A 288,358-nucleotide genomic window follows, 5' to 3' on the forward strand; every position below is an offset into this window, starting at 1 on the left:
GGCAGAACCAGGCAGCTGCTGGGAGTTACCGGCGTGAAGACCTGTCAGAAACACTCTAGCCCTAGGACCATGTCTTAATAAACGATTTGCTGAAGGGATTTGCATCTCCTGCCTAAATAGGTTGGTGGATACAGTAGCTAGGGGTGAGGTGGGATGGCAGCATTCAGATGGCTCGCTTGAGAGTGGTGTATCCCGGGTCCTGAGAAAGGAGTCAAATATCCCTTTCTCCTCTTATTTTTCCTTCTTTTACCTTCCCAGCTCTCCTAACCTGGTCTCCTTCTCTTCCCAGTGCAGCCAGTTCCAGCAACACCCGGGATATGGATAATGCCATAGCCAACAGACATCACAAAGACCTTGGTCCTTGTCCCACTAAAGATCATAACCGTGTAATTCTCCTTTAGCAGTAGTCCCTTACAACACTGCAATAACACTCTGCACACACAAAGACTTCATAGAAAGCTCCAGTGATTCAACCCATTTCCTTCGCAATGACAACCTATGGCTCTTATGGGCTCAAAATAGCCCCCAGCCCTCCAATTGTCATTTCCCTCTGCCGCTCTCAGACTTCCTTCCTTTTGCACAGTGTCTGGATAAAAAGCCAGGCAGTGTCTGCACAGGGTGTGAGCTGGTCTCCTGGTGCTCACAAGCTCTGGAGGGAACAATTCCTTGGGTCCCTTCTGCTTGTTGCTGTGCAGATCCGGTGCTGTTGATTTCATGGCAGGGCAGATCCCTCTCGCCCTGCCACAAAACTCTCATCTCAGCCTCACCTCTCTACTGGGCATTCTCTGGATCTGTAGCCACTCAGTATAAAACCTACAGGAGCTTCTGCACTCACTGTGGTGGTCCAAACACAGTGGCACATGGTGGTGAGTTGTGTCAGCCTTTGAGATGTGTCTTGTGCTTCTCAGGGACATCCCACAGAGGTTTCCAGTTAAGACCTTCTGCCTTTCCATTGCACATGGTGCAGTGTGGGGTAGCAAAGAGATGCTGGGTGGCCTGTTTGGAGATACGTTGGGCATTAGAAGTGCTCTTGATGGTGGGGAGTGGAACTCATCTCCGTCAAATTTACCCCATGTCTGACTTAGAGACACTTTGGATGAGGGAATTCCTCATCCCACTGCAGCTCACAAAGAGTGGGCACATCCTTGGTCTCAGCAGTGAGCTTTGCTTTCCAGGTTGTACATAGCACTTGCACTGGCAGCTGATTTTCTGTATATTAATCTTTTCAGCCTCTCCAGGCAAAGTCTTACCCACAGTGATGGTTAGTTGAGGTGATCAGCTGGAAAGTTATCTCCTAGCATGACTTGAACACTCCTAAATCTTTAGTTTATCCTTTTTCCTTGACAGTGTTTCCCAGAGGAAGAGTTGTTCACAGCATCCCTCAAATATGGGAGGGTAGAGAGGGAACTTTAGCTCCACGTTGCCACTTTTTGTAAGAAACCTGCCATCTCCTTTCTCACTCAGACCACTAGTGCCTTTTTGCCATCTCCTTTCTCACTCAGACCACTAGTGCCTTTTTGTCCTCTATTTGCTTTCAGTGGAAAGATGCAGGCAGTGCTCCAGTTCAGGCAATACCCCACTGTCACAAGCCCGTGGCTTGTATGGCCTTGGGCATGTCTGCTAACAAGGACAAAAGCACCTCCTCCCTCGTACCACGGGCTGCTCACACCAGCCTGGGATCAGCGAGTGCCTCTGCTCAGCGCACACACACACAGTGCCTGGCACTCGTGTTCACCTTCAGCTGCAAGAAAATAACAAGGAGCACCAAGACAGGGTGGGCATGGGGTGGAGAGGAGGGAGGAAAATGAGGAGAGCAGAGCTTGTGATGAACTTATCAGATAAAGTTGTAACTTGGCTTGTATGTCCAGAAAGAGCAGACAAAAGCACAAGGGAAGTCCTGGGCATATTCGTATGTCAGGACCATCCAGCCCTTCTGACTATTTAGATCTCGACAAGCAAGAAATGACATCTCCCTCGGAGCCAAGTCTTTCTTTGGAGCTCTGGCAGCAGCCCATCAGTGTACATCTATTAAGCAGTTTGTTATTGTGACAGCTGACACGGTGACTGCTCGGTATGAATTGCAATTACTGTCCAAGTATAATGCATTTAAATATTTAATTTTTATTTTTTTTTTTAATAGGCATCTTTAACTGACAATTCTTCTCAAAGGGCCAGGCCTCCTCCTGGGAGAAAGAGGCTCCTGAGAAGCAAATATCTCTTCTTCCAACAGGGACGTGTGCCCAGACAACAGCAGGGCTGGGCTTTTGTGGGGAAGGATGCTCAGGTGCTAAACAGAGAGGATATTCTTACTTGTTCCTTTGCCAAGCACTAAGAGAAACAGGAGTACTCCTGGAGCAGAGCCATCCCACTCAAAAACCCCACAGGCTAACAGGGAATGTCTCCCCCATATTTTTCCCCCACACTGAAGAAATCAGACTGTAAAATGTAATAGGTGCTGGAAGGAATTTTGGTAGGGAAATATATATATATATATATATATATATATATGTGCATGAAGCCTCTGATTTTGGTGGTTCACATTGTGGTCTCTAGTCCTGAATATACATAAAGGTTCAATTCCCAGCCCCCTTCCTATGAATTCTCACTGTGGGACAAGGAAAGGAAAGGAATCACAGTCCTCAGAATACAAGAGTCCAAGGATGTCCCCAAGAGACACCCCAGAAGGCTCCCATATGGTCCAGTAAATGGCTAGAGCTGATTTCCTGGCAGCAGCCATGGTTTGCAGTTGGAACAAACCCGGCTCAAAATGTCTCACCGCCCTCCCTCATGCTGAGCACAGCTGAGCTGCGATCCTGCCCAGAAGGAGCAGCCGCCCGCCTCTAAGCTGGGACCACAAAGAAGCTTGTCCAGAGCCCCGAAGGTGAGCCACGAGCTGGTTTGTCTGCAAACAGTTCTCCATGAGATGGGAAGGCTTCTCACAAGGAGAAGATTCAGGAGTACAAAGGCAGTATGGATGTTTCAAGACCTTCTGATGGCTCTCCTTCCTCCAGCAAAGCAGTAAAAAGGAGGCATGGCCCAGCTGCTAAATGCACCCTTGTGCATTTTCAGAAATAAACAGCACAATCAGCACTTTCTGGTGTCCCAGACCTGAGTTTGCATCCCCAGAATAAGTGATGAGTCCAGGTTGTTAAGCAGGACCAAAATGAAAGGTCATTGTCCCTCCTTTCTGGTGTCCTAGTATGGCCCCACATTGTGGCACATGGGCTGGTATTGAAGGACAGCAGGAGCACTGAACATGGAGAAAGAAGCTGGGTTTGTAAATTCTGAGCAGTTTCATCCTGCTCCCTTTATAGCTGCAGTTCAGTCTCTCCCCTTGCCCATCTTTGACAGTCGTGGTGGAGATGGAAAATGGTTGTCCTCTTTAGAGCCCTATGCAGCCTCCATCATGTCTTACTCTGTTTCACCCTCTTCCTCAGTTTTCCTTCCTTCTGCACTGAAAATACAATTCCTGGGACAATTGTCAGACAACATGTACACAAAAAGATTTTGTTCTTTGACCTGATACCACAGCTCCATAAATTCCTGTCCCTCTCCAACCCTTTTAGTGGCTGGCCAGCCAATTTTAACCTCCTTCTTGTAGCGTGCGAAGTCCAGTGCTGTGATTTGTCTCACGGGATGGGATTCATCTCACCTAATGCTAGATGTCTACTGTGTTGATTGTCTGCAGCTCAGCTAGTCACCTTCGGCTCCCTTTATAGTCTGCAGAGAGAAATAAGCACTGCCAGGACATGAGTCATCTGACCTATCTGAGATGTCTACTTTAGGATGAGATTAATCATGCTCTGGAAGCACCTGTTTTTCTCTGGCTAAAGTAGGAGTCTAGACAACCAGCTCAGATGAATTCAACCTCGGTGTCTTTTTCACTGCTCGTCTCCCCAGGATCATTGGCTGTAATGAACCCTCCCGCAATTTTCTCAGCCCTGCCTTAACTGATCTGTACTTTGGCCCATGCTGTGCTTCAGACAGCTAATGATGATAACTATGACCTAATGAGAGCAAGGACTGCTGTTGTCTCTGCAAGAACAGTTCTTGTTTCTGCCCTTGAAAGGAGCTGGGAGAAGGAGCATTAAGGTACTTGGGAAGGCAGCGACTCCTGGAAACTGGACAGGGATATCTTTGGGGGTACTTGTGTGCTTCCCAAATGAGGTGGATCCTGCTCTATCAGTGCAGAGGAGATGTGAGAGAGCGTGGATAACTTAAGGGTATGTTTGAAGTGCAAAACATTGAGGAGTCTGCTGGTGCTCTGTCTACTTCTGCTGACCCTGCTGACTTTCAGCCTTTCCAAAGTCAGGGCTCAAACCGAGAATCAGGAGGAAATCCATGGTCCCAGAGCTGAGTGTGTGCCTGGGAACATCTCCATAGACCATGCAGTGTCCTGGCCATGCACCATTGCTCTTGGTTCTGTTGTACTCCCACTTCCCAGGTGTCCTCATCACAAAGATGAGTCCCTCATCCCATCAGCAGAGAACAGGATTGGCTAATTCTGGTCCACAAAGTCTATCTTTTTCCCCTTTTCCAGAAGAAACACGGAGGCAAAGCACTACTCAAACCCTTTCTACCTCTACTCAGAGCTACCCTTGTCAGATGAGCATGCTCTATGCTAAATATACACCACTCATTGCTCTTGCAGCCAGCCATGAATAATACGATGCATGAACAAGATACAGTTGAAATGCATGCACACACACACACAGAGGAATGCCCTGTTTCTCTCCTGGCATTTGTGATTGCTGCTTCCTGGAGAGGAAAGGAATTTCCCCGAAGTGCCTGGCAGAGGCTTGTTCTCAACTTGCAAAAGCAAAGCAGCATTTAACATCAGATGAAATCAGTGAATAGGAGCACAGGAGTGGGGCCAAGGGTGAGATGTTTTGTGATATAGTTAAGGCATTCAGTAATTGCACTGTGTGAGAACAGATAGCATGAGGAAGGAGGTTTCATATGCACCCAGATTTTAAGTGTTGCCTTTCTTATCAGAACCACTCATCCATTTGGACCAAAAAAAAGCAGTGCAAGACAGCCTGTGCTCACACAGCATGAGCAGAAACAGGGCTCAAGCCCCTTTGCCCCAGAACCAGGGTTTCAAGGCAGCCCTCAGCAATGGCAAACCAATGCCAGTGACTGTGAGTCTTTCCCAGGTGCAATAAAACCCAAGCTAAACCAGCCAGCTCTTGCAGCTACACTAGACATCTATTTTATTTCACACCTCTTGTTTCAGGTAGAAGGAGTGACATAAATGTGAAGTCGCAGAGAAAATTTGGAAGAAGGAGAGTTTGTGGTAGAGGAGAGCCTGGAAACAGCACAGCCAAGAGCACAGTCTGGACCAGGAATCTCTGTGCTGGGCAAGAGGGATCAGACCATCTGGCTGCAGTGGTTTCACACACTCCTGAAAGAAACCACCGACCTGAAAACCTACCAAGAGCACAGGAAGGAGGGAAGGATGTTTCTGTTCTCTGTCACAAGAACACAAGCCAGGACAGACTGCCAGCATTTTGGGGAGACCTTCCCTTTCTTTAGCCCAGAAAGGCCCTCAGTACATCCACTCTGAGCTCTGTAGATCTTAGACGTAGAGCTTAGTGATATGGTTTAGTGGAGGACTTGTTAGTGTTAGGTCAGAGGTTGGACTAGGTGATCTTGGAGGTCTCTTCCAACCTAGATGATTCTGTGATTCTCTTTTCCCCACTTTTATCAGAGGGCTCCAAACAAAGGTCCCAGGGAACTGTGACAGAGCAGAGGTACACAGAGGAGGAGGCACCTGAAGCCTTTTTCTACCGGGAGTATTGCTTCATGATAAAAATATACATTGGCCACCACTCCATCCTTTTGGGACTGCCTCACGCTCACCTATGTTTGCACCTTCAGGTGCAAATACCCTCTGTTCATGCTATCACAGGAGATGCCATCTAGCACCAGCTTGTGTAGTCTGTTGCCCTCAGAGCCCATTAAACTGACTGGTCTGAAACCCCATGAAATTGGGCAATTCCCCTCTGTCTGTCTCCCTTGGCTCTATCCTTATGTTTCTGTACTTAATATTTTAATTGAGGTGTCGTCCCCATGCCTGGGACTCCTGGGAAGTTTCTTTGACCTCCCCCCAGGTCAGATTAAAGATGCTGTTCTCCACCTTTGAGTTCCTGCAGGACAAAAGCTGCAGAGTGGTGGCTGTGGCCAGCAGCATCCAGGTGCATGAAACTGTGCCTCCCAGCACCAGCCTCCTCCTGAATAACCACCCTCGGCAATAACTTCAACTGCATTAATTAGTCACTGTTTACTCGCTCCAGGTCTGGCGTTATCGCTGGAATATGTCTCATCTAAATCTGGTGGCCAAACAAATTAAAACTAATGAGGCCATTAGGGTCATATTAACATACAAGGAAAATGGGAGAGCTTCCGGAGGAGGCTTTATTGCCAGACTGGGCACGTGCCGTGCTGCACGCTGCTGGGAAAGCCTGGTTTCCAAACAATATTGGAGAGAAAAGAAACAGATGAGCTAGATGCGGGATTGAAATAGCACCAAATCTAGGATGTGGCAGGACAAGGCTCCCTGCTGCCTCCTGGGGTGTTTCATAAAGGCAAATGTGGGGGGAGCAGCGGGCCTGGATGAAGAACCAGTGGCAGAGATTTGAGCTAGTGGTCAGAGCTTGGCACACAGTACCAGGGGAGGATTCATGTCTCAGCTCCCTGCACAAGTCACTTGACCTCTGCTAGTAAACAGGTTTAGTGCTTCAACAGAGGCTTCAGGTAGAAGATCATCCAATTCCTACGCCTAGTCATCAGGCCAGGGAATGAGATGCAAAGCCAGCCACATCCTCTCTCTCATACACTTTTGGCTCCAGACATGCTTGCAGAGCATTTCTGCAGGCACAGGAGCCCACCTGGGTGGAGGAGCGATCTTACGTGCAAAGGGGAAGGAGTCTTGGGCTTCACAAATTCTCCCAGATGTTAGAAGGGCTGCTGAGATCACATGGCCATGAAACCACATGCCAGGTGATGGGTACAGAATATCCAGACAGTTATCTAGATATCAGTCGGACAGACATCATAAAGGGTTTTTCTTTTTGCCAGCTTTTGTGAAAAGGAACACGAGAGAGAGAAATTTTGTCTAAGGGTCAAGATCTGTAGGGATAAAGCCAGGAAAGGCGTCTTTAGAAACTTAAAGACAGCCCTTCCACCTTGGACAGGGGAAATGATATTTACAGTTGGCAGACACACAAAGTAGGTTTTATTAATTACTTGTTGCTGCCTCTGGAGGATGGAATGAGGACAGCTGTCTCAAGGCTCTGTAGGCTCCATGCACCAGCACCAATCCATCCCCAAATCAGACATACATAGTGGTGGCAGCACCTGGAATAGAAACTGAAGAAGATGAAGAATAAAATCACTGCAGACAGCATCTCTGGTCTTTGAGTAAGTGCTGATAAAATGGACTTGCTGAGGGCTGGTCCCTCAGCCTAATCCAGGGTGGGGACAGGCTGCAAACATCAATCACTTATCCATATAGCAGATCAGTAACATGACTTGGTAGAGGAAATGTCAGGTGTAGTAAACACTTTTAGCTTCCCTGAAGGACGTCCACAGAGGCTTAGATGGAGAGGACGTGGAGGCAGCAGCTGTAGGAGTAGGGATTTCTGCTTAAGTAGGGTGGTGTGGTCTCTCAGAGAAAGGGACACAAGGGTTATGGGGCTTCAGAGGACCATAACCAAAACCCAAAGCTAACTGACTACAAGGGGCATCTCAGGACCTGCTCAAGTGTTTCAGTCTCGATAAGGACTTCCAGATATCTCATTATGGAGGTACTCTGCCTGTCTCTGCTCCTCCTTCTCCATGTGCCAAAGCAACAATTGCTTGGGAGAGGCAGGAGAAAGGCTTTTAGGAAAAGTTAGGGTCTTCAGGCAGGCTCAGAAGACAAGAGAAATGTCTCGTCTAATACAAGTGAATTTGGTACCCATGGCAGACTTGCCAAATGTGTCTTGGGCTCTGATCTGGGTGTTCAGTCCAGTAGCTTGTGACTTGCTTACCAGCATCAACTGGAGCTGGGTGACTCCAAACAGCTTATTTATTGGACATAGCCGTATTTACCTCTTGTGAAATATCAGGCAGGAGGATGTTGTTTTCTGAGATGTATTTATTTTATCACTTTATTTAGCAATGAATTTCTTTCCCATTGCGGAGGTAGCACAAAGAAGTGATTATTTGCACTTCAAGCCAATGATATACCAAACATATAACTTCCCTGGTGTCACTTCTGTTTTCTTGGATAGATGAGGGTCACTTTTAGGACCTCTTTCTTCAAGAATGAACTATTAAATAAGGAGTTTTAAAATCTACTTTGTACAAATGTTTATGCTAAAGAAGACAGAGCTTTTACAGAAATCTCTGAAAAAGAGCACTGGATCATCCCTACTTGTCTTGTTTTCTGGAGATCATCCAAGACTGAGCTAATGCTTACATTTCTTTGCAGTGTTAGAAGGTTTTAAAAGCATCTTCAGAGTTTTTTCTGCTTTCACAATTGCACTTGAAATCTAGGCATTAACTAGTAATATTATTTATTTATTTATTTATTCTTTATTTTATAATAAAATCACACATAACCCAGGTGCCTGAGGAGCTCAGGTGATGGTGTCTAGGTCGCTAAGCTTTTCACCTACATGCTACCAGCCCAAACTTGGCTTCAGGTGACATCGACAGGAAGCTGTTGCCATCTTATGATACAAGAGTAACATTTTATGGGACACTAAGCAGCTCTTAGGGTTAATGCTTGTTAGGTCTAAGATGTTAGTGATGTAATAGACATCCTGGAGTGAAATCCTATCTCACTAACAGACATAGACTGTGGCTTTAAATCAGCATCAAGGCTTGAAGATGACCCAGTATTAAGGGAAGTACTTACAGTGGTGGTGTTCTTTCCAGAGATAGACCTAGGAATATGGGACCTGCATATGAAGAAGATGGGTCCTTGAGAAAAAAAATGCCAGCTTCCCCCAGCCTTCAGGATAAGACATTTTTCCAAGACCTTAACTGGCATAAAAGCAACACTGAGTTTAGAGAAACTGTGAACCTCCTCAAACCCTCCATCTACCCATCCACTGTGCAGCTGCAGAACAATCTCCAGATGCCCTCAGCTTGTTGCATGGTAGAGCTGTGAGGAGAGTTTCCTACCTGCCTAATCACCCTGTCCTGGATCCCTAGCAACTTTAAATGGAAAGGAGGGAAAGAAAAGAAATGCCATGATGGGAGAGATATTAACTTTTAGTGCTGTATAAGGAATAACTGATCCAGATGTCATTGTGCTGCAGAAGTGACCTACTTTAGCTTTATCTGGCTTATCTCTGTTTGCATGGGTTTATTGATGGCAGGAGATACTGCTAAGTGAGTGGTGTTTCTGGAATATAAATGAAGGCGGAATGCAGCACTCCTGCCTGGGCAAACCCTGGCAGAGACCAGGAGCAGCGCCTCCACTCAGCTCCTGGCAATTAGTGGGTAGAGCTGGAGCAAGGAGGTGACAGGCAGTGACCACAGCAGTGTTACTGCCACGCTTTCTAATAAGCAGGAAAAAATTAGGCAATGAGCCCTGCAGGCAGGTTCTGAGAGGGTGAAATGGTGGGTTAGTCCCTCAGAAAGTCTGGCCCAGTTGGGGTGGAGTTTTCCTCCATCATTCCTTGAATTTCATTAGGATGGGAGAGCAGGGGGAGAAAAGACTCACCGGAAAACAGCAGCTCCAAGTGAAATACTGCATTCTCCTCTCTGGCTTTAAGACAGGCAGCCAGTGGGAGACCACTGGCATGTTTCTGTCTCCCAGTGCCTGCCACAGATATGTTAGCCCCCTGTAGGCATGGTTCTCCATGTGAGCAGGAGGCTGTGCTTCTGGTGTGTTCCTCATCCCCTACAAAAGCATCCTCATCCCCTACTAAACCCCTGAGGTTTAGCACTTAAAAGCACATGAACTCAGCAACCTCTTGCCTTTCCACAGGGGCTGAATCCCCAAAACCAGGTAGGCAGCCCCACACTCCTGCCCCCTTTACACCCTTCCCTAATTACTATCGAGCACCGAAGGAGCACCAGGCTGGCCCTACACTTGTCTTTAGGCTCCTGCTTCTCTCCTGCACAGGGCTGGTGCCACATTTGTCAGTAAGCTCCTCAGCCCCTCTTCTTCTCCTTTTTCCCTTGCAGGAGACAGCGCCTGCCACACCTGTATTTGCTAATCAGCTCACAGCGTGCTCGGTAATTGCCCACCAGAAAACATGGGTGCAGATGTGGTGGGGAGCCGGGGCGCGCACACAAAATGAGATTCTTGTTTTCCAAACACAACCAAGATTTAATTACAGCCTCAATGAACGGTTATTAAAACCCTCTTTGCTTTGTTGTTTTTCTTCCCCCATTGTCTCCCAGCCCTGTGCATTACTGAATCATCAGCTCCTGCTGTCTTGTTTGGATGAATTCATAAAAGGAGACGATGCAGAAAACTGCAAACACGGCTTGGACCCAAATGGCATCTCCCCCCTCTCTCCTCCTTTTCTTTCACCACACATTTTCCCTCTTCTTCTGACAAAAAGAGGTTTCAGAGAGTCATCACCCATCTCTTCTGTCTGGTTTTGATTCTCAGTCAACAAGGAATTCCCAATCCACTGTACAGGGAGCAGAGACAAGGGGGAAAAGGGGAAATTGCTGCTGCCTGTAGGGTGAGGTGGGTCCATGAGGTTTGTAGGAGACCACCAAGGAGCATTACCTCTGTAGCTCTCTATGATGGGCTAATCTCAGACAGGTCACTAAATTCAGCCCCTGCCATGACCACAGTTTCCCAGCCACGTTCGTCCCAAGGGATGTTCCAAGAGCAATGCAAGTTCTCTGAGACAAGAGACCATCTTCCTGCTCTGTTTGATCAGTACCTGATCCATGCGATCCTGTTCTTTCTGGTGAATAATAACCACAATAACCTCAGCAACCATGGCAGATACTCTGTGGGAAGGCTTGGATGTCCTTTGTCCAACCAGCCCTGCTAACTGCAGCATCTCAAAGAGACCTGGCTATGTGCAGGAGCAGCTTAGAGCTGCCCTCAGGATTTGTCCTCACTTAATTTGCAGGGTGTGAGAAAGGACTGACACCCCCATTACACTCCTCGAGGGGATGAGGGAAATAATGTTTGTCCCCAGGCTGGAAGCTGGTGGCTGGCAGGGCTCCTGGCATTGCCAGACAGCAGAGCAGCCACCTAGATATCCCCCATAGCCAAATATCAGCTCAGGAGGCCAGGTGCTCTGCTTATCTTATCACCTCAATGCATGGGAGAAAAGACACGAGGATGGGAGCTTTCCTTTCCCCCCTTTTCCTGCACCATCCCTGCCCTCCAAAGGGTCCATCCCAGCTGTATGTAAGAGGCAGGAGTTAAATCTTGTCTATATCTAGACTTACTTTGAGGTCGTCCAGTGCAGAGCGCACTAAGAAAGGTTTGTTACTACACTAGCATTCATTAGCCCTCCGTGTTAGCCCTGGCCATGCATAAAAAAGGTTAATTGTACGTCTTCCCCTTTCTCTTCTCCTCCCCCTCGGTTTTAATTCCTCTATCAGGATTCCTGTAAATTTAACATATGAACTCTAGGGCTGCTCACATATCTTGGTGTTATCTCTGCCTCCATCGGTGAGGAACCTGCCAGTGCCTAAGCCCTCCTGCTATCTGCTGGGTTTTCATAGCTGATTCCATCTACTTTCTGCATAATCCCTGCTTGTAATTACAAATATCAAGCATGGGGGGCCATCTGTGACCAAACCACTCTGTTTGCTGACCAGAGCAAGCAGAGATGGCTCCAGCTGTTTGCCAACTCCATTTCACAAATCCAGGGGGCCTAAAATTGTGTATTTACATGGCACCTTAATTCTTGCTGAAGGCAGTCTCACAGGGGTATTTCTTGGCACCAGCCCTGGAGTCTGGTTTATAACTGTCTCTGCCAGTTATAAAACCACCAGACGGATGGTTCCTTATCCCAGTTACACCATGGGCCACGATGGGCTCAGTTCTGTACTAGGCTGCATGCAGGCACACCAGAACCCATCCCTCCATCCCTCAGTTCCCATCCTTCCAGACTTTTCCAGTGCTCCCCACAACATAAACTGCATGCTGGTATCTTTTTCTCCCCATCCTGATACCAAACACTCCCTAAAATTACTCAGCAATGGACCATCTCGCATCACCAGCCCCATTTTCCCAGCCGTGCCTTGGCTTAGCTCTGCTTTGACACCCCAATGGGATGCACAACTCCTAGCAATGCTATGGTTTTGCTACCAGAAGAGCTCATTACCACCCATCAGCTGATTGGTAATAACCATGGGCCATCAGGAGCTGCTGTGGGGCTACTGGCCATCTAAACCATGCAGCTTTAACAGGTAGGGATGCTGTTCTGAAACAGGATGGCAAAATGGTCCCCTTGTGCAACAGATCATTCTCCAGCAGGAGGGATAAGATTCATCTGAGTACCTTCAATGTAGACACTGGTGACAGTGTAGACACAGTTTAATTGTTAAGCTTCCTGGCACAGATGGAGGGACTTGCTAGCACTCTAGCAAAAAATACCAAGCATGAATCAGACTGGCCCATTTGCCCTCAAGGCTGAAGAGCAATCTCTGGCTCCATTTTGTTTATACAAAAACATAACCTTTGATCCCCTGTAGTCCACAGAGACCTTCCCTGTGCAACATGAGGAATTTACAGTGCAAGTTGCCTCATCCTAGAACAAACACCTACTCGTGGCCCAGTGACTCACTCCTTAAATCCTACTGATGATATTAATTAGATCCCCATTGTGACAACATAGATGCCAGCTTAAAAAAACACCCACGTGGCAGACATTTGAAGAGGTGAATTCCACCTTAGCTCTCGGTCCAAAGTGGCAGCACAAAAGTAGGGTCTTGATATTGCACATCACAGGGGGGCCCTGGCACTTGCCCCCAAGGGAGGGGCATGGCTTACACCTAAGGAAAATTCCCCTTTGTTTTGGATCTGTTGCTCTAAATCAGCAATAAAGAGATGAGAGTAGCACTCTGAGTAGTCACCAAAGATGCTTCCCAGGCATCCCCATAATCTTTCCCCCTCCCTTGCTCCAGAAGTTCTAGTCCTTTATCACACTCATTTCCACCCAACTATTTATTGTGCAATAACTCATTACTATTCCTCCTAGGACACCTTTAATAAAAGCTTATGCTTGCATATTAAATATTAAGTTTATAAGATGTATAATCCTTCTAATTAAGTTGAATTTAATCTAGAGCTCTAAATTAGAAGGAAAGGAGCAGGAAAAAAAAATAAGAGGAAGAAAAAAAATTAGAAAAGCCAAGTGTGGCACAGCATTTGTGTGTGCCAACCACCCTGCTGCTTCATTGTCTGTGAGCAAAGAGCAAGTGGCTGGCCACCACTGGGATGAGAGAGGGCAGGGGATCCACATAGCCCTTTGAAGATTCGTTTCATGCCACTCACAGGCAGCACAGACAGGGCGAGGTGTCCAGCAATCACAGCCCCAGCCTGTGGTTTGACAGATGTGGTTTGCCTCCTGCTCTGCTACAGATTCCCTGCTTGAACCTGGGGATGGCAGCAGGGTCCAGATGCACAAAGGGACTTGGGAGCTGTCTTATTTGAGGCAGTTCAGCTGCCAACAAAGTGATTGAGAAAGCTCCTGGCTTGTGACTTTCCAGCCTTTGTTTTTGATATAAAGGTTGGCTTCCTCATAAAAATCAGAGAAAACCCAATACCGAGGAGTCTATGCTTTGCCTTGGTCCTGTGCTGCAGTGCCTGGCCACAGGGAAATTTCTCCTGCATCTCTTTCTCCTTGACGCCATGAAAGCATCCAAACCCCAGGGTGTTAAGTGATGTCCAAACAAATGACTGAGAGCCACACCGCTCTATTACTGATCACAGATAATAAGAAAGATCACCTTTTCAAATCTGCAGAAGTTATGTGTAGCTTCTAAGGGTCTACAGCTTGAAAAGCAAAAGGATTGTGCCTGGATTCTTCGGGAATAGGAGCTCCAACTTTTGCTCGTTGGTGTCAGCATGCTCTTCTGATGTCCAGAGAAAAATGCAGGTCTGCAGGGAATGCCTTTAGTGAATGACCTTCTTATTTGCAGAGTACCTTATTTAGTTATTAAAACAGATGGGTTTCCCACCTTACCTACCCCGCAGATATCCCACAACCTTTGCTAGAACACATTCCTTGCGGATTTAGAATATTTCTTGAACACATTTCTGAGACATTTCTGTTAAAAAATCCAGTACTACTTAAAAGCAAAACCATAAGGTCTCCATCATTCCTGACCAGAAATTAGAGAGGTACTAGTTATAAGAAGACTGTGTAAGTGCCAGTGCAACTCTGCCCAAGTAAGTACAGCTTTAAAAATGTGGTGACAGGCTGAGAACAAGAGGTGGAGGACAACTGGCAGATTACGCACTGAAATTCACTGGCTGGATTATAAGTGTCCACCAGCACACCTGATGGAATGTTCTTCTGACCTATTGGCACAACATCTGGAAGAAAAGTCCCGAGGGATGTTCCCAGCACAGCTGGAGAAGTCCTGTGGCATATCTGCAGCACATCTGGAAGACAGATTCCAAGGGACGTGCCCAGCACATCTGGAGGAGGTCACCAGAATGCTTTCAACACATTAGAAAGAAAAGACGATCGTGATGCTCCCAGCATCATCTGGCAGCGTTTAAGGAAAATCCCACCAGGGCACAATGGCACAACTGGAGACACATTGTACCAAGATGCTCTGAGCCCATCTGGCAGCACTGGAGGAGTTAAAGAGCACAATAACTGGAGTGCTGAGAAAGGAGGAAATGAATTAGCTCTCCCAACAGCTTTATGCTCCTCCCTCCCCACTGGGTGAACAAAACCCATAACTAGAAAGGAGTCAGTGAAACCTCCCTTCATGTTGACTGCATTCCACTCAACTTTTGCTTATGCCTTTCTTCTGCTGGTAGTAGCCCCTTACAGGGCCAAAAAAGAAACTAACACATTCACTGGCATTTTCTTCAAAGTCCATATCGTATGCATTGCCTTTCACAGGGAATTGGATTTTCAAATTCACAGGCTCTAAAGGTCAAGGATAACAGGCTATCAGCATTTAATATGCATTCCAGGGAAAAGAAAAAACTGTAAAACTGGAAATAAAGGCTGCATGAAAATTCATTTCGAGAAACCCAGATCAAAATATCTCTCTTTCCTCCCTATGAATTGGCATCTGCTCTTTGTTGCTGTGTCTGAAACATATTAAAAGTCTCCTGCCAGCATCGTGGCTAAGTCAACATCTGTAGCACTGATCCCTGACACACAATTCTGAAGGTGATGCAGCAAGGAGGGGAGCAGAAGCCAGGCCTTTTGTTCAGAATCAAAACAACAGCAACAGCGACAAAGATCTCTGTGGCCTTTCATGGCATATATGTGTGCGTGTTATGTGCTTGCTGGAGTTGCTGAGGTGGGTTAGGATGGAGGGAGAGCAAGGAGCTATTCAGCATAGATTTCAAACCACTCTGCTCTGACAGGGACTGTGGGGAAGAGAGGAAAGAAGAATATGAAGCCCTAAAGCTGAGAGTGTTCTGGTTTCAGTCACTTCAGCCATTCTCAGGTAGGGCAATCGCCTTGAGTTCTTCTGTATACCAGGATAGGAATCAGAGAGGAAAGGAAAAGGGAAGGAATTTTACTCAGAATCTCATATTCTGACTGAATGTCTGCCTTCTTCCTCAGTAGGTTCCAGAGTTAACACCTTATGTAGTTTGTCATTATCTTACATTCTGCAAAATGTAAGATCTTACAAAAAAAAATCTGAAAAATCTTGCTTTTACCAGAAAAATCAGTCACTGCTTTTCCATCAAAACCCACCCTGTGACAGACTCCTTAACAACAGTTCCCACCCAGATGGCCTCATTTCCCTCAGCGTGGAAGCAGTGACACGGGGACTCACACATCCAAACACAGAATTTGACACCAGGAATGAAGCAGAGCCAGAGCCCAAGCCCTCCTCCCAACTACTGTCATAACTACAGGGGTACCACAGGTATTAAACCATCTTGAACAAAGGGAGAAACAGAGACAGAAGAAAAAAGAACCTAAAGTCTCCTAATTCCCCACTCACATCCTCATCTACTGTGCCACGTGTCCCATAAAGCACTCATCGTGAGGAAAACCCATTCAAAATGTGCTGAGTGACTTAAATACCACTGCTCCTCATACTAATGAATGACTCCCCATGGCTCAGTACTTGGTGGAGAGCCGGAGAGGAGGAAAACTTGATTGAAAAGACCTTGCAGTCACCCTTCACAGTTAGTGGCAGGGGTGGGATCGATCTGCCCAGGCTCTCTCCTTCTGAGCAAAGACATGCATGGGTATCATCAGCTCTGCTCCAGCACAGGAGCTGGGTCACAGCAGTCATTGGGTCCTAGAAACACATTCCTTAGGGGATTTGGGGTTTATTTTTACATCCCTTGGGATCTCCTCTCTATTACATTTCATCAAGGCCCCCAGTGGCATGACAGCAAGTGTCCTGATAGCTGCCCATCTGATGTGCTGGAGCCCTGAAGTAGGGCTATACAAGGAATGAGGACAAGCTCTCCTGCCATCCACAACGCTTGTCCATGGGAGTTTGCTTGGGGTCACTTCTGAAGACATCCGTCTGCCATGGAGGTGAAATTTGGATTTAGCTTTCAAGGGAACTTTGAATCTGTGGAGCCTCACTTTGTCCCCTCCACCTACTGCTTCACCTTCCCTCCTGTCCATGCGGTTCCTCAGAGGGAAGCCAAAGCACTCCTCAGTGTTATTATCCACAGCTGCAATCCAGGCTGGTTTGATGACAGCAGCCTCACTAATCCATCATCTCCAGCAGCCTGTACCTCCTTCCCATGGAGAACAGCTCTTCTCCTTTCTAACGCCTCCACAAGTATACATTGCAGGGTGCTTTGAGGTCTCCTCATGACTGCAGGGAAGGGGTTAATATGTTCCTCTCCAAGACGAGAACCAGACACCCAAAATCCATCTCTCTGCAGCTGATATGAATTAAGTTTATTTCTGCAGTGAACTATGGGAGACGCTGGTTGCTGTTAAGGGAGCATTTATGAAGGTGTTTGGAGGAGTTATTAGACTGGAAAGGCTTCTCAGCCTTTCCTCAGATCAAGGACCTGGGTGTTCAGAAAGGCTACAGCCCAAAGTACTACCTGGCTTTGAGGGATGGCGGCAGAGACCAAACTGCTGCTATCACGTTAGAAATCAGCAACAGCTCCAGAAAGGGAAGGTCTGAAGAGTCAGTTGAGTCAGGTTGTGTAGCACAGGGCTCTTCAATGTAGGAAAGAAACACCTGAAGGTTCCTAAAGACTGATCTGCTGGGCGAGCTGAAATAAAATTTGACCCCACCATGCAACAACTAGAAGGTTCCCAGTGAATGGTCCTAACTCAAGCCAAGGGACTCCTTTTTTCATAAAGTCCCAGATTCACTGGAGGAACCTCTCGTTTCAAGATATTAGGTATTAATAAGTCTGCAAAAGTGCTGGTTATTTTCATCAGCCCTCTGTAATTCGGAAACACACACAGCCTGCTGCTCCATCTCCAGTTAGGCACTCCCTTGAAAGCGTGCCAAATCTGGCTGCATTCAGAGTCAACGTTTCCAGACACTTAGGGATGTTTGGTTCAGGAAAATACAGTTTATTCAGGAAAAGGCATTTCCCTCCCTCGCTCCCTCCACTTGCTTTGAATTCTGCCTGGAGAGATAATTACTGATTGCTTCAGTGGCTGAAGTCAAGAGGTACAAAAAAAAAAAAAACAGCAGCGAGGGAATGAGATCAGATCAAATTACCCTGGAAGAAGAGTTTTACTCAGCAGCATCATTGCAAGGCTGAGAGACCCATACTGTGCTAGCCAAGCACAGACCATGGCTCTGAATTCCAAAAGTAGGGCAGAAGCTAGGGCAGAAAATGGTACCGAGCAGCAATAAATGCCCAAAAGCAGCGCCCGACAGTTTGCTCGTACCCACCACACGTGGGATCCAGGCTCTCATGGACTGAGATTACTGCACCACCAACCCAGAGACATCAGCTTTCTATTTTATGTCTCAGCCGCTGCCTCCTGGCAATGTGATCATGCCATACAAAGTCACGGAGAGCCTCTCTTGAATGCTGAGGGAAGCGTTTCGATTCACTGCCTGACAATTTGTCTCCCTGATAAAGCCCCTGCCCTTTCTGCCTACGCAAATTTCATAGGAACGTTTCTCCAAAGCCAAGGTCTGGTTGTCGCAGACTACCACCGCCTTCATCGCCTTAATGCACTTTCAGCATCCTTACCTGGAATGGAAAATTCTAGGAAATATATTAACAGCCCTATTTCTTCATCTCCAAGCTTTCTCTAGCCTGGGTCTGCCCAGGCTCCTTCTGTACATTTTCTCTGTTTAGATCCACACCCTTTTCTATGCTCCCTCTATGTACACACTCCTCCAAACAGTCATGACACAATAGGCAGAAAATTTGAAGAGAGAATTTGGGGCATGAATGTAGGACACTCAGAGGTTGAAATTCAGTAACATAAAAGCAAAAAGTTTTTTGGACGTACGAATGAGAACATCTCAGTATTTCCCAGCAAGCGTGCTTGGTGCAGCTAGAAGGAGGACAATTCATTTGTCCTGAGGCTGTCCAAGAAAGTGAAGTTGCTTAGTTGGTTTAATTTGCAGCAAGGGTTGCTGACATGAGGGAAATTGTCCTCACAGCCAGGCTGTGAAATACTGGAGGAGGCTTTTGGGGAAAATACCAGAATCTTTTGTGCTGGGGAAGGCTGGCATATCTGCTAATATCTGCTCAGCCATCATTATTACCTCAGTGGACCCTATCTCACATGCACAGGGAATTATTGTGATATTTTTTCTGGGATTTCTGGATATTGGCCATGTTCTGCTCTGCCTGGGCTGGTGGATGGCCAGAAAAAAAATGAGGAACTCCCATGGGTGCTTCATACCACGCAATGGCATAAGGTCTTTTCCTTGCCTGTGTACTCATGAGGCTACTCAGGGAGGCTGAGATCCCCCAGGATCTGCAGGGACGATGAGAACAGCGCTAAACATCTCAGTGGCTTCCCATGATTGCAACCAGGCTTGCTTCACACTGGATATGTTGAGCTAGACACAAACAGTACCCCTGCAGCAGAGCCCTTCAGGTTACAGCCCCATGGCTAAGGTGCTTACCCGGCCCTGGTGTGAAATAGGAAGGTGGATGTCCCTTTGGTCATCTCCTTCTCTTGCCCCCATGGCCCATTTTCAGGTGAGGAATGCTTCCTGCCACCTTCGTGTGCCAGCTGCTGTGCTCCAGTCTTGCCTGAAACTCCAAATTAATCTCTACCATTACCGTTATTGCCTTTTTGTATGTGCTTTAGGTGAATGAAAAGGTTTAACCCTTCCACTCCCTCCTGAAAAGCAGACATCTTTAGTGGAAAGTTGCACATTTTACGTTTGAGTGTCCTCTGGGAACTGGGAAGGTCCATGAGCATCACAAGCTGAAGGTGGGTGGGTAGGGATGCAGGCAGGTGGCAGTTTCTCCATGCCAGCCAGAGGTCAGGTCTCTGCTCCCTGCCCAAGCAAGGGCATCCACACAGCTCCCAGCCTTGTGCACCCCATCTGCTTGGAAATGGTCTCTGGAGAGAAGCCTCCTTGCCCTCTCCTTCACTTCTCCACCCTCTCATCGTGACACATGGAGCAGAGTGAACCAGAGGTGATTTCTCTTGATATTTCCTGAAGAAGAACGAGGCTACAGGGAACATACATTCCCTTATGCACCTCAGGTACTGTGTCTGGATGCTGCTTCAAGCCTCCTTCTTCCCATGCTGGGGATGTGAGAGCTAGTTCCTATCACATGTAGGATGGAGGACACCAAGGAAGCATCATATCCACATTGCACAACTGGCCCTAAACATGCAAACCTAGAGCTTCTCACCTCCACCAGGCTTCAGCACAGTCCTTACTTTTGAAGGGAGCAAGGATCCTGCCACCTCCTGCTCCACCACGGTTCTGTAGTCTCCCCCATTGCAGAAGGCAAGGGGTAGAGGCATCCTCTGTGCAGCCAGCAGGAGATGGCATTGCCATATCGTGGGGCCAGACAATGCTTGGTAATCCCTCCATAGATGTCTCTCCCCACGGCAGCCAGGAGAAGGGCCTCTTTACAGAGTTTTCATTTATGTGGGAAGCAGAGAATCAAGCAGTAAGAAGTGGTGCTTTCTTGTTTGGGCAATTGGTTTTTTTTCAGTTGCATTTTTATTTTTTTTTTCTCCTGAGCAATAGCACAGCCACTGCCTGCATACTAAGCACCCTGCAGCACTCTAATTATCCTAGCAGCACACGCAGCCCCTGCTTTTGCTGATGTCTGGAGGGAACCACTGGGAAGGCAGGCAGAGATTAGAGAGAGACCATGGGCACTGCGAACAAGATGCAGAAACCAACCGACCAGGTCAAGCCTGAAAACCCTCAGCAATGTTGGGGGGCGGCTGAGGTTGAATAGCCATACTGGAAACAGGAGGGTCTTGCCCTGGGTCTGCTCTAATCTGCCTGCACGATGGAGCCAGAGGCTGAATGAATGCTGCAAACTGGGACATGAGGAGCCAGGAGGACTGACATGAGAGCTGGACCACCACTTTTTGATAGTGTCCTCTGTGAGCTGTCTTATGGCACTGTGGTGTCTGGGTTTTCAGCACAGACCTCCAAAATGCCCATGGGCACATGTATTATGGAGCTCTGGGAGAAACAGCCAGGAACAGGGAATTTTTTGCCAGATTGATAGACCAAAAAATGAAAATAAAATGTAAAATGGGGCCATTCTCTTCTCTCTTATCAGTTACTCAGCAAAGGCAAACTGGATCTCTGCAGTGGATGTTTCTCATTTAATCTGCTCTGCTTCCTAAAGCTTTAATTAAGGCCCTGCTGGGGTCTCAGAGGATCCTCACAGAAAGTCACCTCAGAAGAGGTCTAATGAATTTCCAGCCTTAGACAAAAAAATAATGCTGAAATGAGGGAACTCAGAGCTGAAATCCCATCAGGTTTCAGCCAAAAGAGTAGACAATGGAATCCTTCTTCATAAGAGGATGCATTATGGATGTCTGCCAGAGAAAGCCAAGCCCTGAGAGCAAAGGGAGCATGGCCAGAGTCCAGTTCTGTGTGATGGAGGTCTTCAAAATGAAGACAGCCCCTGGCAGAGGCAGACCCAGCCACAGGAGATGAAGGACTCAGTGGAATGGGAGAGTAATTCAAAGCTGGAAAGGACCTTTCAGATCTATGCAATCTGAGCTCCTACATCACCCACAGCAGGAAATCATAGTCACTGCTCCGTGCATAAACTATGTTGATTTCTCCAGAACTTCCTTCTACATCCATTTTTTGATTAGGGGACAACCCACTGTCCCTTTGGGGTGAAGAATCCAGCACCTCCTATTGCAGGTTATTCCAATAGTTAGTTTCAGTCATTAAATTGGCTGCCCTTATTTCTACTTTTTGTTTGTCTACTTCCACTTTCCAGGAAGAAGCAAATTTGTTTCAATGACAGGGTGGAGGAGGGATACAAGCAGGCCACAGCAGTGTTGTGTTATATTTATTTATCTATTTAAAGCCTATTATGCCCCAAATTTTCTGCCATCTGTGGCTTTGATGACAATAATTAGGGACTGGATGAACCTTGAGATGTGTTATCATTAGTGCCTGTCCACAGCCCCACCTGGGCACTTCCAAATTGATTTGCACCTAATCTCCTTTGAGATTGCTCCAGACCTCCCCAGATCATCTATTCCACTGTCACATTAGGAAATGTCTTCCAGTTCTTAATTTGAAACTCCCTTGATCTTAATGTACAGCTTCATGCTCCACCCCACAGAGAAAAGTATATTCCTTTCCCCTGTGTGCCAGCCTTGCATGGGCTGAAGAGTGGTGCCATGCCTCCTTCAGTTACCTCCTCAATGAGCAAAACACTCCTACCACCTTTCCTTGCAGAGAGGGAGCCCTCTGATCACTCTTCTCTTCATTCTTTCTTAATGGATCCATCTGTATGTCATAATTAAGCTGAATGGCTTCCCATTGCTCCACTGAGTAGAAGTAGCATTGAGATAAGTAGCCACAAACAAGGCATTTGTAGTCAAGCTCCCCTCCGTGGAGGCATCAGAAGTCTCTGCTGTCATCTAAGATGCCTCTAACTATTTTAAAACACAAAGAGATGTGCATTTCCGTCTTCATAACCAGCCTTGCATGATGCATCCAAGCTACCGTTTATTACACTGGCAAGAGCAATCTACTGCAGTCCCAACAAATGTGAAACAGACCATCTTTTCTTTTCTTTCTTCTCTTTTTCTTTTTTTGTTTTCATTTTTTTCCTTTCCTTTTTTTTTTTTTTCATAAAAGCAATAAGCTCTGAATAATCTCAACATCACCATTGACTTTATTGGTTAATCAAAAGCCTTTTTTTCCTTCTGAACCTAAGCCAAGCTCTTAACTTCATATTTAATAGGCAGATATTTTCTCCAAATGCTCTTTTTTCATTCTCATAAGCTAACTGCACTATGGATAATGGCTTCTTTTTCCTGTTGAAGTGGGCTCTTTATCTACCTATAGGTTCCAGCTGATTTAAATCTCTCTTTTTCAAGATGTAAAGACAGACAATTCCTAGCAGGAGCCAGCCTACATCTGTCCTGAAGCTCTCTGTCCTGGCTCTCACTGAGGGGTTTTAACCCATTGTGTATGAAAATATGGACATTGTTTTCTGTATATGATCATATATATATATATATATATGTCTACATATTCTGCTTAACTCCCAGTGAACATCCATCAAACCTTGAATATGCAGAGCCCTCACATTATCTCAGTAAAGAGTAAAAACCTCAAAATGACCCATCTGACACATCAGCGTGTGTGCCAATAGCAGGGTAATGGATTCACAGTGCAGCTTTTTAGAAGAGGGTAGGACAAAATGGAACAGCTAAGCAACAGCTCTTCTGGATAGACCTTCCCAGCAGGTGAACTCCTACCCTACTCTGTGCTGGCCATGAATTATCAGGAAGAAGGGACTGCCTAAGGGCCCTTCATGCAATTCCACTGGATTGGTCCTTGTGCAACTTCTTGCATCTGTTCCTTTTGCTCTCTTCTCCCTCTGTCTGGCCAAAGCCACCTACTTGTCTGACAACACACATAAGAAAATTTGCTGGGACCTTCTTAGCAAGAGAATTCCAATGATAGATCCACCAGTCAAAGACCAGTGTCACTGCCCTGTCATCTGGATAGAGAGTATCAGTCCCCAAATCTTCTTCCAGCTTGATCTCTCCAAACCACACGTTGGGAAGTCTCGGCTCCAAATTGTCTGTCTGACTCAGGCTTTCCGAGGTGAGCAGCAAGAATGCCAGCTCTTCAGGTGGCTTCAGAAGTACCCATCTTCTGGAAAAAAAAAATAGCACTTTATAAATGAATGTTTTTCACTCCAAGCTTGGATTATTTTCATCTCCCATGCTCTTTTTTTCCTGAGCTCATTACTGGCTTGGCTGTTAATCCCTTCCATGGTTCTTTCCTCATCTTCAGGGGAAGTTTAGCAGTCCCTTTGCCTGTGAAAGGGCCTTCAGATCTGGGATCACAAAGCATTAATTATGGATCTGCAGTATCAACTCTGTGCCACTTGTCACATTTGCAAGCTGCAAGAAATCAATGGGCAGTTTATGACAACTGCTGGCTGTGATTTAAGGCTTCTTCACAAGGAGGAGTCAGAAAACCTCTACATGTATTTTGGGAGAGCAGTCTGAAGTGTGGGAGGTCACAGATGGTTTGTGACACCGTTATTTGGAAGGGAAGGGCTGGCTTCCCACTAACCAGCTCAGCCCATGTGTGATGCAGTGGTGGGGTTGTCTTGGCACTTGAGCATCCAAGGCCAAGCAGATCTTTGGAGCTGGCAGCAGGATTAGTCCTGCAGTCAGTGTGGCTTGGAAGAGCAACCTGCTGGCCCTGTGGAAGTGAGGTTTCACAAAGCCAGCAGAATTGATCTCAGAACCTTTTGACCTTGCCCTCATACCACGTACTTGTCAATCTGTCTCTTTTACAACACATCCATGTGCCAGTTCATACATCACAGAGAGGAAGAAAATAAACTCAACCAAAAAGAAAGCTCCTTTTCTACCAAACTAATGTCTTGAACTGGTTCAGCACAGAGCAAGGCAAACATCCACATCAGATCAGAGGAAAGTAAATCAGTACACATATTTTCTTGAGGGTTTTTTGGTTTAATGTAGTTCTGTTCCAGAGCTGCTAAGAGTGAGCAGACCCTCCTGCCTTGTGCTAACTGGTCCCCAAACCCTTCCCCAACTCCAGAATCTGCCTTCTGCCCTCAGGTCTCCAAGGGAGCTCACAGATAATACTGAGGAAGGTTTTACAACACGTGTATGTCCAGGTAGGAAGCTACTGGCAATGGCAGGGCCAGAAACCAAGTCTCCTGAGTCCCCATCCTCCTCCTCCCCAGGCAGGTTGTCACAAGGCCCCATGGGGACAGATAAACACAGCAGATCCTCAAAGAAAGGACTGTGTGGGGCTTTCTGCTCCTCAGAGTGAGGTGGGCAATGGGCAGGCCTACCCAGAGGGCCTGGTGGTGGGCATCCTGTGTAAACCCATCTTAGGCAGCAGTGCTAGCCAACAGGCCTGTACAGTAGGACAGTAAGAAGATACTTTATGGGGTCTGGCCCTAAGCTGATTCCAGAAGGAGAGCTTCTATACACCGACACTACAGGAGGTGTAAACCTTCAGGGATCTCGGCTCAGCTGAGAGCACATACTGAAGTTAGGCCACAGATAAGGTGTTGCTGCCCTCTCCTGCTTCAAACGAGAACACACTTTTCTCCTTTCTTAAAGCAAAGGCACAGGTGGAGGGGAGACAAGTCGCTGGTGTCCTCCCCCCTTAGCTGTGGGGCTCCCAAAATTAACATATATCTGTGGCCTGCTTCACACAAAGCCACCCACTGCCTTACACTTAGCAGCAGCCTGCAAAAAGCAAGAGCCAAGAGGCAGGAACCTCGTGGGCACACCCACACACACACACACAAAAAAAAAAAAAAAAAAAGGGAGATAAATCCCCCATGAAAAGCTATGTTTGGTGGAGCCTTTGCTTGAGGCAAGGAAGGAAGGTCCCATCTTCTGACCAGTGCCTGCCTTCACCTCACCTGAGCTTCGTAGTGCAGTCCCTGGGATGAGGCTGAGTTGTCGCCCGAGCATTGCCTGTCGATGTGCACCGGGGAAGGGTCAGGATCGCTCAGGAAGAAGCTGAATTTCTTGAGAATGGGGAAGCCACCACCCTGTGTCTTCCTGTGCTCTGCTGCAGCACGTTGCTGCCATCGTGAGTTCAGAAGGAGAGACTGTGCAGGGAGGAGAAACACGAAATACCTGGGCTAAGGTGCTAAATGACTCCCTGAAGCTGGAGGGGGTCATCACTTCTGTTCATTCACGGGGCCTTGCAGAAGCAGGGGGCTGAAAAGAACAAATTCCTTGTCCTAAGGAATTGCCCTAAGTCCGAAGGAGTGCAGAGGAAGATCTGCAAATCAGCTTTGCCAGTGTCCTCCCTAATGCAGGTTCTGAGACATTCTGATTTGGTTAAAACATCTCAAAAAGCGACAGAGGCTGTCCCACAGTCCAGATGAAACCTCTCGGTAGACACTCCTCAGGTATCCCACTGTCTCTCCAAGCAGCATTGTCCTGTCCTTAGGGAGGGGAAAATCCCTATGAGGAAGAAACCTTCACAAACCTCACTCTGTCCTTTCTCTGCCCTTCTTGTCTCTCTCAGATCTCCACACATAAACCATCTCCTCCAGGCCACATTTCGTACTCTTATCCTACATTCATCATTACTCCCTGCTCCAAGGGCAGGGCCTGTAGTGGAGAATGATGGTCCAGCTCCTGGTCACAGAGGGCAGAATCCAGAGTCTGTAAAAGAGTAATGCATCACAAAGTCCCCTGGTTTAAAAAGACTTTTGGATCAGACCAAAAGAGCAGCAGTGCTGTGTCTGTAAGGGTGAGCTGGAAAGAAAATCAAAATAGCCTGGAGTATTTGTTTCTCCTTTTTATAGCATTGCTTTCATATCATTGTGTGTTGTTGTTTTTCTTGCCTTTTTAAACTTGAGGAAGAACAGGATTGTATCAAGCTCTGTTTTGTTTGGGGGAACGTTGCCCTGAAAGGCCAAAGGCAGAAGCTCTCGATGCCTACACAGTCCTTAACTCTAGGAGCCAGTGTGCTGGGTTTCTAGCAAAAGTGCTTTTCCTTCCAATCATTCAAGAGGCATTTCAGTTACATGCAGGTAAATGAAGAGTGCAAATTAAACCAGGGCTAAGAAAAATTCTCCATCCCTCAATATTAGTCTTTTCACACTTCTCAGTGTTCAATATCGCAGCCCCATCAGTTTGCCAGTCACCCGTGGTATCTCCCAGGAGTATGAGGCACATACAAGCAGGACAGGAGAGATCAAAATTATTTCTAATGCAAAAGGCAAATGGGGAGAAAATCATAACCTTTCACATCAGTCTCAGACATCATAAGAAAGATGCAGAAGGGATTTAATTCAGTTCTGCTTTTCCTTCAGAAACAACCCTTAAACACAAGAACTACCTGTGCTGATTTACCTGGGAACATCAATTAAGCATACTGATTTGCTGTTTAACCATTAATCCAATTACTTCATTAGACAGAAGGGTTTTAGTGATGCAGCCTTGGGAGGTTCAATGCAGATAAGTTTGAGAAAGCTCAAATACATTAATGACATGCACATGACACGCATGTTCAGGCGGTAGATGTTGAACAAAAGCCTCTAACCAAAGAGCAGATCCTGACACCAGAACAAAATTGGGTCCGGTACCATCTCACAGCTCTGCAACTTCTATCTGAGCTGAATAAAGTTTCATAGGGTCTTCTCTTCATCCTACCCCCTGAATATTCACTATTTCCCCATGGAGAAGGGAAAAGTGAAAGCCCACTCTGGTTCCTACCAAAGCATCATCCCTTACGTGACATTTCCTGGGAAACTTGAACTTAAAGGCAGTGCTCCTGATGGCTCCTTTGGGTTTTTCTGAGAACCCTGTTTCTGGAGTCTTGTGGATGTTATCGGACTTTCAGCTCTTATTTATTTAATTTCAAGTTTATAGCTTTGTGGTTATGGTGAAAGCCTGGAAATGCAGGTATTAATGGTTAGTTATTATCCATTGATAGTTTGTTGGTTTTCTTTGGAGAGGAGGATGCTAAGAATTTCCTTTTTAGCCAAACATCCTGCTGAGTGGCTGTTCTCACTAAAATCCCAACACCTCACTCAGTTTCTTCCCAACCACACATGAGACCACAGGTACACTCTCACGAAAGGGTCCCTGGAGGGACTGCTCATGCAATTCAGGACCAGCTCCATCAGGCCTTGTGACAAGGAAAGGGCTTGCCTAGAAGTACTAGGGCTTCTTTGACCACAGGGCAGCCCAGCAGCCTTTTCCTACACTAGACAAAACAGCAGGCAAATATTGTTGCTGTTACAGCAAGGATCTGGTCTCTCAGCTGTGTCCAACATATAGTCCCAGAGCCCCTGGGGCAGAGGAAATAGCCTCTAAATGCAGGTGGGAAGGAGAAGATAGGGTATACGTCTCTGTGTGCACCCCCTTTTAGGGTATGAGACTCAAATGTCTTTGAAAGTCAACCTGAGCAGTTGTTTTGCTCAAGAAGCCAATTTTTCACTCTTGCTTGCACTTTCATAGAGTGTTTGGTTCGTCTCGGCAGAGAGGTTTTATTGCTGAGATGGTTACTCCAGCCTTGTCTCAATTTGCTTTTAGACTAACAAGCAATGTAGCTGCAAATTAAAAAAGATGGAAAACAACAATAACCAAAGGTCTGCCTTTCTCCCCATCCCTCCTCCCTTCAAAGAGGATGCTGAAAGGTTGAAAAGTGAGTCATTTAAAGATCATTCTAGCTCACAAAGACCTTTTCCTAATGCACTGCAAACAGAGGAAGGAAGGCTTTGTGATTACAGCACTGGGCTGGGACCTGGGTTCAGATCCCCACTCAGCTACAGGCTCACAGAATATTTTGCATCTATTAATTACAGAACTCCAGGGGATTAATTTCTATACAAATAGGTAAATGACTCCCCTCTTTCCTGATTGTCTGTTCTATTTAGATGATCATTCCTTTGGGAAAGAGATTGTCTTTCCAGGGAGAGGAGATCACCAGGTACCCATGCTATACCCATCAGCAGGCTGTAAATCACAGCTGCAATCAATAGCAACAATTGAACTACAAGAGCATGACACACCACTCCCTGGCCCACAACCACAATCCCTTGTAATTTTGGCCAAAAGAGATCTCACTTTCGTGCATTAGCCATTTGTGACTGTGATCACGTTGATTGTACCTGGGATGGCTGAAGAATCTGCAGGAAGGTTCATTTCTGTAGAAGCACAACCACTGTACCTAAGGGAGGAACATGCTTTGAGCACAGAATCTGTTCTTCAGGCTGGAAACAGAGCTCAAGCAAAGACTCATTTGGGATCGATTTAGTAGAAGGAGAGACTTTGATGCTGCAGATGCTGAGTTCAACCAGCTTTCCATCCCTGCAGAACCAAGGGAAGGTTGACAAGCCAAACGCACACGTGCTCTGGCCAAATGGTGATGAGCACAGGATCACCACGATGGCAGCCGAGCGTGAGATGGGTGTGGGCTGGAAGGGGGAAGTGGAACTACTTGGGAAAACATGAAAGGGGTTAACAGGTTAATGGACAACAGAGTGGAGGAAAAATATTTGGTGGCTGGGAAAAGCTCCCTAAACAGTCTCTTGGATGCATGACTGTTTTCAAAGGGAAATGGTGGAAGCAGCTGTTCCTGGAGATATTTTCAACTTCAGGGAGGCCAAATGCTATGGGACATGCTGAAGGGAACATTAGCATCAGCGGCGAGAGCCGGGTCTTTCCCATGTGTTATTTATCTACTTTGCCCCTCTCCCACTAACATTTTCTCCCCTTTTTGATTCCGAATGCCGAAATACAGCTGACACCCAGCCGTGTGGAGAAAGGTCCACAAGGAGATGTGTTTGACAAACCCTCTAGCCCCTCAGAAATGGTGTTCCCAGAGCTGAGGCAGTATGCAGAGCCTCAGGACGATGTAACTCATGGGCTGAGCCATGTAGGTTGCTGTTGGATCTACAACCTCAGAAGTTCTCCATATCCAATGGGTGTCATTAGGGGAAAATATAAATAAATAAATAAATAGATAGATAAATAGATAAATAGATAAATAAATAAGGAGTTTCCCAGTCCCTCTCACCTTAGGTTATAATTTCATTGCTTGTCACCTGCTGGATCTCACTGCTGTAGAACACCTGGATGTTGTGGGCTCCCACTGAGGCTGGTGGGAGGCACAGCTACCTCCCCATCCAGATGATGAAAAAGAAGCACTTAAATTCCTCAGTGAATGCTTGTGATTAAAAAAGGAAAAAAGAAAAAAAAAAAAGTGTCCACCACTCAAAATACAATCATGCAGTGAAGTCAGAGCAAGCAGTCAGTGATGTGGCTCAAAAGGTTTCCATGGGAGCTGCCTGCGAACACATGGCTGAGGATGCCTCTCAGGCAGAGAAATAAATGAAAGGGCAGGGAAACTGGAGAAATACATCTTCCTCTGAATGTGATCCTGATAAGAGCGTAAGAATGCCCATAGGCCCCCATAGAAAGGGAAAGCTGAGAGCAGGGAAAGTACCTCCTGCAAACCTTTGCCCCTTCTTGTGTCTGGGAGGGTGTACACTCAGTGTACAGCAAACACTGCTGTGCACCTAACACACCTTTTTCAGAGTATCATCTTGGAAAGGGGTGATGGGATTTTGAAGCCTGACTAACTCATTGGGTCAAGAAGAAGGAGCATTACCAGTGGGTAAACTGAGGCACGGAGCTCTTAGCTCAGGGTCTGGGACAGCGGCAGAGCTAGGACTGGGGATCCAGAAGTCTTGGCAACCTGCCCTCATTTCAACCACCAGCCTCACGCTCCGCCCAAGTCTCAGCAGCAAATACAGTCTGCAAATAACAGAGCTTTATGAGACTTTGCAAGATCATCTAAACCATTCTCTCTGCTCAAAGCCAAACCCTCTATATGCCTGTTCTCAGCTACTATCAGTAATAGTTGTTTATTTTCAAGAAGCTCCAGTGCTAAAAGCCCTCAATCTGTCTGAATTTTCTTCCCTTGTTCCTGGATTTTAATTAAGTTAGATGAGCAGCAAGCACATTTCCTCTCATCTTTGGCTTCCTCCATTCTGCCTCAGAATAGAAGAAGCAGCAGAGATGCAGGCCTTTTTAATTGTCCAAAGATGCTGGAGACAAATTGGTTAGTTGTTACTGACTCTCAGTTTCACTGCTGTTGGTTTTTCCTATAGAAGAAAAGGCCATGCCGGAGGAATACTTATGAGTCTGAACAATGAGGAAATGGCTTGTAAAAGTATCTACAGCAAAGCGCACCACAGACATGTCTATTTGCTAAGGAGCACGACCAAGCTTCTGAATCTCGGGAACCACTGATATATGCAGTAATAGCGTGAAATCAAGCTCCAGAATAAAACGTGCAGTCAGGCAGAGACCCGAGTGAAATGTCATTGCAGGATACAAATGAAAAATTATCAAAGGATAAAATGAAACCCATCAAAACACAATGTCCTTCAGTTTGTTGTTTTTTATTCTAATTCAGAAACATTTGGGTTTCATCTCCAGCCAGGCCCTAAACAGAGGCAGACTTGTATGTTGCATTTCAGGCATTCTTTCCTCGCTCTTTTGTTCTTCAATTTTTTCTTTTTAAGTCAATTTTTTAAAGTGAATTAAAAAAAAAAAAAAAAAGTCCTCTTTTGTTTCTAATCTGAGCAATTTGCCCATTGCCTGCAGGCTCAGCTCCCAAACGCCTGCCCATATTCAGACCCTGCTCTCTGACCTCCCGCATAACACGTCCTGATCGCTTCACCTCCAGCATCTTTTTGTTAAGCCCAAAGCCTGAGCCGGGACAAGAGGATCTGTGCAAGAAAGATACAATGGCTTTCTTTGCCAAGAGGAAAATCCACCTGGTTCCTATCCTTTCCTTTCTCTTCTGCCCTCCATTTGTAAATTGTTTGAAAGAGTAATTGCCCCATATTTAAACATTTATGTGTTTCTTCTTTTGCTGTGGATGCCAGGCACAAGGCTCTGATTACACTTCTGCTTGCTGAATTTCTTAGGAATTTCTTAGGGCTCCCTGTTCTAAGCAATCACTTCCCTGCATCCGTAAAGGGACTTGCAGAGAGGAGTGCAGTTGAGTTTTAACCCATTGTGCAGTGATTAGACTGAACTCTGTTGAAAGGCAAAATTTCCAGGACTGGGGACCTGTCTCGTATCGCTAACAGACACTGCTGGCTGAATCCCTTGGGCAAGGAGAGGAGAGCTGGTTGTGTTTGACTGACAGACAAGGCAAATTATTTGCTAGAGGTGATTTAGCTAATCGAGGACATTTGGATTATGCAGATGTCCTTCTCCCTGCCTGTGCTAGTCGACCACCTGGGACTTAGGCTCGGCCTGCCAGCAGCCTAGCAGGACATACCTTGAAACATTGGCTTTTGGTGCAGGAAGATAGAGAGATTTGAGGAAAAATGTCCATTGCAGAACGTGGGGAGATTTCCAAGCCTACAGAGAATGAAAGCTCAGAATTACTCTAGTGTTCAGCAGTGTGGTTGTTGGGTGGGACATTGTTTATCGGACTCAGTGAAGCACACTGTTGAGCACACCTTGTTCTTGCTGTGTCTTGGACCAGTCATACTCATTAAAAAAAAAAAAAAAAAAAAAAAAAAAAAGCATGGGATTGCCTATGTTGAAGTCAAGGATTAGGATATATAGATTTTTTTTGCATTGAGGTTTTATCCTCTGGGCATCCCAGAAAGCCCCTAACAGCCGCCTCATTTTAAACATTCTTCTTTGTATCTCATTTTATCACAGTCATTTCTTAGCTCTGCTGGCTAAGATGTTCATATTTTCTGCTCTTTTTGACCACACAGATCATTTCCAGCACTTAGTATTGTGTTGCTATGGTTATTTTACTGTTGCAGTTTGCCTTTGTATTTGGTTCAAAACCAAATCCAATTCTTCACATACAACCAAATGTTAACATAAAGATATCACAATTGTGTTGTGGTTTTTTTTTTTTTTTTTTTTTCTAGCCAATATCAAGAACCACATTATCCCTTCTAGGTTACAGGAGAGCTGATGTGTACCAATCTACCCTAAATTCAATTCACTCCTATGCAGCAAACTTTGTATTCAGTGAAAACTTAGCTGATTAGTTTTTAGGTGGGAAAAAATTAGGAAAGATGAATGCTGGCTAAAGCCCACAAAATATATTTCCAAGAGAACATGCTATCACAGGAGAACATAAGATGAATGGTGAACAGTTGTTGCAAAAAGGGTTTGGGGATCAAACTATTTAAACCTCTTTCATTTGGTTGGTTTCTTAATTAACACAAGTCCCAGCATAGGATATGGAAGAAAGCATTTTGGTCAGGGATTCAAAATGCTGTTTCCTTCTGTTGAGGTGAAAATACTCACATAAAATGAATATGATGCTACCGAAAACATGATCTAACAAAATTCAGGGGGAAAATGAGGCTTAAGAAACCAACACTGAAGGCCAAAAATTAGTCTAAGAAAGACTCAAAAAAATTGAATTCTTGAACTGTCTGGCTTAAAATTAAGGACTCAAGTAAATTTAAGCACCTTTAATGTACATCATGAAGGGGAGGGAAGGGAAGGGAAGGGAAGGGAAGGGAAGGGAAGGGAAGGGAAGGGAAGGGAAGGGAAGGGAAGGGAAGGGAAGGGAAGGGAAGGGAAGGGAAGGGAAGGGAAGGGAAGGGAAGGGAAGGGAAGGGAAGGGAAGGGAAAGGAATTTGGAAACACCATCACTTCTCTGATTTGTTTCTGTCTTGTTAATTAACTGTGTCTATCAATCCAACCTGAAGAGGCAACAAAATGCTTGCAAAAGTTATATGAATCATGTGAATGGCCTGGAGAAAGAAAAGACATTCTGGCTGTCCCAAGGTACTTTGGTTTTCATACACAAGTAGTAATGCTTATTTTACAACAAGAAAACCAACAGGAACTAAGCAATATTAAGTAGTCCTGAGGGAAAGCATGGTAGCTGTATCTCTGAGAACACCATGTCTGTGCTTAGGGGCACGTTAAACAGAAAATGAGAGCCATGAAGCCCCCTGCCTAACTTCCATACAAGGCACAATAATAATAAAATAAATGTGGAGAAGTGAGCAAAAGGAAGATTACAGTGGAAATAGGATAGTAGGACTGACTGGGTGGTGAGATACAACAGGTATTGAAGGAAGGGATTCGTATGGACACACTGACAACAGATGCATCAGAGGCTAATTTGGAAGTGTGAAAAGCTGGGATGATCTGGGTAGGACCAGTTATCAGTCATGTGTGAGCTGCTTGACTGAGAGCCTTCGGTTTGTTCAGCCCAGAGCAGAGCAGGCCGAGGGGAGGCCTCATGGCGGCCTGCAGCTCCCTCACGAGGGGAGTGGAGGGGCAGGCGCTGAGCTCTGCTCTCTGGGGACAGCGACAGGACCCGAGGGAATGGCATGGAGCTGGGACAGGGGAGGGTCAGGCTGGGTGTTAGGGACAGGTTCAGCACCCAGAGGTGGTCGGGCACTGGGGCAGGCTCCCCAGGGCAGTGGTCACAGCACCAAGCCTGCCGGATTTCAAGAAGCATTTGGACAACGCTCTCAGACATAGGGTTTGGTTTTGGGTGATCCTGTGTGGAGCCAGGAGTTGGACTCGATGATCCTTGTGGATCCCTTCCAACTCAGCGTATTCTGTTATTCTATGGTTCTATGATTCTATGAGAGGCACTCAGGTTGACCCACTCACTGCAGTATTACCTCTTTCCTCTAACAGTTGGGTGGTGGGTTTTGTTTGTTTGTTTGTTTGGTGTTTTTTGTTTGTTTGTTTGTTTGTTTTTTTTTTTCCTGTCCAGCACTAAACACTTTCCAGAGTTCGAAGGCCTGAAGACATTGTTGGGGAAAACGTCTCAATATCACACTGTCCTTTGTTATCCTACAGAGACCATGCCCTGGCCTGGACTAAGGAGCAACTGAGAGCTCACAGTCACAGAACCACAGACTGGCTGATGTTGGAAGGCCCCTCTATGTCCATCTGCTCCAACCTCTGCTCCAGCAGGGCCACCAAGAGCAGGGTGCCCAAACCCATGTCCAACTTTTGCAGATCTCCAAAGAGGATCCCCCAGCACCTCTCTGGGCAGCCTGTGTCAGCCCTCCATCACCTGCACAGTATGGAAGTGCTCCCTGATGTTTGGACATAATCTTGTGTGTTTCAGCCCTGGGATGTTCAACACCACCATCTCCCATCCCAGCCACCCCCCAAACCCTTCTTTGGGATCTGTCTTTGAGATGGAGCTTTAAAAGAGGGGGAATTGTGCAGGAGGCACACTCAAGGCAGTGCTGCTTTCTTCTTTCCCCCATCTCCCCCTCCTATTTCACAGCCATAAATACATGCACACACATTCACCTAATGCATGGGCTTGTCCTGCCCTCAGCTGGCTGCACATTGAAATGCAAAGTGCTCAGTGCTCAAACATTGCTTGTTTTTAATGTCATTATGATATATATGGGACTGAGAGGATGTGGTCCTTGAGATTGGTTGTAGGTCTAAATAGTTATAATTATAGTCTATAATTCTAATTATATAATTATATAACTATAATTATAATTATAGTTAACAGATAGCTTTTTGTTTTCCACAATATAATAATAACTTAGGTTTTCCTAATAAAAAGAATGAATTCATGTTTTTCTTTCTTTTTTTTTCAGTGCAAAAACTACTCTCTGCTATAGCTTTACACATAATGTTGTGTGAAAGAAACCCAGCAAATTGAACAATGTAAAAAGTCACTATCAATCATTACAATATTTTTAAACCCAGTTCATTCATTTTCCTCCCAGTTCTTAGGGCAAGGTTTTCCCCTGTGCCTTGGTTTCCCTTTTCTGTGAAAGGAAGATATATTACACTTACTTACTTTTTTCAGTGTATTTTTCAGTGTATTTAGGTAACCAGTGGAGACAAGACCTCTTCATGTTGCTGATCTTTAGGTGGTGAAGCACAGCACTCATCTTCCTGGGAGAGTTTTCAAGAAAACCCTTTGGGATAAGGAGATGAAAGTGCAAACTGTTGCTTAAAGTTACAGGCTCTTGCTGATGCTCCTGGTGGTCTAGGTCATGACCAATTCCCATCAGACCTTCAGGTGTATCAGTGTGGGCATTCCTCTGGCTGCTTTGGGTCACATTAGCTGATAAAACAGCCACACAACACTGCAGTTGTACTGAACACCCTGCTTGGTAAGTGCACCTAGAATCTGGTACATGCATAAAATCATGTATTCATAGAATAAAATAGACTGGGAGGAATCTGTTGGAGGTCTCCAGCTCAACACAGAGCCAGCTTTAAAGGTACACTGGGTTGCTCATGGCCCCATGCAGTCCAGCTTTAAACAACTTCAGGAATGGAGTTTCCATAAGCAGTCTGACCCCCTGGTTTGAGCACCCTCGTGGTAATTTTCTTCCTAATATCTCATCAGAGTTTCCTGTTTTCCAACTTGTGTTCATTCCCTCTTGTCCTATTGCTGTGCACCCTGAAAGAAAATCCTCCTTTATCTTCCCTACAGGGTCCCATTAGGCATTTGCAGATGGCAATAGCTCTCTTGTGAGCCTTCTCTTCTGCAGAATAGGCAAATCCAGCTCTCAGCCTCTCTATGTACATCATGTGCTCCAGGTCCCTGAACATCCTGGTGGCCCCTGCTGGACTTATTTCAGTTTGTTATTACTTTTCTTGTACTGACAAGCCCAAACTGGACACAGTCTACAGATACAGTCTCACAAATGTTAAAGAGAGAGAAAGAATCACTTTCCTCAGCCTGTTGGCTGCCCTCTTGTTAGCACAGCCCAGGAAACACAGGTGACATCAGTGCAGGAAATAGGAGATGGATCTCCTCACTATTTCTTCTACCTCCAGAGCCCAAACCATGTGGTTGCATCTCTCAAACGCAAAGCATGGAAACCCCACCACACTCATCTCTGCAGGAAACTCAGTTGCGTGCTCCCACAGAAAGGATGGCAGAGCGGATGTGCTGCTTGTTATCAGAGACACCAAGTCTCCTTGTTGTCCCATCCGCTTTTCCCATGGTGGGAAAAGCAGTCTGCAGACCTGCAGGAAGGTCCTGGCAATAACTGTTGTCTACAGAGGAGACTATGACCTCACAGACACAGCATCTGTCTGTACAGGTGTGTCTGTCCCAGGTATAACCTGAAGCTATTTCAGGTTCTGCCATAGGTTCAGGCTCTTCAAATATGCTGGCAAATCCCTTGAACCCACCCTGTATTTGGTTTGGTTTTGGTAGCAAGGGGCTGCAGGGGTGGCCTCTGTGAGAAGAATCCAGCTGCTGCCCCATGTTAGATAAGGGCCAGTTTCAGACGGCTCCAAAGGGACCCGCTGCTGGCCAGAGCCGAGCCAATAAGCAACGTTGTTTGCACCTCTGTGAGAGCAGATTTAAGAAAGAGAAAATAAATGCTGTGTTACAGCAGCTGGGAGAGTGAGGAGTGAGACACAGCCCTGCAGCCCCCAAGGTGAGTGCAGCAGGAGGGCAGGAGGTGCTCCAGGCACGCAGCAGCAGTTCCCCTGCGGCCTGTGGAGAGGCCCCTGGTGGAGCAGGCTGTCCCCCTGCAGCCCATGGGTCCCACACGGAGCAGATCTCCACGCTGCAGCCCGTGGAGGAGCCCCCGGTGGAGCAGGTGGATGTGGCCTGGAGGAGGCTGCGGCCCATGGAGAGCCCCCGCAGGAGCAGGGGGGCTGGGGGGAGCTGCCGCCCATGGGGGACCCGTGCTGGAGCAGTTTGCTCCTGGGGGGTGGACCCCGTGGTACGGAGCCGTGTGGGAGCGGTTCTTAAAGCCCCTGCAGTCTCAGTTTGGGAAGGACGGCATCCCGTGGGAGGGACCCCACGTGGAGCAGAGGCAGAGAGGAACTGTGAAGGAGCGGTGGATCAAATGTAGGTGTTAATGGTGAGCTAAGTCCTCTCCGTTCCTATGGACTACATTGACTGGACATCTGCTGGCACTGATGGGAGATCAAACTCAGATTACATGGAGACACCCTGAAGATAAATGTCTTCTTTTGTGCGTTGAATTTCAACCACAGCCTCTAAACATCATTTAGACAACTAAATCTACTCTCTGGTAACTCTTTGAGATGCCGTAGCGTATCCAAAACTTTTCTTTGGATTGGATGCCTGTAACACAGGACCTTGTAAGATTCTAAAATGAAAACTTGAGTCAAAAAGAAAAAAAAAAAAAAAAAAAGGAAAAAGACATTTTATGTTATCTATGAATCTACAAAGCAGCAATGTAAGGGAAACTGCGTCATACCACATAGATTCTCTTAGTAGGCCAAGAGAGGTGGCTGTAGGACACAGCCCTAGAATCATAGAATCATAGAATATCCCGAGTTGGAAGGGACCCATAAGGATCATTGAGTCCAACTCCTGGCACCACGCAGGTCTACCCAGAATTTTAGACCATGTGACTAAGAGCACAGTCCAAATGCTTCTTAAATTCTGACAGGCTTGGTGCAGTGACTACCTCCCTGGGGAGCCTGTTCCAGTGTGCAACCACCCTTTCAGTGAAGAACCTCTTCCTGATGTCCAGCCTGAACCTCCCCTGTCACAGCTTGACAGCATTCCCGTAGGTCCTATCACTGGTGATTAAGGAGAATAGGTCAGCGCCTGCCCCTCCACTCCTCCTCACGAGGAAGCTGTGGACTGCAATGAGGTGTCCTCTCAGCCTCCTCTTTTCCAGTCTGAACAGGCCAAGTGACCTCAGCCGCTCCTCATACATCTTCCCCTCTAGGCCCTTCACCATCTTCATCACCCTCCTCTGGACACTCTCCAACAGTTTAACATCCTTTTTGTACCGTGGTGCCCAGAACTGCACACAGTACTCGAGGTGAGGCCGCACCTGCTCAGAGTAGAGTGGGACAATCACTTCCCTTGACCGACTAGCGATGCCGTGCTTGATGCACCCCAGGATACGGTTGGCTTCTTGTCCCAAAGGAGAGATCTCAGGAAGAGCAGGTGGATCTGTTCCTGAAAGTCTGTCTTTTCTAAGGACCCTCAAACCTTTGCCTTCTCCAGATGTTCACTGGATCCAGGATTATGCCCATGCTAGTCCCCCACTTCTACGGAGAAGAACTGATTCTTTTTTTGCTTGCACAGGCCTCAGCTAGTTCAACCACAGAGTCCCTCTGATGAACTAGTAGCAGCAAACTAGACATTGCAACCATGTCTCTGGGGGTCCTTTAGGCCCTTTAGCTGAGGTGTTATTTGTTCATCATCTTTGCATCTCTGTGAAGGAAAATAGGTATGCTCCCATGCACGAAGTAGTTGCAACCACTCCTTACAGCTTCTTCATCTGTGCCTGTCGCTGTGGAGAAGCTGCTGTGTTAGCATGCAAGGAGCTACAGGTTATAGGCAGGGATGGCTGTCATCAGTTTGCCCACGGTCAGGTGCCGACAGCCCCTCTGACAACACGGCCTGTGGCAATTAACTGCAGTTCTGGAGGTCTCACAGCATAAAGGGAAAAAAATCAGAGTAGATGTCCCTGGAGGAAGTGTGATAGGAAAGGGCTGCAAAGGAGAGGAACAAAAGCTGCTCCACCTTGATAAGCATGCTGTCAAGGAACTGCTTGGGGATGCCACGAGCATCTTCATGGTGTGGAGAGAAAGCTTCTCAGCCATACAGCCAGCAGTACCTGCAGTACCTGTATATGTCTGTCACTGGAGGTGGATGGGGAGAAGGTCAGTGTGAAGGTGGGGAGGAGATGTGGACTGATAACAGGGATGGCATCTGCTCCTTCGTGGAACAGCACAGATTCTCAGCCAGCTTCCTATGAACAGGTTTGAGCCCAGCATGAGGCCTGGCTTCTCTGCCACCCAAATTGCACCCAGAAAGTAATAACAGGCATATAGACAGCTAAACATGCATGAGATCCATTACTGGATGGTCAATCTGGGACCAGTCCAAGCCTCAGCTTGCTCTCTGACCTAGCCTTCTGTACAGGAGACACCACAGCTGAACTTTCACTAAGTATTTCTGGAGGTTTTTCCCACGTCTCTTTTCAAGACAGCAGTCTGACCTCAGCAATGCAACTGGGGAGAAGCAAAGTCCTACAGCACCATGGGGAGTCCTTCCTCACCACCCAACCATGTGGGGTCAAATGCAGAGGGCACAGGCACCAACAGCCAGAATTAGAGGGCAGAAGAAGACAGTGCCTTCATGCTGCCCACCTCCATGTTGCACCTGTTATTCAAATAGGAGGGAATGCATTTTAACATTTCTTAGAGGATGCAGGGAAGAAGAGCAACTCCTGAAAACAAGACCTACAGCTGGAGAGTCTGTCGAGGGCCAGAGAACAATATGGTAGGAGAGTCCTGACAGTTCCCGTGACATCCTGCTGACAAACCTGAGCCAGGCTGCACACCTGGACAGTGCTACAAGAGGCATAACAAGGTAGCAGTGAAGGCAGTGGTTGCACATAGGGTTCAATAGCTTTAGGAACCCAAGGTGGTACCTGTGACACTTGCTGAGACCTGATCTGCTTTGCTTTGTGAAACTCCTCCAAAGTTTTGTTTTATTATTTTGTGGGGGTTTCTTTTTTTTCCTTTTTTTTTTTTTTTTTTTTTTTTTTGACAGATATTACCTTGGAAATGTGTTTCCTTCCTAGACAGGGATTGTGTTATGTTTGGGAAAAGGATATCCTTTCACTCATCTCTTCAGTCCCTGGTGCTTCTGGTCTGAATGCAAATGTGACCCAGGGAACCCCCCTCCAGAGTTTCTCTGTCCCTGGGAATCCCCTAAGCCTGGGAAAGCCAGACGTTAGAAAGGGACGTTTTGTTAAAACACCACGCGAGGGCAGCCTCTTCCACCTTCCCTTGTTAGAAATCCCCCTTCAGCCTCCCAGATCCAGGATAAAAGCTCTTCAGTTTGTTTACGGTCCCTTGCTGATAGTATTGTTCCAGCAACACTGGCTGCTGGATGTTTTTCAACGGGAGATGCACGAATATGGTTCCAATATTTAAAAAGACAATCAGTGTCATCATAGGTCTTCCAAAAGGGATGGCTGGAGCTATAGGAATATTGATTAAGGAGGAAGTTCATGATATCCCCATCACCTCAGGCTGTGAACACTGAAAATGTCTGGTTAATGCAAACATAGTTAATGTTCTGGCTGCTGGGGTGTGTGCAGTGCTGTGTTCCTGAGCATGCCACCTCCAACAGGAGCAAAACAGAGTCTTCTGGCTCTCACAGCAAGAGCCAATACCTACAGCAAATAATAAAAGCTGATTTTGTAACCCAGAGGCTGCAGCAGATTTATCAGCTGCTGTTCCCTGCAGTCACCGCTGGATGGGGGGAGAACTTCTTGCTAGAGGGGATGAATTACACTCATGGGTTAAATATTTGCCCTTGTTGGTGTCCTTTTCTGCTGCACCCTGACCCCTGATTGGTGCACTCTCACCCCAGCTGAGGTAAAAGATCTCCCTGATGGAGCAGCAAAAAGACCCAGAGCAGTTCCTTTCAGTGCTCATAACACTGCCGTAACCCTGATGTGTCCAAGCTGGCAGCCCTGAGCAAGGATGCTTGCCTTACTGACGAAATCTCCAGAGAGAGGAGGACTAGCAGCGAACATCATTAAGCAAACTTATTTCTATGAATGCTCCTTAAAGACTGGTCCCAGATTTCTCCCTGGGGTGCCTTTAAAGAATGTGGTGAAATGCAGTGCTTAAGCTGTGTGTGATTAGCTTCTGGAAGAAATATTCCTTCACCTCTCCAGAGAGAGAGGGTGTCTTTTTTTTCCCATGAACTGAGCCTCCATCTACCGAAGCATGCGGCATCCTCCCATGCTTGCCATGACCCATGCACAGCAGATTTGCCAAAAAAAAAACGACCAGACCCTAACCTGCTGAATTATCACGGTCCCAGCTGTATCATTTGGCACTGTGTAAGAGCTGAATTTGTGCAGAAAATCAAGCCTTGAGCTTGATTCCCCAGTGTCCCAAATCTACAGACTGTCCCTGCAAGTTAATCAGGAAGATTACCAATTTACACCCACTTTGCTTGAGCATGAGCAATTGGCTGAGTATCAGAGCAGTAGTGAAGCTGGCACCAGCCTTAACATGTTAAGCAAATTAAAAGCTGGAATAAAAATCATTGTAACTGACAGAGCGATTCATGGATCCGGAGATGGAGTGTTCTTTTTCTTCATTGGCAAGAAGAAGGGCAAAAGAGGGTGCTGCATTCAGTCTCTGTAAACCCAATGATAACTGCTATGTGGTTTATTGTGGTGCCAATCGATCCAAATGAGAAAGGAATCATCAGGCACCTGCCATAGACAGATAAACATGCAAAAGAAGAATTGGCAGTTTATTGCAGTGAGATTAATCATCGCCCAGCACCACGCAGAAAGAAAATTATGCATGGTCTAAAAGAAGATTATCGTCAAGCCACCCCAGGAACACATCACGTGGACTGAAGGAATTGCAGTCAAAGTCTCTCCTACCTGGTCCCTTCAAGGTTCATAAGGTTAAAACTGGAGGAGCCAACATGTGGAGTGATGTCCTGGGCAGGAGTGAAGGCTCGGTGATGGAGAGTTGGTTATTGGCTCATCCTTTGGTCCTCAAATGCAACAGATGACACCTTGGGTCTCAGCTTACCTACTCATCATCTGGGTGGGAGGACATTTATCAGTCCCAGAGGTAAGCGCTGATCCTCATTTCAGCATTATGACAGCAAACTTCTCTCTATGGGCATCTCCTCTGAGGCTGGGAAAAGACCAGTCATGTCATGTGAGCTCCCAACCAAGCAGCAGGTGTGTGTTAGCTCTTTTGCAGAAACACAGCTATTTTACTTACAGAAAATCAGTCTGATAATACTGATAATATGACTGTAATGAGTTTTCCTTGAGGAAAAAAAAATAATTCTATGACATACACAAGCAGAATGTGTGCTGTGGCAGAGGAACTCCCTTGAGGGTTTCTGGACAGAGCCAGCACGTCAAAAATCTTTGTTGTTTCTCTTTTCTGAATCTTGCTTGAGGCCCAGCTGTGCTCACAGGAACTGCGTCACATTGATTAGGTTGCACTAGTTGGGATAGATCTACCCCCCAGTGAGGAGATGAACTTACATTCATAGGGAAGAAAAGGAAAGTCGTTGGCCACTGCATCACCAGCATGAAGGACGCAGAGGGAAATTCGTCAGCCTGTCCAACAGAGCAGCTTCTAGATATCTTCTTTAATATCCAGCCTTTTTTTTATGCTGTCCCTTCAAGCCTGAGACACCACCGAGGACTGCTTTCAGTCCATCATGATGGGAATTTCTCACAGTGCTCCGAGGGTCGGTGCAGAAGTTTCCTTTGACAAAGAGGACATGGGAGTCCTCTGTAGCAGCTCTCTGCACTGTTCTTTTGATTTAGGGGACAACAAAACCTGAGGCTTCGCAAAGGTTAATGTTCCTTATGGAGGGATGTCAAGCAGCACGGAGGTCATGAAAGGTATCTCAAAACCTCTGCAATATCAGAGGAGCTTAGTTGAGTCAGGCAAGACACAAGGAAGTTCAAACCAAGCTGCCCAATGCATTACACCTTCCTCTCAACATGTGGCAATCTGAAAGGTCTGAGCTGTTGGTGCTTCCTCAGGGTTTCTCTCCCGCATTCAGTGCTTGTAAGATGTTTGTAAGGGGGAGGTGGGGACGGCGGAGTATAGAGCTGAGAAGTGATGTGCTGGAAAGCAGAGGGGCTGACCAGAGAGGACTGGCAACCAGCTGTTTTCTTTTTCCAGCTCTGAGCCATCATCTTGAACAAATTCAGTCCAACTTCTTAAATCTATTGCCTTTCCCACAAGCTTTGTTTGACATGACCGTGTAATTAAAACTTTGAGATTGGTATATATGCCATAAATGTATATATGCAGTATCTTGAAGGTGCTCTCACAAGAGCAGTAAGTCCCTTGGACAAGAGGATGACATTGGCTGGCACTGTTCAAAGGCTGCTCTCCACTCAAAGGTGGGTACCTCACATCAGTAAGTGAAAAACATCCCCTTGCAGTGCCTTTTTATTTTGTGGTGAAAGACACATTGTAAGGTGCCCGCTGGCCAGAGAGAGATGCACTCAGCCTCTTGTTCTGCCAGCATGTTGTTCCCAGCAGCCGAGATCAGCTCAGTTCATGTTTCTGCCCAGCACAATTAATCATGGTGACATGCTTGCCCGGGCAAAGCACTGCTTCACTTGAAAGTGAAGAAAAACTAAATAAACACACATGTACAGAGAAATGTATGCTAAAGCGGAGAAAAAGTTTAACATCTGATCAACAAACAAGACAACACTCTTGATACACGGGAGAGAATGCAGGATTTTAGGCTCTTAGGCCTTAAACCCATAAACATCCAAACACTGGAGCAAGAAGGAGTTTGTAAGAAGTCCATAAGGTTTTATTTACAGGCCTTGTGTCAAAAGCTGAGGGATGGATGAAAATAAGAGTGTGTTCTGCAAGGTGTCAGGGCACCGAGAGGACAGCAGTGGGGACAAGCGTGGGCTTTCATTGTATTCTCCACACCTCTGGTGTCTGGGGAAGTTCAGTCAGGGCTGGATTAAGCCCCAGCCAAACCCCATCGTGATACCTGCACTGTGGAAGTGGTGAGATACCTGCAAGGAGGCAGTTCCACCAGGAAGATATTGGACATGGGACATTCTCAGCCCTGTCTTCTCTCCCCTGTGCACTCTGGAGGATGGATATTCAGATGTTTTCATGTTTTTATTTCAAGCAAGCCAAGGCTTGCCTTGTCCCTGGTCTCCTGCCACCAAAGGAAAGATGTTCATTTTTTCTTCTATAGCCATCTTTCTCTTCCCCACACTGGCACCCTAGCCAGGCAGGTTCTGCAAGGAGAAGGCCCCGTGAAGCTGTACTGCTTTAGGAAGTATCTAAAACACCTCTATATCATTTTGATAGATCCAAAGATCTGAAGCTATCCTGACCTCACGGGACATATCCTTCTTTTAGGAGAAGTTGGCTCATACTCCATGCCAAAGGAGGTGGCAAATGAAGAAAGAAAAAAGCAGTAACGCTGAGAACTCATAAATCACCAAAGTCCTAGAGAAAAAAAAAAAAAAAAAAGAAAGAAAAAGCCCAACATGGCCTTTTTGGTTTGTAGATAAGCACGAAGTTTGGCAGGAAAGAGATTAGGACTTTTTCCAGTCTACCTCGCAGTCGATAATCCCCACAGCAACAGAGTTGTGGGCTGCAAACAGCAGCACGTGTTCCCCTTGCAGAAAACAGGCAAGACCAGTGGGGCAGGGGGATGGGGCAGGGGACAGATCCTGTTTGACTCTGGTTATTCACTGGCTGTTCCAGAGAAGAAAAGAAAACGTTTTTTCCACCACAGAGAGCACTGTGGCCATCCCTAAGGGAAAGCCCTCACTGATCCCTCCAGTACCCTGCAAGCAAGGCTGTCCTCTAGAGGAATATTTTTACTGTCTTTGCTAATTCAAAGCATTTGGGACCCTTGGGATGCTTCTTGGGAAACTCCACCCTCACTCTATTAACTCTTGCCAGCAGCCCAGAGTCATTATGACTAATGACAGGAGAAAACTGTCAATTGTAGACATGAAGAATTAAGCTGTCACTAACATTTAGAAATCAACATTAGGCCACGGTGGGGATGGGGGAGGAAGCGGACGGTTGTACTATATCAGTATCTGCAACCTCTGAGCCTCTCCACAGTTCCTTGCTGAGCTGGCCTCAATCCATCCTGGAAAGAATGCAAAAGAAATAATAGGATGATAATAACTATATTTATATCTAAATAAATTTAGAAAGAAAATAAGTAATTAAGTTTTTTTGTTGTTTTACAAAGACTCGCCTAGCATCACTGAGGATGCCCGGGTATCCTGCCAGACACTCAGCTTCTGGCACAGAAAGCTGCAGGTCTCCCATGGGTCTTGTGTCACATCCACCAGCCTAGGAGGACATCACAGGGACATCTGCAGTGGCATTAGACAGCTACTTTCAGGCAGCATGGTCAAGTCTCTGCAGCTCTTCCTCGGGCACAGAAACCGAAGAACCAAATGAGGGACTACAACATCAAAGGACTAGGGAAGATGGATAAACACAGGTGATAAATTTAAGCTGAGAGAAGTGGAAGGGGATACAGAGCAAAGCATCCTCCCACTCCCTGAAGCATCTCCCCTCTGACCACCAGTGCTGAGCCTGGAGATACTGGAGGCCCAGGGAGAGCCCTGGAGATAGCAGAAATCCTCTAAAATATAGCATCAGGATGCGTGCTCAGGGCTGTGGGATAGCAGTGTTAAGACCTTATGATGCCATGGAGCATCTCACAGAAACAGAGTAAATAAAAGGTGAGAAGTGCAGCCAGAACAGCAGCAGGAGTTTCTGGTGTAGACACTTCTCACACCTCTGCATGCTTCCCACCCCCGCAGTGTACATGGGATGACAAACCCTCCCAAAGCCCATCCTGCCCATCCCCAAACGCCTTGGTCGTGATGAACTTCCCACCTTCCAACCTTCACCCCATCATTCCTGACATCCCCAGGGAGGAAAGGGAAAACAGAGACGGGGGAGGGGGCTAGGGACAGGACCTCCCCTTCCACAGCAGGGGGTATTTTCCTATCCGAAGCTGATTAGATTTGGACAGAGCGCTTCTTTTCAGAGCAGTTCAGTGCTTTCCTTTCCTTCCAGCCACGGTGGGAAGGGGGCTGCTGGAGGTGGCAGTGGTGCCTGATGCAGCAAGGAGGAAGCAGTGGCCATGCTGACGAGGGCAGGCTGCGGGACGTCAGGTCACACTCTGTCCCCAGAGCGATCCTGGCCCGCTGCAATGCACAGATGGCTCCTTTTCATCTGACCTCATTGTTTAATCTGACCTGATCCGGTGCCGTAATCTAACAGCCATTTTAATCACCACTACGAAGCTGGGATTGTTTTCCCCGGGCTCCACCCCAAATTCCTTCCCCGTGAGGGTACAGGCACAGCCCAGATGCCATCCATCCAAGGGGACGTCCTCCGCAAACTGCTGCGTGCAGCCTGTGTGGGAGCTGCTCCCAGCACACAAAGGGGAGATGCTGCTTCCCCCCGCCATCGCCACAGTCTGCAATAAAAGGAAATTTCCATTTCGTGATATCAGCAGAAATTTCTCATGCAGTTGCTACAGGAGATGTAGCACCCCAGGAACATGTTCCAAGGGTTTCTAAGACCCTTGGGATTTTTTGTTCAGTGCTTCTGTAGCATTTTAGAAAGAAATAGTGATTAGAAAGTTACCTTGGTTGCAGAACACTTGGTTTTGTCTCTTGACTCTGCCAAAGAGACCCTGTGCATGACCTTGGTCAATTCTTTTAGTATTGGTGACAGCACCTAAACCGTAGGCACCAGAAGACTTCCCCATTTCTGTGACCTGCCTTTTTGCTCTGGTCCTTCTCTGACTCCATGTTCAGACTAAGGTGGGCACAGGTGATCCCCAGCCCACCATGGGGAGGTAACAGATGGCATATCCCCCAGGGAAGATGCAGAGGTCTCCAGTTGCCTGCCTGCAGATTAGGACCTCCATACCTCAGTTCTCCATGTATAAAAGGCTCAGCCGAGCTTCTCCAGATCTGCATTGATCATTAAAGCAGCAAGGAAAAGACGAGCAGGCACACAGGACAGCTGCAGAGTCCCCAAAAAACTGTACCTGATTCAGAACCCACAGCATAACATTCGATCTGGCACTGCCTGCACCCAGCAAATACAGGCCTATGCACACGCACACCCCATATACCTCCATATAGCTGCAGGTCAGAGGAGTGCACAGAAAGGATTTATTCCACACACCCTTCTGCCCACAACCTCAGAGGGTGGGAAGGGACCTGGAAAGGTCACCGTGTCCATTACATCCCCCCCAGGGCAGGATCAGCTCTCCGATGGCCCCGCTGACAGCTGTTTGTGTAACCTGCCCTCAAAGACCTCCTGTAAAGGGAGGCCCACGTCCTCCTCCCAGCTATCTTCTCCTCGTCTCTCTGGGGCAGCTCAGAGGATTTTCCCACGCTGTCCGAATTACACTGCATTATCCCAAGCTACGGAGAGCTGCTCTCAGGGAGGGCAGTTGCTGCAGCTCTCTTCCAAGGCTGAAGAAGAAGAAACAGTTTGCTAATACCATTTGCTAATACCAGGGAAAATTATTCTAGCCTTTGCTTCACATCAGCAGGCGGTCCCTAATTCACAACCCCGTCAGCATCTAGGAGAGGACATGGCTCCTCCAGGATCTGTTTGGCAGCAGAAGACACTCAAGTGGCTCCAGCTCTTGCTCTCCTGAGGTGCAGAGCCTTGTTCCCTGCAATGCTATAGCAAAAAGTGAGAAAAAATTGTCTCCCTGCCTCTATTCTCTCCCTGCCCCAGACTGATCTGGGATGCCCCCTTATTGAGTTGCCTTGTTCTGAACATCTTGCTTTGCTGAGGGCTCCCCATATATTGTTTCAGCAAAATTTGTCTCCAGCCCTCTCCTCATGCCTTGCTGAAAGGATACCAATAGCTCTGCTCCATGCTCCCATGGGGAACAGCCTTCAGATGAACATCACAAGAGGATAACAGACAGTGAGAAGGCCAGCTTCTTAAACACCTTGGAGTTCTCAACCCTTTTTTCTTTGCCACGGACAATTTACTCTGTTTTTCCTTTAGGATTAAAGAGGTTGGCAGTTAACAAGCAAATATTTATACCTCGACTGACAGTTGTTGGAAAATCCTCTTGTTGGGGTTTGAGATAGCACTTTGATGCTGGAAGAAGCCCCATCTGCAATGTTTCCCAGCCCAGGGACAGCACCTCCTCTACCCACAGTCTAAGTTTCATGGCTGCCTATTTTAAGGAGACTGCTAAGACCATGCCCAAGACATTTATTTACCTTCTGACTGTGAAGCTGTCACATTTCTCTGTTTTTCTCTGTAATCAAGTGTGCTACAATTGCAAGGCAACTCAAGGAATACAGCAACACACCATTATTGCAGCAGCTGAAACTTTACCAAGAAAAGCATACTCATGATCAAATTGAAAGACTTAGCAATACCCATTCTTTTATTTCCTACAGTATCACATTGGCTTTCTTGATGAAACAATTTTCACTTCAGTATTCTCACAGTGAAACCGCTCCCAGATGCCTGAGCTTAGACTGCAAATTTGTCAGAGAAGTCAGTTTCACAGATTCTCCCAGGTGACTTCAAAGAATGGAAATCCTGGAGGGTTGGTCTGTGGTTGTGGGTTTTGTTTTGTTTTGCTCTGTTTTTTCTGTGTCAAATTCATTTTATTTGATTTGGGAGGGCTGAAAATCTGAAACAAGATCTCTCAGTGGCCCTATTTTAACCGTATTATTTAAATGTGCTGTCACATTGGCCTCAGTATTGCTTGAGAGCCTCCTTGGAAGGAGGTGACACCCAGGGATTGCAGATAGAAGGATAATTTCTTGGTGCAGTGCACCAAAGGATTTAAATGCAAAGTGCTCCTTTACTTCTGAGGCACCACACCTCTTAATTCAGGACTGATTAAAGTTTTGGGATTGTTTTTTTCACGTAACCATTATTTTACAAGGACTGGTCCTCTGCCAGGGCTGCACCGGTTCCGCCCTGAGGATTTGGAGACCTCAAGTCTAGGAGGCCAGGTTCTTTTAAACATGAATTGATTTTATTTGGAGAAGTGGTTTCATAGCCTCTCTTTGTCTCTCAACCCTGTAGCATAGTTTTTGTGTTTTGAAAAAATCATCTTGGCCAGAACAACGTATGTCCCAGTACCTGCAATGCCTCTTGGAGTTTGGTTGGAGCCTGGGCTAGGTCTGTGGGACATGGGTTTATAGCACAGGTTGCAATTTGACATTACCCCATAGGAGGAGGAAGATGGGGGCATGAGATCACAAAAGGTTGTCCAAAATGGCTGTACCAGCACCAGTGACTTCTCTGGATCACCAAGAAGAATGAAAGCCATCTCGTAGCAGAGGTACAAAGATGTACTGACTTCTCAGTACTAGGTTAAAGGCTGGACTAGATGATCTTGGAGGTCTTTTCCAATCCAAATGATTCTATGATTCTATGTCAGAGGGGTGATGGGCTGGGGAAGAGTGGCCATGGTGAGCTTGTCTCCATGATCACCAAGCAGAATACACATTTTCAGTGCTTTGGAAGCCCTCAGAGGACAAAAAACATATTGGGCCTATTCTTTGAAAACAAGCAAGAGCCAAAATCATCATAAAGCAAGAAAATAGTAAGCAGGAGACAGGAAAGACAGTCACCCTTGGACATGTAGAGAGACGAGACACAACACAGGTGTAACTTGTTATCCAAAACTCTGGTCTCTGAAGCCACATGAAAATCAGAGGAACAATCCCTGCCTTTCACTGGCTTCTCCCACCTGGTTTCAGGTCAGCCTGACACCTCCACACCATCCAGGCACATTCCCAATGCAGGGGCCTGCCCATGTTAAATGGATGGCAGCCACAGGACTTCTGTTCCCCATCCTGCACAACATCTGCAGTGGCCTCAAATCATCTCCTAACACACAGCAAATGTTTTTCTCTGCTCAGCCTCATCCATCTCATTGAACTGTATCTGCTCTCACATTGTGGTGTTTACGTTCTTCAAAGAACCGAAAGCCGTTATCCTATCTTCGCCTTAGTCATAGTTTGGCCAGGATTTATATATTTCTTTCTCCCTTTATTTTCTAATCTGCCCTCTCAAGTCTCTCCCTTCAGGAGACTGGTCTCACAGGCTGCTTCGGTTTCTCTGTTTATCTTGGACCGGGAACAACTTTTTGAAATCCTAATAATGTCGATTTTGCAAAGCTAGCTGCAAAGCAAAGGACTTTTGCACTCAACAAGCTCACACATGGCAAACTGCCGCGGGACAGCTGTTGAACTGCAAAGGGGTTAGCAGAGCTAAGCAGATGCCCTTGAGGCATTAAGCCCCAGTCCCTTAGGTCTTTCTTCTCCAGAGGAGTGACCGATGTGGGCTTCACTGTCCCTCCCCAATAGAAATTAGCCAGCAGGATCATAACACGGACCTTAGCAAGAAGCTCCTGTGAAAGCTGCTCCAAGAGCACATCACAGGGCTGTGTAACTGGGAGGGCAGTGCCTGGTCTCTGGTCACCAGGCTGCAGGAACCAGCTTGTCCCTGAGAAATATGTCTTTTCGTGGGGCTACGTGAGATTGGGATTTAGATAAATGGCACGTCAGACTCTATCCCTTTATCGGCCATCATCATTAGCACGCAAACAGGCTGGAAACCACAGCTCACCCAGGCTTCTTCATCTAGCTGTTGGGGTGTCAGAGGGAAAGGAATGCAACAACAATGGGAGAAAAGGAGGAGGGAGCCAGTTCTGCAAGCCCATCTCTCTGTGTGCGATGTATGGCAGGTCTGATCAGTGACTGGGGGGAATATCACAGGGAAAAGGCTCTTCTGCTCACTTTGGGATAAAGCTCGGTCAGACCCCAGGGGAGTTAATGAAGGTAAATCACTGCCAAAAAGGGATGAACCATTTGGGGCTTTGACTTTTTAGGCTGCCTGTGGGGTTATCGGCGTTTTCTGTCTATGCAAAATGAAGGCTCTTGGTATTCTCTGGAACTTCTGTCAGGTCTGAAATGGATGTGAAGCTGAAACCAGGGTGAATGGTACCTGAAGGTCCCCCTTCTTACTGCTCTGCTCCTCCACAGCAAGGTTTTTTGTTGGGATCAGCAAGGGGAAGAGGTTGTACAGCCTCAGCGTGGTTGTACCATTCAGTCAGACCATCAGGAGAAAGTATGTGCTTGATGTGTAGGGTTAATCTCAGTGAAAAGAGAGAAACCACAAAGCATTCCTCTAGAGACTGTTTCTCTCCCAACGCATGTAAAAAACAATCAGACGAGGCCACTGTGATCCCAAGGGAACAACCAGGACATGGTCATGGGATGCCAGGAATCCTGTTTTTGGCTTATCACAGGCCTGCGCTGAGGCTTTGGCCACCCTCCACCCCTCGTCTTCTCCACTTTGCCCACTGCCTTCTGCATCATTACCTTGGAAGCTCACAGGAGGTTTTTTCTGTGGATACGTGGGGGTGCCCGCATGTGCACAACACACTGAGGCCTCTCACTACAATGGCAATATAAATTATATTGTGTCAAATTTTTGGAGCAGTGGCAATGGAAGAGTTTCCTCCCTTAGAGGCTTTGCAAAATAGCTACCTGTGAAATTAAATTAAACATCGCCTCTCTTGGGGTTTAAACAATACACTCCCTCTAGCTTGGGATGAGGGTTTCTTTTTATTATATTACTTTATAGATTAAGACAGCACAGAAAATTAATTACTTTTTTTCAGTAAGGCTCTTTTTTTTTTTTTCTTTCCAGATTCTAGATTTTCAATTTACAAAAGAGAACTTAGCAGGGACCGCAGGAAATTCCACTTATGTGAGGAATGCAACCCTAAGATCTGGTTCCTGGTACCTGGCCTGTTCCGCTGCTCAGATCTGCTCTGCCTCCCCCAGCTGATAAGAGCACTGCTGGGTCTGCCTGCCACGTTCATTCAATTACTCTTGACGCTGTCTTTTGTCTCCGGTGGGTCCTGCACAGACACAAATCAAAGCTGTCACGTCCTGCGGAGCCCTGGCTTGGCCTGGAGGGCAGAGATCTCCACTCTGCCCTGTCACAACCATTTGTTACATGGCAGGAGAGGTGTGGGGCAGGAATTCAGATGCTGCTTTTGGCTCATCCTCCAGCCTGGGACAGAAAGCTTGAAGGAAGGGATTTTGCAGTACTGCATTGGCCACAGCTCATCCGGTGGTCCTGAGAGTGCAGCTGGGAGGGGAAGAGCAAAGCATGATTAATATCTAATTGTGACAGGGGCAGAAGGACAGAAAAATCCTTGTGAATATCTTCATTGTCTTTCAGACCAGCAAATCTCGGGTAGAGACTCCAAAGGAATGCATGCACACAAATACACTCATTTGAGTGTGTGTATATATATGTATGTATATATATAAAGAAGCAGTGGGAAAAGGTAGGACTGAAAGCAGATCTTTTCAGAGCTTTAATCCAAACCTGGTGCCAGCACTGCGGTCACGAGACCTGTCCCCACCTCCCCAAATCTCTTCTCTGAGACACCCCCCCCCCCCCCCCCCCCAACACTTTACAGGATTTTGATGCAAGCCAAAAGCACTAAATCCCCTCCGGGAAAATCCTTCCCCTGCCCTCTGTCTCTCTTTGCCAGAACTTTTTTTCCCCCCCTTTCTTCCTCTTTACGTTATCACCCCAGGCTCGAAACCTTTCTGGGAGCAGCTTTCCCAGCGAGCTCGGTGCCTACCTCCACTGCCCCCACGACATCTCTCTCCATGAGCAAAGCCGTAGGGGGGGATGCATGAGCCAACAGAAGGCAGCCCTGCTGGAAATTTGGCCAAATTCAGCCCTGGCCATCGACGGACAGGCAGGTACCACCATGTCCCACAGGTCACTAAGCCATTGCCAATGTTTTCTCTGCAGAGCTGGCTCAGGGAGGATCTTTCTGAAGTGCAGAGGGCAGCAGTTTTATCTGTTGCAGCTGGCTATCTTTAGACGATTTTAATAAATCAGGGAGATTAAAAACATTCCTCCCTCCAGCTTCCTCAGAGGTGTTTAACCCCATCAGGCTGGGTGAGGAGGGGGAGAGCTTTTGAAAACCAATTGCATTAAGAGGGAGATCTGGAGGAGTTTGCAGCCAAGTTATCTCCTCTTGAGCAAGTCCTGTGTTAAAGTGATGGTCTCAGCTTCCAAACCACCCTGCAGAGGGGTAACCAGCCTTCAGGTATCAGCCTTAAAGAAAACAAAGATTGCACAAGGTGCCTGTCCTGCCCTGTCTCCAATAGATATTATTCTCATTGCACACACTATTAGAGATCTTCCATTTATTTATTAAGTAGTGTGAATCGTTCCAACACCTTCTTCCCTAGAGGACACAGCGCTTAAATTTGTTGCTTGATTTTGGCAGTTTTGGAGAGGCAATATCTCTCCTCAAGGGTCCCAGAGGTAGTCCTTATCCCCCTATCCAAGGGAGTCCCTGCTAGATGGACATCCAGCTCCTGTCCTTCTGCACTCCTGACATGTCAGGTACAGCAGGCCCCATAGTGCTCTACACAGCAAGCCTTGGTCTTTCAACATGGCCTGAAAGCAAAAATCCCCATTAATCACTGTTGGAGGGATACCTGTAAGCCTCATGAATCCAAATCTTTTCACCTAGTAGATCAGGACAGAGGCTTTGAGTGAAACACCTCTGTGTTCCCCAGGGAAAGCTGTAGTTGAGTGATTTGCTGCCAGCAGGGTATTTGCAATAAGAACCCACACCAAGGTCCTCCACAAACCATGAGCTTAAGCTTGCCCACCCACCTGTAGGCACTATCTAATCACTCCTAGAGATTGCTCCCTAAGGAAATGTGTTTCCCTTCCCAGCAAAGCCTTGTCCATTGACAGAGATGGAGCACTGCTTTTATGGTGGATTGGGAGGTGCAGAGCTGGCTGCAAAGAGCTCTCACCTTCCTGCCTGAGTCTTTATGGAGAACAGCTTATCGTTGTAGCATTTTCTTTTCTTGTGCAGAAGTCTGGACCTTCACAATCCATTTTCAGCTCTAAAGCGCAGCTCCCACAGGCCACTTTTCTGCAGTGGTCAAGTGTTTCTTCGTGCAATGACAATAACGGCATCTACATTTCTAAATTTAACCTGTTTTTTCACAATGGGAACAATTTTCAGAAGCAGTCACTCGGCTAAGATGTGCCAGCAAGGCTGTTTCCAAAAGCCACGTGCACGTGGGAAAGAAAAGGTGAAGGAATATGAATGGGGTCCACGGCTGCATCACGCGACCAGGTCTCCACCTCCTGGACTAGCTATTGCTGATGGGGGGCCAAAACACCAGAGACTCCAGGGTAAATCCACAGCTGTGAATGCCCTAAAGGACACAAATACCACAGACAAACAAGGGCATTGGATATGCAACTATATCAGAAAGAAAAGCGGGACCTGCGCCAGGACAGTACTAGGTAAAGACAGGGTTTCCTCCTCTTTTCCCACAGATCCTTCATCTCTGCTCTCAGCGTAGTTGGCAGACAACGGGGAAAAGATGGTCTTGAAACCATTAAACTTTGAAAATTCACCTGTGTCTTCTGCCCACAACAGTCAGTCTTTAAAGTAATTCAAACTTTGACTTGACTAGATTTTGCAGTCAGCGTTGCATTTGTTTCATTTTCTTTTCCCCTGAGAAATTCTCATTTCTTCACAAATAAAAACAAACCTTGTACAAGAGTCCTGGGGCTGAAGACGAACAGCAAACATTAACAAATTGCATCAGAACTTTCTGGAAGCATTACCCATGGGATTCCTACGTCACTTTCCCCATTCTCGGATTTCATGAGGCACTATTTAAAACTTCTGATGTTGTCTGGGGGCATGAACCACCTTCTGCTCCCACTTGCCACAACAGGTGACAGAAGGTGAACTTGTCCTTGAGCTCAGGGTACATTCTGAGTCTAAAATATGCAGATATTGTCTCTGCACCTGCCCTGTACTTGTATTTTTCAGCTGGCTGTTAAAGGGTATCCTGCCTCGAAGGGGTAGCTTTCCTTGTTGCTGCTATCACCATTCTCTATCAACTGAGGTCCTAAGGGGACCTGCAAGGTCTGAAGCGCTGCACTGTTGCAAGCACTACTGCAGAAGACAATCAGAAGAGCTTACATGATTTTAAATTGAAGGGAGAAGGTAATGATGTAGCTTTATGTCTGTTTTTACTACCCATCACCCTAGGTTCGTACTCAGATATCAACATGTCTATGAGGAGGGATAGATCCCACTCCTGTTTCAGGTGCTTACCTCCAAGGATGAAAAGTGCCCAAGCCAATGCCACAACCACATCTGTGAATGTGAATAAACTGGTAAACACCATATTCCTTGAGTGTAATAAACTGCTTCAACATCCAACAAGGTTGCAGCACGTAAATCCTCACTCTTAAACAGGATATAAGCATCATTTGTTTTCCCTGTGGACCTCTAATTCAGATGACTCCTCAACCTGGAACCCAGCATAACTTCTGATGTTTTTTGTAGTGGAAGCTCACATGCTAATTAATTGAAAGAATGAGAAAAAACAGCTGCCTTCTTGAAAAGAGACCCTCCTTACAAGTCTTGTGTTAACAGGAGGAGCAGGAAGATACCAACAGCTGCATGAAATCACTATAATTAAAAAAGAAAGAAAAAAAGAAAGAAAACTTCCCTGTAAGCAGATAGCTGTGGGCGTCCTGCAACAGGGAAAGGTTAATTCCAGCCTCATCTACCAGCTGGCTTCATGAGGACAGAGGTTAAAGCTGAAGCTGTAGGATACACGTCAGTACAGCTCAGATCTCTGACTAACAGTCACCCAGACATCCTCCTGGAGTCTGCCCTGACTAAACCTCTTCCTCTTATATGATAAAGAGAATCCATCTTCCAGCATCCTATAATGTAGTTAAAAAATAAGTGTTATTAAATATGAATGCTTAAGAGGTTGCATCTCTGCTTGAGAATGCTGCCCTTATACCTTAGGAAACTAGTGTTAAGAAGAGAGATCCCCTGGGGGCTACTAGATAGACAGACTATTGAAAATAACTGGAAGCTGGAGAGTATCTGGAGTGGGGGATTATATGTGCTTGCCCCCCATGGACCCATCCCTTGGGTCTGCTTGCAGCCAATCTTCTGTTGGCTTTCCTTCTACAGACAGGGTCAGGCTGCCCCACCAAAGCCAAATAACCCTTCCTAGGAAGGGGAAAGCTGGAGGAAGAGGGAAAAATGAAAAAAGAAAAAAAAAAAAAAAAGTTAAAGCTCAACTGCTCTTGGAAGTGCCCAAGGAGAAGGTGCTCTGGGTAAAGTCCTGGCAGGAGAAGGGAACAGAAGTCACCCCTGTCATTGCTGGGACCTCCCAACCCAGTTTGCTCACTTGTGAAGGAGACTTTGATTTGTGGTGGCCTTGGAGGATGAAAGTCTAAAAAAAATGGGGAAAAGCACAAGCAGGACCTCAACAAAAAGCTCTGGAGGAGCAGCTGCAGCCTGTCTCATCTGACACACTGCAGAAGAGACAAGGGTTGGAGGATGCTCCAAAGGTTGTTGTGAATGTGCCCATACCCCTTATGGGTACATTGGTACCCCTTTGGGATACATTTTGGTACACTGGAGCTTTTACCCCAATACGTGCACCCTCCAGGGTTCTTGAGTCAACTTGGACAGATCAGTGGCTAAAATCTCCTGGACTGTGACATAGACAACATTCTCTAAAAGTTTTAACAAGGCATAGCACTATTCTCTATTCTGTTGGTAATTCCTTGCTCTCAGGCCCTGTACTGGTCGTCTTTACTGCCCACAAAACTTGCACCTCATCAGGGAGCCAGGATCCATCCCATATTAAAACTTTCTTCCATGCAACTCTTACTAAACCTGCCCTTCTTCCATGCTTCACCACACCAGAAGGCTGCTGTGTTAAAACAGTGATATATCAAAGCAGCAGTGCTAAGGCTGAGGTACCAGGAGGCCAATGCCACTCTGCTGGAAATCCCAGAGCTGTCCTTGAAATGACTGCAAGGAAAGCAAATAAACCAGCCCTTATGCATGCATTCCCCCAAGATTATCAGGTACAAGTCGGTGCTGGTTCACAGGCAATGGGATGTCCATAAGCAGGTCCTGTGCTTATCCTTTGCAGAGGTGGGGTGTTTGTTGTTTTTTTTGTTGTTGTGGTTTTTTTTGGGGGGGAGGGGGGGAGGGGGTTGGTGTGTTTTTTTTTGTTTGGGTGTTGGTTTTTTTTTGGTTTGGTTTGGTTTTGGTTTGGTTGTGTTTTTTGGGGGGTGTTAGTTGTTGTTATGTTTTTCCCCACAGGAAAATTAAATTGTTCTTTCATTACCAATCTTAAGAAATGCAATTTAAGTTTGGATTTTGGAAATCACACCAGAAATGTAGAGTACAAAAACATCAGTATTCTGCAGAGAATAGTGCAAGCTGTGGAGTGGACTGAGAAAGACATTTACTTAATCCTTGCCAAAGTGCAGAACACCATAAATCCTATACCTACTTGAAACTTGATTCCCTTCATGGGAGGTCTGGGCGACCTTTATCTCTGAAGGTTTCCTGTGGGCTTTCAACCTCTTGTGCTTTGAGCTTTGGACAGCACTAGCCAAGGAGTTGATTTTTTCTCCCTCCTAAAATTTTGTCAAAAATAAACTGGCATTTTAAGTGACATTTTCCTTGGGAAATGTGTGGATGTTTTTTAATGAATGCTTTTGTTGTTGTTTTATTGGTGAAAGGGTTTTGTTACAGTGGTTTTTCAGTATGTTTGTGTTTGTTTGCTTATCTTACAAAGGCCCCCAGAAAGGGACTGAGGGGAGGAGGGGATTTTTTTTTCACCAAAAAGGCTGAATTCTCTAACTGAAAGCTTTAGGGGAACAAATCCTGATTTTGGAAAAGAACATTTAAAAAGCTGTGGTTGTCGTGAAACATTTGTGTGCATTGCGTGTGTATGAATGACCAACCAACCACCCTCCATACCTACAGCTGTACTGCTAAACCAAACATTTCACAAGGCTGCCTGGTGGCCAGCAGCCAGGGTGGCACGACTCAAATTTTCGTGTCTGGGTCTGTAACCTGCCACTTTAACAGACTAATCCAGACACAGACTGCAAAATGGGTAACCATACATGTCCTCTTGAGTCTTAGCATCCCAGCAGCCAGTGGAAATTTGGTGATAATTTGGTGTTTTAGAAACAGCAGCCTTGAAGTCTATCCCAGCTATGATCCCCAAGCTCTTGGTGCTCACAGCATGTGGCAGGTGACCACAGAGCATCACCCTTTAACACACAGCTATAACCACATGGAATACCTTAATTTGAAGACTTTCTTGAAAGAAGATTTGATTTTTTAATTTGATTTTTTTTTCATTTGTCTCCCCAAGAGGAGAAAACCTGTTGTTAGAGCACATAATTCAGACCCATACAAGTACTTTTACAAAGTGTGGTTAAGCCCTCCTGGAAGGAAAAATTTGTTCTGAACATGTGCACAGTCCCAAACCAGATGAAGCAGAGCTGTTTTCAGGTTCATGGTTTCACAGGGATGTTTATGTCCCTGTTTGGGGTGAGGGGGCAAGGACAGCCTGCTTGCTTGACAATAAAACCTGGTCTTAGAGGATTCCCTTCTCCACCACTTCAGCCTGTTTTCTCCATCAAAGTGGATCAAGGGAAGTACACTTCACATTTCTGAGCCTCAGTTCTGTCTCTGGGTCTTCTCTTTCATCCCCCAAAAGGAAGGTAGCACAAAATCCAAGGAAGAAGAGCATCCCACCATGACAACATCACAGGGACAGGAGATCCTGGATGAAGAAACTGTTGGAAAAGACTGTGGAGTGGTCCTGGTGCTAAGGAGTGGGGAACACTACTTTCTCTGTCGCTTTATTTTACCCCTCTGAAGATTTGATATCACTACAATGCCATTCACAGGTGTGGTTGGCCCAGAAAGCTAAGGAAGAAGTTAAGAGGGAGTAACCCTTCCGAGTCAGTTGTGATTGAGGAAGTCTCCAAAAATAACAGCCTAAAATAGGATAAATGGTGAAAAACTGGAAAAGTTATCCCTTTTAGAATTAATTATAAGGGGGGAGGGCAGTGATAAGAGAAGAGAGAAGCCCCTCTACACCATCATCAGGAAGAACAAGACCTTGAGCATTTAGACATGCTGAAAAGCAATTGCTTCACCAGAGTTATTCCTGGGATCTCTTTCTTAACACCCTGCTCCCTCCTTTCTCTTCACTCCTTCATTATTCCCATTTGTCTGGTTTGTTATCTCATTTGTTATTCAGCTCTATTCAGCATCTAGACAGCCTGATCTGGTTGGCAGGTCTTGCTGTGCAGGGACTTACACCACTATCTTGTTGTCCCACCAATGTCTCCTAGAGGACAAACCCAGTCTCCACCTCATCCACTTATACATCCCTAGATGCCCAGAATATGCATCCTTCACGGCCTGATTCTCTCCCATGAAAGGTGAAGAGCCATGTACTTACTCCTCCAGACATCTTTTTTTTTTTTTTTCCTGTGTAACTCCCCTTTCATTAGTCTAGCCAGGAGATCTGACCTCCCACCACTCAGCTTTCCCCTGGATGAAGATGGTCCTTGGGTCAGAAGGGCCATGTCAGAAACAACCTCTTCTCCAAGACTTGCCAAAAAGTGTGTGTCCTTAAAAGAGGACAAGAGAGTTGTGACTTTATGCTCCTTCCTTCCTTCCCCTGGGCAACTTCATCCTGCCCATCCTTATCCCGTTATGGGATATCCCCTTATGGGTTATCTTCTCCAGTGAAGAGATGTGGTGGATGATGCAGTGTAGGGATGAGTCAAGATTCACAGCTCCCTTCCTCCCTCACTCATCCAGGTAAACCTTACCTTGTTATATCACAACCATTTTCAGTTTTCTGTTGAATTCTGAGTCGGCGCTGTTGTTTTTCCTCAATATAGGAAATATAAGGGGTGGGTTTGCCTTTTTTCTTGTTTAATTGAGCCCCCATTTGCACCAAAGGGAGAAATGAGAACTTGCATCAGACAAGCACACTAATGCAGAACAATAGCAAAGATCAATAAACAATTCAATCCTTTCTGAGAAAACAAGTCTGAGGCAACCTCCGGGAATCAAATAAAGTACACATACACAAAAACAGCAAAAAAACAGCCACTCTGCATATTAATTCAAGCCAACTGCTTTTCCAAAGTGGAACTTGAAAAACATAAACAAGTTACAACAAAAACAGAGGAAATTGGCTGGCATTTCCCAGTCTTCCTTTCACAGCTTTTGAAGATATTTGATAAGAGATCCTCTTGGTCTTTTGAAGTCAGGGACAGTCCATTTCCAATGCCAATTGCAAGGCAAAGTCATCATTTTCAAAGGAAATAATGGTTTCCATCACTGCTACATAAAGACCAAATTCCATCGTATGGACCACAGCTCCTCCTCCGGTGGGACAACGCAGATCAGAAGATGTCTGAGAGCTCCCAGGCAGAGTTTCTCTGATGAAGGGGACTGGTTAAAAAACAAATACCCAGAGGAAATGGATTCAGGTTCTGAGAAAATGCCCCCTTCTGAAGAGAGTCCTTTTATCGTGAGCATGACATATTCAATATTTAGAGCCTTCAATACTTTTAGCCTCAAGTCCCAGTGGCAGAAAAACACATTTTGAGCAGAAGTCTGACTCCTCCATTTGGCTATTTCTATTGATTTTCCTTGGCAGCTACATGGATATTCCAGGGATTGAGGCCACTGGGACTGGGGCTTAACTCAGCAGTTCCCAAGCTGTAGACAGCCTTAAGGCAGTCATCTAGACTCCCTGCAAAGAGCAAAATGGGCAAGTCCAAAACACAGTTCTCCTCGTACTACAGTGGGTAGACAAATCTGGGTGGATGAACTGATCCCTAAAAATGTCTGTTTTTCTTCTTTGAGTATTAAGGTAGTGGGGATTAGCAGATTAGACATAGGATTCTGAAGTTAACCAACACAGACCCCTTCCCATTTTCCTACCAAGACTGAAAGATCTTTCGCCTCTATAGGAGAACTTGAAAGTCACTTGTAATGCAATAATTGGAGATGCCTATCAAAGAGAACAAGGCAGGATATTTCTTCAGTTTGAAATATTTATCATTTAAAAAGAAATGCTTATCTCAGTTGCTGTTATAAGTGTATATCTGCTTGTTCAGCAGAAATGATGGGGATGTCAAGTCGCAAGCCTGTAACTTAAACTGATGCTCATGCTTACCTGGCATCTTGTCAGGAACTGGTCAAAGGACTGGTAAGACTAACAAAGACCTTAAAAAAAGAGCCTTCACTGGAGTGAATCATCTGCTTTAATAGGGACACATCCTCCCCAGGGCTCCTGGGAGGACCTGTGTTCAGGAATCTTTTATTCTTGGAGGAAGTCATTTCCAAAAAATGTACTAGGAAAAGGTGTGGTCACTACAGCAAGCTATGATGTTATAAAATGGGTATAACATCTTTCTTTAACCCATCAACAGATCTGTGGTAATTAACCACCTGAATGTGTAGTCTTACCAAGCCTCTGTTGCCAAAAAAAAAGTTCATCAGCCTTTAAAACATCTGTCAGGGCTGGCACAGAGCACTAGTATGGGCAGTTACTGGGGCCTCAGCTGATGGCTTATAGCTTGCTAAGCCACAGTCCCTTAATCACTTTAGACCCTGCGTGTACCCATCCACCTAACACATCTGAAGAATTCATTTGAGGAAGAAAGCTCATTGGGGATGTACAGTTATATGTACTACCTACACTTGATCGGTAGGACATGCAGCGCTAGGTATAAAGACACCCTTAATTTTAACTGCAACCTGCTGATATGCACAGAGGAATGGTCTGAGTTAAGGCATTGCTGATAGCTTGCCTACTTGAGACACTACCAGTGCCAACACAGCTGCAAAACCATATCTGTTGACTGATAAACCCTCGCCACTGTGGCATGTGGGCACAGAAGAAATTGTAATATTGAAGAGTACAAGGCTAGCATCCCTTCTGCCACTGGTGCATTGATAAAAGACTGCTGAGCTCTGACTTACGGAAACTAATCATTCTTTGTGTGGCTCTGATACATGGGACGTGAAAGAGAGGCTCTGGATAGAGAAGATTTAGGTTGCGGGTTAGGCAAGCTTTTGGGAGCTGTTTGATGTGGGCTTTGATGCTTTATTGTGCATTTCTCATCTATCTAACTGTATTCATGTGGCTGTAAAATGCAAGAGTCCAAATGAGAGTGCTTTCTTTGTGTGTGAAAGCAAAGTAAAAGCAAAGTTTGCTGCCCAAAAGCTCCAGAAATTTTTAAAAAAGATATTATTCATATTCAAGAAGACAGAAGAAGGATTAAAAAGATAACAATGGCACACCTTGGTATGGTCAATGATGAAGGCAGGAGTTGAGACCAGCTTTCCTGACAGTGTATTGCTTTATTCTCGTGCCCACCCTGGCTGACAGAATCAGAAGCTGGAGGAAGGGGAGGACTTGCACGTTACAAAAGTAGGCAGGCGCAATTTTTAGGAAGGACACTTGTTTGCATGACTACCACGTTTCCTTATCTCATTGACGCTTCTGTTCTATGGGCATAATTGTTCACCTCCCCTTCTACTACCAATAACAAAAGCAGTAGAAAACCACTGGCCCTCTTCTTCTGTGTTTCACATCTCCATCTATTTTCTCTTGACATTTGCTGTGAGTACTGAGCGTACCGTCCAGTCAGAAAGGCAATGTCGTACCATGATGTACGGCGTTTCATTCTGTTACAAGTATGTTTGCTCTGCCAGAGATACAGCCCTGAATTGGGCAAGGAGCAACAAAGAGCCCACAGAGGAGGTAATTTATCCTTTCCTCAGACACATCCATGAAAGCAACTTATCTTCCCCTTCATCCACCCAGAGTCAGGATGTGGCTCTTATCTGCCTGTAAACCAGACAGAATGGAGCGTGTTGCCCTTTAAGGTCACACTGCTGAAAAAGAAAATAAGAAAAAGAAAAAAAAAAAAAAGAGAGAGAGAGAGAAAGAAAGAAAAAAAAAAAAGAGAGAGAGAGAGAGAGAAGGAGAAGCATTTTTAAGTTTCTTTTTTTTTTTTTCCTAGCAGCCTGGGGTGTTGGCCATGCCTATCATGAGCAATCACTGGGGAATGGAGGAATCACAGACTTCTGCATTTGAGGTCTGTCTTCAGGCAAACCCATTCAGCTGCCAAGCCAGCACAACATTTTCTGGGGTTCAGCTGTCCAGAGGTTGATGTCCACAAGCCTACCATTGAACGAGCCAGACTAGACCTCTTTTGTACACACAAAAGAGCCAGCCAATGCAGTCAGTGAATGACAAGGTATGATGCATCCTCTGCTAACAGGAATGTCTATAGTGGATGTGATTCATCTCATGCCACTTGCCACTATATTTCCGTTGACCATAATTGGAGCCTCAGTCCCCAGCAGAGAAGTGACCCCCAGCACAAAAGGTGCACATTTCAGTGTATTCAGTGTATAACTCTTAACGTTAAATCAGACGAATCCCACCCCAGTGACTCAGAGATAAGGAATTGCATTTATATGGGCATGTGCGGTGAAATATTTCCTTTGTTTTGTTTTCAAATCTGACTCCTGGTCATTTTACTTGATGCTTCCTATGATGCCTGTGCTATGAATAATAATGAGTAACCGTTCCCTACTCACCTTCTCCATTCCTCCTCTACTGCTCATAGTCTTAACATGGTTTTAGAACAGAAACTAAGTGATGCCATACAAAAAGTACAGAGCACTGCTGCTGTAAGTAGCTCCACGATGTTACTTTCTGTTTTGTTCATTATTCCCTTCCCGTAATTCCTAACATTCAATTCCCCTGAGCTTTCAGCTGACATTATCATCCACACTGATGATAAGATCTCTTTTCTGAGAAGAAATAGCTACTCTGGAGACCATCACTGTGTATAAACCTTTAGGGCTGCATTTCCCACATGAGCATTACTTTGCATTTACTAACACACAGCTTCACCTGTCTCTTTGTTGCATGTTGTCTCAGGAGTTCAAGACGCTCCTGCAGCTCCTGATGGGAATATTAGTTTCGATTATCATGAATAATTCTATGTCATCAGCAAGCTTTACTGCTTCTTTATTGTCAGTCTTTTCCAAATCATTTATGAGTGTGTTAAAGAACACAGACCTCAGTGGAAACCCCTGCAGGACTCTCCTGTCAATGCTTTCCATTATCAAAACAGAGCAATTTGTTGTTTCTTACCTTTTAATCAATTAATAATCCACAAGAGTAATCTACTCCACAATTTCATTCACTGATTTTTTTGTTGAAAAACTTTTCTGAGAACACTCCCATTTCTACTACACCAGCTGGATCATTCTAAACCACATGTTCACAAAGTCCTTCAAAGCTGTTTAATTTCTGGGGAATAATTTCTCTCTAAAAGCAGTGTTGCCTCTACTTTGATATGTTGCATTTAGCCCTGAGACTGTGGATGCTCTTCCTCCTTGTAGGGTCTACCATTGTGTCCAATACAGGTATCAGGGCCACTCAACTGCAGTTTTCCAGACCCTTCTTGGTTCCCTTTTCCAAAATGCACAATAAAATTTTATATTTCATACTCTCCTGTAACCAAATCTGATATAACTTACAAGTTGCATATTATAATTAATAATACAGTGGTTTTGTATCTCCATTCCTCTAGAACTCTTGAATCATTTCCTTTCTTTTCTTTTTTTTTTATATTTTAATTATTATTTTAATATGTCTTCTGTTAGAAATTGTTCCTCTGATTGACCCCTCCTCCTTTCTTCCTAAGATAAGTTCTGATGTAGAAACCATCTTAAGTTACTCCACAGTCCACACGAGTGGAAGAATCCATCAAACCTTTCTGCTATGCACAGCAGCTCCATCTTCCTTGCACATCCCTTTTACTCCAGTCATGTCTAAGTCCCACAGACTCCTTGACAGATTCTTCCACCAATAACTTTTTGAAAGGTTTTATTACTGTTTCATTCCTTTAGCAAAAAGGTTCTCAAAATCTTTTGGAATGGTTTAAGTTTGACATTAAACTACCAGATATTAAGCTCTTTTCATTTTTATTTTTTCATTTTTTGTTTAAATATTTCTAATGATTTTCTTTTTCTTCAAATGGTCACTTTTACTCTTTTGCTAACAGATGACATCTATCTAGGCATAGTCCTTTTCAAAACCATTTTAATATGTGGCATATGTTTATCCCCTGAGACTTCAAGTGGTTGCCGTTAAGTACTTGCTATACCATCCACAGACATTTTGTCCCTTTTGCTGTTTCATTTGGCTTTCTTTTTGAAAACTTCCCCATTTTGATTACATATAACCCCTTTGGGGCATAAAGTTTCATTAGTAGAATCTTTTACTTTTTCTTCTTGCAAGTATTTCAGTTTATGTATGTTGTGGTCTCTATCACAGTGCAGTGCAGGTTGCCTTTGGAAGCTGCTGGAATTCACGGACTTCAGAAACAAGGAAAAAAATCCTGTGATTCTTCCCATATTATTACATTCTTTGTATAGTGGTTGGTTTTTGTTTGTTTGTTTGTTTGTTTTTTGATGTTGTTTTTTTTTTCACCATTTTTATATCTCTAGTAAGGGGCAGGAAAGAACTGTACTCTGACAGTCATTGATAAGAGTACACTGAGACATATTTGCAGAGCATCATTCAATCATAGCCTGGAAAGAACATCTGGAGGTCTCTGGTCCAATTTTCTGCTGAAAGCCAGGTTAACTTCAAAGTTAGCTTATGTTGTGCAAAGTCTCCACTAGTCAAATTTCAATCATCTCTAAGAAGGAGATTCTACAGCTGTTGCAATAGTCAGTCATGCCCATGGTGAAGAATTTCACCTTAAATCCAGTCAGCTTTTCCTTTGCTGAAAGGGTTTGCTCTTCTCTTGTCATCTCACCACAGAAGAAAATGAAGTTTTTCACCTGTCCTCAGTAAGTCACACTGGATGTTTGCGACCAGCTTTCTGTCCTTCATATGCCTGGAAAAGGCTTGCAAGGGAATTTTCTTTATAATTTTCCCAAGGACCAAAATGCGGTTGACTGGCTTTAAATTCCCTGGACCCTTTTACTTCCCCGTCTGAAGCTGGCTTTGATGTTTGCCTTCATAGTCCCTAGTTTAATCTTCTGCTCTGGGTTGTAGCTCTCTCTCCCTGCTACAAGGCAGGTAGTTCTAGGAGGTGTGAGGAAAGAACTTGCCAGTAAATACTGAGACAAAGAAAGCAATTGTGTACTTATTTCCATATAAATAGCCCCACAGAGTTTTGTGGCAATGGAGGAAGCAGCTGCATCTATAACCTTTTATTGGAGCAGTTTCAATCAGAGACACCCACTTCTAAGGGCAGCTTTTCTGTGCAGTATCATCATTAGAACAGAGTTAAGGACTACCTGATGATGATATCAGCTGCTTGTTTTGGAGCTAAAGCTGTTTTCCTCAACACACTGTGCAAGGCTCCTTGCTCAGTTAACACTAACCTTCCTCACAGATGCCAGAGGGTTAGCAGAGCTGTGTTACAGACAGCTTTACCGACCAGACATCCAGCACTGAGTGCTGAGTGGAGGTAAGGGGGAAGAGCAACCTCTTCATCACCATGGCAGGACAAGGGTTATCACCCATGGGTTACCATTTAACCATGATTCAGGATCATAACCGAATGTGTAACAAATATATGCTGCCTGGAAAGCTGAGCTGAAAGGATGGAGTAAGGAGTGTTGCTGCTGTCTATGCTGTCTGCCACCTGTAGGGTCTGATTCTTCAGATCCTGACCTTGGTGTAGCTCAGCCTTGCCTTTGCCCCTGATTCATCAAGCACCCAAAAGCAGAATCTGTCTCTACATCTTCAAAGGGTTGCACTTGGTAGAAAGGTTAGGACTGACCCATGTTAGCTCAGAGAACCATGCCTGGAGCTCCTGGACACTACCACTAACATGGAGCACTACTAACTTGTTAGCACTGCTAACAAGAACATGGGTACATTTTTAACCCGTTCTCTTTCCACACTGCTGAGCTCCATCCTTTTCCCTGTCTCTAAAACTCATGTCTTTCACAGGACCTGAAAGTTCAGATCTCTCCTGTAGAGGCTCTGGTCTGAATTCAAAGTGAAATCTGCCTTTCAGTGCTCTGCCTTGCCACATGCCAGTCTCACTCACTTCCTTATACTCCCCATAATTTATGTTCTCCTGCCTCCTTGATGGGATTTTACGTTTAAACAATGTTCCACCATGTACCAGTTCCCCCTGCTAAGTGAATGTCAGTACCAGATTGACTCAGCTCCTCGGCATGCAGGTAATTTCTCCAGCTCCCTCCCATGGCATTCCTCCCCAGTGCCTGCATCTGAAGGATTCCCAGTGCAAGCAATTAGATGGCCATGTGTGTCCTAGATAGCTAGAGAGCTTTTATTTGTATTGCACTTAACCTACAAAGACATAATGTGTAGATTTAAAAGAAGTTTTCTGACAGATCTGTCTTGAAAATCTCCTATTGTCTTGTTAAAAGTTTTAGTCCAAACACCTAATTTGTTTTTCAGTTATATTCTAGGACTACCTGGGAGCTGGGAACCATCCAGAACTAAGCCTACTTGGTGGTGATAGCTGTGTGTTGTATTCAAAGAGGAGCTCTACAAGCCCCCATGTACAGAAGTGCCAGGTCCAATAGACACAGGCAGTTAGGGCCAAAAACTAGAGCATGCAAAGAAACGAGGAAGCTTCCCCTGAAGATCAGCAACTGGAAGAAAAATCCAAGAGCCTCAGAGCCTTACTAGTGCCTGGCTGGGACAGGTGATGTACACATATACCATCACATCACATTCACAGCCATGGTCTTCTGTTCTGCATTGATGCTACTTTAAAAAAACACTCTTCTCTCTGCAGATATCTGCTTTGTGGCCTTTGTAATCCAGAGAAAGACAGAAGTCAAAACCTGTGCACAGCGTGACCCTTCTCCCTGCCACCCAACATCCTCACAGAGCCCCTCTGGCCATGTCGAGCCACTGGCTACTGTACGGGGCTTACTGGAGCTCGTGTGACAGCCAAGGCTAGGCTGGGTGCTTGTCATGTGGCATATGTATAGCCCTATCTGCTTCCTTCTCGTAGCAGAGAGCTAGGTCCTGGCTAATCCTTTATCTCTGACCCATCATTCTTTACACATCCACTTATGCTGATGGATTTTGAAGATTTCTCTGTTGATGTGTTTTTTGAGCTGCCTCAGCCTTCAAATGAGCGGTTGAGATGAGCTGGAAAAACACCACGGAGGACACTGCCAAAAGGAGTTCAACATCCCTAAGGAGAGAACCGGCCTGGCTTACAAACCTATTTGTTCCATCCTTTTTTTTTTTTTTTTTTTTCCACCAGCCCCCTCAGACATGTGTTCCTCTTATTGCCGTAACTGGAAGCAGCTTGTGGAAGGAGAGCCAAGCAGAGTGTCCCAATTAAAGTCATAATTCACTCCACAGGTCTGATGGGTTTGCGTCAGGATTACGAAGGCAAAACCAAGACAGTTACAAATCCATGAAGTAACAGCAGGCTGATAAAAAAGAACGAGGGAGGAGGATCACATTCCTCGCAGCTAGGTAGGAGGGTAGTACGGACGAAAATAAGTACATGTAGTCCTCTGTTCAGTGATGTACACTGAGTTCTCTGCTCATCAAAGCCTGTGTGAGCCTTATCAACTGAACAGGGCCTTCATATCTCCTTGAGAACTTCACTGAGCAGGTCATGCCCCTGAGGTGTGATCTCCCCCATGGGGCTGTAACTGTTCAGCCCCATGAAACCAGCCCTCTACCCACTCTTACTATCTTTGATGGCTCTAAAGGTCAGCATTTCTCAACTGGACACCTCCCCACCCCAAAAGCACATACGAAGGGCTAAAATTGCCTTTTTATTAAATTATTTCTGAAGATAGTCCTATGGGTTTCACCCCAAAGTGATGGCAGCTACAATAGCTACAGCCTTGTCCATTTTCTGTCTGCCACCACAATGTCTAAAACTGTCATTTTATCTTCTTTTTCTTTTTCTTTTTTTTTTTTTTCCTTCTTTTTAACTGGTAATGGCAGCTCATTTACATGACTCCAGAAGTCTGGGCTTTGAAGACTGACAAACTGCCTTTTATAGGATGCCTAAGTTATGCTGTATAAGGAGAAGGGACAAAAGTGTGGTCTTGCTATAGGTTTACCCAAATGCTGGCAGATCGGGGTGGTCCAATATAACCACAAAGAGACATCCTCCTGCCCCAGATTCAGCCCTGTTGGAGGGCCCTACAATAACTGCTCAGAAAAACACTTTCAAGAAAAAAATAATTGAGGTGTTAAAAAAAAAAAAAAAAAACATATTCTATCAATTCATTTCCAAATTGAAATTCTGAAGTGTTAAATTACAAAACTGCTTGTGACTTCAGTTGACCTTTCTTAAGAGTTTGAACGGATAAGCAAAAATCCACCTGACTCTAATAAGTGTTTAGTTTTAAGTCAAAGATGAAGTGATGACTCAACTGGACATGATTTTTGCTTGCCTGACTAATTTTGTGAAGACAAAAAGCAAGCAGAAAACATTTCACTTGGGTTCAGCCCATACCAGTGTTTTGACTTGGACTTTTTATTTTCTGCATATAGCTTCTGAGCCAAAAAAATCTCCCCAGATGAAGAAATAACACGCATTTTGACACTATGTTTTTCTATTATTCAATGCAGGTTACCAGCTGATAACCATTGGACAATGTTTCTCTGTTCTTATGGAAATCACATACATTTACATAGCTATTTTTGGCAAATATATGAAAATGGAGACTTTACTCCCCTGCATCAACAGCAAAATCAGAAATTCCTCCTAAGTTTCTGGGACATTCCCCTGTACTCATTCTGCTATGGGATGACCCTCCATGGATGCACCTGCACATAGGGCACCTCCAAGGGCTTCCAGGGAAGGACCTTGAAAATGAATGTGACCCTTTGCTCCAACTGGAGAGATGGGCTGAACTCCCAAGCATAAGATGTCTTGTTTTCTCTTGACTGTATTTCCCGTTTGACTCCATTTTTTATTGATTTTATTTCTAACCAGAAAATCCCCTATACTGACTCCCCTTGTGCACTTAAGATGCACATAAAAATGTGCATGTACTTAAGAGCTCTTGGCCATGTCAGTTCTGTATTCCAAGAGGGACCTTGGATCAGTTCTCACATCCCAACTCAGCCACGTCCAGTCAGCCACGTTTTGTCAGCTGCAAAGACAGGATGATTTTCAGGTAATGTTTCCAGTGATGCTTCACACATGCTTTTAAGAAACTAAACCTGAAGTCTGGGATCAACATTACAAATCTGTGTTCAAATTTTACACCATTAGTCTATCTGGACAGCAGGAACATCATGCTGGTGCCATCGATCCTTGTCCTCACCCCTTGAATCTCTACAATAAATCACCCACAAGTCTTCCTCCGTGTCTTCTGTCTGAATATATGCTTAGTATCTGAGCTATTTTTAAAATATGAATCTCTTCCAAAGGAAAAACTGAATCTGAAACACTACGGGAGAAGATATGATCAACTGTTTAGGAAAGAAATGGTGTCTATATGCACATTCACTGCCTAGACTGATGCAGGGCTCTCAGGGAGAGGTACAGAGGAGGCGTGCTATTTGCCTAGAAGAAGCATAACATCAGTGACTATTTGCTTTACCTTTGTACAAACAGGTTCCTGCTCTGAACCTGACTCCTGGTCGCTTTTAGCATCCACCTTGCACTCAGCGTAGACCCAAATCTCATGCATTAGCACAGAGGTAATAAGGTGGGACGTGCTCTATGACTAGTCACAAAGAAATACCAAGGCCCTTGGGCTCAGCTTTCCCCATCTGGCAGCTCACAGCCTGTTCCAGCGAGGAGGCAGGTCACTGCAGCACTTGGTGACAATGCTTGGCAGAGCAACATAAAGCTGGATCACACCCTCGTGGCTTCCTGCAGCCAGTGGCGCAAAGCTGGCTGCCCCTGCACCAGGGCAGTACAGCTGCTCCTTGAGCCAGGGCTGAATGTTTGTTCTCAAGTCCTCCACTTTGCCCACTCCTGGGGAGGACTTTAGGTGTGAAGCAGCAGAATGGTTTGCCCGTTGGGGCAATGCTATGGGTATGTTGTTCTTCAGTCCCCGTGGGAAGAGGCAAGAGAGGATACGTTTAGGCTGGGGACTCTGCTGCACAATATCACTCCATCGGTTACTGCTTTGCTCTTCTGGTCCCCCAGGTTTTGTCCCCTTCTCCAGAACTCCTCCACACAACAGGTCTCTCAGATCCTATGTCTCTTAAAAGGGCAATTTCAGAGACATGTCCACTTTCTGCACTGCTTCCACAAAGCCTTTTGGGTCATCTGATGAATGAGGACAGGTAAAAAACACATTTGGCAGGTCTGCTGAGCTTCTCCAACTCCAGGCCAGCAAGCGGGGTAACATTCTGGTTATCTCGAGACTAAACATCACTGTTCCTGATTTACAAACAAGGGGAGGCCAAAGTAGGCACGTGCCTCACCCAGATCCCATAACACATGACAAACCTAGGAGGAAAGCCCAGCTTATCCAGCTCCTTGACTCCTTGTCAAACCACCACTATGCCTTACAAGACCTCCTACCATGTATATTCTAAATACATGGCCAATGTTTTGGGCACAGCTTGATCACACTATTTTTAACTTCCAAGCTATTTATATGATGTTAACCCAGAAGTTTACATTCCCCATCCCAGACGAGCATGGTGGCCTACATCCACCTATCACTCTTTTGTGGCCCTCCTTTTTTATATGGCCAACACAAAAAAAGAGAACCCATGTAGAAAGACCTCAGCTCTTTGGCAGCATGAAGATCTCACTGTGCTTCCTTCTTAACATGTTCCTCAACTATTTATTCAGGCAGTCAAATCATGGGGCTATTATTTGTGTGTAGGAAATGTGATGCCTTGATTTGCCTTGCTGTTGTGACTATTATTTCATTAGTCTTCCCCAAAACTCCTCTTCTCAGTCTACTTTTTATCCATGTTGGTTATGTAAAATTCATTCTATGTTTGTGTCCTTGTCTTTGTATTTCTCAAGAAGTTCCCTTTTCAAAGACAGGATGTACAAGGGGTTATAAATTATTTCCTCCTCATGAATCTAATTTTATTTGATTTCATTAATATAGAATTGTAAAAGTGTAGACACATTATCAGAGATCAATGTGGTTCTTTTATTTTCATATACTCTTGTATTAGGAAGAACATCTTTTCAATGTATCCAAAAAAGAAAACTCTACTGATTACCTTTCAACTTGAAACTTCTTTCAAGCAGCTCGTATCCACTGATTTCCCCTAAAACAAAGGTTTCTTTTAACAAAGCATTTCATTATGTTCTCCAACTCTCAAGAGGATGTGAGTGTATAATGAAAACTCTGGCTAAACAAAAGTTTATTTTTAATGGAAATATCTATAGAAATTATCAAGAAGGATGTTCCTTCAAACGTCACTGCTTTTGCCAAAAATATATCTCAGCTAGAATTGTATGATGCTCTCAAGCCCATGGAAAGCTCTGTTGATGAGGACAAACAATGCACTTCACTGTGCTCACAGGCTGCAAGGCAGATGGTAACACAGGGGCTGTTAGCTGTGGATGAAGAGGAAAACCAAAGGTCCTGAGAACTCATGACAATAAAGGATGTGTTGGCATTTATTATAAGATAAAATATTTTAATTCCGATGTTTTACCAGAATTATGTATCAACACACTCACCATTTCAGGTTCATTAGGCTGCCTGCAGTAACATTTTTTCAGTGGATTTTTATGAACACAGCAAGACTTTTAGAGGAGAAACTGTCCATAATATATCTCCAGAGGGTCAGGTATTGTCAACAGTTCTGCAGTGCAACTAGAGAAGCCTCAACACTAAACTGGACTATAACTTCTAGGTGGTACCAGGGGATTTGCTGCCCAGAGTCTTCAGTTTATAATTCCCTAGTGCTGTTGGATGGTTTTTGTTAGGTTTGGAGTTTCTGGGGTAGTAGTTCTACTTGCAAACCCTTCAATATTCTAAATTTGATACCACAAATGTTTTGTTTGGTCATGAAGACCACAAGGTGTCTTTTAATTAATCAGGTGGGCTATCATGACCTTTAGAGTAAGTGTCCATTGCAAGTGCATAGATACCCAGCTAAATGTGGCAATATACAGTACTTTTGAGCCCATGGCTGGAATTTTCTTTCTCTGATTGAATAGAGGCACAAAGGCATCACTTCACGGTTGCACCAAACATATGCTGAATGAGTTTTGAAGAACGTTGTCATTCTGCCCTAGCCAGTAGTGTCAAGCTTCCTGACCCAACAGTCTTTTATTTTAGGATCCACTATGACAGAAATCAGTGTGAGTGTGAGGAATTAGCTTGCCTCTAGGAGAAGGCTTTGAAAAATAACCTTATTTGCAACAATTCATCACCATCACTCAAAACGAGTTTCAGTGAGACAAATACTTTAGGAATATCAAGGGTTCCTTGCTTGATGTCCTTTAATTTCAATGACGTTTCTAATTTAAGCATATAAAGAGAGGCCTAAATGACAGTGAGTTATCCAAGCACAAGCAGAGGACTGAAGAGAAGACACAATGATCCAGTTCTTAGAGTTTTCCTTCACTCTCTGTCCTACTTGCCTGGTGAGCTCAAGACATTCTACAAGATGACAGAGATCAAATGCTTCCTGCAGGTGGAATCACAGCATGCCCTAGAAACAGGTTTTCAAAGACAATTCAGTGTCATCAGGTGTAAATCCTGGGAAAACAGTAGATGTGTTGAGTTTGAGGATTCAGTTGCTCAAGCTTCCCTGTGGAGCAGGCAAGAGTAGGGAGCCTGTGAGATTTGACAGACTTCAAATAGTGCTCAAGGCAAATTCCTTTTACCTAGTGATGCAGGAGAAAAACTTTTAGCTATGTATTCCTACCCAAATTAAGTGGTTTTCAACCTTACAGACCTCCCCAGAGTAAGCTTGGTCAAAACTTTTCATGGATGACTCCAGATTTTTCAGCAGTGTGCTCAGTTTTGCAGTGAGGACAGAGGAGTTTCCCTTTTTTACTTTCACAATTGGCTCAAGGCATAGCCCAGCCCCAAGAATGGATGCTTGTCCTTCTTTCCTTTCCTCCCCTCCGCTTCCCTCTCTGTCCCAGTGCTAGTCCAGCCATGACAAGATGAGGCTGCAGCAAAGGTTGAGGGGAGAGTAGTTCTGAAAGTAGGTCTCCAGATAGCACGAGAACATCTGGTGCTGGATGCATCCAGCCACAGACACACTGGAGCTCTGCACCTCCTGTTTCCCTCTCCTCCTAAGGAGCTCAAATCCATGATCTAACCAACTGGTCTGCACAGAATAAAACTGTCCCCCTTAGAGGACCATTTATCTCAAGCACTCCTTCTCCACAATCCCACAGAAGATGGGTGAGTTCAGCATAAGCTGAAAGCCAATGCCAAAGCCAAGCCAAAGCCAAATGATAGGTGTAAGAAATGGGGCACAAACAGAGTTCCTGAGCCCAGACCACCATCCTGCTCCTTCATTGAAAAAAAAAAAAAAAAAATCTTTAATGTTGGCTTCTCTCTGCCATGATCCCAGACATCAATCAGATACATCGGGGGCTTGGTGCTATGTAACAGATTTGGGCTTTCGCACAAGATCCCATGCAGTTATGCCTCTGCCACCATGCATAGTCTTGGAGAAGAAGGCATCTGGGAGCAAGCTGCCAGAAGTGGAGCAACTCCTGTGGGTCATCCCACCCTAACAAAGCATTTGGAGGATATGGCTCAGCAACAGACTGAGCGTGCACTGTCAGATACAGACTAGGAACCTGCTCTTCCCCTGATCTCTTCATTGCTCTGAAGGAGGAAACTTGAAGCCAGAGGCTTTCAGCAGCATGGAGAGAATCAGATGCATGGTGTGGACAAGTTAAAGGCAGGGAATTAGGCAATAGGAAGAGGTGGGGCACAACCAGGGTATAGTGCAGATGAGCATGCAGGTGATAAGCCTGTAAGCGTTCAGGAACAGGAGGTACAAGGACCTCAAGGACACTCTGGAGATGTTCAGGATCCTTCTGGACCAACCGTGACTCACTGCTTAATCAGAGTCTTTCCAGCTAGACATGCTTCCTCCAGCTCTCAATTCCACCATGAAAACCATCTCACTCTGCCCTGTTACCTGCCTGACACCTCTGGAAGGTCCTTGTGACTTATTCCCTTCTTTCTCTTCCCCTATTCCCACTTCTGATCTCTCCTTCTAGTACTTAGTTTTCCTGCTTCCTCTTCATCAGTTTTATAGCATTAGATTATAGACTCACAAGCATTATTGTCAAGACCTTTCTATTTCCCTGGTCCAAAGTGATTTGCACCTCTATTGGCTTTGTTTGTTTGTTTGTTTTAAGCAAAACAAAGCAAAACAAAAAAAAAAATTAAAAAAAAAATAAAAAGACATTGCCCTTGGTCTGGGAAGGATATGGCAGGATGTATCCCATGTCATACTCGCATGCCCTGTATAGATTCTTGGTCTTGCACATCACAAGGTGGATCTCATGTCCCTGGGCACCTCTATTTAGGAAACGGTATCCCAACTTTCCTAACACCTGCATTAAGACACCTGTATTTGCATGGCTCCTTGTGAGCTGGGTATCTAAGCTCCTGTGATGGTCAGCAGAGGCTCAATTCAATTGTCTAAACATGGAGTTGTAGCACAGAGATGCTCTAGGATATTGATATCTGCTCTAAGATGTTCTAAGATACCCACAACTGAGATACAGAAAGCTTGCAGACATATCAGCTACCCCACTGAGACAGCCCAGTTGGCCCAACAAATGTATGATTAGGTAGGTGAATCCTTCCTACGGTGGGTGGCTGGAGCAGGAGTCCACAGCAAAGACCAGCCTGAGGACCAAGTGGAGTGGAAGATGGAAGATTGCCTGCACCAGCTACGAACTTCTTCACAAAGGGAGCAGACACAGGTCAGGAATACCAGACATTATATGGGATTAGCCTGTGTAGCCAGAGACAGCTCCCAAAACAAATCCAGTCTGGATCTCATGGCTCTGTGGGAGGCTGATGCAAAGAAGTGGTTCACTTCTTGAGATGAGATGTTTGCTGGGAGCACACATCCTTGTCCTTCCTTGTTCCCCTCCTGTCACGGTCCCCATCCCTCACAACCCATCTTGTAGGCAGCACCTCAACCTGGGGGTCTGGGCACTGGTGGTGTTTTGCTGCTGTCTGTTAGGCACCAGCAGACCCCTGCCAGCAGCAATGGAAACTAAACATAAACTGGCTCAGGCTCACGGATTTCATTATCGAGCTCAGAAAAGGAAACACCTGGAGCGAGGGGAGGAGGGGCTGAGCCCAGCACAGTGCTAGCAGGGAATACCCGCCCCAGAGGCACCGGTGTTCCCATCACTGCCTCGTAACAAACAACAAATAGATACTGTTTTCCATTCCAGTTGCACGTCCCTTTGCAGTCACTGTCCAGCCTCAGGCTGTAATTCCTGCAGCAAGAGCCACCCCATCCGCCAGCACCGGGCTGCCTGCAGATGCCTTACGCTGCCCATCACACCAGAAGCAATTTCTCCTAAAGGGACTTGAAGAGGCTGAGCAAAAAGGATGCACTCTACCCTCCAGCCTAGCATCTTCCACGGGCCAGGATTTCTCTTGCAGGGGGATTATGATGGCTTGCAAAGGATGGTCCCCCACCCCACTGTTATTTGGGGCAGTGAAGGAGGGACAGCACCCAGCTCATGGGGGTTGCATCTTCTCCCCTCCCAGCTCAAGCCACCTCCTCCAACTCCAGCCTCATTGCATCAAAGGGCTCTGTGCTGCTCCTCTTGCTCCTATTGAGGTCTCTTCTACAAATTATCATTTTATTCCTGCTGAGGTCGCTTCTATAAATTATATTTTTATTATTATTTATTATCCCAGCGCAGCACAGAAGTCCCTATCATCCCCTCCACACACTGCAAGCTCAACCACAACATAAATAAACAAATAAATAAATAAATATAAAGATTTCTTTTTTTCCCCGAATAAAGAACAGTCCACCTGCTCCGACTTTCATCCCCACCCCGTTTTCTGCCTTTTCTCGGCGTTTGGCCTATTCTCACAGGAAAACATTCACAATGGAAGAGATCAACGGCAGCGTGGAGGATAACACACGAGCCACTGTCCATCCAGACAGCTGCTCCTGCTCCACAAGCAACCCATACAGATTTTGTTTTCCCCTTTCCCTTCACATGCTAATCACCCAGCAGCGATTAGACACCAAAGAACAGAAACAGAGCGAGGGGCTGAGAGGAATTTTTCAGTGCTAGGCAGCACACGGGAGAAATAAGGGAAGGAAAAACAAAACAAAGCAGCAAAAAAACAAGACATGCAAGAACTTGAAGAAGTCTCATTCCTTATGGTTAGTCACGTTCACCCCTTTTCAGCTTTCACCCTCAAAGTGACCAGGCATGGGGTCTATTGAATATCCCTGCTTTCTTATTAGTATTCCTCCTTCCCAGCCCGAGGAGGGAAAGTGAGATGCAAGCGGGTTTGGGGAGGGCGCTGGGAAATTCCTGGCATTTTTCTGCCTTTGTGTCTGGGGGCTGAACTGAAAGGGAGGGATGCAGAGCTGCCAGAAAGCCTCCTGCACCCTCCAGCAGAGAAGGATCTAGCAGAACTGAAAGCCTATTTATTCCCTTTGCTAGTCGGCTTCCAAAAAAAAAAAAAGTATAAATTTGGGGTGTTTTTTTTTGAGGGAGACTTAGCCCTCGAGGGAACATGGAGGTGTCGGAGGTGTCCCTGCCATCTTCCTTGATAACACGGACTCCTTCTGATCCCCGTGGGAAAGGTCTGCTCATATCTTCTCCCTGCATCCCTGGGGGCCGAATGCCTTCAGGTTTCTGTCTGTTTCACTTCTGTTTCTGTCTGGCTTCACTTTAAAATTGCCAGCTGATCAGGCTCCCCTGGCTCCTCTTTTGACACGATGTTACACTGCTTCACTTCACTGTCAGATCCCGGTACAGTCACATTCCCCAAGGCACAACAACAACCACGGTGGGTCGGAGCACTGCTCTAAGTCACTACCGTGTCCCCAAAATAACTAGAGGTGGTTAAACAGGGAGAGTGGGAATATTCCTGGGGAAGAGCATGAGAATTACAATGACAGGTGAACACCCCAGGACCTGCAGCACAAGGGTGTCTATCCAGAGCTTTATCAGTCCCTGATAGACATGTCCTCCAGGATTTTTTTTTTTTTTTCTGATTTATTCATGCTTCTGGTGTCCAAAGCACGCTGAGGCAGCATCAAGAGCCACATCTCAACTCAGCCCAGCTTTTGTTTGGTGAGACATGCCGCCCAGCTCCCTGTTATGGGAAGGGGTGAATGCTCCTGCCTCCTCCCAGCGCCGTATCACTCCGGATGCTGTGACCCAGGGGCTGGTCTCTGGCTCAGCTTTCTCTTTCGCAGACAATGGAGTCCCCGTCTATTCCCTAGGTGGTGCTTACACAGCGGCTGTTCAGGGCCTGTGATTGTTCCTGGTTCTTTTACCTTTTCCAGTCCCATTGTATCCTGTTGAGGTGGGGGGATCAGCATTGTATGCACCACGAAAGCGGTCAGCACCCCAGAGATTTACTCAATGCCATGGTTTTTTTTTTTTTTGTTTTTTTTTTTTTTTTTTTTTGCAGAGTGATGGTAGGAGAGGGGTTGAACTTTATTCTTAAAAATATATATATATATAAACTTCTGTTTTACCTTTTTGACTCTGGCTGAGTGCAGTGAAGACATTTCACTCACCTTTCTCCAAGGACACAAAGATGTTACTCTGGGAATGGTTTATTTGGGGCCCACATACAGTTAACCTGCTTTTTTCCATGTGCAGTCTCTTACACCTTTCAACTTCAGACATGTCCCTTTTCCCACTTGCTTGCTCTACACTAGAACATCTTTCTGCAGTATTTCATGCTGAGATTTCAATTGCATAAATCTCTACTGATTTCATTATTCACCTCCTTTGCCAGAAAAGACTGACCTGAACGAGACCAAAAAGAAGCTGGGACCTGCCAACGTCACATCCCTGCTGGGAAAGTCAGCCATCCATTCCTGTTCCTTCTTCCCCAGCTTTGAATCTCTGATTAACCCATGGCAGTTTGTGAATAATAATGATGGTATGGTCTTCTCAGGAACTGGATCAATCCAATCAGATTGGATCAGACCCATATGCCATCTCATCTTTTTATTATTTTATTTTATTTTACATTATTTTATTTTATTTTATTTTATTTTATTTTATTATTTTATTATTTTATTTATTTGTTTTTGTTTTTGTTTTTGTTTTATTTTGTTTGATGGAGCCCAGCAAAAGAGACCAGAAAGCCCACATGACCTCACCATTGATGTTCACCCTATATCTTATTATTAGCCATGAGACAGCGATCCCGGAAGAGACCTCCCAGTAGTCCACATGATCCCATGAGAATCTGAACATTCCTAACAGCATAAGACCCAGGCATTGAGATACTCCCCTGAACTCTGCCCCAAGTGACTCTTCCTGGGGAAGAAATCATGATTTTCCTCACCCAGCCCTCCTGCAGGACACAGCTCTTGGCCCTTCTCCCCACCTCCATCCATCTGACGCCAGGAGGGAAAAAGTGTGGGGCTTTGCATCATGGAGAGCTACAAACCCTGTCCAGATCTGTCACATGGAAAGAATTACGATGAGCCAACGCATCCACACGCCATCTGATAGCTAAAAATAGGGAGCATCCATCTGAAATCACCGAGCCCCGCCTTGGAGCGCCCAGCAGGACGTGTGTTTGTGGCAGCACAATGGAAAATGGTGAGTGCTAAATATAGGGGTGGTTGCTTTTAAGCACGAGTAGGTGGGGTGGACAATTGTGCCAGTAGCTCAGCTTTTGGCTAGTAAGCAAGGGATGACAACAGCCAAGAAACTGAGGCAGGAAGAAGTTCATTTGTCCATGAAGGCTTGCTGGCTAGTACTTTTCCCTCCTGTCAAGAGTAATGTTGAAGAAACGGAGAGTTCCTCATCGCCTCTTGCACCTCTTCTTCCCTACTTCTTTTTGCTTTTGACTGTCAGTTCATCATGGTCAGAAGATGCACAAGCACCAGGGAGTGAGATCCACAGAGAACATCTCTCATTGGAGAAATCTCTTACCAAAATCAGAGCTCACTAAAGAGGGAAAACCCTGTGGATAATGCAACGGTGGAGGTTTGAGGCTTCCATTTTCTTTCTCATTATTACTAGTGATTACTCCCTATGCTATCCAAACAAGAATGGCTGGTCCTATGTGCCTGGTGCTGAAGGAACCAGGAAAACAGATTCAGACTCAGAGATGTCAGATCGAAATAGGTAACAGAGACCAAAGCTTGTGCTAAGCATCACTGAGACTTGGCTCTGGTTCTCACTTATTTGAAGTTAAGCATTCAACAAAGGCAACTAAGCTGGGAACCACCTCACATAAGTTTGAGGGTGAGTCCAGGCCCAACACATTTTACTTTGCCATCTGTACAAAATGGTTAATAATGTTTATTAGCTTTTTTTTTTTTTTCATCCTTTTCTTCTAGGACTAAGTGTCAGCTGGCACCTTGCAGGTCTGAATGCTGTTCTGTTCTCCATTGCATGCAGACACATCAGAGACCAAGAAAGCAGACTTTGAAGAGGACAAACAAACAGTTTTTCACCATAACAGACAAAACTGTTTTTTTTTATTTCAATATTTGGACTGTAATATTACAGTGTCAACCCCTTATTTTTCATCTGGCATCTTGAAAATATTGTTAAAGTTTCAATATCGAGTTTTGTTATCTACCTTATGACTTTGTTTGCTTTGAAGGGTGTAAGGCTCTTTCTCCAGGGAAGGAAAAAAAAAAAAAAAAAAAAAAAAAGCAGCAGTTGTTTTTATGTTTCTCATTTCAGAGAGGCTTTTTCCCTGTTATGTAGCAGGCAGTTTGCATTGATCCACATGGAGCTTTATGCATTAACTAGAGGGGTTCCTGGATTCCAGGTAGGAATTCAGTTTGTTCCCAATATCTTCAAGCCCAAAAGGATGGAATCTCTTGCAACACCTTCTGACTCTTCCCAGTCCTGTAGCACCCTTCTTTGCCCTTGTGAACCCATCAACCTCCTGCCACCCTCCTACCAAGTCTCCAAAGTATTGATATCACCAGCATGACCTCTACATATGTGGATGGATGGATGGACAGCCCTGCCTTCACCAAAGTTATTCAGTGGTCATCTCAATGCTCAAGTCCAATGTCCAGAGGCTTAGAAATATAGAAACAGAGCAAACTTACATTTTCTTTGTTGGCTTAGGATCCCAAATATCTCCAAATATCAGTGGAAGTTAGTATGCAACCACATTTCAGGGCATGAGAGGTGAGCTATATATAACATTAGTCACAGGGAAAAAAAAGAAAAAGAAAAAAAAAAGCATCCATGCTAATCTCCCTCTATTCATCTCACCCAGTACAGCATAAGCTTCTAAGATTGTTGGCATGTATCATATCCGGGGGAACCCCTCCATTCCTACAGACCCTAAAAGACTGTCATTCTTCACTTGAAGATGGCCAACTGTTGGTTGACCTATGGGGCCTTTACAGTGGGACACACAGCACTTTCTAGAGGGGTGTTGACTGAGACTAAGCCTTCACTTTGAGATCAAGAGTGCAGTGTAGATTGCTCTTGGCAAGTCTGGGATCTAGTTCAGATCATTGCTTGGGTTAAACAGCCATCATCCTGTCTTTCTTCCCAATTGTCTCTAGATTTGCCAAATCCATAAGCATGATCGTTCATCAAAGCCATAGTATCTCTTCAGCATGGTCAATGATGGTGCTGGGTTTAGTTCTGGCTGATTGCAAGCCTGTTGGGAACGCACTGCAGGTTTTCTTTGAGTGGATTTGTCATTTGTCAGCAGGGGAATAGATCACCCTCAACTCACTACAGAGTGGCCAAATTTTTACGTGTCCCTTTGCATCTTTTGCAGATGTTCTCCTAAGTGGACCATAGCTCACTCACATACAGGATGCAGCAACATAATGTGAACTTCCTCTGGTCCCAGAATTTTCAGCAAAGTGCTCCCCACAACGGGGGCATTCCCACCATGCTTGTTACAGAGCTAGCAAGGTCTCTGGAATAACTCCAACCCAGCCCCCCGTTCTTCCCAGAACTTCCTTTTATTGTTAATCTCAACAGCATGAAGCATAGACCTCAATGGAGTTTTCCCCTGGACGTTCAACTTTGTAACCAGCAATACTTTTTTTCGTGATGTCTATTCCCTTCATTGTAAGGAGAGACTCAAGCTGCCTCTTTGGTTAACTACTATTTTAACTGACTCAGGAAAAATAGCTCTGCTTTGCTGTGCCCTACCTTGTTCTTGGCACAGATCTAAATCTTGCAAAGCCTTCCATCTCCTTCTCTGCAGTGTCTTCAGATCTGCTGCCCTTCTGTACGCATGCACCATTGCACAGGTTGCTTTATACAAATACCTCTCCCAAACGCAGAAACATGCACAAAGCAGCCACATCTTTCATTTCCAAGAGGCTTAGAAATATAGCATCCCCAAGAGCAGTAGATATGTCCCTGGTAATCTCAAGAAATATAGCACCCATTTGAGAAGATGCCCCAGAGAATCCCCCATGGCTTCCAGCTGCTGCTCCAAAAGGGCACGTGTCTCCCTTGGGTGCTGGGAGATGTGTCACTCTAGGTGAATATCCCAAAACTGGCAATTTGAGTGACACTCCACCCTTAAGCTCTGCCCCAGAAGTGGTTGCCTTCCAACCAAGGGCAAAGGGGTTTGCTGGGTGTGATGAGCATCCTTCCAGGCTGATCCAATATAACTGCAAGGACTCTGATTCGGTGGACAGTACATATGTCCTGGAGAAAGGAGACCACACATTATCGGGCATTTGTAACATTCTTTGTTCATTTTCTTCTTTTCCTCTCTACCCTGGCTGTTAGCTCTCCTCCCTTTACTGTCTTAGTGGACCTGTGGTCTATCATACTGCAAAGTGGGTGGATGTAAATGTGAGGGTGCATTTGCAGAACTCCCTCCTTCAGGCTTCTCAACCACAGAGGCAAAACTGACATTTTTAGGACAAAGCAGCTCCCCTGACACTGCAGTCTGCATCTGTAAGCTGAATTCCTCCTCTTGCAGGCAGCAGAAAGCTTAGAGGTGCCTGCTGTAAAAGGCAGGGGAGTATCTGATGTAAAATAGCGAGGTGAAGTGTTGTGAATGCTGCTAATTCTCCCTTTCAGAGCCTGGGAACAGTCACAAAATGCCAGTTCCCCAGGTACCTAATTAGCATCCTTAGACCAGCCAAGAGGACGTGCCTTTATCCTGTGCTGGGACAAGGGCGATCTCCAACACTTGTTTGCACAGCATTTAGCAAAAGACAGCTTTAAATCCATTTGAGCTTTCCAAGAGCAGCCCAAAACACAAGAACAAATAATAATAATGCTCCTTAGCTCTGGTATGTCCCATTTCATTGCCAACGTCTGGCTAAAAGAAGCTTTTGGCCCTTTATTTTGCTGGTACGAGGACATAGGCAGACTCCCTCCAGGCTGGCTTGGTCTCAAGAGGGTGAAATGTTCACACAAGGTGGTCTCCTGGCAATGATTTCCCAGCGTCTGGGCGGTAGATTTGGAAATGGCTTAAGCTGAGTCAACAGCGACTCCATCAAAGTGCAGTTAAGTCACTGAAGGCTTTGAGGAGCCCTTTGAACGTGTGACAGATCCCAAGGGAACAGGATTTTCTGATGCTAGTGGGCTGGGGTCCCGGGGGGATGGCCACTCCTGGTGGAACTGAGCAAGCCCAGCCCTGTGCTAGCCTAGATATCAAAGAGGTTTTTCTCACCTCTTCCTCCCTACCGTGAGCTGCAGAGGAGGGAAATTCAGAATATGTTTGGTTTTGGGCTCTACTGAAGGATGAGGAAAAGGTTGGAGTCAGCTCTGGGGTCCTGTCCCAATCTCCTCTGCTTCTTCCAGCACAAGCTCAGTGCCTGGGATATTTGGTGTGGTTGGGGTTAACAGCTCTTGCCTAAGTTTTCCTAGATATGAGCACCAGGAGGGTCCAGAGAGAAAGTGAGACCCCATAGAGGGTGCCAGCACCCATCTGCAGCTGGGAAACATATCACAGACCTTTCCTGGGGTGCACCCAGGTCAGCCTTTTGATGGTTATCACTGTGCAGAAAGTTGATGATAGGGCCTCACATCCTCCAGGTCTTTCCCTTCCCAGTTCCTGGATGGATCTGGGGTACCTTCCATTTTGCAAACACTATCCAAAAGTGTCAAGCAGGGTTTGTGCTGATGTTTATGGTACACTCTATGCTGGAGGTGGGCACCCCAGGCAGAGCACAGGCCTATAAGAAAGGTGATGGACAATTTGACTGGATTCAGTTTTTCCCATCCTGTAAATAAAGTTGACAAAGTACACAGTTGCTCAGCTCTGCATGTCACACAGTGTCTGGTTTCAGCAGAAGCACTCCTGCCTACACCAGTATCAAGGTCCAATCAGTCCCCATGTACTGTCTGCATAAGCAAGATAAACTCAATGAAGACCTGGCTGTTTATTATTATGGATTCCGTTGCAACTGATACCCATGACATAGTGCTTCAGCTCTTCTAGTGTGGAGTTAAGTATTTTGGACATATGGCAGGATGCGAACAGCAATTTTCCTGTCTCCTCTGCACTTGTACAGCAGGGAAATAGAGGACTGGTATCTCGAATTGCTAACAGTCTTTTGGTGATTCTGCATTCATTTAAAACTGACTTAATTTCTTCTCCTGCCTCTGAAAGACACTGCCCAAGCCAGTAGTCACCAGCTACTGTTAAGATTCATGCCAAGGAGTGAGCCAGCATGTCTTACTGAAGCTGTTTAGTGGTACTGTCCATTAAACATGCCAAATAAAACTGAAACATGCTGTGATTTGTACTTATCTTTCTTACGCTGAAGAGATTTAAGGAGGTTCTTTGAGCAACCGATGGCCTCCTGTAATTCCCATTACTGCTGATGAGAATGACGCATTTCCACTAACTAGGTGAACGTCCCTTAAATTAATCTTCACTAAAACATGGCAGAGGGGAAATAAAAGGGAGGCAGTGCTTCAATTAGCTGCCAGTTTGGTTTTATTCTTGTCTTTAAATACAGAAGAGCTCCATATAAAATATAAAAAGAAAAAACATTAAAGGAGAAACACAACTGAGTTTATCTGTAAAAATCTTCAGTTCTTGGAAACAATGACACTGATTGTATTTACAGCATGTTCTCTCTATAGATGCCAAACACAGTCTACTACTGTCTTGTTGATCTTGCTGAGATGTGGGATGCAATTTGCAACTTGCCTTGGGAAACTGAGGCACTGGAAAACTCCTGGATAAAAACTGAATTAGCATCAGCATTGGGAATGAGATTTAGGAGTGGGATTCCCCTAATCTGTCAGGAGTAAGTGTTTCATCTGACCTAGCTAGGGTTCCTACCAAAGTGGTGAACTCCCCCTTCAAAAGGCATATTTCTTCCCTTAGGCTACCACAAATGCCAGTCCTCCCCTCCTAGCTAGGATCCTTTTTCCCCTCAAACAGGCCACTGTAGTCAACAAAACCTGAACCCACACTCCCAAACCTGCAGGGCATCCCATGGCCATTGCCCAGGAGACCATTCTCAACAGTGATGAGCGTCAGGATTTTTCACAGCAGCCAGCCAACGGCAGAGACACCATCGGTCTGAATGGGAGCAGAGCATGGCCAGTAATGAGTTTTGTCAGAAATCCCCCCCTGCCCTTCTGAGAGGAGGGCTGGGGCTTTGTTTCGGTTGAAAAGAGGATGAGTGGGTGAGGGATTGTGCTAAATGCCTGGCAGGGCAGCTGGGAGGTGGCTGAGCTGGGCACAAGGAAGCCACGTGGTGCAGGACGCAGGATTTACACCAGTGCTGATGTCCCAGAGATGAGTTTGGGAAGGAGGAAACCAACTGTGGTGATTCATGTTGTGGTAATCTGCAGTTTGCAGCACGAATAAGGGGAACAGCTCACAACTTGAGCTGGGAGCATCACCCCCTTGGTTGACGTTGGAATAATGAAAGAACCATGAGATTTTTGATGGCATTGAAGGAGATGGAGGGGTCAACCACTATTCTGGGACATAAGGTTTCCATTTAACCCACGCTTTACTCTTTATCTTTCAATCACATTTAAAAAAAAACATGAGGGGAAGCAGGAGGACATGTCCTGAAATGCTTGCAGTCCAGGACAGGACCAGAAGACAAGCACATGGGACTTGTCCAAGGCTACCCAACCCACCCATCCTGACCCCCAGCTCACTGCAATTGTCAGCAACCCCCACTGTTCCCCACAAACCCCCCAAAAGCCCTAACCAAGTCCTAAATCCTCTGTGTTATCAATGGATGTTTCATGGAGGAGGCTCATAAAGAAAACATGTACAGCAAGCTCTCCCCCATCCCTTTCCCCATTCCGGGCTTCGAATAATTCCTCTCATCTATAATAATTCAATGAGCTTTGTTATGACAGTGCAATGCTGTTAATGGAGAGTGAAATTGAAGAAGAATGTGTGGAAGTTGCAGCTTTTATCTCTAAAACAAATAGTGAATTCCTCAGGGTGACTGCAGGCCCAAAAAATGATCAGGCCTGCTGGGCCTTCAAGTGTTGCCCTGGTAACTCCCGGGCTGTTCAGGGCAAATCCTTCTCAAAGAGGGCATAGAAGGTGGCAAAACCTATGGGAAGAGTTGTGGAGATGATGTTTGGAGAGCCAAGTGGGAAGTCTGGAAGATATCTGGGTTGGAGGAACACCCTGCACTCAATGACAAGGCCCAGAGGACCAGCCTGGAAAAATCCCACCAGGTCCAGGAGGTTTGGGCTCCAAGGAGTTCCCTCGCTGCAGATGGAAGAAAGAAATGACAGTCCGTCACTCAGCAAAAGAGGGAAATCCACCTCAAATCTATCTTGGAGGTCTCTACCAGCCCACAGACCATTGCAGGAAAGGCTAAATAGGGGACTTTGGGGCAGGAGTAATAAGAGTCTCCTCTCACTCTGGGCTTGAGAAAAGAGATGCCTATTTAGTTGGAGATGTGCAGAGTGACACGTTTCCACCAGCGGCTATTTCTAGCAGTGGAAAATGTGTGTAGCTGATTGCCTCTCCCTTCTAATGGGATGTTTGTTTTTCTGTGACTTTCCCGCATCCCTCCACATTCTCTTTTAATAAAAACCATTACGCAAGGTTGGGATGAAATACAGTCCAAGACAGATGCAGTATGCAACTCCTAGACTTATCTATGAACATTTCTTAGCCCTGATGGGGAGAGTTTTGCCTCTCCACATTGCCTCTCCCAATGCCCCCACCATATAATGACCATGAATTTCCTACATTGCAGCTCCACATCTCTCCAAATCAGGTCAGACCAAGACCATGCTTCTTGCTATGAAGGCACCTCCAGTACTCAAGATACCTTAAAGCACCTATGTCTAATCCATCCCAACCCCATCCCATCAGTAGTCTAACCAGGGATGCAATGCAGCCTGCAGGGCAGAGAAGGGTGGCCATTCGTACAGGGGCTCAACAAAATCATTTATTTTTCCCCACAAAACCTCAGTGATGTGTGGGCAGGGCTCAATACTTTCCAAGCACAGAGGGAAGCTTGCCCTGGGAGGTCGTTGGTTTGGATCTCTTTGTGCAGGGCTCACTGAAGTATTTGGAAAGGATTCCAAGAAGAGGTGCTAAGCCAATGCAGTTACATGATCTGGTGTGCAGCATGGGCTCCTGCTAAAGTTTGTTTTGTTCTTGAACTGCCTGGGCAGCATCGTTGATGGCAGCACTTCTCTGTGCACCATGTATGGGGCTCGGCCCCAGATTCAGAGTCCTCAGTCTCAATTCAGCTGCCAGATAAAGCCTTCCAGGGCCACCTGAAATGCACCATGTGGTCTGAGACATCCTCCTGGGGCTGGTCAGTGTGACATGGGACACGTGAGACACCTGTACCCCTCTGGACCAGCAGCTGGTGGCTGGGCAGGATGCTTTACGAAGCAGGACGCTTATTTTTAGACATTTAAATTGAACCCCAAGTCAAGGCAGTGTATAGGGTTTAGAGAGTGATCCAGCTAGCCTGGTGTCCTTGTGTCCTTCAGGCTAACAAGAATGGCTCTCCAGGCTCTTTGGAGCAGGGACAGGATTCAGTTGACTAAATGGAGGATGTAGGGTGCAATTTTGTGCTCTTTAGTATAGAGCTGGTCTAGAGCTGCTTCCCCAGAGGGCTTGGGTTTCACAGAAGCTTCATCCATCCCCATGAAGACATCTCTACCACTTGAGATGACTCCAGGCATCTATGTTTAAGCAACTGCACAAAAACAACCTTTTCTTTTCCATTGATGATAATGGCAGCTCAAAGCCACTGCAAATGGAGACACCTACACCACAGACACACAAATGTGGGTGCCTTGGTCTGGACCCAGATCTGCCTAGATGGTTACATGTGTGCATCTGTGTGCTTCTGGAGCATGTACATTGCAGGAGAGCTCCCTGAAAATGAAGTTCCTCACTTCTTTCTCCTTAAAAAAAAAAAATAATAAAATAAAATCAAGAGAATCAGAAATTACACTTGACTGAAAGGCCAAGTCCAATGCAAAGCAGAGGAACAGAAATTATATTGACCTTTAAACATAGAGTCACAGCTGAGAACCCCAATTTTGTAAGTCTTTTTCTAATATGTTAATTGTAAAAGTACTTTTACCTCTTCACTCACATAGTTTGGAAAGTCATCAATAGCACTGCGAGTGTTATCCTGGACTGTTCTTAGCTTTCTCACAGTTTCTGCTCCCAAGGAAAGATGTATTTTGGTTCATCCTGCTGGGTCACATCTAGGCTAATGAACAGACCCCCCCCATGATACTTCTGACTTCCCATCTTCTGAAATACATGGAAATCACCTCCATTCCCCATTCTGTGCACACAATGAAATTTCTCTTTTTTTTTTTTTTTTTTTTTTCTCATGAACAGACTTTTCCCCTCACTTTGGATGTAGCTACAAACTTCACTCCATCAATGGTCCCGTTTCCTTGAGGGTATATTTCAGGAAAACATCAAACCATAGGTATTTTTGTCTCTTGCTGGAGGGAGGGTAGCTAGGTTGGGATTGCTTTCCTTCCTGAAACGGCCATTACTGGTGTTGACCCCAGGAGCCCCAGTGATGCTGTTGACACTGTTACTCATACCGGAGGTATCAGACCAGAGTGCTGCTGTTCATCTTCCTATCTTAATCCCAAATTTGAATTCCAAATGTTATTACTTTGTGCCCCATTGCACAAGGATGATAGGTGATGACATTCAATAAAATCGGATTACCGGCAAGTTAAATGATCCTAAGCTGGATTTCAGCCCAAGGATTTTCATGCTGCATAGGCTTTCCTTGGTTATTTTCTGTGAAAAGAAGTAAATATTGCAAGGATGTCTGCAGACGTCAGTCAAATGTTATGACGAATCTGAACACAGCTGAGAAGGAATTACATGGTGGGGAGAATACAAAGCTCTCTCTGGGCATTGATCCCAGAGCTGTGAAGCACAGGAGTATTTCCTACATTATGCTTTCTGCTCCTTTGTCCAGTTTACTTCTAGATGACAGAAGAAATAACTTTTCCCTAGCTTCCGGCGAACAATGAAAGCATCTTATGATTTCCTCAATGCGAAGTCTTCCTCCTCCTGAGACAGTTTCATACCAGCTTAGTTATATGCCTTAAAACAACTGTCTCCCTGTCCTGCTCTTTCATAGTCCTAGATAAATATTTAGCTGTGACACAGGGTTGTTAGGTACCAGGTATACATGAGCCTGCATGTATTATCACATCAACATCAAGTTTAGAAGACACTTGATAGAATAAGACCCATGAAAATTTAAATAACAGTAAAGTTAATAACAAACTTTAGGGTAAATTCTTATCTTTTCAGTTGCTGTTTCTCAGGCAGATGTGCAAACTATTTTTCCAAAAGGTTTCTTTGCACCTCTAAGGCATGCTCTTTGTGTTTGGAGTTGAAAGCAAAAGCCCCCCTGCAATTTCCTGACCGTGGGGTGCTGGTATTTAGGAATTGGAAGACCTGGGTTAAAGCTTCCCCTTAGCAGTACTGCTTGTATTTGAGTGTAAAAGTCTTGTTTATGTGTTCCTGTTAAGCATCAGTGCCATTTTGACTCCCTGTGGAAGTGCCCAGGTCCCCAAGCTAGCATTTTTTCTGACCTTTTCTCCCAGCTGATCATTAGGCATCAGCGGAGGATACGTGCAGACACCTAGTTTTGGAAGCAGTCATGCTAAATATCCCTTTCTTTCTTCCTTCAGCTGCTCCATGATTCATAGCCTTGATCTGACACCCTCTTGGTAATTATCCCCTTGGAGCAGAGACGAGAGGCAAATTCTGAGCCGATGCAAGTGGGCAGGAGCCAGTACCCTGCCAAGCAGCAGAAACAGCACGGGTCCTTTCTGCTACCCCCTTTAAAAGGACGTTTAATCCAGAATTTCTGAATGAAGCAGGTTTTCCAAGAAGTGGAGACCATACTGCTATTTTAGCCACCATGGTTATTGCAAGCAGGCAGGGCTTACAGAATGGGAGGGCCAAGCTGCCAGGAGCAGAAGGAGAGAAGGGTGGAGACCCTCGGGAGATAGCCCAGCTGGGTGTGAAATAACACCCCTGATGGATGGCAGGGCCGTTATAATTCGTGCATCCTGTGATAACCACAAAACCCCCAAAGGAAGCCTCCTGCACAGCACCCCCCTTCCCCTGCAGTGGCTGCTGACTCCTCCATGTCCCTTAAGGCAAAAGGCACACTGAGACCAGACCCCGCTGAGAAGGGAACAAACCTCTGCATAAGTGGCAAAGTGCCTGTTCTGATCATTTAAGAGAAATCCTACAGTCCAGATCAGCAATCTAAAGAGGTGTGCACCAAATGCTCAGGGAGTGAGGTTCCCTCCTCCCTGCACAAAGCCAAAGGACCCTCACAGCCCAGATCTGCTGCTGAGGCCAACCAAATGAGTTTCTTCTCCTTTAACTCCCAAAACAACCATTGCAGCAAAAATCCAATGGCCATTGAAGCCAGCCTGATTTTTAGGCAGACCTCCATGTGCCAGCTCTAATTGCAGCCAGAAGCTTTCAGGCCATTCTGCTTTCCTTCATCTCCTGAGGTCTTTTTTAGTCGCTGCCAAGGGAGCTTTGCTCCGGTCTGTTCTTGCCACTGCACACACCCAGCATGGAGACCCACCACATCTTGAGGGGGTCCCAGTCTCCCAAGCACTATTACCCCAGAACAATGTGCCATGGGTTGTTTTTGCAATGTATTATGGATGCTGGTGCACTAAAACAAGTGTTTGAGGAGCTCAGCATCACTTTCCTCCTCTCCAGCCCAGGGACACCATTATACTGATGCAGCTCAGGTTTTTCCCTAGACTGTCTTGTCTTGGCAGTTAACATGGAAATATGCTGATCAGCAGAGGGGGGGGGGGGGGGGGGGGGGGGGGGGAGCGGAATGTGATCTGTTATTAAAAAGGTAAATATTTTGCAGGGAGAGAAGGAACCACCTCTCTCATACTGGCAAGATTAATAATGTGCATCCTCACACTCATTCATTTATTGCCACTCTGGTTTCACAGCTTTTAGGTGCCGCATAATGCAGAGTCACAGCAAGAGGAGGTGAGGCTGGGCTGAGGGACATGGAAAGTCTCTCTCCAGGTCTGACCCAGAAGCTAAAATCAGAACAAGGAGCCTCTGCTGGGTGCAGAGCAGGTAGGGAGGGCTGAATGAGCTCGCCTAAGCCTCTCCAGAAGCCTTCTCAAGGTGACCTTGCAACAAAAAGAAAGTCAATTTTTAACAGAAGCCATCAAGAAAACCAAATTTGGAGAGTCCATTTGGGTGCGAGGGCTATTTTTACCACGTCTGGTTCCAGGCTGGGAAGGCTCATGGTTTAGCAGGATCTGCCAGTGCAGGGGGTAGGATTCGGTGCAAATCTCCGAGCTTATTTTTAGTCTCCTCCTAGCTGCAGTGAGCACTCCTTGCCTGAACACCAGATAAAAAACTTTCAGCACCTTTCCCTCTTGCCACAAAAAGTGCAAAGATTTGATAAGAATTCAGTCCTTGTTATAGCGTGGTGGTGTGGTGCTGACCCCACCAGGGCAATGCCCCCCCAGGCCAGCCCCTGCACTGTGCATCCCTTGGGATTCCCCATCGCCCACTCTAGGTGGGAGGTGACTTGAGAAGAGAAGGAGACAGAGGAATTTTGCACCATGGGGTCATGGATGGCAGAGGCAATATACCCAAACAGAGAAAATCCCAAATCCAGCCCCCTCCAGGTAAGAATCCTAAATCAAACCTTACTTAGATGAAAATCCCAAAGTAACCTCCATCTAGATAGGAATCCAAAATCAGTCCCCAAACTCCCATTCAGATGAAAACCCCAAATCCACCCCCAAACACCCAAGCAGATGAAAACCCCAAGTCCACACCTACTCCCTCCTCCAGATCCCAAATACCAAATCCCAAATACCATTCCCAAACTCTTATCCCTTTGAAAAATCCCAAATCAATCCCCATTCATATGAAAACCTGAAGCCCTCATCCTGTTGAAACCCCCAAATCTCCCTCATGCAGGTGGGAATCTGAACCCTCTCCCCCAAATCCTCATTTAGGTTAGAACCTCAACTCAACACTGAAACTTCTTGCAGGTGAAAACCCCAGGTCCATCCCCATCCTCACAAAAATATCAAATCCTTCCATACTAGTAGGAATCCCACATCCCTGCATGCAAATCCCCATCTATAAGGAAACCCCAAATTCCCTTCCATGCAGTTGAAAAACCACAAATCTACACAAGCCCCCATCAAGGTGAAACCCCCAAATGCACTGCCATGCATGTGGGAACCCCCATTCAGCTCCAAACCCCAACTCCACTGAAATCTGAAAGCTGCTCCCATGCATGGGGGAACCCCAAATCCTCCCCAAACACCCACCCCAAAAAAAACCTCAAGTCCCCCCACATGGAGATGCAAAGCCTGAACTCCTCCAAACTCTAGCCCAAGGAACCCCCCCACATGCTCCTTATAGCAGATGGGAATCCCCCACCCCTCCACCTCCATCCCAATAAAAGAAACAAAACCACCTTAGCCCCCATCCCGATGAATACCCCAAATCTCCACACATGCAAATGGGAATCCCAACTCCCCCGCAGAACCCCTTCCCGAGGAAAATCCAACCTCCTTCCCCAGACTCCATGAACTCCCCAGATAACACCCAATAGCAGTTGGGAACCCCATATCCTGTAGACCCTCATCCCAACAAAAACAAAATCAAAATAAAACATGGGCTCTAATCTCCCACCCCAACGAAAACCCCAAATCCCTCCACTTGAATCCCACCTCCCTCACACCCACATCCCGAGGAAAACCCAACCTCCATTCCCAAATTCTGTGAATCCCCCAGATCTCACCCAGTAGCAGGCAGGATCCCCAAATCCCCCTGTAGACCCTCATCCCAACAAAAAAACAAAACAAAACAAAACAAACAAACAAACAAACCAAAACAAACAAAAAACTACCTCCCAACCTCCCACCCCAACAAAACACCCCAAATCCCTCCACTTGAATCCCACCCCCCCTCACAACCGCATCCCGAGGAAAACCCAACCTCCAACCCCAAACTTCATGAACCCCCCCAAATCAGACCCAGTAGCAGGAGGGAACCCCAAATCCCCCTGTAGACCCTCATCCCAACAAAAACAAACAAAACAAAACAAAAACAAAACAAAACAAAAAAAAAAAAGAAAAAGAAAGAAAAGAAAACACCACCTTCAACCCCCCAAAAACCCAAATCCCTCCAATTGCATCCCACCTCCCTCACACCCCCATCCCGAGGAAAACCCAACCTCCAACCCCAAACTCCGCGAACCTCAACCCCTCTTTCTATCAAGCCATCACCCCCCAAACCTCCCACCTCAAAGGAACCCACAAATCCCCTAAAAGCCCCTCTCCCCTCAAACCCCCCCGTGCCAGCCCCCTCCATCCCTGCGGGGCGGAGGCGGGGGCGGGTCGGGGCCGCCGGGCGCCTCCCCCGGCTGTGGGGCGGGGGAGAACCGGGGCCGGCTCCGGGACCGGGGCCGGGGGAGGGCAGCGCCCGCCCGCCCCAAACGGGGACAGCGCCGGGAGCCGCTGTGGGATCGGGGCCGGCCGCACCGAGGCACCATGCGGGCACCGCTGCTGCTGCTGCTGCTGCTGCTGCACGGTGAGTGGCACCGCCGCTCCCCCCGGAGCTGCCTTCCCTTTGCTACTTTATTTTTCTATATTCCTAGTTTTCTATATTCCTAGTTTTCTATATTCCTATTTTTCTATATTTCTATTTTTCTGTATTTCTATTGTTCTATATTTCTATTTTCTATATTTCTATTTTTCTATGTTTTTATTTTCTATTTATTTCTTTCTATATTTTTATTTTTACTATTTTTTCCCCAAGCTTTTCGGGGCTTTGCGCATCCAGCATCCACCCCTCTCTCTCATCCCCTTTACTCGGGAAGCTCTTGGCAAGTTGAAACCAGAAAAGAATAATGAGGGGGATGCTGAATCTGGCTTTATTAACCCTCTCGTTCAGCAACGAAGTGCGGGGAGCCAACCGGCAGCGCGACTCGGGGCACGGATCCGTAGGACGGCGAGCCGCAGTGCTCGTTCCTTTATGCAGCGGTACGAGCTGCCCGCGCTGCTTCTTCGCTCCCTCGTGTGGCTTCACAAAGCCCCCCCCCCGAATGGGCTTGTGCCCAAATCTTGGCGGTTTGTGGAAGGGAGTGCAGAGCGCCAAGGCGCACGCAGCAATTTGGGGGTCCCACCAGGCGAGGGAGAACTTTGTGTTGGTGTGGCGCTGGTCCAGCACGCAAGGTGCCGTAGGCATGGAGCCCTCCACTTTCTGTTTGAGGAGGTGGCATGGGGAGATGGGGGGAAAAAGGTGATGGAAGATGGCAAAGTCAATGATAGAGCCGGATAAAGGATCGGCATCTGGAGACCCTTCGCGGCGAGGTGGGTTTGGGGAGGTTTGGGAGAGGAGGTGGAGATGCTGCCTTGGGTTGTGCAACAGCACGGGGGACATGGGCGCTGCGAGACCGGCTGCGGGTACCGCAGAGGCTGCAGGAGGGATGGTTTGGGGAGAGATGACTGTAAACTGCTCCGAAAAGTAGCGGGGAAGGGAACCGCACTGATTGCTCTCAAAGCGAATAAAGGCGGGGAGGAGTTGGGGGATTTCTCAGGGAGAAGGGTGGTGGTGGGGGGGAAATTAAAGGAGAAGGTGAAATCTTGCTCCGGGTCATGTCACACAGCCGAGCCTCTGCGGAGCTAGATGTGCTTTGGTTTAAGGTAACAAAAGCTCGGGAACTCTCCGGAGGTAAAAGCAGAGCAGGGGCAGGGCCCTGGGGTTTGAACTGGGGGGGAATTGGCTGAGGTCAGGCTGGAATCTCCGCCTGCCCTTTTCTTATTGTCCTGCTGCTCTCAGGACTGGCGTAGCGATGGCAGAGGGGGAAAAAAAAAGTGTGTCGGGTCTTGGTGGGTGAGCAGGTGGGAAGTCCTCATCTCCTCCTGGCGCCGCCGTGGGAGCTGCAGGAGATTTCTCTTGCCATTAAAAACCCTCAGTCTCATTAATGTTGGCATGAAGCAGGAGCCGTTAATGCAGTTTTTCTTGCACCGGCCAGAAATGAGCTGAGTTTAGCTGAATTTGGCTTCTCAGACAGTTTTGTGTTGTTTTTCAGACCTGAGGGCTAAATATGCTCGGACTGGCACAAAACAGGCTTTCGGCTCCAGGACGGTGCCCTGGGAAGGAAGGTGGAGGGACCTGTTTCTGTAGCACTCTCGAGTGATCCTATTACATATTTCTCGGAAATTATTTGATTAAATCCTCCCAAACAGCATTTCCTGCCATAGTTGCTGCTCCGAAGTTTTGAAATAAGCTACTTAGAGGTGCTTTTGTGTTGCTCCCTGGGTGTTGGCACCAGGAATTTCTTCCTTAGTGGTCAAAATAGGCACCCTTAGCTGCTTGGTATTTTGGCTTGGGCTCTGTGGCTTGGCCAGGTTTATTCTGCTGGTCCCAGCAGTGCTTGTCTGGTATCTGCTGTGATCACCTGAATTGCTCAGCCCCCAAAGTGCATTGTTCCCCCCCCCCCCTAAAATGGGAAGAAGTTGGGTTTGTAAATGAAACTAGAAGTTTTTTGGTGTCTTACAACAGTAACTTGGATGGGGCTCATTGCTTGCCTCCCTCCTGCAAGAGCTTGATGTTTAGGTTGGATGTGAAATGGGTGCATGAGCAGGGAGTTGGGATTTGGGAGGACAGTTTGGGGTGTCCTGAAGAAGAAGGTGGCAACATCGTGCTAGCGGTAGAAGAGAATTGGGCTGGAGTTTTTAAAAGCAACTATTTGGGGTACAGCTGTTTCCCTACAAATACTCATGTCCAGGTTTGTATCTGATTGTGGAGAGATTCCCATCTTTTTTTCCTGCTGTATGTCAGAATAAAATCAGTCTCAGACAAGGCATGGCCAGTCCATCCAAGAGATGGAGCGAATACAACATTCGGCAAATAACGTCTTTAAATCCAGCCAGTTTGCAAGGGGCTCGGAGTTACCCATTACGGCATGCTCCCAGGCCATTTGATTTTGTTTATTCCTTATTTATGAGATCTTCTATCCCACTTGGGGGCATGATAGCAGAATTGCATCAGGAAGAGAAAACCGATACGCTTCATTCTCAGGGAGAGGATTAAAAAGAGCCACAGCACAAACCTGTCCTGAGGGTGAAAGGCAGGAGCAGGTCCTGCCCTTTGTCCAGCTCAAAACATACCACATACCTCCAGATTTTAAGATCTTGTTTCCAAAACAGCCCTCTTCATTCCCAAAAGCTGCCCTGGCTCCCTGGTACTCGGGGTTCGTGTTTGTCCAAGACAGACTGTCAAAGGCGCGCATTTTTTAAATCTATCTAATCCATCGAATACTAATCCTGACATGGGCAGGAGCAGGAAATTGGGGCCATGCCAACGTGAGGAAAAAGAAGTTGTTAGCCAGAGTGTTTCAAAATCAGTGCTGAAGCAGAGAGTATCTTCATGTCCTGCTGCTGGAGGAACTTTGACCAGGTTTTTGCATCCTGTTTCCAAACCTTGCCTCGTACAGGCAGTGCCATGCCTTTGATTCCCCGGTGGCAAAGCAGATACAGTAATGATATCCCATGGGTCTGTTTAGGCGGCTTAATTAAAGACTTGTTTGTAAAGCACTTGAAGATCCCTGGATGAAAGGAGCTGGAACCGTGCAATACACTGATTTAATTCCGGAGAGTTGCTCAAAAGGCTTATGAGGAGGAGGCTGGTGATCACTCATGTCGGTGGTGACGGGAGACTGGCAGCAAATATCTGCTCTCAGCATTTCTGGGGAGGATTGGGCTGTGCTTTGGTTATTATTTACCCTATAAATCCTGCGTCTTCTCTCCCCATCTGCACCCTCCAGAAGACATAAGCTTCCTGGCATGGTGCAAGCGAGCTGTAGGGTGTTTTGGGGCATAGGCTATCGGGACTAAACCCTAGTTAGAGTGGATTTCCCAGGCTGTGCAGCAGCCCCTGTGTTATTCTGGGTGTTACATCACTATACAACAGCAGAGGTTTGCTCTCAGGGGTTAGGTGCAGGGCCGCATCCATCCCATTTGTTTGCACACTGAATTTTGCCCCCTTCCCCGTGATGCTGAATCACTGCATTGCCCCTTTGCCCTACCCCTGAGGTCCCACCGTGGCATCCAGAGCCCAGATGCCTTCAGCATCTCCATCTCCAGATGGTCCAAGCAGCAGGACCAAGCACGGCGCAAACAACCTACCCACGGCTGCCCAGAAATTCCCAGCCGAGCATCCCCTGAGCCTTCGGTCCTGAACGTCGCAGGAGGGCTTGAACTCTGCAGGAATCCGGGTGGCCCAGTTTGGTCCATTCCCCGTGTGCAGGCATGTGAAATCTCACAAGCTCTCTGAAGTGTTTTCACATGCTTCTACCAACTTCCTCCTCGAAAGCCTCTTTATGTGCGCTGCTGGCTGCATAGCTTCTCCTGTAAGCGGCCAATCTCCGCGTAAGGATGTTGCTCCTGAATTCTTGCAATGCCTGTCCTTCCCTTCAGAGAACTCCTGAGCAAAGTTTGCCTTTTTTTTTTTTTTTTAATTTATTCTAGAGGATGCACACAGTCATCTGTCATTTGTTAGTCACAGAACCATAGACATTTGTCAATTACAGCATGGTTTGGGTTGGAAAGGACCTTAAAGCCCATCCAGGTCCACCCCCCTGGACCACGTTGCTCAAGGTCCCAGCAGTAGTTCTCCAGCGACCTGTGCTCACCTCTCCGCACCCCCGAGGGCTTCATCCTATAATCCCACATTACAGAGAGCATCGCCTCTAGGTTTGCGATTGCCAAGGAAAGCCACCGAGTCTTTCCCCCTGCAGCAGGGTGGGATGGGATGTAAGTTGAGGACGAGATCCCAGGCAAGGTGCACCTTCCTGCCCAATGTGCCTAGATGGGCTCATGCTCAATAAATAAAAATACTGTAAGATGTAGCTGTTGGGGTTGAAACCACAGGGCATTTGGGATGTGGTTGGCAGAGCCCGGTTCTTTTTGGGGGTCCCACTGCATGGTGGGGTTTGGGGATTTACCTCCAGTCTCCCGCAGAAGACCTACCAATGCTGTTGGTGCTCGACCAAAAAATTGCTGTCTTTTCCCTGAACTGACTGGTGTGATGGTGTCCTACACTCCGAGGGCCTTTCTCGTGCTGCTTCCTTCATTATTTGGGAGGAGGGAGGCAGTTTATCTTAGCTTCATTAGGTGTTAATGGCGCTTATTGTGTATTTTCCTGTTCTAGCACAGGCTAAAGCCTTGTGGTGATTTTCTGGAGGTCCTTCAGGAAGATGTAGACCCAGTTAGAGCTGGGAGGAGGCAGAAGGGCAGTGCTCTCCCCATATCGCAGCTCCACTTTTGAGGTGCCTAAGCTGTAGCTAGCCTAAAACCATGTTACTTCAGAGTTGAACAACTCTTTTTGAGAAGGTGGAAAAGGCTGGGAAGAAAAAGATAAACTTCCCCATCATTGTACAAAAATCATATGTGATCTGCTAATACGGGGCGTAAGGACTGGCTGTGCTGTCTTTTCTTTCTGTTTTTTCTTCTTTTCGGAGAGACCCCACGACGAGTGTTCAGGGACAGGGACATGCCTTTCCTGGGGTCTCCAGGGCCACTGCAGTACAAACAACACCAGCGAAGTCCTGGTGAGCAGGGGGCTGAAATGCAACAGCAGCTTTCCATGGCCAGAAGCTATCCCCTGGCAGTGCAAGGGGAAGGTGGAGAAGTCTCATGGCACGTTTCAAGGGTTTTTATCGTGGCATCTGGTAACTTTGGAGTTCAGCCCAATGATGAAGAGGAAGAGCTGCTGACTTTGCTCTGTCAACACTCCTTTACAATGTGACTATGCTGATGTGCTAATATTTCTCCTCTCTCTGAACTTCCCGGTGAGCAGGATCAGTGGCTTCACCCTCTTACAGAGCCAAGGTGAAGGGATGGGCTCCTTCGAAGGTGACTTAGCCCACTTCAACTTAGCTTCCTGCTTTGAATTGCAAATAGTGCTGGGACCAGTGAGTGCTTTGGGCAGTCCTGGGAAATACCAATAGTAACATTACTGCCTGCTGATAGTGCAGAGCACTGGGGTGGGATGTTTGGAATGACCTACATGGGTGGCTGCATGCACAGGTTCTCTTGAATTAAGTCGTTGCATGCCTCAGGGTCAGCCTTAGCTCCTGAATATTGCTGAGAGCCATTGGGAACCAGCTCAGGATGCCTCATCAACCCGGACAAGAAAATTCCCCCTGGCCTTCAAGAGACAAAACAAAGCTGCTCCAGACCCTGAAGGCACCAAAATCCTCCATTGACCACTCGCTTATTGAGTCTTGTCACTGAAGTTTTCTGGTCGCTATGCCTGGCTGCTTTTTTGCAAATCTTTGTGTCTTTGCAGCACGTGCTTCTCCACGTGCTGCAGGCACCTTTCTCGTCCCGTAAATAAAGTACGTGTCACGGCTTTCCTGGCCACAAGCCAGGACTGCTCAGTGTTGTGTGCGCTGCTGGTGACAGCTCGGTGACAAAGCATTGCAAGGAGGCAGGGAGAATGCAAACAACTTACTGAAATTAACTCCGTGCAACGCCTCGACACCCAGCGTAGAGCAGAAGGGCTAATGAATGGGAAAGAGCCCCCAGCTCTGCTGAAGCACCTGATTTTAGATGTGCATCTGCAATAAAGAAGCTGCAGGAAGGCAGCCTACAAACATGCAGCACTCCCCGGGTTGTGATTTTCATCATTCATGTGCAAGGCACCGCAGCCTGATGAAGCACTGGGGCCACCACCACCCCCAGAGGCACTGTTCGGGTGCACAGGGCAGTGGGGAGGGAATGGGCCCAAGTTGCTCTTTTTCTCCACCTGAAGGACCCAAATGAGTTCCTTGTAGGCTCAGATACATAACCGAGGTCTTTAGGGTTGGAGCTGAGTTGTCCTTGAATCCAGCTTCTGTTAATGGAAAGAGGAGGGGCATCTTCTGAAGACAATTCAGGTGTGTCTTGGGATGATTTGGACACTAGAGATGCTTGTGTCCATGCACAGTCCCCTTCAGGGTCTGATGTACACCAAAAGTGTCCAGGATCCGTCCCTGGAAATCCTTCCGTTGCATAACAGTATCTGCTTAAAAATGGCCAAAAAATTAGGTTTTGGGATTTGGAACAACTTCTCGGTGGTGTGTTAAGCGTACAACTTAAAGGTTGGAACATGGCAGGGCAGATAGGAAGAGCAGTCTTTGGGTTTAAAACAAATCTGTGTTTGCAGCCAGGTGCAGGACAGATGCCTCAGAAACAGGCAAAGATCTGTGTTAAAATCTCCTCCAAAATTGAAAAGGTAAAGTTTTATTTCTGAGTTGTTCTCATTTTAGAGGTTGCAGTCATATTAGCATCCTCAATAAAAACTGGATTAATCCAGCAGATTTTTCTCTGTCTCGCAAATTCTGTGTGTCTTTGGTCTTATAGCACATGGCTCATGAGACTGGCGAAGGAGAGGAGGAAGGTCATTTTGCAGTGTTAGAATACAGCCATAGTTATTAAAAATAAAGGCTGAATTTTTCTCTCTCAGCCTTAATTGATTTTAGTAAATTTAACTGGAGGAGAAGGTAGAAATTGGCTTAGAGTTCTTAAGCTTCAGTACTTAAAGATACATTAAATCTCCATGCTGGCTATTGTAAGAAAGGAGGAGACACGCTTGTCAGGCATTTATTCTAAGTGGCTTCTGCTCGACACAGGCAAGGAGAAAATGCCAGATTCCTGACTTCGACAAAGGGGATTTGAAAGGGTTTGCAGAAGGGTTTAGAGAAACTGTTTGAGAAAGCCCTTCTTTGAAGCATAATAGCAAAAATGTTGTTTTTATTTTTCCCCCCGGACTCTAAACGCAGGAGCGTGAGATAAGACATTCCACCATGTACACAAATGAGGAAAAAAAAATGTAAAAGTTTCAGTGATACTGCTGCAGCCTGCGGAAAATGGATAGCTTTCAGGGTGGCTATTACACGTTGCTTATCAAGGCACTGTATTCCTCGACTGTGGGAAAAAGCAGAGTAGTTAAAGCGATGCACTGTGTTCTCCAGCAGAGATGCAATTAGAAGTGGCTATATTGGTGTAACTTTTCCCTGGATAATTGCAAATAGTTGCGGCAGTACCAGCAGCTGAAATGGATCCATGAGTGGCTCCGCCACGATGCACCTCCTAGAGCTGTGCAATACTCCACAGGAGGATATCAGCACGTCTGCTGTGGTCCTCAGCTGTTCTGTAGCTTTCTTATGGAGGAACCATATAGATATGATGGGTGTGATTAACAATGTTCAATCGATTGTTTTAGAATTTAAGAAAAAAAAATTTGAATGGGTTGTATTAAAAAAGTCACCCTCCTGGCTGAACTGCAGAAATTTCTTCATTTTGTAACGGAGAGTTTACATGAAGTTAAAGGTCTGTGATCAGTATAAAACACACTTTTCTTTTTCTGCTTGTTTCATTGCATCTGAGGTTTAGCATTATTGCTGATGGTATGCAAGTATACTCAGAGCTTCAGAAGAATGTTATTAAATATATATATTCTAAATAAGCAATTAAAGTTGCCTGTGTTGGACATTTCTAATTTATTAATCAACACAAGAGACACTTAAAGCATGGTTAAGGGAAGCAAGTTTCTAGCAAGTACTAGGTGAGCTAATATGAAGCTTCTACAAAAGAGATGGCAATCGCACGACTTCAAACCCAGCCTTTTATTTCATGAATTTTTTTAGCCATCTTCTCACTCTCTAGCTGCTGATGACATGGTTTGGTTTCAGAGCCTGCATCTGTTTTTTTTGTTGTTGTTGTTTTTTTTTTTTGTTTTTTTTTTTTTTTTTTCCCACAGGTTTCTCTTGGCAAGGTGAAGAAAGTAATAGCTCTCAGTAAATGCAGGAAATAATCACTCCCCCCCCCCCCTTTTTTTTTTTTTTTTTTTTTTTTTTAATAATATTGGGTTTGTTTTCAGATGGATTAATTCCCCAATCTGGCTCGACACACAAAGTGTTCGTGCTCTCACAGGGGCAAATGCCTCCATCAAAGGGAACATGGATTGATGCCAAATTAAGGCAATGCCATAAGCACACCAAAATCACCAGTGGCAATGAAAAGCTGGATTGCAGCAATGCAATGTGCTGCAAATGTGATGAGCCCACACCTGCCATGGGGCTCCTGATAAAGCCTCACTTGGCCAAAAGAAAACCAGGGCAAAACATGAGCAAAACAGGACATGGCTGTGGGACCAGTAAGCGAAAATCGCACTCTTGCCCCATTTTTCAGGAATGCAGGATTTAATCTCAGCACACCTTGGTGGCTCTCGAGATCATTGCTGCCACTCTCACCCGTGCCTTGGGATAATTCACATGCCAAAAACTCAGTGAGAGGTGCTGACCTCTGGTTTAGGTGATAAATTTTCCTGTCTCTAACAGTCACATGGAATATCATGGAAAAATAAGTTTTGAGCTTCTTACAACACCCTAGTATAGAAAATTACTTTGTTTCCTAAGATTTTCCTAGACAGATTAGAAAAACCTCTCCACACTCTCAATCTCTGCAATTTTGTAGGCTTCTAAGATAGTTCCTCCAGGTACCAATGAATCCTCATTAACGGCATGCAACAGGAGAACATCCTTTTTCTCATTAAAGCCTCACACAGGGTTCAAAACCTCATTTTATGGCAGGGTGCTTTGATTTAAATCCATGTGGCTTAAATTATGAATTTTAATCATGATTTAAAATAGGGAAGCATAAAGTCTTAATTTGAATGATTTGATTTTAACCGTGCTTTTCATTTCCAATTCATAGCTATATCCCTTAAGCAAGGTTGATTCCCCTTGGTTGCTCACTGTAAAACATGGAGATTTACGGCTCGCTATTACCTTTCAGCTGCATTTTCCATCCAGGTGGACACACTATTAACATATTTATTTAAGCAGCTATATAGCCTGCCACAGCTCTATTTTGATTTCTAATGTATTCATCTTTGAAGTCTTCCTAGGTAATGATGAATAACACTAATTTTGGGCTTGTTGCAGGCAATCACTTTTTACCTGGGGATGAAATTTCTGTTAAACTGACAGATGCAAAGCAGCATTTAAAATTCCTTTAAATACATCAAGCATCAGAGGTCCTGAATACCTAGCACATAAACTTTTCAACGTGCTTTTGAGGTTAAAACCAAGCAGTTTATTGAGCAAATCTCAAGCGTCAATCTTAGATGGAGTTAGTGACTGAAATGAATTGTTTCATGTCCCTGGAGGGTTTTGAATAAACAGGAGTCATTCTCTTAAATCTCACTTTTACTGTTTAAAATGGGAGAGGAAGCAATTTTATTTTTCAGCTGCCAGTTCCCAATTGCTTTCACAGCTTAGAACTAACCATTGATGGCATGGCTGAATATGTCTTTCCAGTATATGCAGAGGGATTTTAAATGGCTAGCCAAGGTTTATATATGTAACATTTGACCATCGAACTGAAGGCAGAAGAACCCTACTCTTGGTGTCTAGATACCCTGGACATCTGCCTATGGTGAGGTCAAACAGCAATTAAAGGAAAGAAAACCAAGATTTTAGGAGACTTTCTTTAATTGGCTGCCCACTTGTTGACCCATATCCAAATCCCATCCCATCTAGTGCTGAAAATACAAATTCCCCAAGTGCCATGGATATCTCATTTGGGTTTAGACCTAGTACAACATATTTAATCTCCTCTTAGCTGCTAGATGACAAGTTTGGCCTTTCAGAAATTAAGAGGAGACCTGACCTTGCAGGACTGTGGCCCATGGCAGTGCAGTCCCCATGGGACAAGGCCAGCTTGGAGCAACCTTCTTTGTGTCCAGGAGAGCAATGTAGCCTGGCAGATCCTGATGGACTTCCATCCTTGCATGCTGCATCTTGGGAATCTGGGGAGCGATAAACTCAATTGCCCCTCTTCTTTCCAAAGTAAAACACTGGTAATAGACAATTCTGCAAAACCTGCTGGAGCCTGGATCCCCTCAGCCAGCCCATTTAGATGCATCTCCCTGATGATCCTCCATTAGAGAGCGCTTTCTCCAGCAGGCCTGACAACTAAAACATTACTGGTTGAGGGAACAATCACACAAAAAGAACAACCTGATGAGCAACACATCCTTGTTGCAGCGTCCTGAGCCCCTCATCATAGGAGGCCCCTCTCAAAGGATGTTTTCAGTTGTTGAGCCTGGTCATTGCTGCCAAGACGGCTGTGGTTGCTCCTCCTGCCCTCACTGCTCCACATGTACGTGTGGCAGCTTTGGGGTAGCTCCTCCATGGTGTGGAGACATCTGCCTCTGCTAAGACACATCAGTTAAGGCTGCTGAAGTTACCTGATGGGCCCAGCTCAAGGTGGAGGATGCGCTAACACCATTCAGGCCCTGGCCCAGATCCTGCAGGCCTCACTCTGTGTTTCCTCAGGCCCACAGGCTGTTGGGGGTATCAGTATCCCATGATGGCCATGCTCCAGAGAAGCTCTGCCACACAGAACAGTTCTCAAAATCTGACCTATAAGTCACCATCTTACCCTAAAACCCTTTTTCTGTGAAGTTTTCCAACAAGGAGAAGGCTGACAGCAGCTAGGGTGGTGTTAATAACTCCTGAGGGCCAATATTTCCACCAGTGGGGGCTTCATGACCAAGGACAAAGCCTATCACCCATCAGTATCCGTGTTCCCTATGTCAGGGCTCCTCCAAACCATGGCTGCAACTGGTGGGGGTAATTTAGGGCAGCCAAACTGGGGGAAAAAACTGTTCTTATGGCCAAGAAAGTGGCACAAGAAGAGGAAGGGTGGCCTGGTGGGAAGGGGTCAGGGAAAAGTGGGAACCTGAGGTTGGGTTTGTAGCAAGATGCATTGCCTTACAGGCAATATATAGTTTGTAGGGTCCAGTAATGTTCTTTATGAAGAGCTGGAGAGAGAAATGCAGAAATATGATAAAGGGAAGAGCTGTTTTTCTGTTAACAACAACAAAAATCCAGCTCTATTGTGCTCCTATGAAGCCTGGCCATGGGTAGCTGACAGCTGCGCAGGGTAAAGTTTTGGGGGTGGTTAAAGGGTTTTTGGTGGCACAGCAACCCCTGGGGGAGCAGGGCTCTCCTTCCCCTGATCCCATTAGAAAGAGATTACGGCGTCTCGTCCTCATCACTAACAGCAGCACAGAAACTCCATCTCAGGGCCCAGCACAAACAACTCAATAGGCGTCGGGATGGGGGCAGAGCCACGACACGGTGCTTTTAGGGGGACAAAGCAGAGAGGAACACGGAGAGCTGCTTTTTGGACAAGACCCAAAGATGCTAAGCTCTGAGGTGGTGATTGCTGAGGTCCTGCTGCATTTTGGATGAAAAAGGAAGGCAAATTTTGATGCTGGGTGATTGCACTCTGCTTTGCCAGCTTCCCTTTCTAATTGCCTGCAGAATTTTTTGGCATCGTGACTGTGGAGATGCTTCCAGCCCTAACCTGCAAACACCTGCAGGGTCCTGCCCCAGGAGGAGGGCTGCTGTGGCTCTAAGTATCTCAGCAATACTTTTAAGCAGAAAAAAAACACACCAACAGTCATGATAAAAACCTGCAAAAAGCCCCTGGATAAAATACAGATTTTGTAGACCACCAAATTCACATGTAGCTTGCAAATTTGATGAGAAATACTCACAGGACAGCCATGCCAAAGGAACCCCAGCAATCTGGGGGCTGTGTGTGTGAGTTTGAGGAATAGGGTGGCAGCTCTCTGCTTTGTCTTCTATGAGAGCGTTTTGTGGGGCTGGTGGGGCTGCTCCAATCTGCGGGGACATAAGCTGCTTTCCCCACAAGCAGCGCCGAGAGCTGCCCCCAGCCCAGCTGGCTTTTTGGGGAGGGGTTTCCTGCTAATCCAGCTCAGAAGCAGTTTTAGGGGCAGGGCTTTATCTCCATCTCAGCTGGGGAACGGGAGGGTGAGGAAGGTTCAGCTTGTGAGCTGTTTTTATAGGGACTTCAGCTCAGTCTGAACAGAGCAGAGAGCAAGGGGTAATAAGATTTTGCCTTTGCCCCAATCTGGCAGGAGCAGATGCTCACAGCCTGCCTGCGAAGTAAGTAAAGGTATTCCTGCTGCAGGAATTTATTTCATAGGGGACAGGGACAACATGAAGTTTATTTCAGATTTTCACAGGGACAACTGCAGCAAATAACCTCAGATATCTCAGCTCTTGTTTGAATCAACAAGACTGCCCTTTGCTGCAGAAGGCAGATGTCTGAGAGGTGCCCATGGGCTGATTTTCTATATTTCTCACTTGAAACAGCAGGGAATGGCTTGCTATGGCAACTTGCCACCTGGGCCTCACTGCACTTCCCAAAGCCCAGGGGTTGCAAATTGTCCTGGCCATGTTCAACCCATAACCACTACAATGAAGCTACCAAGGCTGGGGAAAGGAGGTTCTCTCTCCTTGATAACATAAATTGGGACTGATGCATCAGTTCTGTAGCAATAAATACCAGCTTTTGGGTCCAGCTGGAGCTGGTCTGGATGCAAGCCAGCTTCCCCAAGGCAAGAGTCTGTGTGTGCCTACAGCAGTGAGGTGCCTGACATCCTGGTGCCGAGCTCATCTACATCACAGGTGAGTTCAGCCCTCCATGCATCGGGGATGTTTGCCAAATGGGAGGTTGCTCCCCTTCTTGTTTTTCTCCTATGTGGTCCTTCTCCTGTTTGGGAGAGCTGGTCCAAATCCCATGGCAACAGACTTGGCCATTCACAAGAGGCAATGGGTACAAAGTGGAACACACTGGCACAGGTTATCCAGGGAGGTTTTGGAGTCTCCCTCCTTGGAGATCTTCAAAAAACATCTGGATGGTCCTGCCTGAGCAGGGGTTGGACCAGATGGTTTCCAGAGGTCCCTTCCCATCTCAACCATTCTCTGATCCTGTGACCTTCTGTGTCCAAAGTCTCCAAATGCAATGGCTGGCTTCAGGACACGTGTCTAATTTATTCTGCCACAGTGCTATGCAGCAGCTTGCAGGGTGAAAGACCTGGTGCTTTTATTTCTCACCTTTCAAGCACTTCAGCCTCTCATCCATGATGCTGTAGCCCATGTAGAAAGGTCTGGGTGATGGAGGGAACAAGCAGGGTTGCCCATGTGCTGAGTGGCCACAGCTAACAGAGGCCAGGAGCACACTTGGCCCAGGGAGCGGTGTCTAGAGTACACTATCTTGCTAGTTCTTAATTATTTAATAGCAACAATCAATTCCCAAGCATTGCTAAAAGTCACTGTTTGCTTTTGATTGATGCCTCAAACTTTTCTTGCCTCTGTGGCCAGCAGGTCAGAGGCCTGATCTCTGAGAGCTGCCCCAGCTGGAGTCAAGGGATATTTTGCCCTGATAATAATAACCAGATACATCTGGAGGAGCTGGTGGTGCTTCTCTGAAGGTGGATTTAGAGTCTGGGTGGGAATTTTCAATTGTCTTTCTGTAAACAGAGATGCTGTTTTTCTTGTATCTCATAGGGTAGAATTGTTTTTGCTATCTCTTGCAAGCACGATGGGGTTGTTCACGTAGCAGCAGCGGAGTAACTTGGATATTAATATCAAGCCCAGCCCCACATCCCCCTTCTGTGCCCAGAGCTGTGGGTCCCATCCCTGACCCCCTTCCAAGGCAAGAGCCCAGCGTGGTCTTCGCAGACCTGCCAGCCTGGCTAAGGCGAAAGAGGAGGATGATTAACAGCAGGGAGGGGATGCAGCTCCTTCTTCCTTCCTGCTTCCTTTGCTCCCTTCCTTTGCCCTGCCATGGCCTGCCCCGACGTGTGACCTCCAGACTTGTGCCACTTCGCAGCCAGGAGGGAGAAGGGTTTTGGTGGCATGGCCATGTCAGCAAAGCCCCTAGCTCCAAAGCCAAGCTGGGTGCAGGTCCAGAGCCCCAGGAGTCGGGGTGCTGCAAGATCTCCTTTCTATTAGATACCATTTAGTGTTTTTCTCCCTGACTGGTGAGTCTCTGCATGCTCAAACCCACTACCTAGATCTACCTGTCCAGGGATTTTAGGGAGGCGAATATGGCCACTGTTCCATGCTATACTCGTGTTATATATTATGTTTCTCAGCACACAACAATGCCATTAAAACCCACCACAGCCTGCTTGCACTGCATGCAAAATGCTGGGTCCCTGACCTAGTGACATCCTACAACTTACTGTGCTCTTCTGCTCAGCTCTAACCGTGCAGGAATCCCACTCCTTGCTGGGAGGACAACATTGTTCCCTTATTGAGTCATAACAATGAGGTCACTGGGCTGGAAAGACAATGTCATTCAGCAGCCAAGAACCCAGCTGACTGGTCCCGGTTGTGTCTCATCTCCTATGACAAAGCCACGTTTGATTTGACTCATTAAAGCCGTTGCAGGTTCTGTCTTGGAAGGGGTGACCGAAACGTGCATTGTTCTTCATCAACATTAAGTCAGGACACTTGGCCAACTTATTAGCAAGAGCCTTCTTCCTTTTCCACCTTCGCTGCTTGCTGTGTAAGCTTATATTCATGCTCCTGGCAATGGGAAAACCTCCCCGGAGATGTGCCAACATGCATTTCAGAGCAAGCTAGCTGCTTAAAGGAGGACTTAAGGCCCTCAAGACATTCCACCCAGAGCCTGTTCTGCTCTAACATGCACCAGCTCAAACCACTTTGGGATGGCCAGTCTGCATTGCCAGCCCTGCTTTTGTTGGACGCTCAATATTTTGGTGTCTCAGCTCCCTAGTGTGATATTACACCTAAACCTATGGCACTGGGGTTTTTCCATGCCTTGTATGCTCTACATGGGACAATTTGCCTGTCCCATACGCACAGTGGATGGACCAACTTCAGCCCAGGACTGGCTGTGGACGAGGAGCATTTTTCTGCCCATTTTTTATGGGTTATCTTTCCCGTTATGCACCTTTTGGGTGGTACAGGCACAGTGCCCGCACATAAGCAGAGAAATGTCCAAGCACTGTGCCTGCAAGCTGTATGTTCACCATAAACCTCTACTTCCCTCCACTGTAATGTGGGAACGAGGACTGCAGCCTTCACTGCTCCATAGATGAAGATGTTTTGAGCCCTGAGACCAGTGGCCACTTGTGCTTTTGACATTTCTTGCTCTTTTTGCCATTCTGAATATGACCATCCTGTAAATAGTGAGTAAATATGCCCTAAGGGACTTCTCAGGATAAACTCTGTTTAGTGCTGCCAGGTTGCTGTTTCCATTGAACCCCCCAATTTTTTTTTTCTGCCTACAATGTGATTGTCTTAAATCAGATTTATCTTTTTTTTGCTGCCCAGGCCCAGCTGAGCAGGAACGTTGGGTGTATGTTTACCTCCGCTGGTGTCCCAGCCCTAAAGCACAGCAGCCGCTTCTTTTGAAGAACATACAAAGCAAGGAAGAGGAGCAATTGTTTGGGAGGAAGTTGAACTATAATGTAATAGACTCTCATGGGGATTAGTATTAGTAATTATTTGTATTGCTGTGGCACCTAACCAAGACTGGGGCCCCGGGTAGCAAGGTGCTGGGCCAGCCCCTAAATGAAGACAGCTCCTCCATCCGAAATCTATCCCCTCCTGCACGTAGAGATGGGGGGAACTGAGGAAGGGAGAGGTTAAGAAATGTCACCAGGGTTGTTTTGGAGGGCTGTGGCAGAGCAAGGATGTGAGCCAGTGCATCGTTCTTTAAGAGCATCCTTCCTCTTAGAGGGAAATGGTTAGGGCTCCTCTGCTTGTGCTGCTCATAGCTATATGTAAGGCACCACTGGGTAACAAATATGCTGTCCCACATTAGGACAGCACTGAAAAAGATCATCTCTCATTGCCTGCATATTTCATCAGTGATCCCTGCGATCATGTGTATTGTTATAAGGATGGGGAGAGCAGGAGCTGTTGAGTTTGAAGAACAAAACTTCTTCAAATGGAAACTGAGTCCTGATGCTCTTAATAAAAAAAACTAAAATGTATATTCTTTTTTTCCCTATTAAACTGACTGCTTCTGGATAGTTAAATAATGAGGCAATTACGAATTTGCCAACAATAGATGTTGATCTGATTACACAGCTTTAAAGCCAGATCGTCACTGGAGCCATTTGGTGGGAAAGCAGCTCCGTGCCAGACGGTCTTTAAATAGTTTTGAATAGGAGGGAGGGTGAGCTGTGTCCTTCCCTTCCTAGGCTCTCCCCACCTAAAGAATAGCCCTGAGCCTACTGCCAAGTGCGCCGTGTCCAGCCAGCACCCGAAGGCTCAGCTCGCATGCACAGCTATATAAATATATGTACATGCATGCATATATGCGTGCGTGTGTGTGTATATATAGAGCGCCGAATTATCCGGGAAGACCCCACCCTGAGGGAGGTGTGGGTGGGGAGCCGAAGAAAAAAGGTGGGACCCAAAATAGCAGCGAGACACAAAGGATCGCAAGGAAATGTGGAGTCCTCCTCGCAGTGCTGACAGGAAATCTCCGGGCTGCTGGCTCCGTAACCCTGGCTAACCAAGGTCGTGGAGGGGACTGGTCACGGCAGAGGGCCTGATCCTGACATCCAGTTGTCTTAAAAGTAATCCAAAAAGTTGTCTTAGAGACACTGCTGGTGGCAGCTTTAATGTCAGTGAAGGTTTGCAGATGCCCCGTGAAGTGTCTGCGGGGGAACCTGTCCCCATGCATAGGCCAAACAAGCAGCAAACGCAGAAGGCAATGCAGAGTTTGTATTTAACTAGGAATCACCCCAAATTTTACCGAGAGAGGTTGGGATGTTTGAGGAGGTCACCAGCACCTGTTGGAGGTGTCTCCTTGTGTCTTTGGCTACTTATCATAGCACCTTCCACCACCTTTCAATCTCGGAGGGCCAAAGATGAGTCCAGTTCATCATCTCTGCGACCACCTCGGTGTTGGGCATTGTGTGATGGGGCTGGGGGAAGGCGATGGGATTCACGACCCCGAAAAGGTTAAAAATTAAAGCTGGCTGTCTGGAGCAGGGCAGAGCCGAGAGCGTAAATTTGGGCTGGCAGCGTGACTCACCAAAGGCGCTGGGCGCACAAAGGAGGGCGAGGCTGCGGGTCTTATCACCGCCTCGCCATCGCTTTTCCGCTGGCCTTTTTTGCCCTCAAAATGGGCGAGCATCCTCCAAGGCCTGCCCCCGAGCAAGGCTCCGCTGAGGGCTCCAGAAGCCAAAAACCTCGGTGGTGGGAGCAAGCAGAGGCTGTCACGGGAGGGCAATTCCTGCTGTAAATCTTCGGGGAGGAGGGGAGGAAAGGGAGGTGCACAGAAGGGGGGGACAGCACTGTGCAGTGCCACGGCGGTGCCGTGTGCCAGCACAAACTGACCTTCCAGATGCCCAGCCACATTTTTTTTTCCTTTGCCCTGGAGCTGCCTGTGATGAGGCTGAGATCTTATTTCTCTTGGTTAGGTGTTTTCCCTCCGTATTCCTCTAGATTAGGTGTTTCCCCTCTTGTTTTCCCACCCATAGGGCTCCAGCTCCATGCTGGGCCTCCAGCTAGTGCCAGCCTCCAGCAGAATCTGGTGGCCTTGCTTTTGGTGACGTTTATTTGCAAAACCCTTGTGGCCTTCATCTCTCCTGGAGCAGCTCAAGACACACAGCCGATCCACGGCACCCAGCTTGAGTGGCATCAGGAGGTGTAGCTCCTCGTTGCCACCAGCCAGCTGGTGGAGATTCAGCCAGCAGGGTACCAAGGGCTGTGTCCTTCCTCATTTTGCTCAGTATGAACCCAAATCTGAGGCCGGCCAGCTGGAGAGGAAGGTGAGATGATGAGTTTGGTCTCCCTTTGCCACCCAACAAGGATGCTGTGGACCTGCAAACCCACCTCTGCCAACACAGGACCGGGAATTGGTGCGTGGCACAGCTAGCGGAGGGTCCCATCCACTGCCATCTCATCGCCCTGCCTTTCTCCAGAATAAAAACTGAGTGAGCAGCAAGAGCTGCTGATGGGACACCAAATGCAGAGCTTCCTGCATGCAGGGATCAGGAAAGGCCAGCACCAGCTGGGGAGGCAGATGTGCCCTGTCACTGATTTTTGGTTGGCATCAGTGCCAAATGTGATATCTGGGGGCTTGTTTGTGTGGGGAGTATCACCAGATTTCTCCTGAATCAGCATTCTTAAACTGCATGTTGTCCCCCTCACCCCACCTCGTGTTGGCTTTCGGAGCTAAGGAGACTTTAATTTGATTTAATCCACTCCATTTTGGCTAAACTGAATGAGAGTTGACTTAAAGCTGAACAGGAGTGGCCACCTGGTGGGTTGTGTGCACTTCGACTAATCCACTCTGAAATCATACCTCCTTTTAATTTTAGATTAATTTTCCTGAGTACTCACTCCAGTGCAGACAAGCTATCGGGATGAATGAAAATCAGCTCCCGTCTCACTGGCTCCTGTCCTCGCTCCTTCTCAAGCTGTCTGTAGTAGCCCTCCAGGACAAACCAGGCAGGGATGATTCATCTTTCCGGGGCAAAAAGAACAGGGAGGGACTTCTGCTCCATCCCAGTGAATAAAATCACCCCCCTGGCCATCCTCAGGCAGTGAGCATCAGTTCTGCAGCAGAGAAAGGTCAGGTCTCCGAGAGGGGTGGCTTTGATGTGGCAGCTCAGCCCTCAAGGGATCAGAGATCCTTCCTTTTGAAGTCCACGTGGGCCAGCCTTCAGCCCTGGTGGTGATGCTGGGCATTCTCCCACGGGACTCAAGTTGGCATGGCCAACCTGGGAGCCTTACCCAGGCTCTCAGCCCTTCCTGCGATTCCTCTCCAAATTGGGACAAATCTAGGCTTTTCGTCTATTTACTTTTTTCAAAAGACGGGCTTTTTTAGCACAGGCTAAAGGCTGCAAGGGCATCTTGAAGACTGACAACCCAGAAATTACACAAGAAGGACCCCCAAATGGTCTCTGTACAACAAAGTCATGCGGTCTTGTGGCATTCTCGTGATTTTCAGTGTCATTTTGATTCATGGCCACTGCTTAGGGACAGAGGTAGCTGGGCTTTACTGCTGCTGCCCATTACTCAGTGTAAACCTTGAGTTTCTTCCAGAGTCCCTGGGTGACTTCTGCAGCAACAGAGGGCGAAATGTACCAGGCATTGTGTCCTTTGGCTGCTGGTTGCAGGAGGAGAGCTCTTGTTTGCACGAGGGAGATTGATGCTCGCCTGATACAGCAGGACGTCGTGCTGCCACAAATCTTGGCTCAAAGAAGCAAGGATATCGTGGGATAACCCCACACTCATGGCATGAAGGAGAAGGGCAGGAACTCTGCTTGAGCTGAGAGGCTCTGGTCAGGCTGGGACACGCAGATTTTTTGGCTGCTGCTCCCAATGTTTCCGCTCCAGCAGCTCCGCTACCATTTCCTGAGCGATGTGGGGCGTTTCTGCCCGGGCTGCAGAGAGCCCCCGCTCTGTTCTGCAGCCTGGGGAAGGTGCTGGGATGGAGCCGGGCCCCTTCCAAATCCCACCAGCCCCCAGTGGAAAGAGAATGTTCCCAGGCTCCGTGATAAAAATGCCTGAGCAGAGTGGACAGAGGTGTGCCTGTCTGTGTGTGTCTGTTTGCCTCCTTGACAACCTCGTGTGAAGGATTTTGGAGCCTTCATTTTCCACACGGGTTTTCCTGTCTCCTTTTTCAATGTTTTTTCCTCTTTCCCTTCACTTAGATAGCTACAGACCGTCCGTGGGAAGAGGCGTGGAGACTCCTAAATCAGATGTCCCGCGTTTATTCACGAGAGAGGCAGACTGGGGCTGGCCATGCAGATGGCACTGCCAGGGACGGACCTTTTGGGGCCATTTGGGTGGAAGATGCCACGTTTGGGGTGGAAGGTTTCCACGTTTGGGTGGCAGATGGCAATTTCTTGGCAGCAACCAGTCCTCGAGGGGAAATTCGGGAGAGGTCCATGCATGGCATGAAGGGCAATTGGATGACAGTGATTTTGAGAAGATGGGAGTGAGGAGGGCTGAGATATTTCTGCTCCCTCAAGTCCACTAGCTAGTCGTTAATTAGCACAGCAAATGAACCCATTTCTGCCTCCCCAAATGCAGCATAAGGAGGGGCCAAGGGAGTAGGGAGAGAGGTCGGAGAAGAAGAGTGTGTCCAACAGGGAGACGTGCCTTGGGATGATGATTTTTAATATTTGTCAGGCTTCCAAATGAAACAGCAGACAAGCTGAGCTGGCTGAAATACTTGCAGAAAGAGCTGATGGGGAATTTGTTAATGAAGCATGTTTCTCATCAGAAAATGCCAGTTCATCAGGACCTGGGTTTCAGGGACATGTGTCGCAATCCTGGCAGAGAAGGTGCCTCAGGACACAGGTGGGTTTCTTGGTCAAAACCAAGGAGGTTTAGAGACAGTCGTTTGAATAAAATCAGTGAGGCAGATCTAACAGGAGGGATGGACCAGCCAAAGCTCACACGAGGCTTGGTTCACATCCTGCTCCCTGAGCTGCTGGGTTACTTCCATCAGGTAAAACAGGGACGACTGAAAGTTTCACCCGGTCTGAATTAAAGCAGAGCAGCTTTTGGCTACTGCAGGGACATGAGTGGCTACAAAAACCCTGCAGCTTGATAAGAACCCCCAGGATGTTGCAAAGGTGCTGTGGGGACCTGCTCCAAATCCCCAGCTGAATGGTGGCAGTGCGGCCACCAGCAGGAAGCCCTGCACGATCCTCTCCGTGTGGATGGGTGTGATAAGAGCATAAAGCCCTTCAGGGTATGAAGCACAACCATGTTTTCCCCCTGTGTGCAGCCTGTAAGGGCTTATTGGGTAGAGGTTGTGGCTGCAGGTTCGTTTCATTTGACAGCAGAGAGGATGCTTGTCAGTTTTGCTGCCTTGATTTTGCATGTGCACTCATGTGCAAGAGCTGAACAGCACCAAACTGAAGGGTCTTACCAATAAAGCCTCATCACAGCAGCATCAAGAAGATTCCCCACTGAAAACAAGCCCAGTGGCTTTAAATCAAAGCCCAGCCACGCTCATTTCCTTCCTGAGCAATGCTGTAGCACGAATTAGCTCCAGCCATCAGGGCTCATCTTTAATATTTCAGAATGCAATTCTATCAAGAGCGTTCTGCAGCACTTTTTCTTCTGGCAGGGTTTTGGGCAGGATCAAAATCTCTGCATCAGGTAATTGGGCTGATGGGTTACAGCCTGGCAGTGCTCTGGTGGACCTTTCCCCACCTTCTCACCTGGGAAGCCAAGTTAGCCTGGGTGAACACATTTCATAATGCTGGTGGTGAGACTGGCAGCAAAGCGGGCAGGAAATGCCCATTTGAAAGTGTATTTGGTGAAGTGGAGGATGCCTCTTTGCCAAGGGGAAGGGTGGTGAGAATACTATCAGAGTCTTCAGGCCGAATTTCCGTTGCTGAAATCCCAGCAGGGAGCTAGGGGGGACGATGCTGTTGGATCCCATCTAGCCCTGAGCAAAGGACAGAGCACGTTCACCAGCACAATTTCAGTCTCAGCGAGGTGACCGCTCGCTCTGGTAGCCCAGCTTAATTCCAGCATAAATAACTCTGCTCTGTGATATTCTGCCAATCTGATTGACCTCACGGTTCTAAAAGGAGGTGACAAATTTCCTGTCCTCTGCAGCAACTGTGCGCTGTTCCTGCCCAGACAGGGCTGCGTTTCAGGGATAAATCCCTCCTTTTGACCAGGAGCATCCTCGCTGGCGCTGGTACACACCGTCCCCTGGCCAACACCACCCCTGCAGCTTCAGCCCCCGCTTTCCCTTTGGCAAACTCAACCCAATGCCCCTATTTAATCAGGAAAAGCTGCAAAAAGGGGATGCAAATAGGAACTTCCTAGGGCCTGGCCCGTATCCCCTCCCCTTCCCTGGGTTGCTGGGTCTCCGTAGCTTTCTCATCCTGCCTTGGGAGGAGCAGGAGCCGACTGGCGCGAGGCTTTGAGCCGGGCTCAGCCCGCCGGCATGGGGTGTGTCGCCCACCATTTCCTAAGTTATTCTTTTGGGTTTCCTTTTCTCACTATTAATAGATTTTCAGCCAATCTGAGCTGTTTCAACAAGGTGGTCAGGGCAGGGGGTGGAGGGGAGGCATTTCTGAAATAGGAAGCGGGAAGCTCTCGGGCAGGGAATTAATTTAACAAGAGGGGCTGCGTGGAGAGGCGGTGGCGTTGGATGGACAGGACGTGTCCTTTCGCTTTGCGTTTTGCACTGACTTGTTTCTTTTTTGGTTTGCGCTCAAAGCTGTGACCTTTCCGAGCAAGCTGTTTCCCTCCAAGCATCCTCCCCAGCTTGCAGAACACCACGCATCCGCTGCAACGTGGTTATGACCTCTGCATTTCTTTGTGGCGTGGTTGCTGGTGATCCTTCGACTTGTCATGCAATGAGATCCATCGGCACAAATTGCCACATCATTCCCTTTATATTCTCAACGCGTTTTCGCATCCTAACCGAGCCCTTCAACACCAACCCCATCCAAGGCTCTGGCACCTCCAGCCTCCCAAACCTTGCTGCCTCGGGTCCGAACAAGCCTATCCTCACAGCTAGCAATAAGGGAAAGTTCTCACCCCTCCGGGGTTGTCCCCATCTCAGAGACACCGTATCACCGGCGCAGCCGTGGGATACACACACGAGGAAATGAAATCATGTTTTTTCAGCGTGCTCATTTCCTCCAGGCCATTTGGCTGCTGTTCACACGGATATGTGTGGGGAAGGCTTGAGCTTTCCTCCTGCAGAGAGGTATCAGGCAGACTGCTGTTGCCCAGCACAGAAATGAAAGGTTTTGGGTTGTTTTTATCACTGGCACATGCAAGAGGAGAGTGTACACTGAGTACACTGTAACTCATGGTGTCAAAATACAGCAATAGCTGCTATGTTATGCTCGTTTTCCTTAAAATGAAGAAGTGACGTTGGTCCAAAAAGTGAAACTAAATAATCAGCCCTGCCCTGCCAAAATGCAGCCAGGAAGGTCAAGGACAGGTAGGGTTTTTTTCTGCCTTCTCAAAAAAAAAAAAAATGTGAGGGAACCTGGCTGAAATTCAAGTGAACTTTCAGGCTTTTGGGAAGGACCTCGTGCTGGTGAGGGGCATGATAGCCTACAGGACTTCTCCTCCATCCTCTTTCTCTCTCTTAGCATGCATTAAATCCTTTTGTCTCAGGGGCTCACAGCATGAAAGGGCCTTTCTTTTCCCACAGAACGACATACTGTATCTTTTGTGAGTAATCTTCATGCTAAAGGGACACTGAACATAATCCTGTCCTGTCTGTCCTTTGTTACTGTCAGCCCGTGCTTGCAGGGGTTTTCTCTCTTCTGTTTCAACCAGATCCTATTCATTTCTTCTGTGGAGAACACTCATCAGGCCCCACTGGCCACCAGCCCAGGCAAACAGCGGCTCATTACCAGTTATTAGCCCCGGGTCCAACACGGAGATTTGGAAAGGGCAACTGGGCAAGAGGGAAGAGAGAACAACAGTTAGATATAGAAGAGAGATAGCATGTGTGGTAGGAAAGCATTGACTCCTGGACTTGCAGTGCTCTCACTGCTTGTTTTGTATTTCTTTCTGCTTTGGGATTAAGTATTTGGTAGGCTTCTGAAAAGGAAGAGCCTGCAGTTTGAATAAGCCATGCCTTCTGCTGGCGGTGGACCTGTTAGACACCAGCTGAGCTAGGGTGGAGGTTAGGAAAAGAGCATCACCTTCAGGTCAAGTTTGGGATGGGAGATCTTTTCCAAAGGGCTTCCCAGTGGTTGCATCCAGCCTGTAACAGCAAGCATGGGTTTGTAGGAAGGGAGCAGTGTGATGAAGTGCTTTCTGACATACCTTTTGCATTGCCACTTGCCAAAGGGATGCAGGTCTCCATGAAAGGAGAGCAATTTCCACCACTGTGACACTCAGCATCTCAGCATCCTTCCTTCCTTCCTTCCTTCCTTCCTTCCTTCCTTCCTTCCTTCTTTCTTTCCATCCATCTGTTCATCTGTTCATCCGTTCATTCGTTTCTCCATCCCTCCATCCCTCCCTCCATCCATCCATCCATCCATCCATCCATCCATCCATCCATCCAATTTGAATCACTGAGCATGGTTTAATGATGAAGAATTCAGTCTTGTGGGGTTCTTTAGCCTGGAGAAAAGAAGGCTCAGGGGAGACCTTATCGTGCTCTACAGTTACCTTAAAGGAGGCTATAATGAGGTGGGGATTGGTCTCATCTCACAAGCACCAAGTGATAAGACACAAGGAAATGGCCTCAAGTTGTGCCAGGGGAGGTTTAGGTTGGATATTAGGAAAAAATTCTTCACCGAAGGGGTTGTGCAGCATTGGAACAGCCTGCCCAGGGAAGTGGCTGAGTCACCATCCCTGGAGGTCATCAAAACACGTGTAGATGTGGTGCTTAGGGACGTGGTTTAACAGTGGACTTGGCAGTGCAAGATTAACGGTTGGATTGGATGATGTTAGAGGTCTTTTCCAAGATAAATGATTCTATGATTCCATGGTTCTGTGATTCTAATCTTTTAACATCTCTTGACCTTAACAGGAGAGGGACACTAAGGCTGAATGGAGAGATACAAACAGATGAAGTTTGTTTAAGCTATGTGGACATCAACTCAAGTCTTGGTTCTTCTCCCAGTGCTTTCTCAGGATGTATCTTCCTGTGTGAAGGAAGGACAGTGGGGGCAATCCTGGAGGATCACACAGTTTTTCTCTATCAGCATAAAGATGCCTAGCTTTAGGCTTTTTCCCCCATTTTCCACTGAAATTGGTAAAAACACAGCTGCAGCTCCCTGGGTTGGGACGGAGAAGTGATGGGGCAGCTTCACATGGTTCATGGGGTCCCAGCTGGCCACCGAGACTGTCCTGGAGCCAAGGCATGGACCTGCCCCTTTCTCTTTTGGACTGAGTTGAATTGAATTGCCCTTTCTAATTTTTCTTCAACACGTTTACTTCCTGCCTCTCTGGGACAGGGACAGGTTAAGAAAAGGAAGTGACAGCAGTGGGAGATTTCCTCCACCTTCCTTCTGACCCTTTCTTTATTTACATCTCTTTAATATTCTTTCTACCACTAGGGTGTGGGTAGTTTTCCCCTTTTCATCAGAGCTCCTGTCTGGCTCTTACATCGCTATTTATGGGGTAGATCCATTTTGTGGCTAACTGGATGCCGGCTCTCTAGCTTGCAGCAACCATCACCGAGAATCCAAGCCAGGCAAGTTGATCATACAGCTAAGGAGGCAGCTGGAAGAAAACTTCCTCCTATCTTTTGCACCCAGGTCTCCTCTTCTGGGTACCCACATCTTACACCTGTGTTTTTCTTCCTCTCCTTTTCTTCTCCTGCAGCCAGTGGTCAGTCCAATAATACCTATGACTTCTCTCCATGAATGGTCTTTTCCTGCAGGTGTAGAGGAGATGTTTCCTTGCAAGCCCCTAAAATAATACATGCTGTTAGTTTACTAAGCTCACATCTCAATGGTGTTTGCAGAATGGCTGCTCCTGGTGGCTGAGGGGGAAAGAGGAATAGGAATGGTATTGTCTGCTCATCTTTTCTCCTGGCATTTCCCTGTTCAGATGAGCCCAAACCTGCCACAGCTCCCCACCCCAAATCCCATACCCCAGGTGCTGTCTGTGCCTCCAGCCTCCAGGTCTTGACTTGGCAGGGTTGATCCAGGTTAGATTTCCCCAGTGGTACAAATCTCAGAAACTTGAGCTTCCATCAGATCTTTGAAGCACAACCAGTGCTAATAAACAGGCTCTGCAAGAGAAAAAACCCTTGCCAATAAGCCAGCATAGAGGAATTAACATCTCAAGAGCAATGCCTGGAAATGGCTAAAAATCCATCTTGGGAAGTTTCACTCCTACTTTGGGCAGTTGGAAACAATATACAAGGGCAAAAAAAATAGCCCTGTTTTGATCTGTCATCAAATGTAAGAAACATACCCCCCCTAAATCAGGTAGGTTTCCTGCCTCCATGCAGGTACACTGGTGCAGGGCAGTCTGCAGTTTCTGAAGGGTGAAAAATTAGCTGAAACTTTTCCCAGGGTAAATTTGAGCAAGTGCCCAGAGCTGGGAGTTACTGTGTGCAATGGGGAAGGTTATCTCTGCGGCAACTGATGGAGCTCCTGCTGTGATTACAAACAGAAAAAAGGACCCAAATTTTGCATCCAGTCTCGTGGTGTGTATAGCATGTTTGAGTGTTGCAGCGTGTTGCTGCTGTCAGAGAGCTCTTTTGCCATGTAACCTGTTGTTCAGCTGTGCCCCTCACTCGTAAAAAGATTAATAATTTGAGAATTTAAAGCATTCTTCAGAAATCAACTGCGGATCTCATTCTGTGATATAACCGAGCAATGGGCAATGCTCTTTGTAATGAGACCAAGCTTCACTCCCACTGAGGTTACACCAGCTCTCACGGCTTTCCCCAAAAATAACCAAGCCACGACACAAGTAGCATTACTATATCATGCTTTGGGATGTACAAATATGGGATAGAGACCACAGGAAAACACATGGGAACTTCATGGTTCAGGTTGTGCTTTTGTCATGGTGTTCAGGATTTGCATGGTACATGTAGATGGAGCCATTCCTTTCCTGGTTTGCTTTTCCTTTTTCTACCTAAATTAATCATTTGATTTTTTTTAACACTTCCGTATGAAACTGAACACTAACCTTTAACATTTTTATATGAATTTCTTGGGCTTTTTGGAACAGTAAGCTTAACAAGCAAGTGATTGTAATTTGGTGATAATATTTGCAATGGATAACTGAGTTGAACAGCCTTGAAATTAAAATTATATGGCTCCAAGTAAATGCTTTTTGCATTTAATTGCAAGCTCGGTCCAGTGTTGACCCATTCTTTTGGAGCAAGTAGAATAAATATTCTTTCCATAGTTCACCTAGCTGGGGATTTCTGCCTGTACGAAGTTTGACTCTGTGAATTAACGTGTGCCTATTTTGTGTTGCTTTTCATAGTAACAATCTGAGTTTGGGAGGAAAATAAGTTGAAATGTGAACAATGTCAAGCTTGCAAAAATAATAAAACTTCCAAAGTGGTCAAAAGGGTTCACCTCATTTATCTGCAGCATCTCGCCACTACGGGGACCTGAGAGACCCTTGGGGCTGGACAAACAGCACCCGTTGTGTCCCTTAGCTGCTCTCCTAGAATCATTAAGGTTGGAAAAGCCCTCCAAGACCATCTGGTCCAACCGTCCCCCTACTACTACTGATGTCACCCACTAAACCATGTCCCTAAGCACCACGTCCAACCTTTCCTTAAAGGAAAGGTTTTTCTTTAAAAACGTCTCCTAAAAGGGCTGGATATGTTTTGTTGTTGTTGTTGTTGTTTTTTAAGGAATGGCCTGCAGCACTCTGCATGGGAGGTGATGCACCTTGCATCAAGGCAGACCTGACTTCTGGGTGCCAGCAGGTCTTGCCCTCCTGCTCTGCTGGCCGAATTGATGCCATAGCACAGCACTCAGTGAGAGTTTAGAGAGCGTGAGACAAGCCCCGAGTGGATGACTCATGGTTTCTGTTCAGCGTTCATTTCTGCAAATACCTGTTTTGGGTGGAAACCGAAGGAAGTTCCCCTAGTCCAAAGTTTATCTTGGCTTTTCTGCTTTTCCCTAGGTGTCAGCTCTGACGATGATGGTACCGTTGCAAAGTCAACCACGGCGAGCCCAGGAGAAGCTAAGCAGATCACCACCACTATAGCCACCAGCAACGTTCAAGGGAGCTCCCCCACGAGCAAGCCGGGCAGCCAACCTCCCAACCCTGGGACGTCGCCCCCCACAACTCCAGGGGCAGCCCCCACAAGCAAACCGGGAAGCCCAGCACCCTCCATCCCTGCAACATCACCCACCACTGCTCCAAAGACCACCCCTACAAGCACTCTGAGGAGCCCACCCACCACCCAGCCATCAGCAACCACAACTCCAGCCAACAAGCCCACAGACAAGCCAGATGACCCTCTGCCTTCCCCCACCACGTCACCTAGTGCTCCTCAGAAGGTCAGCCCTTCGGCCAGCTCCAGGACCATCCCTACGACAGCCCCCAGCACCGCCCAGCAGAAGACCACCCCCGCAGCCACCTCGGGAGGCTTGGTAGCCAAGCCTGCTGCAAGCCCTGTTCCCACCCAGGCGAGCAGCCCCCCAACCACCTCGAGGGGCTCGGTGGTTGCTGTCACGACATCTCCGTGCAGCGTAGATCAGGGAAGCTGCCCCTCGGGCCAGTTGGCCAGCACTGTTGGGAGCACTGGAGTCCCAGCAGCCAGCCTTCCACCCGGCGTCAAGGACCTCAGTGCCTCTTATCCCCAATCCATCACTGACCAGCCTCGCTCTTCTCCTGCTTCTCCAGTCCAGAGGCTGGTCTCTTCCCCTCAGCCAGGGAGCGCTGTCACCTCTGCTACCCCTTCTGCTGGGTCCATGTCCCCTGCCCCTGGTAAAACACCTCCGTCTTTACCCACTGGCAGCACAGGCAAGGTCTCAAATGCTGCCACCACACCGACTCCTCGAGCAGGTAACAGAAGACTAGAACCTTGATTTTTTGGGGTAGGGTGCCCTTATGAGATCTTTTCCTTTGGCTACCCTATACACCTCCTGTCATTATGGGGTGCCATTGCCTCGTCTCATTTTAGGACTTTCCAGCATGCTTTTTTCCATGACACCCTGACGTTTAGGTCCCTGTTGTTGTCGGTGAGATCGCGTCAATGTAATTCAAGGCACAGGTCATCTGAAAGCAGGGACGTCTGCTTTCAGGTGGACCAAACCCCAAGCATCGCTGACTGCAGTGCCTCGATCTTCAGTGGCTGCAAAAGGGAGGCAGCAGCAATGACTTCAGAGGCAGGGCATTGATGAAACAGATTGATGGCACCCCAAATGGTGAACGAAGAAGGTCCCTAATACAGCTGACAGCTTAGTGAAGGCTGTCTGGGCATGCACAGAAAATAAGGTTTAGATGACTAAGGAGATTTCGTGGCTCAACTCTGAGTCTACAACCCCAGAGGACTCTAAGCAGTTAGGTAGGATATTCAGCACAACCACAGGGGTTTTGGATGCTGACTTCTGCCTGAGCAGCATTAGCAGTGCCCACGTGGTGGTTTGGATCTTGCTGAACACCACCGATGTGCTTGCTCTAGACCTCTGGAGCTTTGTGGGGTCGTTGTTAGTTCACTGGTGAGGCACAGCTCCACCTCCCCTGTGGCATTTGTTGGAACCCTTCATTATCCTCCTCTGGGGAATATCTAGTCAACCCAGTTCCCTGCAATGCAGAAGCCACTCCTTCCCTCTCAGCCTTCCAGCTCCTCCTTGCTACCAGCATCACCAAACAGGCCAAGGTCTTATGGCAACAGCAGCTTCACTGGCTTTCTCCAAGCCATGTTTCAAGCTAGCAGTTAAGGATAGGTGAAATGAGTCTTGAATTGTCAAGAAAGAAGATTCTATGACTCTTCATAAAGGATGTCTCTTTCCCCTCATGCTCCGCAGGACTATTCTCCATTAAAGGATGGACTAGGAAATTATTTTGATTCAAATTTGGCATGAAACATTGAACATGAAGGGGTTAAGAAATATTTGCGTACAATAAATAGGTGAGAGAATGAAACTGAAGTATTATTTTTTTTCCCCTGGAGTTTCCACAAGGTGTGCAGGAGAAAATATCCCTCATTTTTGCTGTGAAAGAGGCAGGAATCTGAAAAGGAAACAGGCTGTAAACAGGATGTAGTGTTCTAATTCTCTTTGTCACCATTTAAGGATCAATTAGGAACCTGGGGATGCAAATCCTTGAAAGGATCTGTGAAGGCAGGAGGCTGCTCCTTGCATTACTCCCTTCGCACAAGAAACCTTAAAATGCTACAGGCCTTAACAAAGGCATCTGAGATGGTCTCAGGTATCTGTGACACTCTCATGGGGCTGGTAGATGGCTCCCTGCTAGACCCAGTCTGCCTCCTGTAGTACCAGGCACTACTAAACAGGTCATCCTGGGCTTCTTCCATAGCTGATGGAGATGCAGCCAGCAGAGTTTATGGCATGCTGCATCCCCTCTTTTAGGGCTGCAGTGGTCAGGGGGATGGCACGCTGACCTCCATTAACTGGAGATCCTGGGTAGCCAGCTCAATCTACCTCTGTTGTAGACTTCTAGATGTTGTAGATGAAAGAAACATGGATAAGGTGAAATGAGGGCCATCCCATTTGCGCAGCAATACCTGTTTTTTAAGTGATTTCCCAGCTAGCAATGCACAGCCATCGTAGCCCTTGGGTTCATCTCTCCAGAAGAGTCCGATGGCTTTCAGCAGTAGAAAATATCACCAACAATACGATTTTTATTTTAAAACAGGAGCAACCCAAAGCCTTTCCTTGAGTTGCTAGGTGTAGTGAGGAGCTTAAAGGCAGGGCAAGAGTTGGAAACTCATTTTCAGCCTCTTGCAAATGGAGCTGTGTCAGCTGTATCCTCTCTGCTGTATATCAGTGTCTGTCTTCTTGTTTTTTGGTGTATGTTGGGGACTCAGACCACACAAGCCAAGGATCTGTGCCAGACAAACCCGGACTTACTGAGCGGAGCCCCACCAGTGCCCAGCCATCAGCACCAGCCCAGGGGGACCAGACGATAAGCAGCAGGCCTGGCCAACAGCACCCTAATATTTCCTTCAAAAATGAGGTAATGACACCTACAGGAAGGTGGGCACTTTGTGGTGGTGTCGAGAACATAGCTAAAAAGGGTACTCGCTTTTCCTGAATCAGCTCTGTTGAGTTGGGAGCACGATCCCAAACTCAACTTTTATCCCCAAGTCACACTAATTTTTAGCTGGCATCCCATGTAGGTGTAAAACCTGCAGCCCTTCTCACTGTGTGTATCTGTGTCAGAGAGATCTGCCTTAGGTGAACACGAGGCAGCAAAATAAGAGTGGATAAACATTCTCTCACATTACTTTCCAGAGATGGATGGAGGTGAAGGGGACCATACATTGGGTGCTGACCAGGGAAGAAGTGAAATTTGGGAAGAGAGGGGAAGTGTAATGGACCTGGTGAGAGGGCAAAGACCACAATTCAGTGTAAACCTTGCAGAAAATGGCTTGGGAGGGTCTAAAAATGCAAGCCAGGATAATGAAAGACACTGGTGCTAATCAGGAGGGAAGGGGATCCTGTTTCTAGACGCTCATCTTTTATAGGGTAGAACTGCATCGTGGACACTGGCATGGATCTTCCTACTGCCCAAGCCAATTCCCACTTTGCCCCATACTGCAAACCCTAAGCCAGGTTTGGGAGGTGAATTAGCAAGCATTCCCCAGGCAACCGTTCGAGTTACCCAGGAGAAATCTTATCACACAGTGCAGGGCTGCTGGGCCTGTCCTGTCCTCATAAAGCAGGTCAGGGCTTTGGTTGGGTTGGCTCATGGTTTGGGGCAGATTGTTGTATCAGGGGTCAACGGTCCTTCAACCTATGCCAACGTTTTGACAGTTGTATTTCTTGTGTCTTTCCAGATCATTTGTGACAACCAGATCCAAGACACGTGGCCCATCATAAATCTGAAAGAAGCTAAAACCTGTGTAAGTAGCATCCTTGGGGATTTTTCCGTAGGATTAGCTGCTGGGCTGCTGTTAGTGATCAGCTGGCAACCTGTGGCACTCTGAGCATGTGAGCCTACAGAGATCACAGTAATTCCCTCAAAATAAGATGCAAAAACTTTTGGAATGTAAAATGGTAAATGTAAATCCATGCTCATCAGTATCACCCAGGGGAGGACATGGCAAGAACAGAAGAAACCCATGAGGACTTCTTAATGTGGAGGGACCCACTCAGCCAGCCTAGGTCTCAGAAAAGAGGCACTGGAAAGTTTTAGAAGGTGAAACCATCCTTCTTTAAAGCTAATGGGGAAGCTTTGCAATGACTGCAGAGGAGCATGAAGTTCACCTCAAAACTCAAAAAATAAATAAAAAATTGTGAGGGTGGCATCCAGCTACAGAGTGACCAAGAAGCACAGCAGGTGGGAGTCTGTTTTTTTTTTTTTTTTTTTTTTTTTTTTGTGCTCCTTGATGCTAAATCAGCTCATAAATCTCTAAAGTAAGAGCAAAAAGCTCTAGTTCATTTGTTCCAAAGCCTCTGCAGGACGAGTGAGTGGTAAGATGTAGTTCCAAGGTGAGGGAAAGGCAAACCCAACCCAAGAGTATATACCAAGACCCCTTTTCTTGGGGGGTACCCAAATCCCTGGTGGCTTTTCTGAGGGATACCCACTTTCAAAAACATTTGTGTGGAAACTACAGGTTTCCTGCAATAGGGAAGATGCAATTTATTAATAATTTATAAATAGGTTGAGTTTTTAGCTTTATGGCCAGGAGCAAGAGCCAATACCACACAGCTGGTGAGATCTTAAAGGCTGGTGAGATCCTGACTGCTGTGCATTTGGGGTGTTTTTTTTGTTGGTTTGGGGGTTATAATGTTCTGGTTTTTGGACCTCGGCACTGCCAAGGCAATGTAAGCATTGGGAAATTGTCACCCCAGGGGCATTCCCACAGCTCATGCTTCGCAGCATCAAGTAGCTGCTCAGGTTCATGAACCTCAGCTGTCCCCAGAGGGACTGGCATTGATTTCACCGTACGGTGGCAAGATGCAAAGAGCAGTTTTATGAACCATAATCCCTAAAACCACTTGAGATGCATACTGAGAGGAGTACAATGGCTCCTACCGACCACAGCAGCTTTGAAATTCCCTGTGGCTAGGTGGCGGCCCTGCCTGGCAGTCCTGGAGAAGGTTTGTATCATCTCCCTCTAGCACCCGCTGAGCTCCTGGAAGAGGGAAAACCCCTGTGCTGCCACCTCATGGCCATCACCTTCCTGCTTTGGCTCATGCTGGGTGGAAGTGATCTTTGCCCAGACACCAGCGGAAGCAATGATTTTTTGGCCATGTTGCCCTGAATGCTGAGGATGAGGATGCCCATGGCCTGGATGCTACAGCAGGAGAGCCCTTCCTGAGAGCACCCACTTACCAGCCCCATGCAGTGCCCAAACCCACAGCCATGTCTGCCCTGGGAAAGCTTCTCACCAAATTTTTCATGGAATATATACAAATATTTCATCAGATTGACCAAATCTAATTTTGGAGCCCAAAACATCAAGGTGACCTATGACCATCGTGGTGTTTAAGGCTTTATCCCTCCTCCTGGGTGCAGTCTCACTGCGTGGAGCTGCTCCCCATCCCGTGGCTTAGCTCGAGCTGTGCCACAGGGCTTTGTGGAAATGGGGCTGTAAGGCTGCGAAATGATGGTGCACGGTGATGCACCAGCAAGCTACGGGGTGAGCAGACATCACAGCTTGGCATCATCTGTGGTCCTTTCTGGGCATTTGCTCCCTGGAGCTGGCGAGCCACCACGTCTACCCCACTCTTTTCCTTGGGGTCCCCTGGGTGTGATAACGATCGGCAGCCTTGTTAGTGCTAAATGCCAATTGCATTCCGAAATGGCTGCAGAAAGACTGCAAGGGTGCATCCTCCCTGTAGCATCAGTCCCCTCCACTGCCAGAACACCTCCCAGCCATTAACTTCCCATTCGGTAAATTCCCGAAAATCACATTAAATGTTATGCCTCCCAAGCTGAGCAACTAGCAGAGAAGTGGCACTATCTGGCTTCCCTGCTTTGTAGGTCCCGTAAACAAGTCTCTAACCAAAGCTTGACAGCAAAGTGAAAAAAAACCTTTGCATTTTGCAGCCCGTGGGAAAACAGGAAAGTGTGTGCTATAAGGAGAAGTGTTCCAGAAAGGGCTCGGATCCTGGGCCGTAAAACGAGCCAGGATTGGGACTGCATTGTGCTGAAAGCTCAGCTCCTGCTGGGTGAAGCACGGTGAGGGCAATGCAGGGGCTGGGGGATGTGCCCACATCCCGCCTGGCAGAGGAGGGGGCGATGCAGGCATCCACCCTGTGCCTTGCAGCTCCTGGAGCATTGTTGGCAGTGCGGGGACCCTGACAAAAAGGTTGGGACTGAGCCTGAGAGCCACGGGCACTGCACCTCAGTTTCTCAGCTTCAGTGAATTCAAAATTTCAAAAGAAAATGACCTGTAAACTCTTAAAATTAAAAAATAAAAGCCAGTTTTATAGTTGGTACCATGCAGGTGAATGAAGGTCCTTTACAGGCTGCTCGGTTCCAGCATCCTTCATTGTTGGGTGATGCTTTTGTCTAGCGCTGAGCTGTTTGGTCCAGGTTGTCCCTTTTCCTTCCTTTGATTACAGCAGGATCTTAACAGGTTTCTTAATGAGGCTTGTTAGCCTAATGCCTTGCACTATATAGGGTGACTTTCCTAAGGTCTAGCTCCTGTATCCTCAGCTGGGTTTTTGGTGGCTGCTTGGAGTGCTCCAGCCTCAGCAGCCACGCCGCTCCTCACCCCAAACCCATTCAGTGCCACGAGAGGTGACAATGCTAGAGGTGACCAGTGTCCCCTGAGCTCCATCAGGACCACAACAACCCCACGACCACCTCCCAGGGCTCCTTCACCACATCCCCAGCTGGGACCTGGATGTGCCCAGCTCGGAGGATACCGGGGGGCACCACAACCTGCTCCAGCTGGGGGATGCAAAACACACTGCGAGACCCCCGTACCCCAACCTGTCCCCCCTCTCCGGGCTGGGGATGGTCCCCAAGGGGCCGTGGGACCCTGTGCTGAGCAGGGTCGTACCCCCGCTCGCCCCACCCAGCTGTTTGTTGACTCAAGTGCCGTTACCTCACCCGGGGTTGTTGGTTTTAGGTCCCCGCCAGTGTGGGAACCGGATCCGTGCCGCTCGGCAGCGCCTCTCAACTCTGGCCAAGGAATGCGAGCGGCTCCAGCGGGGAGAGGGCGAGAGGCCGGGGCACCACCGGGGCATCCCCCTGGCCCCCTGCTGGGAAAGGGCAAATCCCTCCTGATCAGCATGTTACGGGGTTTAGGCATCACTCGACAGCCAGCAGCAAAGTGGCTTGGTGCTCGTCATCCTTAAAATGCAAGGGTTTTAGCCTCCCTGGCATCCGCCCCAAAAAAAAAGAGTTTTAAATGTTTTTGCTTCTTCGTGGGGTGCCAGGAGGTGGAACGGGGTGGCCAGCGCTGGGAACTGTGAGGGAAACCCCGGAGAAGGATTTGCGGGGAGGCAGCAGAGAGGCTTTTAAGGCTGCTGCCAAACAGAAAGTGCTGTGCGTGCTCAGGGACCGAGAGCTGCAGGACGTGCAAAGCGTAGGAGCACAGCCCAGCGTCCGAGCAGGCTAAAAACAGCACCCCAAGCGAGCCAAGGCCTCTCTGCCCTCTCCAGCTGCCTCATCCTGCTGCCTGCAGCTTTTCCCCTGATGCTGCTGGGGATGCAGCCAGGACAGCTCGAAGGGAGAAGCTTTTCCCGCTACAAACAGAAAGGGAAAAGTTCCCAGTGCCGAGCTTGCCCTCTTGCTGCACCCGGGACCAGCCTTCCGCCCCACCACGTGCATCCTGGCTCTGCCGCCGCTTCCAGGGCCACTTCCCAAATATTTAGATAAAATGTGGTGTGATTCGAGGCTTTCCTCGGCCAAGGGGGACGCTGATGGCCGTCAGCACAAGCAGGACCTGGAGGGTTGCAGAGGGAGGAAGGTTGGAGGTGCTGGAGCAGGCGGGAGCAGAGCTCTTCCCAGCCAGGGCAGCTTGTTTCCAAAGGGTGTGCCTGGAAGATTTTTGCATGCAGGGTCTGTGCGTGCAGGATGAGTGCATGCAGGGTCTCTGCAAACAGCATCTCCAAATGTGGGGTTTGTGCATGCAGGACCTGTGCACGTAGAACCTGTGCATGCAGCTCCCATGCATGCAGCTCCCGTGCATGCAGGACTTGCACGTGCAGGATTTGTGCACACAGGTCTGTGCACACACCATCTCAGTGTAGGAGCCATGCATACAGATCCCGTGGATGCAGGATTGTACCCACAAGATCCATGCACGCAGTGCCTTTGTGCACAGGAGCTCTGCATGCAGCATCTCTGCGTGTCGGACCTGTGCATGCAGGATGTGTGCATGCTGCTGTACAGGATCTGTGCACCCAGCATCTCTGCATGCAGGCTGCAGAGCAATCAGCCGTACTTTAGTGAGCTCCCAGCTGCTGGGGAGCATCAGGCAGATGCAGAGGGTCTCAGGAGCACCCAGAGGGGCCGAGGGCTCCATGCACCCCTCCGCAGTCATCCCTCCAGTACCACCCAGCCTCACCCCTCCAGCAATGCTCCAGTTCATACCGAAGCAAAACCCTTTTTTTTCTGCTCTCCAGAGCCCCAGGGAATGCCCAGGGGGTAGAAATGCAGGTGGTGGGAGGGATGCAGATGCCCCTGGAGCACCACAGCCCTGTCTCGTTCCCGCTGTGGCCTCAGCTCCCCACCCCGCTTCCCTTGGGGACCTGCTATTCCTGGAACACCAAAAGCTGTGGCTCGCAGATAAGACCGCCGCAGGGCCCCGGCGAGGAACAGCAGCCAAGAGCTCGGCTTTTCCTAAAGAAACAACTTTTGAACTTTTCCTGTTCCCTGGGAGGGCCGGCAGCAGCCGGACGAGGAGGAGGAGGAGGGATGGCTCCAGCCGCAGCATCCGAAGTCGCGGTCCCACGTTGTGGCAGGGGAGGTTTAGATTAGGTTTGGATTGGATTCCTTTATGGAAAGGGTGCTCAAGCACCAGGACAGGCTGGAGATATTTAGGAGATGAGCAGAGGTGGCACCAAGGGACGTGGTTTACTGATGGGACGTGGTAGGTCGGGGTGGTGGCTGATGATCTTGAAGGTCTTTTCCATCCCCAGCGATGCTATGACCCCACCACCCTGGGGAAGGGGCATGATGCTGCAGGGCGCTGGGTGCATGGGCGGTGGTGCCAAGCCCCTATTTGTCCCCACAGGCCGACTGGAGGGCTGCCAGCAGCAACGAGTCCTTCTTCGAGATCTTCTGCTCCATAGGGCGGCAGGCGTTCGACATCCGCAGGGACAAGTGCACTGTGACGCTGGCCTCCTCCGCGCCCCAGCGCTGGGCTGTGCACGCGGTGGTGCACCGTGAGTGTGGCCCAAGGCCCTGTTGTGGGGAGGGTTTGGGGGGGATATGGGTGTGGGGAGGCAGCTGGAGGCTCAGGGGGGTTTACCAGAGCCCGGTCAGGGTCTGCTTTCCTTGGGTTGCCCTTTCCCGGGGGCTTGGGAGATGCACAACAAGCCCAGAAATGAGCTTTGCTTATCAATGTAGCCTTGAGCCCACCAGATCCCTCTCCTTGTCCATGGTAAATCATAGCAGGGACCAGTCTCCAGGAGAAAAACACCTCCCATATCATCAAAACCCAGTGCCCGGCTCAAATCCTTCCCCAAAGGACCACAGAGGGGAGCTTCTTGGCCACATCTGAGCCCTTTGGGTAAATCCAGCTCTGCCCATGGGTGTCCCAACATCCAGGGGGATGGAGGCATCAGGGGATGGAGGCATCACGCTGCCCTGGAGCTGTGGGGAGGAAGGGTTGAGCTCCATCCTCCTCCTCACCAAGGCTAGGAATCACCTCCAGCAGGTGATTATGGGCAGGGGAACCCAGAGGGGCCCTGGGGACCAATTCTGCACTGCTCCAGCACTGTGTTTACAGCCAACAGTTGTAAATCTCCCAACACGGAGCTCCCCATGGGTGTTTGCGCAGGGGACAGTGGGGACAAGCCACCAGCTGTCCCCACGTGGGCTTTGACCCACTGGGTACAGCCCCCATCCCCAAAACGACACCCGAGGGAGGGAACGGGGCAGCCTCTCTCCCGCAGCAGGATGTGACCCACTTGGGATCCCACCTCCTCCCACCGTGGTGGTGTCACCCCCTGTCTAGGTTTGGGGTCAAGCCTGGACCTTTCCCCCATAGCTCCCTTGATGAGACCTCCAGGAGGGACTTGGGTCTCCGTGGCTGGCTTTAGAGGGACCCAAAAGGTCCCTCCATGGAGCTCCCCCACTGAGCAGGAGGTGGTGGCGCAACCCGTCCCCTCTCCATCCCCGTGCTCACTGCAGCTTCTGTCTTCCCCCAGGCCTTTTAGACCCTGAAGCTGTCTTCGAGGAGCTGAAGGAGAAGAGGAATGAGCTCGAGAAGGTAAGCAGCTCCCCAGGCGCGACGTGGGGACATCCCCAAAGGAGGCTGGCACAGGGTGGCCACCCCACCTTGGATCCTGACCCATCCTTCCCTCGACAGCTGGGCATCGTCAACGTCACCTACCTCAACCAGGAGATGGAGGAGGAGGTGAAGGACCAGTTCAGCACGCCCCTCATCATCACCATCATCACCCTGGCCTGCTCCCTGCTGCTCGTCGCGGCCATCTACGGCTGCTGCCACCAGCGTTTCTCCCAAAAGAAGAACCAGGTGAGGTGGGAGGAGGGTTGGGACGAGCACCCCGAGACACCTCCTTGCCCCAGGGGCACCTCGAGGAGGCGAGGAGCACCCAAGCTGCCCCTCTGCTGGTGGAGACCTCCCTGCTGGTGCCACTCGGGGGGCTGCCGTGCAAAATCTCAGCGTAGGGTGCCCGAACGCCACGGGTGCTTTTGGGATGGGGACCAAGGGAACGAGGGGCTGGAGGTGCAGGGGTACGGCCACGAGCAGCATCCCTCCGTGCTGCCCCCAGGGCAGCTGAGCAGCGTCCTCAGGTCCGGGCATAATTTTGAGGAGAGAGGCTTTCTCAATCCAAATCCCCCCTCTCCGAACCCGTCCACTCCTCCCCTTCACCCTCCCACCCCAAAAAGAAACGAAAGATTGATCACAAAAAATAAATATGGCACCAAAGGAGAAGGGGAGCACGGGGACAGATCTTTTTCTGACTGCTTGCGAGCATAGTTTAGGAAGTCAAAAGCATTTCTCCTTTTTTGCATTTGTTTTTTGGACGCTTTTTCCTTTTTTACTTTTATTTTTTAAATTTCGCTCCTGCTGCTTTTCAAAAATGACTTGAAAGTTTTGTTGTGTTGTGTTTTTTTTTTCTTTTTTTTTTCCCCCTTTTATTTTTCTCCCTTTCCCCCCACCCCTTTTTAAACCCTGCTGTTGTTTCACCTTGGAAATAAGCAGCACATCCACCCTGATCTCCCCGGGTTTGATGATGGACGTGCCATCCTGATCTTTAATGTGAGTTAAATTCAGCGCAGGGGTGGGTGCCGCATCTGTAACCCCCCCAACTCCCCGGCTTTTGCCCCCGCCCCCCCCCCCCGTGATGGTTGGCAGCTTTTAACAAGACTAAAGCCTACTAAAGCCCAGCTTGGAAGCCCCCTGCCCCTCGCTGTGGGTGCCATGCCACGGCGGGGAGGAAGCACTGCCGGAGCATCCCTCGACCTGGGGGGGTTTTACCAGCATCCCTCGACTTGGGGGGGGGTTGTCAGCATCCCCCCCAAACCTCGAGAGCTCAGGGCCCCCCCCCCTGCTTCCAAGCACTCCCCTCCAGCTCCGCCGCCTGCTCCTGCAGTGCCTGCTTGCGCCGAGCCCTCTGGTTTCGCTTCTCCATCCTTTTCCCTTCCCACCGTTTGTTAGGAGCAATGCGTCGGCTGTACGGCCAGGAGGATACACACAGAAAACGCTAAGAAAATAGGAGGGAGAACACAGGAGTCTGTAAACATAGCCCCTGTAAATCCCCATGGGATGGGATGGGGCTGAAGGAGCCGCCCGTGGTAAATGCAAGGTTGGGATGAGATGGGGATGCTGCTGGCAGTGGAGATGAAAGGAAAGCACCCACAGGGCTGGGGCACAGCTGGAAGTAGTGTGGATCCGAGCGCCGGGTGATTCAGTGCCTGATTCATCCCTGAATCAGCCCTTTCTGAGGAGGGGGGGATGCCCCAGCCAAAATTGTGCGTGGTCAAAGGGAAGGGAGAGGGAAGGTCTCCACCAGGAGCTCTCCAGGACAGGGCACGGGGGTGATGCTGGTGCAGGGAGAGATGGGCTGGTGGCATCTGCAAGCAGGGAGATGTCGGGGGTGGGGGGGTGAGTGGAGAATAAAAATAAAGGGACAAAGTGGGGGCAGAAAGGGGAGTTGGGGAGGCAGGAGCAGGGATGCAGGGTTGGGGCGAGCCGAGGATGCTCAGCCTTCGGTGCTGGCCTCCTCCCAAGGTGTGTGACGTGGGGACACAGCCACGTCACCCCAGCTGCCCTCAGGGAGGTTTTCTGCAGGTCTCCGGCTGCTCTCCCCTCCTGCCACCACCGGCAGCCTCCTCCTCCAGCCCCATGCTCCCCCCTCGCCGCGCCGGCGCTGCCTGCAGCCCCCAGCCTCTGCTGCCCCATGGAGCCTCCCTCTACGAGCAGCAGCCTCGTCGGGCTGGGAGGCTGCAAATACTGCAAGGGGAGGACCCGAGGTGGCACGCAGGGCACGGCCGAGCTCTTCCTCACCGGGGTTTTTCTGGGTTTTCTCTTCCTCGCAGCAGCGCCTGACGGAGGAGCTGCAGACGATGGAGAACGGCTACCACGACAACCCCACGCTGGAGGTGATGGAGACCTGCTCGGAAATGCAGGAGAAGAAGGTGAACCTCAACGGCGAGCTGGGCGACAGCTGGATCGTCCCTCTCGACACCATCATGAAGGAAGACCTGGAGGAAGAGGAGGACACGCATTTATAGGATACGGAACTTGATCCCGCAAGAAGCAACCCCCCAGAACCCCCAACTCCCCTAAAAAAAAAAAAAAAAAAAAAAAAAAAAAAAAAAAACCACCATAACCCCCCCATACACATGCACAATTCCGAAACAAGGCAAAATTCCCAGAAAAATCCCTCGTGAGCTCATCACGGCCACCAGGTGGGGTGCAGGATGGCAGAGGGAGGGCTGCAAGAAGACAGCTCCATGGTCACCACAGCACTTGCATTGGGATGAGCGGCTCTGTCACCCATGGGTGCTCTTCAGGACCAACCCCCCGGGACCCAAAAGGGTGAAGGGGATGGCTTTGCTGCCCTGCTCTCCTCCAAGCAGGGATGTCCGAGTTTTTTTTTTCCCAGCAGGGATGCTGCGTCCCCTGCCGTCCCCCATCTGACCATAGCCTCCAGCTACCGAGGGACCCCAAAATAAAAAGAAATGTCATGAGGATGGGAACGGGAGCGCAGACCCCAACAGCAAACCTGGAAATCAGAGCTCAAAAATTCCTCCAGTCCATGCCATTTGGTCATCACCCTGCCCTCCCCTACACGCTCCCTTGCAGAACACCCAGGTATGGAGCAGGAGGAGCCGAACCAGCCCCTTCGCTCCCTTTTCAGCCAGTTTCCATCCCCGCCGAGCTGCTGGATGAAAACGCACCACGGCCACGCTTTGGGGCACAAGCAAATGCCCGGGGATGCCAAATCCCACCCTGCCTTCAGCTGCCCCACAAAGGGCTGCTCCAGGGCTGGGACAATTTCTTGTTTCAGACCACGGGAAGGATGCAGCAGATTTTGCATTAACGTTAAAGAAAGGGACAGGAAAAGGAGTCACTCCTTGATTTCATCCTTCCGAGGAAGCGTTTGAGACCTGGAGCGATGCCTGATCGCCAGCCCAGGCACACAGCTGTGGATTTTTTTTTTGCTGTAAAGGAGCCCAGCCCAGCTCTGCGGCTGCATTTACCTATGGAAGCATCTGATCACCTGCCAGGAACACCGCAGCAGCACTGGGCACACCTCCATCCTCTGCCAGGGCCGGTGGCAACGTGCACGGCAATTTTTGGGCTCACGGTGTCCTGCGTGAGCTGCAGAAGAGATAAAAGCAGCAGAAGCGTGAGCCAGGTGGCTCGGTGGCAGCTTTCCATCCACTCAGCCCTTGGCGTTTCCTCCCCACGAGGCTGATAAGCTCAATCCACATCCTCAAGCTTCCTTTTCTTCTTGAGAAGCGGCTGAAGGAGCAGAGATGTGCAGAGCAGCCTCCAGCTCAGCTCACTGAACCTCGTCCCGCAGCCCTTGGTCTCCTATAAGGGCTCCCTTTGCAGTAAATCTTTAGAGGGGGGCAAAAATCAGAGCAGAAGATGGTTGGACTAAGGTCGTTGCTGGTTTTCCCCTTCCCATCCCAGCTCCTTGCTGGTTCTGGAGGGATGGGGAGGTTGCAGAGCAGCCCGGCTTTGGTGCAAGCAGATGCCCCAGGGGCAGGGCTGCGTACTCCAGCAGGTGGCAACGAGGGCAGAGGACCTGAAATCACTCAGGTGAGGGCATCTCCAGCATCCTCACATCAAGGTGAACCTCACGGGATGGCTGAGGTGGGAAAGGAGCTCTGCAGGTCCTCGGGTCTGAGCCCTGCTCCAGCAGGGCCACGTCCAGGTGGCTTTTGGAGACCTCCGAGACCTCCAAGGAGACCTCCAAGGAAGGAGAAATGAGAAATCCTCCATCGAGGGGTGATGCAGCAAATCCCTGGTGGTCCCAGGGAGGCAGAGGAGCTCGGGACGGAGCACAGCACCCAAGCAGGGTCATCCTGCCCCGCTCCCATCACGGCCGGGTGGTTTCCTTCGGGTCAGCACCACGGGGACCCCTTCCCATGGCCGTCCCCAAAGCCGGGCAAAGCAGAAGAGGTGATGAGAAATGGAAACGGTGCCCAAACCCCGCTCGGGGGTGCTGACAGATGAAAGGGAGGGGGCAGCTTGCCCCGCAGCTGGTGGAAGATGCCTCGTGTCCCCCGAGCCAGCTCTTCTCCCTTCATTCCTGCACTGACGGACAGTTTGAAGCGTTCGAGCCTATCTATTTTTGTATGTAAATACTCCTGCTGTTCATTAGCGATGTATTCAGCGCACTTCACTTATCTGTGCACTGCACTACGGGGAAGTGATTCTGGAGGGGGGAAAAATCAAAAAAAAAAAAAAAGAAGAGGAAAAAAAAAATAAGTAAAAAGCTAAAGGCCAATCTGGGAGGGGACCAAAAACTCGCCACGAAGCAGGAAAACGCCTCCCTGCTGGAGCTGGACAGCCCAGGGCCAGTGCCTCCACATGGGTGGCAGCGAGCCCGGCTCCTTAACATCCCAACAAGCCTTAACGAACCCTTAACGAAGCTCGCAGCCACTTCGGGAGGCACATTTCTTCCCGAATCGAGTGCCCGAATTCAGCAACCTTGCGGCTCGGTCCTCGGTGGCCAGCAGAAGCCCAGGATCCCCTTCCCAGGGCAGAGATGCCAAAGTGCTTTAAGGAGTCAGGTCCAAAGACTTTCCGAGAGAACCCTACAATGGCTTGAGATCAAGCAACCTTAAAATCTTTCAGAGCAGAGACCGGTGGAGATATCGACTGCTCAGCAAGTGCTTATAGTGATTTATATTTGAATAGGAATTGTACATTTATTTATTTTTCCAGACACCATATTTTTAAACCACTAATATTTTATAGTACATCTTCCTTCCCCTATTTAAAGAACTATTTCCTTGGAAAAAGAAAAAAAAAAAACAAAAAAAACCAGTAAGTTTTTATGTTGGTAACATTCTTTTTGCAAAAATAAAATAAATCAGGTAGGAAATGCAGCGACGAGCATCTTTGGCCTTAATACTTCCCTTCGTAGACCGTAGCCATAAATGTTAGACCAAAAATAAACTAAAAAAAAAAATCTCCCCAGGCATTTCCTCCCTCCCTGCCCCTCTCCCCTCTTCCCCTGGCTTCTCTCCTCTTCCCCTACAACAGCTTTAAGGCGGGACACGCCGTGCGAAGCGATTGGGACTCTAACCTCCTGGCGAGCCTTTGGCGAGCAGTTGGGATAGACTTCTCTACTCACAGACCCTCCAGGAGCGTGTAAATAGGTTAGCATCAGTTATCTCCCGCTCACGGTGCCGTGGCCCCGCCGAGCAGCTCGATGCTGTGAGTGTCCCCTGCAAGCAGAGGACGCAGCCACCGAGCCCCGCACGCATCCCGCGGCTCTCGCTTTCCGCACGGCGGCGCCTCTCGCGGGGACAGGAGTCTGACGTACACTGGAATTTACCGAGGAACTGGATCGCAGAGATTATTCTGGCATTTTCCTACAAATATATATATTTTGAGAGCATCATGTATTTCTGTCAATAAAGGTTCGTATGGAAAAGGCTCGTTTCCTGGCTGGGGGAACGGCGGGTGCTGGGCGGGGCGTGCAGGGTTTGGGCTCCAGATCCAGGACCAGCAGTCGTGTAGCGGGTAGGGCTGGTATGGTTCAAGCTCGTTTGGAAATCCAGCACAGGCTTTGCACAGTCCCACTAGGAAGAAGATGTTAAAATGTTGGGATGAGCAGGAAGAAAATCAGCCCAGACCTTCAGGGATGCCCAACTTGCATTCCTGCCATGTCAAAGAAAACAGGATAGTGATGAAAACCTGACCGTAATTAAGAGAAAACCCAAAAGGGAGGGATGCTCAGCTGGTGTGGGTGAGGCAGCTCCATCACTGCCTGTTGGAGTCCCCAGTGCCTTTAGAAGACCCCGGAAGGCCGTAGCCTGCCAAACCTGCACCTTTCCCCCTGCTCCAAGCCAAGCTGAGCATCCATCACCCTCCTGGTCCCCCCTGGTTGAAGGACCAACCCCAGGGGAGTTCATTGTATAGGAATGGGCTTTTCCGAGCAAAGGGATTTTTTTTTATTATTTTTATTTTTTCCAGCTACATCAAAGCTGTTCTGCCTCACCTTGTGGTGGATCAGAGGAAAAAAAAAAATAAAGTTCCCCCCTATCTCTCTTTTTCTTCTGGGTGCTTGGAGTCAGCACGAAGCTGACTGAGTCGCAACCATCCGAGGTCGAGATGCCTGGGTAGCCAAAGCAGCTACAGCATGCTTGGGCGACTCTGACTGAGGAGGGAAGGGAGAGGTCCCCTATTAGTGCCCCTAATTCTGCATTTCGCCCACCTCACGGCTGGGTCAGGCTGCGAAAGCAAAGCTGGCACCCCTGCGCCGAGCATCCTCCGAAGGAGGGCAGAAGCGCGACCTTTCCATTTGCCTTCGTGTGCCCCAAATAAAACATTTTGTTCAAGGTTGGATGGAGAAAGTTTCCACTTATGCAAGGGGGAGAGGGAAAAAAAAAAAAAGGAATTTAAGTATTAAAAGCCAGCGATTTGCATCAGCCTCTGTTCCTCCCCGGTTTCACAGCTCCGGCACCACTCGTGCGAGGTGCTCGCGGCTCCTTTTCCATCCTCGGAAGCAAGCGCTGTTAAAACAGATCTAAGATAAACACCCTTGCTAGCATATACATTTTTATTAAGAAAAATGAACAAAATACATTCTCTCCTTATGTACATTACATACAACATAACTACAGTAGGTGTTCCTCGCAGCACTCGTCCACTTACGTACAGCATGAAGCTCCCACGTCAACCCAGCAATGACCAAAGGTGACTTAATTATGCCAAGGAAGCAAACGAACAGCCCAGGCTGAACAGAAATAACCCATTTAGCTGGAAGAGGTAGGATGGAGAATCACCACAGTCCAGGAACAAAGCTTGTACCCACCAAGGCAGGAGGGTTTGATATTTGAGCTGCTCTTGGACCACGCACACAGCCGATGTTTGCCTCACGGATGCTCTCTGCCAGCCCTCTCGGCCGTCCCAGACCCCAGTGGCAGCACAAGCACCAAGGAAAACTCAGAGAGACACCCAAGTCTGCAGGACCCCAAGCTCCTGCACTATGAGGAGAGGCAGATTTAGTGTTTCCAAATAGAATGCTCAAAGGGAAAGCGTTTACCAAGCTTCCTTGATACCTCTAAAACGTGTCACGCTGCATCTCAGCACCTAAACATACCCCACCGGGACTGGAATAGTCTCCAGTTAACTGAGAACAGACCAAAGAGAATTAACTTTCTGACCCTGGGCAACGTGGTCTGCAAGGTTCAGGGCCCCCAGGGCTCAGGTCTCCCAACGGCAGGCACGTTTGTTTTATCGAGCTCTTTGTTCTGGCTGACGGTCTCCCCAGCACCCCATCATTTCCCGCTGGAAGACAGCAGGAAATACAGCTTTGGTGGTTAGGAACAGCTCCTACAAGCTAGGTTCTTTGTTTTCCAGCACCACAGCTTCAGAAGCAAGAGGTGCTTGGCATGTCAAAACATCAACGGGAAGAGAGAGAGGGAGGAAGGCTAAGAACGAGGAGGAAGAGAGGAAATTCAGCATCCCCTGCTGGTGTGCCTTTCCACTTACCAAGGCAGATAAGAGGGGAAATTAAGTCAGTGGTGTAACAGCTATCTTGTGGTTAGAAAAAAGTAATAGTCACGTCAATATAGGAGCTGGCATCAACATCGGAGTTCTCTGCAGTGCTTCAGGCCGTCACCTTCGGACTGCCGCACACTGCTGCAGGGCACAAGGATTCAGAAGATGTTCAGACTTGATGCTTTGCAGTCAAGTCACTGACTTGCAACTGAGGAAACACAGATGAATAAAAAGACACTTGCCTCTTTTAAGAGCTGAGATTGTGGTTTTTTTTCTAGGCTTCAAAAAAAAAAAGTCACTTTTCAGCCTCAAAGTAGGTTCTTCAGTGAGTAGACCCGGTCACATGCTGCAGCACTTTTCTGCGCAGTGAAATACGAATTGATTCGGTCCCTTGGGCGGCTCGTTACAAAGTCAGGTTATTTAAAGTTTATTTTCTCATCACTGGGGAGAAAAACCTGTCCACTGGTATTTGGAAAGTTGAGAAGACTGCAGCCACTGGGGTTACCACTTTGGTCTAGCCTTCCCACCATCTTCTTAGATAAAATGTAGCTAAAATTCCCTTAATCACCCCACAAGAAAGCTGAGAGCATTTTTAGGTTCTAACAAACTTTTAAGGCCACAAGACGCGGTCTGATAGTCGACTGTGCTGCACAGCCCCGGTATATTTAGGAGTTTAAGGCCAGTTGGCTTCTCCTTGAAATTGCTGCAGAGGGACTGCGGGGGGATGGGGGATGGGGGCAGGACCTTAGGAAAGTTTGTTCAACGCATTTCTCTCTCTCTGATGCTGGTGGGGGATGGAGAGGGACAAAGCCAAATGCGAAGCTCCATGACTAGAAGATCCTGGTCTTGCATCCCATCCATTTGAAAGGGAACCAGAGGATCCAGGACACGTGAAGGAAATCTGCACTAAATAGCAGAGCTACCTAGGAGCCTTCAAATCATTCCACAAAAGAGAAATCACGTCCTAAACATGCGCTCTCATGAGCTACTACTGCGTTATCCAAGTCCACTTCCCTCTCTGCCCTGCTACACAGAGGAAATAAAAGACTCCCCAGCTACCTGCTGCTTGCCTACGCCGGTGAAAGATTCGGGATTACAAAAGTGAGAGGTAGAAACCCTACAACAATTATTGGGGTGAAGTTGGGAGGGTTGGTATCATCGCCTTCTCCTTCCGTCAAGCAGCTGCCACGCTCCTGGTGCTGCACAAAAGAAGTGATGCTGAGACAGGAGGGCAGGCTCACCACAGCCCCAGCCACTGGCTTGGCAGAGCGGACAGAAAACTAGGAGCATGCTGCAGCTGGGAAAGCAGCACCCCGTGCTCCCCCTGGAAGGAGAGCAGCGGAGAACATTAATTCACAAAGATCCTTCCTGGCTGCTTCAGAGGCAAAAGGAAGGAGCTTTGCAAAGGAAGCAGCTCGAGGACGGTGGTGCAGAAACTGATGCCTCCTAACCGCCACCCAGCTCCAGTCTCCTTGAATTCTTCAGGAGATGCTTCATCCACCTTATCCATGGACCTTAGGGGAATCCGGAGGCACAGACTGTTTGGGACGCAGTGAACAATCAGGTGGGAAAAAAGAGTGAACACCCTGAGGGGACCACGCTTTGCCCATTTTGCTGGACAGCAAACACACGAGTGAGATTTTCCTTTAAAACAGCAGCAGAACCCAAAAGCTAACCTGGTAGAGCCAGTCTTCAGCTCTTCACTCACCACACTTATTTTTTTTTCTTCTGGGAATGAACTGCAATGCCACGCTAGAACTGGACACACCAACTCATTTCTGACAGCACTCAAGTACGTGCACTTTGCAGGTCATCAGTAAGGGCTGTGCTGCCTTAGAGCAAACAGCTGGAGGCCAAGACAACACAAACCTTTGCCTCCACCAAGTATAAATTAAGATTTCAAGGTGCTGAAGTGATATGCTGACAGCTGCTGCAAGTCCGTGGCTATATTGGGAAGGAGAGCACTGAATTTGGGTCACAGCAAGTATTTGGAGACCATCACACCAACAAATTGAGTTCAGATACGTGAAAGCAAAGGGGACAGCAGCAATATGCTACCTTCATGAACTGTGCTTGGGGAAGATGCTGACATGCATACCTCTAGTCCCAAGCCATACAGCTGACATTATGTACAGCCCCATGACCACCATCCCCTCTTCAGAGGGTTACGTATACAACCAAGGCATTCATAAATAGCCCCAAACTCCATCCAGTTCTCTGAGCTCTGCCAGAACACCAAAAAATGCCCACCTCCTGGCATCAACCATGACATTTTCTGGTGCGACCCTTTCAAACGTCAACAAACAAGTCGTTAACTGGCTCCACAGCCACTCTGAAACTGGGTTTAGATGCTTTACCTACAGATAAAAGCACGTGGAGTCAATTTATCTAAGCACTGAGCCACGTACTATTGTACTGGTTCCAGTACAGTACACTGCTCATTCCACTCCGACTTCTCATTAAAATGGAAGTTTTCAGTAAAACAGGGGTTTTGCCCAGAAGTCATGACCACAACTTGAATTTCTAGCATGTTTTCCACATCACAATACGATCAGGGCTACCATACCCAGAGGCATTTAAATACACTAACGAGCTTCCAAAAGTACATTTATATTTTAACAATACTTACAGCTCATGTACTAATCTGTACTAAGAGCAAACAACATCGCTGCTGTTCTTAAACTCTCACAAAATAAGACATCTCCAAGTCGTCACGTACACTCACTAGAATTGGCCAAGCTCATTTTTTGTCATTGCTAATTTCTCCTTATCACAGCAGCAAAAAATGTATTTTAAAGTGGGCCCACCTCTGCTTCTGTGACAGCTCCAGCTACAAAACAGCACGAGCACTCGCAGAGACGTACATTAATTAGTTTCACCATCAGGGCTTCTCTTGACAATAGCCAAATATTCTTCAACCCCAAGACAATCCTAACTAATAGGCTAAAATTTGAAGCATGCACCAGGACTCGAGGTTTCACAAGACGTCTTCCCACTTCTAAATACAAAGGTATCGAACGGAAACATATCTGGGAACGTATATATAACATTTTTGCCATTTTCCTCAAAAGCAGCATAGCATTACATCAACAGAATTACGGCACGTAGGGAGATGTAGGAGCATCCAAGCCCAAGGTTGCTCAGAGCTAATCCACACTAAAAGTTTAACTCAAGGAGCTCTACAAAAGTCAGTCCTCCATCCTGAAAGGCACAGCATTACAGGTACCTGCCACCTCCCTGCCTTTAAAACAAGTGACATTAACACTTAACTTTTCTTAGAGTAAGAGCCAACGAAGACGAGATGATTCGAGTGTTTTCCAGAACCCGGCTCTGAATTTATCGCCCGTTGCCTGCAGCGTTCACAAGTGCAAGCTTCCACGGCAGGGCGAGATGGGCGTAGAGCGCTGCGACAAAGAAAACTCCCTTCTAAAAATGTGCACGCATCAGGAAAATGATTCAGAAACCAGCTGTTCCACAAAGCCCTGCGGAAAACACTCTTGCAGAGTAATTACTCTGCTGTGGAAGGAGTCTGTTCTGGAAGAAGCAGCTAATGGAGACCCTGGCACTTGTGGCTGCTTATTAAGGAAAAACAGAGATAAAGCTATCATCATCCCTCGCCACTAGCCCCATGCCTCTGAAATTCCCTGCATGGCTGCAGGTAGGTGGGTTTGAGTCACTTACTAACAGACTCCTCCGTCATTAATTTTTCGGGCTAGGTTGTTCTAATTAGTGAGCAAAAGAAATCAGCAATTTAATTTAGGCTCGTCACTGCAACCTTTTTTCAGTACACACTTGATGCAGGTAAGCTGCGGTATGTTTTATAGGAAAGTTCCCTTATTTCAGTCTAGTTGATACTGCACAAGACAAATACCTTACAGGGAAAAATCTTTTAAATTGGGACTTCACAGCTCAGTTGGCCAAACCCTGCCCTTATTTTGAAAGGGGCATAAAGTCCAAGCCCAGTCCTTGAGCTAGCACGTGCCTGTGTGCGCCCAGGGCAATCCTGGGCAAACAGAACCAAACCCCGATGATTATTTCCGTGGCTGGGTATCACTGCCTAAATACACTTCTGGGATGCTGCCTGGAGAAAGGGCAAACTGGACTTGTCCAGGACAAAATTTCTCCTTCCTCATTACGCTCAGCAAAAAGGAAGAATAATTACATTATAAACATTATGTTTAAAACAGCCAGAAAACTACAACTCATGTTATGGTAGAAGCTCTCCCTCCTGCAAGTCATTCTGGAAGAACCCTGTAGGACTTCTGCCTTAGGACTACCACGAGGGGCTGTATAAATATTAAGATATACAATTTTGCCTAATCCGAGTGGCCAAAATCAAACCTGACGGGCTTTATTTCTCAAGGACAACATCACAGGTACAGATTCCCATAAAGAATACTTAAATGTTTTCCAAAGAGCTGATCCACAAAATAATGTTGTAAGTTAATATATAATTTAAACTATTGTAATGCAAAGATAATGCAGTGTTAAATCTACACACAAGGTCACCTCTTTATATAAGCTAAAGGCAAGTAGTGTGCTTGTCTTTATGCTAAGCAGCAGACTCTGCTACCGCCTGCACGCAGTAAGGGTGAGGCTTGAAAACGTCTCAGATACGGCTTGCATGTTTGTAACTGCATGCACTGTGCTGGGAAACATTTTCAGGTGGCTCTTTTCAGATTGAGCAGGTTTCTTTTCTGTTTGCACTTCAGCATTTCTCTAATGGTCACATGTAACACTTTCCTGGATCACTACCAACATCTTTAAAGATCTGCGTGCAATTAAAATCAAACTCTCTGTGCCTGCTTGTTAATAACTGGCTTATTTTGAAAGGAAGTTTATACTTCCCTGCTCAGAATTTTTTAATTGGTTTTAAAATCAGGTAGTGTAGCATATAGCAATGCAACGAAGTAATTCGATTTAAGGACACGGAACCAGGAAACACCCTTGGCAAAGCCACAAGCAGCCTTTGCTTTGGATTAACTTCCCTGGCCACAGGGTGCCTCTGCTGCTCCACAAATACTCCGAAGCTGAGCAAATAGTTTCTGTTGGTTAATGACCAGCTGTAATCCATAAACTGTGCTCATGTGAGATGAAATCGATCGGCTCGGGATAAAGGTAGGTCAATATTTGATCATCCTGAAGTGCTCTCGTTAGCTAGGACTGCCCGCCCTACAGAAGCAAGGCTCGCCTAGCTTGGACAAGGAATTCATCTACGCTACAGCACAGTGACCAAGCCAGGCTTTGCGTGCACCCCGATAAAGTGAGTTTTGATCAAACTTCTCTAACACCAGCCAGCTCAGCAGCCACGCTATTCACACAGCCTTCAGCATTTCTCAACTTCCACCACCTATTTGCCATGGTTCCTCAATCCAGCTATTTTTATAGGCTCAGAGGTGCACGAATATAAGTACGGGCTGCAGTATTTCAGCTGGTTCTACCAGGTGGGCTCAGCTCAACCTCGGTGGAAAACTCAATTTGGAAAACTCCCCCAGGGTTAGCACCACTGGTAACTACATTCGTATCCCAAACTCTAACTAGTTAATAACAAAGCATCTGCAAACCTAGCACGTCGGAAAACCTTGCAGTGACCTAAAACTTTCCATGTCACCGGAAAAAAAATTCCGTGTTTCAAAGAAACAATTTAATCAGATTTCACTTTATGCACTATGTACAGAGCGGATTCTTCCACAGACATCTGATTTGCCATCCACCAAAGTATACAATTTCTAAACAGCCTCAAGTTACAGGTTACTTAAAAGCATTGCATCTGTATAGCCCTCCCTGCAGACACAGCAAAGCCCAACCTCTATCGTGTTGTTCCTTTCCGGGTGATTAATCACTAGTATGGAGGTTTACAATTTATTTCTAATGCGCCAGACCTACGGAAGTCACACAAAGAACATGATAAAGAGGCAGTACAACGCAATCAAAGCAAGCAGACACTCGAGCTCTGAAAAAGACACTTCACTAACTCTTTATTTCAAGAGTCCAAATCGTCTTTGCACACACAAGACTTCCATCAAGTTCAACAGGAGCCGTGTAGCCATAGTGAGTGCAGCAATGATACCCTACCGGCATGAACATTTCTGGACATAAAAGCTTTGCAGTCACACAAATATTTACATCAGCCAGTTTGTACTGAATGCTTACTGACACTGAATGCAAGAAGTTGCTAATGCTGGGTACGCGCATCCTTCGTTCCACTTCATAGTGCAGCACCGAGCCCTTACCTTATTTATAAAGAAGGCTTTCAGCGAGGAAGAATATATTTTCTATACATATGCATCAGCTTGCTTTTGAAGAGGTTTATGCTAGAAAGGCCTCCCTCACGCTCAGACTGAGGTCTAAAATGCATTTAAAAGTGAGTACGCTGCACTACGCAGAGAGGAGACAAGCTGTTTGGAGCAAACCTCTTTACATTTACACATTGACAAACGCACACAGAAGCATAAGGTGGATGTAAATGAAGACAATCTGCTTCAGAAATCCTACACCCAACCTGGGGTCGGGTTGCAGTGGTTGGGTGTGAGTGTGGAAGACCCAGTTCTGCAGAGCTCTGTGAGGACCTGCAAAGTTTCTCAGCAGGAGAGCACGGCAGCAAGAACAGAGCGATCCCTGAAACGGAGCCTGTGCGGACAACCCCAGCACTCCCATTTTCTGACAGTTTCTCCAGAGCCCCCAGTTGTCTGTCAGGTCTAAGTGGAAAGCTCCAGAGAATGGAAGCTAGGCATTTAGGTATTTGGGTTTGAAATGGATATCAAATGCGATTTGACATTGCTGCCAGCCAGGATCTCAGACAAGGAGACAGACAATTTGTCACACATGCTCCCTTCACATGACACGCTGCGATTACAAGACTCGAGACACATACATTACTATTACCTCAACACACGCCAGTGTCCTGCTGCCAAGTTATTCAGCTGCTGAGAATGAAGTTGTAGGACAAAACAATATATCATGGCTAGCTACATGAGCAAAGAACCACCACCCCCTCTCCCTTTTCTCCCTTTGAAACCCAAAATAAAACCCATCATCTTTAATTCCAGACAGCCCATGAATCTCAATTTTTCCCGACAGGCAGAAACAATCACTGCGTGATGGGGTTTTATTTTCTTCTCTTTCCCCCTCTTTTCTCCTTACATTTGCTAACTCAAAAATTCAAAGTCAGAAAAAATATATGTATTTAGTCAGAAGTATGTCAGTTACATTTTTATTAACCTACTCCAAGGGAAAAGCTTCAGGGATTCACCATACAAGTATAAAACCCCTCTCAAACACCTAGGGGTTACTATATAACTTCATCCCAGCAGTCAATCAATGCAGTAAAAAAATTAAAATACTGAAAATGGATGCTTTTCCCCTCTTCCACGTGTCCAGTGATTGCTCCATTACAGCGTGATGAGGTCTACCAGGTTGCCTTTCGGAGGGGTCATGTTGTCCGGAAAGAAGTTGACTAGTGTATCAAACAGCTGAGTTCTCTGCGCGTAAGTGTGGTCGACGTCTGAAAATCCTGGGGGAGGAAGAGAAGGGAAAGCTCGTCAGCACTCACTGCTTTAAATGCTCGGTTTAGCTGCAGGATACATCAGTTTTCAATTCTGGATGGCTGTTAACTATTCGCTGCTTCTGCTTTAACCCCTTTGCCCATGAATACATCGCTGTAGCCAACGATGAGCGTTAATTAACGGCTTTATTCCCCACTACAGCCCAGCTCACATCTGTAGCATCCTACAAACAAGGCCACCAGCTCCCCATCCCACCTACTACATGCCTACACACACACAGCTTGTGTCACCCCAAGCCAACACCAAAATTAAAACTCCATAAAAAGCAATAAGCAAACGGCTGTCAGGCTCGTGGACAGTCCTGAAGAAATTGGGGAAGCGACAGTCCTCAGGGGACAGCTCTGATGTCCGAGAAAACAAGATCTCTGTAGCTATTTTTATTTGGTGCCTCGTTTCTTCTATCCTCAGGCTCTCCTCATTATCTCACGGCTGTCTTAGCCAGAACTGGTACTTGTGCTGCTTGCAGTTTTTCTCGAGGCAAGCTCTGCTGATGGTAGGAGTCCCAAGTTAAGAGCTGTTATTTAATCCCTGGACTGCACTGAGGTCCCAGCCTGAGTCTTGGCACAGGGTCTTCGCCAACTCGTTTTGTGAAGTGCCTCCTCCCGACAGGGGAGGGTTTAGTCTACCGCAGCAGCATTGTTTATCCAAATCCCCATACTTAAACCATCAACAGCAAGAACAATAGAGCGGGCATGCAACGATTTCCTCTGCTTTGTATTTACTTAAATCACTGGTATCTCAGAAGAATGCTTTTTAATTCACTCTTCAGTTAATCAAAGTCAAGCAAGTTAATCAAATCAAGGAGGGCTTGGTTGTTTTATTTCAGCAGCACTACTTGATGTATGTGTCCTCCTATCTGTAAAGCCAATCTCTGACTACAGCATTGTACTGTAAAACACAGCGGTGTTACTGCAGGATAAACTAATTCATCTTTTAGAGCACTTAGAAGTTGGGAGGGGAGGGCAAGCCTTCCTGAAACAAGTGCTGTCTTTCTTTAAAAATCCGTATTTTAAGAAATAGCAACAACTAGGTAACATCCTCCAAAGCACGCAAACTCAGCAGAGCTTCCTCATCCAGCGGGGCAGACAGAGCAGTGGCTTTTTCCTTCCCTCAGTTCCTTAGATTGGGAATTATGTTTGTCAAATAGTGAAGTCATCCACGCTCCTAGGAAGAGCTCGGTAAAGGGATGGCAACACAATCACAAGAACATGTATTATGCCAATAGTCTTCCTATAGCTTGCCCAGGATTAACATCTGAACCCTTGAGAAGAGTTAACTGGATAGAATAGCAAAACAAATTATGGCTTTGGCTCAGACCTCCTGTTTTCAGACCTTAACGCCACTGCTGTCTTCAGTCTTGACATTCTGCCCAAAGAACTAGTTTTGCAAAGAACAGAGCGAACCAAACTACTCCAGGAATTGCAGCTATCCCAGCAAACAGAGCCGTAGCCATGCTGTGAGATTCCAAAGTGACATGACGGGAGTTACTTTATTCTGACCAAAGCTTCTGTTTATTTGGGTAACAGTAAAGCATCAGATGTAATAAGAGACACAAAATACTCCCCAGAGGCACGGATTTAAAACCACTGGTGACAGATGTTTTAAATATGGGCTCGAGGCATTGGACACTGGTCATTATACTCCCTCTCAAATGCCTATAATGTGGCACTTCGCATATTCAAACCGAAAAGGGCTCACAATACTCCCAAGAACTGTCAGCTTTTGATATAAAAAAAACAGCAGAAATGAACAGTAATGATCTTTATGAGAGGGAACATATTTAGTAGGATTCTTCTGCTACACAATACTCACCAAGAGTGGTGAAATCCGAGCCAGACTTAAATAACGCTGAGGCAAGAAGCTGAAACTGCAGAAGAGGAGGTGGAAGAAGAAAGACGTGTTATTAACTGCATGGGAAAAAAACACCAAAAGATTCATAGCAGTACAGGTGGCTTTAGAATTACTCGGTTTTCTTTGCACAACCCTCAGAATTACTGCGACATGCATACAAATAACAGCTATGCTTTCATATGAGCAACACCGTTTGTCACCTCGGCAGCACAAGTTGGATGTTTTTCCAAGAGGTCTTGCTTAGACCAGCATCAGTTCAATGAAAGGTACTTGACAAGGAGAGCGCTAACATTTATTTTTATATGTATTTTTAACATTTTTTTTTGCCTCTTTGGCAGATATCAGAGCACAGAAGTCAGGTAAGCTCTTTCACACAACATTCCTAGAGATGAGTGTGGTGCAGTCTCTGCAAGGAAAGATTAGATGGCACAAAAACAGGTTAACTGCTCAAGTGCAGCATCAACTTCTTGAACACCGAGAAAGCTCTTAAACGGCGATAACCTTTCTGAATTGCCAGAGCAGCTCCCATCACAAGCTTGTTCGAGGCAAGGTCTTTTTAAGTTAAAAAAAGAAGAAAAAGTCCCTTGCTTGGGAACATCAGAATCAAGAGTGAAAGTGGTTTAAGTAACACATTCACAGCTTTATTCTCCCCTAATGCCTTGCTGATAGACAGGCAGCACTAGCTTTCCTCCGCCCCCAGCTGCTGTTTGCAGTTCCTCGTGTCACAGCAAAGCCTAGCGCTTTGTCATGTTTCTTCCAAGAATTAGCCAATCCCTTAAAGGCTTGCAGTCTTTTGTCTCCTGCCTGTGCGTCTTTACAGCACACAGCCCAAGTAAAGGAGGCTAAAAACAGAAGAGAAGCAAATATATGTTGAGGGAAGGGGCGGGGAGAACAGCCAGGAATTACATATCCATCATTGTAACTTCAATTTCAAGAAGAAATGGAACAGACGACGGAGAAGGTGACAAGTAGCAGCCAAAGCAGATTTGGCAACTATGGGTTGCATCACTTCATTCTAATTTCTTCTACAGCAGGGCAGCAGGCCCTAGGGATGGGACTCGGACGTTTTCCATCTTGACTTCCATAGCACTTGTATGCTTTTGTATGTTATTTACGGCAAATTAGCGAGGATTTGCTGAGATTAAGCTAGCAGGGAGTGGCAAATAGGTCAGATAACTTTACCGGGAGTTGCCATCAATGCTCTGACACCAAAACAGTGCCATGAATGGGAAAGGAACAGCCCTCTAATAAGGACCCCAGGGTTTGCAGGGGTAACCTGGCTTGACAGGACACCTTCGCTCAGTCCGCACACTGTGCCCAGACAAGCTGCCAGCACGGTAGCAGGCAGCCTTCAGCCTGTTCTTCCATTTCATCCGAGTTACAACGATGGAGCAAGATGCAATTCACTAGGGCCAAGCGCAAACCAACAACACCAGGAATAATCAGTCAGACAAAGCAGGACACATTCAGGAGTTGTAACAGGTCAGTATCATCCTATTGCAAAAGTGACAAATACAGTAGGAAATGCATGAAAAGGAGTAGGTCTTCAAGTAAATCAAGTGCTCCTTCGGCTATCAAGGCTCCTAAGTTCTCATCCACAAAAAGGCAACCACTTTTGGATGCCCTATATCAATTAGCAGCACGCAGGGAAAGCACTAGAAGAATCAAGTGGTTTGAAACTCAAGCTCTATTAATCAGGTTAAAAGGAGTCAGGTTTGCACAGCCTCCATGGAAGAATGTCCAAGGATGAAACAGCAACAAGTCACAGATGTGAAAGGCACCTAGAAAAAGGTAAATCTACAACTAAGTGCAAGGAGACAAAAAAAAAAAAAAATCAGTAAGATCAACTTCAGTATGACATCAAGAAAAAGAACAGCCTAAAGTAAGGCCTTCTTACCAGGGTGCTGGAATAAATTTGCAGGTTTTTGTGGAGGCTATTATCGCAGAAAGCAATCAATAGAGACATTTAAGAACACGTTAGGAAGATACAGAATTGACAGACTGCAGAACAGGGGGAAGAGGTTGATTAAATACCCTCTTCAGTGAGGTCTGATTACATGAAATCAAAAGGGACTGCAACACTACACCAGTACTTCGCTGCTAGAGCAACTTGGCTCCACGTCAGTACCGTACGTAAACAGAAGCCCAGCCTAAACAGCTCCAAAATTCCCATAAAACCGGTGGCTTGAACCCATGCTCCTTCTGACTGCGAGTGCCGTGTCCTGGCCACCTTCCCCTCGGCACACAACCGCCTCAGGGGCCTGCTGCCAGCTGCCTGGTGACACGCTAAGCCAGCTCGGCAGGGACAGGGCAGATGCCACATGCTTCGAGGGGCTCCTTCCTCCCCCAGCAACCGCAGCCATCCCGCTGGAAACAGAACCAAGCCCTGCTTAGGCCCAGGCCTCAGCATGCCCAGCTTTAAGAGACCAAACAGTCGGATCCAGGTAGGAACTCGCTGAACTGAGACCAAAAATCAAACCTTCTGCCAAGTATTCCCGTCTCTTCACGTGCGTCTCATGCGTGACCAATTTCCACTGCTACGAGTTCCTCTCCAGCTTTTTGGGGAAGGAATATCTTGTCTCCTTCCCTGATGCCGCTGCACTTCAGTTAACCTTGACTGTTGTGTTTTCATTTGCTTTAAAAGGGTGTTTTATGCATCATCTCACACTTTAAAAGCACTTTCTGATAGAAGAGTCAAGCACACAAGTTATGAACATCAATTACAGACAGCACTGATGCTTAAGCTGGCTCACTCTGCATTTGCATTACAATGTCAGCTAGCCCTGTGGTGTTTTCCCAAAGGGCCCTTTCTTTTTTTTTTTCCCCCATGCATAGTAGGGCTGTGGCTTACTCAAGACCAGGTCCCCTACACACTCTTCATAGCGTATATCCCATGCAGTTGTTTTTTCCCCCACGCAGCTCAAACTGTGCTCTAAAGCAATTATTTTCTTCATTAGTTTTTCTACTGTATTAACTTCTATCCTGCCAGATAGCACTTCAAGTTCTGATTCTTTTTGGGTCTGCTATGTGAAACTACCGGAATTTGATTTTTCAAAACATTTGGTATCAAACACCTTCCTCCGAATTCAGTTAGAGCCAGAAGAGCAAAGCCCTGAGCAAACCACCCATGAGACCTCTCCCACTGGGTACCGGAATGAAAGACCCGATTAATGACCATCTAGGAAAAGCCATTTGCTTAACGTCACAAAGCATCTCTCTTACAGAGGCAGGACCAGAATTCAATTATCCAGCAGAAGCATTCAACTGCTTTCGTCACGACGCCACCCATTTTCTTCCGACAACCCCCTTGTCTCACTGGATTCAGCTACTCCAAATTAAGCCTCCATTCACAAGAGAACAGCTCCCTTCGTTACACACAATTAACTTCTCTCTCCGAGATCCAACCCACCTTCTGAGCTGAGACTAGGGTTCCTTAGAGATAAACTGATCTGGTTAACTAACACAAGGTTCATCAACCACATTAAAGACAAATTAAGACAACACTGGTAATATTAATTCCAGCATTTTCCGACTTACAGCCTTCGTGTTTCCATTATTACTGTTCTTTTAGTGCTGCACATACTTTACTTTGGTTTCTACCTGAAGCAAAAAAAAAAAAACAATTCCACCATGTAGCAACCCGTGCAGGTTTTAGCCTATTTGCTGTGCTGTTTGCACAAACAGACCCGTTAACACCAAATAACTCCTGTTAACACCAAATAACTCCCGGCTGGGATACCTGGCGGGTTGCATGAATCAGACCTAATTCCTCCTCCCCAACGTCCGCATGCTCTGAGCGCTCAGATCACAGCAGAAAGCAATTTTTCTCTGCTTTGACCCATTCTGTTGGGACGGTGCCTCGCAGTGCAGGCACAAAGAAGAAGCAAGAGGCTCAAATTCTTTGAGGATGGAGCCATCACAAGCTGAAGTCTGGGAGGGCTGAACACTTTTTTCAAAGGCTCCTTGGCTCCAAAACCTCTGTTCCTGAAGCACTCAGACCCTGAGGCTTTACAAAGAATCACAGCAGGACACGAAGAACAGAAGCGTGCTTTTCTTAGCTCCTTCCTAGAACTATTTTTCCTATTTGGGCTTAAATTTTCCCAGAAATTTCAGTCTAACGCAGACCCAAACAATACTTTTGGGCTCCGCTGGCTTTATCTGGCAAGTTTATTAAAGAAAAGGTCTCAAGAATGGAAAGTATGAAGCAGCCTCGAACAGGGGCCTCCAGCCCAGACTATGAGCTAGTCAGGCCTCAAATTGGCCTCCAGGTCCTTGCTCCTTCTCCTCCCTTTCTCCAAGAAAAACAGAATGCAGCTTTTACTTGTATCTAAAGGCAATCACAGGATCCAGCTGAAATCTTCTCTCCACCAAGCGTAGAATTCTCTATGCAAATCTTGATCTCGTACAAAATCATCTCACTCCCCTTTAACAGGGCAGCACTGGTCACTTTTTCCAGCACCTTCATTTCTTCTGCAGACCACTAAGCAGCAGCAGTGTTCTGGGTGTGATCCCTCCAGCATTCGAGGAACACGTTGTTTTTAGCCTTGTATGTGATCGACTGATGTTTTCATGCTTTAATAGCACATGTTTTTAAGTTAAAAACTTGGGAATTCACTATAAATTCCCATTTTGATCTTCCTTATGTCTTTAAAAGCTGCTTCTTCTGAATATCTAAACTATCACTGAAGGTACATCTATTTGTATATGAAACAGAAGAACACCCATGCTGGCAGATGTATTTTTTTTTAAATCAAGAACTACCAATGCCAGCTTTTTATATGACTTTCATCTCCCCATGAACTAGAATGCACAAACTTCCACGTGCTCTGGGGATCTATGCTCCTTACATAAAGCATCAGAGCTATTAATCCACAGCCAGTAAATGACAAAGATGGACTGATCTGGAAGCACTGAACTGAAGAGATTTAAGTGATTTCAAGCAGAAATACAGTTAAAGAGAACTGGATCTGCATTTGTGGGCAACAGCAGAGCTGGAGCTGGCATACAGCCTGTGGCCACTAAAGCAAGCACCCATGAGACACCTATTGCTCGCAGGCATCTATGACTTCCTTTTATAAAAATAAAAAAGGAAGTAAAACTGCCATCCCGTTAACATTGCTAAAATTCACAACAAAGAAAGGAAAATCTGGGGGTATGTTCCTACTGTCAATCACTCATGCTACTTTAAACAAAATTGGTTACGAACGCCAAAGTTAGTTTCAAGAACAGTCTGTTTATTTTCTTTGGCATCCAACTCAAAACAGCTGAAGAGACTTGCCTAACAAAGTTAGAAGAAATTACTTGTATTATAAAACAAGTAAGCCTTACCCTGAAGTGAAATTCTGCTTGTAATATCATACCCCACAGACCAGTCTCTAAGAGAACCGTAACGCAAAGTCAGGTATGAACTCAGACAGTTTTGTCCTTTCCAAATTTAACAGCAGGCCTGGAGAGAGGGAGAAGAACACGCAGAAAGGAAGGCGATTTCTTTTAAAACTTGCCACACTAAGAAGCCACACGGTGTTCAATGGTTGCAGTCTGCACAGAGCAGGACAATCGGATATATAGCCCCTGATATTAATTACGACCATCTCAACTACAAATAAAGACAGAGCATGTAGGTGTCTGCGCCGAGATGCACAATCAAATTGCTGCTTGAAATCTGATATGGAATCCAAAAAGCCTGCGTCAGTCCTCTGGAAAGCACACGAGCTATTTGAAGATGTAATGCCAGAGCAAAAAGCCAACTCGATGTGATAACCGGAAGGTAAATTGACGTCAACTGGAAATACACCCAGTCGCTACCAGTGCGGCGGCTGGCTCCGTGCCACTGACCAGGCAGATCGGTTCCAACGCAAAAAGCTCCAGAAGTCAAAGCTTTTTTGACCAGCAACTACTTTTTGCAAAATAAACAAACAAGAAAGACTCCCAGAAATTGTTAAATGATTTTAGGAGACCGCTGGAACCGAGCTTTAATTCTGCCGAACAGCAAGCATAGATTGCAGGCCCACAGGACAGACAGAAGCTATTGAATTTTCCTTGGGTCGGGCATTAGGATTGCAGAGGAAGGGGTCGCCATATTCACCCAGTTGGTTTGAGCTACCTCCGCTCATATGCTAGATCATTAATGTGCAGAACACTAGTAAGTCCTGTGAAAAGGAATAATTAGTTATCAACTTTTTATTCTGTTTGAATCCTGCACGAAAAAGCTACTTTTACCCTAAATCTTGACTCCATGCAGTCAGGAAATTCATTCTCACAAGGTGGACAAATTCAGTGCTACAGACTGAACTGGGAATATCAAATGTAGAGAATTAAGGGACTCCCTATCCCTTACGTACACAATGTACAGCCCTAATGACAGTTCCTTTGGGCTGCTGGGTACAGTACTAAAGGCAGAGGAGCTTGTTGGTCATACCACAAACATTTTCTGTTCCAGCAACAGAAAGGCACAAGCAGCCAAGAGATGTAGGATATCTTCAGGAGCAGTTGGCCAACAACACCCATGGCCTTCACAGACATGAGGAGGCTACCAGAACACGTGCCACAGAGAGAAAGGCAAAGCAGAGAACACAGGGCATCGTCTTATGTCATAGGGGGCAGAGGAGAAGGTGAGAGGAGAGCACCAGAATCATTACTGTGTGTTACAGGTTATTGCAGGTTCAAATAGGAAGAAGAAAGTGCTATGACACTGGTAAGATTGGGCAGAATTGGGCTGAGCCTCCTTGAAGTGTGCTGCATGGGAAAAAATCTCCTTTTCCAGCTGAAGAAAACGAGGAATAATTATGTCTTTCCTATGCCAGAAATAGCTAGAAAAGGTGTGAAAGTACTTGAGATATGGGACAGGCTCAGCGAGAAATCACCGAACAGAAAACTTGCAGGCACAGCAATTGCATGTTGCATTGGACCAGAAATTTATGAAGCCTAACCAGAATTTACAACAGTCAAATGTGATCAGTAATGTTAGTAAATATTTTTTTCCTTCCTTTTGGTAACTTTACAATTTTATGCTGTGCTTATGCAAGAAAGCTATTCCCCTTAAAATAACTTTTTGTGCCTGTATAAAGATCATTTCTCTTGATAAAGTAATGAGTTAAAAGCAGCAGATTAAGTGATTTAATTCAGAGACCCAGCATGGAGTAACAGAGCTCATTCTAGTACTGCGATTTGATGAAAGGAGCTGTCGAATCACTTCCAAAGCGGGTAATGCACTCTCTTCCTCCTGATCTACCTGACCACAGCATCGAATGCTTGTGTATCCAGCTGGCTGCCCCAAGTTCCACGCGGAAATTAATGGCAGAGTCAAGTCAACCACCTTATCTGACACTTTACACTACTTCTTTAATTCCTGCTGTAAAGTGACACGTACTGCGGTAATGGAATCAAAACAGGAAGTGGGAGCAAATTCCTGGAACAAATCAAAGAACATGCCTACTGGATAATATTCAAAACAGAGGAAATAAGAGTTTTAAGGTTTAGCGAGCAACTTGCATTACAACCTACTTCCAGAAATGGATATAATTGAGAAAAAAAGTTCCTTGCCTCCCCCAGAACTATTTGATATTGACAAGCCAAAATGCAGCGTGAATAGCAGTTTCTATTCACTTTCTACCACACAGCCAACCACAGACTCGTGACATTTCAGTGAGTTTATGTTTCAATTAAAGCTCCCAAAATACACACCAGTACGCTGGAATTAAAACAAAGGTCTAGTCTTCGCTATTAAGAGCACAAAACCTATTTTATCTGGATGGGTAGCTGCAAAACGCCTGTTTCTAAAGCAGTGTGATCCTTAGTGTGGAGAAAATGATAGAGCAAAGCATCGTGCACCGTTTGAGCTTTTCACACTGAATAAAAACAAAATGTAACAGGCTTAAAATCTGTGCTAGAACGTGAGAACACAGTTTACATTTCTTTATAAGACAAGGATCGTTTGTTGTTACCTCTTTTGTCTCCTCAGGGTCTGAGTGATCCACAGTTACGTACAAATCATTCTGTAGGTACTTCAGTGCACTGAGAGGATCAGTCTGAGCTTTCTCTTCAAACCTGCAAAGAAGAGATACAAACCTTGAGCACAACTATTTCCTGTAGGGCTAAATACGGCTATTTCTACACAGAGCAAAACCTACCCTACAAAACTTTCAGCCAAATATTTCCAAACAAAACAGTGTTAAGGGCAGCTCAGCCTCATATTTGCTAGAATGCGTGCTGTCGAGCCAGACTGAAACACAGAGGAGTATTTTTTGGGGGCTCTAAGGGAGTTACAGGGGCAAAGTACTATGCTCTTACTTACAACACCAGAAAGCATATATATTAAGAAGGTGCTGTATATAAGCATAAAACATTTAGTAGTTAATTTTCCCATAAGTAGAAGTATGAACAGCACCTCACACGAGGAGCACGGTTCAGACAAACAAGCCTCGAGCCCTGCAGCCCCAGGGATATTTACGTTCCTGACCGCACAGGAGCCTGGCTACAAGGAAAGGGATGGAGAATACTTCCCACCTCTGCCAGACAACAGAAGAGGGAAGAATGGGGGTGAAAAATAAGTACTATACTTTGATATCCCACCTTCGGAAAGAGAACACATATGTAAAAATTGCCTATGCATCATCAGTGTTATTTTCTCACTGTCTCTGAATAAAGGGAAGCATTAACTGCTGTAAGCTCCTGAAGAAACACATGCAGCCATCTACACTCCAAAAAGGATTCTGGGCTCAGCATCCTCAGTGGGCAGAGCTGCTTCCCTACAGTGCTGAGTTGGGTGAATAATCCTAAAAAGGATGAGGTTTAACATTATCTGTTTTTCCTCCTATCACCTATCTGCTGAGTACAGTACTAAACTCCGTGTTGTCGTCACCTGAATCACCAACGTGCCTTTCCTTGAAAATAACTTAAACAATTTTGGATTCCACTGACAAGGACCTTAAAAACCATGTTCTTGGTTACTTTACTGCTGTATATCAACTCCCTTACAAGCTTACAAGAATGCAGTATATTCATAATATACTTTAATTACTTTGCCAGTTTGACAAGTTATTTCACGTAAAAAAATGGGTAACGCTGTATAGATTAAAGCTACCCAACTGATAACACGGTGGACATCTGTAGCTTAAATTCCAAAATCATCTCAAAATTCAAGTCACTTTGTCCACAGAATGCAAAGACCATGTCTGTTACCTGATGTATATAACATTTTGGCAATTAAACACTACTTCTTCCAAACATTGATATAGATTTTCTTAGATGATGATGTCACAATCCAGAGAGCTCCAGCAATGCAGCCATCATACCAGCTCTAAGTTGGCATGTTTGGCTCCCTCACATACCCCAAGAAATGGGAAAATGGTGCATTAAAGCTCAACTTCTGCCAGACAATACGTAACAATATTTACTCTGAGTGCAATTTATGCAAGTGAAAACAAGTAATTCAGAGCTGTCTCTGGAGGCAGTACAGCTGCATTTGCATACTACCACGGGAGTTAATAAATCTCCCAGATTACCGGCAAGACTTGGATTTGTTTTTGTAGGTATTCTTATCTAATGCATCGCTAACCTGCAAAAAGCCTCATCCAGCTGCAGCAACTGTGAGTTGAGTATAGCAATTTGCTTGCTGCCTCAAAAGATACCATTAGTAAAAACTGACCTTCAACTCTTGGCAGGACCTGATAACAAAGTACTCTCACCAAGAATGCAGAAAGAGGCATTTATTGGTTTCAAATCATTTGCTGAATCCTGAAAGGTTCTAACTGCTAGAGTTTCTTGCTTAAGGTAACAACAGGAGCTTGATTTTAAAAGCTGTTGCCCCTTAGCAAATATAAGGCAGCTCTGAAACATCCTGAGTGCAAGTACTTATGAACTCTGCATAAGTGAAATCTTTCAAGCGGTTCTGAAAGAGAAACACTGATGACCTCACGGTGGAGGAGTCTCAGATGTGCAAAGGAATTCAGCCCCCAGACTTCATTAGCATTCTTGTGAGCTGTTACTATCTCCTAGCACACTGCTTCGGAAGCACTCCTTTTTCTTGGGAGGTGACAGTACCGAAGCACATGCTGATGAGCAGCAGCGTGAAAACGGAATCTAAAAATTCTCCATTACTCTCCACACAATAGGCAGACTTGGTTTTTTAGTTTTAGAATAACATAGTAAAACCAGAGTGAAGTCAATGATCACAATTTCGTTTAGCCCTGCTCTACTACTTTTAATGTTGAACTGTTTTGTTGTTTGTTTTTTTTTTTTTTTTCTTAACTAAAAATAATCAGCAAAGTTGCAGATCACCACTGAATCAGTGAAGTGATATTTACAGGGTATTTAAGTTTTAGCATCTTCAAGGGAAAAAAAAAAGGGCTTCTGAAAAGAAAAATGTGAAACATCTTTTTTCTATACCTGTGCTTTCTTATGAGGTATTTGCAGTGTCTTAGCAGGTATTCCTTTGAAGGTCGACAGAGCTTCAGAGACCAGAAGTCATCTAATCTCATCTTTGGAGAGCAGGACTTGCCGGGATTCCCTCCAAACAAGTAATGAACCTACGCAAACGAGAGGCAGATCAAGAAACTGACTGTTTATGTACATCCATTAAACAACAACTATGTCAACATATTTGGAGAGGTTTATTCTGGAAGGAGAACTCTCCCTTTTAGATAAGCTGCTCCATCTTATTATGAACCTCATTAGGTTTACTTTATCCCTTAGGAAATAAAGTTCTCTTGAAGTGCTTATATTTTAAGATAATAAAACATCCACAAACAAGGCAATCTCTTTCTTTAGGAAAAATTTATAAGCATAAATACTCAAGTACATAACATGAGCAGAAAAGGAACCGATTCAAATCTTGTTGCCCTGTTCCAAATACCTGATGTAAACAACACAAACTGGTGGGTGACCAACCTCTTTTCCAATCATGTCCTCAAAGAGGCCAAACTACCACCATCATGGGACTGTCAAAATTAAGGCACCTGCATTAGGGCCCTTCTCCATTTAGGGAGAAATAGATTGTATACATATAATTGTGAGATGACCACAGCAATCAAGACTCTCTTTGAAGAAGAAATTTTTAAGCTTGTTAGACCGAGAAAAAAGGAACTTCGTAGACTAATGCACTGACTCCAGTCAGAGCACTGTCAGTGAAGGTGCACTGCTGAAGATGCTCAAAATAAAGTGACACGTCCAGTCCAGCACACCACAATCTTGGGAGATGACAATAGGCCTGCATCCCTCTCAAGTCCTGTAAGCTCCAGACAACCTTAATCTGTCTTGCAGACAAAAATATTTCCATCTTCTCTGGAAGGGCAGATTTATTTCACCTTAATACAACAGCCTAGCTGTAAGATGTTTGATATAATTACTACGTGAGGAACAACAGGGAAAGATCTACCTGAATAAAGAGTAAAACAAAAAAGGCAAAACTGTAATGCTAAGAAGAGCTGAGAAACGAAAGCACCAAATCTTATTAAGTCCCAAGCATTGCTGTGACTGATCTTCTATCAATCCAGAGACACCAATCATGGAAACACTGACTATGGCTGTATGCAGAGTCCATTAGTTTGAAGGTAGCTCAAATGAAGTAGTCTTTAACAGCTCTTCTGAGAGTTTCAGATGCAACATCTTTGCAATGCAAAGCTATATTTGCAGAATGAGGCAAATCTCAAGGAATGTGGAAGTGTTAAAAAAAAGACTTAGTTTCTTCACTTTTTTTTTCTTCACATCATTTCTTATTTCAGGCTCTGAACTGCTGATATTAAGCAGACACAAAGGGTCTTCAAATTCTGAGGTTCAAGAAGCTTAACAAGCTACCTTTCTACACAGCTTTAAAAATAATCACTCAAAACAATGTATTCTACATCCCACTGATGTAGGCTCTCCTTATTTATATCAGAGGAGTTTAGAAAGGTCATCTGAACAGAGGTTTCTAAAAATAAGACTCTTCAAAACAAGCACATCAAACAGCTCTTCAGACAAAGCTGGGCAACTGCCACGATTTAGAAACCTTCACAATAATTTACAGAATTCTGCTCTCAATCTCATGGTACTTTACACTTCAAGGATGGAACAGTATTTACAGCCTATCATTAACGCGTGCAACGAAGACAAACAACACAAGTTCTCCAGACATTGCACCCATTCTTCCTCAAGTTCCCCCCTCCACCTGCAAACTTTCCCATATTTAATTAACATCCTACGGAATGATAATTATATTTGTCTTTTTCAGTTCAGGCTGTTTCAAACTGACTAAAACAAATTATTATGTTTAACCACATAATATCCCTGAAATTTGAAGTAAATTTGTCACTAATTTAAATTCATAGATAATGAAATTACAGAAACCTAATCCTTGGGTTTAGGTTTTTATCGGTTAACTTGCACAATGCCCTAAGTTTACTCATCAGTCATGCATACACTATAAACAATTTTAAGTATAATTAAGCATGTATTTGTCCATTAAAATCAGATAGTTCTAAAGAATGATTTTTGCTTCTGACATGCTGGGGAAGGTAAGGCACTTGCTACAGCAGATTCTTAACAGAATCAAAACAAAGTGTTCAAACACGCTTTCTCATAGAAATGTAGAGTACTTGGAAGGATGAACGCAACAGTTTTTGTTTTTTTTCTTTAGTTTAAAGAAAACTCCAGTTGCTAGCAGGTTTTTAGGTCCAGCCCTGGAAGACAATGCACAAAAACTTCAGGTGTTTTCAAGTATGAGAACAGTCAGTAGCTAGCTGCTGGACAAAATCTGTAGGTTTAGTAAAATTCACTGCCTGCACTTTGATTGCGTGTAGGAGCTATCACATTTCATTTGCGCTGACGGGAAAAGTACCTTAACTGCTTGTTTCAAAACACAACAATGAGTTAACTGAAACTTACCCACCAGATTAATCCAAACAGGAACATCAGACAAAAAACTGTATTAAATTGTACCGCCTGCGAAGAATCAACCATGCTGGATGAGCAACAAGACTGAAATCATTGTGCATGTATCTAAACCCTCATACCTTGTGCAACTCGTCATACACCAGTTGATGGGCAAACCTTGGGCAGGGCTCCTCCTCCTGAAGGCTTTTACCTGGATTCTCTTTTGCTGCTTGGTCATTTTTATAGACACAAGACCTGCAATATATGACAATAAGTAATGATTAATAGTACCTCGGTGGTATCTTCAGATGTTGCATTACTTGGTAGCAGAATGGTCACTATGAAATATTTTTCATTATGGAGAATAGCATCTTGGACACATCAGAGATATGGGAAACCTAGGCCACAAACTTTAATAAAACTATGATTTCAATCACTGATTTCCATGCAGGATTAAGTTTTTTTTCCAACTGAAGACCCATTTTTTAAAAAACAGCATGTGTGCCTTCAGAGTGACTGGCCTCATGTTAGAAAGAACTTAAATACAACAATGCTGCCAGCTCCAGAAAGGGGTAGTGGCAACCAATTACCTAATACCATACAGCAAATAGATGTTTTCTCAGAATACAAAATCTAGCAGCCACCTGATGTAATACTGAATGCAGACAGGAAAGAGCTGATAGCTCTAGCATGAACTTTTCTCCATCCCCATTCATAAAGAGTGGAACAGTTTCCTTCACTTCTAATAGTACCACGTACGCTGGAATTAACAACTTCCATTTTGACTGAATTTGTTGCACTGACAATGAACCCTGGCCTTGAGCACTTCCTACAGGAAAAATTTAATATAAGGACTTACTTCTCCTCCATCCTCCAGTAAAGGAAGAGGTCACGCAGCTTCCCCCTTTCACGTGTCTTTTTTCTAAAGACTCTGGGAGAGGTGCCTGAAGGGAACTCAGTTGTCTTTAAGATTAACAACCACTGCATGGTTATAAGTAGTTACTGAGTTACTTGGGAGGTATGATCGTGTGGGATTACTTTCTAAAGAAACCCGCGTGGAGGTTAGAAATAGTACTCCTTTCATCAACTTACCAGCTGTTCCTCACGATGTCATAAATCCAGAAAGAATTCCTTACATTCTCTTCTCGCTTCTCCTTGTCTTTACTGAGCCCTGACAAGACATGGATTTCATTCAGTTCTGGATCAATGGTAGCCCTTTGAGTGAAACCTGTCATTGGAACTGACAAAAAGAGAAGTTACACACTAAAAATGCAGGAGTACACAAGAAAGGATCCAAGCACCAGACAAAAGCATTTTTTTCCTTCTGAACTTCAGCACATTTTCCAATATCCATGGTGCAAGCACGAGATTTCATTTAACTAACTTCTCAGTATTCTGGGATAAAGAGCATCTTACATCTAACCTCACTACCTAGTTCCCCTATTTTCTTCTTTTTAAGTACTTTCACCTCTTCATCTGTCATATAAAACCAATTCCAATGGACTGAGTGAAGCCAAGCCAGTATTTTTTTTCCTCTTTCAGTGCTCTTGTTAACTGCCACAACTTAAAACTGAAGCAGCACATCTCTAAAGAGGAGCTGTGTAGAAGTCACCAAGCAAACAATTTACTCCTCCCGTGTGCCCTCCAAAACCACGTGAGAGGGACCAGAGCAAGAAACATCATCCAGAGGCTGACTCCTTCCTTCCCCCATAAGGATAAGTCCCGGGTAACTTTGCTCATTCCTTTCCTATTTGTGATGCCTGGAGGCACAGAAAAAACATCCAGAGAGCTGCTGTTTCCTAGGGCGAGGGCATGGACAGGGCTTTGGGAAACTCTGTCTCCAAAATTAGAATAAAACTGCATTGCAATAGAGCTAGGCAATCCCTGCAAGATATGAATGGAATAATTATTATTAGCTCATCTGTAAAAGGAAGCATTGATTCCCACATAACTGAAAAAGCTGGAAACTCAAAAAAATTCAAGATGAACTCACAACTACATAGCTCACAGCTTTGTGTTGCTTCTTTTAGGAAAAATATTTCAAGGAAAGGGTTGTTTTGTTTTTGGTATTTTCTGAATAGTTGTGGTATAATTACCAGGCTATTCTTCTGCTCCACCTTCAGGTTCAGAAGTATGATGAAATACTGAGGATTCCAGCAGTTTTCATCATAATTCCCCGAAAAAAGGTCAGCAAATTTGTTTGGCAGTCCTTTTTGTTTGTTGTATAATTCCCATTTCCTGTTTCCCTAGGCAACCATCCTTCCAAAATGTATTTGTGAAGAGCACGTGATCTTTGTTTACAGATCCTGTTTGTCTCATTTCTCTTTCTGGGTCAGTTTACAAAGGCTGGTAAAGGGTCCTGGCCTCCGATCAAGATTTTGGCATGAAAAATTCTCAGAACTCTTGTATTTTGCAAATTCTTCCCTGCAATTAACTGTGAATGACACACACGGCCTAGAAAACAAGCCCTGTGCTAATAAAGCCATTTAATATCGCTGTTTAAGAATACACAAACCGGTATTTTGTAAGCCTCTTCTGTAATAGGTTTCGGTCTCATGCTTCTCTGTTTTCATTTGGTGCGCCAGGAAAGTAATAAATGTCAATGTAAAAATTCTGGGCACCATTTGGTTTTCTACAGCGTAAGCCCGTACCAAAATCTTTAGTAAAGCCAAAAAATAAACATTTCTTAAAATGCTTAATTCTTATGTAAACCTAAGCAGAAACTGAAATATATTGGGGTATTTCGTTTTCAGAGCCCTGTTGACAAACTCCTTGCTTATTGTTTTTATGGAAAAGCCTTCAGGAGCCCTCATCAGCATCAGCCTCCCTATTTTGACCTTCAATTTTGCCATGAAGTTTAAAGGAAAATTCATCCAGTTTATAAGCAAATTGGTACAGAGCAGAAGAAAAAAAAAAGCAGGGAACAATGCTGGCACAAGAACACCTACATACCTTGTTTGAGCTGCAAAACGACAAGGAAGTTTTTAAATCAGACTAAAGAGTACTGTGAAAGTCACCCAATAAAGAAATCGAGAGCAAAAAGACAATCGAAGACCAAAAATCGTTAATTTTTGGTAAGTATCATGTAACGTGTTTCTTTGCATAGTCAGGGACTGAATCGTTGACCCAAAAGGATTAAATTCAAGGCATATTTGAGATATTTTTGGCAGGAGAGCCATCTAAATTTGATCAGCAATGCTAATGTAGATGGCAAATGTCTATGCAACCCTATCTGCTGCTTTGAACATTCGAGACCATGCCGTGTTTTTAGAAAAAAAAAAAGGCATGCAAATCTTCAGAGCATTAATACCTCAGGCTCACTGAAATGAAAATTATTATAATCATGAAGAATATGGTTAGCATATTACCATTGATACAGAAAGCATATGAAACTCGTCTACAGAAGTCTCATCCCTCCTCCTGAAATATCGTTAAATAAATGCATTTTGTATCTAGCTTACGCTTGATTTTCTGAAGCTGAAATTATTATTTAAATAACGAAGGAGGGAAAAGTCTCCAAAGTTCAGTGCCTCTGTTTTTTAATCTTGGTAATAAAATATGATTCATCTGCAGTAACTGCAATCAAAACCAAATTCAAGTCAAGTAATTCCGAGCTTCCCTCAGCAGTACATTAATCTCCTCTTGAGACCGTTCCAAATGCAGAAAGTCTAGAAAAAAATTATACCCCAAAATATATATAATATGCATTTAGTAGGGGCCTAAGACAAGGAACAACTTGCAAAAACTCTGACCTTAGTAACTGTATAGAAGTCATACTGAAGCAGTGCCTTAGACCACACAAAGCTGGAATCCAGTCTTTTGCAGAAGACAACCAAAAGTTAGATGCAATATAATTAAACAAAAACCCCACAAATTTGATGAACAAGTCCTTAAATATAAATCAAAGGAAATAAGGCAAGCTACTACACAGTAGGAGGGAGATGCTGCGACACTTTAAAGACAACAGAAACATCGAAAAGATGTTTGCCAATGAATTCCGACCCTTGACAGAGCAAAAGGGCTACAGAAAATGAAGAGTGACAAACACTTCCACTAGGGGGTAAGAGAGCTTCATCATTTGCAAGCGCAGCTGACTTGCAGTCGATGCTGGATGGAATTCAAATCATTGAGGTCAGCATATTAGAGAGGGACAAGGGCTGTAAACTTGCGAGAAGTCCCCGTGATATTTAGCTAATAAAATGTATGCTGGGATGGAAATTCCGTTTCGCATGCAAGACGTTAAATCGAACCTGTAACGGATTGCTTAGGATGTTTGGTTTTTGTGTTTGTTTTTGGTGTTGGTTTTTGTTTATTTTAAATCTTAAGACTCAATAAAAAGTCATACCACAGGATGAGAATCAGACCCAGTAATGCCAAGGGACTGCAGGAACTACTGTTTGCAAGGTACTGGATCCAAGGGGTACACAAAGCTGTACAAAGGGCTGCATCGAAGTGCCCTCTCTCTTCCGCTTCTCTGCATACACGCAGGAATAAGTCAGCTTTGGAGCAAACCTCCCCAATTTCACGCTGTTCGGAGCGCCTCTCAGGCCCCGCTATCACTCAGATCAGCTGCAGGCAGACGGCTCCAAGGACATAAAACAGCAAAACTGAGAACTAAGCCCTGGCTGCTCTGACCACGACGCTGGCCCATTGCAGAGCGCTATCAACTTGGCTCCCATGACAATACATCACTGATTGAAGAGGAAAAGCTGTACCAAGAGATTGCTCAACAGAAAGCAATCCCAAAAGCAAGTCTAGAAGATGGCGAATGTTTTTCACGTGCTGCTGCATCTTTTTCCCCATGATCCCATTATTCAGGCCAGTATAGGAAGGCAATAACTAAATGAAATTAAGGGGTCTGAATCCTCTCTCCAAAACTTAACGTTTTCATTTATTTTTATGTAAGGAAAATGAAAAGCTTGTGGCCTCCGTATGTGAAAATAACAAGCAGCTACACAGGCCCTGAGTTTTGAACACAGCCAGTTACATAAACAAGTAATAATTCCAGAAAAAGCTTTGATAAGGTGCTGTGTAACTGTGTACAGTATAATTTCTATTTAAATATAATGCATGGGAAATGCTTGTCTAGAACAGCGACACCTAATCATGCGACAGGTATGTTCCCACTACTACAATCCCTACTTACAGGCATTTATTTGATCATAATGATCATTTCAGCAAGCTGAATATTTTTTGGCTTGTATGTGCAAACAGCCACAGTAGTTTCGAGCACAGCGTTGGCTGCTGCCAGCATCTAAGCAAAAAAAAAAAAAAAAAAAAAAAGAGCTTTTACAGAGAGGCAGAATTTGCAAAGCAATAAATTGGAGTTCACGCAGAGGTGGTGCTCATAATACTAGGCAGAGGTTTGGAAATTAAACCTTGTCTCTCTCATTGGAGGAGGAATTATAGCATGTTTTTCAACACACTCCGAACACACAGCGATGGCAAAACAGTAATATAAACCCCATAATCTGCAGAGCACTTCTGCAGGATTCACGAAGAATAGTTGAGGGAAGCAAGTTCATCGACAGAGCCCTTCAGTGCCACCTAAATTACGATTGCCTCCGAACACGTTGCTGCTAATCTCGCTGCAAGTGACTCGCGGGCATCCTCCTCCTTGTGATGCCTCATGATTAAAAGAGCAGGAGAAAGCTACATCACGTGGACAGCGCTGCTCACCAGCACCTGGCACCTCCCTGATGGATTAATTGGAAAGGGGAAAAAAAAAAAAAAAGCAGTAGGTCAGCAAGTTACTGCATACCTCCACTTGTAATTCACAAAGCTGAAGCAGCACCCCTCCTCGATTTTAATGGAGCAGCCCCTGATGAGTGATAGAGATAGCGTACGGGCCAGCTGTTGACACAGCAAGATAATGATTATCCTCTTGGATTTTTCATGATGAGACTGTGCTTGGAAGTCGGCCAAGGAGCAGCCAAGGAGACCGTTTTGAACTGTTTGGTTGTCATGTTGAAAAAGCAACACCACGGTGCTCAGCGCACGAGTTCTCTCCCAGGCTAGATGGGATTTTGGAGAAAACGGGTCATTTAGTAAATTCCAGTGGAGTTCTGCTATTACACCATCCCTGTAAAGCACTTTTAGGATTTGGTGTCTGCCTGGTCTCCTCCTCGAAAATATTTCGAGATGGGTTCAGCAAAAGACCACATGTTAAACAAGAGCATATAAGGTCCCTCACACACACACCAAAAAAAAAACCACCACCTTCCATGGCAAAAGACACCCTAGTCACTGGCCATGCTGACCTTAAATTTAACACAGGGCAAGACATGTTGGGTGTCAGAAACAGAATCAAAATGGGATATTCAGACCACTTGTCTGAATTGGCTCCTATCTATGTTTTCCAATTTGATTAATGTTTTTCTGACACTGTCTTACTTTAAATCAGGATTTCCTAGACTGGGCAGTGTCGTCTCTGTCCGTGGTACTTATGCACGAAGCCTCAGCCCTGTCGGGTGCATGGCTTCATGTCTGGAAGGAGCATCAGCTCCAGCAGGAGAGCTGGGAACTTCTCAGGTAGATAAAACAGGGGCAGTTTGTCCACGAGAACTACTGCACCATTAAAAGGAGCTGTAAGAACACACAGGGCTCGTTCTCATTTGACTTTGGAAGTCGCTCAGTGCCAAGGGATAGGAGGTGATCTTGGGTCTCCTGCAGCAGGAAATTCTCCCTCCAACCAGGGGCTTGGACACCACCTGCGTCAGGGCCAAGCCGGATTATCACAGGAACCTTGCCCACAAGTCTTCCCATTAGCTCCGTTAGACCCGAAAGGACTGCCCATGATTAGTCATAGGTTGCATGCTGAGCAAGTCAGGCAAGCTGTCAGTGCAGCCTTTAGAAGACATCTGATACCGGTGACATCTCCAAACCACGCATATGCCTCGTAGATCTGCTCTGGCATATCCATGACGGGTTTTTTGTTGTTGTTCGGGGGTTTTCTTTTGGTTGGCTGTTTTGGTTTTCCCCGTATCTAAAAGGGTATGTCCACCGCCACACATTTCTGTCTCTTCTCCAACCACAGGCTCTACTCTTCAACCACACATCCTCCAATTTGTAACACCACAGCCTTTCTTCATATCAGACTCTTTATCACCGTTGCAGTCTTTTCCTCAGTCCCATTTTGGCCATTTGTCCAGCTGACCTGACAAATTCCTTGCTCCTAACACCTATCACTGGAGAAAGATAATCACCACCAATGGCCTAATTTCATTTTGGTGCCCTCCTCTGGCAGCAGAGAGAAGGCTCCAGGTTGGTTTTTTTTTTTGACGCAGTGAGGAGGAGAAAGCACCAGTCCTTACTCTGCAGAGAAGACAGACACCAGGAGCTGCAAGGCTTGCCCACGCTCAAAGCAGACTGAGCCACAAGAGATTTTTATTTGGGGATTGGACTAGATGATCTTTCAAGGTCCCTTTCTATCCCTACCGTTCTGTGATTCTGTGATTTTTAGTAGCAAATTGAGCTCGTCAGGATTTGCCTATGTGCAAACCCATCTTTAAGAAACTGTACCTTGGTCAACTTTGAACCTTTTTCCAAGGAATGAAAAAAAGATATGGCTAAACTTGCTGTAGTTCTTGTCCTGTATTCGAGTGAAAAGGAAAATTTTGGTGAGACGTATCATCCAGTAAACGATAAGCACCTCTTTCAAGCACATCACCTACACAAGGGATTTGCCAGGTTCAACACTTAGAGCACAACTAAGAGCAGAAAATCACTAAATAGCATAAATATGTCATCCAGAAGGTCAGACAGCAGCAAAACCAACAGATCACCATAGTTTTCTAGCGCTGTAACCATTCCATATTACTGATACGCCTTAACATTTTACTACATTTTTTCATGTTCTCACAACTCTAATGGAAATTTTTAACAAATGACCAATTAAGTTTTCAAAAAGAGTAAAAATCAAAATAGCTCAACTAAGAATAGAACTGAATGCCACACGCGAGCCAGGAACAAAATGTAATCACAGGACTTTATCGGAACATTTAGGTCAGGCATCCTCGGCTCCACTCATCGCACCGAGCGGCGCGGAGCTCTGCAGCAACCAGGCAGGGAATCACTTTGTTCAGGCAGATCAAACCTTTACGTATCATCACCTAACAAGAACATACTAAAGACTTGCTCTTTGGGGTGAAAATAACGCTGTCAGCATTTACTGTCTTGTGTGTAACAGGCATTTTGTTCTCTTCCTGTTAAAATGCAAATAATCGTAGCATTTTCTTTCAAAGGCAAGGGAAACATTCAAATCCGTTTGTTTAACTTTCCGCACACAGGAGAACAGCGAACTGAGAATCTACTCGTGAATTATTTCCAATGAGTCATTTTCTTACAGAGTGTACTATTCACCACCCTAAGGCCCGTGGGAATGGGGAGGAGAGCTAAATTTTCCATATATTTTCTCTATATTCTCATTTGCTTCACCGATCCGTGCAGTTAGTGCTGTGAAGCAGAGCTTGATGCCTTCACTAGCCATAAGGCGAGCTCAGTATCTTTAAATCTGAAGCAAACACAAGGGCCAGCTGAAAGCCACATATTTTCAATGCTTCTGGCTATCAAGAAAGGTAGTTTTTAAAAAGCAAAAATGGCAGTATGCTAGCAATTCCATGTGGGGAAAAAAAATAATCTTTAAATGCTCTAAGGACCACAAGCAGTGTGTGGGTGTGTGCAGAGCAGCATCAGGCAAAATGCAGGCACCTTATTAAGTAAGATTGTCAACAATACAAGCTGTTTCTTTCTTGGAAGCACTCAAGTAAATAAGACATTCCAGAGAAAAAAATGTTTGGGTACTCTTCTCCCTCATTGGCATACCCAAATTAAATGAGCAAACAACTCATAACCATCAATAAGTCACTTCAGAAGTTCAACAAAATTACTCGTTCAAATTAAGCCTGATCAAAATAAGGAGGGATGCCTAAATTTAAAGGAAAAATGGCTTCCCGGGGATTTTGGTACCTGGAAGAACAGAAAACACGATCAGGCCTAAACATACATAATTTGAAAAATATTAATAGCTTGTCTCTCACAGTAGTACTAAAGTAGCAACACAAGTTTCAGCTTCGGAGGCATAGCCTCAAAATCAGGATATCTGCAAGGGAGGAAAACGTGCTTACATATGCAGAGATCCTTTCTGGAAAAAGTTACCATGCTTCTATGTCATATTTGAGGAGAAGAGGTATAAAAACAATTCTTCATGCTTGTGTTACAACGCCTTTTGGGTGTTTCTAGAGGGTTCTGGCGCATACAACTCTGGCATCTATTAGTTCCAGTGGTGTGAACCAAGCAGGACTGACACTTTGCTCCAGCCTCCTACTGTTGCTTAGCCCCAGTTTAGCACAGGAACATCAGCACAACGAGCAGCAGCAGCCTCATCTTTCTCGTTGGCTCTGGCCAGGCAAAATAACCTCTGCCCCTTTACTCCAATTCTCTGTCCCCGGCCATCCTATTTGCCTTTCTGCATCTCAAACCGAGCCAATTACTTCTCTGTTTTACAACACCTTTCATGCAGAGATCATTTTTTTAATTTTTACTTTCCTGTTTCACGACAATTATTTTTCATCTTTTTTCTTGTCTTTGCTGAAATTGCAAATAAGATTCACTGGTTGTAATTTTGCTGACTATTTTTTTTGTTTGTTTTCATTCGACGGGCATATGGTTTCACACATCAATTATTTGTATTGTGCTAAAGATGGCGAATATCAAGTGACGTGGAGGACAAAAGAGCTGGCATAAGTTTAACCTATATACCGGGGAGTTCACTTGGGTACTCAGGGCTAGTTAAGGATGCTAACCTGACACCACAGGACACTGCAGCTGGCCGTTCACCTACTTAACGATATGTTTCTCATATGTACCAGTAAGAGGAAATTACTACGTAGTCATAGACTTACCCATCCCCGAATCCTTCTTTGTACCATCTGATATGATATCCACGTGGTCGCTGTCTACATCATAACTGAAGAAGTCATTCAAATAAGTCTTCGATCTCTGGCCACCAAATACATATAGGCAGCGATTCTTCTAGAAAGGAAAAAAAGTATTTCTTTACTAAGTACTTATTTCTGTTTCACAGAAACATTTATGAATCAATGAGTAACAATTCTTTTTCTTCTAAGTTGAAAATCATGCCTTAACTACCTGAGTTCCATTGATGTTAATTGGGTAAGTATTTTTTACTTCCATCTGTGCAAAGATTTGCAGTGGAACAGTTGTACAGAACAGTTTATTATTCTCAAACTCAGTAAAAACTTTGTAATTCTTGATTGAATTCTCGATCTTCCCATGGAGCCAGGCATGCTCAGCCTGGAGAAGAGAAGGCTCCGGGGAGACCTTCCAGCAGCCTGCCTGTGCCTGAAGGGGCTGCAGGAGAGCTGGGGAGGGACTCTGTGTCAGGGGGTGAAGAGATAGGACAGGGGGGAATGGCCTTCAAGTAAAAGAGGGGAGATTTAGACTAGCTATAAGAAAAAATCTTTACTGTGAGAATGGTAAGGCCTTGGCCCAGGCTGCCCAGAGGAGCTGTGGCTGCCCCATCCCTGGCAGTGCCCAAGGCCAGGCTGGATGGGGCTGGGGGCAGCCTGGGCTGAGGGAGGTGTCCCTGCCTTAGGGCCCCTTAGGGTCTTTTAGACCCCTTAGGGTCTTTTCCACCCTTAATGATTGTATAATGTCAGAAATCAACTAGATGGTAATTTCACTGTTTAAACCAGGAACAAAGAAGGACTGTAAGAGAAACCATCCAGATACCAACACACTTAGAACAAGAAAATAAACAGCAAGCCAGGTTTATTACTTCTTTCAAGCTTTCCACGTGGAAAGTCCTGAAGAAAATGATTATTTTTCTTTCAAATGGCTGTGAAAACAGTGAAGATGCTGAATTGCCATCAACTGTGCTTATAAAAACCTACATTCTTACATTTACCGTGGACATCTACTTTGCAAATCCTCCGGTTCCTATGCATTAGTTTGTGTGGCAATGTTTTTTGACTAAATTTGAGAGCCATTAAAAACAGAAATGAAATTGAAAGCTGCTAAAGCACCGCTTTCAGTATGAAAATTCTGATTTCTAATTTGAAAGGGACACAGGAAAAACTCTGTAAGCTGTTCAAACTGGCAGTTTTCAATTGGTGGTATCAGTACACATGTGGATGCCACACTGTTCATTTCAGTTCTCTTCCTCACTGCTCTCAAGGTGGAGTTCAACATCAGCACAACTCTGCAAACTCCACTTGCTACCACCACGAAACTCACATGTAAATTCAGGGCAGAAGTGCCATTGCACCGCATCTGCCTTTGTAAGCAGGCAGTTGATGCAATTCCCCTCTAATAAGGTAACTTCCAATAAAATAACACACGTGGAAAGATAATGCAGAACATAATGATACTGATCATCCCTCCTTCACTACCTTTGTCCTGCAACTCCCGTCCTGCACTTAAACACATGGCTGATGAGCCCACGTTGAAAAGGAATGGAAGATTTATTTTTTTAGTATACCCAATAACAATAATAAAGTGCCACATAGCTCCCACCCCCGTTAACCCCTGCTTTTCCCCATCAGTTTCTGGATGAAGAGCCGATAATGCTATCTGTAGCGAACCTACCAGCTGCTCAGGAGAACAGGCAGCAGCAGTGCCTGCACTTCTGAAAGCACAACAGGTAAGCCCTGCACTAGCCAAGTTTACCTTTCCTGTAACTACATGGGGTATTTACTAGACCAGAAGATTCTAAGACATTTTACCAATTTCAAAAGGAAAACACTTTAGATTAAATTGAATCGGTGGCCTCTGGTTCAATCGCCACTATTAAATTAAAATCAACTACTTAGAATTCACCTTGCTTTTACTTGAAATTATATTCAGTTGAAGTCATGAAAGCTCTGCCTAAGACTTGAATTAATACCACCTGCACTTACCAAAAAAGCATCAGACTGTCAGCGAACATAAAATCAAGCGAGACAACACACCACTTGGGAGATTAAAGAGCTTCAGCCTCGCAAGAAAATCAAAACCAGATGTTCTCCTTAAGGTCAGGCATAATGAATCACAGTATAGCGTGGATACTTACAGAATGGAACAACATACAGTGTCCTATTCGAGACTGGATATCCTCAGGTCCAGCGTTACAGGAATCCTCTCTCAAAAGCTTCCATGTCTGACACTGGCAGTCAAAAGCAAACAGCCCGCTGAACTGCGGTTCACTGGCTCTGCTGTCATCAACGCTGCCGTTGCAGGTCAGAATTCTGCCTCCAAAGGTATATATCATGTGTTTTTCAGAATCCATGCACATCTTGAAGGACAAGAGAAGTAGTTTTAAGTCAGTACATTGAGAGTTAAACACACAGGTTTAAGCATCCCTCCCTGCAAGTGCTACCTAGCTAGACAGTACTCTGCACATCTGAATCTCTAATAGTGGAAAAGAGCAAGAACATCTTCATGGTTGACAGGTATTAACCTCAGAAAACAGCTTCTTAGTTTAAAGAGTGAGTCTAATTTCAACTTGACCATTTAATGAGCAAAAGAGGGCTATATGTACACTCTGTCATCTAAAAATTTGCCTCTAGTCTCCGGGATCCACAGCTAACTCTGCCCAAAAGTTATCACCTTTGACAGTGACTATGCAAGAGAAAAAAATCAAAGTCAAAAATCGAAGTCATTGCTAATTTACTGAATACCACACAATTGATAAAAACCCAACCTGTGATTTGTTGCTTGGATTTCATCCCAAGCCTATATTTACTGTTATCGTCATTGCTTTAACATAATGAGGGGTAGGACCATAACTTGGCCAAAGATCCTTGATGAAACAGCAGCAGCAAAATATTTATCCCCAAAGCCCCAATTCAGGTTATGGCGCACACAAGATGCACCACGGTACAAATCAGACAAAACTCCTTGATTGCAGGTGATATTTTTGGACGTGGTGCAATGGAGAGGGTTATAAAATACTAAGGGAAAAAAAGAGCCAGGACTGCAGCAAGTCAGAGATGCTACTCAGGAAAGCCTACACAAAACACTTCTTGGGCAGCACATTTTTTGAAGGTTAAACAGAAACTGCTATCGCATTAGGCACTGAGGGAGGGAAAAGGAAGAGCCCTAGACTGATAAAGAATTCAGGGAGTACATTCCTTCCTAAGAGACAGCAGGGAAAAAAGAAACAATTTCAGAAGCAGGCAAACAAGGTACCCAAAGCAGCCTTGCCAGCTGATCATTTACTTTTGCCTTTTGCCCAACACCTGGGGGACTGATATTTGTTATTAATAGAACAGAAAGACTGATTGGCTTTTGTTCTGCATACAACACACCTTATTTTTGGTGTCAGCGAAAATGCATATTGTGCTGGCAGACAGCAGCTTTGGTTATAAAACTGCTCGTACCAATAAAAAGTTCTTGGGACACTTTAAAAATGAATACTGATGTGCTATCTCTTGGCCTAGATTTATAAAAACAATTAAGAACAAAATACCTTTTTCAAGGACACAAAAGCCATTGAACATATAAACACATTCGATTTGAACCCACGGAGAGGTGCAGCTTTTCAAAAGGTTAGTAGCTACTCCTGTAAGATTTCAGTCTCTACAAAACAAGCATGTTCTACAAAATTTAAGAGAACTGCTTTTGAAAGAATCCCAATCCTGTTGGCCTCATGTCAGTATCTTGCTTCCAGAGTTCTCCTGAAGGTAGCACACCCAGCTTTGCAAGTTGTTCCCCAATGTCTACTCAGGAGTCTGGATCTGCAAACCCAGCTCAGCAAGTCTGATTAAAACCAGATGAACTGTGCTTTGAGCTTTAATAAAATATGCCTTAATAAATAAAATGAATTACTTTGCAAGGGTTTTTATGATTCTTCTGACTCAATTTGATTGGAATACTGGTAGTCAATGGCATTAGACAACGATGCTATTAAAATTTAACTGAGTGCAGCCCACGGCTTCTCCCATCACTGTCTTGTTACCTGGTACAGCAACCCTAAATTTCAGGAGGCTACGATCAAAATTATGATTCACAAACACTGAGAAGGTGGTGCATAAACAGGAACTTGTGCTAAAATAGTGCAGCTGACCTGATGATCAAACACCAGCTTTGGACCTCCATCCGCTGCAGTGTCTTCACTTAGTAGCATCCATGTGTTCGTATCAATATCATAGCGATAGAAGTCACTTTTCAGGGACTTGCTGTTCCTCACGGAGGAATCCAGGTAGCGTCCCAGTGTGTAGATCTGCCTTCGCTGAATGTCAATGCACATTTTGTGACAAGATCTGGCACTGGGACCACTCTAATAAAGAAAACAACCACAAAAATAAAGAGTATAATACATTTAATACTGCTCCGGGTAGGTCTCTGCCCGCCCACTCAGGGTGAATCAACATTAACAGCAACTGTAAATCCTTTGAGCACTCCGGAAAATGTGTTTCAGGTAAATACAGCATTAATATATAAATAGTGATGTAACAGGACATTCTGTAGCTTCTGTGCTTCAGAAAGGCAATGGCAAGATAAATAAATAAATTTTTACAAAAAGGTTTTATGTTAAAAGTTTATTATAAGATTCCTTGGAGATCAGACCATTTCCTCCAGAAGCGATTCTCAGAGGTACGCGAAAGCTACTTGATCTTTTAAAATAACAGAAGTTGATGCACATGAGAGGCAAATTAAGATGTCACAGCCTATAAATAACTACATAGGAAGAAGATTAAGAAGTGCTCTCTTGCATGAGGCTCTGTTTTATTAATAGGCTGTTTTCTACCAGATCATAACCAGGCACTCCCACAAGCAACCAGATCCAGTAATGGGGCTGCGAAGGTAACAAAAGCACTCCCTGTCCTTCACCAGCAGATACGGCCACTCCAGCCTCCAGCTACAAGGAAGTCTCCCACGGTAAGCAAAATAGCCGTGAATTACGATCTTCAGAGGAGCACAGGGGGACACTGTCAAATTATTATGCACTTAACCATGCAGGAGTGCTCAACTTAAATCACAGAGTAATTTACTCAGTGACATGAAGACGACGCTACGCAGTGCCGGGCTGTACGCTCTCTGCTACAGCCAAGGCTGATTTTGAAAGCCTTCATGCACTCGTCTTAAAGCACACAAGTGATGTTGTTGTGCTCCAAAATCCCAGAAATCAAGATGTTTATTTACAAAAGATCAGACAAAAGAAGATAAATGGTGTCACACTTATGGATAGATCGTATTTCTTATTATATATTTCATCTTAGATTATGTAATTTCAGTGCACATTTAAATGAGTGCCAGAACAAGGCTGTGCAGCTAACTTTGAAAATATTCAGAAGAGTCTGGAAGACAAGAAATAGAAACTGCATGGAAAGTGACCAGAAAGTTTCAAAGGTCAGTACTGAGAATCTGAACAGGCAGCCTGGAAACCAATCTGAAAAGTGAGAAGATTTCGTATGCCAAATAAAAGTGGTAAGATGTACATACAGACGTCCAAAGTATGAAAGACTGAAAATAAACTATTATAATCTATTGAAAAATAAAGACTGTCCAGCTATTCAAAGATGCAACATAAATTACCATTTGTTAGAAGCCTTACGGTTAATTAGTCGTGCCATACCAAATACTCACAGCATTTGCTCTACATGCTACCAAATAGTGCCTCACTTAAAAATCTTTGTAATTGTACATTTCATGTAAAAAAACTACTGAACCTATTACTGAAATTAAAATATACTGATGGAATACACTTCACTAAGTTTAATAAAAATACAGGGAACGATACATTTTTGTAATCAAAAGGCTTTAACATTCATGTTAGAGAATTCAACTTCTTGATTAAAGAATATTTACAGGAAACTGTTGTTTGAGTTAACTGTAAACAATCTGAAGAGGTGAACTAAACTGTTCATATTTGGTAAATACGAAGAATTATGTCAGCGACAATTACAGCTTTGAGGATTAGTTACTTCATGGTAATTAAGATAATTTTCTTTTTTGAAAAAAAGCCTAATAGAAGTGAAACATTAGCATGAAATCCTGAAATGCAGCAGAAGTTCATTCATTGCCGTTGTCCACGTGGAAGAAGCTGCCAGAAGACTGCAACGTGCTTCACCTTGTTCCTAGAAAATACAAATTATCATCTTCCACAGAACCCTATTCAAAACATGTGGGATGGTTTCTTTGCAGGAGAAGCACTGACCTGTGTATTCACAAAGGTTGTCTCTGATTCCCAAGAGAATAACCCCTGCAGACAAAGTCCATCCATCTCCTGTTATGCAACTGGGACACTTAAGGATACTCCACTGTCCCTCTGCCAAGGAGCACGTTATTGCCTTGGCACAGCCACCGTGTAGATGAAATATTAAGACCTGACTGTCTGATACTGGTCCTTTCCAACTTTTGTCTCTGTCATTGCATTTTTTTTTAATTGAACCTGCTGATTTAGGTACCTTTCCACACTCCCACAACACTGTATGGTCTCTTTGGGCTAAAGTAAATCCTACCAAATTTGCTCAAATCAAGTCTTAGGCACTTTCAGGAATAAATCTCAAAATTATTAATTTCCAAACCTGTCTTGCCTTGAAGAAGAGTTTCAACTGAAATTTGTCTGAGCACAGGCGTGAGGCTTAGATGCGTAGCACCTGCAACACCAGTTGCAAGATATTGGAAATCGCAGCCCAGGTACTGCATTGGGTAAGGAGAGAAGAAAAAGTTCAAATCCTAAGATTATGTCAAAACGAGAAAAGTCAGGAAAACTGTGTTATTTATAAAGGTAAGAGTTATATATTTGTCATGTATCACAGAGTAATACAAGTTTTTTTTAAGGTGTTATGTTTAAGATGTTACCATTTGATCTATACAGAACACAGGCAGAGAAACTTCACCTCGAGTTCACTACCTTGAACTTCATTTCACCAACTTGCAGAACCTGCCACAGCAAGGACTGTCTCCTGTTGGATAGAAAGCTTCTTCCAATTCATCATCTGTTCTCATAGAAAACTCAAGTTATTCCTCTATACCATTTATGAGGTCACATGGAACCTGCCAAAAGCTTCCAACTGAGCCTAGAGGATTACCAATAATAAGTAAATGAGTAAATAATGAATAAATAACTCCCTTAAACAATGGAGTTCACATGAAGGCTACTCAATTTGCCTACAGAAGCCCTTGTAGTATGAACATACTCCAATGGGAGACACAAAGTCCATTTACAAAGAGATGGGCAGACACTGAAAAATGAATAAAAACTTCAAGGCACATGTGGTTAAATGAATCAAGAGCCCGTGGGCGGTTGCAAATGTTCATCCAAAGTGTACTTGATGCAGCTACAATAGGGAGCCTGTTGCTCAAACAAAGAACACACTGCTACAACTTGTCATGGAGAAAGCGACCCACCAATTTCAAATGGGAACGAGTTTGTCGATGCCAGAAATGTTCAAGGAATTTGACCCCTTATTAAGTAAGAAGTGAGAAAAATGGACTGTAATAGCCACGACTCTCTTTAACTTATGGTTGAAGAGATCAAGTATGGTCAGAGAGCAGAACAACCTTCTTTTCCCTCCTGCCACGATGCAGACTGGTCCGTGATCCATGAGTTAATATCCCAACATGAGTGCGTTGTACTAGACATCTCTACATCCTTGCAACATCTCTACATCCTTTCTAAAATCTGGGGCCTTATTATCAAAAATAAACTGACAACAAGTTATTTATTTTGGTACCTGTTACTCCAAAGACCATTCCCAAACATCTGTGGTACTAGAGACAGTTTCACCTGCACGCTGATGAACACAAGAGAAGATTAAACAAGCTCAAGTCATCTTGAGCAGAGCAGAAGGCAAATAATTTTGACTAGCTTGCATTTACCTGGCTATCCCAAGCAGTAACAGGTCAATGCAAGACTTTTCATTAAGTAATTTGTCTTTAAATGTAGTTTCATTGAACTCTCTTCAAAAGTTGCTAGCACACAGGATCTACATTTTTTGCAAACGAAGCTTCAGGAACTGATGGGCTGATTTAGCAGAGGTCTTACTTTCCCAGCAGAGCACATCTAGTTATAACAGGCTCTAGTAAGTCACATCCAGGAACAGCGCCGAAACGATCTGAACAAATACTGCCTTTAGGAACTCTTCCCAGTTCTCATCATGACGCTCCTGGCATGCACACTGCAGAAACCACACGTGAAAGAAGCTTGTGACTAGGCTAAGTCCTTATTCAGACGGCAAACAATGAGTTACGCCGCTTCAGCCGGTCCCTCCATTTATGCCAAGGCCGTGGGGGCAATAATAAAGCATTAGCATATCACATTTCAAACCTACGGGACACCGAGCAACACCAAGTTCGGGCACTTTGGTCTCTGTGCAGCTCAATAAGCGGCCGCTCGGAGCTAAGACTAACCTGAACAAAGTGGCCCTCTGCCACCCAGCACCAGTACAATTAGCGCAGCATAATGACGGCGAGGACAGATTAAACGGTAGGCACCATTCTGAAGGGGTGCCAAGTGCCAAGCTCCTGTTCCCTACTCTAATACTCCTCAAGCAGGCTGGGCTCGACTGCAACTCCTCCAGTCTCTAAAATAGAGACAAACCACCTGGAGAAGGATTTGGGTAGGGAAGGGAACAGCATGTCTAGCTAGGAGTCCCTAAGACAGCCTGGCAATCCTTTAAGTGCCCGGGTTACAACCGAGGCCAAATGGGATTTTTGGGTTTCGTCAGTCCTCCACGAAATTCAATTGTGCAACGCCAAGCGAATACACAGTATACTTTATGAAAAGCCTTCTCAACATGCTAAGCCACTTTATAAAATCTAATTAGAGCTTTCTTCATTTAACTTGCAAATGCTGAAAGCAATTATCCCACTTAAGGACTAACTTACAAAACGTTTTCAAAAAGCAACACAACGGCACGGAGAAACAACGCTGCCTCCTTAGAATAATTGATTTGTTCCTATGCAGGAGAGAAAGGACTGGGACTCCTCAGGGTAGGGTCTGCTCAAATAACTATTTATGCCAGAACCACCATGCATCATCTTAGCAACAGCATCCTGGCATGCTCTGCTAAGGCACAAACATGATAGCTTTTATTTTTCTGTTTCGTGTTTGAAATAAATGTCCTACAAACCCGCCTGAACATGAACAGGACTGCGGGAAGCCACCTCCACTGCCCACCCCCCGAACAAAAAAACTCAGGGAGTTTGGCTTCTTTCGGTTATCATAACCTTTTGCAAATAAAGGGTTTTCGGTTGCAAGAAAATCTGTTTTATTCAGACCGATCCAGATGAAAAACCTCAGGAGCGAGCCTGGACCCCGTTCAAGAGTCAGGGAAATAAAAACAAAGAACAGCTGACTAATTCTCCCTTCTTGGTGCTTTAAAAGACTGAATGGAATGCGAACATTGCCTCCAGTATAAAGTTCAAAAATAAGCGTCATGAGGTAAATGCTCTTGTCCTAAAGCAAACTGGGACGAGGACATATAAAGACACAAACAACCTACTTTGTTTCCCGTTCTGAGAGCAGGCTGTCATGCAACAAATAGTCCCTCCTGCCTACACACAACTGCAGAGATTAATTGGGCTCATTTTCCAGTTTCAGCGTGCATTTCGGCAGATGCAGAGGATAAGCCATTTCCTCCTCCCCCAGCACCACCCCCAAAAAAAGGAGAAAGTTCTCCACGATCGTGAAAATAAAAGGAATTGCATGTTATCCCTGGCATTCAATCAAGTCTATACGCTTCTTAAGATTGCTAGTGCTTTAACAATGCCGGTGTTCAGGTAACACGTACTCCCTAAATGTTTAATCTAAGCAGTAGCTCTAAAGGATTTGCTTTACTTTAGAAGAGCACTGAATTCAGAAAGAGAAACAGCTACAGCCATACAAAAGAAATGCAAAACAAAAAAACCCCTCACCCCTTAGTTGCTCACAGAGGGCATTTTAAGTTCCTCATAACTTCAGATGCCAGAAACCTATCAAAAGAATAAATCCAGTGCTTTTTATGGTAACACAGGGCATCTGCATTGCCCATCAGCCCAAAACACAAGATAAAGTGAGTGGAGGCTGACGCATTGCTCTGAACGCCCGTACCATGACCAAGCACGTGCCACCAGTGCCAAGTCACGCAGCAGAGCCCAGCACACGCGTGGCTCTATGGGTGGGTGCTGTCTGCAAAGGTTCCTATAGGGTGCGAGAGCCTCCCACAAACAGCACACCCCAGCCACCCTTCCCCACTCCGTACGATGGCAGAAATCAGTGCTAGGTCTCATTTCACGTCCATGACTTGACAGCTCCGTCACTAGACTCAAAAACCAACCTTGAAACTTTGCTTCAAGTGAAGCAAAGGATTAAACTGGGATCTCAAATGTTTAGGAGCACAAAAGCCTAGCTCCAAAAAAAAAAAAAAATCCTGGATGTTCAACGTGCACTCCATTCGTTCAATTATTCTGCAGGTTTGCCTTAAGCAAAAGCTTTAAGTAGCAATGAAGCTAACAGCTACGCTAGGTTGGCTGCCACTCATCTTCATTTTAACCTTAAGATACTCTTGCCCCTATTTATAGGGGACAACGGATATTCCTTACTTACTTTTATAGTTGCTGTGCCAGCTATAAAGAAGATTCTTTGAGAGTACATGAGTTACATATGTTCTGCCAATAAATATTTTGGGAAATCTATTAAGTGGATCAGAACCTGGCTAAGAAGCACAATACTTAAAACTCTGACCAGTGTTGGGAAGAGATGGATCTACATCACACTTCACACAAAGTAAAGTTTGTTATGACAAATATTAGGCTTGGATATCAGCAAGATTCTGACAAGTATTTGCAAATAGCTGGCTATTAATAAATCTCGTCTCAGCTAAGAAAAGGAAGCTATCCGTCAGTCAGACAGTTGACATAGTATTTGAGCTATGGCTAATCTGCTTACGAGTACCCTCCTATAGCAATGCAACTAAATAGATTTAGTTGCAAAGTCCTTTCTGGGCATCTGACTCAGACATGATGGAGCAGATTAAAGTCAGAGGCAGCTTTTAGCACACCGTTTTGATTCATCTGTTCTGCTCACTTTAGATGGGAAAAAAAAATTAAACAGGATTAAGCTTTTTTTCCTGAAGCATGTACACATTTGGGATAGTCAGTGCTGAGATTACACAGCCTCAAGCTAAACGTTCCCTAAAGAGACTTTCTTTGCTTAAAGCACAATTAAGCGCTCCCGTGTTCTATTTTTGAAAGGCGGTTCAATGAGCTTATAAATCAAATGATTAAGCTCAGAGATGCGCGGCATGACCCTTAAAACAGGGGTGAGTGGGATTTGGTGACCCATGGGCAGGCCAACCCTTCCTGCCCTGCGTAAGAATTGACTCAGGCTGCCTGCTCCATCCCGCGGGGATCAGCGCAGGTTCATTACAGCACGGATGAGCACGGAGGCTCAGTGCAGCACAGGAACGTTGCTATGAAAATGAGCAGAGGCTCGTGTTCTCCTCCCATGAAATTACCTGTTAAAAATTAGTCTCTCGGCAGGCCCGCTTGAAGAAATAACTAATGGCAGGGTGTTTTCAGAAAGTGAATGAACTGGCACGCGACCTATCTGCTTCCGATGAACCCCAATTAATCCAACTCTGAAGAAAGAAAACGTGCCCTATAAATTGGCTCATGGATTATCCGAAGCACTGATATCCTGTTTTGACAGCTGTATTTGGTGGGTTTACCTACTGCGCAGAACAACTTTGGCAACCTTCAGCAGCAACACTGCCCATGCAGGGAGCCATGGTCCTGGGTCAATCTGAGCAGCGTGCTCTCACCTGGCTCGCTCACATGCCCAACTATCAGCAAGGACTTCCAGCACTGCATAACTTCATGTTACAGCAAACCGAGCCATCTTATGACCAAGAGAATTTCTAGGAAAGTTAAAAAGTGAAAAGGAAAAAAAAACAAATCCAAGCACGCAAAGAACAGGCAATAATAATTCTTTCATTTCTACGAAGCAGGTTGCAGGAACACATGAAAGTCTTGCTTAAGCTTCAGTTACAGTCAAAAATGTTATCCAGCCTACGTGATTCAGCTTACAAGTGCAAACAGGTGAAGGAAGCAATACCTTTCTATAAAACAACCTTGCAATGGAAGGACACTACATTACTGTACTACTCCTAACAAAAGGCACAATTTATCTGCAAACCAAGCGCTACTCGTAGTGGTGAAATGTGAGTAGTAAAAATTGCAGTTTATTAAATTTTAACAAGCAAATTGTAGGTTTGTTACACATTATCTGCTCAGCTTTGCTTTCAGTAACACTGATGAAATAAAACAGACGACCCACCAGAGAACCAGAGCTTTCACCAGCTCTGAGAGCCGGGCCCTCAGGACAACATCCCTGTGTGCCGAATTTCACTAACCCCATTAACAATTGCAGGATGTTGAATGAGGTCATTTCAAAACACATCCTAAGTTCACGCTGTCCTCTCATTACCAGTAACAAAGGTTTGCAAAAAGAAAGTCCGGCCAAGGGAAGGATTCTTCTGTAGATGCAAATTACTCAGCTGAGCAGCAGACCCACAGGCTGGGAGGCTGAAGATCCTTTAACCAGTCATTTACCGACTCTTTAACCAAAAGTATGTGAGAAGTGTCACGGTTTCCCCCCATTTACAAGGGCATAGCAGGGCTAGAAATAAGGGGTTTGCTCTTATTATAATTATCTTTGAAAAGCTGGTGATAGATCAATATGAACTTGTCAGTCTAAGTAGTTTATGACAGCCACAGGCTCTCAGACGTTTCTGAGAAAGTGAAGACAGTCTTAAGGAGAGGACAAAAGAGTAGTTCGTACCTAGAGGTGTTAAAACGTCACTAAAGTGGCTGTATCATTTTCCCCTCGGGCTAACCCATGGCTATGAGATTGCCTTTCAAGGGATACAGGTACTAAGTAGAGTTCAACAGTGAACAGATGAAGCCTCCATTATAGCAACATGCAAAGAAATATACATATAAAACAGAATATTTATGTAAAAATTTTAAAAAAAGTATTTATGTAAAAAACAGCACTGTGGAGATGGCAATGCCTTCTTTTGAACTAAGTGACAGATGAGTAAAGATGCAGCTTGTGAAATTTTTGTTTATATCACCTTCCAGCTCTTCTCAGAGCACAATTTGGTTTTCCAGCTGCAGGAATGCATCAATTACCACTGAGGGCAGCACACCGCTAGTCTCTGCTCTGTCACTGCTTCAGGAACAAGGTTTCTTCAATTCCTTCTACTAACCATACTGAACTCTTTCAAGTCCAAAAGCTCAACATACCCATGTGCTATCCTTTCAGCCAGTATTTGCTCTACAGACAGTCCAGAAAGCTTGAGTCCTAATCTATAATAATTCTGCCTGGTGACAGAAATATGCCCATTCTTAGCAGCAAGAACCACAAAAATCTACCAGATTTTCAAATGTGTAATTATCCAGACAATTTAGCTAAGGATGTGTCTGTGATGCTACTTGAGAACGTTTCCCCTGTGTTACCACACTGGGATAAAAACTGATGTTTCTTTAGAGATTCCTGTGTTTGTACAGCTTGAGGAGTGTTAATGTAATGGAAGCCTCTCCCAGGCTGCTAGCTGAAATAAGAGTACTCCCAAGGCAAAGTTGACTGGTGTATGAAGTTACTTTCATCTTGTTGGCAAGAGAGTACACTTACCTCCCACCTTCTGCCCCTACCTTCCTCTGTTTCTTTAAAATCATTTTTTAAATCATTTTTTCCCCACGCAGTCAGTGGGAAACACAGGGTTCCACGGGTTCCAGCGGGCTTTTGTCTTACAGCTGCGAATTTTAGTGTCATTAAAACCCAAAAGGATGTAAATCAACGTTTCTTAAGATCAATATCCTTCGCTTTACTAAGTCCTTACCTGAAAGTTCTGTAATACTTAAAGCAGTTTAAAAACGCGTAATCTTCCCCAAGACGCATTCCCTAGCACATCTCTGCATAGTGCCTCATCTGCAATTCACAAGGGACTGGATGATGCAACACCTTCCTAATACAGCCATAAAAGTAAAATTCCAGATAAGGGAATCAGCCCAGTAAGCCCATTGTAAGGTAGTCAACGTGGTGGGCTTTGTTTTGTTTTTAACCAGAGCACAAATGCCACAGATCAACTATTCACGAGACATTACTCCAAGGTATAAAAGTAGTTCTTCGCTTTGCAAGCCACAAACTTTGCAACTGAAGGCTTCATGATGCTTTGGAAGTCCACGTATAATCTGAAGACTGGCACAGGCAAGCCCCAAGACTGCCAAAATTTCGCAGCCTTCAGAACACCGTGCATAATGCATTTATTTAAGTACTCCCTTCTCTACGAGACCGGCTTCAAAATCCAAAAGGGACCTCCACACATGAAACATCTGGTGTTAGGAATAACTCAAGTTTGGCTGGTTTTCTGTACTTTTTGCATGCTGGAAGCAAGAACTACAGGCACTTAGCAATGGAACTGAATACCTTAAGACTCCGAGCTGTTTTAAATTAAGGATTATCTTTTGTTTTTTAAAAAATGCCAGTTAAAAGACAAATAAATAAGAACTAAGAGGACAGAGCTCTTAGCCACACATGCTTGCATAAACAAAAAGTTACCTTTAAAAGCTGAAAACGTTTAAAAATTCTGAAAATAAGATACTCTTCAATAGGGTCTTTTTGTTTTAAGCTACCTATGTGGAAAGCAGTGGAGAAGCCAGTCAGACGTATCTAAAAGTTTCTCTAACATTTAGGGGAATGAATACAGGCTAGAACATTTTTATATCATTATCCTTCTATGCAGGGGGGAAGAAATAAAACAGGAATATTTAGGATCAGCCTAGAATACGTTTCATTGGGTTCACTTCAGCATCTGCCTTCTTCGTCCCTAATTTTGTAGGCATTTACACTATTTAGGAAGTTGGCTCAGAGGTATATCTGCAGGATCCAAGTTTCTATTGCAGGCTTTTTGGGACAGCTGCTTTCTCCCTATGTGCTCTTGTGGTACCAGGCATCTCGTACAACTGAGCATCTGTACAACTGGAACTACTCGGATATGGCAGATTCGGTGCATTAGATCTCAAGTCCATAAACATTACAGTATTCAAAACAGAAAATCCTCAAGTTACTCAAAGCATCTTCCAAACTACATCACCATCTGCAAGAAAGAGTCAATATTTGAGACTAGTTCAAGTTCTACACTTCAAAACAGCAGAGAGTAAAAGCTTTACATGGATGAACTGACGTATTTGAGCATCACCCCACTCCATAAAAAAAAAAAAATCAGGTGTCAGAAACATTTACAAATGCATAAAATGCTTGTGTGGTAATATGACATCGGAAACTTTGGGTAAATCAACTATGTCAACAAACGTAAAGCAATGCATCCATACACCATAAAAAATTTAACTGGAAATACAATAGCAGATGAAATTCACCCTGGCTCTCACTACCCTAAGATCTTTCTACGTTTGTCAGCTTTTACTGTCAGTATCCCGGAAAAGCATTTGATGTTAGCAGCAAATTGTCACCTTACCATATGCCGATTTTCTAGATCACTTTGAACCTACTGAACAGCAGGCACCTGTTGACCTCCGCTTTCCTTCATTGTGAGAAATGATTTCTCCTCTTAACCAATTAACCCATGAAAAGACCTTGTCTGCTACCTAAGAGTCTTAGGAATGAAACACTTAAAAGTTTGGGAAATACAGTGTCACCTAAACCATTTACACAATTTCCATGTCCTTCACAGAGCTTGTGCATGAGCCTAAGAAAGCCAAAATGCGGATGAGTCAGCATACCATGCCCGACAAACTACTACTATGCACAATAAAAATGTTTGAAGGAAGAACCTTCATCTCTTCTGATGTCTAGGAAGTACTGAAACGAGGCACAGGAATACTAGTGAAATAAAAAATGTCTACTATCATGCTTCTAGATTCTCGTTTATCAAATCTCCAAAGCCATAAACATCTCTTAGCATTATGATCCCGTAAGTCCACATAACTAGTAATTTACTCCAAATTATCCAAATTAAATTTTTCCTACCTATCCACTTAAACTGCTCTCCTGTACCGACTTTCACTAAATTACCCTTTCCAAAAGAAAGTTACTGCTTAGAAACTAGAAATATTAGACACCAAAACATGCAAGTTAAGTTTCCCTATTAATTGACACTGGCCTAGGACCAAAATGCCCAAAGAATGACAATGTTTGTTTTCTCAAAGCTATTTATTCTCAAATCCTGAAAAGGTCTACTAATCTACAACCACTAACAAACCCTGGAGACAACAGCATTTGTCAGAACATTCCACTCAGTTCAGAGGACAAGCTCTTAAAGGCTCTTAGGCTTCATGTATTTTGGCCATGCCTCGTGCCAACTGATTTGTAGAGCTGTTGCATGCCCAAGCACTCCAAGGAGGAGACAGAAGTTGTGGGGCCAGTTAAAAGGTCACGGTGTACCTCCCTTGGAAGGATGCAGTCGTGGAGGAGGAGGACTTGACAAGGACTGCAGGAGCCTTGCTGGCTCCATACACTGGAGGGATGGTGGGGAAGGTCAAATTCAGGTCCATTTGTCCATCGGCAACAGTGATGTGTATACTGCTGATTCAACCCAACACCACACTTGAGTCCTTAACACTTATTTTAAAAAAAGAAAAAAAGAACGTGGGTGATCAGTTCTTCCAGTAGTGCTGTGAGCATTTTTCCAACATAACGGCTATGGAAAATTAGCATTGGTAGTTGAACTGTTAAAAATCACAAATGCAATTTAAGGTGACAAACAAACATTTCTCCAACTCGCTAGCAAATTCTGAAAAAGAGCATCAACACGCTTTACTAAAAGGTCACCACAAGCTTTGTAGCACAATGCCAAGGGGAAGACAACGATAATCTGGCATCACAACAGAAGCTATCAGTTCCTTTAGCCCAAAATGTTGCTCTGTGTTACCCTTAAGACGATGCTGGGTAAGATGCAACTTTTACCGTATTATGCTCTTGTCCAAGCTTAATTATTCAGTGGCTAATTTAACCAGTGTCACTGATTAATTAGAACAAAAAAAAAAAAAAGCAAGACACAGAACAAGCACAACATAACACAAAAACAAAACTAAGTTCTACTGGAATCTACATGGAATATTTTCAGAAATTCCATGTCAACAGACATTTCCTTTTAGCAAATTGTTTGTGAACAGTTGATGTTCCTATTAGAGAAACATCTGGAGTCTTTGTTTTTGAATTTACTTCTCCATTTGAGATTGACCTTTTCATTTCTAAATCAAGTTTTATCCAGACCTAATTAAAAAAAAAAAATACCGCTGGACTGCTGTAAGTGCTAGCAGGAGCCAGTTCACAGTACTTCAGTAAGCCACCAAAATCCTGGACTATGCCTCAGTAGTCCGCCTTCAGACATCTACTGAAGACTATATCCACACCTAAAACCCTTCTGGAACTCCATTTCTAAATCCACATGCTTTCCTTCCACTTTCCTCTATGAAGTATGTCTCTTTTTCAAAGTTACTCATACATTCAATTCAATCTTCCTTTTCCTTAATTCTCCTACCTTGCTTCCTCTCAGTCCAAGACCCTTCCATCTTCCACTTGAGTTTCTGGACCTGCCATCGCACTCCTAATTTTTTTTCCTTCCAAAATTTGTCTACTCCATAGCTGCCCTTTTTTGTATTCCTTCGTTCCCATCCCAGCATTACCCTGCTAGAGTCAGGCATGAGGAACTTGGAGAAAACATACGCTGCTTTTGGCACTGCTTGATGCCTTGCATCCCAGCCAGGCCTCCCAAGCTCTACAGAAGCTCAACCGGATAAGAAAGGATCCCAGCAAAAAAACAAAATGAATCCCTTAAAGAAACACCAGAACTACCCACCCTGGTATGGGCAGGAAGAAAGCACGGTCACCCCTTTAGACAGGAAGGCCCTATTACATTGCGTCCCGAGACAAACGTACACACTAGGTAGGTACACAAAGCAAGAAGGAAAGTAAAAGAAGAGACAGTTAAAATTGGTTTTGTTCGTTTTTAATATTGCTGGTTCTTTATTTTCTGGAGCAAAAGAAGGTCTAGCTTTATCCTAATCTCTTTTGTCAACATGTGGTAAAGTCCCAGTTTCCTCGTAATTATGTCACACACAGCCTTTGTTATCCTAGGGATGTTACCCGTTAGGTAAACGGTGAGAACTTTTCTTCAAGTGAAACTCACAGCTCCAGATGTAAACAGAGGCAACACAAGCCCAGCCTACACCGCTGGACCCCGAAAGACCAAATCCAACTTGAGCATCTTATCACTAAACAAGCAAGGAGCCACGAGAATTACAAAGCTGTGAGCAGTGATGAAAAGAGTAAAAGAAAATTTACTCACAAGGACATGAAACATAAGGACAATTTTACCTTTATACAGCACTATTAAGATAGATACTAGAACATCACATTCAGTTTTGTTATAGCCCATTTTGTAAAGGATGTTGAAAACAGTACGTGCGTGACAAACAGGTTTGAAGGCTAGGGAAGTGCCTTACTGAGAGAATTTCAGCTCATGCTATTTGTCCTACTTGATTACAACCTCTAAACACCTTTGCCAGGAAAAAAAATGGCAATATTCAAGTGTTATTTAATCTAGCGCAGAAGCTCATAAAATAAGCTAGTGACGAGAACGTGGAAAAATTCAAATCAGAAGACATGTTTATGCCTTTTTCAAATAGTTGGGGAAATCAACTCCTAAATTTATCTGTCAGAAAGTAGTGGGATCTCAAACTTCTCAGACCTTCAGGAAAAGTCTGCATGAATTTCCTTAAGTTATGCTCTGACAAACAAGTAACGAACTTGGAACACAATAACCACAGGAAATTTTAACATTTCACAGTATATAGTAATGTGAATTACATGAGCCAAAGGTTCTGCACTTTTTTTTGTTACCTCCTATAACCCAAGCTACATTAATTTCAGAGGTTTCATACGTCAAGTAGCAAGCAAAAGAGGCCAAGGAAAACGGCTTGAATGCCACAAAAACTCTTAGGATTGTGTGGCCTCTGGCAGTTACCCTCTGTTCTCTTAATTTCTATCTCATAGTTGTCTATTTCTACTTACATTTTTGACAGAAGATAAAAAAGAATTTCTTTTTGAAGCTCAGAACCAGCATCAGGTCTGAAATGTTTATTCAGCAGTCTGGTTGTTCAGTCCTATCAAATTATTAAACTCATGTTTTAATAACTGAGCTGATTTTGGTTGATCAGTCTGCTCTTGAGAAATAATGATTACTGGAGGGGAAAGGCTCAACACTTCAAATTCACATCCATTTCACGTTTTCCCAGGGTAAGCATTTCAAAAGTCTTCAAAACTTTATGGTCTGAATTTCGTGGTTCTTTCAGCACACTATATATCAATACGAGCACTTCAGAAGCATGGTATTTTTCTGTAAAATAACGCATATATTATTATCAGAATGGATGTAGAACTTACCTCTTTCTCAGTATCTCTGGATATACAAGTCCACTGGTTTTCCTTCACGCTATATGCCCAAAAGTCAGCCAGGTCTTGAGTTCCATCCCAGCCACCAAACAAATAAACAGTTTCTAACAGAAAACAAAAACGAAGAACATGTTATTTTTTTTTTATTTTAAATAAAGAGAATACCTTTAAACAGGTTAATACCTACGAAACGCTTGTGACAAATAGACTGTAGGTCTTAATGATCATCAGAAAAAAAAAGTGAAACCAATTCTTACAAAGCACCGTTCCTCTTTGAATGGAACCAGTCACCAGGACAGAAAGTAAAAACTGTCGAAAGTGTCAATTTTTAGTAATGGAAGTTTTCAGGACTGATATACTGCCAACTCGTGAGGAATCATTTTCTATTTCTGCTTTTACTTACAAGTCAATCAAATCCACAGCTTTCTGATTAAAACTCAAGACAGGCAAATTAACAGTATTTAACATTTTGGATGCCATGCGTTATTAGTCTTTGTCAGTGAAGTCGCAGTTTGGTCCCTGATTGATGCAAAACCTATAGCAAAAGACGACTTCTGAGAGAACAGCCACAAAGCTTTTCTTTTTAGTCAATCCCTTATAAAGGAAAATTTACTTCAACTATAAAATCCTCTTCAAGGGGAATAGCTTGCATAATGTAATTTACCTGATGCCACAAAAGCCTGCCAGTAGAACAGTAACAGACGTAATTCAACGTTCCAAGCCCATCCTTGGAGCACGTTACCTTAAACTCATAACCACTCCAAGCACACCAAGTTCAAAGGCTTCCCTGACTTGCTGATCAAACTAGATGAAGCCCCGAACATGGGAAGCATCTAAGAAGTCTCTGTTCTGACATCAAGAGATGACTAAACCACTTCCACTACTGAAACTTCACTATCTGGTCTCGAATACTAAAAATACCGCATTTTCAGACTGCATTAAGACCCAACATGCAACCAAGCCCAAGAAGAACAAGCCACTGAAGACTTGCGGAGCTTTGAAAAACTCCTTTAAAATCCACAAGCCAGTTCTATTATGAAGGTAACGGCCAATTTTTAATCCAACACCAATTAAAGAGCAGAGCTAGAAGTGCGATTATAAAACGGGAATAGTCCCTGACCCTCACCTACCATCAGGATAGTGGTCATCACCATGGAAAGGTTACCCTGGTTCATTAACTTTAATTACCCTTCCTCCTGGACTCAGGGCTCCCAGTGTTCCCTGCAAAGAGCAGGTCCCTTTGTGCGCATAAATTCTCACAGCTCACAAAACCCACATTACCACAACAGCTTCATTGATAGCCGAGGAAAATAAAAGATTTGGCACCAGCTAAGTATCCTACTGGGGCCTTGCCAAAATGTCATGCCTGCCTGCAAAGGCTTTGTCGTCTCAGATGAAATTTAATAGCAAACCTGAATGAATTTCATGAAAACTCAGATTTTCAGTTACCTAAACCAAGCTGGCAGAACTAAGTGGCATGTAAGCACCAAAAAAGGAGAAGAATCGTATAGTTATAGGGTGAACCGTGAGCATCCACAGAATCCAAGAACAACATGAGTGTACATGGAACTGCGTACCAAATTTATTTTTCACCTTGATATAAAAACACAGTCCAGATGAAGAAAGGCTCCATCACTACCTAGACCCAGAACGACTATCATTGGGAATCTTATTACAGAATTACATATGGTTTTATAGCAAGTTCCTGTAGTTTTACAGGAACATTTCTTAATATATAAATTCATCTGCTGCTGGTAATGCCAGGTAAATACTTTTTCTGAAGTTCATAACTGTTCTCCTGAAGTATAAGGAAAAATTAGTGTTTTTTTTTCTTTCCCCTCCAAAACAAAATTTGAACTTTAATCTGTTCCACAACCAGTATCATACCTCCCACTCTATTTTTCAAGTTGGGTTTTGTGGGAGGATAATCATTCACTTTTCAAGCAAATCACCCACCAGGACGGACTCAGAGTACACGTCCAGTATTCCCATGCATTTCCACAACATCTCAACAACATATCAGCACATGCTCAAAGAGGAGCGCTGACAAGGAATATAGTATAAACTTGGAGGCAGCTGGAGTGTGAAGCTTGAGGGGAAACAGCAGTCTCCCATCGATGTAATTATTTCTACTTCAGTAGCACTAGGGAACTCAAGATGCAAGCAGGGCATCCCTCTCTGGAAGAGAAGAGACTCTTCCTCGTACCCAAGCGCTATGTAACACAGAAATATTGATATTGCTTTATTAAAGCAAGCCTCTCTTCTGCTTTAAAGACAGACTGGAAGAATTTTCAGATCTACATGCAAGGCAACAAGAACAACATGAAAGCAGTTACATCTACCCGAAGCTTTTACCAGTTCTCCTCCAGCATCTTAGCCTTATCTCCTGCACATTCCTTGTTGAGCAAAAATCCAACACTTTGAATTAAATACGTTCGATGAAAATTTCTCAACTGCTTGTTCAGTCAGAAATGTTTCTGGAGTGTCTGAATTCTTCTCTCTCCATACTCCCCAAAAGACTGGAAGGTACTGGAGCAATCTTCAAAGTATCAGAGAAAATAACGTATTTCCTGACGGCCTCTCTGCAAGTTCCATTTTTCAGAAGAGTACATTATGAAGCCTTCTCCAATACCTGTTAAATCCCCAAAACCCTGGGGAAGCTTCAGTTGAGGCCAAGGCCGGCTTTTCCAACTTCTCTTGACTCTGTCTTCACTGCATGGTGAAATCCTTGGTGGGATTCTGGCACAGCAAGTCTTTCTACCAGGATGTAACATGGCAAATTGCTAACATCAGGCTGGTGAAAGATGTTTGGTCTACTGCAGCATCCCTGTTTTATCAGGGCAATGAACACACTACCACCCTGGTGATTCTTTAACTAAACAATTTGGTCAAATGGTATTTCCATGTGCCTGCTAGAACAGTCCTCCACAGGTTCAAAATTATTTCATATGCGAAGACCCCTGGGAGTCACCTAGTTCAAGAATCCTCTCCCCAACCCCTCAAAGTAGAGCAGGATGCACAGGGACATATTCAGCTATGCTCCAAGGATGATATTTCAGAATATTTGGACCCCCGCTCCAATTACCGACCATCTTCATTATGATTTTTTTTTTGTACCATCTAACTGGAATTTCCCTTACTGCAATCTGTGTCCGCTGCCCCTCATCCTATCCCTGCACACCCACAAAATGAATGTCCATCTCCTCCACACTCTTCCACCACCTAGTTGAAAAAAAAATGTAAGTTCTCCCCTGAGCCTTTTCTTCCACAAGCAGAAACAAACCAGCTCCCTGAGCATCTCCTCGTACATCAGGTGCTCCAACCCCAACCATCCTTTGACTGGACTGAGTTTCTGGAGGTCACCACCTTTATTGTACCACAGCACTCCATAGGCAGCCACACAAGTACCACATAGAGGGACATCATCGTGCCCCAACCTGCTGGTCCTGCTTCTGCTAAGCCTCCCACAGAAGGCTGGCCTTCATCGCCACAAGGATACCCTGCAGATTGGCATTCAGCTGTCTACAGCCCTGAAAAGCTGCTCGCCACCCAGTCGTTACATCCCAGCTTCAGGATTCTGTATTTACCTTGGCTGAACCTCCTACGGCTTCTGTCAGCTCTCTCCTCCAGCCCCCCTGATTACAGTCCCGTCCTCCAGTTTATCAGCTGCTCCCTCCGTGGTTTGCTGTCACCCCAAACTTGCCGAGGGTGCACTTGAGAATCAGTGTTCCTAGGTCTGGAGGAGGACTTGTCTCAGGAAAGCTGCGTGCAAGGCACCTGAAAAGCCTTCCACTAAAGGATGGCACCTCCTGCAGTAAGCACAGCTTTAGATATCTGCAAGCTGCACATGTTGTAAGGGAGCACTCAGAGCACAAGTGCACCACTTGGAACGGGTGCCCAGGGAGGTGGTGGAGTCATTGTCCCTGGGGGTGTTCAAGGAAAGGTTGGACGTGGTCCTTAGGGACAGGGTTTGGTGGGTGATATTGGTGGTAGGGTGATGGTTGGACCGGATGATCTTGAAGGTCTTTTCCAACCTTAATGATTCCGTGATTCTATCACACCACTACGTTTCTGAATTGCTGTTCAGTCCAGATGGTGGCTGGATGCATTTTTTTCAGGCTCAGGCTGGTCTGGGTAGGCATACAACGCAGACAAAGTCTTCTCAAACACAAAAGCCCCATGAAGTTGAGTAACCTCCAGGATGCAGCAGCTGTTTGTGTTTCAGAGCTTAGAAGCCATCTGTGTTTTGTTTCAGAGATCTCTTCATCTTGTACACAAGTCCTGTCTTTAAATAAAATATCTTATGGATAGCAGTGTTTTCCTCAGGCAAAACAGCATCTTTTCTCGTGTCTGCTGCTTTCACTTCATCTTTTTCATCTCTCCGTGCTTCTTTTGGGCCAGTCTCACCATTTCCATGTAGACCATGGGCATACCGTGCCCACCGTTTTCAATCTCCCACTGTTCCCAGCCTACAGATTTCTTTTCACTTATCTAACATAATGAAGCGAGCAGAATTCCTCACAAAGGGAAAGGGGAAATAATGTACGTCTGAAATCACAAATTAGTTTCACTTCAGAGACTGAACAGAGGTAGCACAAACACTGATAAAGATCGCTTCACTAATATTTTCCTTCAGAAAATGTTTCAGTTGCCATAGCTAGGAGAAATGCAGACCAAAGTCATACTGGTTGCTTAGCTATTACTTCTAACAGGCTAGTCAGAAAACATACGGAGGCTTTATCTAAATGAAATAAAGATGAACCTTGAAAAAAATTAGAATATATCATGGAAGAGTCTCTTAAATAGAATAACTTTCGTACTAGTTTATTTTCTTTTCAAATCCTAAAAACATCATTCTGTTACCCAAACAAATTACATGGCCTTAGGGACTACACTATCATTCATATAAAATTATACTTGCTCTACAAGTGAGGAGGAAAAAATCCACTTTACCTATGGAATTATAAACCAGACATCCAAAATCCAGTATAGATATTCCTCTAAAATACGGACGGTGTTCCTTAAAGCCTGAATGGGGCAGTCTGCTTACCCATTCCCACCTTCTTCCAGAGTCAGGCTTGACATTTCATAACACATCATATCTGAACTACAGAAAGGCCTGAGGGGGCATAATCAATGTTGTGATAATCAAGGTACAATGCTAGACAGACACCTAGACCTTTTTCCAAAACTGCATTCAGGCAGTCATTCTATCAGCACTTAATGCATCTGTAAAGCACTGTGCTATACAAGCCTGCCCTTTAGTACTTGGGTATTTCACCAGGACCTACATAAATTGGAGGTTTTCATGACAGACATCCAGCTCACTTAACACAGAACGCCCTTGTGCAGCTTCAGGGTTGTTTTCGCTTTTGGTGTTTTGGGGATGCTTTTTTGTTTAGGGCTGTGACTACCCTAACACCTCTCCTTCCTCGTAAAAGAGTGCAGGAAACTCTCCAGCCTCCTATAGAGAGCTACACGAGGCATGTGCTTTGCAGGCAAAGCAGAAGCATAAATCTTCTGTTTTCATTTACATCCTAGAGCCTTAATGTACACACCAGCGGTTTCCAACTGTAACTAGGAATGCCTCTTTATAAACGTTTCTCTATAGGCATACCAAGAACAACTTCCTAATTCCACCACCCAGGGTCATTCCAGTCTGAGCGCTAATGCAAACAAAAGCCTGGAAAAAATTGTGAGAATTAATGATTACCACATTTTTGACATGGGACAATAACAAGCTGCAGTCTCAGTTCCGCATCTGAAAATGCCTGTGCCCTCATTTCCATATGCTACGGAGGTTTTTCAAAGCACAAAGAACACTGTGCTTATTCCAAGACAGCTGCAGCAAGTATTAAGTGCGTGAACATCAGACAGAAACGAGCTACACCACCACAAGTCACCGTTTGCCAGCAGAGATGCTGTAACCGCTCTTTTAGTTACTTTCAGCCTCCCCTAACTGGAAGATAAGACACGCTAAAAGGCACTTTAGGCGAAGTTCAACTATTTTCTGTCTGAAACTTAGAGCATAAACAAGAGTTCACGGTGACTCAACTGGCTATCAGTAACTCGAGATGTAACTCAACTACTTACAAGCCCATATCCCTATCCTGACACTAACACGTGCATCCAGCAGGCTCGGTACTATACAAAACTTAATAAAAATAAACGTTTGTTATCGTAATCAGTAGCAACTGGCTAATATCTCCTTGAGGTTAATCAAAAAGCAGAACCTTCTGCAGTTATATCCAGAGCTACAGCAGGGCTTGACACTGGAGATTAAAGTTTGCTTCCCAAGCTTTTTCTATGTGATATGAAACATCAGAACCTCCTTATGAGTCTGATTTTGTTGAGTTTGCTTCCAAAAGATTAAAGTCGAGGAAAATAGTCATTTTTGAAAGGACTTCCCCAATCTAATGAGGAATGCAAAGTGAACTCCCAAAAACCTCAGAATACAGCTCAACAAGCGTGTGGGTAAGGAAGGGACGATGTCTTTGAGTGTGCTGCTGCTCCTTTTTCCGTTAATACTAGATTTGCTCAAGACTGGCCAGGGAGACCAGCTCCAGTCTGCAAAACACATCCTGACATAGCTGGCCAAATTCCCACAGTCTCGTTAAACGCTACCTACGTTCAAAAGGAAAACCCAAGCAGTCAGCAGCAGCTGGGTTTAAGAATACACACAGCACCAAGAACTTCCCCTGGCCTGTCCGTAAGCTGAATTACACGGCAAACCTTTTAATTTCAATAACATACGAGCTTCTACAAGCCTCAATGGGCCTGGAAGCAAAACTAAGGGCAACCTCCCAAATATCCCACTGCGAAACTTTCTGAAGGAAGGTATCCTGCCCCCACTGGAGAGAGCTGCAGCAGGAGAGGACTGATGTCACAGAGGGAGATCCAGTTCTCGTGCACTGGGACACCTTCTGCACATGCTCTCCAGCCAGTTTTAAGTCAAAAAAAAATCAATTATCCATGTTTTTTACTGCCTTATTACAGCAGAGTGAAAATCTAAGTCTAAAGCAGAGATGATATGCTTGCTAAGACCTAAACCAATATGAAATGAAGGCTCACACTACCACAGCTTGCTTTCTTTCAGCAAGTCTAAAGGACTGCCCCTTGCCAAGTTCACATGCCTCGTCTTACTTCAGCACGCCTGTCAAACAGCCACTGCTACTTATTCACCAGGACCACTAGGGAGCGTTCACAGCTTCTTTTGCAGGCAAACACCAGCAATCCTCCAGCAGCGTTTTATTCTAATGAATCTCTTCCACCGAAAAAAAAGTTTGCTTTCATATACAAAATAACTCGAGTGCTTTCTCTAGCCCGGTAACTACATCCTGAGTAAAAGCCAAGGACTGCAGCTACTGCTGCATTTTTGCTTGTTCACTATGACTTAGCAAATTACTCTTGAAGGTACTGTTCTGTCACATGCTTCAGTCCCTTTCCATATGACCACAACAGATATGGCCACAGTAGTGCTTGTGCCAACTCCCCCAATGACACCTCTTTGCTACTGATGACCCTGATCTTATTTCTCCTTACCTAAGGAAACTTGTATTACTCATACAAATCCTCTGCTTAGAAAAGATGCAAGCAGGGATGCATAATTGAAAGGTTACTTTAGTAAAGAATAACGTACCCCGAAATATGATTAAATAAAAGCAAGACAAAGCTGTGGAAAATTATGGAATATAATATCAGCAGAATTGTTACCCATATCCCCCTTTCTTCTCTTTGTGGGCTCTTTGAAACAGAGGCTGAACCATCCTTTAAACTGCTATAGAAAGCATTTCCATAAAAAGCATCAAATAATTTCTATTTAAATGGAGTTTCTTGCAGAAAAATAGCGGAAGGTAGAAGCCGCTCTAACCAAAACAGAATGAATGTTTCAACACATCAGTTCTATTGCTTGAGTGCTATTCCAAAGCACGCAATATGTAATAGATAAGGGAAATAATCATCCCTAATTTCTTTTCTCTTGTCTAAGCATCTGCTCAACAAGGAGAGGAAGAACAACAAAAATTAAAACCAATTGTTCTTGGTTTCTTAGTGAAACAGGCCCAAAGGAGAACGAGCAGGGAGAAGTGGGTGGGAAAAGCAGCTGGAGTAGAAAAGAAAGCACAGTATTTAACGTAACTATTAAAAAGTGCAATTTTACCTCAGAAATTTAAATTAAGACATTCCCTGAAGAACACGTTTGCACATTTATCTGAAAAATATCTCATTAAGTAATTTAGTTAAGAAACCCAGCAACTACTCACCGGTCTGAACATCTATAACCATCTGATGGCCTCCTCTCATCCCTGGTCGGCTGTCTTCCCCATCACCTTGTAAAAAAAAAAAAAAAAAGGAAGGAGAGAGTGTTGGTCCATAGCAAGACTCTACATGAAAAATATACAGCTTAATATATAATAACTTAAGTACTATAAAAAAGCAGAGCAACTTAACAACTTGCCACTCTTTAAGCATTAACAAAGCTTTCTCCAGGTAGTATTCTTCTGTGCAATATAAATATATACAGTTTGGCTTATATTAGAGAGAGCTACATTGAATACAGTGCCCTACTGCAATTCTGCGAGCCTTGCATAGGAGCTCGGGAGCTCCTGAAGCATGCAGGTCCCCACAACTGAGGTCTGAGCTATCTCTGAAGCTCTCCAGTGCTGGGGACACAGAATCTTTTGCTCCCTTTTCTTCTCTCACCCCAAGCTGCCTGAAGGCAGACAAGTGAGAACAAATACTCAAATGACACGGCCCCGTACCCAAGGGATAGAAGCAAAGAGCTAATGGTATGGATACAGAAGAGTTGTTAGCTTTGCACCAATTATTTATTCTCACATAAGGGAATTCCAACTGTCCAATTAAAGCAGCTTCCCAAGCACTTTAGATTTCTTAAACATTCAGGACAGGCATCACCCGTGGGAAGCAACATTAGAAAGACAACCGGCATTCTGCTGGAAGAGAAATCTACTTGTACTCATAGATAACCCTTCCCAAGAGTTTTGGGTATGGGCCTCCACGTTTGGTGACTGTCACTTCGAATACTAAGGTTGATATATGACAGTGATTTTTGTACTTTGTAGTCAAGGTTGCTGTTACGAGACTTTTCAAGGCAGAGAACACCAGAGATAAACCTGAACTGCAGAATTTACTGCACGATAGGCAAAGATTTCAAAAGATGTCTCAAATTTAAAATACTCCATGTTAAGATAAAGCATTTATTTACCACTCTTAGCTGTACATTGCCCTTTAAGATGACTCCATGCATTAAATCCTGCCACACAGCTAACTGTTCTTATGCTTAACCTACATTCTGAGTTTCGTTTTTGAACCGATTAGCTATCCTTAAAGTTACAGCTAGTGTTCCTGTTGCGTTCCTTGCTCAGCCTGAGTCCAGGCTGCATTTCACTGACTTTATAAATGGCAATTTTTCCCCTGAACAGCTGTCCGACAGAAGGCTTTCTTGTTCTGTATCCAAAAAGGAACACAATAGAACTAGCAGTATGAGGGTTATATCTTAAGAAATATCCTTACCTTTGGTGCTTTTGGGGATAATCTGCCCCCAGCGAGGTTTGTATTCCTGTTGACTGATATACTGATTGAATAAACCATCTGCAAAACAAAATTTCGGCTGTATAAAACATTCATACTTCCATTATAGAAAAAAAATCACTTTTAAAGCAGGTTATTTCAGCCACACTCAATCCAGCATGCTTCTCCAGTCTTCATTTTAAATAAATTCTCTATAGACATCATTTAGTTTGTTAAACTCAATAATGAACTAAATGTGTAAGCACTATAATAAAAAGAATACATATTACTAGATCAATCAAGAATTACCCTGTTTGCCTGTCAGGTGATGCCAATTATCCATAAATCTCCAGCGTGGTGTATTTAATTCAGATTAGAATCCCACCCCCACACTTAAGTGAAAGAGAAGTTGCCAGTGCATGTAAAATTCAACCTTTTTAGTACACGTTAAGTTGAAACTAGGTGAGGCACTATCTCTGGAGCTTCAACCAAGAAGAAAAGGGAAGAAAAGCAGATTGTTTAAATGCTACAACACGGGACGACCAAGCAGTGGATGAAAAACAAAATATTAGTTTACATTCTTTTCAGAGACTTAAGCAATTAAACCAAAGCAACATTAGGTCACTGGCCAGATATGCCAACTGCAGCATTTCTGTAAGAAGCATTAATTGCAACACTCTATCCACATTCCCCATGTGCCTTCCTCTCCCTCTGCACACCTACCACACATTTTTTTCCAGCATCCCGAGGTCAGTTCTTAATTCTGATCTGCGTATGTCATCAGTCTACTAAAGAAACGTTTAATTTTTCGAAGAGGGGATACACAACACCCACGTTCTCTAGGACTGCCCTTCAGTCTGGAAAGAGCTTAGCAGGAGTTTGGGGAACCTGTTGGTATCAGCCTTGAGATGACTTCAGTACGACAGACTTCCTAACTTTCTGCATGCATAACAAACTGTTAGGCTCCTAATGGCCAGTCCCTCGATCACAGCTTTCCTCGAGCACTCGCTTGCCTATATCCCACTGTATCAAGACACGAGCTCTTTATAAATGCACTATAAACACTTGCCATACAGTACCCAAAAACAAAAAAGTGACTTCAGACAGCCAGTTTTACACCAGTATGCTATGGTAACTAACACAGGCAAGTTCGGGACTCCAACGACAGATTTGCACAGCTTTGTAGAAAAACAGCACGTTGCACATCGGCTGCTCGCTCAGACGTAGGATGGGTTCAGAAGCCCTAAAGCACGTAATACCTAAGAGATTCGCAATTCAGCAGGATGGGACCCGGCAAATTAGCTCAGGAATCAGTTGTACATTCCACAAAAAAAAAAAAAATCACAGAATCACAGAATTCTGTGATTCTGTGAAGAAATGGAAAATGAAGAAAGGAAAAATGAAATTATTTAGTTGTATATGATAGGTATCAGTTCTTCCAACCCCAGTAATTGTGGCTTTGAGGTAAGAACGGAACAGATCATGAATGTCTCCATTTATTTACACAAAATCCCTTGGTAAGCACACAAATGAAGAAAGAAAATTCCTTAGTGCACTCGTACCTATTTATTTACAAAAAGGTAAGAATCTTTTCCAAGCATGACACAACATTCAGAGAATGTTTTAAAGCATTTCCTGCTATCCTGTAGTTTGTCATGATGGTTATTCATGATGGTTATAGGTGTTTGGGTCCCTGCCCGTGGCGGGGTTGTGGAATTGGATGATTTTTAAGGTCCCTTCTATTCTATGATTCTGTGACTGAAATCCAGGTTTTAATTAAAACCCAAGCCAGCAAGGATTTCCTGGGAGAAGATAAATACTCTATTTAAAGACCATCTACTAGCAAAGTAAAGGCACTCAGGAGCTCCTGAAAGGTATTGAATTCGGTCTCAAAATACAAAAGTGCTTTCAACTTTCATCAACTCAGCTCCGCAAGTTGTTCAGATCCAATACGCTGTGAGAGCAGGGCAGATTTACTTTCACCTGTCTTACAGCCAAAAACAGCAGCTCTCTCCTAGCACTAGGTAATTGAGGAAAGCCAAAAGTTTGCTCAGCATATGTAGAAGGGCTTGTTTTGGTTTCAAGACTAGGGCTCTTACTCCAACTTCTTCAGGACTTGCAAAGCTGGGACAGGACTTGAGAGGCTTTAAACTTGAGGTTTCATGAGTTCTGATTCACGAGAGCCAACTTCCAACAGAACAAATGTATGCACTGTAAGAAACCCCATACTGACTCAGATTTTTCTAGCCACAAACCTAGATAGAAATTCAGCCTTATGGTTATCATTAGTGTTGGGTCTTCAAGACAGAACGCAAAGCTGTATTCATCCCCACGGCAGCCAATGGATAATTGGACATAAATAGCTCAAGAGGATGAATTACACCACACAGGATCCGAAAGGGTGATTTAACCTCTCTCCCATGCTCAACACCCACAGGCTGCACTTGTCAAGATATGACACTTCTCCCCTACTGTGCCTTCAGCCTCTTTTAATAATGCTTCTTGTCTTCCATGGGACGTTGGTTTGGAAACACTCCAGCTTGCTTCCCAGAAATGTTTCTTTCTGCTGGGAGCAGTTCCATGTTCATTCCACTTGCACCGCAAACCAGAGGCGGCTTGTTTTGGAAGCTGAATCACCACCTGTCCAACACCACAGGGAAAAAAAAGGAGGATTTCTAGGTGGATTTTGTGTCTACGCCAGACCTGTTCGAGTGCACTCCTTCTGTTTCTTGCCAGGACAGCAGTGCTGACCAAAAAGTCTCCAAAGCTTCTGCAAGGCACTGAAGATCAGAACTAGGTCTGCTCATGTCTGTCAGCTGTTTCCAATGAATCGGTAGTTTAAAAGAAATTTCAAATCCACTGTAGAAAACGTGGTAAGCTCCAGTCTTTAAAGGAATTTGCTTCCTTAGCCTCTGAGGTCTCTCATTTCAATGTCCACGTTTACTCTGTAAAATTGCAGCCAGACTGAACTTTTATTTTGTACTACTTTCAAACACTTCGCACCAAGTTGTGACGCATTTTGCTTGTAACAACACGAAGTTCACAATAGTTAGGGCCTAGTAAATTCCACCTCCCTGATAAATGAAGGTTTTATTTTGTCAGCCAATTACACGTTACCTAGAAAGAAAAAAAGCAAACATCGCAGACAAAAATATTTGACTTGGTGAAGCTGGTCTGGAACAGGTAAAAGTTGTATTAGGTTTCACTTCAGACAACACGTGCCTCTGGAGGGGGTTACTGAATTCTATTCACTTTACGGCTAATGGCATGAAAAACTTCAGAGTAACATTTAGCCCACGACTTCTGGGTTTGGTGTTTTCTGTTTATTTGTTTTGTTGATGCTTCCAAACAAAATCTGAAGCAGAAAACAAAGAGGATGCCAGGTAAGAGTCTAGCCTCTAGGTAACTTCCACAAGACGTGGGCACAACAAGGAAATACATGATTTTTTCAAGCCTCAAAAGCTGTCACATCTCCTCATATTTATCTCTTAAGGAAAATGAAGCAGGATGCCAGGTTTGTTCTCCTAAAAGATACACTTCTTCTAAGCAAACTACTTCTTCTACCCACCACAGGCTTTGGATCCCTAGCAAGCTTCTCCCCTCCAGTACGATAACGCAGCAAACCAGTGTCTATACTTTCTCAGACGTGAATCCAAAAGTATCTGAAGGTAAAATTAAAGTGTCAATGTCAATAGCTTCCAGGAGAATACAGCTGCTCCCGTTCATCCCAAGCCTGGGGAGACATTTGAGCCTGCAGGCTGTACCTCACATCTCCCGGTTCATCGCTCTATCTGGTGAGAAGTCAGCCCCATACACATCTCTCATGTGGACATGAGAACTGCCAGAAAGAACACCTCGGTCCCTGGAATACTAATAGGCAGCAAACCTAGCCGATCTTCAATCCATTTCAGGCAGCTTTCTGTGTTTACAGTAGTTGCAAACAGTCCACCAAGTAATTTGCACGCCGCATGCTCTCTGTAGGAATATTAAGCAGATTTTTTTTCCTTCAATAATATAGGCTGCTTGAAAGCTATAGGAATGAATCCAAATTTTAAGCATTTGAAGCAAGTCTGTGAACCAGCTGAGGTTTAGGGAACCTTTTTATTTTTGAGAGGAAGTCAGGCAGCTGCCAGAGTTTCCATTTGCCCATTTTCTAAGTGTAATGCACAAGTCAAAAGAATCTGCGGGAAAAGTGTGGCTGCCTGCCACTGAGCTCTCAAAAGAAATCATCTGGTGACGTGAGGTGGAAGACAGCGTTCATCATTAGCAATGCAAAAGAACAAGAGTTTAGCTCTGCTAGCACTAATTCTTGACCACCTACACTTTTTCTACATGACTAAGCCTATGGAAATAGCCTGCAAGAGATGCATCACTTCTCACTTCTTAAATACCTACCACAGCAAATATCAGCCTCTACGATCGGGATTTTAGACTGCACGGAGCAAGCAGCACCTCCGTCAACCTCACGGCACTGCTGTTTGTTCCTTTAAGGCTACGAGCTCTCAGAACAGCGGGAGGTCAGGAGTTCACATATTCACGTCCAGCCTGTTACGGAACAGTTTGCTCTTCGAACCATTTCAGGGATAATTTAAGGATCTGTGTACCTCAATTAACTCTACACTTGAACTCCACTGCACTCGCCATATGCAGGACTAAAGTTAACCTGCTTTTATTTGAGAGAACACCACACCGGAGAGGAGTTCAGCCATAAGAACACCCCACATCCTCCAGATTCAGCTGCAAGCTCCTGAGATTTCACAACGAAGCCGCTAAAAACAAAAAGGCAAAACGCTGGGTGCAGACGAGCTTCTTTCAAACTGAAGAGCTTCAGAGATGTGCAGGACGGAGCAAGGACAGGTAACCATGGAGGGCCACAGGGAGCAGATGGCAGCGATGCTGTAGGAGAAAGAGCTGAAGACTGAAAACATCTATTCCCATCCTACCAAAAAGAAGAAGGACCCAGCTGTTAGGTACCAAATACATCCAGTTACCTGACTTACAGTCATCTGGTACAACTCGGGACAAACTCTTTCAGCGGCAGTTTCAGGTTTTTTTGTGGCAAACAGAGGGGTTTTCCTACCCCTCTCCCCCATCCTAGCTGGATCAGCTCCCTGAGCTGGTTTGCCACGTGGCAGCACGAGCACCAGTGCCAGGGGACACGCTGTCCTGAGCAGGGGCTGGATTGACCCAGTTAGGCAAAGTTCTGTCAGCTTACAGCATGAACAGGATGCAGCCTCGGTGTCTCGGGATAGATAGCACTTCTCTCCAAAGGGTGCTTGCTGGGAGGTGATAGAGCTTTAAATGGGTACAAAAGCTGAAGACAGCAAAAAGAATCGCAAAAGGATGAGGGAAGGAAGGTTAATGTATTCAAAGTCAAGCAAAATCATTAAGGATAAACAACAGAGCAATGGGAGATGCACACTGACATTTAACTTCAGCCAGCCCAGTGCTAGATTAAAAGAAAGCAATATAAATATGCCCGTGCATATTATTCTGTCGCTCAAAAACAGTGAGGAAACTTAACCGTGCTACTTGAAGACTCTCCTACTAAGTTATCCATAGCCTGTTACCAAAAATACTTGCTTCTGTACTTGCTGGGACAAAAAAAGGACTGACAAAACAAACTACAGTATTTCTCTAGGTTGCTTAAGAGATGCAGAGCTCTCCAACCTCCAAAAAGGGACATGATTACAGGAACCAGGATTATTCACATCAAATCTGACAAGGAGAAAGCGTCCATCTGCCAGCCAGTGCAACACAAGACAGACTCTTCTACCAGACATGTCTACCGCCAGTACTTCCACACCTGGAAAAGCTGAGCACTGCAGACAGCAACCCCGCTCTCAACGAACCAGGGAGACACAGAAGCACCACCTCCATGCAAGCCCTAGGGGAAAACTGCTGGAGGGAATAAATGCAGTATGCTACACGTTCGGTAGTGAAAGAAATTAACATCTGACAGACAGCACAGAAAACAAAGCCACAAACATTCAATTCATTAGTGCCCGTGGAAAAAAAAGAAGTCAATTTTTGAGGGACCTTATTCAGCACATTCTAGATCTCTAGTGAAATTCCATTCAAGAAATAGTTTCTACTACAGCCCGCGATGAAGTGGAAAGAGGACGGCCTCTAGGCACTGATGAGATTAAGCCGCCAAGGCAGCAGACTGATGCGTTGGCAAAACCATCCCCGTTAGCATATAGCACCCCTCTGGCTCTCAGCAGATCCTGCCTCAATTCGGTGGGCTCATCGGCTGCCCCTGACGCTCGTGTGCCTAACAAAACAGCAGCCAGCCACAGCTCCCTGCTGCTTTCTCCTGCTACAACCCTAGCGTGCCCTTAGACTCGGGAGAAAACTGCTGGTTGCAAAATGTCCCTGCATTGCAGGAAGCTGTTTATGCTCCCTTCCCAGCCAACAACACTATGTAGTCTCAGGAGGGCAAGCAGCACTCAGAAGGACGAGGACGAACGCAGTCTCAATGCTTGCAGCTGCTCAGAGAGCTCAGCACAGGGCAGAGCTGAGCTGTTTTGCTTCTGCAGTTGAGAAACCTTGAGCCAAAACTCACAGAAAGCCACTTGCTGCAGTTTTTGACAACCTGTTGCAAGAAACTCCTTAACACCATGCTCCGTTGAACCGCTTCCTCGCGAAAAGATTGTGGTTTTCATGGAAGACAAACCTTGATTTTAAAGCTATCATTTCTATCACATCCCAAGAACCGCTTGCAACTTCAGTGGTACAAAACGCACAGAGGTAGCCAGGCAGGCATACTGCCATCTATCCAAGAGAGATTCCGGAATGATTGATTAACTCAGAATTAAAAAAAAAAAAAAAAAAAAAAAAAAAAACACACACACAACAAACCTCTGGTGCCAGACACCCGTTAAATTAGTGCACTAAGTCCCTAAGTCCGTAGGCACAAGGATCTCGCATGCCAGCCCAGATTTCCCAGGAATAGCAATTGCACGTCATCAAAAAGCTCGACACCCGCAGGCACGAGGACCTCTGTTTATCCAGCTGCAATCCAAATGCTGCACTGGCCTTTGGAGACACCTCACCGCAGTAGCTCAATTCGTGCAACCCGTTCCATCAACGGAAAGTAAATCTCACCCATCTTAGGGGTTGAAAGCCGTTTACACGCAGTGCTTCTAAGATGAAAGGTTCCAAGTAAAAGAATTAATAGTTAGAATGAAAGCAGTAAGCGAAGTCAGCCTCTGCTTCCACTCACCATGACTTCTAAACTCTCCTCCAGGGAGCGTTGTCCCCATAGACAGAGTTCTCAAATGCAAGTTCTGCTGAAATTCCAAGCAGGTGGAAAGCCCTGACTAGAGATCACGATGCAGATCATTGCTGAGAACACTTTTCTGATAGCTATACCCCCCTTCAGCTTGCCAGCCACCTGCATGCAGAACCTATCTTCACCCATTAAGTGCACCACGTTGCCATTTCAAGGGGAAAGAGAGGTTCAAAAGTAGCAGAGATAAGTGATTCCATCATTTTTAGCCTACATCATGCACATACAAGTCCAGAAGTGGATAGGACACCACACGCTAAATATGAATAGAACATGGACTAGACAATCCCACTGCTGTGTACGTTAACATTTAAAGCAGTAACATTTTAATGCCTTTTTTTTTTTTAATTAATATACCCGACTGCCTCCGCTTCCCTTACCATTCACAGCTTTTTCTATCAGTTCTTCACAAGCATCGAAGTCTCCCTTCAACACCAGCTTGTCATGCAGGTCTGTCAACATAGGGTGCTCCAGAGCAATCTTGGTTTTCTTCTGCAGCGACTCAAAAGCTTCGGTGTAGTTGTGCTGGCGGAAATGCTTTAGGCAAAGGCGAATGGCTTCCTGTTCACGGTACTACTGGAACACAAGAAAACCTATGAGACATGTAGATTTGCCTTTTACTGGCACTGCTGGGGACTACCTGTGAACCTGTCTGGAGGCAGAACAGGCTCTTACACGCTGCACATAAATTGTGCGTGAGCTTACAGAGGAACTGAGCTTACAGAGGAACGGTATATGAAAGGCATTAGAAGCTGTGCAGACATTTGCTTTCCAACAGCACAGAAATTATACAGCTTCATGCCATCCAGCTTAAAAGGCACACAAGAGGAGGCTGCCCAGCGTCCCGGATCTCTGAAGCAACCATTATCTCCCCCCGATCCGCCCGGTCCTGCTGGTTGAGGCCTCCATGACACAGAGCAGGAAAAAGCCTTCGCTATCAGCGTTACATAATTTGATTGTATGACTCTTATGTAACAAAATAATTTAGAAGAGTAAGTAGGTCACAGCTTTTCTAGAAGCAGACAAAAAAAAACCACTGGAATAGAAATACTCGCGGTGACCGCTGCTCCTGCCGTGGAACAGCAGAACGTATGGCTGGCCACAAAGCTCGCGAGGGTTTCGAATCCCTGACAGCAAGTATTTACACGAGGCCAAAATTTTAGCTTCAAAATAGTTCCACAGGCCTTAAAGCAGAGCCCCTGCATTCATGCTACGGATCAGCCAAAGCTGTCCATCTCCCACTCGACTGGGGGAATGAGGATGGCTAGAAAAACCCTCACTAGATCAAAAATCAAGGTACAGAGACAGGAGAAAATAGTAAATTCTGTTTAAGAACTACAGCTTGTGCAGTTAACCTACCAAATCCTCCACTGCATATTCAAAGCTGCCAACAATATGCATAAGCAACAGATTTTTATGGTAAGTAGCTCAGACCTTCAGAACCACTTATTTTATGCAGACCCTTCAAACCCAAGTTGCAAGGCATTAAAAAAAATCTCAGTTTCCATCTTTAACACACGTCGAGTGCAGTCAAAAACAAATCCAACTTAAGAACCTCTAAGACTGATCAAACTACAGATAAAAGATTTTATTCTTAAACGGAAGCCACTGCTGAAAGTTAAGTTTGTATTTAAATGAGCAGAATCCTTCGGAAACCCTAAAACTAATACCAACATTCAAAACACATTAGTGCTCCTGAAGTAATGGCTCTATAGCAAGAACCTCAAACTGAAACAGCTAAAGAGAACACAGCCATGAGCTGTATTTTTAGTTCTTAACCCATCAGTATTTCACAGCTGCAAATAGCCAGAACCATGCATTTTTAGAAAATCGGTTCTCAGCCCACACGAGAAAGGCCAAGCAGACGTACCAATAAAAACGCAGGACACTGGCAAAGGAACAGTAAAGCTAAAACACAGCTTTACAGCACAAATAACAATAAAAAAAAAGGTTTCTTGATTTTTTTCCTCCTAAGAGATACCTAAGACACTGATCGTAAGCAAATGTTCACTTGAATGAGTCAAGGCCAAAAGCACGTTAGATTCTTTGCTGGGCCAAGGGAGCAAAAGGATAGCTGCGCATCAGTAATAACCACTTCCACATGTTCAGCTCCTCTAGTTCAGCCATCAGACAAAATTGAGACTGTGTATTTCCACTGAGCCTCTCCTGATTGATAGATTTGGCTTCCAAAGCATCAAATGACTGTTGGACGCAGGCTGGCCACTTGATGTAATGTAGAAGTCTGCATGTGATTGGCATCACAGTAGTACTACAGAAGCTCAATGTAAAAATATTGTACGCAAATGGTGTCTAAAAAGTATGTAAAAGGCTCCTTTTTACATGCTGTCATGCAGCTTTAAAGAGATGACAAACCAAAGAATGGCTTTGATCTGAATTTGTAAATAATTCCTTTGGTTAAAATCTTAATGAGAGCATGAGACTAAGACATTCACACTGTCAAAAACACAGGTAGAATTAAAAATATTTCAATGCTCATTATCAAAAACAAAAATGACAGTCATCGCTAAACTGCCAAAGTCTGCTCGCTCCTCAGTAAAACCGGAGTAGGAAGGCTTTCAGGAGGCTGTCAGCTGTGCCAGGCTGTAAGGAGGCAGGAGCAGGGAGCCAACTGAGGAGCGTGCCTGCTGCTTTGCAGTCCTCATCTCCTGCACCTAATTCCTATTCCTGTGGGGAGTGAAATATGTTGTTGGTTGAAGCACACACCGCAAAAAGGATGGGCAACTTCGTGTAGAACCTTCTTGTCCAAGGTCTCAGACAACAGAGAATAATTATTTGATTTCCAAACTTTTCAGGCTTCCAAGAACATGCATGGTAATACCCACACTACCTCGAAGGAACGGAAGAAAGAGCTCAATCCTGCCTTCCCCTACGTAAGGGTCAGCACACACCCTCCAACACGGCTCTGGCAACAGTGGCCTGAGGACCGTGAGAGAAGAAACCATCAGTGACACACGCTGATCACCCAAAGCTTGGCAACTCATCCAGACAGTCATGACTAAGTCCCTGCCTCGCTGCTTTAGGGCTCGGAGCTTTAGAAGAACAATGCTGGCACCCCCTCGAAGAAGCTGTCACTGCAGACACGCTGACCGTGAAATGTGTCGATTCCATGGGGTGAGAGAACAAAACAGATGTTGACATCATCATCAAAGAAAAGAAAAAAAAGTAAAAAAAAACCATAGCTTCCTAGTTGCAGCAGCTAGTCAAAAATGCTGGAGACACCACCATCGGGAAGCAGCAGCACAGAAAACCATCAGCAGCTTCTGTCAGCTGGGCTTTTTGGAACTGGACACGAGTAATAGCAGGCTAATGACCACGATGTCATGTTACGATTAAAGCTGCTATTGACAGCTGCTATTGTGACTGTTAGTGCTGCTTTTAAATCCTCCACGAAGTCACTTGTGATGTTGGTACAAAGATTTATGAGCCAGATAGCGGGGTAAAGAACCTTGGGGCCATGCTAACAGCTCTGATACAGTCAGCAGCACCACAGCCACCATCAGTCTATCCCCTTTTTGACTTTTTCATTCTGGAAGCAGAGAGACACTGCTCCACCACTCAGTCGTATTCAAAAGGGAATGATGTCTCCTCTGTAACGCACCACATGACTTGCATGAATTGTTCCAGAAGATCTAGGCATTAAAAAAACAGCACCAAACTGATTTCTCATTGTGAGAGTGCGCTTCCCGCCCACAGAACAGGCGTCTGCTGTGCTCAATTAAATACAGCTTATACAAATAACGTTTAGAGCCCTTTAAACTCGCTATCCATCAAAGTGACAAATGGCATAAATCATCTCATCTCAGTCCAGCGGCGTCAGCTCCCCTCCGTTTCAGGATTTTCAAGAAAAAGACAGTAAGAGGTAAAGATCAGATGTGCAAAGATCTGCAACAGGTTAAGACGCTGAAGTGGGTTTTCTTTAAACAACCTCACCCCCTGTTGCACAAAAGCTGCATATATAAACCAGAAGCCTCTAGACTTGCATACACAGCTCTGTAGAAGGACTAGTATGGTAATAGACTGACTATTTAAAAGGCAACAAGAGGGAGAAATGGGATCTTTAATATTTATTTCCCTTCCACGACAAATTATTTTAATAACGTTGTCCCCTTTTGACTCAATGTTCCTTCGAGTTTTCCTTGCAACGTCTACCTAGCAGGTTTTTGTTTGTTTCTTTTACAGAACCTACAGGCTCAGAGTCCAAGCCAGCTATGAGGTTTGAGTTTTAACTACGCGTGTTTGTTGTTTCAATAGCAGATATTCAAGGAATGAAAAGGTCACATAATTCCAGTCCGAGAAGTTTCACAAGATTCTGAGACGACAAATCCTCAAGCGAACAGGCACCTAAAATGCAGGGCCTACCTTGCTGTACCAGTTGAGGCACGGCTGGACCACATCTGGATCATCAATGCCATTAAGTTCAACATACCAGATACTAAAATTGAAGCTAGGTCCCCAGGATAAGAGTGGAACTGGAGGAGAAAGGAAAAGGAGAAAAAGGAGGCATCAACATCAAACAAGCATTGCGTTAGTCTTATCAGGCTATACACGGTACTATTTCAACAGAAAGCTTTTGAAGGTTAAATAAGATTCAGTACTTATGATTTTACGTAAGTTTAGGTTTAAGAAAGCTTAGGAAAAAAATCACCACGCATCACGGTAAAGCTGTCATTTAAAGCAACCTGTACTAAGCAACATTAACACAGCAGATCATGGCAAAGCAGAAGCTCGCTTTAAGCAAAAGAGCAAAAATACTATCATTTAAAACAGCTCTGAGAGGCAACAAGCTTTGACATGGATGGGAATCACGAGCATACCAGAGACAGTATTTGCTCCTCGCAGTACATTTATTTTCACATTTGTCAGCAACAATTATTTTTCCTAATGGCGAAGACAAGAAGCTTGGGTATTTAAAATTTTACAAAATTAGGAACGTCTGCAAGATGTGGAGGAGGGAAGGAGGGAAAACTGTCAGTCTCCAATTTAAAAACTGTATCTAATTTTTATTTATTTATTTTTTTTAAACTCTCAAACATGTGCAGCTTTTTGGCTAATCCTGTTTCATCTGGGTATGGGAACAAACATTTAAAACACTAAGTGACCTGTGAAACACACCACAGCCTCTCACTTAAGGCCTCTCTGTGGTAACATCCATGGTCTTGCATCGATTTATCGATTAGCCTGCAGATTAAGAGTTTGTTCTGCTTCTCAGAGCAATTGCAGCCCCCGCACTGCTTTTACATGAGCGCTCGCTCCTTAAAACTGCAGTGAAATCAAGTGGCTTCTCTCGAACACTTTTGTTTCCTCTCTATTTGACCATAACTGATAAACAGGAAAAGATAGCATTGGAGATGAATGAGTAGTAACCAGCAGCAATGTGGAGTCCACTACTTCCTCCCTTCCAGAGAAGCTGTTCTTCCCACGGTGAAACTGCTAGCTACCCCTCAAACCGCCACGAAACACCATTGAGACTGCTGACTTGTTCAACTAGGGGTTTTCTGACCCACCCCCTGAGGAAATCAAAGCCAAAAGTTGTCTTAAAGTTGTTCCTGTTAAAGGTTCAGAAGCATTTACACTTCCCCAAGCTACATCCCTTATTTGCCGCAACGTGTTTGGGCACAAGGCATATTGCTCAAACGCACGATACCCTAAATTTTAAAGGGCGTTTCTACGAACCTCTTGCTAGGGACTTGTGACGACTTCTAGGAACAGTCATCAGGAGAACAGATTTTCAGAAAAGATCTAAACAGACTCCGAATATGCGATTCTTAACTGGTTTTAAAATCAGTACGTAGGTACTTCGTATGTTAACGGCTCTCAGATCATCCCAGATAATTCCTTTCTACTTGATCCTTCAGCCTTCCAGGTGAGATGCTCTCAGAGCAGCCCCTAGTAGGTTCATCTCGGTGGAGACAGGAACTGGTAGAGAAAACCAACCGAGAAAGAGAACTGGTAGAGAAAACCAAGCCTGTCTTCCATGGGACAAAGCTAAGCAAGGTATTTTATCTCAATATCATAAAATCTTACTACTTTTACCTCCAAATGCATCAGTTTAAAGTTGTTACCAGAGAGATAGGGGAACTGATGCAATAACTGATGCATGTTTTGTACGAAAAAATGCTACAATCCTTGCACAGAGACACAAAAAGGCATCAGCAGCAACTGCACAAACCTTTCCTAGCATTCCTTGGGAGGACAGCAAACTGCCAAACACTAGAGCTCATGGACAACCCAGGGCATCCCACCTATTAGGATAACAGACCGACAAAATACCACGAGTGTGGGCAACCCCTTTTTTCTGTCCTCAGACCGGAACGCACAGACCAAACTGAAGTCAAATCTGGTGCTCATTCAGCCATAAAGAATCCTAATCAGTTCATCAGCTCCTTGCACTCAAACACCGAACCAAACCACAGACCACCTCAAATGGGCTGAGGCCATCGATTTCCTGACGGTGAACCTGAGGCCGATGTCGTGGTGTTGACTTTACTGGGTGGGAAAAAAATTCAAAAAAAAAAAAATCAAGCTTTACCACTTTACCACCTCTTTCCAGGAAAAAAAAAATAAAATAAAGCAGAGGTGTCCACCTCGATTTCCTTCCAGCAGAGCCTCTGGTATAAATTCAGAGAACTTATGCCAACTTCTACCAGCTTGAATAATCAACAATTCCTCAGAAATAGTGATTTTTACGTAACGATTTCTGTGGTACAGAGGTAAAAGTAGCCTAAGATGCTGGAATATGCCTTCATGGGTGCAACTCCATTCCTCTGCTCATGTCCCCCAGTGGCCGTTTCTTTATTTGTCCCCCTCCAAAAAAAATAGTGGAAACCCTAACCCACAACACAGTTGTAGGGGCCATACCTTATTCTACACACTCTTTGCTATATTGCTTTTTTTTCCTCCACAGACACACACCCTTAAGGGAGAAAGATGCTCCCATTAAAAGTGTCGAATCTGAAACCTACCGCTCCAGTATTTCTCCATTTTTTAACCAAAAAGCGACCTCAGCTTGGTTTTTTTTGCTGCATCCGTCCTAAAATGCAAATGACTGTTCAGCCCAGCTGAACTGTCACCGCACGGTGTGAGGTGCCCAGCAGAGAGGAAAAATAATAAAAAAAAATCAATAGCCCTTTAACAGAAGCAAAAGGTATTTAGGTCACTTATACAGTGTTGTGTTCGTGTTTTTTTTTTTCACCCACACAAGACTGATTTTAGGGGGATATTTCTCAATAATTGCAAGCTATGCCTAGGCAAGGACTGCAACCCTGTATACTACAGAAAACAGCAGAGGCACTGAACAGTACAATTATTTCAAGCACACCTCTCAAGCTAATTTCTGTGCTCCTCATCTACAAGCGGTAGTCACACAATGCATGTCTGGAAAAATGCAGGTACAATCCAACTAATCCAACTAATATTGGAAACATCCATAAAGGAGTATTGCTTTTTTTTAATACAAAAAAGCTCAAAAACCTTGAAGCAGAGTTAGTAATTCCCATGCTAGTAACAAACTGGCATGAGAATTGCACTCAGTATTTCTTCAGACTCCTTCATGGCAATCACTCTTCACAACACCTTCTGCTTTCAGTGACACAATATAAAAACCTCTGCTTGGAGGGACCACAAAAGCAAACAGCCAGAAACAAAGCGCGCAGCCATATAAAATTGTTCTTCACTATTTTGTCCAGATAAACATCTTTTCCCCTCCCAAGCTCTGTAACGAGGTGCTACATGAAACGCAAAAATTACTTGTCAAGTAGGTCAGCAGCCTGTACAACTGGGCATTTCAGTGCTGAGGAACTGAGGTTGAACTAATTAAACTGCAAGAAGTGCAAGCCTCGTCTTGACAGAGGGTGAGAGAAGTAACTTACTTCTTCTGCTTCCTACCAGCCAAACATCACGTGGGCAATGGAAGTTTTAGGAAGTTTTTCCCCCCACCTCTCACAGATCTACCCGTCATATTCCTCCTGTTTCCCCCCCCCCCCCAAAAAATATATTATCCTCCCTGTTGTGCTGCTAACAGCAGCGTACAGATCTGTTTATCTGCAAAATTATAAAGAAAATGCCTTATGCAAGCAGCTGCCGAACTAAACAATGCCTCCTCCAAACAGGCAAGCTTCGCTGATAACAGTAACTGGTGTGGTGTCAGCCTCTCCGAGTCCAAAAGGGCAGATTTTGGCCTCGTGCTTACTGGCAGCATTACAAGGAACACAGCACGGTATTTCAAATTTTGAGTTACTTTGGCTAGCAGCTTGGAAATTTTAACAAACTGAAAACATCTTCACGCTGCGAATCTGAAAAATAACAGAATTTCATAACATCGTTTTACAGTTGTTTCACAGTAGAAAAACACTCGCAACTTTATAAACAAAATGACGCTAGGAACCAACTAGAAATTAATAGGCTTTGGTCAAAAAAGCATTTTAATTTTTCTCCTAGCACAGGAATTTCCTTCGCAGAAAATAGCTTCAAGAAATGAGAGGCAGTAGATAGAGCTAAAAAGGAAAACTCAAACCATAACTGGTGAGCAACTGACAAATATATACATATTTGTCACAAAAGAATACTTAATTTTATGTTCCTTAAGTAAGGAACCCATCCCAACAAAACGAGCCATGTAATTTAATACCCACTCGCGTCATGTCAGAGAAAAAATGCTGGTAAAATTAATCAACATTTCACTTTCCTAACAACTTCCAACTTCATGCTACGCTTTGTAACATCCGAACATATCTGCAACACATTCTGCAGGAATACAACTTACGCATCCAGAGCAGTAGCTAGGAATCTTTCCGTTCAACCCTTTAGCCCTCCAATAACTATTTGTTGTTTGTTAGCCATTAAAAAAAAAAAAACATGCCCCCAGAAAGCTAACACAGAAAGCTTCAGAATACATTAAAAATCGATTTAACTTTCATGACCTCAGCCTTAAACTATTCCTTTCCTCCACTTCAGGATTCCTCAAGCTAAGTGTTACAGATGCTTCCAAAAGAAGTGGCAAAAAAAAAAAAAAAAAAAAAAAAAAAAAAAAAAAAAAAAACAACTAACTTCTCCACTTGCCTAAACATGGGAAACATCATGGTTTATGGCACACAAACGATTACTTGATTCCTAAACTGAAACTTCCACGAAGAGCCTCTACACAGCCACGGTCATCCAAATCTTGGCAAAGGAATTACCCAATTCTTCAAAATGCTCCTAAATTCCTCTAAGTCAACAGGATCTCCTTTGATTTTTCAGCAACTATCTACTTGCTCTACTTGCTCTTTTTTCTAAAAAAAAAAAAAAGAATTAAACAGCGTAAAAACTAATTCTTTTACTGTCTCAGCAGGTAGGAAGGGGAAGATAAATCTACTCAGCTATGTAGAGATGAAAGGCTCTAAACTACTGGATTAAGCCCAACCAGCATCAATAACGGCAAGTGTAAGACACTCTCTCTGGCCCACGCAAAGCAAGAAAAGAGCAGCCACCCCAGCTCCCATCACAAGTCACAGGAATTAGTAATTAGTACCCCTTCTAGCATGCTCCACCAGAGAAACTACACTGGTGGACATCACGGAGCATAATTCTTCCTTGCTCCTGGACAGCATCTTTAGCCAGAAGTGGGACTTCATGATTAGAGCAGCAAGAAGGCAAAAGGAAAGGCTTCCGCTATTGCTTTTTGTTGCAAGCGTGTTTGGTGGAAAAAAGAAGAAACTTCTTCAAACTCCAAGGTTATCAATGCTGGAAACTTTTACTAGTATTTAACTTAATGATTCTTTTTTAAAGTTCTATATAGCAAGTTATAGTAGGACAGCAAGCAGCTTCTCCAGTAATTAGTTGGCTCAACAACTGCGTTTCTGAGAAGTACAGTATTTTGCTTTCAGTCCCTAGGATTTCTATTACGAAGCTATTATTTTAGTAACAGGACTTCACTGTGTTCCAATCTAACCAACCTAAGAGATCATGAAATGGAACAGCTATTTTGGATACTTTGCCTGAGTACAATGAAGTCACAAGTGCCAAGACTGGCACAAGTATAAGAAAAGATTATTTTCTACTCAGAATGCCGAAAAAATGCATTTACCTATCTTAATGAATCGACAGGGGAACATCTGTTCATCAATTTTATGCTTCAAGGTGAATGTTTCTTTGTTATAATCATTCTTTAAGCCACTGTGGGAAAAAATAAATAAGGTTACTAAATCTTACCTTGTATTTTAGGACTAGCTAATAAATGCAATCTAGGTCATGCCTGAAATGCGATGCTTGTTTCATATTACTATAAATCATCAGTACCCATGCTGGACCAACGCCTGGACTGCTATCCACCATCTTATCTCCCTGGGAGGCAGCACTGGCTAGTGGCTTCAGGGGGAACTGACATCAGATCAATGCTGCTGGTCTGTGCTAGCGTCCCTGCGACTTCAGCAAGCAATCTGAATCACGCTTCCCTGGGTAGGATGGAGGCAGACTTATCACACTGCCAAAGCACTTTGTGATCCATTTATGAGCAACATTTTTTAAAGTATCAAATATTCGCTATAGCTTATCAAAAATCCTAGGTCCATTTCTACTGAAGATGCAGCAGCAGGTCCCAAAACAAGGATTTTTATTGAACTTGTGACATTATCTATCGGTAATTACTATGTCACTAAAATCTCTTCCCCCAAAGTTCGAGCAGCAATAAAGTGAGGCTGCAAGACTGGTCTACCTAAAGAGAGGGAAGGGACTGGGAAGGCTGTGGCTAGTCTCTATACGGCTTTGAAGAATACCTGCAACAAAGAACATCCCATGTTTCCCCCCTGGCTGTTCTAACTGCGTAAAGATCATGTACCCCAGTACGTTCCCCAGAGGTGGAGCTTCCTTCTGTAGGCCTCCAAAACTAGTTCTTGCTCCTCGTTGCTCTTGTACTCCTAGATATTTAAGTATCATTTCCCTTTCTGAAACAGAAAGCCCCTTAAAAGGCCCTTGAAAATTTATGTTAGCAACTACTCAGAAGCTCACGATCAGCCTCGAATAGCCAAAAGGCTCCTTCATTACTCCCTACCAGTACAACTACTGGACCAAACTACAAAAAAAAAAAGGAAAACAAAGGTTTTCTATTTTCTTATCTGATTTATTTACCCATTTGAAGCAAGACAGAGCAGCTGACCAGCCAGAGCTTTACAGCTGCAAGGAGGTTCTTAACATAGGCAGGTTACCTGTGCTTTTAAAAGCTTCTTGAAGTTACCCACACCTGGGGAATCATTTCTACTGCGCCTCAGGCACAAGGAAGAAAGGAACCGCAAACACAGCAAAGTTGAACCTTGCTCTCAGCTCTTTGAGACCTCCAGGAGTTCACTCTCCACAAATCCTCTGTGGTTAGGGCAGGATAAGGAAGGCTCCCTGGAGCGAGCATTGGGATTGTTGCTCACTGACCTGACCACAAGCACAGGGGCAGCTAATTGTAGGATCACAACAACAGCTCTGTTACACTGTCTGCTCGGGAGTGAAGGGGAAGAGCTTTTTGGTCCAGCCTTTCTGATTACCTCAGCCGACGAAATCACGTCTTACCTGGATAAGAGATCTGTCATGTTTTCCTCATTCATCCCACCAAAGACTTTGAACTTCTTTAAGTTGCAGACATGTGTTTTCTCGTACTTGCCAAACGTGATGCTCTGGACTATGGCAGGTCTTTCAAGTTTCAGAATCAAATACTGTGGAAGAGAGAACAGTGAATTTCAATATTAAAGCCAAGGCTGCACAACACACCAAGGGAGAAGCAACGCAGCCTTCAAATATTCAGTTATAAAGCCAGAAAAAATGAAAATTAAGATGATTCCCCCGCCCCCCCCCCCCCCCATTATCATATTTTCTCCCTAGTTCTTGGAACTAACCAAAGGCTTTTTAGGAATATTAGTTTTTAAAAACCTATCCAGGAAAAAGATTGGGTTGAAGTGCCTATTCCTAGCATTGCTATTCAAGGCTTACATACATTCCTTCAAGTTGGATGCAAGACTTCCTGAAATCTGGCAAATAGGATCAAGCTAAGGAGGACGATGATTCAAACGCCCACTCCAGCCTGAAAGGAAACCTAAACTGAATGCACAATTAGATAAATACAGCATGTTCCACATGCTAAGAGAACATCAAATTACTTTTCCTCTCTAGAAGAGACTATTTAACCACTGAACACAGACTAAGTTTGATTTGTGGCTAACGCAGGAGCCAACTGCTTAATAACCATCCCAAATAAAACCCAACCACTTCGCTGACAATAAAGGGCTTTACACATATAATGATGTAAATGTTCTCGCTTTGAACATTTGCTCCCCTTTACTCAGATGTCCCCCTACAGCACACAAAGCAAAGTCAAATAATTTATTTTCAGGTCCCAGCTGCCAGCTTCCCCAGCACTGCCGGAGGAAAAGATCTATTCCACTTGAAAACCATACGCAGAGAAGCTTTCGCACCATCCATCAGGGACCATCGAGCACCAAGTTTATTTAACCTTCCCCTACAAAGCAGGTCTTGAGGGAGCCTGGAGACATCCTGCTTTGCAGGATACACTGAAGTTCATACCTAAAAACAAGGTGGTTAATTGTCTTCCCTAATTTCTCAGAAATAAGCAGCACGCAGCAGAGAAACGAGACGAAGCGCAGAATCCCAATTACTCATCGCCCTTGATTTTGTTACAAAACCTTATGATCGAGGCTACGTTCCCAGCAGACAGCTAAGGCGCTGTGGAACACCTCCCACTGCAGGCACTCCTGGTGGCCCCTGCCTCCGAAAAGGGGCACTGCCAAAGCAGCGTGATACGGTATTTCGGGTCTTTCATCAGCATTTAGCAGTTATCTGCATGCTTCTGTAGGTCCTCAGGAGATACCAGCATCGCTGCCCCACTCTGCTTGTGCTGAGCAGCTCCATCGGTGGGGCAAGCTTACCCCACAAGTGCATCTTTGGGGTGAGCAACAGAAGAAACTTTACCCGCTATCTACTTCTTGGTCCTTCTGCCACAGCCCTATAAAGCAAGCAATTCTGAACCCAAGGAGCAGTACTGATAATGTTTGAGAGCATCAGGATAAATGTGGAACCTTGAGGACTGGTCCTCAAAGAGCTTAGCTTAGGAAAAATACTCCCCCAAACAGCATTTACCCCAAATAATGCAGACAAGACCGGTACCTATTTAGAATACGGAGGAATTGCTGCCAAGGATCTTTGCAGCAATTCATTTTTTTTCAGATTGAAGAAAATAAGCCAGTATCAGCAGTGCGAGGACGTAACGGAATAATGTTTCGGTGCTCTTCCAGATATTTTAAGTAGTTCTATGAACACTTTTTAGCATCGTGCCACCCATCCAAACGTCAGGACCCAAAGTCGGTTTAACTAGCAGTTAAGCCATGCTTCCATCTCAAAGTAATTGCCAAACTTCTTAAAATATATATATATATATATATTCTATATAGAAAACTGCTGAAATAGAGAAAAGGAAGGGATGAGCAAGAGGATAATCCTGGAAGAGGGCAACACCAGATCCATGGCACAGCCCACTGCCAAAATTCCTGTGCGGAACAGCCAGTACGCCCCGACATCTATGAACTCCTCCTCCACCGCCGTACCCTCCCTGCAGCTTTCTCCCAGCGATGAAGAAGTGACGCCAGCACTACCAACAGCAGCGACTGCAGTGCTTTAATCTCGTTGGAGTCGCAGCCCTCACGCCTGGGTCGCGGAGACAGACTTTCTCAGCCACCCTGCAGAAGCTTGGCACGCTCTTCATCCTGCGTTATTCGATTCTTACCCTACATTAAGGGAGAGAACTCCAGGGCTGCAGTTAAATCCTCTGCCTTGGCATGCACGTCTGAAACGGAGCAGGGCACGGCAATTACTCCCCGTGGCCAGCAATTAGTTCTCGAGCCTACGGACGGAGGGGGGAAACTCTGCAGCCGTCCCCGGGCTCCCACGCATCGCAGCGCTGCTGAGTCACGCGGGCATTAGGAACAGGCACAGAGGCTCAAGACAAGCTCTTTGTGAATTTATCTCACTGATAGGGAACCAAAAAGCAGGTTTGCTTCAAAGCCTGTGGCCTGATACCTGAACCTATCTATGCTTTTTGTAGTTTAATAGATAAGGGGGTGTATACACCTGTATGCCTATACAACATATATAAAAATACATCAACACGTGCACGGTTTAATGTATGTATATATACGCACACGCCACTATGGTTACAGGCTGCACATCTCACAGATGTCCAAAAATGATAAGTATTGCCTCGAGTGCTGCAAACAGCTGGCTGCAGGGACGTTTTGGACTGTTACCAGGATTTCAGACGCGACAGACTATCCTCTCTAGCTTTGAGAGATGCGACAGAAGAGCACCTAAGTTCAAATTATTTATTAAGCCTGGGGAGAACAAGTTATATATATTTGTCTGAAACCTCACAGACTTAACCTCGTAACCTCTGAGTTATATAACACTTTCCAGTCCTGCTGCTCTAAGCAACGTCAGTGCATTTAACACCCGAGTATTCAGGAAGTATTCCAGAAATCCAAATTGGAAGCTCAAGTGTTTGTTCATTAGAGGCACGGCGCACTGACATTAATTGGAGCAACTGCACAAAAACCTCAGCCTAATTGTCGAGCCTCAAATTACCGCCCTTGCAAACAAGATGCTACAAAGCATCAGAAGAGCAAGACTTCTGCTCGGTGATTAAACACATTTGCTAGCGGAGATGCACAAAGAGCAGAGCACGGCGAGTCACGTACGGCGCTTCAGCACCTCGGCAGCCGCTTACAGGCACCCAGAAAAGTGAATCCAGCCCCGTGGCACTGGGAGCTGCAACGAATTCCAAGCTTTCCCGAAGCTCTGGTCTGCGCTACCATTTGATGACAACCATATGCACGCTTCTGCATCACACAACCGAGTGTAAATTTTATTAATGGATTTTAAATTAGTTCCTGATATGATCTACACAGCAGGATGGAAATCGAGAGGGGAAAATTGTTCTTCTCAGATACAAATTCTGCGCTGTTACAGCATGTGTAGGATGTTAGCGGCTCTCCCCGAACAATTGGTTTCAGTTTTCCATCTCCGAATCAAATAAGCTCGACCGGATTCCAAACCGTACTGTGCAAGCTGCCTGGGCAATTAGACACGCATCACATTATATTAACTTATTTCTCTTTAACGTTTTCTGCTCATCAACCTTTGCAGTGCCGCGCTGCAAACTTTTTTTTTTTTTTTTTTAAATTAGGGAGCAATGACATTTGTTTTGCGTGTGAAAATAAAAGCAGAAAATAACCCAGATCCTCGGCAGGGGCTGTCAGCAGCCACTAGGCAAACCTACCCAATGTTTTTGCAATTAGGCTTCTGTCTTTTAAAACAAAAAGCCTACCCTTTTGTTCTGCACGTTATTAATCAAGCCGCTATGGGTAATTAGAGGTTCTCCTGCACGCAGCCTCCCAGTTAGACCACGGCTGCAGCCGTCGGGACGCACACGGATGGCAGGGCCGTGCTCTTCAGCATTACCAGCCTTGCTGCTTCACACTTCCCATGTAAGAACCCCTTCAAAAATAGAACTACCAGCCCTCTTCTGCCCGAATAGGTTACTACATAACAGGTTTGTTATTGAATATGTAATTTCTGGGTCATTCTATTTCAAGGCTGAAGACAGATATCTAGTTTAATAAACAGAAAAACAGCTGTCATGCTTCCTTCCACTGGCACTCATTCATAACTCGTGGCTTTCATGGCCTCAGGAATGATTTAACTCTACCATACCCACAAGCTAGGCAGACGTTTTACTAAATATAGCCACGGGGCAGTACTTCAAATATCCAGACTTCCACTTTCATTTTCTTTTCCCTTTTCAGGAAGTTTTAGTATGGGCTTTACCGCGCTTGCTGCAAAGCACAGATCTTTCCCTGAGCCACTGGACTAACTCGGAGCTTTACAGACTCGTGCTTACCTTAGCAAGGGGAATGCTCCCAAAGCAAGGTGCCTAGAGGTGTTATTGCTTCAGTCAACAAAGAAAGGGGACCACTTAATACTAGGGAGTGATTTTCACCTCTCAGGCAGCACAGAACATCACTTGGGCAGTGAGTTAGTAAACCCCCACGTTAAGGTGAGGCACACGGAGGAGACAGATGCCAGCGATTGGGGCTGCAGCGTATTAAAATATCTCACAGCATGTGCCAGCGAGCTTGAATGGCATTAGTCCTCACGCCGAGTCCCAGCCTTAGCTTCAGCTAACGAAGTTTGAGACAAGGCAAGCTTTATGGCACTGAGTTTTTGTGCACTTCCTGTCCCAGACTATTACGGCCGCCCACGCGCTGTAACAAGTGCGTCACTGTAAAAGCGACCAATTTTGAAACGAAGCGGTGCCAACACAAAAGCCATAAAACGCTTCGCAGCTTCATTTTCCATAGGATGCTCTGTGTTTATCTTGGGGATTAAAAATAATGTGCGTGTGCATATTATTGCTGGAATCTGAAATACCCATTTGCTAACGTAAAGCGATTAATCTCACCCCAGCCTCTCTCCCCACCACGACTATAATTCAGTCAATTATTATTTCAGCTGAGGTTTTCCCACGCTGAGATTCTGCCTTTAGAGCTTTTGTGAAAACGAGGAAGCAGAAAGCTTGCATAAAAGTTTTACCTGCATTAAAGTGTGGCAATCACCACGGTTCAGAGGTGACAAACTTAGGATTTCACTGTTCAGAGGTGCAAAATCTGAAGATGAGCAAAATCTTACCGAATGTGAAGTTCTTTGGTCACATATGAGACAACATAACTTGGAACAGTTTCTCCGTATGCACAGGAACAGCAGAAACTGCCTTCTTTGGACGAAGGCTTCTGCGAATTTCAATTCCCTGTTCCCTCTTCCCAGCTGTTTTTACAACAGGTAAGTTACACTGGCAAATTTGCGTTAAACAAGTAATTAAACGCTCAGGTGAGAAGCATGAGAATTCACTAAAATACATATTAGGAGATACTGCAAATAAATAAACGGACAACTAAGCAGCTTTTTATATTCTCGCTGCTGGATACAGAGATCCAAATAAGAGGAATCCAGCAGGACCATCTTTTCCTCTTAGGCAGCCGGGTTTTTTGTTGTTTTTGTCTTTAAAGAACACAGAACACAACTTGGACACTGTCTTATCTCAATTGCCACTATCTGGATACCCTCTATACACACATTTAATTTGTAACTCTTCAATCAAAAGCTTGGTTTGCATTACTTGCTTAGCGTGCAGGGCGGCGCCCAGCTCTGCAGGGCTGGATTCAGTAGATCTGCGATAGCATCTTCACTCATGCCATATTCAATGAACAAACTTGCAGGAAGATCTCTCTTGAACAAGTTTATGCAGTTTGTATTTAAGTGATTCCGATTATTCCTCGCTTAATCTACTTGTTTGATACAACCTGGATCACTGCTTGGCAGCTTTAAGCATAGGATGGGAATATGTTAAAAGCATCCAGCCGCAAGAGATGAATTTCTGGTCCAGAATCAGTTTAAGAACAGAACAAAACATTTAGGATCCCTCAAGAAAACAAAAGGCAGACCTATGAGCACCTTGGGTCAGTCTAAAGCTACACCACAGCCAACCTTGCCTTGTGAACAGACGGAAGAACCCTAAGAAACTACACGTTTTCTGCACAACAACAAAAAGGATGGCACACTGAGATGCAACACATGCTCAAAACCCATTACCCTGCAATCAATAGTTCCTAGACAGATTAATCCATAGCTTGAAGCAGTTTTAAACTCCCTTGCTGTTTAACAAAATATTTACATTTAAAAAAATCAAATTAAAAGAGCAGTAGATGCACACAGGCATCAAGGGGATCAAAGCATGTGAAAAATTATCAGCCTTGACAAGCGGGTTTATGAAACATGCCAACAGTATAGACAAGATAGTTCTCTTCCCATATTAAAAAACCCTCACTTTCACAGACAGCAGTATAGAAAACTATCATGAAAATTAGGATAAAAGCCTTTCAACTGGATGGGATGACCCCGCTGTGATCTGCAGCCGCCAGTGAAGAGTACAGATTTTTAACACACCTTCACAGCAAACCAAGATTTACCTAGAGGAAAATTCCCAAGGCTAAACTCACGAAGAATACTTGAATTAAACATGCTTATTTTCTGTGCACAGGAACTCTGTGTGAGAGATACCCCCCCCAACACATTCTGCTGTGCATCAGTACTTCAACAAAAGAACTCAAAACACCCAGCATAACATAGGAGAAGCTAAGCAAACAGGACCAGAGCGATAAGGCATAGATCTGGCATAACGAGAAGGGTAACACATTTACTGGGGGGAAAAAAATTAAGTGAAAGGGTAAGTATATTTTTCTGGATAATCTAACAATGTAATTATAATGAGAAGGCAAATTAGAAGCTAAAAATCAATACAGATTCTATTTTAATAATCACCAATTAACCATCAGCAGAGGTGACATTCATGGCTCTTTTTAACAGAGGCTACATTTCTAAGTGTGCTATTAGGGGAAACAAATACAAGCTCCTTAGATCCAGGATTCAAGGCCAGCAGCCTACAGCAGTCTCCAATAGCACGAACAAAGGGGGACCTGCACGCCTCATTAGCAGCTTAATCTAACCGTAAGGTTAGATTATTTCCAGTGCGACTGTGATTTTCAAGGATGAAACGTGAAACTCTTCCCCTGCAAAAATCTTTCCTTGAAAGATCGTGAAGAGATTGCTGGAAACGTAAATACCTAACGTACCAACAACATGTACTGAAGTGAGAGAAGGTAACTTACAAAGGCATCCAGTATAAGTAGTAGCAGACTGTATTTAAAATAAAAAATCCATTGTACCTGAAGTTGCACAAGACAGCTGAACAGGAGCAGAGATTCGGGTGCTTACCTGGGGAGGATAATTGCTTTCAGAAGACCATCTCGAGGACTGATCATTAGGCTTGTCCACCAAAATATTCCTAAAAAGGAGAAGCCAGAAGTAATTTAAGTAACTGCCACACTGTATTTACATCGCCAGTAAGAGCTGTCAAACACGGAGATCAATAACACTCCCATGCAACTCCCCAAAATGCTGGGCAGAGACTACGCTTCTCCCAGACCCATTAAAACAAGTCTCCAAGCCATGTGGTTGGGAAATGGAATTTCACGTTGCGAAACAAAAATCCAAATTGTGAAATAAATGTAAAACAGATGAATTTACGTAGGCCCAAGTCTGCAGTGAAGTGGAAAAAACGGTCTCATTCACCTCGACGGGGTAGGAACTTTTCAATGAGGTTAAAACCGATGAGCAGCAAGGCAGTTAGCGAGCCAAAAGCTGTCCCTTACTAGACAGGCGATACTGGAACAGGGAGAGTGAGCTGCTAACCTACTTAAGTTTTGCTGGACTGTGGAAGACGACCGTCTAACTCATGCCGAATTCGAACACGTTATTTTTCATGAGCTACAAAGCCTAGAACAACGCACAGGAAAGCAGAAGTTTAACTCTTCACCCAGCAAAGTAAATCTCTTAATTGTCTGCGTACAGCTTGAAATAGCACAGCCTTGGGGTAATTAACAAATTCCAAATAGTGTTTGGGCCAAAACAAAACACATTCATCAGGATAATCCTTACGAAGGACCTCCTTTCCTCTTTCCTGTAACAGTACAGTAAGGCTCTTCCCAGTTCACCTCCCAGATGAAATTAAAAACTGAAAACTAAAAATAAAAAAAAATATATATATATATAATTACTCCGTTAACCTGCTGGCAAGGTAACAACGCACCACCTGCTGGACAGGGCTTACAAAGCTCTACCAAGTCCAACTCACGAACTTGCCAGCTCGTAAAACTTATGTAAAAAGAAGGACGCAGTCATCAAAAGGCTTATGCCATCTCCATCTGCTGTGTAGGAGGAAAAGAACACGAGCATCTGGATTACTACAAAGGACCGGAGGAAAAAAATGCTCGTATGAAAGCCAGGAAGGGAAAGAGGTTAAATCAGAGGTTGAGCATTACCAGGCAGAAATTAGCTCGCTCTTTCCACATCGGGCAGCCCAAAATCACCACACCAGCAACGGGATCCAGGCAGTCCCGCACTGCGGGGGCACCTCTGAGCGCCGACCCAGCGGCTGCCTTTCCAGGACACGTGCCACGACTTCTTTTTGACAGCACAGGAAGAAAAACCCAACCTCCCTTCTGCTTTAGCTAGCTGCCATCACAGCAGGGCACTTACTAACAGCAGTGCCAGCTGATTTAGTCGTGTATGCACAGAGCATGCGTGGGAGCAGCGCACGACCACGCGCTGCCCTCTTGCTCAAACCCCATCAGAACAGGAAAGGTCAGGCCGTTACACTTCCAGCTGGGAACATCCAGTTTGTGGCACCAAGAGGCTCAAGTCCTAAAGAAAACATAGCTCCCGTCTGTCTTAATTCCAGCAGGGACAAATTCTCCCAGGAGGGGAGAACTTGGAAGCTGCTAAGACACGCAGATTTCGAACAGAAGTTGCCAGCCACAGTGCTAAGTCACCACCAGAAACCAAAAAGCACTTGGAAGAAGAATCAAACCGCAGCCACGCCATGGGCAAGGTGAAATGCTACTTTGAAATGTCTTAATGCATTTTAATAGCTAGAGAGAGAGAGAGAAAAGGCTGTATTTGAAGGAGATGGGACTCTTAATGGACATGAAGGCAAACAAAAATGTAACGCTGTCCGGCTTTCTCCTCTTGGAAACTTCAGCTCAGCATGCAAATAACAGTTCACCCTATAGAATGTGTTTTATTTATGATATTACATTTGTTTAAACATCACGGGATAGGCCCTTCATACATTGAGCAACATTTGCAGGAGCTGGCACCGTCACGCGGTCAGATAACGCCCCGCTGGAAAAGAGGCATTTTCTAACTGGGCCAGATCCCAAAGACCGTATTTTTAGAAGTGGATTTGTTTGCTTCTCCAGGTCAAAGATCAGTTTGCCACAACCAACGAGGAGCTCATTCAGGACAACCAGACAAGATAAAAAATCCTTCTGCGGAGAGAGAAGAGGACCGCGTAGCTCTCGTAAAATTAAAGCTAAAAAGAAATTGAAAACAGAAAAGCCAGCAGCATCGAGAGAGTTATAAATATGTTTAAAAATACATGGGTTGTTAGTTTATTAGGATTAAACAAATGTCGAAGACAGAATTTGGTATGTACAAAGTTAATCTACCATCGTGGTTCGGGAAAATTTATGGGCTCGAATACTTGGAGGAGTTCAGGCATTCCTGAGACAGCAAGAAACAAACGTCTCCTAGTGACGGATGCCTCTCACCATGTAAAGCCTTCACTCCGGACACTGCAGAAATCCTACGCGGCACCTAGAGGCAGGCTTCCCAGATGTGACATCTCAATTAAAACCTCTGAGAAACTTCAGAAGTGAGAACTCCACCAACTCGATGACCGTCCACGCAATTTTCACGAGACGTTAAAGAAAGGTATTTGTAAGCCCTTGAGCTACTCCACGTACCGATACCGTTGTGTCGGCTTTCTCCGTGGAAAAAAGGGAACTCATTAAACGTGGTTTGAGATAATTCATAATCAGAAGCTGTAGATACAACAGCTAGTCTAGCAGAAATCTACAACGCTGCCAAGAGGGACTAGTCCACCCACTTGTGCTCGATCCTCCCACTCCCTCCACCAGCAGCCGTAATAAAAAAAGACTAGCAGAAATAACTTCTTCAGTCACGTCAGTTCTCCAATTCTGCTTACCGTTAGTGCCAGCATAAAAGGGGCGGAAAAAAAAAGAGGATAGGATCTACTGGCATAAATTCCCAATGCCACTCTCCCATAGTGGAGTAAGTACAGGAGAAACTGGCTGGCCCGGCACGCCAACTACTCCGTGGTTACTCCTAGCCCACACCAAAAGCTAAGCAGAGGGAGCTTCTTTATTTGCACACCACCAGCAAGAACACGTGCGGAGGCATTAGGGTGTGCCTTAAATCCCTAAGGCAGCTTCCTTCGCGGCTATTCGCGTCTCAGGTTTTATTGCAAGTGCTCCCATCATCGAGAAGAGAAGAGGATGGTTATGACCACGCTGAAACGCTCCTGGCAGAACCGACGGGACGTTTCTTTTTATTACCCGTGCACACACTGCTCTCACAGCTGCTGGAAGTAGATAAATTCTCCGTTTCCCAACCCAGAGCCCGTCCTACGCGCTGCACCAACCACGGGCCGATCTCCGCCGGGATTACAGCGACGTCCCCGCACTTGGCACTTCCAGAGGAGCTCGCTGTGCAAAGCTCTGTGGTTTCAGACGTGACAATCACAAGGGGTGAGCTCGCCTTTGTTTTTGAGGAAGGGGGGGGGGGGTAACAAGGGAGGTAACTTTGCAAAATGTACAGCAAATTAGGTTTTAGGCTGATATAATTTGCACCTAGCCTAAATATTTTCATGAAGCTTCTATTAAGAAAGCCGACGACTTTAGGAACAAGTCCTTGAGAATAAGCAACTCCAAAACACTAACTTTGCTTGGCACAGCCAGAGGGCAGCTGTGCAGAAAAGGGCACACACATCCCAAAGAGGATGTGGAAGTCGGACATAGCTCTGCTGGAAAACCACGAGGTACCACGCCGGTACGTGGCAAAAGTGGGTGGGAGTGCTGAGCAAGGAGCAGCTGACTGAAAACCGACAAAGCACTTTTGTCAGGGTTGTCCATGTCTTTTTTATGTTATTTTTTCCTAGAACCATCCCAAGACAGAGTAGCAAGAGTACAGCAACTGGGAACAGGGACTAAAATTTCTACACAGTCCATTTCAGGGAGGACTAAGATGCACGAGGCCAACCACATGGAACATGGGCAACCTCCAGCCCCGCCAGTACAAAGCAGCAACGGAGATGCTCTTGCCCAGCCCAGACACTAGAACAGTCTTTAACCAAGGGGAAGAACCCCCCCCACCCCCCCACATACACAAAAACCACCACCAAAAACCCTAAACCTTATTCCATAGGGCTGGAAACAACCAGAGAAATTTTTCTCCCTACAACTAACTGCAGCTCCCACAAACATTTAATTAAGACTGATTTCAAACTGCCCGGCCGCAATGTTTAAAGAGCTACATGCACCTACAAGCTCCCCCCTAAAGCATTTCAAACAGCTTTCTAGATTTCATTGCAAAGTTTCTCTCCTTTCTGTTGTGAAAGTTCCCTGCCTCAAACAGCAGAAGGGCATGAAGACATGGAAACCTCTGCGTTGGAACACAGTAAACCATGCACAATTGCTAGGCAGCACACAGATCCAGTGAAGAAACGTTATTTTTTGTTTGAGGCTTGGTTTAAATAGTTAACAGAGGATTTCTTAGCCCCAATATGAAGAACTAAGGCAGGACCTCTTGCTTAGTAAGTTCAAGGAAGCTTGAGGCAATAGTGTACGTAAGCACGCACCCTGAAATACTACATTGTCACGAGGTTTGCCAACTTAACGCTCAAATTTATTTCCATCTTCTCAGCAGCTGTTTCACAAACACATGCAATTTATTACAAATGCACTTCTGTCAAAAGAAAAATAGCTAAGCAAGTACAGCATATAAAAACTAATTTAATTTAACAACCACCTTACAGATACACACTCATCAGATCACAACTGGCTGTGCTGGACAGCCAAACAGGCACCACTGCGCTCTGGTCTGATAGAGGGTCATGAAAATCAGTTTCTCAATGATATCTTTCAAGGATCAGTTGGTTTTTTTTTTTTTTTTTTTTTTTTTTTTTAAAACTTAGCTGCCTTTCATCATTGCCACCCAAAGACAGGCAAAAGCCCTTGGTAGAAACAAACCTCTCCTCAACTGCGAAATGATGTGGACACAGAAACCTCCAGCACTCCTCCTCACCCTGCATCCCGTCGTGCCTTCGTCCTGCTGCGATGGTTCTTCCTCCGGGCACGCCAGGAGCTGAGTATTTCAACAACTGTATTGGCACAGCGAGTGCCCCAGTAATTAATTTCTGTTCCAGTCGTGCTCAAGAACCCTAAAGCACAGCCTAAACTTCTGACTGCAGCAAGGCACCGAGCAACCCAACTCCTGAGCAGCGAGAGGCCCCGGCTCCAGGCTGGGAATATCAGAATGTCTTTTCCTTCCTCAGCGACTCTGTGATGAACTGCTGATTTCATAATCATTTTTATCTGCAGATGACCAGCCAGTGAATTGATGTTTTTGCACACAAGACTACCTGGAACCATTCCTTCTCATACTCGAGCGATTGTTTCTACACATCTAAGACTCAAGGACGTTTGAAATCTGGCTTCCTAAGTGATCTACAAACCACAAACAAAAGCATCACAGCGTGCAGGCAACTTAATTGACGTTCCTGGAGGTTTCCAGAACAGAAATAAATCCCAGGCCTGATAAGACGACTAAGAATAGCACAGACTCTACCCTTCAATATTCAGCAAAGATGAGGAGATTATGCTCTGCAGCTCATTGGATCTGTAGTCGATAGAGGAAACCCTGCAGTAAAAATTGGCCAGTTTGGGACATCAACAGCAACTGCCACTTTGTAATAAAGTAGTTTTAATTTAAAAAAAACTCGCACCTTGCTGAGAAAATGCAGTTTAGCTGGTATTTGAACACGGAGATTTCTACTGATGGCATTTAACAGAGAAGTCCCTGAACTTGCACTTTCCAAATCTTGCTGAAACACTGGTAGTGGAGCCCACTAACACTACCCAAGGAGGTTGGAGGAGAGCCGTGTCTGGCACATGTCTGGGTGAATCTCCCGTGCTGTATTCTGAAGCATCACAGCCTTGTTGGAGTGGTTTTGCTGAAACTAATGCACGGATGGAAAAATCTGACCAAGGCCAAGAAGCAGGCTTAGGTCTCCCATGATTTCACAGCACTGCAACCATGTTTTTATGTGCCACTTTGCATTTTCACCCAAAGGAGGAATCCACAGAAACCAGATTGACTGCATGTAAAGATATGAAGTCGCGATAGAAGCCATAAACACTTCTTTAATACTCCTCAGCACTGTAACTTCACACTCAGTACAATGTTCACCCAAAACACTGATGCCTGTAAAAGAATTTAAAGAAGACTACGTTCAACAGAACAGATTGAAGCCCCTCATGTCCAAACTGAGGTTAATCACAACTTTTTTCTTTAAAACCAAACTCGTACAAAAAATTCCTCCTGGTTCCGGGCAGAAACGCCTCCACTGGGTTAGCTTCCCTTTCAAAATTGAGGTTATCTTGCAAACAACACAACTCTACTCAGGGAGTTCAGAAAACAAAATACAGACCCAGGAAAATAACAAACCATCAGAGTGATCTCAAGAACTGGTTGGTCGGGGAGCCATGCTACAAGTCAGAACCGTTTGCCTGCGGTGCTGCATTATGGAATAATTCCTTATTTTGGAGCACGATACATGAATTCATGCTCCAGCACACGACAGCTCCCAAAGCCACCTTCCTTTCACGTTCAGCAGTTTCCAAATCCTGTACCAGAAGGCAGATTTTTTTAGAAGACAAACCGAAAGTCAGCAGTAGCAACTCCATCATGAGAGAGGAGGGTGGGAACTCGTTCAGCAATTCCTTACTCATGGGTCACATTTACCTAATCCAGCTTTTTTTCCTTCCACCTCAGGCTGCCTCCCAGGGCTTTACAGCAACACCAAACCCAGGCTGGGGAGGAAAATCAGTTCGGAGAGCACACCCAAACCCAAAATGACCGGCATAGTTTTTACCCCCCCCTCCCCAATTTCAGGCCATTTTCCAGGCACCGCAGAAGGCAGCGGCCGCGCAGCGAGCCTTCTCAACCCACCTGGCACGCGGGCTGCTGTCCTCAACTCACACACACGGTTGTGTTCCTCGACTTAAATCGATCCAGGAAATAATTTCTCCAAGATTATGCACGCTGAGTGTCAAGTAATAGCTAAAACAGCAACTAAGTAAGGTGACAAACCACTCAACGTCTTCACTGCTCCTTCCTTTTCCTCCCAGCAGCTGTATTATTGAATTCAGACCAAGCTACACTTAAAATCCACTGCTCCTACAAAACTCTACGGGCTGTAGTCAAAATATACACATATACATTTATCATTAGAGGTTTATATTAACATGGAATTAAAATAAATCAAGCACTGGCTTGCTTTGGAAGCTGACAAAATTTGACCTCCAGCTAAGTGCTGAATACACCACTTAGCCTCAACAGAAAGATCTTGATCACATCATAAAAATCAATCGTGGTGATAAAGTTAACAGCGCATTTCAACAGCGATTTGCTAAAAAGATGAATGTGCAGAACAAGAAGCTATATTCTTTGCCATAAAAAAAGAATCAGACTGTACAGGCTGTCTCAGCAATAACAACAGTCACTGCGAGGAAAACGCGCTCTGCTCCAACTAGTTTTACTCTTTAAGCAAGTAATTAGTAATCACAATCTAGCCAGCTTTCATTAAGCTTGAAGGATATAAACCATACACAGAACGAATGATCCATAATCCGGCGATGTTAACACCTTCTATGAAAATCTTACAATCTTAATGTTCCCCAAAAATGCCAGGGTTGGACGTTGGAGATTCTGCCAGCTTCGTCACGCCGTGGGACCGCAGCAATTAGCAGTTTACCTCCAGCCTTCTGCCAGCAAATAAACCTGCCCAACCTCCTAAATAATGGCTGTATTTTAACAAAAATTTCTTCACCTACCACAGCATTTGTGCCTTCACCTGGGAAGAAACTTCCATGGAGAGCTATCAGGCTCCTGACGGCAACGTAAGGCATGAACTTAATAATTTTGTGCTCATTTTCACTTTCACCCTTTTGATCTTTTTCTTCCTCGCCACTTCACGTTTTCACTGAGTTGTCAGACAGAAAATCACCCAGTACTTGTGCACTCAACCTGTAGGCAACTATTTCCTGCAGAAATATTTTGCAGTACTCTATTTCAGGTTGTAGAGAAGAATTCTAGGCTATAGACGTGATGCGAGCAAAGAGGGAAATGTCTGTTAGGAAAAGAAAATTTGTAGAAACATCCAAAAAAAGCCACACAAGTGAAAAAACTTTCCAAATGGATGCTGAAGAGAAGCAGATCTGGGAATGTTTCTATACATGGGGCTCGCTGGAATCAGCCAGGGACCAGCATCACTCAGCTCACTTCATCAGTCAGCGTTTGCGTCCCCAGCCCGTTTTAGCAACTGGTAAAAGTATCGATTAATTGTAAATACAGCACGAGCACGTAACTCCAGATGGCCAGCGGGTGCGTCTGCTCCGCTCCCCTCATCTCTAGATGAAGCGACTAGAGCAAAAAAGGATTGACTAAATTAAAATGTTCAAGTCAAACTGGAAATGCTGACAAACGAAGTTGAAAAAACGACACGCAGGCTTAAAGGTGCAAAAGCAGTTGTGGTTCTACAGCTAAAATGGAAGTCCTCAGGGCTATGTAACCAGAGTTACTTAAGAAACTGTGAGAAACAAGAAGCAGCGTTAAGACATCCAGCAAATGGACGAGGAGCAGTTTGCCCTGCCAGGAAAGCTCTAAAGGCCTTTGATGCTGCACAGCTTGGGCAGTTTTGAACCAGCGAGACCTCAACAGGAGATGGCTTCACCGAGTTAAGGACCCAGAACTCGGTAAGCAGAAAGCAAAAAGGAAAAGCAAACCTTTGCGTTAGACATTTCTGACCTCAGCTCAAGGGCGAGATCCTTCAAGACCTGGATCCGTCACCAACAAGATTTACGAAGCCACAAGATACAGACCTGACTCATCGCTGTCACCTGCTCGGAGGGAGAACTCGCACTCCCGTTCCACTAGCCTCAAACGCACGTTTTGTCCTGCCACAGAGATCAGGTAGCTGGAATTCGGGATATTTTCAGGTTTTTTTTGTTTGTTTTAAAATCCTATGGACCTTGCCCAAAAAGCAGGTCGTTATGCACGTTCTCGGCACCTGCTTGCAAATGCTGTGCAATATCCTAGATGTGTAAACACAAGGGAGTACATCCTTGGTTCAGGGTAAACACAGGACAGCAATAGATGGCTGGTTACTCTGAGCAGGAACTTTCTGCCATAACTCAGTGAAAAAGAAAGAAAAAAATAACGCATTCTCACTTTGGAAGGCTCCCAGTCACTCCTAAGTTGACTACGAAAAAATCTTTTGCTTACTTTACTTTCCCCTTACTTCTCCAGTAAGCCTTTTAGAAAAGGAACAGAGTTATCCGGGCTTCAGCACTTGATATAGCGCCTCATGAAGTGTCACACCGGAAAAGACTGGAATTACTAGAATAACTCAAGTCCACAGTGAAATAAATAACAAGGGGTTGTAACAAAAAAGTGGCTGCCATTTAGGAGAAGGCCACTGTTGGCATTGAATCAGCAGCTTAGAAACCCATCTTATATTCTTAGTAGCACAAGAAATAACTTAGGGAAGTGTCAATAAAAAAAAAATAATCTGAAAATATTAATAAAATAAATAAATAAATATTCTGACCTTCCTCTACAGAGGTATCATACAGGAAGACCCTAATGGCTGAAGATCTGAGCAACAGCAATGGGATGAAACCTCCTAGCAAAGCTGCATGACCGGAATAATGCTGTTTAAAAAAAAAAAAAAAACCCTCTTGTTAGTCTGTGTGAAAGTGCCAGAAGGACCTGGGCGCATTTGCCAGCTACACGATGCCGTGAGTCAGGAATCTGATGCAACCACTAGAAAGCCGTGGTCCTAGGACAGAGCACTGAGGCACTTTCCAGCAGAGAAGGGCACATGATTGCCACTGCAGGGAGCACAGCACCGCTCCTTGTATTCACCAGCGGCAAATTTGAACTGGAACAAGTACAAAAAGCAGGCTATTGGAAAGATCAGGGTACAAAGTGCTTCTCCCCGAAAACAAAGAGATAGCTTTTGGTCCCCTCCCTTACCAAAGAAAGGAAGATTGAATGGGGGTTATATTACCTTCTATAAATTGTTTATTCCCTCCCTGTCCAAAAAAAGAAGCGCCTGAGCTCATCGCTTTCTGCGGACTGCCGGAGGAGGGAGAGGGGAATAAAGTCCAGGTCTGCCTCTCTCGGGGCACGTGGAACTACACCACAATTTTGTGTGGCTTGCACCAAGTGACCGCACTGCTGATGGCGGGGAAGTCCTCGCGGTGGTCCCTTGTGGGACATCGGGGGAGCTGTCTCCCACGTGGCTCTTTCAATTCGGGGAGAAACCACAAAGAGGCAAGGCAGGATCCGATGAGGAAGCGTCAGCGACCGGCTGGGCTGAATGTTTTCCAAGCTGGACAGGCTGAAGCCTCTCGATACGGAGTGCTCCCTGGAAACACCACGTTTCAAGAACAAATTTGCTCTTGGACCGGTTCTCTTCCCAAAGGCACAACTTGCCCCAAAATGCAGACTAAACTAGACATCAGACCAACTCAGTCAGTTGGACACAGATAGTTTTAAATAATTTCCAAGCCGGTGTAGCTGCTGGTAGCTACAAGCCAGCAGAAGACAACTCCAGCCATCTGCAAACCACTAGGAGCATTCTTCCGCAGGCTGGAGGAGGACAATCCTCATCTGATGTTTGGAAAGGCCTGTGCAAACGTGCAGATGAATGTGGCACTGGTAACACGGCCTGAAATTGGGGTGGGCACTAACCAGTCCCCTTGTACCACCAAACACAACAGAAAAGTTAATGCTCGCTGCGAGAAAATGCTCGGTCACTCACAGAAAACTGGTGGTTATCAACAGATTGCTGATCCTAAACGAGAATGTGGCCAGACGGGTCTTTGAAAACAGGGTGGGTTTTTGTTTGTCGTCTTTTTAGTGAAAAATTACAGTTATTGGGTGACTTTTGGTGTTCTGACAAGTTTCAGTGTCACTCCAGCATCCGATACGCAGACGCAAGTAAGACACTGGATATCCAGTTCCTTCCACAGACGGCAGCGATGAAGATTTTCTATCTCAGCTTTGATTTTTACATTTAAAACCACATAACTGTTTAAGAGACACGTTTAAATCATGCTTGGCTGACACAGAACATGGGTAATGCACCCTGCTCCTCCTCCACGAGCGCTTCACTCCCAACACCAGGGCAGCAGTGAGCAAGCTCCCAATGACGAGCCACACACTGAAGGGAGGCGTGTGTTCCTACACGCAGGACAGCAGGAGACCCTTTAGGGTTAAAGTAGAAACCCTAACTTCTTAGGAAAACCCCTGACTTCTTAGTTACGCTACCAAACTTATTTAAACTACGGCCTAACCACAATTCATAGAATCACGCAACGGCTTGGGTTGGAAAGGACCTTAAAGACCCCCTCGTTCCAAATGAATAGTAAGACAACTTTCAGCTCTACCTGCACGTTCATCCCACAGCACATTACGTTCCTGTAACGGCGATTTTGAAGTCTCCCACCTCCCCTCCATCCCTGAACACCACTCTCCTACGGGATTTCCTTCCTGAGTTTCCACCTTTCAAGACTCTGATCTTCAACCACAGGTCGGAGCCTTCCCCTTCCCCTTCAGGCCACGTTCAAGCTCTCTCCCAGAAGGTGGGAATCGAACGTCGGCAGGCAGCAAGTGCAAACCGAACCTTCCCGAGGGCCTCTTTCACCACAACCCCACCTGGTGTTTCCAGGGCTGCTCAGAAATCAGCACGTGAGCCCCGAACGGGGTCGGCGTGCTGGAGAACAACCCCGTCATCGCCAGCACTGCTGAACACTGCCCCAAAGCTGCTCCGCCCGCTTTTATCGATAAGCACCTACAAACCCTGCCTTAAAAAACAGCCAAATGCAAGGCCAGGCGTTCGTAAAACACCGGCCCCGTTACAGGGAGGGGAATCGTACCACGGGCTGCAATGACGTGGAGGACTTTGGGCAGCGCTGCAGGTGCCACGAGAGCATTAAATCCTGACAAAAAGGTGGCGAAAAGGGCTAACGGGAGCCTCAGAAAGGCGCATGGAGGAGAAAGAGAGTTATCTTTGTGTGTTGCATCAGGGAGATCGATACTGGACTGTCACCCTTCCTTCAGCAGCCAACAATTTATAACTACAAGCACGACCGCAGACCTGAAAAAAAAAAAAATGCTTTAACGGCTTTTTAACCTAAAAAAGGCCGAAAGGATTACTTCATTATCACCAAAAATAATTAATTAGAAAGGAACTTGGTTCTTTTTAATATCTAAAGAAGCAAACGTACGGAAAGATACAGCCACTGTGGGTTTAGGCAGCAAAACTTTTGTTAAAGTTTTACCTCCTTTTAGGAAATGAAGATAATCCGTGAAATTAACAATTAACAACTAAATTAACCGCTGCTTGCTGAGACCGGGTGACAGAGCTACCTCAACCCCAGGTTACTAAACTCGCTGCACTCATTAGGCAAGACTCTACGGCCTGCACTGAGCACGGCGCCCAAACGAAGTATTCCCAATAATCCCCCAGACCTGAAGGGCTGCAGAAAGGGGCAGCAAAACCCAAACGGCCAGACCACGTTGTTTTCATCCCAAATTTTGCTTTCAATAACCAGGGAACCTCAACGGGCCGTAAGTGGCCTGCCAGGAGGCCGAGGATCCTATTGAGGACGGGCACACGTTAGTGGTGCAGCGCAGAGCCACTGCTCTGAAGCACAACTCCGGGCTGACCCTAAATTCCCAAAAACCACAACAAGCGGGTCACCAGGTGACCCCTTTCCCCCAAAACCCCATGTAAATCACAGCTCCCCCCAAAATTTCTCACCATCCCTCCCACACAGCCCCAAGCCCCCCAGCCTTCTGACCACCACTGCCTCCAAACACAGCTCCCCCCCGAGCTGACCATCACCCCGCAGACCCCCAAACCCTGCTGAACACCCCTCCCTATACACACAATCTCCCCAAAACCTTTCTACCTCCCCACACACAACCCCCCAAAACCTTTTCACCACCCCACCACTCATTCACAGCCCCCAAAACCCCTCCCCACACACAGCCCCCCAAACTTTTCTACCACCCCTCACTCTCACGCATAGTCCCACATCCCTACTGAACCACACACAGCATCCCAAAACCTTTCCAACTCCTCTCCCTCTCACACACAGCCCCCCCAAAACCCTACTGAACACCCCCTCTTTACACACAGCCCCCCAAAACCTTTCCAACTCCCCTCCCTCTCACTCACAGCCCCCAAAAATCCCTACTGACCGCCCCCTTTTCCCACACACAGCCCCCCAAAAACCTTCTCACTCCCCTCCCTCTCACACACAGACACAAATCCCTACAGAACACCCCCTCCCCACACACAGCCCCCCAAAACCCTACTGAATGCCCCTTTTTCCCACATACAGCCCCCCAAAACCCCTCCCCACACAAAGCCCTCCAAAAACCTTCCCACCCCCCTCCCCTCACACACAGCGCCCCCAAAACCTTTTTACCCCCGCATACACAACCCTAAATCCCCACAGAACACCCCCTTTCTCTCACAGACAGCCCCAAAACCCTATTGAACGCCCCCTCCCTCTCACACAGCCCCCCAAAACCTTTTTGCCCCCCTCCATTTCACGTACAGCCCCAAATCCCTACAGAACACCCCCTCCCTCACACACAGCCCCCAAACCCCACAGAACACCCCAATTTCCCACACACGTTCCCCCAAAACCCTACAGAACACCCCCTCCCTCTCACAAAGCCCCCAGAAAGCTTTTTACCCCCCTATCTCTCACCCACCGCCCCAAATCCCCACAGAACACCCCCTCCCTCACACACAGCCCCCAAACCCCACGGAACACCCCCATTTCCCACACACGCTCCCCCAAAACCCTTCCAGCCCCCCTCCCCTCACACACAGCCCCTCCCCCACCCCCTTTCCCTCCTCACCGCCCCCCTTCCCCCCTCGCAGCCCCCAAAACCCCCTCACAGCGCCCCCAACCCCCTCCCCGCCAGGCCCCAGCCCCCCGAGGCAGGCCGTACCCCCTTCCCCGTCCCTCCCCCGTCCCCCCCCGGCGCCCACGCCCCCCGCCGGGCTCACTCGGGCAGGTAGGAGGAGGAGAAGCTGCTCCAGCGGTGCAGGCCGTAGCCCAGCACCCGGCTCTCCGGGCCCGCCGGCCCCGCCGCCGCCATCTTGGAGTCGGCACCCGCGGCCCGGCAGCGATCGCGGCTGGGGGGGGGGAGGGGGGGAGAGGGGGGGGCGGGGCTCGCTCTTAAAGGGGCCGCGCCCGGGGATTGAGGCTGGGGGTAAGGGTATGGGGTCGGGGTTTGGGATAGGGAGGGAGGTTTGGGGAGTGTTTTGTGGGGGCTGTAGGGGGATATGGGGCTGTAGGGGGATATGGGGCTTGTGGGGCTGTAGGGGGATATGGGGCTGTAGGGGCTTGTGGGGCTGTAGGGGGCTGTAGGGGGATATGGGGCTTGTGGGGCTGTAGGGGCTGTAGGGGGATATGGGGCTGTAGGGGCTGTAGGGGGCTGTACGGGGATGTGGGGCTGTAGGGGGATGTGGGGCTGTAGGGGGATATGGGGCTGTAGGGGCTGTAGGGGGCTGTAGGGGATATGGGGCTGTAGGGGGATATGGGGCTGTAGGGGCTGTAGGGGGATATGGGGCTGTAGGGGGATATGGGGCTGTAGGGGCTTGTGGGGCTGTAGGGGGCTGTAGGGGGATAGGGGGCTTGTGGGGCTGTAGGGGGATAGGGGGCTGTAGGGGGATAGGGGGCTGTAGGGGAATGCCCCATGAGACTGTAGAGGGATATGGGGATTTTTGGGGGGTAAGGATATATGGGGTCGGGGGGTTGGGGGGGGGGTGTTAGGGAATGGGGTGGGGGGAGGTTTGTGGAGTGTTTTGTGGGGTTGCAAGGGGATATGGGGCTTATGGGGCTGTAGGGGGATATGGGGCTGTAGGAGGATATGGGGCCCAAGGGGTATATAGGGCTGCAGGAGGATATGGGGTCCAAGGGGTATATAGGGCTGTAGGGGAATGCCCCTTGAGGCTGTAGGGGGATATGGGGCTATAGGGGAATGTCCTAGGGGGCTATAGGGGAATATGGGGCCCAAGGGGTGTATGGGGCTGTAAGGGGACATGAGGCCCAAGGGGTGTATGGGGCTCAAAGGGAATGCCCTATGGGGCCGTAGGGAGATATGGAGCCCAAGGGGTGTTTGGGGCTGTAGGGGAATGTCCTATGGGGCTGTAGGGGGATATGGGGTCCAAGGGGGATATGGGGCTGTAGGGGAATTTCCTATGGGGCCCAAGGGGGCTATGGGGCCCAAGGGGGCTATGGGGCTGTAGGGGAGTGCCCCATGAGGCTGTGATGAACTATGGGGTTGTACAGGGATATGGGATTGTAGGGGAATGCCCCGTGGGCCTATAAGGAGATACAACACCCAAAGGGGTTATGTCCCATGGGGCTGTGGTGGGCTATGGGGCCCAAAGCGGATATGGGACTGTAAGGGATGTCCCATAGGGTTGTACAGGGATAGGGGGATGTAGGGGGATGCTTAATAGGGGTGTGGTGTACTATGGGGCTGTAGGGGGATGCTCCATCGGGTTGTAGGGGGCTATGAGGCTGTAGGGTGGTGCCCCATAGGCCTGCAGGGGGATATGGGGCCTAAGGGGGATACATCCCATGGGCCTGTGGTGGGCCATAGAGCTATACAGGGACATGGGACTGTAGGGGGATGCCCCATGGGGCTGTGGTGGGCCATAGAGCTATACAGGGACATGGGACTGTAGGGGGATGCCCCATGGGGCTGTGGTGGGCTATGGGACTGTAGAGGGATATGGAGATGTAGGGGGTTGCCCTATGGGGCTCTTGTGGGTTATGGGGCCCAAGAGGGATATGGGCCTGTAGGGGGTTGCCCTATGGGGCTATGGTGACCTATGGGGCCCAAGGGGGATTATGGGGCTGTAGGGGGGTGCCTCATAGGCCTGTAGGGCGCTATGGGGCTGTAGGGGGTGGGCTATGGGGCTGTAGGGGGATGCCAAGTGGGGTATAGGGTCCAGGGTGTGGGGAAGAGGGTCTGTCCAAATCGCTCTTGCAGTGATCCCCGTCCCTCTTCTCCCCGGCTCCATGTTGCTAGCTGGGTGTTGCGCCATGTCTCTGCTTCGTGGGAAGGACCAGGAGAAGCTTGTTTTGACAATCCTGCCAGTTTTAACATGCTGTTTTGTTGTGTTTTATTTGTCTTTTTTTTCCCCCAGAAAGGAATTAGAGTAATTAAAGTCCCCATAAATAACAGAAAATACATAAACAAAAGTAAATAACGAGTAAAATGGAAAGGCACTGACTGAGTGGTACCCAGAGTCAACGCGTGACCAACAGCCCCGTTTGAGAGCAATCGCAGGCTGAGCGCAGGGTACCAGAATTAGTCAGATTTAATTTTTTTTTTTTCCTTGGGTTATTTTTTTCTCCTTCAGTCCATACAACAGCTCGTCTGCGTGCTTCGTGGGGAGGTAGCCTGGAGGTCCAGACGGTGGGAAGGAACCCAAGTGGTTTCCCAAGTCTTGCGCATTGTCATATTTATTAACTTTAATTTTTTTTTTTTCTGTCAGTGCTGCTGAAGAGTTCGCCATCAGTGCTGGGATGTTTGGGTGTCTGCATTGCATTGCTGTCCCTGGTTTAGAGGGAAGCTCCCCTTGGGATCTCTGTTCCACACCAGGATATTTTCCAGTGCTTTTGCCAGCTGCGTGGCCGCACACCAGGAGGCTGGACCCGAAATCCCAAACACCTACGTAATTCAGCATATAAATCGGACATTCCTTGACGGTTTTCTCTGTTGTTACCTGTTTTTTCTTGTAGGAGGGAGATGTTTTCACCCAGAGCCCCCATCAAATCAGAGGGGAGGTTTGGGACATCCTGGGGCAGCTCTGGGATGCTCAAGAAATCAGAGGAGATATTTCAAGACTGGGGGGGGGGAAGAAAATAAACCACCAGCAAATAACCAGCTGTCGGTTGGAAATGACAGATTGAGGAGATATTATCGGGCAGGACAGCAAGATGCCTGGCTAGATGAAATTAACGCAAGGATTTTTATTTTTTCCCCTCCTTTATTTTAGGAAAGTGAGTGAGAGCACGACAACAAAATCTGGCTGTGGCTGAAAAATTCGTCCAGCAGCCTCAGATTATTTCAAAAGTGAGTGGAAGCAGCAAGGGCTTCATCTCGAGACCCCTTCCCAGGAGCAGGGGGCACCGTGGTTTTGGTGCATGAAAGCCCCACAGTGCTGAAAAAGCGCAACAAAAACCTGCATGCAATGCACCACCTTCCACACCTCTCTATGCTGCTGCACTAACAAGGATTTTAGAAGTTTGTAGCCTTCCTGTGGCATTTAAGATTTCACTTATCTAAAATTCTGCTCGTGGGTCTTTTTTTATTTTTATTTTTTCCCTGCCATTTACTGCAGGAACATTAAAGAAAATAGTTCAGTAAGGATCTTGCTAATAATATTCTCCCAACCCCAGGGAAAGGGATGCTACCCTGGCATTTGGAGCCTCGCTAACAAGCAGCCTGAGAGGAGCGATGCCATATGAGACCTGTAACCTCCGAACATGAAATTTTGGAGACTGCAAACAGGCGGTGAGTGCCAGCCCTGCGGCAGGGAGGAGGCAGAGGAAGAGCCAGCAGCTCCCTGCTCGCCGCTGCACGGAGCAAACCGCCCCAGGACTTTCTCCGCCCGGCGTCCTGTTACCGCCTGGATCAGGACGCGGACTCCAAGCCAGCTTATTTTTAGCACATTTTGGGCTTAAAGCGAAGCAAAAGCTGGTGAAATACGCAGTACTGACAGCCCTGGAAAAAAAAAAAAAAAACAGGTCTTTATTCGTCTGCAGCACTGGAAGCAGGGAAGGCTGCGAGGAAGCAAAGCAGTTGCAAGCTGCAGAGCTGCAAGGCGATTCTCCCAGCTTCTCGGGCTCAGTCTGCCCGGCTCTACATGGTTTTAGATGGTGGCAGGAGAGGGTTTTTTCCACGCTTGGAGAGGGCCTCGCACGGCCGGGAGGAGCCTGGCATGCTGCAGGTTTGGGCAGCTTGCGAGGCTCCAGCTGAGCTCGCTGCATCTGCCCGAGCTCAGCGGCGGGGCCATAAAAGTGGGAGAGACTCGGAAAACATGAGTGTCTGACCCTGCTCTGCGAGACTTTTGCTGCATATATACAACACGGGATTCACTGTGATGGCAGTGATGCTGTCCTGTGCCACCTCCGGCAGCCTCTCAGACCCGCTGCTTTGGGGAAAAATAACCCAGAGGGGGCACTTAGGAAGCAAACACCGTGCAGGGCTGTTCCTGTCCCCGTCGCTTGGCATCCGGCTGAAATCCTCCAGCAGGGTTTGGTGTCTGCAGGACCTGTCTGCGGAGCAGAACGAAGCAGCAAAAGCAGGTCCCTGCAGCACGTGGAGGAGCATGCCAGGAGGTCCCTGGATGGGTGCCTGGGACAGTAGCTGGGATCACCAGGAGAGGCCAGGGTGACCCCAAGAGCTGTCCCCTGCCTCCCTCCGCCAGGAGGATGCGCACACGGCATTAACGTGCTTGTCGTCAGCAGGCTTGAAACCCAACCACGGACAGCTCAGGGATTTGAGGATTGTTTGTGTCTGCCTCGAGACAAATACCGTGTGTGTGTGTGTGTGTGTGTGTGTTTGTGTCCCTGGCACAAACCCGCTCCTCTGCTGCGCGTGTGTTTCGAGTTTCCTCATGCAAAACCTGCGTGGGTGTTGAGATATGTAATGAGCGCATAGTTCAGGATGAAAACAAGTTGCGTGGAGGAGCCAAGTAACGCCAAAAAAATGAAAGCAATACAAACAACAACATGGCACGCAGCCATACCAGCTAGACCGTGGGCCAGCCGGATCTCACGTCCTCCCCGGAGCTGCGGAGCCCATCAGCTGTTGGAAAAAGAGACCTTTAAAGACGAGCGGGAGGAAATAGCATTGGCAGTGCAGGCCACAGCGTGTTTCCTTCCAACACGGGACGGAGCCAAGGACATGAGGCAGAGCTGTGTAACGTTTGGGGTCTCGTTGCTCAGCCCTGAAGTAAGGCGAAAACCTCCAGTGGGTTGCAGTTGTGTAAACTCCTATTGTTCTGCAAGCGGAAGAGGAGTGCTGGCCTGATGGGGTATTGTCATACCAGATTTTGGCAATGCTTGCTCACCTCGCCGAGCTCCCTCTGCACAGCCAGGGCTTGGGGGCTGCAGGGGGAAGGACCCTGCCTGGCTGTGCTGGACCCTTGGCATCTCCCAAAGCCAAACGTGTGCTCCTTCCCATAGGATCTTCAAAGAAAAATACCTACGGGACAGAGCAGGACCAGGGGCAATTCCAGAATCGCTCCCCAAAGCGTCCTCGCTAATTATCCTGTCTCATTTTGATGATATGGTGGAGAAAAAAAAAATGGGAAAGCTTATCGAGCTTTGGAAAAAAAAAATGGAAAAGCTTACCCCTCTTCTGTGGGGTCTGGATGCATTTCCATACTAAAAACGGGTGAAAGCAAGCCTCAAAAATCATCTGTGCCTTCTTGTAACGCAGTGAAACCATGCCTCCTTCAGCATAATAACAGAGCTCCTCTTATGGAGGCCCTGATCCAAGCATCTGCTCCCAGGCCGTGCACTTAAATACCTGCCCGAGCCCTCTTCACCAGCTCTTGCAGCATCTGTCCTTTGGTTAAAGGCTTAAATCAGCCCAAGAGCTTGCTGGCAATCTGGAAGATTGAAAGGGGCCTTAAATACCGGAGCCTCCACGTGCGTATTGGCATCATTCTTTGCATAAAAGCCAGCTTGAAAGGGCTTGTTTTACAAAGCACAAGCGCACTTTTTTTTTTTTTTATATTATTTGCATCAAGGTCAGTAACTCAGCTTCATTCACCAGTCTCCAGCTGCAAAGCAACGTGCCCCGGACAAGGGGGGAAAATGCATCTGAGTCAGAAAATAATATTTAAGGGATGCGAGCGGCTCTGAGCCACGTCGAGGAAAAAAAGATCTTGGTGCCCCGGCGTGCTCAGCCCCGGCTGAGCTGAAACAGGCTGCTGGAGGGCAGGAAAAGCTGCTGAGATGGGCACAAATGTTGCCCTGGGTGCCTCGGTAGGACGTGCCTCTCAAATGTCACCCCCGTGCCACCCTCTCCGGCGCTCGCGCGCCCTCAGTGCCTCTTGCCTCTTCCAAGAGGAGCGCCTGGGCGTTGTGATTATTTCTCTGAATCACCCAGAGAGGATGCTCCGGCCTCTGTTTCAGATGCAAAATGTGCCTTGGAATTCAATAGTTGCTATAGTGCTGTAATTATGCTTTTTATGGAGTACTTAGTCACAATGGCTGGAGCGCCTGTTATTAGGCTTGGACTCCTGCTGCTGCTGTATTTTAAAGACCTTTCTGTTAAGCACCTTCTCCCTGCTTTAAAAATAGTTTGTTTCAGCACTTGTGTGCCTCCAGAGACAGCCCCAGCTCATGGCACTGATGGAGCACAAGGACAGGGTTTGCAGCCCGCTTTCTGCACCGCAGGAGTTGCGGTGCCTTGGCCTTGGGTGCTCCAAAACACACACCAAAGTCAGCTTAAACGACACCAGCAGAATATTTCCAGGATCTGGGAGCTGTTAAGCACTGATCCTGCCAACATCTGTGGTTTGGAGAGGACTCTCAATGCCTGCTTGGGGCACCCGCACGTTCCCTTCGGCACCGTGGAGAGGGTGGACTCCTTGGGTGCTCCTCCTCGAAGATGCCTGAGTCTACAGCAACAGGACACAATTTGGGCAAAGATTAATCCTTCTGGGGTGCTGCTGTTCTGGTGCCCATTCCAGAAGAAGCCCAGCTGCAGTGCAGGCAGCTGATATAGGTAAGATGAGCACCGCACTCCACATCACTCCTCCGACCAGCAGGGATGCTCTCCGCCCTACACCATGGGATCAGCCTTTCCCCTCTCTTAACCTCTTTTTGTGCGCGGGTTTCCCCATCTGGAGAATGGAGCTAACTACTTAATTGCCTACTTTCTAAGGAGTCAGGCAGGATAATTAGCTGGTGTTTGGGTAATGTGTCATAGGGCAGGAGCGCTAAGTGGTATTGCTGTCAGCAGCACAGTGGGAAGCGAAGGGCTCAATCTTGGTTTCCAGTCGGGGATGTCAGGGTGTCCCCAAGTTCATCGCTCCCACTGACTGGTCTGCTGAGGGCAGGAGACTTGGGCGAAGAGTTTAAAGGAGGAGGATGCCAAGGGCAGCAGTGAGCTGTTTGTGATCCAGAGGAGACCTGTGACAATAGCTCCGTGGACTTCGGAAAGAGAAAAGCAAGAATGATGACAAGGGAACGTGCCTGGGGCAGCACAGAAAGGGCTCGTGTCTGTAACTAGCATAATTCTTGAACAGCAACATCCTCCGAGTCGCCAAAGTGCATCGGGGAAAGTTTTCTTGCCATGCATTTATTGCATGCGTGCAGCACGGTGGGAAGCACCACACAGAAACCCGTCTCACTCTTCCTGGGGACTGAAGTAGCCTCGACCTAAAAAGAGATTTAGCATCTTTCATTTTTATTATTGTCCAGATTTCGTTAGGGATGAACTTTAAGCCTTTCTTGTGTCCGTTGATGATAATTGATAAGGTTTCAACGGTGCCTTCTTGAGGTTAAACATCGGAGAGACGCTTTGGTTAATAGTCTGCCTTTCAGAGCAGTGCCTTAGCTCTCTTCTGCTCCCGTCTGCTTCATTTAGGGTGAGTGCCCAAGAGAGGTGCAGCTAAGGAAGGAATCTTGTGCTGAAGCTCTCGAAGCTTTCAAACGACCAGCAGACCCTTCAGCGCCGCCTTGTTTTCGCCGTAGCTGGAACAACGCTTTCCGTGACTCACTGCTAATTACGCTCAGCTTTCACAAATGTTTTTAACCTCATTGGATCTGGAAAAAAAAAAAAAAAAAAAAAAAAAAACTCTTCGACCCTCAGCTCTGTCCCTGTGCCATCCTGGAAAAGCTGCTGTGATTTGGTGTCCCACCTCTGCGAGCCCAGCTGCTGGGCTTTCTGGCCACGCCAGGGAAGCCCATTCTCCTCCTCCTGCCTCTTTTCTAAATGAGCTGACATTTCTCACGCTATTTATTGTCTCGTCCTGGAGACAGTCTCACGCTTTGATCCACGCAAAAGATGACTTTTCCAGGGAGGTTCTTGGGCTCTCCCTGTTTCCTGTCAAGTGGCCAGCCACAGGCCACTTGGAGGAGATGCCAACTCCCTTCTCTTCTTCCCAGCAGAGGTAAACCAGCCACAGACCATCTCAGCAGCTTCTCTGCTCCCTGTACAGATGTCTCCGCATCCAGGAGCAAGGAGAGGAGAAACACAGACAGTCCGGAATTGATCCTCCCCACCGCTTGCATCCACCCATCTTTGCAAGCCGTCCGTAAGGATGAGTGATGCCTGACCTCCGGAAAAGCAGAGCATCCTTTCGTTTGCCAGGCCTGACGATATGAAAATTGGCAGGCACGCCGCCATGGGTGAGTCGCCGGCCGTGGAAGAGCCGCGTGCCAAACCCACCGCCCCATCACAGTGCTCCCCCGGGAGAGACTGTGCCCAGCCTCTGCCTCTGAAGTCTCTAAAAGCCTGCTTTATCCTCGAGAACCGCTTCCTGTTGTGTCTGTTCCTGTGTTTGTATTAAGGAGGTGGAAATACTGGCAGCACTTCTGGGAAGGGCAGGGCTTGGGGAAGGATATACCTATTTATCATGGTCGTCCTCCGAACCGTGGCTTGGATGCTCCACTTGAGACCCTCGGGCTCAAGTGGAAAATAAAGGGGACTCACTGCTCCCATGAAGTGGGATGAATTTTTTCAACCAACAGATAAATTTATATGAAGGAATAAGCATCTTCTCTCAGGGCAGGGCATTCAGGGCATCACAAGTTGCACATTTTTTCCTCCGGAGGTTGCTCCAGCAGCAAATCCACCCAAACAGCCTCATCTGTCCTGTCCAAAGCCTGGCCAGGGGGCAGTGGGTGTTTGCAGAGGGGTGGCACGTGGGACAGGGCCATCACAGCTGCTCCAGTGCCCTCCCCACTGGATCTGTATGTGCAGAAGCAAGGGGAAATGCTGCTGAAGCTGGGGGGCTACCAGGGTTGGGGGGATGGCATAAGGAGGGCTGAGATGGGGCAAGGCTGCTGATGCTCTCAGAGCAGAGGGACCATGGGGGTCCTGAAGCAAGATCCAGCTGTTCATATTGCGAGGTGGCCATTATTTCCTACAGATCCCGGAGTTTTCAGCCCATTAGAGGGAAGCATTTCTGTTTTCTGGAGACAGGAGAGCCACGTACCCGGCGGGAGGCTTCGCTTCTCACCACACTCAGCTTCTCCTGCTCCATAGGAAGCTGCTTCTCAGGAGCCACAGATGGGCATGGAGTGGTGCCTGAGCCCGTTCCGATACTGCTCGTCTCTGTGGTTGTGTGATTTTGCAATCTGCTTCCTGGGGAGAAGAGGGACACAGAGGCCTGTGACTGCTGAAGGCTTGGGACAGGCTCCTGCTTGCAGGCAGACATCAGTGTAGGCTTGGCAGCCTGAGTGCCAACCCTGCTCCTTTCCTGACCTGCTGCCACGTGCATGGACTGAGTGGGGGGCTCAGGGACCTCCCCACATGGCTGAGAATGAGGAGATAAGAGGATGACCCAAATCACCACGCCCTTCAGCGTGGGCACCTGGAAATGCCCCATCCAGAGAGTGTTTACCCAGCACGTGCTGGAGAAAGGCAGGTTCCTCATCCAGCGTGGGTTTCCCCTTGTTGGTTCGGATCAGGAGACAAGGTGACATCCAAGTGGGGAGTCTGGTTGCCCCAGAGTTGTGCTGCATTGCCACGAGCCAAACAGATCCCAGTTTCTCCCAGTTCTGGGTGCACAGCAGGAAGGGCAGCTTGCCCTTCTCCAGCCGGGGCACCTCCCAAGGGCCCTTGCTTCCCGCACAGGTCATCACACATTATTTATTGATATACTCATGCCCATCCAGATGTACATGTGGGAAATTCAAAGTCCTCAGTTGCTGCAGGAAGAGAAGGCATTTGTTTTGCAGAAGCCTCATGGTAAGATCCTTTATGTGGGCACTTTGATCCCAAGATTTGTCTTGCTGGGGTCTAAGGCTGCCCATGCCTTTAAGGTGAGGCTCTGAAGCCCATGGGAGCCCTCCAGCTTGTCCTCTTACCTTTCCCAAGACCCTTATTTCTGCCCCTTGCCACGAATCCAGTCATCTTTGAGAAGAGTGGGGAATCTGGCTCTGTGCAGAACCAGAGGGAGCCTGAGAGCATGCCATAACCTCACTAAGTACACCCCTACGCGTGGCCCAGCGATGCTTGGGGAACACTTACCAGCAGCCAACCTGTCTCCCTCCAGGAATACACAGCTCCGAGGATAAAAATAATTTGCTCTGGAAATGGGAAAGGGCAAAGCAAGCGAAGAGGAAAGCCTGAACCAAGCCAGGTTTGCACTGGAAAAGGAAAGGTGATGGGAAGAGCAACAAGGAAACACTGAGCTTGGTGCTACAGAGCACTTTCAGGGAGGTGAAGGGTTTGCCAGAACACCAGCCTGAGAAGTAGTCAAGAAATGCCAGCAGGAAGCAGTCACATCTCCCTGCGTAGGCATCTGGAGTACACGACAGCGTGGCACTGGCTAAAGATGAAAGAAAGGAATTCCAAGAAAATGCTTGGATGTATTAGCAAGGACAGTATGTCCTCCAGATTGCCGAGAGAGGGAAAGAAGCAACAGCAGTGACCTTTTCCAAGTGACGGAAAACCAGGGAGATAGCCGGGAACTTGGGAAAGAGGTCGGGGAATGGAAAGAAGAGCAATCTTGGAAATTTTTACCTGGCAACTCTGACTTCGGTCCCAAATGCAGCAAGGGGAATGGCCATGAGCTAAAACTGTGGCTGTCTAAAGGAGGAGGGAACAACAAACATTAAGCCATGGGGCCATGAAGACCACGTGGACGGAGATAGTGTTTCTCTCAGTCTACAAAATGAGTGGTTGTGTGAATAAAGGCAGTTTATCCACTCATTTGTGAAGGATTTGATGCAGTGTCTCAACAAAGCCCTTTTTTTTTTTTTTTTTATTAGTTTGTCTTGGCTTGGATCTAAACACCACCGCACAGACTGAACATTGCAATTTAAAGGCCCTCTCAGATGACCAGGCGGTGTCTCGATTCCTCCCAGGTGAAGTCGGAGTGCCTCTGTTAATGACCCCAAACCTCCGTTGAAGCCGTCTCTCTGCAGACCCAAAACCTCTGCATTCATCTGCCTCCGCCAACCTCAGTGCAGAGATAAGGCTCGGCAAAACACCGCATCCTCCGGGATGGAGGCGGGGGAGTGAGAAAGCCAGCAAATGAGTCATCGAGCCTTGCAGGCAAGATCTGCCCGGGATCTGCGCCGTGCAGGAGGAGAGGAGCCGTGCAAGGGGCTTGCAAGAAGCTGATGCTGGTCCTCCAGGACCCCAAGGACCACCCTTGACATCATCAAGACCTGGTGAAAGTCCACGCCATCCTTGACAATCTTTCTCTCCCTCTTGTCCTGCAGGTCCAGGAGCCATCTCTGCTGGCTTTCCACCAACGGAGAGGTCCCTTCATCTGAGAAGATACAGCAGAGGTTTGTTTCCAAAACCCTAAGGGGTATAAATGTTGGCCATGATGCACCAGAAAGTGGCTGCCCAACTGTGCATGGCCCCCTAATTAGGGAACCGAAGCGCAATCCGTCGAGGCCATCCCTTGCACCATGCCGAAGACCTGATTATGGTCATTTTCCTCCCTGCTTCCACTGCATGCCTGAGAAAGGGACGCAGTAATTAAAGTTTGAATCTCATTAAAACCCAGAAAGTGCTTGGCTTTCTGAGAATCCAATTATCACAAATGCTATGTAATGCCAGTCAGGGCATGGCTTGTTTTTGGTGTTTGGAATTATTCCTGTTAAACGTACAAACACGGCGTGAAATCAAATTTTCCAAGGGATGTTGAAAACCCAAAGAGGGCACAGTTACAAAATCAAGTCAAGGGCAGGAGAAGACACCTTGGGGAGGGAGAGAGAGGCTGCAAGGACTTCACTCACCAGTAAGAGGAGGAAACCCTACAAAAACACGTGGCTGGAAGCAAAACCCTGCCACGCTCAGAAGAAATCCCTCTTTCTAACAAGCAGTTGACCATGGAGAGGAAAAAGTTGGGTTCTCCATCCCCTTCTATTCCCACCTCCAGGCTAAAAGCCTTTCTGAACAACAGAAGATGCTCTTCTCAACCCACCTACAAAAGGGAGCCCAACCAAAACGTCCTCCACCCTACAACTGCCCCCCTAACCTCGGGGTTAGGGGACCCAGCTCTGGGCAGGGTCCATCACCCTTCGCCGGAGCCCGCGGTGGCACAAGGGATGCCCGGCTTTGCTGCGTGCTCGCCCGCTGGCTCGACTGCTCTCTGCCTCAGTTTTCTCAGCTGTAAACTCATATTAAAACAATAACCTAATTTGCCGGGGTGCTGACAGCCTCCAGCAGCGGCAGCGAGGAGCTCTGCCAACCTGGGGTAAAAGGTGCTAGTTAAGTGCAAAATACTATTATGCTTTTTGTGGCACAGTGTGTCTGCCATACGTTACACTTATGTAACGTTACTTAGCACTTAGTCGGCACTTCACATCTTTAACTAATTACACAGAATCGAGCCATTTACCAGCATGAAAAGAAAAACATCCAATAAAGGCTGATCCTGAAACGTTGGACTGATTTCCAGGCTCCTCCAGGAGTGAGAATTGCAGAAGATGCAAAATGAGGTTTTGAAGAAGAAAGGCCAAACAAACAAACAGATGCGCGAAATGAGAGAAGAAAATCAAACCGTGTGACAGCAGAGAAGGACTTGCAGAGGAAAATAGCCCACTGCTTTTTTCTCATGGAAACAGCCAGCCAGAGCTCAGCCTGCAGCATCTCCAAAGCACGTTTAACATTCACCTCCTCCTCCTTTTTGCAATTAAACACATATTCTTATGCACCTCGACTTTTAAAATAAATAATGACAATTTTTAGCGCTAGCAATTAAAAGCGGTGCTGTTTACATTTTAATTAGCTCTTTCAGTGCGACTAGCTCAGCTTCTTTCAATCAGAAATGGATGTATTTAGAAACAAGACAGCTTTAAATGCTCTCCCTTTTTCTGTAAACAGTAGCCCTGCTCTGCTTTCAGGTTCTCAGGGTAGAGGGAGCAGAGAGGCAATCTGCTGGATGGAAAACTCTGCACAGCTTTTCTTCCCGGTGGTGACTCTCTGTGGGAGTGCAGAAGAGGAAGTTTATTTTGGAAGTGAGAAAAATAAAGCGAGGTTTTGTTCCAGGAGAGCGCAAAGATAAGTAGCATCTGTGCGGCTGGAAGCACTGTACGTGGCTGGGAAGACCACATTTACAGCTGCAAAGTGCCAGGTACATTTTTTACCTCCTGGTGAAGCTCCAGAAGGCAGCCAAAAGCTACCAAACCAATCCCCAGGATGCATTTTCCACCCACCTTTGGCTTGAGCTTGCAAAATCACCAGTCGTGTTCCTGCTCAGTGCCGTCCGTGGGCCTTGATGCAGCGTGGCGAGCCGACAAAAACTCTGCCAGTGGTTTCAGCACGAATAATAGCATCATCACAGCCTCAAGAGTGCAGGTGATGTACATCGGGCCCCTCTATACACCAAACCTGCTCGGGCTGCACCTCCTTCAGCAATCCGCTGCTGTACATGGCACGTCTGCATCCCGGATGCAAGCCTCTTGGAGGAGAGGCAGGTGTCAAAACACCACTCGGAAAGCTTTTGCCGCGAAATAATTCTTCCCAAGTCAACAGCAACTGCAAAAGTGTTGCTAAATGGTGCAGGGTAGAAGCAGGTTCAGAAATCCAGGGTTAGCAGGTGATTTTAGCAATGCTTTCCTGCCTGCACCCTCACACTGCTCAGGAAGAGGCAGCATTATTTGTGACTCACAAATAAACTTGGTGGCTTGCCCAGGGCAGGAAGGGAAAGTCTTTGGACATAGGTTGAAAACAGTGCTTTTCTGGGGAATGTTCTCCCTAACTATTTTTATCTTCCCTATGTATTTTTATTTTTCCTAAGTACTTTTATTTTCTGTTTCCCAGCTATTGGCAGGATGGTGGAGGAGAAAGTTGGAGGAGTCACAAGTCCTTGACGTTGAAAAATTCCTTTACTTTGTCTTTGCCTCAGTTTCCCTCTCTGTAAATGACTGCAGAGCTCCCTGGCATGGGCTAAATGCAGGGAAAACGCCCGCTAAGGACCAACTATTGTCATGGAGAGAGGAGGCAAATGGCTGTGATTTGAAAAATAATAGCCCATCCCTACCAGGGCAGAGTTTGTAAGGAGCACTGATGGGGTATTTGGGGCTCGTCTGGGGTGTTTCCTTGTGAAATTACCTCCTTGTCCAGCAGAAAAATTCTTCAGAGGTCCTGTCTTGGGGCATTTTTTTTTTCTCCCCCCAGAGCTGCAGCCAGTCCCTGCCAGCCCCAGCATCCCATAAGACCATGACCTTCCCTCGCCGCTTAGTCTCCTTGAGCCCCAACATAAGCAGATAACACAGTAAGACCTTCAGGGGCTTTGCATGAGCTTGCTCACGTCCCGCACCAGGATCCGCTGGCAAAATCACACCCAATTTCTGAGATGCTTTCAGGGAAATCCCTTCGCCGGGAAAGCAGAAAGACCTGAAAGGTAAAACACAGGGAAAACACCGTTGGCAAGCGTGCAGGTTGGCATCTCCGCTCCTGTTTGCCCCGCATGGCAATGGCAGTGATTTCAGCAACGATCGCAGGGCTGCATACTAAGTCATCACGAGTTCTGCAGTTAATCACGATGATGAGTATGAAGGCAAAATTAGAAGTATTTTTTCTGGTGTTGGGGCTTTCTGTGGGCTGCATCTGCACTTGAACCGCTCCTTTCCCCCTTCCCCAGCTGCACATCTGGATGGTGAGCACAGAAACACTGGTTCAAAATGGGGTATTTTTGCAAAACAAAGCCAACACGGGGGATACCTGACCCCCAGTCGGGTGCCTCCCTCTTATTTTGGGGACAACCCTCACCAGCAGCTCACACTCAAGGTGACGAAGCCATCAGAAAGGTCTGATTCCCATGGGTCACAGAGCACAGCCAGCGAGGATGAAGACGAAGTTGTCAACCTGCTTGAGCTGCCCGTTCTTTGGCACCATAGGATGGCATGGTTCTTCCAAAAGGAGCCCGTCCTTGGCCATCGGGGAGCCTGATCAGCTCCATCTGCTGTGGCGGCCTTGCTGGATGGCTCAGCCTGCGAGGCTGAAGGAGCACCCCAACCTACCTAACACTACTTTCTCGTGCTGGCTTGCTGTTTCAACACGGCACTGGTATTTTGTGTTTTTCCAGCCAATCCTCCAAAGCCTCTCTGCTTCTTTCCAGCTCAGCACCCCATCCCAGTGCAAGACCCCACGGCACGCACTCATGTGATGGATAGGTTACACTTTGGAGACCTTCCTAAACATGCTTCTTACAGGTTGGGAGTGGATGGGAAACCTTGAGTGTGCAGCAGGACCACAAAGAGAATTGCTAAGGGCTAGAAAGCGAAACAGGAATTTGGATTTTTTAAATCTCTGCTTGAAAGGAGAGCAAGAAGAGCATGCAAAAGCCAGTAGTGAGGGAGAAGGCTGGAAAATCCCAACAAGGCTCTACCCGTGGCTGAAGGCCTGTTGAGTGTCCAACGTAAAAGCTGGCCAAGGCTGAGTCTCAAGAGGCTGCTCGGGGATGGGGAGCCATGGACAGATGTGTGCTCCTGGATCCAGCTGTGCCACTGGCCCTGCTCCCCCTCCAGCCGTCCATCCCCACCCATCAGCTGCAGCACGGAGCAGCATCGCTTGGAGAAAAGGCGGCGGATTTGGGGTCAGGATGATGCCATTGACATCGTGGCGCAGAGCATTGAGGACATTAACGAGTGGCTGGGGCACGGTGACATTTCCAGCTGGCACAGCCCTCTGCCTGGTCAACATCTGCCCTGGGGATGGAGAATAACTGAGGGAGCCAAGTGGGAGCTTTCTGAGGCAGCTGAGGGTTGCTGGAGAAGGTCAGCGAGCCGTGCAGCAGGACTGGTTGTATTTTCATGGAAGAAGGGCTTTTACACCCAAAAGTGTAACAGGGAAGCGAGTGAGGAGGGAAATGGAATTGTTGGCAAGGCAGAAGGGCCAACACTCGGCGCCCTCCTTACAATCCTGTCCTCTGAGTTCCCAAAAAGAGGTTCTTGGGAAATTTTATATTTAAGAAATCAACCTGTGTAGGTTGCAGACATCCTCTGGTATTCATCTTCAGCTGCTAACGGCAGGATCTGTTAATGAACATTTTGATCCTTGGGTGGCTGTTTTATAAAATCATTGGGCAACATGATCCTGAGAGGCAGCAAAAAGGAAATGTGGTGGTGATTTAAAACAGAAAAGGAGAGAATATAATTTTGGCAATCACCAGCCTATAAAAATAATAGAACAAATATTTAAGAAAAGATCATGATGAAGTATTTAGAGCTTGGTTCTGTCCACACAATAGTGTCAACAGGGAGAAACTTTGCAGATGCCAGATGCTGAGTAAAATTACCATGAGACAAGAGTCAGACTCGAGGGATGATGGGCACAGAAAACGGCCAGGTTTTCTTCTTTTCCAGCTCTTTTTGGTGCAAAGAGGAGTACTGTTGGAGAATGACAGAGCCAGAGGATGAAGGGAGTGCAGCCTTTACGAACATGTGTTTTTATTTTGACTAATGCATTTTGCTTTGTCTTAGGAAATAAAAAAAAAAAATAGAAAAAAAATGCATTGGTCTGAAATATGGTTTGTGCAAACTGAAAACACATTGAAATGCAGCAAGTAATCCTAAACAAGGGTGTGCTGCATCGAACAAGGCGCGTCGGCTGGCGTAGAACAAGAGTCGGGATTCAGGAGTAAGCTTCATTAACATCTTTGCTGATGATCCGGGAGGACGACACCAGTATAAAACCAGATTCACAGAGGACAGAAAATCAGTAGCAGATTAATATCTAACAAGTTTTATGAGGTTTAGATCCACTTCTGTTCCAAACACCTGGAAATTTCCACCCAATACAAAGCGGCACTTCGTGCACCGAAAGAGCTCATCTCATTGAGTGACGCTTTCATTACTCACCGCCTAGCCCACTCAGTCTCTTTGTAACCCTCTGAATATACTCCTGGGCTTCTTTCCTGGGTCTTTCCACAGCCCTCCTCGTCGTTAGCTTGCGTGATATTCACAGGCATGTTTCTGGAGCAAGCCCGTGCATCCCAGAGCATGCAGCCGCTCTCCAGGTTTACAACCTGCCCGCTGTCCCTGTGTGCAACAACAATTGCTTGAAAAGCCGATGCTGAGCAGCCCAGAAGGCCACTGGAGAACAGCGTTGTGCTCTCCAACACGTGTCCCATCTCCACGTGGCCTTCAGCACTCTGACCTGATAACACGGATTAAACTGAGAAACCTCCCAGGTCTGCGCCTGCCTCCGCGCTCCTCTGGCACTTACAGTGCTCCCTGACCTCCTTCTCCTTACGCTACTTGGGCGATTCGCCGCTGTTACTCAAGACCTTTCCATCCATGAGGTCTTGAGTAAGAGCCGTGGATTGTCTGAGCAGCGTAAGCCGCGTCCCCGGAGCGCTGACCTGGGCTCTCCTGGCCATCAGGAGAAAGGGGGCAGTGGAGGACAGAGAACAAGGAGCACCCGTGGCTTCTCTGTGCACGCTGGAAGGATGTGGGTTGTTTCCGATTTCCTGACTTCTCGTCTCTCCTCCCAGATACAGCTCAATGGTGCGAGGAAATGGGCTGTCAAGGGGAATGGTGTTACCTTAAGTGGAGAGAGGAGCCACAGGGGGACCTTCACAGCCTTCATCTGGGACCTTCACAGCCTTCATCTGAGACTTTCACAACCTTCGTGTGTCAACCATCTCAGGATCTGCTGGGGATGGAGCATGGAGGAAGAGCAGGAAGATCTGGAGCTGGCAGGATGCCTTAACTGATCCAGGGGGGTTGGACACCACAGGACCCTCCATCATCGCCTACGAAGGGTCTGAAGTACCCCGAGATGTCCTCTGCAGGGCCACAAAAGCCCCAGGTGAGTTCCCAGGTGATAAACTCATGGACGAGGCCACCTAAAGGAGTTGCCACCCGTGAGTGTCTCGAGGTGACAGATATTCGTGTGAGCTTCCCCAGCTCTGTCCGTAGCAGTGAAGACCTCGCTGCAGACTCCAGGGACACATCCAATTATAGCCCGCAAACCCAAGGGCTTTTAACATGCAGACTCAGGTGCTTATACCTGAATGTTGGGTGGCCACAGTGGGGGAACCCTGGGGACACCCAGGGGGTGCAGGGAGGTCCAGTGCAGCAGGGAGAAACCCAGAGAGAGCAGAAAGGATGCTAAGGATGGATGCAGAAACCGATGCAGGAACCAGGGGCAAAATTACTGGGGACACCGTCTGGCCAGGTCAACCATGGAGGATGCTCGCTGCGAGGGGCAGGAGCAGGCTGAAGCCTTCTGGAGAGACAATATTTATCCGCTTTGCTTTGTGGCTGCTTGAAGCCTGCTGGAGAATTTGCTCCCAAACAAACAGAGGAAGAAGAAATGCATGTGAATGGATCCAAACATCTCCTTATGGCATTTTTTTTTGTTGTTGTTTCTTCCTTTTTTTTTTTTTTCCCCTTTTCTTAATGAAATGTGTTGATTTTGCGTTTGCAGCACGTCAGGCTAATTTTAGGAACGTGCAATTATTTTCAGCAAAAACCCAAGGGGTTGCAAAACCCCCAGGGAGGATAACGCCGTGTCGTTGAGCGGCGATTCCCGGCGATTCCCGGGTTGGGAGGGCAGGCTGTCTGCGAGACAGCCCTAAACAGGGCAGGAGCCCAAAGAAAAATGCTGTTTCCCAGCCCAGAAAGCAGGGAAAGCCCAGGGAAAGCAGCTGTAGGGCTGCCAGGAGCTGCAGGACCTGGTGTCAGGTGCCTCTTGCTCCAAACGGGGACAGTAGGACGCACGGCTCAGCCTGTCCCCCCCCCTACAAGCCGCTCCTCCGGGCCAAGCTGGAAGCGGCCCCGTCCGCCTCCTTCTCTGACTCAGCCATTACACCCAGGGAATTTATGGCCTTTCCTTCCTGCCAGCCTCAGTAAATATCCCCGTCATCTGACCGGGCCTTGGGGACCTACCAGGAGCGGGAGCTTTGCAGGAGGGTTGGGGTGGGGACCTGAGCCGTGGGGACCTGCACCATGGGGACCCACAATGGGACCCTCACCCCATGGCATCGCCGTCCCCAGCAGGACCCTCACTCACCCCATGGCATCACAGTCCCCAGTAGGATGGAGCCCGTGGGGCTATCCCAAATCACATCCCCGCTCAGGACAGCAGCCACCGACCCATCCAGGCAGGTGCACAGCAGGCACGACATTCCCAGCACGACCCGGCTTTTATTTCCCTTCTTATTTTAAGGACATCTGTGAAACCAGGGGAAGGGATGGAGCAAAGGTCTGAGACCACCAAAAAAAATATATATATATATGTATATATACAGAAGCCACGTGCTTCAGCTCTGCTGGTCCCTCCTGAATTTGCTTATTTACTTAATTATAATTTGCTTTTTCAGGTGATGCCCAGGTAGCGAGGTGCCTTCACCCCATAGTGCCAGGGCTCCCTCAGGCTGAACAGAGCAGCAGGACGTGGTCTCTGATGGATTCCTTGATGCTCCCAGACTTACTCAGTCACCTATACAGCTTCCCTATAGCTAATTTAGGGATCCTGGCTTGCCCCCTGGAGGCAGCCCCACGCACCGTTGATGGAGGTGAGAAAAATGATGGTAGTAATAAGGGTGAGGGTAAGTTGATGGAGAAGTTTAAGCACGTCTGAAGGGCTGCAGGGAGAAATCTGCGCTTTTGGGTCGTTGAAGCAGCTATTTTGGGTAGGTTGGACCATCTGGGCTGGAGAGAGGATGAGGCAGAGCCTAAATTCAGCACGTCAGCTACAGCCCGCTGGGTCCCCATGCACTCATCCATCTCAGGAGCGTGTTCACCACCATAGGGATGGCGATCTCCACAAGGCAGGTGAGAGATGCTTCAGTTCCTCATCGTTGCAGCCTCTGGGGATGCTGAAACTGCGACCTCTGGGCCAGGTACCGTGTGCTGCACCCTCCTGACATGGCCATGGTGCCTTTTCCTTCCAGGGCAGCATGGCCAAGAGAGACATGCTCCCAGAGCCATGAGTAGTGGGGCTGTTTGGTAATGCGAGCACTGGGCACATCCTTTAAGAGGCTGAGGCGCACACCTCGTTCCTGGAAGGGTTTTGCAGGCATTGAATTGGACAAGCACCGAGGAAGAGCATCGGACCATACGAGTGCCCGTCTCCAGCCCGTGGAGTGCCTGCGTGCGGGCTATCAGGAGCCAGGCTATGAGAGGTGCAAATGAGAGGTCCATAAATCAAAAGCTCTCAAGAAATCTGCCCCACGATGCAGTGAGCGTTTTTGTGGATGAGGCTTCCCCACGTGGCCCTGTGGCAGTGATTAATAACCCCCCATCTTTCCTTTTATTTGGGATTTTTAGGGCAAGTGTGAATTCAGGTCCTCGTTGGACTGCCACGAAGCACATCAGTTGGCACAGTGTGGAACAAGGCAGGGATCCCAAACCGGAACGAGGCAGAGCCGTGGGAACCGTGGGAGTCAAAAACCCAAAATAAAGGAATAAATGAATAAATAAATAAGGTGGATTGCTGGAAGCCTGGCAAAAACCATGCAAGACAAACTCATAAACACGATCAGTGAATTGCCACCTGGGACAAAGGCACGGGGGCAGTAGCTGGTGGCCGTCCCGGTGCAACACCGCCTTGGTCGTGCCGTATCGATGCCCTCGGCTGGGGCCATGAACCATCAGCTCCTCACAGGGAAGGGCTCACACAGGCACAAACTGCTGGTGCGATGATGAGTTGCCAAAGGAGATGCTCTTGCCACATGCCTGGCAGTTTGGGAAGGTGATGATTTTGTCCAGGATATAAAGTCATCTCCCAAACACCCCACGAGGGAGCACTGCAGAGGGGGCTTCGCCTTCTGAATGAGTGTCCTCCACTTGCTTTTCGAGCAGGTGAGGGGCTGCTTGAGTCTTTGCCCACGCCAAAGCACATCAGGAGCAGTAGTTCAAGGTCCTCTCCGTCGCTCCATAAAAACCCTTTCCATGCGCTTTGACGCTTGACCCATTCTCGCTGCCCCCCAGCATCGTCTGTTGAGCCAGAGGAGCCAAAATTCCTGCACTATTTTCCCTGGGAGCTCTGTGCCTGGATAAAAACCAGGGAAAGAAACTAATGAAGGTGGCCACAGCTCGGGGCAGCCCTTGCTCAGCTCTGTTGGCAGCAGATGAACGGCTCCAGCTCGGCGAGGGGCTGCAGCGCGCCCTGGTCGCTTTGCAAACACAGCCTGCAGCAGCCACAGAGCTGGAGGAGGGCAGAGCACCGCCAAAAAACCCAGGGCTCGCTAAACAACACTGGGAATTAACCCACGCTGCACAGGAAGGCGTGCACGGGCTGAAAATAACCCCTGATCCCCTCTGATTTTCTTAGCAGGGGGCGGAGGGAGGGAGATGCTGCTGCAAAAGCACCGTGGCGATCCAGAGCAGAGTGAGGGAGAAGCCGGCGCTTCCGCTGCCAGGGAACGAGCTTGAAATGGATCCAGCGGATAAAGAGATATTCAAAGTTCAGCTAATGAGCAAGATGACTCACTGCCTCGGCCAGACAAAGGTTAGGCTGGAAAATAGAAAGGCTCGCTGCAAGGGGCCGGTGGGGATGCGAAGGGCTGAGGCACTGCTGAGCGCTGCTGGGGCGGAGAGGCTTGGATGTGACCCCGGATTTGGGCTGGCTTTGCCCCAGGCTTTGCGCCGGGGTTGCACAACAGAGTGTCCTGAACCACGCTGGCAGGCAATCGGGCATGCGGCGGATGTACCTGAAGCCCTTCTGCAGCCCTTCTCCTGCATAAAATATTTATCCAGTGGCTCAAGCAGGTGCTGCTTGAAAATGAAGGCAAACAGCCCTGCCTTCGTCCCCTTCTCTAGGCCAGCACCGCTGGGGAGGGACCAGCTTCGGAGGATGGTCACCCCCCAAAATGTGCTAGTTAGTCACCTGGAGACATCAGCCTGCTTTGAACATGCTCATCGCCACCACTGTGCCTGAGGAAGAGAAATATTTTGGTAAACATGCACGCTGCTCCAAAGCATCCAAAAGTGAGGCTGGAAAACCAGCACCTCTCTGCTCCCCGGGGATGCTGGCTGCCTTGGGGTACCCCAAAACCCTCCTAGGGCATCACAGTGTCAGGGCTGGGCAGAACTGATCTTTTTTATTTTTTTTTTCCTGGTTATTATAGCCCAGAAACACGAGGAGCTGCAGCTTGGAAGCCTACAGACAGTTTTGCTGGTGACCTTGGGACTTCATTTTTTGGATGTGCTTTTATTTCCTTCACTGCCGGCAGGAAGCTGAGGCTGGGGCCAGCTCTGGAGCTCAGCTCCAAGCTTCCCCAGGACGTGGCAGGGCAGCATGAGCACTTTCAGCCCATGCCAAGCCCCGAACACCTTTGGGCAGGCAGTTTGGGAAGAAGAGAGATGGGTGTGGATGGATGGGAGCAGCTTTTGGAGAAAGCAGGAGGTCAGAAAGGGAAAGGGGATGGGGTGGGGTGTTTGCATCGCTGCACGCTGTACTGAAGGCACTCAGAAATAGAGATGTATTGACTGAGGCAGCCCCGTGAGCAGTTTTTGGGGATGCTACAGCAGAGCAGGAGATGTCTCATTGCTCATGTTCAACCCAGGGCATGCTCCACATGGGCTGGGATGCACCTCAGCACTGGATGCTTACGGGTAACGCACACAAAGCAGGAACGTGGAGATGGGGCACGAATGAGGTAGGGGTGGAGAAGTGGGATTGAAGGATGGAAACCCCCTGTCCTGTTCTTCCCAGACATGTTTTTCCCTGCCTTCGTAGCATCCTCCATGCCCGTGTATAAGCTGGGTGCTGCCCAGGAGCTGGAGCTGGGCTTCCCAGCAAGGAGGAGCCGGGACAGTGGGCAGGATGCTCGCCCTCAACCACAGCCCCTTGCTTCCCAGGTGACAAGTGGTAGGACATGAGGAAATGGCCCCAAGTTGCACCAGGGGAGGTTCAGATCGGGTGTTGAGAAGAATTTCTTCCCGGAAAGGGCGGTGAGGCATTGATATGGGCTGCCCAGGACATGTTGGAGTGTCCATCCCTGGAGGTACTTAAGAAATGTGTGGACGTGTCCCTAAGGTTAGTGATAGGACTCATTAGGTCAGGTCAATGGTCGGACTTGATCTTGAAGGTCTTTTCCAACCTAGATGGTTCTATGTCTCCATGATGCTCTCCATCTGCTCTTCATTTCCACGGCCATGGGCTGGCTTCCCAGGCACAGGAAGAGGCAAAAGGCTGAAACCCAAACCTAACCCCCCCTAAAAAGGCTTTAGCAAAAGGCTAAAACCCAAGGCAGCATTCTGGGCTGGTAGAGGACAAAGGGACTACTCGTTTCTTTTCCATATCCACCCTTGATCTCCCTGCAGTCCAGGCATGGCATCCGAGAAATCAGGGCTGGACACTCTGTGCCCCGCCGTGTTTAGGTGCTGATGTCCCTGTCCTCCAGGGCACAAGGAAATTATCCAGCTCCTGACTGTGAGGCTGCTCATAAGTCTTGTAACACCAGGATGAGTTACTTCCAAGGGATGCATCACGCAGATATTAACTTGACTGCACCTGTGTACTTTGAAGCTCTTCAACGAGCTTCGCAAGCATTAATTAACCAGTTACCAGCTCTGCCTGACACGTCCCCCAGTTCGAGGTAGCTCTGCCAGCTGGCTGTCAGCCAAGCCCTGCAGGACAGGCTAGTGGTTGTGGCAGTGCATACAAACCCTTCATCCAGAGCAGAGGGCAGCCCAGACCTAAGTTGGGGTTTAGGAGGTGACCCAGGAGGGTCCTGAGCAATGTGACAGCATGCATCACCTTGTCCTGGTTTTGTGCAGCACCATCGGGGTCTTGCTCCTTTGTGGGGTTCCTGGTTATTAGTTTCAGGCTGATTCATGGTCTTAATGTTGTTTCTTATGGAGAAATGGAGCAAATGATCACTGGGATTCCCAAAAGCACAGCCAGCCAGAGAGGTCCAGGCTTCATCCAGCCCCGGTGCTGTCATGGCCAGGAGCTGTGGTCACCAGCGCCTCGCAAGGAGTGAAGGACTGGGGGGTTGGATGGAGGTAAATGCACCACGTTATCAGCAAGTCCGAAGGAAATGGTGACACGACAAATTGGTTTATTAATTATTGCCATTTTAATGGTCAAAGACTGCCAAGGATTCCTCGCAGAAGTCCTACTGAAGGAGAGTGAATCAAAATAAAAGCATCGCTATTTCTAGGGCTGTGCAGAGAGGTCGAGCCTGCCGTGAGATGATTTTGATTGAAATAAAATGACCCCGTGATGGACTGATGCTTGCAAAACAGAAGCAGGGCTAAAAGGGAGCTGCAAGATGGAGTGATGCTCCTCACACCAAAAATCCTCTGGACACGCTCGTCCTTCCACCAAGGGAACCGAGCCTGCAGGACCAAACAAACTCCACGGCACTGGGCTCAAATCCACCACACCTCCAGTCCTGTGTCCCCGTTAAAGCCATCAAAGCTCTGCTAACAGTGCCCAGCTGGAGGCACCCTTCCCAAAATCACGACAGAGGAGAACTGAAATTAAATAATTTAAGGGCCGTCCTACCTTTGGGGGACAGCACGCCTGTTATACCCTATAAGAAGGAGGAGGAGCTCAGCTGGTACGTAACGTCTGCCTGCCTCCGTCACCACGCACGTCCCACTGCAGATCATGATGATTTGGCTATTTTGGTAGCAATCCCAGCCAGGCTTTCAACAAAGCAGTACCTGGCAGAAATACACGTGCAGGTGGGGCTGGGAGAAAGGTCTCCTTGCAGTGAAAAGTTTTGCCTACGCGCATATTATGGCGCCTCTCGAGCTAATGCGTTCCCAGAGCAGCACTCAGGTGCTTATTAATTTTACAAGAGCGAAAAGCAACCAGAACACCCTGTTTGCTCTCACCCGCCGGGCTGCGATGCACGTAGGTAAAGTGAAAGCAAAGCAGCTTCTGCAAAAGGCGGTGCAGTGAGGTCGGCGGTGCCTGCGATGTGCAGAGCATCGTCCCAGCTGCCCCAGCCAGAAACCCCCAGGGACACCAAAAAAAAACCCACACCTTCCACTAAAACTAAGCTTTTAAAACACACAAAACGTGGTTGGGTTTGTGCTCGTGTAGCTGGAAAGAAAATGAGACAAGGCTCTCAAAATGAGACTGAGCAAGCGGAGTTTCGGAGCTCCATCCCGCTGTTGGATGCACACCCTACGCATGCCCCCTGGCCATGATGAAGGACAGGGACCTTGCACATGTTGGAGGCACCATGAGTTCATTCTGAGTCACCTGGGAACATTTTAATTCACCCAGGAGATGCTCCCAGGCCAAACAGAGCTATTAGCACAGTCATCCCTTAGCGTGACATCAGCTGGTTGCTGGAACTCCAAGGGTATTAGCTTGGGAAGAAGCTTTGCGACGCATTGTCGGGGGGATAAATGGGAATAGAGGGGTGAAATGAAGAATGTTTGGGTTAAGCACTGAATTTCCTCCGGTGGAAGAGCTGGAAGTTGCCCACAGCACACACACCGAGAGGGATGAGGACCGGTAAACACACAGAACAGCCCTACGTTGGCAGGGATGAGGGCTGGGGACCCGTTACATATTTTCTACCTCTATCTTCAGAGCAAAGATTTGGCTTTAATTGGCTTCAAACCACCTACTGAAGTCACTTCTATCAATCCCAGCACTCCAGAACCTGAACCACATCCAATCTTTTAATGTGCTTATCCTCACCCTGCCCTGCAGGGGTAGGAAAAGACCGAGACGTGTTTTGCATGTGGGAAACTGAGGCAGAGAGATGGGTGGCCTTGGGCACAGCTTGGGAGGTTGGGCCAGGGGGTCCTGGTGGGCAGCTGGCTGAATGTGAGCCAGTGGTGGACCTGGGTGGCCAAGAAGGAACAAGAAGGTGGAGCAGCTTCACCCTTGGGTGGGACGCAAAGTCTCCTCCAGAGACACAGCCAAAAAATGCGCACACCCCTGGGAGATGGGGAAGGACAGGCAGAGGACACTGAATGTGGCCAACATGGGGTGGGTCCTAGACTGCTGTGTAGCAAGGAGGTACACATGGAAGAGGGCATTGCATTCTTCACCGTCCTTTGAATGGAAAATGAGATGCCCTGGTGCATTATGAAGATAAAACACGAGGGCACCTAACTCTGCAGGAGGACTGGGGATGGGAACATGGGTTGAGCTAAGCCCCTAGAGGTTTTTCTTCAAGCTAACCCAGAGCAGACCTGCAGCTTGGTCCCTTCTGGGTGTTTTATCACAGCAGGTGCCAAAGCACGATACTTGGGCTTGGGAGACCTGCTGTGAGCTCAACAGCCACGATGTAGCTCGACTTCGCAGCACCACTTAAGGAGGGAACTGAACCTGCACAGTCTCAGAGTGTGGACACCAGACCACCACCTCCCTCTGACCATGACTTAGCCCTGAAATAACCTTCTGCTGTGGTTATGGGCACGTAAATGCTCTCCACCTCAAGCCCTTTAGCTGTTAATTAAGCATGCCGTGTACACCCTTGTAGCTGAGATCTTGCTGTGGTGGCCAGATCCATGTGGCCACGGTGGAGCCCCCATCCATGGCCTCATCTCAGATCTCTGACCAGGTGGCACCTTGGTGACCTCTCTTTTGGAATCCATTACATGCAAGGTTGACCACGGTTTCTGGACTAGGCCAGATGTCAGGGGTGAGTTTTAAGGTGTTGTCTACCGTGTGGGTTCACCCAAACATGCCGCGTGTGCAAAAAGCGTGAATCACTGCTCCACAGCCTGCATAACACTGCCTTCCTCCAGACCCTGAAATGTGCCTGACTTCACACAATTAACCAATCACATTCTGGCACAGCAGAAAAATGATGTTGACAACTCGCACGGAATACCTTGAGCACCTGTGAGTCACTTTGGTAACATCTCTCTCGGAGATATATAACAGCACAGTTGGATGCAGGGCTATTACAGCCAGATTTCATGTCAAGTTACAGCTTGTATCATCCCTGTACCCTCCCCAGCAAGCCCATCAAGGACATTGCTCTACGGCACATCCAGCAAACACCTGCCTGGAGAGCTCTGCTCGGAGCTGAGATAAATACATTCTTCGCCTCCCTCAACAGAGCAGCTATTCACTTGGATGTTCTGCATGACTTGTCCCACTGCCAGATTTTGAGCCTTGGTCCTCGTCCAGGAGAAACAGAGACCAAATTGGGCGGCTTTTGCCTCGAAGCATCCACGCACGGGCTCCAGGTGTTGTGCTGACTACCCGATGGGAGCCACATCATCTGCAGAGCCAAGGTCGCTGAAGGTCGCTCCACCGCCACTGGCGGATCCCGAGCGATGTGTCAGTGCTTCTCGAGCCCAGGAAGTGATGGCACAGCCCCATGGCAAGGGGAATGTCATTTTTTTGGGGAGCCTGCTCTACTGGGGAGCTGCTGCCCTGTCACCCCTGGTGGCCTCACTGTCATGGGAAGGCAACTCTCTCCGTGAGGTCCCAAGGCGATGGAGTCACGCCATGGGGAGGACTTTGCTCCTGCTCCATCTTCGCAACTTGACCAGGACAAGGTTCAGCGTCCAGACGTGGCTGGCAACAAAACAGGATTGCTCCGGGCAGTCTCTGCAAGTCAGCAGAGGCTGCGTTTTGGCAAAGAGAAAGGGGGCGAAGCCTGGCGCAGGAACAGTCGGCGACACGGTTGGTCAGCGTCCCCTGCAGCCCGATGGTTGACCTTTTCCTTTGCGCAATGAGAAAGCAATGTCCTCCCTCCATCCCAGGGGGACTCTGCCAGACCCCAAGCAAAGGGGCGTCTTTCATCTCCCCCAGCTTTGGGTGCCAACAGCAGGCACCTACAGCCATGCTCCTCGCCCTCAGATCCCTTTTGTGGCCTTTTAATGGGCAGATGCAGTCGCATCTAGAGATTGGTCCATCATTTTTGATACCAACATTAACGTGAAGCAAATCAAGCCCTACTATCATGATTGACATCTGTAATGCTATGATCTTTGTTTCTTGTGAATTAGAAAGGTGCCTTGGTGAGACACTACACAGCCCACCCTGTGAGACCCTGACTTTTTGCTCAAATGGCCCTACTTGTCCTAAAAACCATACCCAGGTCCTTCAAAGTGTCAAAAGCTTGGCAGCGATGCAAGGGGTACTACGCATCTGTTGGGTTTGGGGGATAGCACCAAATTAATATCTACAATAACTTCTCATTGCTGGAATGGGAAGCGTATCTACTTATACATTATTACAAGTAACAATGCTCAAAAATCGGCTGGTGTGGTGCCATAAATCAAAAAAAGGTTCCCATGAGCCATTCCCACCCTAGCTCACCAGAGAGCTCCCTGCAAAGCAAGGCTGGTGGCTTCATTCATGTTTTGCCCCAAATACTTTTTGTGAATCTTGAACATTCCCCAGGGCTTTGGTTTCTGCCTCCAGCACCGTGAAGATGACATCGGTCAGCATCACAGAAAGGATGGGTTTGTTGGCAGATGTTCCACTGGCGGTTCTCGAGTTGGCCTCGGACATCCACTGCATCAGAGCACTGTCTGTTCTGCATTTCCACACCACACAAGGGAGGAGAGGACTTGTGGTGAGCAAGGGATCCCCGCAGGACCTCACGGACCACATCTGATGTGCCGGGAAGCCAGCCCACAAGAAGATGGTGGTATTTGTATTTTTTGCATTACCAAGTTCCAGAGTCATCGATGATGTGGCAGCATCCAAGGGCTTTACTCAGGCAAGCTGTGATACATCAGCTGCCCAGTTCGTTCAGTTTTCCTTTTCTTAGCTATTGGGTTGATGAAAGGCTCACCCATCGAGCTGAGACCCTGCACTGGTGGGATTGTAAGGGGCACAGGAAGACACAAAAAGTTCCCGTGCTTGCAGTAGGCATTTCTAATCTCGGTATTTCCTCATTGTCCTTCATCTCATCAGGCTGTGGTCACAATCTGTTGGTATTTTTGCAGTTATTTTCATCTCCTGAGCTCTTCAGAGACCCTAAAGAAGCTGAATACTATGATTTTCTGGTACCTTTGATGGGTTGTTTGTTTAAAGGAGCTTTTGGGAAAGAACAAGGGAACATCCCTGAGTCTAATCTGGAAATTGGATCTTTTGAAGTGTTCCCTTTTCTGTTTGCCAGTAAGCTGAGCTAAGCTGCTCTCTCCTTCGGAGCAGTTAATGCTACTGAGGTGTAGAGACGTGTGGTTTAAAACGTCTAGGTAGCACTCCAGGGTGGGTCAGGAAATCATCCAAGACTTCCCACTGTATGCTGCATTGCCTTGCTTTTAATGTTGCAAACTCTGAAAAATTCAGGCAAAAATTTTCTACGCTGAGTGTTTTGTACCATTTCTGCTTAACTTTCAGACAGAATCACTCCGCTGTTTCTAAGAACAGAGGTGGGGAAATGTAAGCTTTTTTTCTCCCTTTAAAGAAAATATCTATGGATTTGTGCTTTGGAGCTGGATTGTCCATTGGTTTCAGTGAATATCAGCCCATATGAAGCCATTTGCAAAAACATCAACTGGCCCATTTCCAGGTGAGATGTCTTAGATGAGAGCAGTGAAACCCCCAAAATACTCAAAGCTCGCTGGGTGTCCTCACCTGGAGGCAGAGCAGGGCTGACCCTGTACTCCCTGGGCTGTTCTGGGCTGCCAGCTCCATTGCCCTGTCCTGTAGGGCTCAGCAGGGAGCAGCCAAAGAGAAATGTTGATTAGCTGCTCATTAACAGAGCTCTGCACATCCTGAGCACTGAAAGAGGCAGGAGCTCTCTGCAAAAAATATTGTGTGAGTGTGTAATTGAAGGCTATCTGGATGCACCCACACGAAACGGATTGCTGCAGGTTGTGGGATATTTTTAAGCCAGGGTCTTCCCACCTTGTGCTAGCTTGTCCTTGGCCAGCGAGGGTGCCCCTCCTCAAACGTGCCTGCGTGCGAGCTCCTGTTTTTCACATTGCTTTTGCAAAAAGCTCTAAAACTAAAGGACAAAATAAGGTGAAAACGGTCTGTTATTGGTAAGCATCAACAGCAGCGATTTCTCCTTCCCCATGCCCAGAAGGACCTCGTGGCACCCAAAAACCCCGTGGCAGGGCAGAGGTTTCATGCTGCCAGCCCCAACCCAACCACGCTGCTCACTCCCAGCCCACAGCAATACAGGGCAGACACCCTGACAGCGCCTGCCTCATCACCTCCAAACATTTGTCACAAAAATAGCGTGACCCTGCCCTCGTTTCCGGGGTCCCCCACATCCTCCCCATGCCCCAGTGGGGCGGCCACATGGCGCTTGCACGGGGAGGATGAAGTAATGTTCCCGTTGGCCGTGATGCCATCACCTTCCCCGTAAAGCTCCCTCCTTATCGCCCTCTCCGTCACGTTTTCCTGGCAGGCAGCCCAGGCACGGGGTACGGTAATCTCCCAGATGGTATCAGGCAGGGCAATCAGCTGGTGCTGGAGTGTCTCACTGCAGAGTTCAGGGTGATAGCACGCACCCTTAGGTGCGGATGAAGGCCAGCAAGCCAAGGCAGAGATTTCCAGCCCCCTTGCCACCCTCCTTCCCTCCTCGCCTTGTTCCCTGTTTCCCCGTGGCTCTGACCTTGGCCAACGGGCTTTCTCTCCCTACTTCATAGGATCACAGAATGGCTCGTGTTGGAAGGGACCTCAAGGATCATCCAGTTCCAAACCCCTGCTGTGGGCAGGGTTGTCCGTGCCAAAGGCACTGCCAAGCACAGTTTTTCAAAACCAGGTTTGTTTTCCCCCGGATTGCATGTTGCGGGTTTCAGGGTTGCTGACTCCTGCAGTTTTATTCTAAAATGTTGTGATATTTCACGCCACCTTTGGCGCAAGGGTTCCTGGCGCCACGTGGCTCTTCGACAAGGAGTTTTTATTAGGGGCGAAACAGAACGGCACATTTATGGTCCTCACGCGACAAGGAAAGCAAGGCAATATGCCCCCTCAAAGTTCAGAAAGCAGGCACAGAAAAAAAATAAAATAAAATACCGCCACCCAAATCTGTGTTATCATTTCTTAAAGCCCCGTGATTTGTAACCTGCTGCGATTTTTCTGGTGCTGGGTCACTTCTCCTGCTCTCCCGGGGGCAGCCGCAGCAGTGGCTTCCAAGCTGTTCCCTGAAATGTGGAAATCCCCCTTACACAAACAATGGCACTGTTAGTCTTGCTGATTTTCTGGAAGCACAAAAACATGTTTTGTTTTCAGCCATGATCCACTGAGGGAATTTCCTCACTGATCTGGAGTTTGGGATATTTATTTTATTTTTATTCCTCTGAAAGCCATTTTGCCAGTTTCCAAGAACCTCAACAAACTACAATTACCGAGATTAAGAGCGTTAAGCGGTCAGCATCCGACGGAGAAACAGATCCCGGATTGTGATCATTTTGGTGGAAACAGCCAGAAACAGCTGAGCAAAATGACCCCTTTTCCTGCAGGGAGCCTGAGTGCTCGAGACGAACGTGCCCCTGTCTGGGACAAGAGGTTGCCTTTGGCAGGAGCTCCGTGCTGCTCCGTGCAGGCTGGAAGTCCAGGCAGCTGCCCAAAGCTGCTGGTGAGCAGGGGAGACCTCGATTTGGAAAAAAAAAAAAAAAAAAAGGTGCAGGTTGGCAGGAAGGATATTCAAGGGCATCTCCTAGAAGATAAATACGCCAAGAGGAGGGAAGGGTCCAGCAGTTCACTGACGGAGGACACAGGCATGCTGTGATGCCTCATCACCAGCACTTGGCCTCGAGGTCCTGGTGCCTCCTTGCAGAGCATCTTTGCAGGCTGGAAGATCTGAAGTGAGGTCCGACCCTCCCCGGGGATACAGAGATGGGAGTCCCACGAGGCTCCCGCAGGAGGAAGAAGCTCCTCTGTCGGCTCCACACACAGATCTTCCCCGCGGGGAAGGCGGCAGCTATTCAAGAAGGAAATCTTTGAAGCCGTGCTGTGCTGCAAGTAACTCTCAGACACCCTGAGCGACCCCAGGAGGAATACATAAGGAGCTGGTTTGTCTAGAGTGACTTGAAGGATGTGAGGGATTTCCTAAAATCATCACCGAGAGCACGTCCGTATTAATTTGTGTGACTGCAGAGCCTTGACTACCGAGCTGCCAGCCACGTTGGCAGCTCAGCACATCCACCGGAGCACGTTGGCTCCTTCCACCCCAGCTGCTCAGCTGAGACCCAGCACCCACCGAAAATTCCCCGTCACCCATCCTCATCCAGCATTATAACAGCATATATATATTATAGCAGTAGCATTATAACTTCCACGCCTGCCCTAAAAATTGCTCCAAAGGCAGCGTTCCCCACTATCTCCTGGGCTGGTGGGATCCTGGGCTGGTGGGATTGCAGGAGGATGAGGAGCCCTCGCGCCCTTCCCAGCTCTCCGGGGTGACCCCGAGGTGTCGAGTACCCATCCCCATTCCAGTGAGGGCGTCCCACCCACGGACACACCACTTTCCCCACAATATGTGATTTTTTGCCAGCGTGATGCCGCTGTGGCTGCTCGGGAGGCAGGATTTAATTGCAGAGATGTGGAGCAAGGCAGATTTTGTCATGTAAATGATTCCTGTCACAGGACACGATCTAAATTTGGATTCTGAGGCTGGGGCTGAGCAGAACAATCTCTGCCATAGCATGGCAGCTGTCAAAGGTAGGGAGAAGCTTTGAACACCTACAGGAGTGATGGCTGGTGCCTTTTATTTCACTGCGGGGTACATTTCATCCTCTGAACACATCGAGTGATTATATATTGCTGGACAGGAGCGATCCTGGGAGACAGGCTCTATTATTCCCACTCCTTTTAGATAGGGTAGCCAAAAAGCCCAAGAGCTTGTAGGCAATAAAAGGAGTCGTTATCAGGGACATGATTTGATCTTGAGATTTCCAAGCTCCCAGGCCTGTGCTCAGGCCACGAGCCAACATCACAGCCTGTTTCTGTTTAGTGTTTTCGCTCTCCGCTCTTCGGCATCACAACAGGAGCCAGCACTTTGTGCTCCACTCCGCCTGGCCGTGCTGCCTCTCACCGCATTGTCCTCCTGATGCTGCCCCACAAAGTACCTGCTCCTTTACAACAACTACTTATAAATAAAAAAACAGCAGTTCTGACAGCAACAGATAAGTCTCCGGTAAGGATGGCTTTTAGGTGTGGATTCTCTGGCGTCTCGTAGGGTGAGGGGCTGAAGCTTTACCTGCAGGTTTGCAAGACTTCATGGCCACCTGGATTCTCGAGTCTTGTTCTTCTCTGCTGCTCCCCTCTACCTTCTTGCTTGCTTTCATTAAACTACCAGAAATTTCACACTCGTGAGCTTGGCAGCTCTTTATCAAATTCAGCTGAAATTGGTCAAGGGGTTCCCAAACTGCGAGAGGAGCCAGCAAGACAGGGAGATAAAACATGAGCCCAAAGGCATGGCACATGAACACATTGGCCTTGTGTCCTTGGGAAGCCAAACTAATGGGGAACAGCGAAAATTCACTTTGGAAAATGGCTGGAACAAATCCTGTTGAATGCATAATGCGAGTAATCTTCCAGCAGCTGGGAGAAGCACTACGACAAGCAGAGCAGGGAGGAAAAGTGCCTCATTCATAAGATCCTCCAGCAAACGCGGCGCCTTGTCATGCTCATACAAAATGCATGAAGAAATCACGATTTTTGGTGGCGTTCAGCGTGCACAAGTGCTCGGTTCAGCAGTTTAACTCTGCACAGACCCGTCACGGGCACAGTGCTGGAGCAGATCACGTTTGGATGGGTTCGTTTTGTGTGGCCAGAGAGTAGGGCTGCTGGGATGGACTGATTATTTAAACAGCTTCAGCTTCAATGCAAATCCCTCGGCTGTGAATATTCGGTTGTAAATTTGACATACTGTTTCTATATGCCAGTAAAACTTGACCTAGACCGGTAAAACTCTTAATGAGCTAAAAAAACACACCCACCCAAACACAAATCTAGAAAACCTCTTGGAACACATAAGGAAATATGGGCAGAATGCTGTTGGCAGCGTTTGCCTTCATTTTGCTGAAGGTCTTTCATCAGCTTTTGATTTTGTGACCCGTAGAGCAGTTCCACAGCATATTAAATTAAACCAGCCCATCCTAATAAATCTTTTTCAGGAATAACAGCACTGAGGAGCAGCTCTAAAAGGCAGCCTGCTTGCAGTGCCATCACGTAGAGCAATGCGCCCTCCCCAGATGTAGGGCATGCGAAGCAGCAATTAGCTGGCCGGGGGGAGCCCCCAGCACATGAATTTCAGGTGGGGAGCTCTACCTGAGTCCCCCCTGGTAGGAAATCTACCTTGGGTCCAGCTGACCACCCAGGGGTTGAACTCCAAGGTCAGGATGAGTTTGCAGAGTGCACAAAGCCGCCTGCCCCACTCCCAGCATCGTGGCCACGTGCCGGGCTGCAGGACATCACGCCTGGGCTCTGGTCCATCTCCCGCTCGAAGACATGGTTCTGATTTTGGAGACCTCCTCCTGGCTTTGGCTCCTCTCCAGAATGGAGGAAATGACTCAAGTGACTCTTTGGCAGTGGCAGTAAAGAGGAAATATTAAAGAAATCCTTGAAAATGAAAGAGGCACAATCACAAGCAAAGCCCAGTGAAAGCCCAGTGCCGTTGTCATGATTTTCTTTTTGGTAAAGCCCCTATCTCGGGCAGTAATTGAACCCAGAAGGAAATAGGACCTTGTTCATATTCTTTCTGTGCCCAGGGGCTGAAGGTATGAACCAGGGCTGGGATGTGCAAGGAGTTGCACGGATCCAGACCACAGGGACCAGCCTTACCCCAGTGGCACCTTCTACCTCCCGCGAGTAGCTCAAGAGGGAGCAGATGGACTCAGATTTAAGGACAGACAAATGAATACGAGATTTCAGTGACAAAGCCATCTGTCTCGCCAAAGTCACCCACTTCAGTAGTCTGCGAGCCTTGGATCCACCCACTTGTGTTGTAGAGCCAGACTCCAAGCTCAGGGATTTTACTTATGGTTAAGTGTGATGCCTGCTTTGCGGGGAGATGAATTGTGCCCTAGGGGTAGATGCTTCTCTGCATTAACTGCAGATGCAGAGGAGGGTTTAGCTTTGGTTTTGTCATCTAGAGTCAACACGTCCTAGGCAGATGCTCAGTGGTTCAGCTCTTTCCCCATTAGAAGGAACTTGGTTGGTGTCTTGGCTCACTTGCAGTCAGGGCCGAAGTGATGGGCATGCAAAGGGCATGCTGATGACACCATGGCAAGAGGACTGGCACTCAGAAGGACCAGTCCTACCTCTCCTCACCCACTACCACCTGATGGTATCTTCTCCTAGATTAAAAGGCAGCACAGCCAAATTATCCCTTTGGTATTTTGGGTCCTCAAAGATGCACCACACTGCTCCAGATGGAAGAGGGGTGAAGTTCTCTGCTGTGCCCCAAGTTTTCTTGGTGTTTGTGTACTTGGACGTGAAGAACCACCCAGGCCATTGCCCACTCATCCTGGATCAACACCTCTTTCAAGCTCTGGCACACCTGGGTCTGGCTGGGACATCCCAAAGGTACCTGGGGACACACAGCCAAAGGGAGAAAGGACCTGCTGGGGCATTAGAAACAAGGCCACGAAGTCCCAAACACCTTTGGGACTTAACCTTTGAGTTACATTGGCTTCGCAGAGCAGCTCCCAGGCATTGGGTGCTTGTGCCCACGTGCATTTTCGGGTGCATCAACCCCAGGAGCAAACTCTGGACCTCGGTCAGAGCCCTGGTGTGGGTCAGGCTGTCTGCCTTCCTCCTCATCCCTGCCACTTGCAAAGAGCTGGCTGGCAAAGAAAATAAACCCGTGATAGCTTCGTCTCCATGAGCCCTTAATTTCTGCTTACGTAAATAAGAATCACAGAATCATGACCACCCCAAGCTGGAAAGGACCCACAAGGGTCGGATCATCAAGTCCAGCTCCAATTAATGTGCAGCCCCGATTAACCTGCAGCCTGCTCTGGTGGGTGCTGAGGGATGAGACTGACCGCCTCTCTGGGCACCTCCACAGGATGGAGGCTGCTCTGCATGCCGGGGGTCTATGCTCTGGCAGTGCTTTGTTTGCTTACTGAAACTTTGAAATGTAAAAGGCCACCTGGGCAGAGCTTTTTGGGGCTGCAGAAGCCAGCCGGGCATTTGCACAGCATCTCAGCCGTACAATAGGAAAGGCGGCAGCTCTGCTTCCAATGTGTTTCCTTTGCTGTCCTCCCACCCTCGCTCCTACGAGCTCCTCATCATAATTCCTCCAGCACAGCTGACAATTCCCTCCTCTGTTTTCTGTCCCTGAGAAGTCTCTGCTCAAAGCACCAGCGAGAGCTGCCAGGTATTTGGACTGAAGGCTCGCACAGGTACCTCTTCCGAGCTGCTTCCCTGCTATTTACCTGCCTTTTGTGTGGTCTGGCATGGGCAAAGGCATATTCACCCTCTGGGCTCCTGGGCTTTTTGTTGGAAACAGCATCAGAAACTCCATCCTTTGGAAGCTGTGCTCCTCACGGGGCCATCAGCATCCTCTGGCACACCGCTGGCAGCCGCCGCCTCGTTAAATCTCAGCTCCCCATTACCTCTAACACGACTGGGGCTCTTGCAGGTGTCTGGCGAGCCCCGCACGTGTTTCTCCTGCAAATGCATCAAATGCATCACTTTCCTTTGGTCTGGCTGATTTTTCAAGCCTTGCCACAGCCATTCATCGATCCTTTGAAGCAAATTGCAAAGCAAACAAACAAACAGAGACAAACCAAACCACAACCCCCCAAAACACAATGCGAGACACAAGATAAAGCCCCGAAGCCTCATCAACCTGCATAGCTTAAAGCCAGAGAATATATTAAAAATTTCCATCATGGAAATTTCCTAGCTCAGCACGGAGATTTCCCACTATATTAGACTCTTCTGTTTTTCAAGGCTGCAAGCAAAGAATGGAAATTTCCAATTACTGCATCAAAGGCTGCTGTTCTCCTGACAGTCTGCTTAGCAGGGGTCATCTGCTCCTGTAGGACATTAAATAATTTAAGGGAGGGACAGGGAGGGTTTGCTCAGCTGCAGCATTTCCTGCGAGAGTCACAAGCGTTTCCTCTGGGGCTGGGTGGAAGGGAAGGAGCCCGCTGGCCCCGGCGGGGTCAGGACCCAGGGGGCTGCTTGTGCCCAGTCCCTGCATGCTCGTCGGGGAGCAGGGGGAGCAGGGGGGAGCCCAGGTGCTGCCGAAGAGCTGGAGCTGTCCAACCTTCACCCTGCTGCTTCCTCTGGACTGTCTCCATCCCTCCCATCGCATCCTGGAGGGAGGAAGGAAGGTGGAAAAGCAGGGAGGGATCTTGTCGTTCCCCCCGCGGTGGTAACCCCAAAATCTCTGCTGGTCAATGGGGCCGTGGAAGGGGGTGGAAATCTCTAAGGGACGTGGGTTGGTGATGGGACGTGGGAGGTGAGGCTGATGGGCAGACTAGGTGACCTTGAAGGTCATTTCCAACCTGGACAGCTCTGTGATTGTCAAGGCAGGAGGACCTGAGCCACTTCTGCCTCCTTGCTGTACCGCGGGTTCGCAGCACGGGGTGAGCAGAGCAGCCCCAGGCTGGGGAGGGTGGCAGCCCCTGCCCGGCAGCATTTCATCCATTCCTGCTCGTGGACGGTGCTGGAATTCCCTCCCGAGGTACGGTGTAAAAGTGCAAAGTAACGGCACCACATGGGTGACTTTCTTCATCGAGTCTCAGCGCCACAGCATGAGGCATGTTCAGGGTGGTGCCGTCAGCGTTGCCAGCTCATCTGCCTCGGCATGAACACGGGGAAGGAGGAGAAGGAGGAGAAATGAGTACGTACGAGTCCAGGGAGAATTCTGTTTTGGCCTCGCTGTGTGATTTTTGCAGGCCACGTCTTATCTGTGCTTGTAAATCTGACTCCGTGATCTTTATGGGAGCACTCTCAGATTAATGCATCTTCTGAACTCTGGTCGTTACAGAGTGTTTTCTGCTGGTCCCAGCTCATTACAGAGGTAATCATGTGAGCCAGTTTATTTAAAAGTGGAACTGGATCTGAATGTTCTCCACGCTGAAAGGCTCTTAAGAGCACGAGCCTGCAGCAGTAACTGTCCGTACCTCCGTAACTGCTCGCGTCCAAGAAATTCAGAACTCTTTGCAAAGCAGCATCAGCGTGGTTGTTTCCTTTAGGGGGGAACAGGAGGCAGGGGGAGACAAAGTGGGGTGTTTCAAGGTTTCTTTATGAGTTATTGGTAAAACTGGGATCAGAGCCTTGGTCTTGAGGCATGTCGGCCCTTATACCTTTTATATCCCCTTGGTTTGAAAAGCAAGTCACCCGGGTTGGTGTCGTCAAGCACAGGAGCAGGTATTTGCAGTCTTCGAGGATCAAGATGGGTCATGGAGTTACAGAAAAGGGTAAAACAAGGTTTTCTGTGAGTCCATCTTCATAACATGTTCCAGAAAATACAGCTGCTGTTAAGGGGAGCGTCAGCGTGAGTCAGGTATGCGACGAGTTTCAGGCAGCCAGCACAGAAAAACACCAGCAAAGCTTTCTGAAAATTAAAGGAAATAATTTCTGACACAAATGGTCTTGCACCAAGCATGAGGCAACTGGTTCAAACCTCATTATGACAAATAAAATTACATTTATCACTGGACCAGAAGCTGGTGGCTGTGCACAGACCCATGAGCATCACCTGCAACAGCTCTTGGTAGGAGCTAGGAGAGAGCAGTCTCAAAGAGGGATGCGGCAGCTGGCGGCACAGTAGGGGCTGGTTTCCCAAAGCTGTGGAGAGGAATGGGATGAATCATTGAGATGAAACCCCGGGATGGGAATGGGAAGGTTGCAAAGAATTTTTGGGGTATGTCCGAAAAGCTATAGTGTTCGGCATAGTGTTCATCTTGGCCGAACAGCAAGATGAAAGCAGCAAGAAGAAATAAAAAGTAGTATATAGTGAAAGGAAAGCAGAGAAAGAGAGGATATAGATAGCAGGTGGAAGGTATGCTGTGGAGGGAATAATTAGGAAAACTGCAGCTGGCACAGGCAATGTGGATGACTAAGGTACGGAGGATGTGGAGAAGTTCTTAAGGTGTTTGATGAGCAAAAGGAGTCCTTGCAATGGAGATATTAAATGGGGAGGGGGCAGAAGCATTAATATGTTTCTTTTCTTTATCTAGAAAGAAGCAGTGCCACGTGTGTGTGTCTGGAGGGTAAAGGAACTCCTTCTCTGCTCTTCAGGTGGGATTTGGTTCGTCCAACCCAGCTATCAGGCTTTAGCACCCAACCCAGCTGGCTTTTTTGCCTTCCTAAGCAGCTGATGGAGAGAGGCAGCTCTTCTTGAGGGTGATTCAGTCACTCCGGAGATGGGTGGGCTGAGCCACTTTCTAAAAGTGACTTTTTTATTTTCTTTCCTCCATTGACTAGAGAGGAGGAGGCTAGACGCTTGGCTCCCACTACTCACCTGCCTTTTCGGCAGCTAAAATTAGGTGAGATGAGTCTTGTCTGTTTGTAGAACCAAGGGGGATGTTGGATATCTACTACAGATTGGTATTTTTAGATCAGTCATCCAGGAAATGTGCATCAACGGGCCTGTAAGAGCTGCCTCCAAAGGCCTCTGTACTGCTGGCATTGGTTTCATTGCCGGCCTTGGAACATGGAGGACCTTCTAAAGGCCAGGGGAAGGGCAAGGAAAAAGCCTTGACAAAAAGGTTGACAAAAAGGCAAGGAGGACAGCATGAGGAGCTACAGGCTTGACATCAGTCCCAAGCAAAACAGTGGAAATGCTGACATATAATTCAATTCATATGGAATTAAATGAGAAGAAAGCAACTAACATCAATCCAGACGGTTTTGATAGAAAAATGGTATTTTCAAGACTGGTATTTCAACGGCTTACCATTCTTCAGTGAGATTACAAATTTATGTGATAGAGGGAATTACAGCTCTACAGTATGCTGTCCTCGTACCCATACTCCAAACTTAGTTGTTGGTGATACATTTTCATTAAAAAAACTGGCACTCTAAATTATCAGAGAACTGTTTGTAAAATGGGTTAGAAACCAGCTGCCTGACAATTGCAAATACCATCGTCAGGTGGGAATTCAGCACCAAACGCAATTTTGAAGGTGAGTTTTCACAGGGATCAGAAGGAGGCCTGCCACGTGGAGGCAAAGCAGGGAGTTGGCTCATGGTCTAGGAAAAGCCCCACCAGATGTTGAAGGGAGGAGGACCTGACTCAAGAAGGCTGCTCCTCGTGAACGAGTCCATCTGCCTCCCTGATCCACTGCTCATGCTCATCTAGAGGCTGCTCAGTGACTGCAGGGTTCGGATATTTTCCTTGTGCCAGCTCCTAGGACTCGATAATATATCCCCAAATCCCACTGGCTGCAGATATTTTGATGCCCGCAGCTGTTGGGCACCGATGCGGTCAGGAGGCCAAGGGATGGGCACATGGGAGCAGGGAGATGGCACATGAGGGAATCAGGAGGGAACATGCTCCATCCTCGCTATGTCCAAAATACTGGGTGGCAGCAAATCTGTCTGCTTATCCCCTCGGGTTCCCTTCCTATAAAATTTGACCCTATAACCTTAGCGAGCAATCCCCAGGAGACCTCTAGGTAAAAGCTCTGCATCTTACAGCTGAGGTAGGAAGCAAATGTGCTGGCCATGGACCATAGAAGGCCTTGTTCTTCCAAATCTTCTCCTCCTTGGCCAGACCCGCTTGTTTTTTCAGGCGTGCTTTGGATACATGGCCACCCAGATGCAACTTCTCTGCAGCCTGCACGTGGAAGGGAAGGGGATTTCTCCCTGCCCCGCACAGGCAGGTTGCACATTGTCTCATTGCTCACCACCAGTGGAGGATGGAAGCCTCTGTGCATCAGTGTAATCCGGTAATTAGCCATGCTAAATAATGAGGAGATAGCTAGATAATTCAGTCTAACCCTCCCCACTCTAATGATAGTGTTTTATGGGCTATAACACATTTTCCAGCTGGACCCTACTGCTCTCCTGGTAGCACTTTGGACTTCCAGGGACTAATGTAATACAATATGATATAATATAAAAAGCCTTCAGAGCAGCCAATTATACTTTTAGAACCAAGCGAGAGAAGTGCCACACAAGATGGCAAAAATTACTCCTGTAACAGAAGAGATTCATTGCACAGGGCGTTTTTCGTGTGATGCCCAAGCAATGACGCAATCCGGTGCCTCTTACAGCCTCCGTATATCATGCAGACAGCAAGGGAAGTGTGCAGGAAGGATCCAAAAGTCCTGGGCTGACATCCCAGTAAAGCCGATGGCAGGATTTCCATCTCTTTCAGAAGGGCCAGGAGCTCACCCCTGAGAATCCTTCCTGGCTCTGCCGGGCCGTGCGTCCACCTCCGACTTTTCCTTTTATGCCATCCATAAAACGGACGCAAAGCCACCTGTTTTACTCATAGGGCTGCTGTGCAATTTAACTCACCGGCACTCGCCTGTTGAAAGGGTCGAAATAACCGCAGTGTTTTCTTTATTGCCTGAATATCTGCCCACGGTATGAGGGCTGGGAGCAGATGCAACTCCCAGCTCTGCTGTGCAAGCAGCTGTGAAGCCCTGCAGGCAGCAGCAGCTCGCCCTGGGGTCCACGTGCCCACCTGTCAGCCCCTTGGGCAGCTCATGGGTTCTGCTGCTCTGCATTTTTGGGGCAATAAGCAAGGTGTAAACTTCATAAATCTCTTGTTTTAGACCCTTTCACCTTTCAAGTCAGTATTTGCCTGTGTTCCTTCCAGCCCTTGGGCTTCTAGCCTTGGGAAAGCAACAAAATCCAGACTCAGATGGCACCAGAGGGGTTTCCTCGGGAAAAGCCAGATGGATCCGGGCTGCCGACACATTAAGCTGAATGTGTCTGAAAAGGTCTGTCCTATTTCTAGGTGTTTCCCTGCTGAAACTTGAGGAGGGGACCTGCGGCTGAAGATCCCCTTAAATCAAAGAGCAATGGGGGTGTCTTGCGCCCTCTCAATAGGACAAGCCAGGAGAACATTATCCAAACAGTGTGTCCTGCCCATGTCTTCCCAAGAAAAAGCATTTAGAGCCAGAAAGAGCTTTCCCAAAGTGAAAGAGAACTGACGACACGGTGTCCCTGCGACAACCAGACTGCAGGGAGAGCCTGAAGTTCAGAGACACAGAAGTGAAGAAGAGATTTTGGCCTCCAGACGTGCCCCGGGCACCGGGCTGGGTGCTCAAACCCAAGCAGAAGGTGTCACGGGTGCTGCGGCAGGCCAGCGCGGGGACGGTGGCACCCTGGAAACGAAACGGAGGGCTATAGAAGGGGAAACCAGGGGATGAGTCACAGGCAGCTGCTGGGGAAGGAGGCAGCATGAGTGTGCTTTGTGCCGGATTTCCACCCCCTTTGCCATCTAAAGCAGAGGATTTCTATGCCTGTGCTTATTGCTAGCACAGAGCGAGCGCCTGCTGAAGGCTCAAAATCTTCCCTCCGGAGGCACCGATGCAAGGATTTGGAGCAGGAGGTCACAGCCCAGAGCTGGAGGGATCTCTTCCAGCCCCACCTCGGGCATCCTGCATGCCTTTGGGGGGCACACGAGCAAAAACCCTGGAGATTCAGGGCACGAGGCGAGACATGCCCGCCGTGCCCCGTCCCGTCCCGCATCCCGGAGCAGGCGCTGCGAGCCCGGCGGCCGTAGCGAACAAAAGGCTGCCCCGGGGAGAGGAATTCACAGCCACCATTTCCCGGAGGAGCTTTTGAAGGCATCGCTGATTGCTATTTGCACGCGGGTCCCCGGCTGGAAGCGCCCAGGTAAGGTGCAGCAGCTCTGCCTGCCGGCTTTTCGCATGCGGTAATTCAGATCCCGCGCGTTGCTTTCCGCCAGCTGCTCCGTCTTTGCGCAGCCGGGAGAAGGCTGCCAGGAGTTTGTAAGTTTTAATATTCCTCCCGGCCGAATAATGGACACCAGGCTTTTAGTAGATCGGCGCTCAGGAGTGTTAGAGGAGCCCTAAATGGCCGAATTGTTCCTCGCGCTGAAAGAAGCAGGCGTGATGTTTCCAATTATTCTTCATTTCAGACAACAGCTAGCTGTTTTCGTTTACTGGAGCAGTAGCCGGGGAGGGAAACAATATTGAGTGAACGGTGCTGAAAAAGGCTCTGTGTAAAGCAACAAATTTTTCTGACATGGACCCAACCTTGCTTTAGAATATTGCTGGCAAGTCAATAATAGGTACAGCAGAAATCAATCGGCAGCAGTGTTGCAAACGAGGCAGGGAGCACAGAAAGTCCTTTCAGCACAATAAATAAATCTCTGCTTGTTCAAACAAGTAGCGTTTATGACATGATATGGAACTTCCAAAAGCAGGCATTTGTGCAAACAGAGAAAGATGTTAAGTTTATTAAGCAGCGTAACCGAAAAACAGTTCGGAAACCTCTTCTCCTCCCCCTCACAAGACTGGAGAGATAAAACATTAGGAAAAAAATCCGAGCAAAAGGATCTGAAACTAAAGGATCTTGCAGAGAGATGCAGCAGGGGGGAGGCAGCCTCCTGCTCAGACAAGATGCTCTCTTGGGCATAAAATTATTTTTAGGATACAAAGCTATGGTATCGTCCTATAGAATTTAGCAGGAAATTATACCTTTCTGTTGAGCTTTTGGATGTTATTAAATCTCTGCAATAGAATTTTAGAGGTTATTAAAAACTCTGTAAAAATTAAATTATTCTCTGTTTAACTCTACAGCCTTTTAAAATAACTTCCATAAAACTGAGTTAAACTTCAATTGACTCCCACTGCTTTCATTGCTTCTCCAGGTCTATGAGATTTTTCCCTTACAGTTGCATTATGTAACATTAAAATTGCAGTTGATTTTCATTTGTAAGTAAGTGGAATGCCTTTCAGCTACTCTACTCTTTATTAAAATGTACAACTCAATGGTATTAAACAACTAGTAGCAAGGCATAAAAATCTTATAAAACATTCACAGATGCATATAGAAAGAAAGGTGTTCAGAAATACTTAAAATCTATTAAAATGGTGGGTTTAAAACCTTGGAAAGTTAGCAATAACCTGGATATTGAGAGACCTAAGAGACAACTCAAAGTGCAAAGAGGAAAGGGCACAAAACAAATAGGACATCTTGTAATGTATGAGACACTGTAAGGAAACCTCCTAGGAAACTGGCAATCTTGCAGCCCATCAGAGAGTAAAAGGAGCAATTAGGATGTTGCAGAGAAGAGAAATTATTTCTTTGTGTCTCTTTCCAACCCGGAGATTGTCACTGAAATACTTGCTCTGTGCTTGCTCAACGCACGCAATAAATCTGGGAATATTGTTGAAGAATTAGGCTAAGCCCATGCTTGAACATTTTGTGGGAGTAACAGCGTCAGCAAAAGCCCGCGTGCTTTTTATATTATACCAGCAAAGAGTCAGCACAATGCAAAGACAGCTTATTCTGCTAGAGGAAGCTTGTTTACCCCAAATTACCCAAACCAAAAATGCCAACAAAAGACAAGTTTGCGGAACATCTCCGCTGAGGCTGTGCGTGGATTTAGGATATGGCAAGAGCTCAGTTGTATTCCTGGAGTTAGGAGCTGGGGAGCTGGTTTCTCAGTGTGGGCGCTGCCATATCCCTTCCCAGGCACCCGAGCGTCCAAGGCTGAGCCCAACTCTGTGTGCTGGATGGAGAGAGGCAGGCATCCGTTCAGAGCACGTGCCCCAAATGCTTAACCCAGGTTCATAAAGGACATTTTGGGATGTTCTCGAGTGACTTGCCACCATCCCCAGGAAGAGGAGACAAGTGCCATGTCCCAGCCATGGCTCCCAGATGCTGGCTGTGCTGCCTGGGGCTCTGCTTTGGGACAACTCCAGCCACTGAGCATTCCCTAGAGTCGCTCTGCATGCTGGCAAGCCCCGCTTGCCTGGACAAGTCATATGAGAGCAGAAAGAGATACGCAGGAAAAAGATAACGAATTAAAGAACAAGAGGTCATTAGGATGGGCTAATGGGTACCTCCATGTGTTCTGGGACAAATTAGCTACGAAGCAGTAAGCACTAAGAAATATATGCCTTCTTTGCATTACAAGTCTCCGAAGTATCGAAGGACCAGAGTCCACCTGGGTAATGCCCACGGACAGCAGTGACTTTAGGGGAACAACCAAGTGGTGGCCATTTGGGCTGTGTTCCCTGGATCTGAGCCCAGCTGGCAGAGCCTGGGCACCAGGCTAAACTCATTTACCCTCCAGAGCAGGGAGAGTAACTCAAACTGCCCATCAGGAACGTTAAGCTCAGGGCCATGCCCAGATATTGCCTAGGAGAGCATTTATTAGCCGTGGCAAAAACTACAGCAGGCACCAGGCTAAAAATGTGATAGCAGGGGCAATTGTTGACCCTGGTGCTGGCCCTACATAGTCTCCAGTAGCCACTGGATCAGACCAAGGTCCGAAGAGCTCCCCCAGCTACCTCCAGCGATGCCCCTGAGTGCATCCCCAGCCCCTGGGCCTGGGGCTCTTTGCAGGAAGCACATCTCCACCCTGGATAAATTAGTGCCTGGGATCTGCCTCGTGGCCTGCAGCACTGCACAAAAACAGGAAAGCCGTGCAGCCACCGTGGCTAAAAGTAAATTCATGATTAGCTAATATGTTTTGCTGTAATAGTAACACAGTGCTGTCTGGAGCTAGCTCAATAGCCAAAAATGACTGGTGATAGTTACACCCTGTGCTTTGCACAGAACAATAAATAAATGATCCAACAAAAAATGCCTCACTTGATTCGTCCCATTTCTTTACTAAGGTGCAGGCAGAAGTGCCAGTTCTAAGCTCTTGGGGGCAGGACTTGTCGTGTTTTAGACTGAGGCTTCCAGCATCCTCCATTCATCACTGTCCTCAGTGGCTTTCAGAAATCCCAGCTATGAAGCAACTATTCCCGGGTGGAACATAAACAGTTGTGCTGGTCGAGGCTCCGCTCGCGCCCCGTGTCGTCACTGTCTGCAGCAAAAAGGAGCTGCAGAGACGGGCTGCATCAGGGAATCCTCCCCCAGGTGCATCGCGTGCCCCGGCTCATGGCAGGGACGGTGTGTGCCTCCCCAGGCTGCTGCCGAGGGGGTGGGAAGGCAGAGAGGTGGCCTTGGGCTCCCTCAAGGAGCACCACCAAGGCCCCTGCACCAAGACCAGCGTGGTGGGATCCCACACCTTTCCACAAAGCAGGATACAAAGCGGAACAGCAGCAGGGACCTCCCCAAAACTTTTCCCCTCCTGTTTCCAGACGCAGAGCGCTTCCCAAGGGAGCCAGGCGGAATCTGACATGAGTGATGTGGCTTTTGGCTGGCCCTCTCCACCTGTGACTCTTAAAGCATTTGGCAAGGCACACTTTTCCCTTTCTGATAATTGCAATAATCTAAGCAATGCGCATAACGATTCAGAGCTTTTATAATTACATACTTTTGTCCAAAGGACACAATACAAAGCAATACAAATTAATTTCCCCTCGTTCAGTTTGCAACCATGAGTTAATTGCACAGAAAGCAAACGCAGAAGACTTCAGATGCTGTCCCAAGAAACTGCTGCTGTCATTCATCCAGCTGGTCAGGATGTGATGACCAGTATCAGTTACTCAGCAACTGATCTGGCATTGGCCTCCTTTGATTTAATGTCCTGTAGACTCACTTGAGCTTGCACGCAGAAACGAGTTCTCCTAGGGACACGCAGAGTCTTCTCCTGGAAATGTAGTATTTCTTGTGAATCCTGGAATTCCTCTGAATTACAGGGAGGAGTTTTTCTGCTGGGGAGCGGAGTGCTTGTGAATCAGCCTTCTGA

General features: G+C 46.5%; 2 protein-coding genes and 2 long non-coding RNA genes across 9 annotated transcripts; 2 read left to right on the forward strand and 2 right to left on the reverse strand.

Moving 5' to 3' along the window:
- Positions 1-51,426: 51,426 nt before the first annotated feature.
- On the reverse strand, positions 51,427-55,304 carry LOC121063988. Its single transcript, XR_005816261.1, has 3 exons — positions 54,991-55,304; positions 53,663-54,073; positions 51,427-51,956 (listed from the first exon to the last, which is right to left on the reverse strand). It is a non-coding gene; the product is annotated as an uncharacterized LOC121063988 (long non-coding RNA).
- Positions 55,305-68,070: 12,766 nt separating this feature from the next.
- LOC121064058 lies at positions 68,071-70,118 on the forward strand. Its single transcript, XR_005816315.1, has 2 exons — positions 68,071-68,266; positions 69,383-70,118. It is a non-coding gene; the product is annotated as an uncharacterized LOC121064058 (long non-coding RNA).
- Positions 70,119-93,791: 23,673 nt separating this feature from the next.
- Positions 93,792-137,638, forward strand: PODXL (podocalyxin like). Of its 6 annotated transcripts, none has more exons than XM_040546226.1 (9): positions 93,792-93,942; positions 121,838-122,725; positions 124,713-124,861; positions 125,685-125,750; positions 131,046-131,196; positions 132,184-132,245; positions 132,345-132,512; positions 133,203-133,262; positions 134,543-137,638. In XM_040546226.1, exons 1-9 carry the CDS (start codon positions 93,903-93,905, stop codon positions 134,735-134,737), a joined length of 1,779 nt encoding a protein of 592 aa, XP_040402160.1. In that variant the 5' UTR covers positions 93,792-93,902; the 3' UTR covers positions 134,738-137,638. The 6 variants fall into 6 exon arrangements, with proteins under 6 accessions (XP_040402160.1, XP_040402178.1, XP_040402168.1 ...); XM_040546244.1 differs by having other exon boundaries at positions 134,546-137,638; XM_040546234.1 differs by having other exon boundaries at positions 133,206-133,262.
- A 9,756-nt stretch (positions 137,639-147,394) lies between these two features.
- On the reverse strand, positions 147,395-241,713 carry MKLN1 (muskelin 1). Its single transcript, XM_040546282.1, has 18 exons — positions 241,583-241,713; positions 227,560-227,629; positions 220,237-220,379; positions 218,768-218,856; positions 213,064-213,173; positions 209,064-209,256; positions 201,396-201,473; positions 200,126-200,191; positions 191,856-191,968; positions 176,526-176,738; positions 174,531-174,752; positions 172,363-172,492; positions 163,553-163,700; positions 162,601-162,715; positions 159,998-160,137; positions 157,555-157,657; positions 149,573-149,627; positions 147,395-147,708 (listed from the first exon to the last, which is right to left on the reverse strand). The coding sequence occupies exons 1-18, from the start codon at positions 241,672-241,674 to the stop codon at positions 147,587-147,589; spliced, it is 2,202 nt and encodes a 733-aa protein (XP_040402216.1). The 5' UTR covers positions 241,675-241,713; the 3' UTR covers positions 147,395-147,586.
- Between the last annotated feature and the right edge of the window lie 46,645 nt (positions 241,714-288,358).

The sequence above is a fragment of the Cygnus olor genome, chromosome 1, assembly GCF_009769625.2.
Source record: "Cygnus olor isolate bCygOlo1 chromosome 1, bCygOlo1.pri.v2, whole genome shotgun sequence".
In the NCBI taxonomy this organism is placed as follows: Eukaryota; Metazoa; Chordata; class Aves; order Anseriformes; family Anatidae; genus Cygnus; species Cygnus olor.

What these genes read in the sequence shown, in the direction of transcription:
- MKLN1 (XM_040546282.1), bottom strand. Translation starts at nt 241,674, where the DNA reads ATGGCGGCGGCGGGGCCGGCGGGCCCGGAGAGCCGGGTGCTGGGCTAC. An exon ending in GGTTATAGATGTTCAGACCG is followed by an intron (nt 191,969 to 200,125) that starts GTGAGTAGTTGC and finishes GTTTTCTGTTAG; the next exon opens with AAACTGTTTATTTGTTTGGT. An exon ending in TACCTCATAAGAAAGCACAG is followed by an intron (nt 157,658 to 159,997) that starts GTATAGAAAAAA and finishes TCTTCTTTGCAG; the next exon opens with GTTTGAAGAGAAAGCTCAGA.
- PODXL (XM_040546226.1), top strand. Translation starts at nt 93,903, where the DNA reads ATGCGGGCACCGCTGCTGCTGCTGCTGCTGCTGCTGCACG. An exon ending in ATATTTCCTTCAAAAATGAG is followed by an intron (nt 124,862 to 125,684) that starts GTAATGACACCT and finishes GTGTCTTTCCAG; the next exon opens with ATCATTTGTGACAACCAGAT. An exon ending in GTGCCATCCTGATCTTTAAT is followed by an intron (nt 133,263 to 134,542) that starts GTGAGTTAAATT and finishes TCTTCCTCGCAG; the next exon opens with CAGCGCCTGACGGAGGAGCT.